This window comes from Diceros bicornis, chromosome 2 (assembly GCF_020826845.1).
Source record: "Diceros bicornis minor isolate mBicDic1 chromosome 2, mDicBic1.mat.cur, whole genome shotgun sequence".
Lineage (NCBI taxonomy): Eukaryota > Metazoa > Chordata > Mammalia > Perissodactyla > Rhinocerotidae > Diceros > Diceros bicornis.
This window is the reverse complement of record NC_080741.1, coordinates 233,369-505,711: the sequence shown is the minus strand read 5'-3', so window position 1 is coordinate 505,711 and position 272,343 is coordinate 233,369. Positions and strand designations below refer to the sequence as shown.

Here is a 272,343-nt window from a genome sequence, read left to right as displayed (position 1 = left end):
TGTTTCAAGTGTTTTGAGTGAGGACAACAGTGTAAAAATAGAACCAGAAAATTTAAGTGGAAAATTGCTAAATGATGTTGGAATTACTGGTAAGACAGCAATGGTTCCTGGTGCTGTATCTAACTGGAGCACGCCTCTGAGGAGCAATTTAAACTCTCAATGTTTAACTGAAAAGGTTAATGCTACGTGAGCTCCTCAATCTATAGTGTGGATGCAGATCAGCTTCTGAAATACACTGTGGGCACGATTTCAGGTGCTGTGGGCTGAATCATGACCTCGAAGCACGGTCCCTAACAAAGATCAGGTCTCGTGAATGCTGACTTTCTTGATTTAAAACTCCTGGAATAGCATATGTGCTTTTAGATCTAAGGATGGCTCAGGAGTAGAGCACATCTTTTCATGAGATTAATGTATGGATCAGAAGTTCTATGAGTAGTATTATTTGATTATCAAGTTCCAGTAGATAAAATTGTCCAGGCTTTAAGTCTGTTGTCGACATTATGTATGAATCAAAGTTAAGATTTTACAGTCTGTATATTCATAACTTCAACATCATTGATGTCCTACCATTTTTGTGGTTAAGAATAGATTATTAATTTTATCCATAAGTATAGAATTAAGCAAAGAATTCATAAAGATGAAAAAAAAGAAAATTAAAATAATGGCAGGTAACAACATTCCTGTTGTTTGTACTTCATGAGTGTCTACTGTACTTGTGTAAGACAATTTTGCACATAATGAAATGCAATTATAAGGGCAGTATCATGGAAATATGGAAAATAATAGAAGTCACACTTTGAAACTACAGTTGCAATGAGTACACCATTATGGTATAAGGAATTTTAACAAATAAATCACTTTGACAAATTTATATAATAATTTTTACTAATAATTTGTTAAATATAAGATTGAAACTAATTTTGAGGAATTTGCTTCTCAAGGGGCTGGATATTTTAGTATTTCAAGTGTTTTGAGTACTTAAGCTTTTATATAAGTTGGTTCTTCAAATTTTGATATGATGGAGGGTATACTTCTAGTTTTCAGGCAAATGCTTCTCCAATTATAAATATTGTTAGCATTCCCGTTTTTAGTGAAATAAATCACCCTATAGATGAGACCTGTGTTTCATGTTGTGTAAACACGTAGCATCTAGATACCCTGAGTATTGTCATAGCACGGGTACCAGAAAGACTGAAAATATGTTGGGGAGGGAGGGGTTAAATTAACACCTAGGAATACCATGTAAGGTGGGTTTTTGGCTGATGTAACATATGGTGTATATCCTGAAAATAATAGGAATCAGTCTACAAGGCCACCTCCACTAATAGACAGGACATAGTGGAAATAGAGAAAAACATAATGTATATTGTTGTGATGGTTAATTTTATGTGTCAACTTGGCTAGACAATAGTACCCAGATATTTGGTCAAACACAATTGGATGTTGCTGTGAAGGTATTTTTCAGATGAGATTAACATTTAAGTCAGTAGACTTTGAATAAAAGAGACTACCCTCCACAATGTGGGTAGGCCTCATCTAGTCAGTTGAAGGCCTTAAGAAAAAAGACTGACCTCCCTCAAGGAAGAGGGCATTCTGCCAGCTGACCACCCTTGGACTCAAGCTGCAACATCACCTCTTCCCTGCATCTCCAGCCTGTTGGTCTACCCTGCAGATTTTGGACTTGCCAGACTTCACAAGTGTGTAAGCCAATTCCTTAAAATAAACCCATTTCCCTCTCTGTCTCTCTCTCTCTCTCTCTCTCTCTCTCTATATATATATAGATATATATGATTGGATGGTTGGCTATACATATCTATCCAATCAGTTATACTCAGGGTTCTGGATCACCTGTTTGTGAGGACTGGTAGATCTGAAATGTGTAGGGCAGGCAGGCAGGCTGGAAACTCAGGCAGGACTTGATGCTGCAGTCTTGAGGGAAAATTTCTTCTTCTACAAGAAACTTCAGTTTTTGCTCTTACGGCCTTCCTGATTAGATGAGGCCCACCCATATTATCAAGGATAATCTCCTGTACTGAAAGTCAATTGATGGCAGATGTCAACCACAGCTACAAAATACCTTCACAGCAGCACATAGATTAGTGTTTGATTAAATAACTGGGTACTACAGCCTAACCACATTGACACAAAAACTAACCAAGGCACCCGCAACAGTACATGGGAAAACCAAGCCTAAGGCTTACAGCCTATCTGACCATCACTGAATATTTCCTCTGTGTAAAGCAGCTAGAGGAATTTCACCCTTCTTGGGCAAGCAATAATTATTGTAGTAGATGTGAAGGATGCTATTGTCTCTAAGACTATTTCTGTGGGAAATACATGATTTACTCACAATATATCCTAAAAACCCAACTGCTAGTATTGCTCATATTATTTCTATAGAACCAAAGGGTTAATTTTGCTCCTGAATAATATGTTATGATACGTGAAATTATTCTGAATCCAGATAAAATTAGAATAAATCCTTCAAGAAGGTCAAAGAATCAGAATAAATATTGATATGAAATTGGGTCTTCACCTCCCACTTGATCAAAGAAGGCCTTTTAATAGTACAATAGTTATGGCTTTAAGTACTGGAAGGAATAATAATAATACAACTGCAACAATTAATTCAGATAGAAGGGAAATTGGTGTCTTGTTTGGGATATACAAAGAAGTTCCAACTCTACTGATAGAGCAAGTTATCTTCATGGGTCTTGGGGAAGATGATAGACTGGGAACTCAAGATCATAGCTGGGACCCTGGGTCAATTAGTTGGTATATTAGCCAGAGACATAAGGCCCTCAGGATCTGGTATCATCTCTCTTCACTGTTCTCCACCCCCATCCCCACACTCCACTTATGCTCCAACAATCACATCGTGTGTATGCACCCCCTCCACACTTTTGAACATGCTGCTTCCTCCAACTAGAAAGCCTTTCCCCTCCCTATCATCTTGGAAAGTCCATACTGATTCTTTAAGACCCAGCTCTGTGAAGTCTTTCCTGACCCTGTCCTGGGCAGAACTCACCACCTGCTCGCCTGTGCCTCTACAGCATCACACCATTGCACCACTAGGCTTTTTCCATGTCTGTCTCTCCATCAGGTAAGCATCCTCATGGCAGGAACCGTATCTCAATCATGTTTGTATCTCCTAATTTTTTAATCTCCTAACATATGGCCTGGCACAGGGCAGGCACTCATTAAATGCTTGTCGAAAAAATAATGACAGACAGCAGATTACAATCCTCAACTGCATGTGTGGTGTTTGTCAACGTGACCGACTGTCTTCCCTCTGACCCCACCCCCAACCTCCCACGAGTCACTGGTGACACTGTAGCAGAGCTCAGGGACAGGGACACAGTCTTGTTCACTGGAAACCTCTACAGAGCTCAGAGGGCTCCTATGTTGGATGATTTCCAGAGCTTCCCCTGGAGTCTCCTCAAGGCAGGACCAAGATGCAATGCACCTTGTTGGGCTTTCCTCCCCCAGGGGTGTCCTCCCACAAGGTACACCTTGTGGTTCTACCACCTTCTGACACCACCATGGCACTGGCAATGGACCCGTGTCCTCTTCACGGCATCCCTCACGAGGATGAGGAGTGGTTCTATTGACTAAGTCTGCCACAGGCCACCTGTTACATTTGTGGAGTTCTCTGTACATTTTGAAGCAATTTCACACATAACGTTTTCATTTGACCACCACCATGGCTGCCTGTGCTAAATAGCAGAGTAGATCTAGTCTCCCGTTCTGCAGATTTGGAAGAACTCCAAGAGTCCTCAGCCACTAGGTGAGGACCCTAACCTAAACTTGACCTCGGATCTTAAGACACATCCCAGCACCCACACTCTGTGCACCAGACCATGTGTCACCTACATTCCAAGCTATCTCCAGGATCTGTTCATCTGGTACCAGCTAACTCAGTTAACCATCTCCTGAACTAGTTTAGGGAATGCCCAGCTTCTTCTCTGATTAAAAATTCCTTTCATTTCCCTCATGTCTGTCAAGTGGTATACTGTGCCTTTCAAGAGGTGGGGAGAGACTGTGTATCTCAGCTGCCAACAAAGGAGACTTTGAGTCTCCCGCTCACCCTTGTGTGAACTCACCCCAGTCCTTCCCAGAGACTTCTATCCTGAAATGTCAAAAGGTAGCTGAAGGGGAGAGAAGGTGAATTTTTTTCCAGAAAGCCATAGTAACGTGTTATTTTCCTACAATCTATTCTGTTTCTTATCTCTCTGTCCCCCCTCCACCCTTTCTCTCTCTCTTCCCATGCCTATTTCAGATTTAGTTCTTAGAGAAAATCATCTCATCCCGTTCAAAATAAAATTAAAGGACAATTTATTCAAAGAATACTAATAAATGACAGACATTGTCAGAGGAAAATTAAATAGTCTAATGATTTTTCTCCCCTTTTGGCAAGAATTCATCTTTAAAGAAAAAATAAAGTACGTGTTTTGCAACGTTGAAGTGATTCATCTTATTCCTTCAAGGTGAAGTGACCCACACCATTTCATCATTTCAGACTGGCAGTCATGTGAGATTTCAAAACGAAATGTGATTGCTCAAAGGAAAGAACCAAGCACACCACAGTGAAAAGTCACAATATTCGACCTTTCACCTCTCTAGTTTGCATTTTTCCATCTTTCCTCCTTACATCTCCTTCCTGCTTGCCAAAATGAGACTCTTATGAAACCAAGTGTTTAGATGTGGAACTGTCTGCCTCATTTTCACTGTATATGGAAGAGAAGGGTCAGAGGGAAAAATCCAATATTTTCTCTGATCTCCCTGTACATCCTAGGACCCTGACCCTGTTCTTTAGGAATGGCCAGAGCCTAAATCTTATTTTCTTAAGAACCATAATCCCGACATTTGGAATGAGAATGGTAAATTTGCCTACTTCAAAATGGCATGGATTTCCCCCTAATCATCCCCCCTAAACATTCCCCCTAATCTATCAGATTTTCTAGCTTTCTTGCCCAGACAATACAGAATTTTATGTATACTTTTCTGTTCCTCCCCCTCAGTTCCTGGGTAACTCCTCAGGATGTAGTCTGGATGTAATCTCTAAGTTTCCCTCCCTCCTCCTCGAAGGTGGGCGCTCCTCCCTCCTGCTCCCACAGAGAGCTGTGCACAGTGGCTGAAGTGTCTGAAGGCCGAGATTGGAACCCAGGTTTTACCATTCATTAACTTTTTCTCTACTTTATTATTTTGGTTTCAATGTTCTCTATGCTATTTAATCCCTTTGTGAGCTGCTTCAAGAACCAAGACTAGACATTTACCACCAGCATCAGCGTTTCTGCTACAACCAAGAGAGAGCCGAGATGGAGCTGGGCAGGGGGCTGAAAACGTCCCATTGCCCTCTGGAGCGACACAGGGACACCAGGACAAAGAAAATCACAGCTGTGTTTCTTTCCGGGAATGGTGAGGAAGATCTAACGTAACCTAAGGGAGAAAGAATGGAACATCGCACGAGAATTAACACATCTTCAGCTTGGAACACTCCTAAGTGCTTATTAGCAGAAACTAAAAACCAAGAATCATCTATGCTTTTAAAAATGTGACCCAAATATATTTAAACTATCTGGAAGAGGAGGCTTTACAACATATGAACATTCATAAACCTGAGACAGAGCGAGTACAAAGCCTGCGTCTTCCGGGTACGGGCATTCTGAACAGAACCAGGTTAATTCCAGGTGAATAAACATGTGGACGCAGCTATGAAGTGTGCACATTTATCCAAGTAATTGTTCTCCCCTAAGGAAAATATTTTACAGCCATAACAGGCAGTGAGGAGAAATCAAGCAAGTTAAAATGCCCTTCACCTGCTGCGCCCTTCCCTGCAGGGCCTCACCCAGAAAAATGCGCAGGTTCCGAGGAGAGACCCGACTGTACCCTCAAAACTAGAGGTGGGGTTGGGAAATGGGCAGAAACACCCAGAGAAAAACGTGAGTAAATGTAGTGCAGGTCTCTTGTCACTGGCTCACCAAGAACCAAAAATAATTTTCCTCCTAGTTTCTTGTTAGGGGCTGCAGAGCCCCTTGAATATTAATATCAGTCATCTCAGGTTATATATTAAAAAAAAATAACCGATTGGTTTCAGAATTCCTAGGAAAGTTTTCTGGGTCCCATATCTCTCAGATATCACCTACTGCATTCTGTGCTTTCTGCCACTGAATGGAGCACGTTACACAGGAACTGCGAAAGAACACTCTCTCATGCGTTCCCAACCCAGTATCACAACCACGGGCCAGATTCAGAGATCCTGACAAATCCAAAAGAATGTCAGCATCTCCGCCACATAAGAGGTCTTGTTTACATTAAGAAAGAAGATGGAATACTACTCAGCCATAAGAAACGATGAAATCCAGGCATTTGTGACAACATGGATGGACATTGAGGGTATAAAGCAAAGTGAAATAAGTCAGAGGGAGAAGGTCAAATACCGTATGATTTCCTTCATTAAGTAGTAGATAACAACAACAATAAACAAACACATAGGGACAGAGATTGGATTGGTGGTTACCAGAGGGGAAAGGGGGAGGGAGGAGGGTGAAAGGGATAATTCGGTACATGTGTGTGGTGACGGGTTGTAATTAGTATTTTGGTGGTGAACATGATGTAATCTATGCAGAAATAGAAGTATAATGATGTACACCTGAAATTTATACAATGGTATAAACCAATGTTACTGCAATAAACAAAAAATTTAAAAAATAAAAATAAAAAATAAAAAAAAGAAAGAAGAAAACTTACTGAGAACAACCTATTAAATATGTTCACAAGTACAGCCTAGTGCTCGCTTCGGCAGCACATATACTAAAATTGGAACGATACAGAGAAGATTAGCATGGCCCCTGCGCAAGGATGACACAAGTACAGCCTAAAATGGACAAGCAAATGAAACTCTGATCTCCTTGTCAAACACAGGCAAGAATGGCCAGGCCCAGATTTTCCTCCTCTGATGGTGAGACCTCCGAGAAGCAACATTTTCAAAGGTTTTGTTTATCACTGTTGACTACAGGAGAGTCTGAAATGTGCAGTCATTGAAACAAGCTAAATAGCAGCATATCACCGCCATCATCTGTAGCCATTTGGGTTTCAGTTTTCACCAAAGGTTATTTCATTCTTCCCACCACAATAGACCTGATACTGTCAACTCCATAGCTCTTCTTTGCTCTTTGATCCAATGAAATTAGTTGTTTCCAGAATATTTTGCATGACTAAGAAGAAAGGGATTGAATAAAATATTATAATTTACAAATCTCACTGAGCAAAATATGTGCATATAAATCAACATTTCTCGTGAAAGCCCCCAAATCCTTTTAGTCTCCCACTGAATTCACTGTGTTCCACATATGAATACACCCAGAGGAATAACGCATTTTGAAAGTGCCTCACTTGATAAAGATGGTTAAAAAAAGTAATTCAACAAGACAATCCCAGCGTTAAGCCTCACTCGAGCCTTGAAGATAGAAGTGGGATCAGTCACACTGTTTTGTCCTAAAGCTGCCAAGGTGATGGCATAAGGGAGAAAGGCCATATAAGTGATGCCATTCTACTCAAAATAGGACTCTACACACACACCCATGCACGTTCTGGGAGACGGTGTGGTAAGATGAACAGAATCTGCTCAGGGCTTTGGAGCAGGGCAGAACTAAATTTGAATCCAAGCTCTGCACCATGGTCAAACCACTCTTGACCTTGGACAAACCATTTCACCTTGCTGAGCTTCAAATCTTCCTTTGGAAAATGGAGGGCATAATAGCTACGGGAGGATTTTGTGAGGATTAATAAGGTATTATGTGCCCATGAACCTGGCACATAGTAGGCTCGCATTCAATGGCGGTCATCACACCTTTCATCCTCCCCATTCCCCAGATGAAAGTCAGGCAAAGAAAAATAAAAGAACCGTAAGTCAAGCAGTGATTCATAAATTATGTCAGTCTTTCTGGCTATACGTATGCCCTCTGCCTAGGAAAAAAAATCGCGTATGCTCCTGAAACGCTAGTAGCATTGGCTTTTTGTGGAGAGGATGGGGTAGTAAAGTCTAGATCTACACTGTCTTACTGTTAGCCCATCGGACACATGAGTCCAAAAGAATGTATACGACAGTGCATTTCCTTAGATTTGACTTCTCACTGGGGAGGGACCTTAGTTCTTAGCCCTTAACATACCACCACCTTGGACACAGCAGAGAAGCCTCCTCTTCCACTCCAGCTTTATCTTCCTCAAGTCTCCGTGGACACTAAAGAGGTTCCTCTTTAATTTTATGCCTTTGGAATATTCTGTTTCTCTGTGCAGGAAATCATCCTCACTCCACCAGTGCCATCTGGATGGCTCTTGGGCAGAGCATTCTGGGAGGCAGAGGAGAGGAGGGGCAGATGGAAAGAGGCATTCACAGATGTCTTCATTTAAGATGTGATGGCTTCCCGGTGAGGAGCACTTGCACACCACCCAGAAATCCTGTCGGCATCTCCAATGTGTTCTTATGTGTTTTTCCACCAACGAGAACAGGAGGAGAAAGCAGCCCCGTCCTGCTTTGCCCCCTCCATGGAAGCTTTTCAATCCTCACAAAGGCCAGTGCCTCTCCCCAACCCCACTTGAGGGTGAAAAGTTCCTGATGTTTCTCCATGTGTACTTTGCCTACACCATTCAGTCTCCAGACTCATTGTGGCTGGTCTCCCAGGACCAACAGCTTGTGCACAGCTGTCCACCACCAGCACCTCCTCTGTCACACTCACACACACCACAGGTCACTCTGCTCCCCGTATACCATGTGCAGTCCCATCTGGACACTGCTGGCTCCAGATCAAGCTCTTTACAGGTGTGCCCCTCCATCCTGTTTAGGAATGGTAGAACTCTCCCCCACACCTGAGGGGAGGAGTCACTGAGCCCTGAGACCTCACCTTCGACTGTCACCCTCCACTGTACATACCTCCTACCCCTAGATGGAGTAGAGGGAACTCTTGACTTTGGAATCAGGCCTATTAACCTCCTCATGGGAGATAAGGTGAGCCTCCTAAGAAACAGAAGGAGAGCATCCTGAGCCCCAGCTCGGTCCAGCCTTCAAACAGACTATAAACTCGAATGTATCCTAGCTGGCCTTTTGTTAGACTGACTGTTGGGTTTAAATTCTGTTTAGTAGAGATCTAGTAAGCATCCTGGATTGCTGATGCCTCTGCTGGTGATAATGGACTAGTCTTAGACTTTTTAATCCCAAACACTGAAACTTTTCAGGTGGTAAACAACTCACGATTTCTTCCTTGATCAAAACGGACCCAAGTGAGAAATCTTCACATTGTTAAGATTTTTTTCCTGAACCTGCATGTTGTGTGCCTGGGTGGGGAGGAGTGGATAAACAGTCCACTGCTACCAATATATCACCAAGGATTCAGATGTCTAGCCCTCAAACAAAAGAAGTCAATGTGGATTAATTCTCAGGTTTGCTGACTGAATGATTTCTAGATGTGCTGCCTTTGGGGTAATCCTCTCCCTGAATGCAGTGACCCGGTGGTCTCATTCTGCACCACCTTCTCCACCATCAGAGGCAGAAGGATGGCCCTAGTACCCCCAGTGCTTCTTTCCTTCCCAAGTGGCTCGAGTTTGCATGCATTGGCCAGGGTCCTAGAAGGCACTGTTTCCAAATGCTCCCATAGCCCATCTGCGGTGCACTTGACGACCATACAACACTCCATCTCTGGAGAGAGCCCTTGGTCCTGGAAAAGCCACATACCTTCCCGCTGCAGGGCTCGCTTCCCTTCCTCCACTGCCCACAGCTCTGAGGCTCTTCATTGAGGGTCTTGCCCACCCCAGTCCCACAGGGGCAGTGGTGAGGAGCCTTGCCAGACAAAAATTCTGTGCAGAATGTGGCCATCTCTCCGGGGCTAGGCTACACTGCCTGCCATGCTGTCTCCTTGATGGTTATCTGATCTTCCTCATCAGGAGTCCCCAGTAAGCCCCACATCTCCAACATGAAACTGAAAACAGTGACGCCCTTCCCGACAGTGTGAGGCATTCAGAGTCTGCAGCACAGCATGTGGGTCCATTCTTGCCCATTTGTCTAATATTATTATGCTTTCTTAAAGAATCCGTCTCCTTCCACTATCCTGGCATTTTGTATGTCCAGTGCTGGGAGGAGGAAGGGGAAGGAAGAAGAACATGTCCTTCCACTCACCCACACACAATTTCGTACACAATTTCAGGACACACACTAACTGCCTGCGTTAGTTGCTAGGGCTGCTGTAACAAAGTCCACACACTGAGTGGCTTCAGTAACAGCAATTTGTTGTCTCACAGTTCTGGAAGCTAGAAATCCAAAACCGAGGTGTCAGCAGGGTTCTGGGGGCTGTGAGGGAAGGATCTGCTCCAGGTCTCTCCTTGGCTGGCAGACAGCATCTTCTCCCTGTGTCTCCACATTGTTTCCCCTCTGCCTGTCTCTCTCTGGGTCCAAATTCTCCTTTTTGTAAGGACACCAGTCATGTTGGATTAGAGCCCACCCTAATGACCTCGCTTTAACTTGATCACCTCTGTAAAGACCCTGGGTATCTTTGGAGGAGGGAGGGGTCACACAATTCAACCCACGGCATTGCCCATTCACAGACTCTGTTCAAGAGGCCCCAGCCAAAGCGCCGTCCTGGTACAAGACCAAGATTCCAGTGGCCATTAGGAAGGAACTCTGCCTGGTTCCTGGGTTGATGCTCAGTCAACAAAACAACAGGCTGTACTCCCATCCAGTGATTCATCGATCCTTCCTCTACACAGAGTCCACAAACGTTTTTATTCCAAGTTTCTATAGTTAATGTCAATTCTCTCTGGCATCTTAGAGCTCGACTTTCAAATGGGTAATTTTAAAAATGCTCTTGCGGGGCCGGCCTTGTGGTGTAGTGGTTAAGTTTGCGCACTCCGCTTCAGCGGCCCAGAGTTCAAAGGTTCGGATCCCAGGCGCGCATATATGCACCACTTATCAAGCCATGCTGTGGTGGCGGCCCACATATAAAGTAGAGGAAGACGGGCACAGATGTTAGCCCAGGGCCAGTCTTCCTCAGCAAAAAGAGAGAGATTGGCAACAGATGTTAGCTCAGGGCTGAGCTTCCTCAAAAAAAAAAAAAACATGCTTTTGGTGTTTTTCAATTATTTTGTTCACAATATTATGCATAGTTATGGAAATATTTTTTGAAATTTATTGACTCTAATGAATTAACAATATATGCTGAACAAGTGGCCAGAGAGAATAAAGCTGCACAGGAAGAGTGTCCACTTGCCTGGCACTTACCCACCTGCTTTCATACTCCAGCAAGACCAAGAAATTATCATTGCTGTATTTACCTATTTTGGTTCAGGGCTGGCGGGGGTGAGGAACAAATTGGTAACGTTTAAAGAAATGTTTGGTGAAAGTTGAAAATTTTCACCTACTTTGGAAGTTTGTTCTTCAAAAAATAACCCTTCTTCCACTGTCCTTCAAACAAATGGCTCCGCAAGACGAATTAAGCCAGACAGGAAATAACGTTTTTAGGAGTATTGGTTTTACACAGATTTGAAATTTCAGAATCATACCTGCTCCTGAGGCCCAGAGTCTATTTCAGAAATGAAAATCAGTTTTTGCTTTCAGCTTTCAAAGCTTGACAAAACCTAAATCCTACATTTTTCACCAAAATTCCCTGTCTTAGAATGACACTATCTTTTAATAAAGATCAAATACTATTATATTTTTTTCTTTTATATAATTCTTTAAAAAAGAATTCTGGAGATTTCCCTCAAATAGAAACCCAATGAGAAGAATCAATGGTGGGACGAAATGTGAGCTCTATTCTTTCATCATTCCTTTAATATTTAGGTTCCTGAAGTGTTTAGTGACCCAAAGTTTTCAGGAAGGGCAAGGTCATCTCAGCCTTAGGCCTTGAATGAGGCCAATTCTAGATGGTGAAACTAGGGGGAAGGAGCGGGTAGCCGGGAGAACGTGTCATACTCAACCGCTGAGACAGCTGGTTGATGACCAACATCACTTTTGGGGTGCAGACAGTTGAGACACTTCTACACTAACTCTGTTGGACTTAGTTTTCAGAAACTAAGTTTCTGGGTGATCTCTCAGCCTATTCATCCACTCTCAGTACTTTCATCTGAACATTTGAGGGGGTTGGCCCTTTGAACTCACAGTAGCACAACTGTGCCTGCACGTCAGGTACAAGTCTGAGAAACCGACAGTCTAGCTCACCCGGTTCCTAAAGGGTAACCGCCATTTCTGTCCTTATGTTTCTACTTCTGGGTTCCCAACCCCAGCCAGCATCTCCGGTTTTGCTTGGGTTAACCCAATGGACACAATTATTAGCATCTCCATGGTTGGAATTTGTGAACTAATTTGCATCCCAGTTTCTTCTTCGGGAAAATTATGGATGATACATCAATACTTAGCCACCTAGATTTGTGGCTTGGTGGGTAGACCCAGTGTCATATGGAATGACTGGCAGTAAGAAGGTACCTTCTTTTCGATTGTGGCTCAGGGGGTTCTGGGCTCCCACTTCAGTTTCTGATTTAGTGGAAATTGGGAAGTGAAATCAGATCTCAGAGCATTTCCTAAATGCGCAGGTTACTTTGGGTCCTGTCTTCTTCTAGTGTTTTTTCTCAAGTTAATTATTGGAAATTGGGGATTGTTTCTCATTGGTCTATGTATTAGTCAGAGCTCTCCAGAGGAACAGAACCGATAGGAGATACATATAGAAAGAGATTTATTATAAGGTATTGACTCACACGACTGTGGGGGCTGAGAAGTCCCACCATCTGCTGTGTGCAAGCTGGAGATCCAGGAGAGTCAGTGGTGTCATTTGATGTCCTGAGAGCTGGAGGGCTGAAGGTGTAGATTCCAGTCCAAGTCTGCAGGCCTGGGAACCAGGAGTGCTGAGGGCAAGAGAAGATTGATGTCCCAGCTCAAGAAGCCGGGCAGAGAGCAGATTCAACTTTCTCCCGCCTTCTTGTTCTAGTCAAGCCCTCGACGGATTCGATGATTCCCACCCACACTGGGAGGGCCATCTGGTTTACCCAGTCCACCAACTCAAATGTGAATCTATTCCAGAAACACCCTCATAGACACATCCAGAAATAATGTTTAACCAGTTATCTGGCCATCCTGTGGCCTCGTCAAGTTGACATAGATTTAATTATCAAAGGCCCTGTCCCCTGGGATTGCCACATGAAAAACAGGAGCTTACTTCCCATTCACTCACTTCCTTCTAAGTCATGGAAATGGGGATTTATTTCTCTTTGACACACAGCTTATATTTTCCTTAGTAAACCATCATTAGCAACATTGGGGACCAGCACGTTTGCAGCCAGCAGTTACTGTTTCATGCAGATTCACTCGGCTACCTTTAAATGGTATGTGCTGCACATAAGCTAACTTAAGGCTTCTCTCACTCCCTTCTCTTGTAAGGCGACAGAACAGAACATTGAGAATCCTCAGTATATTCGGGGTAACTTGACCTAGAATTACATTCCTGATGAAGACATGAAGGGGACACCAACACAAGAGAAATGGACTGAACAAACAAAACGGGGAGTCAAATTCTTTCAAGCTGCAAAACAAGGAATAACCTCCCTCCACCACTGCGTAGATCTCACACCACACGAAAATGCCCATCGTGGTGGAGACACGTCCAGATTCGCTCACCAACCCTTCAATTATCCAGGCAACGTATTTTATAAAAACTCCACTATTTACAGTGTGGAATATGTCTTTTGTCTTCCCTTCCCCTTTTTTTTCTCTTGGTAAAGGCTTAGTGGTATGAGGATGGAGGGCATTCATAAGATTGCAGTAAATTGTTCTCCCCTATGTACCTTACGTGATGGTCTGCAAATAAAGGGAATTTAAATCAGTAACACTCTAAAATTTTAATGGGGAGAAGACAATGTTAAATACAGCAGTTTATAATTACTGAAGGAACTACTACCCATTAAATTGGTTTTTTCTCATTAAAGAGTAATTTGTATTAATTGTAAAATGCTTTATGTTCAATTATGTATAATTTTCATATAAAATTCATCTATAAAAATAGTCTTACGATGTAAATCATTTTGTAAATGACTTTTTCTTTACTTAGCTAAGTAATGTGAATTTTTTTGCCCTTGATAATTTTGGACAAATTTTTTAAATTGCTCTCCAGACAGGTTAATTTATATGTCTACTAGCAATAAACGAAAATCTTTTTCCCCTGTAATAGCAATGATCTTCAAATAAAGACTTAGTTTGTCAACGTATAATTGAAAAAAGTAGCTCACTGTTTTGTTTTGAATTTCTTCTATTATAAATAAAAAATCTGGGGGCCGGCCCTGCGGCTTAGCGGTTAAGTGCGTGCGTTCCGCTGCTGGCGGCCCGGGTTCGGATCCCGGGTGCCGCCGACGCACCGCTTCTCTGGCCATGCTGAGGCCGCATCCCACATACAGCAAGTAGAAGGATGAGCAGCTATGACATACAACTACCTACTGGGGCTTTGGGGGAAAAAATAAATAAATAAAATTAAAAAAATAAAAAATAAATAAATGAAAAATCTGTCTCCAGTTTAATGCCTGTTTCCTCTGCAGGTGTTCTCATTGGGGTCTTCACCTTGTTCTCTCCGGCACGTGAGAGCTCTTCATGGATCAAGGATATTAACTCTTCGTCTTCCACCAATGTTACTAAAGCTTTTTTCTTTTCTCTCACTTTATCACTTGTCTTTCTATTTTTTAAGTGTTTTTAATCTCATGAAGATTTGCATTTTCATGACATCAAATCTGTTTATTGCACCTGACTGTTCCTACCTCTGGTGACTGTTACCACCTTGGTTTGATACGCTCCTACTTGTAGCTGAAAGCATCCTAACTGATACGTACATAGCAATTTGACCTGCAAACAACTGTTTCTGTAAAAGGAGGGGGTTGCATTCATGGTGAAATGGATATCCACCATTCTCCCCTGCCAGCTCCCCGTCTCCTTCTTCTAGTAACAACACTCCAGTTTTGCTTCAGGAGACCACTGTCACAGACACGTCTGTGCCTTGACCATATCTTCTCAGCACCGACTTCTGCTCACAGAAGTCTGCTCACTACAAACTCCTATGAGTCTCTGAGAACTTCTGTCTAGTTATTACAGCATGCTCAACGCATACACAGGACAAGCCAGAAGTGTCCAAGAGTTCACGTCCCAGAACCCGCCACAGACCATGTAAAGGGATGTGGTTGGAAAATGTCTTAGCTTCCTCATCTCTTCTTGAGATAACTCTGGTGTGTGTTCTAAACTGTCTCCCTGTGGATTAAACTCCAGCTGCCCAGAGTGGGAACTGCTTTGATGACACATCTTTTATTGGCGTCTTTCCCTTCGCTGCCTCTCTTCCTTACTCACAAATAAACCTCCCTGGGATCAGCTCCCTACTGAACCACTTGCTCCTTGTTTCGGAGTCGGACTCTGGGGGAACCCAAACTGAAACACCATCCCTGCCAAGTGGACCCCATTTGCTGGGACTGTCAATCAAGGTACACAACTTTCTCTGTCTTTGATATTTGGACCTTGCGTGGAATCAACAAAGACTATCTTCAGGGAGGCAGAGGCTCTGACAGGGTCTACTCCTTAGTTCCTTCCTTGTGGACTCCTCAGCCTCCTGACAGATTCCCTAGTTGTTCCCCCACATCCTTTCAATAAATTCATTTTGGGATGAGATAGCTAGAATTGTTTTCTGTGACTTGCAGTCAAAGAGACCAATGAATATAGATGATATATTAGGCCTCTTTCAGCTATAAAGATTTTGTGATAAAAATGAATGAGTTATAAAAAGTATAAGAGCACTAAATGCTACATATTTATTATTCAGAAAATCAAAACCATAGAAGTCACTTTAAAATGTCAATGTTTTCATGTTTCTTCACATTTTACTTGAAATAGCATCTCTAGTTGGTGAGAATGTCTTTCTAACACTTCAACACAATTCCCATCAGCAGGGATTGATCTGGGAAAGTAAGATGACCTGGCTGTGGTGGGGGGTGGGGTCACGTGGCTGCTGCCGTTTTGTTTTGTTTTATCCGGGCTGGCTGTTAGGTTCCCACTATGTAGTGTAGTAACTTTAATTAAATGTTTTTAAGAACAAAAAGTTCTTAAGATATTTCTATGCAAAGAAATCTGTAACGCTATAATCATAGAGAAATCTTGTTTATTTCCAGTAATCTTATATACTGAACACGAGAATTCACAGAGCAAAGCTATTTAAATATGGTTTGAAGAGAGGCTCCTAACACCCAAATCTAGGACAAGTTGAGAAACAAAATAAACAATGAGAGGAATGGACTATAACCCAGAATATAAAATATGTACATTCATGAGTCCATACTAATATAAATAATTGAATAAATAAATAAATAGGAGAGAATTCCAACTGATAAATGTAGAAGGAATGATGGTGATATAAAATCATAATTTGGTAACATTACAGTAATGATTATCTCAGTCAAGAATCTAATAGATGCTAAAATTAGCGGTGAGTGTGATGAGAAACAGAATGTTTACATAGTCTCAAGTATCTCCCCACAAGACACTCACCAGATACAAAGAGGAAAACAGTCGTGTCACGGCAGAGAAACTAGCAAGACTCTGCCTCATGCAAGTGACTCAAGTCAATATCACAGGTCACGAGACAAAATGACATCGTGTGCCTCCTGACTTAAGTGCTGAGAAGGAGCGATGGTTAGTTTTACGTGTCAACTTGACTGGGCCATGTGGTGCTCAGATATTTGGTTAAACATTATTCCGGGTGTGTCTGTGAGGGTGTTTCTGGATGAATTAACATTTGAACTGGTGGACCTAGTAAAGCAGATGGCCCTCCCCTCTGTGGGTGGGCCCCATCCAATTGGCTGAAGGCCTGAGTAGAATAAACAGGTTGAACAAGGAAGAATTCTTTCTCCCCGCCTATTGTCTTTTAGCTGGGACATCAGCCCTCGCCTGCCTCTGGGCTCAGACTTGGAACTACAGGTTTCCCCTGCCATCTGAAAGCAGAGCGTTCCCATGAAAACTGTCATAAGCCAAAATGGCGTAAAGTGAGGAAGCAATTACCATTCATTTGTATGGGAAAAGTTTTCCAGCGTTCCCAGACTCCAAAAATAACCTACCAAATCATATCAAATAACACACAAAACCTGAGATGACACTAACATATAGTGAAAGCAGGAATGATCTGATAAATACACAGCCTGTATGGAATGGAAGTTATGTCTGTGCAGCGACGTTTCACTTACCAGAATCGGGTATACAGCAGCACACGGGAAGGCTGAGAGTTGGGGGTATTAGGTGAGTCGTCGGAGGTTGGGGTGGGGGGAGGCGCAGGAGACTAGGGTGTGGGAGAGAGAGGAGGAGGGTCATCTATCAACATCTCGTCAGTCTTCTGATCCACGAGGGCAGGCAGGTCACTGACATCTACACCTTCTGTGTCAGCGCCTCGATGTCCCAGGTGAAGGTTTGTTGACCACTGTGGCTGCTGTGAAGGTTTGAAAAACGACAGCATGCCTGACTGCTGAGCCTCTATCACGGCTTGCTGCAAAACAAACGCTGAACGCTAGTTTTGATTTTCGCCTTTTTTCGTCAAAGCAAAAATCCTCTTCAGATTTCCTTCCATTGGCAAAAACAGGTACTAACGTAGGTCTTGCGCAAAAGCAAAGCGGCGCAAAACAAAAGTTTGGATAGTGGGGGAAACCTGCATACCATTGTCTCTCCTGAGTCTGGATTTCTCAGTCTCCATAATCGCGAGAGACAATTCCTTTATATATAAAGTGTGTGTGTGTGTGTGTGTGTGTGTGTGTGTGTGTGTGTACTATTGGTTCTATTTCTCTGGAGAACCCTGACTCAGATATTCTGATACTGAGAGTGGTTCTAGAGGAACAGAATTTTAAGGATGAGTTTTCTGAATTAATTCTGGGGTTTCTGGAATTAGCTCTCTCATCCGATTAGGTCTAAAGAGGCTAATGACTCTGTTGCTAGTGGTCAAGACAGCACTGAGAGTCCATGGCAAGATCTGGCAATAGAGACATGCAAATATCCGCACTGGATACTCCTAATGAACCCTTATAAGAAGTAAGGAGCTGGGTGACTATGTATGTGATACTTGCAAACATTTTTGGAAATCTAACAAATATAATGAGGTTGGCTGGTTCCTCCTCAGGTTGCTGGACGAAGTGATGAGAAAAAGTGAGTTCATGGATTCAAGGCCCCAGCTCAGGCACCACATAAAGGACCGGAAAGCTTCTGTGCGTGACCTGAAGGGTGAGATGCTGACAATCAAAAGCAGAATCTCCTCCTGTGACAAACTAAATCACAACGTAAGCTGAACTCCCAGCCTCACAGAGCATCTACTCTTAACTTGAGGGCATTGACTGGGAAGGAGTGGGCTCCTGCCAGTGGGATGGCACATCCCTGATGAAGCTGGGGACATGGAGCCCTAAATTCTGATGAGTCTTCTTACCAGTGGAAGAGGCCTCCCCACCCCCATAGAAACGGCATCACATCATGTCTGTGGGATCTTTTCCAAAAATGCATAACCTGAATTTAATCATGGGAAAATATCAGACGGACCAAAACAAGTGACATTTTACAAAATAACTGGCCGGTACTCTTCAAAAGTGTCGAGGCTATGAAAAACAAAGGCTAAAGAACTTCCACAGATCAGGGAGACCAAGAAGATACATCAAATAAATGTGATGTGGGATCCTGCCTTGGAATCCGGTCCAGAAAAAGGTTGTTAGTGGGACAGGGGATAAAATTGGAATAAGGACCATGGATGAGTTAACAGTACTATGGTAATGGTACTGTGGTTAGCTAAGACGTTAACACTTGGGGAACCTGGCTGAATGGTATGCAGAAATTCTTTGTGCTATTTTTGCTGTTTTATAAGTCTTACATTATCTCAAAATGAAAACTTCAAAAATTAAAAAAACTTCAAAACATTGTTTAAAGTAAATTACACAAACATGCACTCAAATGCAACAGGAGGTGAAGGACACACCGAGGGAGTGATGTGCACAACGTTGGAGTGCTGCGCAGGCCCGGAACTGAACTGTGTCCCAGTGAGCTGCAGGTTCACCCTGGAACGCACAGTGGGGATGAGAAACTCACTGCAAAAAACTCACAAAGGAGCATGAAGAACAAGGCAAAACGACCGCTTATCCAGCCTTGAACGTAAAGGAATTCAGAGCAAAGACCCGAGTGAAGAAGGGGTTGGGAGCGTTAAGAAAAGTCTGACTGGAAACAAGTGAAGGATTTTTATGTATATGCGTGATTTCCTTCCTCTGCTAATTTCTGATAATAAATTATAAATATATATTTCTCTTTAGGTGAATATATATATTCTATTTCTTCTAATAAGTATGCACGTGTCTATAAATTATAAATAGAAATCTCTCTATCTCCATAAGAAGAAAAAGGAACGGTACATAAGTTGGAAAATTCTATGAAAAAATTGGAATTGTACTCCAGAGAGAAAGAAACTGATGGCCCCAGTGGTCACACGAGAACTAAATGGGAAGATGCTCAGTGTGACGCAGACAACGACAAAGACAATGACACGGTGTGGCAGCAAAGACTCGAGCCTTTCCTGTACGCCCAGCACTGCTAATGAAGGACTCTATGTGTTAACTCACACGATCCTCACAGCAGACGAGGTGGGTCTACTGCGATTCCCGTTTGCGGATGATGGTAAAACCTAAGTGGCATAAACAGGGTCTGACTGCGAGCAGCTCGACCCAGATGCGAAGCTTGTCATCATAAGGCTGTGCTGCTTTGAATTTGCAAGAAAAGACTTGACTAAACAGACCAGTCTCCCTTCTGCTGGAAGATGAGGCTTCCCATTTACACAACTCTTACGCCCTGCCATCAGGAGTACGCAGAAGCAGGACCTTCCCGCCACCTGAGGCGAAGGACGAGGGCCAAGCGGCAAGGTGAGGAGGAAGGCAGGAAGGGGTGAGGAGGAAGGAGGGAAGGGGTGAGGAGGAAGGCAGGAAGGGGTGAGGAGGAAGGAGGGAAGGGGTGAGGAGGACGGCGGGAAGGGGTGAGGAGGAAGGCGGGAAGGGGTGAGGAGGAAGGCGGGAAGGGGTGAGGAGGAGGAGCCCGTGGCTGTAGAGCCCCCACCCTCACTCCTCGCCCGCCGTGGCGCTGGGGAGGCCCTGAGGCCAGGGCTCTGACCGACCCGCGTGACCACTCCTGTCACACGCACACACCACGGCCTCGACCCAAGTCTCCTGCACGTGGCATGGGCAGAAAGTGGTCTTCTGGGCAGCATTCGATTTGAACTGGCAACGTCAGGCCTTGTCGCAGGAACCACTTGGCTGGGAGGAGAGTCAGCGGGAGACAGTAGAGAACGCCCCTGAGAGTGAGTTCAGGTTTGAGAAACGTCCTCAGAAAGTGTGGAACCAACGGTCGGGACTCGCACAGGTCAACCGAACAGGAAAGAAAACCCGACGAAAACATGAGACATGTTTGTTCTGGGAACCCAACTTGCAAATGGACTTAGAACAGGGTCAACTCAAAAGCCTATAGGAGGAGGAAATGGATCTTAATTGAGTAAAACAGGCAGCGTTCCCTTCAGAGAGGCTTGTTTCCTTACTAAACACATGGACTACTGTTTGCCTCCACAAAAAAACACGCCGTCTCCGATTTTGCTTTAGGACACACGGCTCTCTCGGGTTACCCTTGTTTTCCTGGCTTTGATGGAGAGACTTGCGCACAGAGAAATCGTTCCCGCCCGCAGGACCTTCAGGGCCGTGAGCCTGGCGATAAACGAGGATGACAGGCCCGGGTGGCAGCGAGAGGAGGGTTGGAGGATGGGAAGCCGGAGCGTCCACGCCACTGACCAGCCAGGCTCTGTGCCTGCAGCCAGCTTTCCCCGGAGAACACTGGGCAGGGTGAGGGCCCAGCGCTGTCAGAGCTGCCCACTGCTCCAGAAAGCTGAAAATCGACATCTTTATACGAAATGCCTTGACCTTCCAATATTTACTTTAAAAAGTATGCGCAGACCCCCTCCTTAAAACACTCTTGTTTTTTCTTCCTTGACACTCTGCTGAGCTTCCTCCTTCTTTACTGGACCCTCCTCTTCTGCTCAGCATCTGAAAGGACGGTGTCCCGGACCCCTTCTCTGCTCTACACCCGCTCCTGGGCAACCTCACCCGATCCCACGGCTTCAAGTCCCCTGTGCCCGACACTCCCACTGCGCAGCCCCGACCTCAGCCTGACGCTTAGACTGTCAACCCCACAGCTCCCACCGAGAGTTCTGACAGGAGTCTGATCACCACGGACAAGAGGGCACTGCCCTGACCACCCACGCCTTCTCCGCCCCATCTCAGGAAACGGAACTACCATCCACCAAGACGGTGAGACAGGGAAATACAGCACGGTCTGCGTGTAGGTGACACTCTGTGCCTCACGCGCTTGTTCCCGCTGCTCCCTCTTCTCAGGAGACACTTTCAGCCCCTCCCCCCCGTCTCCCGGAAAACCCCTATTTTTCCTTCAAGGATCAGCTCCGGCTTCCTCACCTCCAGGCAGGGCTGATTGCAGACCCTCCCGGCCCAGTGCAACGTGAACATGTGGGTTGGGAAGTCAGTCTGCCCGTCCCACGGACCAGTCACCCCAACTTGAGGGACGGCCTCTGCACAGGGACACACCGGGGACCCTCCCAGAGGGAGGGAGACAGGCCTCCACCCAGTTGCCTGTGGTGCTGCCAGCCCAGGGGGGACAGCTCGCCCACCCCGAGACACCATGGGCAGAAGCCTGACCTCGACACTCCTTGCTCCCCGCCCCGGTCCTTGCTTGGGATGGAGGTGAGGGCAGCATGGCGGCCTCCCCCGCCGGGTTCTCTGCCCCACGGCTCAACGGGCTGAGAATGGGCTGCTGAGAGGCCCTCCCCAGGAGACAGGTAAGCCGTGACAGTGGGATGGCACTGAGCTGAGGTCCAAGCCCCTGGCACACGCTCCACTGTCCCCCTGGACCTCGCTGTCACGCACAGATAAAACCATCCAGAACTTCAAAAGGGGGCGATGAAGCATTAACCCCTACGCATGGCACGTCTGAGCCTGCAGCCTACAAAGCAGGTCCTGCCTCCCACTTTCCCTGACCAGCCCCCACAGCCTGAGCCTGCCGCCCCTGTCTGTGCCCCTGCTGACCCCACGTTTGCATTTACCACTGCAGTTAGCACGTTATGTTAATACTATCTATTTACACGTATGTTTCACAGAATATGCTATAAACTTCATAAGGCAAGGAATTTGGCTAAATCTTTCTTTCTTTTTAATTTCTAGGTCTCAGCATTGCAACTGCTTCTCAACAGGCCTTCGATATGTGTTCAAATGACCTGACAGATACACTAACTGGCTGATCTGGACCGTCCTGCTTGGCCCTGCCCACACCACCACCACGGCCGGCCGCCTCCTTGCTCCCCAGCCAGAGCAGCCCCAGCGATGGATCACACCTGACCCACAGCACTGCATCCAGCTGCCTGGCCACCACCACTGACCGGGGCATTCCCACACCCAGCTCTGAGTGACAGGAGGGATCGCCACATCTGAACACTTGCCAGAGGGACCCACGGAGGCTCCGGCCTCCCCAGGGAGGCTAGGAAAGGCTGAGTGACAGTGGACAGCTGGCAAAGTTAACACCCCAAGGAGGCAGGTTTCACAAGAGGCAGGAAGGAGTCAGCAGATGCTGTCTGTCCTTCCTGCCCCTAATAGACAGCTCTGAAGTGCAGTCATTTTAGTTGGCCTCTCCGGAAATGTCCCACAAGACTGGCAACCTGCTGTTTTCTGAAGCCACGGCCAGCTTGGTAGCCCTCCTCCTCGTGGCTTCTCGCTCCTTCCTTGTCCCTCTCCTGTCCCCGACTCTTGCTTCCCTGGGTCTGAACCCCAGTAAAACATAAAAAGCTATCCCTTCAGATTCTTCTCTAAGAAACCCAGCCTGAGGCAGCTGGGACCAGAGTGGGGGAGTGGTAACAGCTGGCATGTGATGGCATCAGAACGACTCATGCTATCACTGTGGTTGACTGGGACAGGGAGCAGGCGTGGGGTAAACCTTGGGATGTCACGTTATCACTACAACTGATCAGTGTGGGGTAATGATCATTGTAGGGCTTTTGCAGTGGTTGGTTACTTATAATGGCATTGAAATCCTTGATGGTTCAGGGCAGCTACTGTAATTTTAAGGCATTCTGTGAAAGCCATGGTGGCTCTGAGGCAGGTGGTTAGACTAGATCATGAACACCAAGCAAGAACCAGAGAAACATCTGTGGGGGTAGATACTGAGGGCATTAGACCAGGGAAGTGCAACTCAAGACTGATCAGGAGGGAATTTGTTGAAATGGATAACTCATTCATGACTTGGAATTTAATGTCTAGCGAGTCTTAATAATGTCCTAATAACATCAAATGCCTAGCAGTCCAGTAGTTGTGGGGATGCTCCCTAAAGCCTGGATTCACGATGGCTAAGTAGGTTGAGGTGGCTTTGTTGAAACTCGGTTGGCAGAGTAAAGAGGGGTTCAGAGGCTCAGGTAAGAGAGTATTAGAGCGAAGACGTGCAAACCCACCACTGAGCATCTTCTCAGGAAGGCCCGGGACACTCCCTCACTGAGAAATGCACTGATGATGGAGGCACTGACATCACTGAGAAACCCTCTGTTGGCCATCCTCTTCAGGCCAGGGCTGACAGCGGGAGACCCTGGAATCGACGTGGGTTCTTAATATCAATGGGATGTTGGGATTCTGGCAAGGCAGAGGCCAGGTGGGTGTAATTACCATACTGAGCAGTACGGTGAGAATGCCAGTCAAGGCGCTAATTGATGATGGTTTCCCAAAGGTAGCACAGAGTGAGGTTGCCAAAGCGTGGTCCTCCGATCGTCACCCAGAACTTGTTTGAAATGAAAATCCTCAAGCCCATTTCGACCTACTGGGGCAGAAATTCTAGGGACGTGGCCCAACAATCTGTTTTAACCAGCCTTCTAGGTCATTTGGACGCACGTTGAACTTTGAGAGCTGCTGAACCAGGGTTTTGCTTGATTTGTATATAAGGCTGATGTTAGACACTATGACAGAAAACTGCAATTTCCAGTTACTAGATTAAGTCAGTTCACAGATCCAGAGTCTGCTGATGGAAGGGAAAGCTGGGCCACCACAATACCACCACAAGTATGGCAAATCTCTCTCTAACCCCTCCTCTGATTCGCACACATTGTGCAATGGAGGAAAGGAATACTCAGACTTCTAGAGGGTGGTCAGAATGAGGTCACAGCCGACACTGATATCAGGGAACCCAACCCTCCACCCTGGTCCTCCAGCTAACATGGAGCCCCATGGGCACCAGATTGTCAATGGTGTTTGTACTCCAGCCCATCTCACAATGGATCCCACAGATCCAAGGACGCACCCTGCTGCTATTTCTCTAGTCTCTGAATGCCTGATGGGATAGATATACTGACCTGGTTACAGACACAGATACCTGGTTCCCTGACCTCTGAATTAAGGGACAGTATGATAAAAAGGTACAATGCTTCTTCCCTCCAGGCTAAGACAGCAAATCAGAAGCAATGTTACCTCCCAGGAGGAACTGCAAAAATTAGCACCAACAAAGACTTAAAAGATTCAGGGATGGTGATTCCTATGATATACCTCTTCCTTGCACCTCTCTGGCCTCTGCAAAATCATGTGGGTTATCGTGGGTGCCAGTGGACTACTATAAACTTAACAAAGTGCTGCCCCAATCACAGTCTCTGTGCTAGACACAAACTGTATTGGAGCAAATCAGCTCGACCTCTGACGCTGCGCTTGCGGCTGTCTTGCTGAATTCTCATCAACAGAGAGGTGAAGGCAGCTCACTCTTACTTTGCAAGGACAGCAGCCTCGCTGTCTCGCCCGAGGTCTGCGTTGATTTTCCTGCCGTCTGTCATGGTCTGTTCTGTAGTGATCTCAATCATCCCGATATGCCACAGTACAGCGTGCTGGCCCTCTAGATTGACTGACATGTTACTAACTGGACTAATAGGGAGAACGGGTCAAGTAATCTGAATGCCCTAATAAAACACACACGTGTCAGAGGGCAGGCGGCAAGTCCTTGATGATCAAAGCCAACCTCAGCAAAACGTTTAGGGGTCCAGTGTTCTGGAACATGAAGGGACACACCCTCTGAAGTAGAGCCTGAAGGCCTGACTACGCCACACCAAGTAACCGTGCGACTGGAGTCATGAGCTCGGTGTCAATGGAAACTCCCAGAAAAAGCTTCAGGCATAGAGACGAACTATTGCACGAAGTAAATGGTATATTTAGGAAAAGACTCAAGTAGTCCAGAAGATGCAAAAATTATGAGCTGTTGGCCTGGACCTCCACGTCACCCACCTCTGCTGCACTGGTGCCACTCTCTCCGCTCACACCTATTGCCTCAGGGGAAATTCCCTATAACCAACTGATAGAGAAGGAAAGATCTGGAACCCAATTTAAAGACAGTTTAGTACATTATATTGGGGTTCTATTCTACAGAAATGGATCATCACCACAATACCATCCCTCCCAGCTGTGACCCTAAAAAAACTGGCAGAGCCACAAGCAGGCTCTCGACAACCAGGCAGCTGGGACGACCCATTTTCTGGGTGTCAGCCAGCTTCTCCCCTTGGTCAATCCACTGCTTGCACAATGACTAATGAAGCAAGTGGCCATGGTGGTAGGCTCAGATCCTACAGAAGGATCCCAAAGCAGGGGCTCCAGGAGCCACGGGTGGAATGAGGACCAGCCCCTCGCCATCTCTGTCAGTAACCCTTGTGCAGACTTTGCTGTCTGTCCCTACACCCTTGTATCTGCTGGTTTGAGACCCTAACTCCCAGGGGAGCACTGCTTCCTGGAAAACACAGTAAGCGCTTCACTGACCTGCAAGTTGAACTACTTTGAACTCCTCGTGCCAGTGGACAAGCAAGAAAAGGACTGTACCAACTGGTTTAACTGACCTGGACTGTCACGGGAAGCAGGTCTTGCTACACGTGGGGACAGATATGGGCACACCTGGACTACAGGAGGCGCTGAAGCACCTCTGGACGATTCTGTGCCCAGTGACAGTGGTAAGGGGCACTCACAGCAGCTTCGCCTGAGAAAGGAAAACAGCCGAGGGTCCCACCCACCGGGGATGAGGGACAGAGTCAACCTCCCAGGCAAACCTGGAGCAGCTGACATGCTGAGGCGAGGGAAACCAGAATGGGTGACAGACGAATATCAGCTGTGACCCTGGGACCAGCTGAGCAGCGAGGACTGTGGCTGGGTTTGCTGACCCTCTTGAAATCTTGTTTAGGGGACTGAAATTGACTGCTTCTTGGGAGAAGGGCCTTGCCCCTCCCTGCCTAAGTGGAGAAAGCATCTCGTCCTCATACAAGATCAAGGAGATGATAACAGGATGGAAGGCACAACTGGTGCAGGGCATGCTGTGCAAGAGACCTGGTGTATGGACCACCCTGGATCCACTCACCCCTGCCTCCCCCATCCCACCCAGGCATCAACCATCTGCACTGCTTCTAGCTATTCAAAATATTTGCACAGTGCTTAAGTCCCGGCCACCGCCACTGCCACCCTACACGGAGGGTCCCCACATGTAGCCCCAGTTGACATGGAGAGACTGCTGCCCTGCAGCCCAGAGGCTCGGCTGCCCCAGTGGCTGCCCCAATGGCTGCACAGCACAACTGGCAGCACAGGAAGTCAATGCCCTGTAGGGTGGACTTCACCACTGAAAGAGTAGATGGCAGGCTGCCAGGAAACACATTCCTCGCCCTTCCTTCTCTGCGATGGTCTGCTCTGAGATGCAGCCTTTCCAGACGGCATCTATGGAGACATCTTGCAAATCAAAGCATCTGGTGGGCTGTGCTGTGAAGCTGTGGCCATCCAGTAACGCATCCCCTTGAACTTTCTCTCCTTCCTTTTCTGCCTCAATTCCCTTTCACCTTCATTCTTACTTCCATGGAATTGTACCCACTCCCCCCCAATAAAACGTCAGGACATTAGATTTTGCTGTAGGTACTTTTCCTGTGATCCTGAGCTAAGACGACAGCTATTTTAGTCAAAAAAACTGGGTGATTCAGGACTCAATTTCCAGTTTAACATGTAAGGAGCTTAGAAGTCACCACTCCATCCCAACAAGTAAAATGCTGGACAAGTGAAAAACCAGCTCTTCTTAGATCCGCCAGAGAAGTGAGGTCACAGGGCAAACTCCTGCCCCCAAACTGGAGAGACACACAGGGGAATACAAAACATCACAGCCCCCCAGAGCAGAAGCCCACGAGCAAACACCCGCAGAGCTGACACCCGCAGGGCTGACACCGGTGAGCAGACACCTCCACGGGCACCAGCGCTGAGGCAGGAGAGCCCAAGCTCGGACGAACCGCTGGATGCTCCGTGTGGACAAGTCTCAGAGGTAAAACTCCAGCAGGACCAGTCATCGGGGACCCCCCACTCTTGAGAGTTTTACCTCCAGGAGCCCTAGCAGGTCCTCACAGTGAATACTGGAGAAAAATCCCCCCATCTTCCAGCAGGGGGAGGGGAAAAGAACCGTGTTGAAATACGCCAGAGGATTCTGTTCTTCTTCACAAGACCTGCCCTAGGAGAAGCTATGTTACCAGAACCTAACCTGCCGGGGTTTTGTCAGAGCCTAACCGACCTGGGGAAGGGAAACACCAACTCCAGCCCTATCTAGCCTGTCCCACCTGAGGGGTACACTGAGAGATACTCGTGAAGTCCACAGTCCAGGGGCACAGACTCACCAAGAGACTGAGACCTAATCCCAGGACCATAGAACGCACCCCCACACATGACCTTCAATCACTAGAGCCTTAATACTGCAGAGCCCTTCACCCAGACACCATGTCCACCTTCACACCCAAGAGCAAAGGGCACGATGACAGACGAAACACACAGCTTGAAGAGACGTGAACATCATCAGAACCAGAGTCAGATATGGCAGGGACGCGGGAATCATCAGAACAGGAATTTGAAGAAACTGATTAATATGCTACAAGCTTTAATGCAAAAAGTAGACAACATGCAAAAACAGAACATGTAAGGACATGTAAGCAGAGAGATGGAAACTCTATGAAAAAATCAAAAAGAAATACTAGAGATCAATAAATGCCTTTGATGGGCTCATTAGAAGACGGGACACAGCTGAAGAAATAATCTCTGAGCTTGAAGATGTGACAACAGAAACTTTCAAAACTGAAAAGCAAAGAGAACAAAGATTGGAAAAAACAGAATATCCAAGAACTGAAGGACAACTATAAACGGTGTAACATATACATAATGGAAAAACCAGAAAGAAAAGAAAGAGACAAAGGAACAGAAGAAATATTTGAAGCAATAATGACTGAGAATTGACCCAGATTAAATGTCAGACACCAAACCACAGATCCAGGAAGCTCAGAGCACACCAAGCAAGACAAATGCAAAACAACAACAACAAAAACAAAAAAAAACCCTATATCTTGGCATTCAAACTTTAGAAAATCAAAGATAAAGGAAAAATCTTGAAAGAAGCCAGAGGAAAAAACACTTATCTATAGAGAAGCAAAGATAAGAATTACATCCAACTTGTCCCCAGAAACCATGCAAGCAAGAACAGAGTGGAGTGAAATATTTAAAGTGTTGCGAGAAAAAGACCTACAAACCTAGAATTCTGTATCCTGTGAAATTATCCTTCAAAAGTCAATGAGAAATAAATGCTTTCTCAGACAAACAAAAACTGACAGAATTTCTTTCCAGTAGACCTGCCTTGCAAGAGATGTTAAGAGAAATTCTTCAGAGATAAGAAAAATGATAAAGGTCAGAAACTCAGATCTACAGAACGAAAAGAAGACCATCAGAGAGGGAATAAATGATGGTGAAATGACGACATTTATTTTTCTTGTTAATTGATCTAACAAACAGTTTGTTCAACATAGTAATACCTACAACATTTTTGATTATGTATGCTTGTGTGTGTGTGCATGTGTATACACACTTATGTACACTTACATATAAGTGAAATGAGCGACAGCAACGCCACAAGAGACCAGAGGGAGGAATCAGAATTATTCTGCTATTAGCAGATACACTACCCATGAAGTGGTATAATGTTATCTGAAAGTGGACTTGGATTAATTGTGAATGTAGATTGCAAACGCTATGGTAACCACTAAGAAAAGTAAAGGAGAGAAAATGGAATCATATAAAATGCTCAACTGAAACCACAGAAGGCAAAAAAAAGTGCGGAAGACAAAAACAGGAACAAAGAACGAGGGCAACAAATAGAAAACAGTAACAACTATGGCCAATACTAATCTAACGGTATCAATAATCACTTTAAACATCAATGATCTAAATAAACCAATTAAAAGACAGATTGTCGAGTGGATCAAAAAACAAGACCCAACTATGTATTGTCTACAAGAAACCCACTTTAAATGTAAAAACATATAGATCAAAAGTAAAGGGATGGACAAACATACACCATGCTGACACTAAGCAGAAGAAGGCAGGAGTAGCTATATTAATGTCATACAGAGCAGACTTCAAAGCAAGGAAAGTTATCAAGGATAAAGAGAGATTACATAATGATAAAGGAGTCAATTCTCCAAGAAGACATAACAGCCCGCAATATGTATGTGCCTAACAACAGAGCACCAACTTCGTGAGGTAAAAACTGATGGAATTATAGGGAGAAACACATGAATCCATTCTTACAGTTGGAAACTTCAACACTCTTCTATCAGAAATGGGCAGACCCAGCAGGCAGGAAACCAGGCGGTGGTGTTGAACTCAACACCACCATGAATCAACTGGATATAACTGACCTATGTTAATGACTTCATCCAACAACAGCAGATTACACATTCTGCTCAAGCTCACATGCAATATTCACCAAGGTAGACCATATTCTGGGCCATAAAACAAACCTTAATAAATGAAGCAGAACAGATATCATACAATGTCTGCTCTCGAACCTCAACTGAATTAAACTATAAATCAGTAATAGAAAGACAGCTGGAAAATCCCAAAATACTTGGAGACTGAACACCACATTTCTAAATAACCTATGGATCAAAGAAGAAATCTCAAGAGAAATTTAAAAATGTTTTGAACTAAATGAAAATGAAAATATAACTTATCAAAATTTGTGAGATGCAGCAAAACAGCACTTCCAGGGAACTTTATCGCATTGAATGTACATATTAGAAAAGAGGAAAGATCTAAGATTAATAACATAAGCTTTTACCTCTGTTATTAGAAACAGAAAAGAAGACCAAATTAAATCCAAGGTAAGCAGACAAAAAAATATAAAAATTGAAGCAGAAATCAATGAAACTGAAAACAGGAAATCAATAAGAGAAAATCAACAAAACCAAAAGTTGGTTCTTTGAAAAAATCAATAAAATCTGATAAGCCTCTAGCCAGGCTGAGAAAAAAAAGAGAAAAGACACAAATTACTAATATTAGAAACTAAAGAGGTGACATCACTGCAGATCCCATGGACATTAAAAATAATCAAGGAATATTATGAACTGTATGTTCACAAATTTGATAACCTAGATGAAATGGACCAATTCCTTAAAAGACACAATTTGCTAAAACTCACACAAAAAGACAATATGAATAGGCCTACATCTATTAAAGAAATTGAATAAATAATTAATAACCTTCCAAAACAGAGAACACCAGACCCAGATGGGTTCACTGGTGAATTCTACCAAAGACTTAAGGAAGAAATTATACCAATTCTCTACAAGCTCTTCTGGAAGGTAGAAGCAGAGGGAATGGTTCCTAACTCATTTTATGGGGCCAGCATTACCCTAATACCAAAACCAGACAAAGACATTATTAGAAAACTACAGACTAATATCTCTCATGAACATTGATGTAAAAATCCTCAACAAAACATTAGCAAATAGAATCCAACAATGTATGAGAAGAATTATATACCACGACCAAGTGGTATTTAGCCCAGGTATGCAAGGCTGGTTCAATATCAAAAATCAATTAATATAATCCATCACATCAACAGGCTAAAGAAGAAAAATCACATCATCATATCAATAGATGCAGAAAAAGCATCTGACAAAATCCAGCACGCATTCTTGATAAAAATTCTCAGTAAATTAGGAATAGGGGGGACTGAGGGCAGCCAGGGTCTGGTCGCTTCCCTCCCACCCTCCCCACACAAGGAAGCCTCAGGCAGGGCCACCTGACAAGCAGCACCTCCCTGCCTTCCCCACGGCGCCCCCTACCCAGGGCAGGATCTGGGGAGGATTATTACTTAAACTACTGTATCAACACCAAAGGCAAAGAAACTCACTACTTTTGATTCCTTTTCAAATCACCTTACAAATACAGCCTTTAATGCATAATGAAAACACTCAGAGACATAAATTAAAAAAAGGAAAATATTTCTGAGAGCTCCAGGTCTCTTACTCAACAGTCATCAGATGAGCTTCAACTGAAAAAAAAATTCACCAAGTGTTTAAAAATCTGCTTTAATTACATTTCCATAAATTCCAAGAACATCATTGCAGCTATTGTTACAAAAAAGCAAAGAGGAACATTTGAACATGCAATAAAAAATGGATTCACAGTGAAAATCACGTATGTTGATATAAAATACAGGTACTTGGCTCCCTGAAGGAAAAGGTTTCTTCTAGTTGTCTATTCACTTGGATTTTATTATGAGAAAATATTTTTTTTCTTGAAAGCTTTGGGAAAGTTTTCAATTTGTGCTACTATCATTGTTAGCTTGTGATGGAAGTCCCTCACTCTGAAAGCCATTGTTTGAAGTCTGTAATTTAATCAGGAAATTCAAAAGTACAACAAATAGCTTGGCAACTGTGTTCTTGTTACATACAAAGCCATTAGCAAAAATACGTAACAAATTTATGGAAAACAAACAATTTTACCCTTATATACAAAGTTTGCCTTCATCCTTAAACCCTCACAGCCTACTCTAAAATGAGGGAGTCTGGGGGGGCAGCTACCAATCTCTCATGGGAGGGGGCGTAGAGAAATCTTAAAAGGTAGGGTCACGCCTTCATTCTTTTAACTGAGTTATAAAACTGCATCTGGGCTTCTCAACAAAGGGAAAACTAGGAAAGATGACAATGGCTTTAAAATAAAGAATTCATCCCTTTGTCCTTTGCAGAGTCTCTTAACTCAGCAGAGAGTCGAAAGGACCACACTGTGACTGTGACCTGAGGGCACGGAGCAAAGGGCATCTTGGTGACACTGCATCACGATCTGCTGAGAAGAGTCAGTCTAGGCCTGCACACGTTGACACCAGGGGAGCGAGATCCTAGTACTCGGAAATGTCACTGGAAACTGCACAAACGCAGGAGCAGGAACAACAAAAGGAGTCAGAGGGAGACCAAAATCAAGCTTAAAATCATTTCAAGGCAAGGACCACAGTTACTGAAAACGCTGACAGTTCTACAGAATACCTTGTAAACAATGAAAATGCAGCTTTATATAATTCACAGTCTCAAAAGAAAATAAATTTCTGGTTTAGCATCACTGCTTGGCTCGGTCTGCACAACAGAATCATCAGAACCGAACTGGTGGGTCCAGCGGGAGCGCAAGGCTGTGCAGGCGCACGCGCCCTCGGGGGGTCCTCGGCCGTCCTCACGGCCCGGGGCGCCCGGCAGGTGGACGCCGCGCAGGTGCAGGTGGGCCAAGTAGGAGCCCGTGGAGTGCCGGTTCCCCGCGGGCGCAGGTCCCGAGCGCTTGCTGCGGAGAACCACGCCACCCGCGTCGCCGGGGGTCACCCCTCTTTGCTTGCTGGCCTCCTGCCTCTCCTTGGCCCGACTGGCAATGTTGCGCACTCTGCTCTGGCTTCTGGATGACAGCTTTCTGACCAGCGACCTGGGGAGAGGGCCGGCGTCCTGCTGCGAACACAGCCCCGGGCAGCCGTCGTCTTGGTCCAAGGACACGAGCTCTCGCAGCTGCTGGGTCAGGGCATCCACGGGCTCTAAAGACTCTGCCTGCACAGGCACGCCCTTCCCGTCTCTGACGCCAGTCGTAACAAAGCTCTTACTGATGCACTGATACGTGCTCTCAAAACTGCAAGCAATGTCCTCCGATGTTAGATCGCCCAGACTTTTGGATTTGCAAGGACTGGGCAGCTTCAGAGCTGGCAGAGGAGGCCGTCTGGACCACGTGGGTGCAGGCGCATGCACGTCCTGAGCACCAGACAGGGGCACACACGTCTGGTTCATTTTTGCTTCTGAATTTGAGAAATGGTTATGCACAAAACCGGCACCCTGATAGGCTAGACTAGAAATGCTTTGATTTTTGACATCTTGAATATTGTTGACTATTTCAGAGAGAGAACAGGGGAGAGTCCCTCTACAGTAGCCATTTCTCAAGCCTCTTTGAAAATGCCCCACCACATCCTGGCTGTACTTCAGTTTTAAAGGAGAAGCAAGGTGACTTGCGCCCTCTCTCCTGTACTCACAGGTTGTTACAGACAGATTTTCCGAGTCTCCATCCACTTCCACGAGGCTGCTCTCTCCAGAATTTAAACAGAGGGTGGGATCGGCTAGTAGAGCCTCCAGCGGCACATCCGTGGACGCGGCAGGACTGTGGTTCTGCGCCATTTCCCAGTCCTCTCCACTGGGGGGACTTGGTGCCCAGCAGTGAGAAGGGCCCGAGGACCAAGGCAGGGTGCCTTCCACGGCCCCCGTCTTGGCCTGACCAGGAAGAGGGTCCCCTGGCTTGGTTTTCGAGACGAGAGTGCAGGCAGCTTCACAAACAGCCTCATGCGCCAAGCGAGCAGAGGTCTCGGGGCTTGAGAACGCACTCAGCTCAGGAGACGAGCTCAGGAAGGGTGACGCGGGTTTTCCCTGGGAAAAGCCACACTCCAAGGGCATCTCTAGGTCCGCTGTGGGCAGGGGAGGACGGCCTGACCTCACCCTGGGGCCATGAAGATGAGCAACGACAGTGGGGCCGGCGTGGTCACTGGTCTCATCCAACTGGCCAATGAGCTCAGAGACGGCACCGCCCAGCTCGCTCCCGTTCGTCGAGGTGACATCGTCAATGAGGCAGGAAATGGCACTCTCCTGCAGAACTGCGGTGGACTGCGCGTCAGGTGCTGCGGAGCAGAGCGCAGACACGTCCGACAGAGACGAGGACGTGGCAGCTCTGCCCTGGCCCCAGTGGCCGTCCAGGGTCTTGATCTCCAGACTGCTTCGGGAAAGGATGCCTATCCCTCCCACAGGGACCCCCACACGCCAATTCTCCTTGGTTTTCACAGCACGCAGGTCTTGCGCCAGGTCACCTGCAGGGTCCAGAGCCCAGCGCTGCCTCGGGGAGAGGGACTCGCGGGGGCACTGGTGTTCCTGGCAGTCACCTGCCACCCGGGATCTGGTGCTCCCACCCGGGGGGCCCGGCACTGCCGGCTGCCCTGCTGTGATGGGCAGGCTGGCAGTGGAATCCCCTGGGCTGATGTCCCTGAGGAGAGCGCTGGAGGAGGAGAACTTTCTGCTGAAATGTGGAAGCTGTGGGTCCTTCATACCTGCCGCCCCGTTTCTTCTGCCGTCCTCACCTTCTGCTGGAGGAAACAAACAACAGGTTAGGGGACGTGCGTCCCTGTACGTAGGACCTGCACACACTCACGTTTGCCTTCAGACAGACAAATGAGAATGTAAATCTGCTACATCGTGACAGGATAGAATCATGGATTGTGTAGATTTGCAACAAAGTGTCTGTGTGATGAAAAAATGGTAAATATATTTATAGGAATTTCACTGAAGCTTCCCTTTGAATATCTATTACATCAGCTAAGGATGTAATAATTCTTGTCAAAAAAATGTCAATGAGTTACCATACTTTTACAGTGAGGATTACCTTCAGTTGTTTCCTATTCAGAATTGTACTACACAGAAGCATGGCAATAAAAACAGAACGAGACAGCTCTGTTAAACAAAGGACTGTGGTACCTGTAGGCAAGATACTGTAAACTTTCAAAGTTATACAAGTATTAGTAAAAACACCACCAATCATATCATTTTAAAAAACATTTTGGCAAAGGACCTAATTTAACCAACTAATTTCTAAAACAAATTGGAAGGTGTAATAAAAGCATTAAAATTTCAGTATCCGTTGACTTTAAAATGTAAAAGTAAAGGATTGGTCACCAATTCTATGCCACTGCTAATATCTAATTTTGTATTAACCATATTTTTATTTTTAATACACAAATTTCATATTGCATTCTCCCCTAAAAGAGGTGGTAAGATATCAGGCACAGTAAGGAAAACTATAAAAACACACAATTCACAGTAATCTGGGGTACCCATCATGCTTAGTTTAGTGTTAAGACAACGTTAGGTGTTCAATCAAGTGTTCGTGATCAGATTATTTTAATAGTTTTTTAATGCTTTCAGTCATGATATACAAGAAAGAAGAATGTTTAACTTATTAAATATTTTCTTAACTAAAAAAAATCATAAAAATTTGATACACCCCAAAATTACAAGGAAAAAAATTAAATATCCTATGATGTTACCACTCAGAGACAGCCACTGTAAGCTTTGTAGAGGGACAGAATTATGTATAGAATTTTGCATTCTGCATTTTCTCCACTTAATATCTTTTCTACATTATAACTTGAATCATTACACAGCTATGTAACGTTCCATAGGTATCACAAGTTTTATGAATATATATGAATGACTACATATAACTATTTTTTAATGGAAAGAAAGAAATATCACCTCCATATTACTAACTCACATCAATGATATTAACATCTTAACTGTGGCATTAACAGGATTAATTATTACCAATGTCTACTGAATATAGCTTTATCTTCCACCAAAATGGAGTTTTGAAATAAACTTTAAACACACATTTCATCTCTTCTCTGATACTGCTCTTAGCAAAATCTGAAACTTTTCAACTCCCTTTTTCTCCTTCAAATAAACTATTCAAAAATTGGTCTGTCTCCCTAGGATAACTTACAATAAAAATCAATACAAGCAAATGCTGTTTCTGAGAAAGCAGATCACTGAAATTAGGTCATACGATAAAAAGAGAATTTTGCTAAAAGAAACAAGCACAGTCACACATCACCTAACGATGGGCCACATTCTGAGAAGCACGTTGTTAGGTGATTTTGTCGCTACGCAAACATCACAGGGTGACTTACACCTAGACAGTGCAGCCGACTGCACAGCTGGGCCACACGGTGCTAATGTTACGGGAGCACCGTCGCACGTGTGGTCCGTCATCGACGGAAACGTCGTCATGTGGCGCATGACTATATCACATTCTACTTGTCTGAGACGATTCTGATCTAATTAAGACATGCTTGTTGGAGAGACATCAAATGGACACTTTTGGTGCTTAAATCACCTGAACAGGGTGGGGAGGAGCTACTGCACAAGTCAGGAGCTCTGCAGTGCATCTTGAGGCAGGCACAGCTCTCTATTGAGCTCAATGTGAGTGCAACCTTATGCTCAAATCAAGGGAGAAGAGGGGAAATGCCTGGCCCCTAAACTTGAGGAGCCCACATCTCGACAGGCGCACAGACCCGCTCCTTCCCTGCCGACATCCCAGAGACAGGGAAACGAGCCACAGGAAACATCGCCTGAGCTGCCTCTGGAGGAAGCAGAGACTTCTCAAGTGACAGCTGGCTTGCTCCTCACATCTGGATTTTCCTCCTTCTCCACAAACACTTCCAATCGTGGAAATGTGTCATATGGTGGGGAAAGAAATACAACCGTACTCAACCTCAGAAAGGTCAAGATAATCCTATTCAACCTCAGAACACTCAGCATGTACAGCACCCAGGTGCACAACCAAGACCTCTGTCCTACCCTACAGGTCACACCTCACAGACAACAGGTCCAGGCCGACACACTTGATGGCTCTCCTCATCCCTCTCTGTCAAGTTCAGATGCCAAGGTTATTTTATGGCTTTAGGTGACTATGAAATAGCTCTTCTACTACCCTCTCCCCAAAAAGCCTAAAATCTAGTCTAAAAGAAAACATTAAAAATTACTAACTTTCCATTATATTTTACTTTGACTACAAAATGTCAACCATGTCATAACAGTCATTAGGGACCAAAATGCGGCTTAGAAGGGTTCACTCTTAGAGAAACTGAAAGCATCTCACCCAGAGAGTTCTCTTTTCCTTCAGTGTCTTTCACTCTTTCAGGCAGAGGCAGCGACAGGGCCCCTAGCAGACTTCTGTCAACGGGCATGGAGACGGGGCGCGCTTGCAGACTCCGCGTGGTCCTCCTCAGGACACCATCTGAATCTCTGGCAGCCTCAGAGAGAGAATCCTTTATCTCTACCATTTCCTGGAAGCCCATTTTGCTCCTTTTTCTGCCTTTGGCTGGCGCACTGGCTGTGCGTCGCAGAATCCTGTCTCCCAGCGATCGCCTCCGAGTGTGATGGGAACTGTTCTCTGAAGAGCTGGGCCGGGGGTTCTTATGGAACAGTCCCTTCAGACCCTGGAGCTGTCTGCTCTGAAGACACAAAGGACCAACCACAAGTCAAGCAGCGCCATGGTGTTAACAACCCGCCTTCTACATGATGGCTCCATGAAAAATGGATACAGGACAGAACTTTCCAGCCACTGAGTCTATTCACACCAATAAAGCAGCAGCTCACAGCACATTCACACAACCTCATGCACACCTCGTCACCTCGCTCTGTGAGGAAGGCAGCCTTCCACCCTCACAACCAAGCTCTCCCCAAGTTTCCTGCCCAAGGGTGACAAGTGATAGGAACAGACTGTGATGAACCTCAGCCGCCTGAAAGCCACGGATGGTGTTTCTGAGAGGTGAGCAGGAAACGGATGAGCGAGAGCATGCTGCCACACGTTCAGAACGGAACACGCCGGCAAGACCCGAGCAGCATGCCGACACTACCTTGGTGGCTCCTAGAAAGTGCAATATCGTGTAACTGGGGTTGAGTATTAAAGGGCTCCACTGCAAGGAAAGACAAAGCACGGCTTGGGCTCCTTCCAGAAGGGGCGCGAGAAAAACAAAAGAAAAATGCATTTGCTCCCCTCAGCCCCTCGCTCCACTTGGGGGATTTTTAGTCACAGGTTCGCTCATTTCACACTGTGGTTCACACATCCTCGACCCAAACAGCCGTGAGAGAATAAACAACAGGACTCATACGTGGACATTTATGTAGGAGGGAGAACACGGGACACTTTCAAGTTCTAAACAAATCTGCATTTTACTGTTTCCCTCAAGCATGATAAATGCTGCAGAACCTCCTTCGTTAACCTGGGAACCCTAGAAATCCAGGAATCACTTTCGATCATTCACATTTGCATGTGTTTAGGCCAGAGGGAGACCCCAACAAGCAGCACAACGAAGGCAGCAGGCGTGGAGTTAAACCTCACGCTCGGGGAGATTCGGCCCCCGGTGCCACCCAGACTGATGGGAGGACAGACACGTCCCGGTCCAGGCTGGTGGACGCTCCCTAGCAGGTGACTGTGGTCACAGTGACAGCAGCCAGCACTTCTGAGCGCTCACTGTGCCTGTGCCAGGCAGCCATCTGAGGATGACCGGCACTACCCATGAGGGGCACTTCTACCCCGCATCCAGCTGAGGAAGCCGAGCCAGAGAGAGTGACTCCTCTGAAGGAGGAGTGCGGGCTCCACGCACTTCCTGAGAAAGAGGCCTGGACCTTCCGGGCCCTGGTCAACGCTCTCCGTCCCTCCACACCACATCTGGCCCTGCATACTCATCCTGGCAGCCTGATTACTTGGCACAACCAGGGGACAGCCTATCGATGTGCAAACTCAGCTGAGCTCTGCAGTGAAGGAGCCACAGCACGGGGAACTGAAGACACCTCTCTGGTGTCTGTTTTCAAGTCCTGTGTGCAGCTCTAAACTCATTCATGATTTCTAGGTTGTCAGTGAAACGCAACGGCACCAGATGAAAGACTGCTGCCTGCCACGGGCTGGGGTCACAGCTCGGTTAGTGCAAGACATCAGGGATGCTGCACGTCCACCGCAGCTAACTGGGTCTTTTTAAGGATTGAAATGAAATTCAAAGTTTAACTATAGCTTCACTGTTTTAGCCAAACAAATGATAGCCTGAGAGAATATTAGTTTTCTTGATTTCCCTTAGCCCAGAGCAGGCCCCAGGTGGCAGGAATGAGGACACACCTCCCAGACGGAGGGAGGAGCACAGGGCGGGGCCTGAGGGTGGGTTTTCTGATGGAGAACAGCTTGTCCAGATGCACATTCCTTTTAGGCAATTAGTCAAAAATAGCTTGGTTCAGGACCATACTGTTGCTGCACGTGCTTTAAGCCCTACCCTCTCTCACCTTTCCGTAGATGTCGTGGATTGTGATGTGGACAAATATGGACGCTTCTGTCAGCCCTTCCAGGTGGACGTGCCGGTAGCCTGAGAAAAGCAGAGAGCAGTTTCCTCTCAGCTGACCCTCCGTCTGGCTGTCCCTCGGGGGGCAGGACCAGGTACCCTCCTCCTGCCGTTCTCACATTTCACAGGGCCCATTAACACTCGCATGGCCAGACCCACGTCTCACATGCCAGACACGCCATGTACCAAGTGTAGCACGTCACACGTTAACCCTTCCAAGGGAAAAGGGATGGCCAGTCTGGAGAGAACTGTACCCACCAGGCACCAAGCTGCTGAAGGTCACCGTTCTTTGCCCAACAAAGTCTCGTCCGATAGGATCGTGATCCCACACGAGGAACCGAACCAAAGCTATTTCTGGCATGTGGACCGTAAACGTCAGGGTTTCTTCCCACATGGGGTTAAATCCTCAGAGAAATAGGAAAAGAAAAATCAGAAGAGCAAACAGCTCGGCTGAAAACAAACTGGCAGCAACACCAGCGGAGCGGACATGAGAACCTTCGCAGCAGTGATGGACATGTGACGACGACCGGCCACTCCAGGACTCGCTGCTGAAGCAAAGCCTCGGCCCACCCCACTGCTGGAAAATCACCGGTAAGAACACTGCCTGTCGATTATTACACCAATGTTGGTAACCTTTAGGGCCAAATTGCATTGTAGAGAAAGCTCCTTTAGACATTCAGATATCAGAACGCTTCAAGGAGATAAACAGTTATCTACAGTCATGACGTAAGAGTAATGTTTCAGCAGAAATAAGGAATGCTTCTCCTCACAGAACCATGCTCCTCACCCCCCGAGATCCCACCGCTGGAGGGGGCCCAGCCGAGCGTCATGGGGGCCACTGCACACAGCCTCCTGCTTCATTCTTACAGCGATCCCCGGGGGCAGTGCAGGGATTCTGGTTTTTCCAATTAATAAAAATATATATTACTGGCTTTCCAAAATATACAACTTTTTAAAATTACACAAGTTACACATGCTTTTTTTAAAGTAGGAAATTTAAGTATTTGTAACTCATTTTATAGTTGAGAAAACTGATGTTTAAAGAAAATAATGTGCCCGTGGTCACGCAGTTGGCGACAGACCTAATCAGACCGCGCACTGCTGATTTCCAGCGGCTACTCAGGAATCAAGACCTTAACACATGAAAGAGGATATATTTTCATAGCTACTGAAAATAAATAGAAAGGTATATAATTCAACTCAAATTCTAAAAGACAAAAATCTATTTCTTGGCAAAGTTCAGATAAAATAATTATATAAACTGATAAAAATTCAAGTACTCTATATAAGTTTGTTTCTCTTTTCTAAAATGAAAATAAGTTTTACTAACATATGCATTCAGGAGGCATCAGCCACACAACCCTATTGAACACCTCAGCTAATGAAATAATTACAGACTGAAATCACTGAGACGCCCTCCTGAACAAGAGACAGGATTATCTTGTATTGACTTAGTGATGACCTCTCAATTACTTCTGAGACTAAAAAATATAGATGTATTGAGCAGTGGTAGGAAAACGCAGTATAGGAAGTTTGCTTTCTTCAAGCGTGTTATTTCCTAAGTAATAGGTCTGCACTATAGTCACACGTCACTTAACGACGGATACATTCTGAGAAATGTGTCGTTAGGTGCTTTTGTCCTTGTGTGAACACCACAGAGAGTACTTACACAAACCTAGATGGCACAGCCTACTGCACACCTAGGCTACATGGTACTAACCTTAGGGGACCCCTGTTGTATATCTGGTCCGTCATTGACTGAAACGTTGTCATGCGGTGCAGGACTATACCCTTGCACCCCCAAATTTCTTTCCTTAAATAAGCACTTACAAAAACTCCTCTTAAGGTCTATGAACCTCTAACTTCTCAAACGTTTTGAGGATTGTGGTTTAGATTTATTGTAGAGTACTGATGACTAGAGATTGAGACAAACAGGTTTATCGAATGTATGAACAAACACAATTTTAGAAGACTACCAAGAAAAGACATGAGGCTTGGGTAAAAGCATTTTTCACACTGTGGCCAAAACACAATAAGAACGCTGCCTGTCTACCACACATACATATTCAAGAAGTCAACTTGCTAGAGCTGCACTTGCCTTTACAGTTTTATGTGCTCCAAAAAAAATGAGAAATCATCAAGACGTAGGCTCCACAAATGAGAACACGATATAAAAATACAAAGGAGGCATTTTCCTAAGGGAAGTTTTAACCCAGCACTTTAAAATATCATTCATTGTTTCCAATAGAAAAAAATTTTGCTTCAAAAGCAAGAGTCTTGAGAGCCTAGAAGACAACAGCCGTCAGAACGTGCCTCACCTCACCCACCTCACCCAGTCTCAGGTGGTGGGAAGACCCTGGCATCAACTCCGACAGCAGTGATGGGTTTTAGGGCTGTCTCTCTTCTGCATGACAATTTCTCTGTCAGTGCACACTCTGTGTCCAGACCATCCTGAGCACAAATCACACAGGTCACCGCCTTACCGTTGTCATCCACCACACGGGTTTGATCTTTACAACAATCCACTGGCAGTCCAATAATTTCAACTTCAACAAAAGGATCAATGATCTATGTAAATAAAGAAAGAGTATTGGTACAACAGATACATTTCTACACGTGTGTTAATTAATTTGAGAATATTGGCCAAAATGTCCTCATTTCAACAGCAACCCATTCTATTAGATGTTTACCAAGAAGGAGAAACTATACGAGGTGCAACAGGCTCAGATATACAGACGGGAATAAAAGAAAAGATTAAATTTTTGTTTGCCAATATTTACTAATACTACACACACTTTATCCAATGAGCCTACCATCCAGTTCAAGTGTATACTCAACAGAAATAAGAGCTTTTGTCCATGCTCAGAGCAGCTATATTCATAACTGCCACACTGGAACCACCCCACGTCTCCCACGAGCAGGATGGATGAACTGTGGGATATTCGTTTAATGAATACTATACAACAATGAAAAAGGACATAATGTCGAGGAATCCAGACATTAAAGAGTATATGCTGCAGGGTCCACTTACACAAAGCTTGAGCACAGACAAAACGACTCTGGTGTAGGCTGGTGTCTGACTTGGGGGGTTGGGAGTAGACATTTACTGGGAAGGTGGATGAAGTCTCCTGGGGGATCTGCATATGCTTTATCTTGATCTGGGTCACATAATAATTAATCAAGCAATCCACACTTGATTTGTGCACTTTAATGTATGAAATCAATCATTACTATAATGTAACTTTAAAAGTAGTAAAAAATGAAAAGATTAAAAAGGAACCAAAAGAAACAATATGAATGTTTATCCCCCCCCACCTCCCCCGTCTCCTCTGGGGGAGGGTCCTGCTTGTTGGTCATCCATAAACTCTTGTTTGTTGTGCAAGTTCTGGATAATAAGCAACTAGGACTAAAAACGTAAAGAATCCAGAAAGAGCTGATCTAAAATAAAAGTCTAAAGGAGAGAAAGTTACAAAGTCTGAGAACACACATTTTTAGGAGCGTGGAGAGTAAGGAGAATATAGAGTCTGGGGGCAGTTTCAGGGCATAAGAGCTGGAGGGACGATGGAAAACACGTTGAGACAATTAGGTGGACAGACATAACTAACCATGGTAAAGTTCACTTGTTCTCAATTAATTATTTTATGCTAGAAGTTTTTCCTTTGAATAGAATCCTGTGGTAAAACTGGACCATTGGGGATCTCAGAATTTTTTGGGCAGCTAATGAATATGATTTCTGTTCTGAAGGAATTCAAGATGACCACAGACTTGAAGAGCAACTTCCTGTTTCAAACGAGGCTCCTGAGCTGAGCTGCGGCGAGTCGTGCAGCCGTCTGTGCTTCAGTCCCCTCATAGATAAACCTGAGACAACAGTGTCTGCTCCATCACACTGTCGCCTGGGCGAGATGCTGGAGGGTGGGACTGGACAGTGCAGCAAGACCGGGGAGAGATTTGAAAGGAAGAATTCCCAGGAGAGCAAAGAAAAGGTGAAAATTAAAGATGACAATCAATTTTCTGATTGGGAGCAAGAAAAATTGTTACTTCATTCTCAGAGATATAAACAACACGAGAGATCATGGGCTGAGCACTCAGGGAGCCGGACGGGGGAAAGCTATACCCTTATTTCCATTAGCCTCTGACTAGAGCACAACATAGTAATTTCATCACGTATAAAAACGTCAGATCACCAGGTTGTACACCTGAAACTAATATAATATTGTATGCCAATTATACTTCAGTTAAAAAAGGATGGAAAGAAGAAGAAACGATTAAACTTCCTGATACTGCCAAGTCAATTGTTCTTGCTGCTGAGAGGAGAACGAATGGCCCAGGGGGACCAGGCAGCGGGGGGCCACTGCAGTGGAACTGGCAAGAGGTGACCGCGGCTTGATGAGGCTGGAGGCAACAGAGATGGAGAAATGGTCCATCTGAAGCTCCTGCTTTCTGAGGTGTAGGACATGGTGCCATCTGTTGAAAATGAGAAGAGCTGAGAACAAATGTCTGAGAGGGAAGACTGGACAGGGCCACCACAGAGAACACGACAGAGGGCTGAGAAGTGACTCTGGGATGCCAGCGCAGCACCACGGGCCAGCGGGGAGCCAAGACAGAGTTTATGGTGGTACCAAATGGCGGAGCCGTACGGTTTCCATCAACAGTCAAGATCCAGAAGTGATGGTTAACGGGTGGGAGTGGCAAAGAGCCTGAAGCAATGGACCACTCCTGAGAGGAGGGACATGAGCACGGGAGGGGCTGACAGGCAGGGAGAAAACACAGGCCAAGAAGGCCAAGGGGAGACGTAACGGGAATAACGGGATGAAAGCTCTGGAAAGAGAGGCGGCTGTGATTGCAGAGGGAGACATTCTAAAGTCACGCTGCAGAGCTGAGCAAGGATGTGGCCAGGAAGCAGGCAGCCCATGTGCAGCAGGGGCGAGGGCCACGGGGGGCGAGGCATGCAGACGGAGGTCAGGGCGTTCTCTCAGGCAGTGCTCCTGGTAATAACACCATTCTCTGCACCTCAGTTTTAGTACTGCCAGTGTCAGCCTTGAATTGTGACAGAACTGCCTGCACTCGTGCCTCCAAAATAGTCGACGCAATGCTCTCCAGGAGGAACCGTGCACGTCGCCAGTCAGTCAGGTCCTATCTGGTGAGCTGAGGTCAGTGCTCGTCTACACACACACACACGAAGAACCCTGAAGATATTTCGGATGAAATGTAAACCGTAAAATAATCACCTAAGGCACCACCTTACCTCGCCTCGGTCTCCAAACACGGAGTCCGGGGGTTTGGGGAGCTGCTGCCCGCTGATCACTTTCAGGACGAGCTGCTTCTTGGGGCTGGCAGGGAGCGGATCACCAGAGAAAGGGTTGAAGGTACCTGAGCCAAGTAAAGCAGAGGTTCAGAGGTCAGGTGGCAGCATGAGAAAATACACACACAACACACACCCTGAAAGCCTGCAGAACAAAGAAATAGCAAATGCTGAATTGCTAGTGTCTCTTGGAGCAAAGACACTGTCACCCCACCATCAGTGTGGCTTCTGCCTGGGGACAACGGCCGCTGGCATTTCCACACTGGTTTTTATTAGAATCCAAGCTCCCAGAGGCCGGAGGGACGGGCCCATTTAAAGCGAGTGTCTGTGACACAATTAACACCATGGCATGGGGGACAAGGACATGTCATGTGAATGCCAAGAGAATAGAGAAGCGGAGTTATTCAGATTCAAACAATTTTCCAACCTAAACCATCTGGGTAGAGAGTGGACACAGCAATCAGGAAGAAGACCTGAAGGTAAGCAACAGCAGAGCAAGGAAATGTGCAAAGCATGAAATCCTGAAGAACATATCTGTCAACACTTCTTCACCAGAATTGTTAAAATCTGATTAGGAAAATTTTAAATACTTGTAAAGAGAAACTGTTTTTGATTTGACACGACATTACCTTTTCTTTTTTGTCAGCTGTTTTGTAATTGGACTACACTAACTAAAACAGCTGATGAAACTGTTTCAGGTGGAATTTTAAGTCTGCCGGTTTCAGACTCAGACTCCCTAAGGGGGTTTCTGAAGACAGGGCTCAGGCCTTGGGAGGCCGTCCAGGTATGAGTAATGCCCAGTGAATATGGCGCTGGGCGCTGCAATTCAGATGAGTCTCCTGCTATCCATGCCTCTCTTTACAGGCACAACCTCAGAAGAGGACATTCCAAACATCCTGACACCCGGATGCTCAACAGTGTGACAAGAGTCCTAATTTACATTCCAACACATCAACCTCTGTCTTTTAAAAAAATCATGTTGCAAAACCCTGGGGTGCCACATTTTCCAGAGACCTCCTTCAATAGAGGTCACCTGCATTCAGAGACAGGACTATGAAATCAACACACACCTTTGCACATCTGCTGGGGTTTGAGGACGTAGCCACAATTGCCATTGGTCTTGAATTTGGCTCGATTTAACTGCATCATTCGCCCTTCAGACTGGTAGTTCAGTGCCACTGTGCAAGTTCAAAGTTGGAGAGAGTTAGGCAAGACAGCAGCACAGAGTCAAGACACGCAGAGAACACTCCTTTGCGAGGCATACGTACCTAGCTGGCAGCCCGCGTTCCAGTAGGGCAGAGGGTTGAAGTTACTAGAATCGATGCGGTAGGCAGAGGGGTAAATCCTCGTGAGCTGCTTTTGGTTATAAACCATGAACTGCTCTGCTTTCTGTTGGACCACCTGATGTGCTCTTGTTTCACTGAATGATAAAACATTTCCTGTGGTTCCTGGCAGTTTTTAATAAAGAAAAAAGAAACGTGAGAACTACAGCAAAGAAAACACACTCTCACAGACCTTATAACATATCGGATTATACGAAGTCAATCCAGGGCGGAAGGCAGAGCAGAGGAGGCACAGCTCCTGACCAAGAAAGACCCAGAAAATTCCATTCTTGGGACTCTCGTCACTTGGAGCCAAATCAGAGCTGTGCATCTTGCTAGGATAACCACCTATTTGTGGGTCCCACATTCTCCAAGAATTCAAGCATCTCAACTAATCCACATCCATCTTGCTAGCACCAAGAGGGCAGGCAGGAAAACGATTTTCTAGGTGTATGAGTCAGACAGAATATCTTTGACCAAAGATGTCCACAGTCACGGATAAACATAACAATCTGTGTAATGTAACTATGTAACCTATTCCTGCAACAGGGAGACAGGCGCTGAAGGCGTTCATCTCAAAAGTAACATGTGAAACACGTATTAACTGATAGCACTCAAGGTCCAAGAAAATAAAGGAAAAAGACCAGTTCCAAAAAAGAAAAATTGAGTTTTAAAGTTAGTTTGAAAAGAATTATGGAACCAGTTAAAAACTGTTGGAAGAAGAAAACAGCAAGGGAGAAAGAGTTTGAGAAGAGCGTTATAAAGAAACAAAGCTTCGGCACAATCATCCACCTCACCAGGTTTATAAACAATGGAAAAATAAAGGAGGTGAAAGACCAGGAAGCCTATATTAATGTGTCTGCTCGACCTCCATGGGGGTCAATCCAGGGCCACGCACGCTGCAAGTGTGGGGGTCACGATGGAGTCAACCTGCAAACAGCTGACCTCCCACCTTCTCCCAATCCCCCCATCTGCACCGTGTCTGCGACGCCCCCGCCCTCCCACCCCTTCACCAAACATCCACACCCCACCCCAAAACGACCACCCACACATCTTCTGGACCTGCTGCAAGAGGCCAGTCTGGAGGAGACCCCGACTTGCCCAGAGCCTTGGTCTCACTCCAGTGTGCACCCCGAGGAGCTGAGTGTGTCTGGCCCACACGAGGGACATGGCCCATGAAACTAACGGCTGAACTGTCCTCTTGCTGGGCCAAATGGGCCTGAACTGTATGCAGATGGTGCACGTCTAGTGCACACAGTCTCCCAGGGCCCCTGGTGTCCTTAGGTTGTGCACCCTGAGATTTTTAACGCCGGCCAGATGACTGACAGGTACACTCCAGAGCAGGAACTTGGAAGAGTCATGAACACAAGTGGAGGCAAGAGATCAGAAAATTCCAGTTTCTAATCCGATGAATTCCCCCGTGTAGACTCTCTCTTCATCATACGTATTTTATCGACATGACGTGGCGTGCACATCTGAAGCACGCTAAGAAGGATCTTTACAGATTTTGGTGAGGCATGCTTTGAGCGTGATAGGAGACAGTATCAATCTTTTGGACGAGCCACACCCAGATGGCAGAGCCCTGTGACCAGCACCACTGTTTTCTCTCTCTCCGCATAAATACACAGACTGCGTTATCATCAGGGTGACCTTGTAACCAGGCACATATCAATCAGTTATCAACAGAGTTGAGTGGCTTTGCACTGGAATAAGCCCTGCGTTCATTATCTACTGCTCACTTTGTGGCTAAAACACCCTCACCACAAAAGACAAAAACAGCTAAAGTTCAACAGCTAAGTAACACTAAATGTTATTTTAATTAAGCTAATAGGATTATGGTTTCCTAAGGCATTTATTAGAAACTATACTGCTCTAAACCAAATAACACCTTTTGCTCCATTAAACCACCATCTCGCCTCCTCGCTGTGGGCAGTTAGTACAAGACTTGCTGTCCACCCGCTGAGAGTCCCACAGTGTCTCACGTTCCCACACGAGCAATAACTTAAATTTTTATAACTGTCACCATTTGAAGAAGGAATCAACACCAAAGGTAAGAAAACCTGCAGATAGAAAAACACACACTTGTGGAATGGGGACAAGGGGCCCACGGGCAGGATCCTGGAGGCTGCTGAGGACATGAGACACACCGTTTCCCTCCACCAGGCTGAGAAGACGGGAGACCCGGACTCCACGCCTCCACCACTGGAGTTAACGTGGGCTGAGAAGACACACGACGTGGTTTATTCTGTAAGCGCTCATCAACTGAGCAGAACTGGGACGAGGAGGGAGGAGGATAGAGGGAAAGGACCAGGTAGCGGGAGTCCAGGGCGACAGCAGCCGTGAGCAGGATTCTCAAGATCCGGCGACGACGGGTAAAAACAGGGAGACAGGCCACGCCTCTGAAATTTCTGCTCTTTTTGTTAAAACTCTGACTTAAATCATTTTCATCAAAGTCAAAGTTTCCAATGAGAAAATATGGGGCTTTTTGAGGTGCTATTTTAGCCAACTAACTTCTACCCTCTCCCGGCCATTCACACTGGCACGGCCAACTGTGAGCTGTGGGGACCTCGCCTGCTGCACTAGTCTTTGTACAGTAACAAAGGCCTCCCCTGCCCTGGGCCAGTCAGGCGACCACAGTAACCAGTAATCAACAGGGCCCTCCTGTGCTAAGCACCACACCAGCCGTCAGTTTCCGGACACACAAGCTGGACTCCACGCGGTTCCAGAAATGGGTGCTGACCATCTGATGACAAAAGAAAGGTCAAGAATGTTCATCCAGAAGAAAAACACGACTCCTCACCATCGTCCACAATGTCCTGGGCTGCCACAGAGTTCGTATACACAACCAAATCAGAGAGCTCTCGGCACAGCTTCATGGTCTTCCTCCGGCGACCCAACCTGTGAAGACACACCCAGGACCCACGACGTTTAGAGCTGGAAGAGGTTCGGGCTGCCTTTCCTAATCCCTGGGTCCTGATGGAGCCAGGATCAGAACCTAGTGTGGTCTTAGCTCAGCACTCTTTCCACCACAGCACCCACCCACGTGGTTTTATTCACTGCTCAACCAGGAATCCCAGTTTCTTCTGTTTGTGGGCTGTGAGTTCCAACGTGAAGGGCTTGCCTCCCCCCACTACCTGCCCAGGTCCGCTCTGGCAGGTGGGGAACCTGGACTAAAGGAATCACGAGAGCTCTACACCTACAGGGAAATGCACCAACTTTCCATAGTGATCACCCTGATGACAATGACAAGTGATTTCTATTTTCTTCTTTATGCTCTTTCTATATTCTTCAACTTTCTTAAACATCCATTCCTTTGTTCTCTCTCCTAGGAACCACTCCTAGGATCCCCTCTACAACTTGACAGACGCTACCACAGACTCACCTCCTCCTCACAGATAGACTTCTCTCCTCTAGGGGACATCTAACTATCAAAAACTCTAGTCCTCACCAAAGGAGACACACAACTGGCCAATCAGCACATGAAAAGACGCTCAACATCATCAGTCGTCAGGGAAATGCAGATCAGTTCACAATGAGACACCACTTTATACCCACCAGAATGGCCGTAACCAAAAAGGCAGGCAATAACACGTCGGCAAGGATGAGGAGAAAGTGGGACCTCATGCACTGCTGGGGAATGTAAAACGGTACAACTGCTTTGCCAAAATAGTTTGGCAGTTCCTCAAAAAGTTAAACAGTTACCACATGACCCAGCAATTCCACTTCTAAGTATGAACCTGAGAAAAATAAAAACATATGTCCACATAAAAACTTATAAATGAATGTTCCATAGCAGCATTATTCATAATACGCAAAAAGTGAAAATAACTTAAATGTCCTTCAACAAATGAATGGATAAATAAAATGCAATATGCCACACAATGGAATATCATTCAACAATGAAAAGGAACGCAGCACTGACATAGGCCACAAGATGGATAAACCTTGAAAATATTACATTAAGTGAGAGAAGCCAGACACAAAAGGCCAAATATTGTATGATTCCATTTATATGTAATGTTCAGAAAAGGCAAATCTATAAAGACAGAAAGCAGATTAGTTGGTGCCAGAGACTGAGCTGGGAGAGGAGGGTGTGGCTGCTAATGGCAGAGTTTCTCTCTGGTGTGATGAAAATGTTCTGGAGTTAGATGGTGATGATATGGATTTATTAACTCAATGAATATCTTTTGAGCACCTATTGGAGATAAAATAGTGAACAAATCAGGCAAAACCCTTACCCCAATGGTACTTATATACATTCAATAAAAGTACTAAGGTCAAAATGCACCAACAATTCATTTTACCAAGAAAGGAGACGTGAACACATGCAGGTATAAAAATCAATGGAGGAAAGAGTGCGTGTTCCTCTTTACCACATAATCTGGAAACTCTGTAGCCATCGGTGAAAATCTGGTTTCATGAAGGCTAATGATTATAAATCAATGAGAGGTCATGCCTAGAAATTACAAGTGAAACTGCAAGACACTCCAGGAAACAGAGAAATTCTGCAGAACTCCTTATTCTGGGAGGAGAACAATTCACTCAAGTCCCAGAGGGGCAGCATAACAGACGCTCAGGCCTTGACAGCTGCAGGGACAAACCTCCGACTTGAGAGCAGTGTAAACGTGATTTCACTAGACACTGCACTGCTGCCTCCTCGGCACGGTGGAGACTGTCATGGTTCTCCTCAAACGCTGCCCCTCCCTGGCCACTCGACTCGGAGCTGGCCTTTCTCAAACTCACATCTGAGAGCATTCAGGGCGGAGTTCTCCTGGAAGGTGACCCTATTTCTCTTAAATCCTTTACTGCAACCACACTTGCATTTTCTCCAGGGGGGACCACACACATCCCCTCTGCGCTTACTCGTTTGTTACTGTTTTATGTACAGATGTTCTGTTGGGGCAAAGCTCACACATAAAACTCCACTGGACACTAAACGTCATCCATTCCTACAGGACCTCTGTGCTTCTAATTTCATTTAATTTCAGTCTTTCAATAAAGGTGCAGGGGTGTGTGTGTGGGTGTGTGCGCACGTGTCTGTGTTTGCATATTTCTCTATGATATAATTTACATCCCTCTGCGAGACTTAACGGATAACACAAACTGCCAGAAAATCCCACGTCAGATCATATTCACAGTTTGGGTTCTGAAAATATGGTAACTTTACTCATCCCAAATTCTACTGCCAATAATAAAGAAAACAGCGGCTAATACTTTTGAGTGCTTAGTTAATTGGGGCAGGGCTTATCAGGCTGAGCAGTTTAATTCCTTAAATCCTTCCCATGACTCTAAGAAACAGAAAGAAACGAGGAGCCTAGCTTGCCCGTGTCACACTGGGAGGAAGAAGATTCTGAATCTGGCTGATTTCAGACGCCTGGCCCCTAACCTGTGTTTACCCTCTCTCTTCTCCTTTAGCCCCAGTGAGAGCCCCGCTCTCGTCTCTGCAGACACAGTCAGCACAGCGAGTATTAAGAGCTCACGAGGCACCAGTCCCCTCAGGTATCCTCATCTCACATCCAGGCACTGAGCGCTTCACCTGTGATCCAATTCTCTGCACACGTATGACTCAGACAGCCAAGCTGACGGGAGAGGGGCCCCAACATGGAGGCACCTCCTTACCTGTACAGCTGGCCGGTCTCCTTGCCAGGATTCTGCTGCGCGTCTTCCCCGCCATCAGTACTGCAAGACTTAGACCGTGATTTTGTGGTTTTCTGCTGGAAAAATCACAGTAAACTTAACAACAAACTCACTGCATCTGGTACATCTACAACATACAGAGAATGGACTGGCTTTCAAACACACACAAAGACAATAACTTGGAGGAAAAAAAATTGACCAAGTATCGAAGCTTGCCTCACTATTAATAACAAGCATGTCGATGGCCATGATTATATTAAAATACGAATGCAAAACTGACGGTTTCATGCTCTAAAGCTGATTTCTAAACCACATAAAACGTAGTCTTAGAAAGACTTGATTAGTCATGCATCGAAGGCCTCATGAGGGATCAAAGTTGTAACATCTATTTAAATGATTATAAGGGATAAAAATCCACTTACATAGGAAGCTCCTATTCCTATTCACTTATAAAAGGCAGATTTGATAAAAAAGACAAATAGTATTTTTTTTAATGAATAACTATCATTCCTGCTTTTGACTAGAATGCACTCAAATAACCATCTACATCAAAATGCTCTTCTGAGATTCTGACCCATTTTAATTTCTAGCAGCAGAACAAAAAGCCGTTACCCACAGGATTCAGGCTCAAAGGCTGAGGATAACCTGGGGTCTTCTGGACAGACTGGCTATTAGATAGAAAACCTTTTTGGAAGGATACAGTTTCATCTCCACCACGTTGGAGACAACCTCAATATTTGTCAACATGTACCTCAACAATACCAATGATGGGGAGGGACCCCAGTAATCGCAGGAAACCTTGCCACCAAAAGTGCAGCTTCCCCAAACAAAGGGAAGCAAGAGCTCTGGACAGAGTCTTCCAGACAGGTGGGGAACAGGGCTCAGAGGGAAAGGGCTCCCTCCCCAATTACCACGGGGCCACACCACCCTCCAGAGTCCTCACTCTCAACAAACAAAAACAAGCTACACCATCGGCATAAACACACTCAACACTACTGCACTGACAGTGAGGCATCAATTTAGTCTGGAACCTTCCCAGGTGTCATCTGTGCGAGAACCTCGGTGCACACAGTGGGGACCCGAGCATCCAATGATCTGTCTCAGGTTCCAGCCTGGCCTCTCAACAAGCTGTAAGTCGGCCGACCTCTCCGGCTTCCCGTTGCATTTTTGTTACCAAATACTATTAAATAATCTATATGTAGTCTTGTGGACATTCATCCTATGAGTTGAGACATAATAAATTCTAATTCTCTAGTAGCTAAAGTACTCCTGAAAAGATTTACTTTGGAAAATAATTTTAATTTAAATGAGTAGTTTATAATCAAGAAATGAAACATTCTCTAATTCCACATATAGTTAGTAATTTGAAGTGTTACAATAATAAATCTCTTTTTAAAGTTCATTTTTAAATATAAAATGCAAAAAGTAGAAATAAGTAATGAACCACCAACGACAGATAGTATTTGGAGAAATGATGACTACTTTCTTTGCGTCCAATCTGGCACATCTTGTCATGGCTGAGACACCACACCGCCAATTTTCATCTTACTTGTACTCAGTGTTTGCACCTTGAGCTCCGCAGGGTGACCACGTTTTAATGCTGCATAACTGTGCGTCATGTGAAGGAACCCTGGTTCACCTGAGCACTCTTTGTGGGTGGACATTTTGGCTGTGTTCAGTTTTTCACTATAATGAGTATTTTGTCCAGCTTTTTAATAAATTATCCTATTGATGGGGCGGGAAATTCCAGATACAACATTCCTTAAAGTACAAGAAACGGTCTTGCAGAAACCTTCTGCAGAGCTCACCATCCATAACTGAGGTCTTACATTACATGTTTACTTTGCCAATGAAGTCTAGTGATACACATCTACAGAAGTGCACCCATCCCAAGTGCACCTGAAGGCCCTCCACAGACCGAACCGCCCAACTTTCCCCGGCAGTCATTACTTCTCCCCGAAGGTAACTCTTCCCTGACTTCTACCCCAGAGATTTTCTTTGCCTGTTTTCGAGCTTCCTATAAACGGAAGCAAACAGATGTATTCTCTTGGGTCTTGACTTCTTTTGCTTAATGTCATGTTTATAAAGATCATATTATTGCATATACTTGTAGTTTTGTCATTCTCATTGCTGATAAATATATTCCCTTATGTGAATACACCATGGACACTTGAACTGTTTCCTGTCTGTACTATGACACATGACGCCACCATAAATACTGTTGTCTCAGCCCCGTGACACACACTTAGCTGTGGAGCTGCTGAGGCAGACCCTGTGGAACAGGTGCCACAGCAGCTGCACATGTGTGTTCCCTCAGCCGTGCAGGGTGGCAGCTGCTTGGTGGCCTCGCTGCACCTGCTGTCAGTCTCCTCTCGGCTGCTGCTGTGGGGCCTCCAACCCCGTCGTCACGTCAACTGGCATTTCCCAGACGACAGATAAGGTGAGCACCTTTCTCACATTCGCCATCTGGGCATCTTCTTTTGTGAAGCGACGTTAAGTTGCCCACTTTTTAAAAATTAGGATGCTTGTGTTTTTTAGTGATTTGTAGGAATTCTTTATATATTCAGAATACAAGTCCTTTGTTGGATATGTGCTTTTTGATACTTCTGATGATCAGAAGTTCTTACATTTTAAAGTAGTTTAATTATCCTTTTCTAAAGAAAATTCTGAGAAATCTTCCGTTATCCCAAGGTCACAATGATATTCCCGTTAGCTCCCAGGTCTTTACATTAACTGATTACGCACATTCATCACACTAATTCTTACCTTATGTTTCCCGAAGTTGGTCATGAGGGATCGCCCATGTGATTTCTTCCCACTTTCCTTCATGTCTGGATTCTGAGTAAACAAAGCAAGTGTGAGTATTTTTCTTTCTGTTTTTGCGTTTTCCTTAGTTCTGGTGGAACTGCGGGGACCCTCTCTGTCTGCCTCTCAGTGGAAAGCAAACAGGCCCTGCTCACCTCGTCCTGCTCCTCCCACCCCCAAAGGGCGGCTGAGTCGGCTCGAGAGGGGACACTGGTGTGGAGGGGCCTGAGCACCTGCCAGGACACAGCACCCGCCACGGCTTCCCGGGGCCGAGTCTGGGCCTGGCACAGCACTCCTTCACAGCTGTCCCAGCACAGGCGAGTCCTCAGAGGGCCCCGAGTGCGCACAAACCGTCTTCAGTAAAAGGAGAGGTAAGTGTGGAAGACGGGAAAAGTCCTTTAGTGTCAACTCTGTTGAATTAAGTCAGTCATCACATTGACTGAATACTGCTATTTGGGATTTTAAAACATTAAAATTAAATAAAATCCAAGCATACTTATGAGGTAATAAGATAGTTTTGTTTGTCTGTTTAAGTGAACCACAGCAAAGCTCATCTGTTCACTGGAAGAATTCCCTCGTGGCAAGCACAGGAAAGAGGTATTACAACCTCTGAATTTCTCCTCATTAGGTTAATTTTCCAGGCTAGAGATCTCCTTGTTCGAGCCTGTCTCATGCGGACACAGAAAGGCCACCTAGCTAATGGGTTTAGATTCTCATTCAACTGTCACCCTAATGTGTGAGTTAGGCGGTCACTGTAATGACCTGTAAGGAGAGGACAGTGTGTTCCCACTAACAGAGATAACCACACAGATGGAATAAATGCAGCCGAGCAAAAACCACACAGAATCTAAAGGTCGGGAGGCCGTCTCCACGTATCCACAGAGACTCATCAAAGATGCAATTCGGGCAGGGAGGGGGACTGAGAAGCAGCTGGGAAAAAGGCAGCTCAGAGAATGCTGGCGGGGTGTGGGGGCGGGTCACAGGGTAACCTAGGTGACCGGTTTATGTATATCGATGGCCTTTGAAGATCTACTAAAGCCAATCATGAACTGTTCAAAAACCCTTGAATTAGAAAGTTAGCCAGAAGGGGTCACAGAAGCAGGACTGTTCTCCAGGTCGGGAGACCCAGTGCTGCCACCAAGGAGCTAACGTCCTTTGGAAGCCCCTTCTCTTGGCCTCAGTTTTCTTTTCTGTGAAATTGGGGAGAGATGGGCCAATTAACTTCTGAGTTTCTTTCTACTTCTAACAGCCCATCAATTGGTAAGGGAATCATGTCATTTACTTACTCCTTAAATGGGGTGCTTTTAGTAACTACGCTGGGACAATAAAGCAGGGCTGTCAGGGTATGTGGCCGTTAGGCACCCACTCTGCTCCAAGGACTAAGTGCGTTACCTATATTCTCACTTACCGTATACAACCACCCTGGATACAGGTAAGACAAAACCTCAGTTTGATAGATAAGAAAAGCTGAAGCAGAGCGAAGTTAGGCAGCATGCCAAGTTACAAAGCTGGCTGGTGACAACAGCTGTCTCCCCCTGGCTCACCCCCCTCCCCAACTTCTCCTGCTGCAGAGCCCTCTCTGTAGAAGGGTAATATACACAGATCTCTCCAATCTGGCCTCTCCTTGAGCACCATATCCATGTCTGTCAGTGAATTCACGGGTCAGACAGTGTGCTGGAACTCGGCACGTATACAAGAGAGCAGCCTCTCCTCACTGTGCTGCAATCTAATGGTGGAGACAAGAGATCAGACGACACCGAGAAAAGACTGTGATGGGAAAGTTCAGGGCCCTGCGGGACGGCACAGGAACGCCACCTACCCAGACCTGAGGATCAGGGAGGCCTTCCAAGGAGACGAGGTGCAAACGCTGGGGCTGGAAGACGGGGGACATTCTCTACCTGAGATGAGGAGGAGCTTCGGCCAAGGACAGAGCCAACTCGAGGCCAAGTGCTACAGACAAGGGACCTTGCAGGAACAGACAGCGGAGTGCGCGCATGCTGTGCACGTGGGTGTAGTGGACGCGTCGGAGCTGGGGCCGGAACATGGAGAAAGGATCTTTTGGGCTACATCCTGAAATCGGAACTTTACCCCCAAGCTGTGAGGTGCCTTTGAATGGTTTAGAACAGGAGAAGGACCTGGTCAGACGACAGGTCTGAAATACCACTACGGTCGTGGTGTAAACGGGGGACTAGAGGGGCAGGACGCGGGAGAGCTGGAACAGGCCAGTTAGGGAACAACCATGGCACCCAGACAGCCGCTGCTGGAATGAAAAGGAAGGAACAGATTCAAGACCCCTAAGAAGGCAGGCACCTTTCTTGTGTCTGCTATGTTGCTCTGGCCTGAGGGATGAGACCCTCACTCTCACGTCACTGCAGGCTCCCCCGGGAAAGGACAGCACAGCGGCACTGCACCAGGGGATGATGGCCCTGGACGGAGGAGGCAGAGCAACAAGCTGCCCGGAGCCACAGCACACACTCAGACCTGGATGTACATACACACGCGTCTGACACAGATGGACTGGCCTTCACTTGCCCACTGAACCAAAACCACATTTAAAGTCGAACACAGCAGCAGGGTGACACCCCTCAGCGCTTTACAGCCCAGTCTGTTAAAGTCACAGGCTCCATTTATTCTACACGAGTCGAATGCATTCTTGCAGTCGCCCAGACTTAAAGGAAAGGAAAAAATAAGAAAAAGGGGATGAGTTTGCTCCACCACATCTGAAATTTGAGGCCCTTGATCATCTCACCTGACGGAGAATTATCATTAGGATCTCTTCAATGAACAATGAAAGAAAGATGTGCCTACTTTGTTTCTTCCAAAATCTCCCAGACCTGCTGTTGCCTCTGCAACTGGAACAATCTGGGATGGAGCAAAGATGTCCCCAAAACACAAGGGGAGGTGATTGGTTCAGACTGGCCAATGAGAGCTCATCAACGACAAGAAGCAGAAATTAAGCTGGACTAACCACAGGTGACTTTACAGACATTTGTGTGGGTGAAACTAAGTGGCTGGGGGGGGAACGGGAAAGTGTATTGCTATTTCTAGAAATTTTTAAGACAATTCAGAATTGTAAGATAAACTGTGAGGGCAGACATTCTGGTTGCCCCCCAGTATTCCATTCTTCTCTAACGTGCAGTTTCAGAGGGGCCAACCTTGCCACAGGCTCCAGGGCTAAGCTCCCGTCGGCATTAGCAGCATTCCCCTATACCCTCACCCAATTACTGCTTCAAGAAGGACACAGTGACCAGCTCAGGGGTGGGCACAGGAGCTACGACTCTGACGGGAGCTCAGCACAAACTCTGCTTTGTTGGATGGCGCATACACTCTCACCCTCTCTGGACCTGGACAAGAAAGGGCAGCTCACGGGCCTACTGGCAGTCACCCTACAGCCACCGAGGGAAGAGCGACCAGACATAGATAGGACTAATCGTGTGGAGTCAGAGCAGGAGGACAGGTCTCTGATGACTGGATTAAGTCCACCTGAAGGGCACTCTGCAAACGAACTTGCCACTTACCCAACGCGACATCTTTCTTCATTTTTTAAGCCATTTGGAATTAGGTGTTCTACGTTTGGAAACTAAACAGACCTTGGAACAGCCTAGTGGCTGAATGGCTGGACTTCTGCAGGGTCCAGAAAGTAACCACCGTTGCTGGGTGGTCACCCACATGATCTTCCCTCTGCCTGGGGATCCCTGAGCCCTGGAGGACAGGTGACAGTAGCAGGAAAGGCTGCCATGAGCTGAGCCAGGGACGCATGGATCTCCTCTGGGCCAGAAAAAATGCCCCCATGGCCTCCAAGGATAACATCAGTAAACCCACTACCCCTCTTCCTCACCCATTTATGATATTTTCCTTAGAAAGCAGAGTAAAAACCTCAGCCAGAGCCCAAAGCATTCATTCATTCAACAATGATTTATGAAGGTCTCACTAAGTCCCAAGCACTGTACAAGCCAGAACAATAAGGGTTATCAAGAATGACATGGTTCCCATGTTTACAGAATCCATAGTCTAGTTAGGAAGACAGACACTGAACAAATAATTGCAAATGTGTTTTTAAAAAGCTCCAGAGAGCCGGCCCCACGGCTTAGCGGTTAAGTGTGTGCGCTCCGCTACTGGCGGCCCGGGTTCGGATCCCGGGCGTGCACCGACGCACCGCTTCTCCGGCCATGCTGAGACTGCGTGGCACGTACAGCAACTAGAAGGATGTGCAACTATGACATACAACTATCTACTGGGGCTTTGGGGGAAAAAAAAGGAGGAGGATTGGCAACAGATGTTAGCGCAGAGCCGGTCTTCCTCAGCAAAAAGAGGAGGATTAGCACGGATGTTAGCTCAGGGCTGATCTTCTTCACAAAAAAAATAAATAAATAAATAAATAAAAATTAAAAAAAAAAAAAAGCTCCAGAAAAGACAACACATAACAGGCGGCTGTGGACAACAGGACAACATAAAGAGGACAGCTAACCTAACCCAGGCGTCGAGGCAGGACTCATTTAGGACATCACATTGCAGCTGGAATTCAGGACAGGAGTGCTCCGTGCAGAGGAACGGAGCGCGAGGAAGACCAGGCACGTGGGCAGTTAGGGCTGGTGTGACAGTGGTGGGAGGCAGCGTGAGGGAAAACAGGGCATCTGAGACTGGAGGGGCAGGCGAGGATGTCATCATGCAGGTCCTCGAAAGCCTGGTTAAAGAGTTCGTAATTCACCCCAAGTGTAATGGGCAGCCACTGAAGAGTTCTGGACAATGGAGCGACACGATCAGAGCTGCATCTTAGAGACATTCTGCTGTCAGAGTGGAGACGAGACTGAGGAAGGGCAGGAGGAATCTAGGGGAGAGCTGACAGTGGCCTGGACCAGGACACAGCACGGAGACGAGACGTGGACAGATGGGAGATGCGCTCAGGACATGCGACTCCGGGGCGTAGAGGCCAATCATGGGGCGTGGAGGCCGACCATGGGGCGTGGAGACCGACCATGGGGCACGGAGGCCGACCATGGGGCACGGAGGCCGACCAAGAGGTGTGGAGGCCGACCATGGGGCGTGGAGGCTGACTGAACGTGGAGAGGGAGGAGGGCGACGTGCAGGTGGGCTCAAGCCACCCCTGCCCCCGCAACGCCTGGGGAGGGGTAGTCCAGGGCCCTGGGCTTTGTCCTGTCATTTTCACCCCACCCATCCAACTTTTAGCTCTTTCTCACATCATTTTGTAACAGGAGATTTTCACTTCTCAAGCAACTGGAGGATAGAAATGGAAGAACTGGAGGAGCACTTCACAAATGACAAACGATTGGAAAGTACCAGATGTTTCTCTTCCCTGTGGGGGGACGACACAGAGGGCTGGGTACCTGCTTCAGGTGTGCGTTCAAGCCTTCGTGCGTGGCCTTCAGCAGCGCCCGCACCGTGAAACCGTCAGGATCTTCTTTGTCTCGAATTTGAGATTCTTTTAACAGCGACTCCAGTTTTTTCCTGATGAAAGATTCCACCTGATGCTCGGTGGTTCCGTTATTCTGCAAAGAAATAAGCAACGGAAGTAATCTCCCTGAAGAAACACAGAATCAACCAGAACAATCCTTTACTCAGCCAACAGCACTTCCACGATGTGATTCTCTCCCAACTGCCTGCAAGAACATAAGCTCACCGTGCCACGTCGGTCCCTCCCGCACACACCAATTCCATAAAATAACGATTACTACGACTGCACTCAACTCACGAGAACCTTACAAAGTCGTACCACCATTTCCACGTCAGAGATGGAGAATCTGACGCTTAGAGAAGTTACGTTGCTCAAGGTTTCAAAGCTGGCAAGTGACTGCGGCAGGATTCAGGCTGACGGCCCCTTCCCACCGTGCTGCCTCACTCTTTCTGTAGAAGAGAGGCTGGCCAGAGTTTCTAGAGAGTAAGTTTTCTATATCCACATAGGTAAATCTGAGCAAAAATATGCTATTTAAAACAAATCACTGCCTTCACTGAGGGGGAAAGGATGCTATGGAAACCTCCAGAACTGAAGACTGTCCTGAGATAGAATCCACTTCCCGTCTCTGACCTCACTGTGTAAGGGGAGCCCTCCTCCGGCCCACGCTGACTTCATCACAGCCACATGAGATCACAAGCAACCGCAGACGTGCTGATGACAAAGCCGTGTCCGTGTCCAGGTGGCGACTTGCGCAGTTTAGGGGATGAAGGGACACAGGCTTCCTCACGTCTTGCTTAGCACAGCGTCTCGGCCACCGTGCTCTGCCTGAACCCAGGGGCCGCTCGGCGCACGGCTCTCTGTCCTTTCACCTCCACATCCCACACTGTCCTGCAAAGCCTGCAGCCACCTGCCAAGGCCACCCCCAGGCCAGAGGGGGGACCCCTCCACAAGAACAGTCCCATGTTCCTCCCCTAGAATCTCAGACCCGTTCCTCCACTAGCAGATTTGTTACTAAGAGGTCATTATATTAAACCCTTCAGAAGGGGCAGTTTTCCAGTAATACGATCTCTATACCGTGCTTCTAAGAGCACGGTAATATAAATGCCTGAAGAGAAATGCGGATAGGATGCTGAATTTCTGTGTTAATATCACACACATGAACATCTTTAATACACCCAGTGAGCGAGGTCCTTGGGTCCTGAAGGAGATGCAAAGATGGAAAAGAGCTGGCTCCTGACCTCAGGAGCAAACAGCCCCTTATGCTCACAAAGGCATGCCCTGGTCTGCACAGACGCCTACAAAAGCACACACGGCCAGCACAGCAGCGTTTCGGAGAAGGGACACGGCCTTCCTGCCCGACTGACGAGAAAGGCCTCAGAGAAGGGGGGAGGTGGCCGGGCTCCGCGGTAAGTAGGACCCCAGCAGTGATGAAGAGCAGGGCTCTCCCGTCATCCCCAGCCCAGCACAGCCTCCCTGTTAGTAAAGTGTGTCCTGTAGACACAGGAACAGACTGGTTTTCCAAGAGCAGAAGTTCACGGAGGAGGGTGGTGGCAGGTGAAGCTGGAAAAGGACTTTGGGGCCAGGCATGGAGCCGCTGAGCCTCTGGGCAGACAAGGGCCCGAGGAGCATCAGGAAGAATGTGAACCTGCAGCGTGTGTGGAAGGGGAAAGTGCCCCCAACGAGAGGATGGATACCCTGGCCCCATGAGCCCAGGCCAACGTGTGGTGGGGATTCAATGAAGATGAGAGCGAGTTCGAGAGCAAAGTTCATTTTGCATAAAACAAATGCATATTGAGCTGCTCTATGTCAGGTGAGAAACACTAATAAGGCACGACCCCACTGTTAGAACCCTCAGTGTCACAGAGCAGACAGTCACGTCCACGGATAGTCACACAGCAGGTGTGGTGGATGTCAGGGCAAGGAGGAGGTGGGGAAGCAGGCGAGACCTCCAGGAGCAGAGCACACCTGAGCCAAACCTTAAATGACGAGCGTATTCATTTTCTGTGGCTGCTGTAAGAAATTACCACGAACCTGGTTGCTTCAAACAGCAGAAATTTATCCTCTCGCAGTCCCAGAGGCCAGGAGTACAAAGTCCAGGTGTCGGCAGGGCTGCGCTCCCTCCGAAGCTCTGGTAGAGATCCTTCCTTGCTTCTTCCAGGTTCTGGTGGCTCCCACCATTCCTGGGTGTGGCAGAGCAACGCCAGGCCCCGCCTGTCTCCACATGTCCTTCCTCTGTGTCCCCCTTACTGTCCATCTGCCCCTCTTCTCATGACAACACTTGTCATCGGATTTTTAAGGCCCACCCGGCTAACCCAGGATGATCTCCTCTCGAGCTCCCTAACTTAATTACATCTGCAAAGACTCTTTTTCCCAATAAGCTCACATTCACAGACACCGGGGGAGGACTCAGCATATCTCTTGTGGCCACTGATGAACCCACTTCCGTGAACAAGAGCTGATCATCTGGTGAAGGGCAGAGTGACAGCAAGCCGAAGCATGGACAGCAGCAGCAGCACCAAGGAGAAGTGTCAACATGTGAACACGCAGAGAACAGAGCACACGTGTGTTCATGTGCGTGTGCCTTGTGCATGTGCGTGCATGTGCGCATGTGTGTGTGCACGTATGCAGGAGAAGCAGCTGAGCCTGCCCCGTGCTGAGCTCACAGAGCACCATCCTATAAGACTGCACCTGAACTGCCCAACGCCCTTCAAGGCAGCACCGCAACTCGCCAAATTTGACTCGTAACGACACCAAGGCAGCAAGGCCGTCCAGACACGCACATCTGTGAAGTGGCTGAACCGGGACTTGAACCCGAGACTGCCAGTCCAGAGTTCTGTGCCTGTGCACTACACGACATGGCACAATCCCTCTGTGGGGAACAGCAGGTTTCACGGGTCAGAAGAGACCCAAAGAAAGAACTCCAGGTCTCGAACTCCCAACGCATTTGATCAAGTGGCCCAGAGCCTGACAAGGGCAGAAGCATGTGCAAGTGCCTGGCGTGCCCAGGGAACACGGAACGCTCCACGTGGTCATCGGCTTCCTTCCCAGCTTAGGCTGCGAGACGAGTCGGAGACGGTGAGGAGACGAACTGGGGCCACCATGCCTGGACACCGTCCTGGTCAGCAAAGCCCAGCTGAAAGTACAGAGCTGGGCCAACGGAGGCCGGTGAAATAATGAATGCTTAACACAAAGCTACCGTCATTCACTTCACGTCTGCTAAACGCTGGAAGTTGCTGGAAGAACAGTATATCTGACCATGGATCCTTCCCTTCTCTGTGATTCATAGCACAAGAAAATCAGCCACTGTGGAGAACAAATAAATGTGTGGCTGAGGTTTCATTACTATGTTATCACTCGGTCCTGGAACCCAAGAGCAAAGAAAGAAGCTTAAGACAGACACTTGCCCTCCAGACCTGCCAGCCAGGGCCACAGCTGGAAGCCATGTGCATCATGCTGCTTTGTCCCGAGCCAGGGAGAGAGAGGATGCCGCAGAGAGGGTGGGAGTGGGGAGTAGCCCTTTCATGTGCTCAGGAGAATTTCCACCAGAGAAGTCCTCAGGGTGCCCAGTTCCCATTTCTGAGAGGTAAAGAGGATCTAGGAATATCCACCACAAATAAACAAACACAAATCACATTCTTGTTTTGTCTCCAGCTTGAAACAGAAGGATCCCTGGGAAGGCAGAGGGCTGCTCAGAACCACGGCCCCCACTCCAGGCCAGGAAGCAGCAGGAAAGGGCAGGGGCAGGGTGGAGGGCTGCCCTTGAAGAGCGGTCCTCTCAAATAGATGCTCCCCCTCTGCAAACACTGGAGTTCCCAGGGGAGAATTCTAACCCCTCCATGCCACACCCCAGGCCAGTAACGTGGGAATCTCTGGGCCGAGACCCAGGCACTAGGGTGTTTGAAAGCTCCCGTCATTCCAGTGTATGGCCAAAGTTGAGGATTTTGCTTTAAGAAAATGAACACAAAACAGTGGAACATCTCACCGTCCCCAATGTCCTTGTCCCCTCTGGGCTAGAGTCTGGAGGCAGGAGGGACAGTGACTCAGCTGCCCTTATGAGGGCCGAGAGTTCCCCAAGCCCTGACTGGAAGGTCTCGCACTGCAGAGCAGCTGCCCTCAGCCTTGGAGTCTGTGCTGCCACCCGTCCTCTCTGGCCCCTGCTCCATGGCTCCCTGGAAACACCTCTGCTCAGGACTTACGTTACAATGACCGCGTGCTACGGCTGCTCTGGTCACTGACGGTGTCTGACAATTACTGAGCACAAACCACATGCCAAGCACTGTTCTGAGTTCTTCACACAGTTTGAACTTACTGAGCCCTCATGATGATCTTTCTCCTTTTTTTTTAAGTTAAATAATGATTTCATCCTTCAGTACATAAAAAGTCAAATTTAGGCAACCACAGCAGAGAGGATGAGAGTGACTTAGGTTTCCAACTGGGAGAAATTGCTTATTCCTACAATACAGAGACTGTTGATTCAGCTGCTCTCAGTAAGAATCAGATAGAATTTAGATTCCTGATTCTTTCTGTTTGTCTCAGAGGTTTTCAAGTAGCAACAGCTCTTGCAATTAACTAGTAGAGATCCTCAGGAAGATCAGGAGAGAGATTTTTGGCCTTCAGGATTCTCAAGATTTTATGGCCTGTCACACAACGTACTTGTGCAAGGTCATGGGCGTCCCCAGGATTGTAGATCTGCCCCTTCTCAAGGTCAGGTGTGCATTTCAGCCAGGAGAGGACACTCCTCACACAGTTCAGAGCCAACAGGGACAGCTCCTTCCCAGCAGTGTGAATGCAACTTACAAAGGTGGAGTCAGGCAGAGAAGCCACAGCTGCATTCTGAGGCATCATTTTGATCTCCATTTAGAAGATGAGGATGAAGAAACTGAAGCACAGAACTGCAGACGAGGGATGTCAGCATCACGGTGGAGTGAGTTGTTCTTAGTCCCTCCTCTCTAAGTTACAACTAAACCGACATTCATCAACCAGCAGAGGATTCCCTGGACAGCACAACAGGAGGCCTAAGAGATCCATGCAGCTGTACGTCTGAAGATGGGTGGACTGGATCCCAGGAGGCAGCGGAACTAGATGAGTGGACCCTTCCCCCTCCCAGGTGGCAGCGAGCCAGGACACAGATCCTCACACAGCCGCCAGCACAACTGTGAGTGGAGGCGGGGACAGCCCAGCCCACACGCAAATGTTTTCAGGGTGGTAGCCCAGCCCACAGGAACACCCACTGACTGCAGCAGCCCTGCCCGAGTGCAGGTTCCCCTCCAAGTGGTGGTGGCTCAGCCCACATGAAGGCACCACACCTGCCAAGTTCAAGAGCCCAACCAGCCCCACCCATGAGCACAGTAGCCCCACCCACATGAAGGCACCCTGCCCACCACACAGAGGCCCTGCCTGCATGAGTGTGACCTGCAGAGTGGCTGCTGCCAGCTCATGCAAACACAGAGCACCCTGACCAGCACAACCACCAGGAGATGGGGCAGCATCAGAAAACACAGCTCCTGGTGCCTGCAGCAGTGGCAGGTGGGATCTGCAACCCGATACTACCAAAAATGCACCACAGAGGATCAATTCATCAAACACCATGAAGAACTACAGTAACACTTCAAAAGAGAAGAAAAATGACAAGTCTCCAGAAACCAATCCTGAAGTCACAGATTACAATCTAAATGACAGAGAATTCAAAATAGCTATCATAAAGAAACTCAGTGACTTACAAGAAAACACAGGAGAGTTCGATGAGCTCAGGAATAAAATTAGTGAACGCAAAGAATACTTCACCAAAGACTCTGAAGCCCTCAAAAAAAACTACACAGAAATTCTGTACAGGAAGAACACAATTAATGAGATAAAAATAATATAGAAACCATAAAAAGTAAAACAGACCTTACGCAGGACAGAATTAGTGACTTAGAAGACAGAAATATAGAAATGCTGCAGGTGGAAGAGGAGAGAGAACTAAGATATCTAAAAAATGAAGAAGTTCTCTGAGAAATATCCAATTCAATTAGGAAAAGTAAGATAAGGATTATAGGTATCCCAGAAAGAGAAGAGAGGGAGAAAGGAGCAAAGAGCCTCTTCAAAGAAATAATAGCTGAGAACTTCCCAAACCTGGGGAAGGAACTGGACTTACAAGTACTTGAAGCCAATAGAACTCCTAATTACATCAACGCAAAAAGACCTTCTCCAAGGCATATAACAGCAAAGCTGGCAAAAGTCAAAGACAAGAAAAAATATTAAGGGCAGCAAGGCAGAAGAAAATAATCTACAAAAGAAGCCCTATCAGGCTTTCAGTGGATATCTCAGCAGAAACCTTAAGGCTTAGAAGACAATGGAATGATATATTCAAAATATACTAAGAGACAAAAACTTTCAGCCAAGAATGCTCTCTCCAACAAAATTATCCCTTAGATGTGATGGAGAAACAAGAGCTTTCCAAGGGTGATGTCAACATCATGGCAGAGTGAGTGCTTCCCTTAGACTCTCCCCTCTAAGATACAACAAAAAGGACACTATAAACCAACCAAGAAGAGTCACACAACACAAAAGACGTCTGAGAGACCCACGCAGCCATATGTCTGAAGGTGGAGGTCCTGGACCATCCCCGGGAGGAAGTGGAAGGAGGTAAGGTGATCTCCTCTCCTTCCCCAACAGCAGCGACCCAGGATGCGGGACCACGCACAGCTCTGAGAGGAGAGGTGGGAGGGGCGGCCCTCTACAATAACACCTTCTCTCTCCAAGTTCCCTCACAGCCCACAGGAAAGCCCCACACACAGGTGACTAAACTATTGCGGGCTGTCTTCATCAAGTCGGCACCCCAGGAGAACAGAGAGTGAGGGCAGAGCAAAAACACCCCCGGGATCGTGCAGGCAAAAGAGAGTGCCCCTCCCCCCGCCCAGCACTCCAGCTCAGTGGGTCAGCCAGAGCACCCACACATATGATAGAAAAGCAGCAGCTGTGAGCAAGCGAGCCACAGATCACAGCAGACTCAGAATACACAGTTCTTGAGAACCGCCCAGTGGTGGCAGGTGGAATCTGCAACCAGATACTATCGCTATGCAGAAAGACAAATCCATGGCATCAAACAGTATGAAAAAATATATTAATATTCCAGACCAGAAGGAAAATGACAAGCACCCAGAAATCTATCCTGAAGGCACAGAAATTTATAATCTAAATGACAGATAATTAAAAACAGCTATCACAAAAAAACTCAACGAGTTACAAGAAAATACAGATAGACAGTTGAAAGTAATCAGGAACTTCTTCACAAAAAAGATTGAAACTATAAAAAAAAAATTAGAAGTGTTGGAGATGAAAAACACAATGGATGAAATAAAGAAAAATCTGGACTCCCTGAATATCAGAGCTGATATTATCAAGGATATTATCAGCAGTCTGGAAGACAGAAATACAGAAATGCTTCAGATGGAGGAGGAGAGAGAACTAAGACTAAAAAGAAAAGAAGAAATTATCAGAGAAATACCCGACTCAATTAGGAAATGCAACATGAGGATAATAGGTATTCCAGAGGGAGAAGAGAAGAAGAATGGAGCAGAGAGCTTGTTCAAAGAAATAATAGCTGAGAACTTCCAAAACCAGGGGAAGAAGCTAAAAATACAAGTTAAAGAAGCTATTAGAACTCCTAATCATATCAATGTAAAAAGACCTTCTCCAAAGCATATAGTAGTAAAGCTGGCAAAAGTCAATGACAAAGAAAAAATATTAAGGGCAGCAAGACAGAAGAAAATAACCTACAAGGGAATCCCAAACAGGCTTTCAGTGGATTTCTCAGCAGAAACATTACAGGCTAGGAAAGAGTGGAATGATATATTCAAAACTCTGAAAGACTAAAACTTTCAGCCAAGAATACTCTATCCAGCAAAAATATCCTTCAGATATGAGTGAGAAATAAAAACTTTCCCAGATAAACAAAAGCTAAGGGAGTTCATTGCCACAAGACTCCCCCCGCCCAAGAAATGCTCAAGAAGGCCCTCATACCTGACAAAAGAAAGAAAGCAGTTACAAAGCCTTGAACAAGGAGGTAAATACACAGACAAAATCGGAACATTGCAGCTCTCTATCAGAACTGGTTAGCAAACAATTATAACAATAAAGACAAAGGGAAGGAAAACATCAAAAATAAATATAATCTTGTCATTTTAACCAAAAACTCACAACACAAGATAGAATAAGTTGTGACAATAATAAATTAGAAGGGGAAGAGGAAAGAGATGGAATCAGCTTAGTCTAAGGAAATAAGAGGCTATCAGAAAATGGACTATCTCATCTTCAAGATTTTGTATACAAACCTCACGGTAACCACTAAACAAATAATCAGAACAGGGACACAAATGATAAATAAAGAGAAAACTATGAAAACCATCATAGAGAACTACCAAACTGAATCGGTAGGCCAAAACACACAGGACAAGAAACAAAGGAAATGCAGAAGAACAGGAAAATGAGCAATAAAATGGCAGCATTAAGCCCTCATATATCTATAATCACTTTAAATGTAAATGGATTGAATTCTCCAGTCAAAATACACAGGGATGGATTAAAAACAAGACCCAAAACAAAAAACACGATGGCAGGATGGATTAAAAAACAAGACCCAACAATATGCTGCCTCCAGGAAACTCACTCAGCTCAGAAATACTGGCTCAGAGTGAAAGGATGGAAGATGATACTCTAAGCTAGTGGCCAACAAAAGAAAGCAGGTGTTGCCATACTTCTATCAAACAAAGTAGACTTCACGACAAAACAGGCAGTGAGAGAAAAAGAGAGGCAATACATGATGACAAAAGGGACACTCCACCAAGAATACTTATAAATATATATGCACCCAACAGAGGAGCACCAAAGTATATAAAGCAACTATTAACAAACCTAAAAGGGGATATTAACAACAACACAATAATAGTAGAGTCCTTAACACCCCACTTACATCAATAGATAGATCATCCAGACAGAAAGTCAACAAGGAAACAGTGGACTTAAAAGAAAAACTTGATGAGATGGACTTAATAGATATATATAGAGCACTCTATCCAAAAACAGCAGAATACATATTCTTCTCAAGTGCACATGGAACATTCTCAAAGACAGACCATATGTTGGGAAACAAGGCAAGCCTCAATAAATTTAAGAAGATTGAAATCATATCAAGCACCTTTTCCAACTATAATGCTTTGAAACTAGAAATTAACTACAAGAAACAGATGGGAAAGTGACAAATATGTGGAGACTAAACAACATGCTACTGAACAACCAATGGATCACTGATGAAATTAAAGGAGAAATCAAAAAATATCTAGAGACAAATGAGAATGAAACTACAAACTCAAGTGGGATGCAGCAAAAGTGGTCGTAAGAGGGAAATTCATAGCAATACAGGCCCACCTTAACAAACAAGAAAAAACTCAAATAAGCAATCTTCAACTACACCTAATAGAACTAGAAAAAGAACAACAAACAAAGCCCAAAGTCAGCAGAAGCAGGGAAATAATAAAAATTAGAGCAGAAATAAAGGAAATTGAAACAAAAAAAAAAAAAAACAGTAGAAAGGATCAACGAAACAAAGAGCTGGTTCTTTGAGAAGATAAACAAAATTGACAAACCCTTAGCTAGACTCACTAAGAAAAAAAGAGAGATGGCTCAAATAAGTAAAATCAGAAATGAAAGAGGAGAATTACAACAGACACCTCAGAAATACAAAAGATTTTAAGAGAATACTATGAAAAGCTACATGCCAACAAATTTCACAATCTGAAAGAAATGGATAAATTCTTAGAATCATACAACCTTCCAAAGCTAGATCAAGAAGAAACAGAGAATGTGAATAGACCAATCACCAGTAAGGAGATTGAAACAGTAATCAAAAACCTCCCCAAAAATAAAAGTCCAGGACCAGACAGCTTCCCTGGTGAATTCTACCAAACATTCAAGAAGACTTAATACCTATCCTTCTCAAACTCTTCCAAAAAATTAAGGAGGAGGGGGGAAGCTCCCTGTCTTGACATGAGTACAGCCATGTTTGGCCGCTCCATTGACCTACAGCCACCACCACAAAAAAGAAATACAAAGCTGCTTTCTGTGTGGTGGGAACTGGCCTTTTCCCGAGAACTGGCCTTTCCCCCACGGAGAGAGTTGCAAGTTGTAACATTTCAAGGCTCTTGGAGCATCGTAGCACGGGATGGACTGGCCATCTGTGCCGGGCTAGGACGATAACCAAAGAGAACAATGCACGTACACAACTACTGGGCTGGGACGTTAGCCAGGGGGCTCAGTGCACGTATGCCACTGATAACCATTTATATGCATGGAAACACTAAATGCTTGCTCTGCAAACTCTGTAATTGCTTACTCTGAAAATTATTGATGGTATAAAAATTGCTGGAAACTGAGACCTGATGAGAGTTCCACCTGTGGAAGGGACACCTTGCCCAGGACGTGTGATCCTTGCCCAGCCGCGTCGATTGACAGGGCTCTCCCGGCAGTGGGGCGTGGATGTTGTGAGTAATTGATTTGATGTGAAGTAATTGATTTGATATGAAGTAATTGATTTGATGTGTTCTCTTTTCGGTCAACCTGGTGTTTCTCTTTCCGGTTGATTTGTGTCATTTCTCTTCAGCCGATATGGATGTTTTCCCTTTCCAGTCGGGCTGATGTTTTTTCCCTCTTAATATTTGACTATTCGGATCTGTTTGCAGACTATCGCCTTTACTATCCTCTATATAATAAAATATACCTTCGGTCCATTTGTTTGGAGTGGAAAGTGTCTTTTACGTCTCCGATCGAATCCCCGAACCTCTCATAACATAATTGGCGCTGTGAGCAGGATTCGATTAAGGAGATGCCTTTCCTATTCAAACGAAAGGTAACTGAAGCCAAGGTGGAAGAAATTCCAGGATGGGAGGACCCTCCCTTTTGCACTCTGGCTGGGGAGTGGGCTCATAGGTCAGGGTTATGTGAAGCTTGGGATGCTCATCTGCGACGATTTGAACCGTTGGATGTGACCAAAGCTTTGCAGACCGTGGAAAGGAAAGCGAAAGATGATGTTTCTTTTTTGGCACGGCGAGGTTGGTGTCTGTTGACTGCTTATCGCCGGGCTATAGAAGATAGGGATAAGATACAGACAGAGAAGGCACTCTTGGAAACGGAATATCGCCGGGCTATAGAAGATAGGGATAAGATACAGGTAGAGAAGGCACTCTTGGAAAAAGAAACTTCAGATTTACAGTTGCCTGAAGTCAAGGTGGAAGAAATTCCAGGACGGGAGGACCCTCCCTTTTGCACTCTGGCTGGGGAGTGGGCTCATAGGTCAGGGTTATGTGAAGCTTGGGATGCTCGTCTGCGACGATTTGAACCGTTGGATGTGACCAAAGCTTTGCAGATGGTGGAAAGGAAAGCGAAAGATGATGTTTCTTTTTTGGCACGGCGAGGTTGGTGTTTGTTGACTGCTTATCACCGGGCTATAGAAGATAGGGATAAGATACAGACAGAGAAGGCACTCTCGGAAAAAGAAAATTTAGATTTGCAGTCTCGTTTGGCTATGATTCAATGTCAATATCTTGCACTGGGAGATCAGGCTCGTAACTACCAAGCTATAGCAGAAAAGGCTGCTGTAAGAGTTGCCAAATATAAATATAGAAAGAGGAGAGGAAAGGTAAATGAACGAAAAGTTCACATGGCCATAGCATCGGCCGGTCCTAAGTGGGACCCGGACACATGGGATGATGATATCTGGGATGATGATTCTGAAACTGATTATGAGGAAGAGGAAAAACCGCCCAAACGCACAGAGGCACGTCCTCTTCGCCGTTGGCGGATGGAAATGGATGGTAATCATCCTGTAAGGAAAGATGTGATTGAGGATTTTAACCAACAAGAAATTTCTGATATTTTAGCCCGGGCTACACAAAAGCCTGGAGAAGCCATTATAACCTGGCTTGTTCGCCTATATGATATGGGCGCTACGGGAATTAATCTGGATGCAGGAGATGCTTTTAAATTTGTAATTTTGTCCAATGATCCAGTAATACGGGGAGCTTTCAGAGACTGGAGCATGAATGCTCACCCCCCAAATGATCGTGGACAAGACACTGATGGTACAACTTTATTGGCTCTTGCAGTAAAAGGAGCTCAAGATAAATACCCCACGGATGATATGTGGCCGACACTAACAGACCATGGTATACTTTAAAAGATTGTGTTCAAAAGATGAGAGAAGAAACCATGAAACGGGCTGTGTTTCTGGGGTGTGGTGAAGCTTTAAATGAAATGACTTTAAGTGTCCAGGTGCGAAACAAGTTGATAAAAACTGCACCTCTGGCATACAAACAAATAATTACAACCCTTCTCATGAATAAAACTGAAAACCCTATAGCAACACTTGCAGATAAGATTATGCAGCTAGCAGACTTGGGAGACTGGCAGACAACTGAAAACTCTCCAGGAAGGGAAAAAAGAAAAACATTCTTTAAAAAGGATAAAATGACTCGAGGTGATATGTTTTTGGCCCTACTCCGGGCAGGAGTACCCAAAGACCAGATTGATGGAGTTGCCACTAAAGAATTATGGAAACTATATAAAGAAAACGGGCTGAATGTAAAACAAGTGAATAGAAGGGACAATATAGAGAATGCTTCCAACCCAGTGCCTACTGCACCTAGTGCACCGCCTCCTCCCTCGGATCCTCTTCTTACTGACTTATGTGATTGAGGGGAAGGCCAAACCTCTCTATCGATTAGTGCCACTATAAGAAAAGATATTAGACCACATGTACCAATTAAAATATTTTGGAAGAATGGATCTACAACTAGTGTGCAGGCAATTGTAGATACAGGGGCAGAGGCCACCCTTATCTATGGGACTCCAACTAAGTTTCAAGGTACGTCAATTCCGATAACTGGATTGGGAGGAAAAGAAATCCAGGCAGTTACCACTAATCTTTCTATGCAAATTGGGCAACTACCCCGGCGCACATATCTAGTTATGATTGTGCCAATACCAGAATATATAATTGGGATTGACATTCTGAAAGGATTGACATTAAATTTGGCTGATGGACAATACCAATTTGCTATTAGAGCTTTGTCTTTTCATATTAATGCTGTAATTGTGGGATGTTTGCATCATGAAGTAGAAATTCCACCTGCCACGCAAGTGGTCAATCAAAGACAATATCGCATCCCTGGAGGACAAGAAGAAATATCTGAGACCATAGAAGATTATTTGGCTGTAAAAGTCCTTCGCAGAGTAACTACAGCCTGGAATAATCCTATCTGGCCTGTTAAAAAAGCTGATGGGACATGGAGAATGACTGTAGCTTACAGAGAGCTAAACAAAGTGACTCCGGCTATTCAAGCGGCCGTCCCTGATTTGATTACTGATATAACAGAATCTCCTGTTAAATGGGGTGTCTCATATGATCAATTGACTGAAGAACAACAAAAACATACCTGGTTTACGGATGGTTCTGCCAAAATGATATGGAGCTCACGGAAATGGAAAGCAGTTGCCTATAACCCATCCACCCAACAAACAATTGTCACCACTGGAGATAATATGAGTAGCCAATATGCTGAACTTTATGCAGTGTATCAGGCACTTCAACAAGAACAGGGGCAACAATGTCATATATATACTGATTCATGGGCAGTGGCACAAGGTTTGGCAACGTGGATGCCACAATGGAAAAAACATGATTGGAAAATTAATGATAAAGAAATGTGGGGAAAGAAATTATGGGAAGACATATGGTTATGGTGTCAAAACACGATTGTTACTGTATTTCATGTTGATGCTCACAGTTCTTTAATTTCTGCAGAATGAAAGCATAATTCTCATGCTAATCAGCTGGTGCAGATTCGTGCAACGCACAACCCAGGCTTAGCACAATGGGTCCATGAAAAGAGTGGACACTTGGGAGAACAAGCGTCATACAGGTGGGCACAACAAAGGGGAATCCTTGTCACCCATGATGATATTGCCACTGCAGTACAACAGTGTCAGTTATGCCAACAGTTAAATAAACGGGGAGTTCCACACCCCTACCAAGGTCATATCCAAAAGGGATTATTTCCCGCCCATACCTGGCAAATAGATTTTATTACACCATTGCCAAATTCTTGTGGATATACTTATGCCTGCACTGCTGTTGATACATACGCTGGTTATTTATTGGCTATGCCAGCTAAAGTGGCCACCCAACAGAGTGCCATAAAATTATTAGATACAATTAAGTTATATTATGAAACACCAAGACAAATTCAGAGTGACAACGGTTCCCACTTTACAGGTAAGTTGATTCAAACTTATACTAAAGAAAATTATATAAAATGGATTTATCATATAGCTTATTACCCCCAAGCTGCAGGCCTCATAGAACGAATGAATGGATTGCTTAAACAACAATTGAGGAAACTCGGTCATGGCTCATTAAAGGGGTGGCACAACCATCTAAGTACTGCTGTAAATGTGTTAAATAACAGGCCACTAGGCCCTAATGAGACTCCTCTGTCAAGGTTGTTACCAGCAAAGATTACAGAAGTGGCAGCCACCACCCATGAGCTTATGACCTTAACCTATTGGCCCCTGACTCAGTCTGCTAAACTGCCTTTCCGTGCCACGGCCGAAGCGGCTGGATTGGATTTATCTACTGTTCATTCTATTCAATTGCCCCCTAAGAAGCAGTCTATAGTCCCTACTGGGATAGGGGTACAATTTCCCAAAAATACCTTTGGTTTGTTAAAAGGACGCTCTGGACTGGCAGCAAAAGGTATTGATGTACTGGGAGGAGTCACTGATCCAGATTACCAAGGAGAAATAAAATTTATATTATATAATGGTAGTGACACAGTACTAACTGTAGAGTCTGGGGAACGAGTGGTACAATTATTGGTGCTTCCCCTCCTGACTCCAAATGTGTCACAAGGACAACCTCCAAGTGAATTAACTAAAAGAGGAATGCAAGGATTTGGGTCTACAGATGGATGGAAACCTGGAGCAAAGGTGTGGGTGACACATCCACCCAATGCGGCTCCCCGTGCCACAGAAGTAGTGGCCCAAGGGCCCACTGCAACACTCATAGTTATGTATCCAGGAAATAAACAGTTATATCATGTTCCTAAAAACTCTGTTTCTTTGCGTGAATAGATATTCCTGCTGTGTTCGCTAGGCTGTGCTGCACCTCCATGTCTGCTGCAGACCTCCACACCAACTAATGCCTCTGTAGGACAACCTTTGACCCTCTACAGTTAGACCAACTGCTCTACACCAGTGGGACCTATAACCTGGACTATGAATGGCCGAGAAATTTGGTCTCAGAAACAACAAGCAACTTCACAATCTAAGATAATTTCTCTATTACCCTGCCTTCTGCTACCCTGCGTGATGGGGGCTGGTCTAGACTTCTACAAGCTAATTTGTTAGGCCTAAGTGTTACCATATCTAATGTTATCTTTGATGCTGTACGTGATTTGCAAGATCAAGTTAATAATATTTCATATTCTAAGGGGTTATTTGATTGGTTACCTTGGGGTTTGGGTCCTTTATTGCGAGATAGTTTTATAATTATTGTAGTCATTGGATTTTGGATCCTTGGATGTGCCTTGTGTACTTGTGTACGAAGTTCATTGTCTGTGCATATGGTGTCTTATGGTTAATGGAGACGGCCATGGCCGAATATGTCTTGACATGAGTACAGCCATGTTTGGCCGCTCCATTGACCTACAGCCACCACCACAAAAAAGAAATACAAAGCTGCTTTCTGTGTGGTGGGAACTGGCCTTTTCCCGGGAACTGGCCTTTCCCCCACGGAGAGATTTGCAAGTTGTAACATTTCAAGGCTCTTGGAGCATCGTAGCACGGGATGGACTGGCCATCTGTGCCGGGCTAGGACGATAACCAAAGAGAACAATGCACGTACACAACTACTGGGCTGGGACGTTAGCCAGGGGGCTCAGTGCACATACGCCACTGATAACCATTTATATGCATGGAAACACTAAATGCTTGCTCTGCAAACTCTGTAATTGCTTACTCTGAAAATTACTGATGGTATAAAAACTGCTGGAAACTGAGACCTGATGCGAGTTCCACCTGTGGAAGGGACACCTTGCCCAGGACGTGTGATCCTTGCCCAGCCGCGTCGATTGACAGGGCTCTCCCGGCAGTGGGCCGTGGATGTTGTGAGTAATTGATTTGATGTGAAGTAATTGATTTGATATGAAGTAACTGATTTGATGTGTTCTCTTTTCGGTCAACCTGGTGTTTCTCTTTCCGGTTGATTTGTGTCATTTCTCTTCAGCCGATGTGGATGTTTTCCCTTTCCAGTCGGGCTGATTTTTTTCCCTCTTAATATTTGACCTACTCGGATCTGTTTGCAGACTATCGCCTTTACTATCCTCTATATAATAAAATATACCTTCGGTGCATTTGTTTGGAGTGGAAAGTGTCTTTTACGTCTCCGATCGAATCCCCGAACCTCTCATAACACTCCCTAACTCATTCTACAAAGCCGACATTACCCTGATACCAAAACCAGACAAGGACAACACACAAAAAAGAAAATTACAGGGCCGGCCCCGTGCCTTAGCGGTTAAGTGCATGCGCTCCACTACTGGCGGCCCGGGTTCGGATCCTGGGCGCGCACCGACGCACCGCTTCTCCGGCCATGCTGAGGCTGCGGCCCACATACAGCAAATAGAAGGATGTGCAACTATGACATACAACTATCTACTGGGGCTTTGGGGGGGAAAAAAAGGAGGAGGATTGGCAATAGATGTTAGCTCAGAGCCGGTCTTCCTCAGCAAAAAGAGGAGGATTAGCATGGATGTTAGCTCAGGGCTGATCTTCCTCAAAAAAATAAATAAATAAAAATAAAGAAAGAAAGAAAATTACAGGCCAATATCACTGATGAACATCAATGCAAAAATCCTCAACAAAATACTAGCAAATCGCATACAACAATACATTAAAAAGATTATACACCATGATCAAGTGGGATTTATTCCAGGTATGCAGGGATGGTTCAACATTTGCAAATCAACGTGATATACCACATTAATAAAATGAAGAATAAAAATCACATGATCATCTCAATAGATGCAGAGAAAGCATTTGACAAGATACAGCATCCATTTATGATAAAAACTCTGAATAAAATGGGTATAGAAGGAAAGTACCTCAACATAATAAAGACCATATATGAGAAACCCACAGCTAATATCATCCTCTATGGTGAAAAACTGAAAGCTATCCCTCTAAGAACAGGAACCAGACAAGGATATCCACTCTCACCACTCCTATTTAACATAGTACTGGAAGTCCTAGCCAGAGCAATCAGGCAAGAGAAAGAAATAAAAGGGATCCAAATTGGAAAGGAAGAAGTGAAACTGTCACTATTTGCAGATGACATGATTTTATATATAGAAAACTCTAAAGAATCCACCAAAAAACTTTTAGAAGTAATAAACAAATATGGTAAAGTTGCAGGATACAAAATCAACATACAAAAATCAGTTTCATTTCTATACACTAACAACGAAGTAGCAGAAAGAGAAATTAAGAATACAATGCCATTTACAATTGCAACAAAAAGAATAAAATACCTAGGAATAAACTTAACCAAAGAGGTGAAAGAGCTATACATGGAAAACTATAAAACATTGCTGAAATAAATTGAAGAAGACATAAAGAAATGGAAAGATATTCTGTGCTCTTGGATTAGAAGAATTAACATAGTTAAGATGTCCATACTTCCTAAAGCAATCTATAGATTCAATGCAATCCCTATCAAAGTACCAACAACATTTTTCACCGAAATAGAGCAAAGAATCCTAAAATTTATATGGAACAACAAAAGACCCCGAATAGGTAAGGGAATCCTGAGGAAAAAGAACAAAGCTGGAGGTATCACACTCCCTGATTTCAAAATATACTACAAAGCTACAGTAACCAAAACAGCATGGTACTGGCACAAAAACAGACACACGGATCAATGGAATAGAATCAAAAGCCCAGAAATAAACCCACACATCTATGGACAGCTAATCTTTGACAAAGGAGCCAAGAACATACAACGGAGAAAAGAAGGTCTCTTCAACAAATGGTGTTGGGAAAACTGGATAGCCACATGCAAAAAAATGAAAGTAGATCCTTACCTTACACCATACACAAAAATTAACTCCAAATGGATTAAAGACTTGAATGTAAGACCTGAAACTATGAAACTTCTAGAAGAAAACACAGGCAGTACGCTCTTCGACATCGGTCTTAGCAACATATTTTCAAGCACCATGTCTGACCAGGAAAGAGAAAGAATAGAAAAAATAAACAAATGGGACTACATCAAACTAAAAAGCTTCTGCACAGCAAAGGAAACCATCAACAAAACAAAAAAACAACCTAACAATTGGGAGAAGATATTTGCAAACCATACATCTGATAAGGGGTTAATCTCCAAAATATATAAAGAACTCACACATCTCAACAACAAAAAAACTAACAACCAAATTAAAAAATGGGGAAAAGACCTGAACAGACATTTCTCCAAAGAAGATATACAGAAGGCCAACAGGCACATGAAAAGATGTTCAACATCATTAACTATCAGGGAAATGCTAATCAAAACTACAATGAGATATCACCTCATGCCTGTCAGAATGGCCATAATTAACAAGACAGGAAACAAGTGTTGGAGAGGATGTGGAGAGAAGAGAACTCTCATACATTGCTGGTGGGAGTCCAAACTGGTGCAGCCACTATGGAAAACAGTATGGAGATTCCTCAAAAAATTAAGGATAGAATACCATACGATCCAGCTATTCCACTGCTGGGTATTTATCTAAAGAACCTGAAAGCACCAATGCTTTCAAAGATACACGCACCCCTGTGTTCCCTGCAGCGTTATTCACAATTGCCAAGACTTGGAAGCAACCTAAGTGCCCATCAAGGGACGAATGGATAAAGAAGATGTGGTACATATACACAATGGAATACGACTCAGCCATAACAAACGATGAAATCCAGCCATTTGTGACAACATGGATGGACATTGAGGGTATTATGCAAAGTGAAATAAGTCAGAGGGAGAAGGTCAAATACCGTATGATCTCACTCATTAGGTAGTAGATAATAACAACTCAAACAAACACATAGAGACAGAGATTGGATTGGTGGTTACCAGAGGGGAAGGGGGGAGGGAGAAGGGCAAAAGGGATAATTAGGCACATGTGTATGGTGATGGATTGTAACTAGTATTTGGTGGTGAACATGAGAACATCATGTAATCCATGTAGATATAGAAGTATAATGATGTACACCTGAAATTTATACAATGTTATAAACCAATGTTACTGCAATAAACAAAAAATTAAAAAAAAAAAAAGAAGTAAATGAGGGATGGGTAGATTAATACAGATATAATGTTAGAAAAATCGGCTAGTTTGGAGAAATGTTTAAAATTTAGATTCTCAGTTCACGTTATACACCAAATCATATTTTGGGTTAAATTAAAAAAAGAAGATAAGATATATATCAAAATGTTAACTTTAGCTATATTTATGTGATAAGATTTGACATAACTTCATTTTCTTTTTGCTTATCAATATTAAAACTATTATTGTACAAGTAGAACTTGTGGTCTAAAAAAAGAAAAAATTATACCTGTTGATCAAATTAATAATTCTATTGTATGAGTCTATCATAAAAAGATATGTAGGCAAGAATTCATCATAGCTTTGTTTATGATATCGAAAATTTAGGTTAAATTACGGTGTGTAAACATGATGGAATGGTATGCATTCATTTTTAAAAGATATTTAATGATGTGAGAAAATACTAACAATATAATATAATATACAACATAATATATAAAATATAAAATAAAATAATACAGTATTATATAATGTCAAAAAAGCAAAATACAAAATGCTGTAAGACCTCATTTTTATACAAATACACCAAAATACTAACACTGAAAAAAAAAAAGAAAGAGGAGAAATTACAATGGATACCACAGAAATACAAAGGATAAGAGAATACTATGAAAAACTACATGCCAACAAATTGGACAACCTAGAAGAAATGGCTAAATTCCTAGACTCATACAACCTCCTAAATCTGAACCAAGAAGAAATAGAGAATCTGAATAGACCAATCACAAGTAAAGAGATCAAAAAAGTAACCAAAAACCTCCCAAAAACAAAAGTCCAGGACCAATTGCTTCTCTGGAGAATTCTACCAAACATTCAAAGAGGATTTAATACCTATCCTCAAACTATTCCAAAAAATTGAGGAAGATGGAATGCTTCCTAACACATTTTACGAGGCCAACATCACCCTGATACCAAAACCAGACAAGGACAACACAAAGAAGGAAAATTATAAGCCAATATTGCTGATGAACACAGATGCAAAAATCCTCAACAAAATATCGGGAAACTGAATACAGCAATACATTGATAGGATCACACACCATGATCACGTGGGATTTATACCAGTGACACAGGGATGGTTCAACATCCGCAAATCAATCAATGTGATATACCACATTAACAAAACAAGGAATAAAAACCACATGGTCATCTCAATAGATGCAGAGAAGGCATTTGACAAGATACGGCATCCATTTATGATAAAAGCTCTCAACAAAATGGGTATAGAAGGAACGTACCTCAACATAATAAAGGCCACATATGACAAACCCACAGCCAGCATCATACTTAATAGGGAAAAACTGCAAGCCATCCCTCTGAAAGCAGGGACAAGACAAGGGTGTCCACTCTCACCACTCCTATTCAACATAGTACTGGAGGTCCTGGCCAGAGCAATTAGGCAAGAAAAAGAAATAAAAGGAGTCCAAATAGGCAATGAAGAAGTGAAACTCTCGCTGTTTGCAGATGACATGATTCTATATATAGAAAACCCTAAAGAATCCATCAGAAAACTATTAGAAATAATCAACAACTACAGCAAAGTTCAGGGTACAAGAATACTAAAGAACAATTAAGTGACAGAGAACAGACTAAGAGATTCCAACATACATCTCATGGCCTTTCCAGAAAAAGACGACTGAAGAAACGCCATAAAAACAATATTCAAGGAAAAAAAATGGCTGAGAATTTTCCAGAACAAAAGAAAACATGAGTTCTCTGATAGGAAGTGAATATTCCTAGTCATTTAATAGTGAAATTACAGAATGACTAGGATGGAAAGGAAAGACAGACGACCGACAAGGAAGAAAACTAGAAAGTGGTAGGCTTCTCAGCAACAGTAGCTCCCAGAAGACAATACCTTTGAAACGAAAGGGAAAATACGCACGTACACATGACACATACAGAACGTCAGATGTTAAATGTTCATTCCCTTAGCTCCTGGGCAGGGTGGGGGCGGAGGTCGTATCAGGTACTAGAAACAGCTGGACTCTTCCAGTCCCCTTCCATGCCTCAGCCCTGGCCACCAGCACACCCAGCACATGGGCGTTTAGTCTCTGAGCCACACTCTCAGTAGCAAGACCTCAACCTCGGGGGGCAGCCCATCCCTTCTAGGAACACAGACAGCCTTAAACCAACGAGATCCTTCTTAAAATGGCTCAAATCATAAAACAAATAACTTAGGAAAGAAGAAGAGCCTGTGGCTAAGGTGGAAGGAAGGGAAGGAACCTGCTACAATGTCTAGTGTGCGGTGCACACAGAGAGGATGGTGGTTCAGGGGTCAGGATGACACAGGAAGTCGCCACAAGCTTCTGTACCAGGCTCACTGGAACGCGGTGGAAGGCTTGGTGTTTACGGGATGAGCCTCTTGTAGGAGAGAGAGAACCAGCATTTGTGCCAAAGAGGCTGGCCAAACCCAGATTCAGAAAGTGCAAGAGCAGAGACTGAACGACTCAGCAGAAGAGGAGAATCACCATGAGGCTGAAACGCGGGTGGAAAGTCTGGAAGGCACACTGACATTAGCGGACCCCACAGAGGTGAACAACGGTGAGCGGCCTCCTGGATCGAATGTGTTAGATCGCTGTGTGGTGTGGCTGGAAGGAAACGGTCCCGAGCCTTTGAGCTGTATGATTCTCGGGTCACTGTACACACGGGCTTTACCTGTGGCTTACCCCTCATGAGCCAGATTTTCTCTACGGCTGAAGCCACAGAACAAGGAGGCAGAAGTTTAAAAGATTCAATTAATTCCACAACAGAAAGCATTTATTACAAGAGCAAAAAACCTTTGATGTCGTTTGAATCCCTTCATTAGCAGATGAGGAGGCGCCGTCAGACCTGGGGAGGGTCCTGCCTCCCACTCGCCAGGGGAGGCAGGCGAGCCGCCAATCCTGTTCTGACCTCTGCCTGGAATGTTCTCCCCAGATACAGCATGGCCAGCTCTTCACTTCCTCCAAGTCTTTGCTCACACATCACCTCCCTGTGGGACCTTCCTGGCCATCCCACCTAAAACTCCCAGAGACCCTCACACACTCACGGGCACAGAGTCTTCCCTCCCTTCTTTCCATTAGCACTCACCCCTGCCTCGGACACCACTCATGCTGCTGATTTGTTTGTTTCTTGTCTGCCTCCTCTTCTCCCATTAATGTATAAACTCAACGAAGGCAAAGACGTTTGTCTGTTTTGTTTACGGACATACACGCCAACACCTACACATCAGGGCCGTGTCTCCAACATGAGACGCTCAATAAGAACTTGCTGAACGTGCCATGAATCTTGTAAACCTCTTGAGAGGTAATGTTCATACAACATAAATCTAACTGCATTCTGTTAACTTAAAACACAGGTAAGAACTCCCTCTAAGGTAATTGTTGGTTTCCGTAAGCTACGCACAGTACGTCCTCTTTTACAGAAATATGATCAGCCATTCGGTTTAGGTCATGCAATTTACATCGACACTCGGATACGGCGTCTGAGCCGTCTGCTGACAAGAGGACTCGAAACCGACCGAGGACAAGGTGACACTTTGGCTTTCTAAATATAGCATTACCTTTTCTCAGAAGAGCTAAAAAACAGAGAAACAAGATTTGAAAAAGTGGAGTAAAAACTATACATTTCCACTAGAAGGTTGGTTTCTTTATTATTTTCTCTCCTAAAATCTAACAAAGACACCTGTAAAAATTTACAATTAAGGTGCTGTCTGCTCTCACTTGGGCCTGAATCAAAGAGCCCAGTGACAGGCTACATCCACCTCTATGGACCATGTTCTCAACTGTGTACCTGTGTGGACTCCTACACACCAACAAAGAGACTCTGGGGACAAGAGGAATCAGGTGCACATCTTTACAGGTGAAGTGACCAGTTTGTCTCCGTAAAACTACAGCTAACTCTCCATTATTATTAGATATTTAGCTTGGAAAGTTAGAAGGCTCACTGACATGAGAAGAAAAATGCCGTAAGTGGGTGGATTTAGAAATCATAACAACGTGGGTTTTACTCAGAGGAATAAAGGACTATATTGTGATAGAAGTTAGATTTCCACCACCCATTTTGACCAAAAACAGCCTTCCCTAATCATGTAACTTAGTCTGACCTCTCTGTTCCCTGCTCTCAAATGATAGACTCCTCTGAGGCTAGCAACCAGGAGATTTGGGAAACAAGATGCAAAGATAATGGAAATCAGAGACAAAAACCTGGTTTATAAAATAAAGCTAAAAAATTGAGCTAAATTACCCATAATCACAAGTAATTAATTACAAAAATAGCAAACATCTAGAAGAGAAAAAAGAAACTATTTAAATATTAACTGTATTTTTACTTATGTAAATCTACTTAGAGTAATTTCCTGTGACCAGAACCCTATTAGTGATATTTAATTGAATATAAACTATTAAAAGGCAAGAGACTGATGTAGACAGCAATGCTTCCTTTTCCCTTCAAGCTGAATCTTCCCCACTTCGTCCCTCTTAAGTGCATTAAAGTCGAGACAGGAGTGCCTACTGGGACCTCTGAAACGGCACCAGCTCCTCTTGGCACCTCCAGGAAGGCACCACAGTCACCATGATCCAGGAGACAGAGGACCCTTTTTAACAACGTAACAACTGAATTCAGGGCAATGACACAAACTAGAAGATTTTATACAAAATTTCTATGTTTTTCAGAGGGCAGGAAATAGTCCTGATATCTAGAGGAATACCACTTTTCTGTAGAAATGAAATTGTAAACCCTAGCACAAACCCAACGTGGGCGGGGGCTGCCCTCAAGTCGTCACGCAATCCCGGCATCACCTGAGTGTAGAAGGGGGTGGGTTCCAGAAATCCTGGCCCCCATGGTATGATGGGGGGTCTCTTCACACCTTCATTCCCTCCAGGTCTGCATCCCCTGGGATTACCTGGCTAAGTGGTGCTTTCTACAAGCGGTTCCTTGATCTAGGACAGGGGTCTGAAGCACCAAGCAGATAACAAACCATTCTACACCATTTTATTTAAGAGGTGGCAAATTAAAGATTTAGCCAAGAGTTCCATGTCTGGAACAGCTTGGAAATCCTCTGGCCGCAGGCACGTTTTCTTAGGGAGGGGATGGGCATCCTAGAGAAGCAGACCCAGGGCAGCTGGGTTCCACGAGCCCGCCCTGATAGGCCGCGTGGTGGGGGTGCTGCAGCAGACAGGAAGACAACTTGGACGCCAGTATGTGTCATCAAAGACAGTTACACTCCCAACCACAGTCTGAGTTTTGCCCAAGTTGTAACAGGAGGGGACCTGTCCCTGGAGAGAGGGTCAGGTGGGTTAATCATAACATTTCTTCCAACTCTAAGACACACGAGTCCTTGACTCATTCGCTCAATAAACATTTGTGTGTCTGCGCACCAGCACACAGAGTAATTTTCAATAACTATCCTTTTTACACAACAGCTACATTTGTTGGAGCCAACAGAGCAGCAATGTTTACTGCAGTACGTTGAGGGTGAAAGTCGCAGCCAAGCCCGTAACTCACACAGTGAACCTTGAACTTGCACGCATCTTCGATTTCATCTGCACTGTCTTCGTCGGAAACGTCTCCCTCCTCCGCATCATCTCCAAGGTGATAAGGCAACTTCTTGCCCTGAAATGGAACAAAACACTTGATTTAAAAGTGAAAATAAATTTAAGGGGCCGGCCCGGTGGCGCAAGCGGTTAAGTGCGCGCGCTCCGCTGCGGCGGCCCGGGGTTCGCTGGTTCGGATCCCGGGCGCGCACCGACGCACTGCTTGGTAAGCCATGCTGTGGCGGCGTCCCATATAAAGTGGAGGAAGATAGGCACCGATGTTAGCCCAGGGCCGTCTTCCTCAGCAAAAAAAAAAAAAAAAGGAGGAGGATTGGCGGATGTTAGCTCAGGGCTGATCTCCTCACAAAAAAAAAAAAAAAAAAAAAAAAAAAAAAAGTGAAAATAAATTTACAATAGCCAAAAGATGGAAGCAAGCCAAGTGTCCACCAACAGATGAATGGACAAACAAAATGTGGCACATTCCTACGATGGAATATTATTCAGCCACAAAAAGGAAGGAAATTATGACACACGCTACAACATGAATTGGGCTAAGTGAAGGTCATTGGGCTCGGTGAAATACCCAGTCACAAAAAGACAAGTATTGTGTGATTCCACTTATATGGGTCACCCAGAGTGTCAAATTCAGGGACAAAAAGTAGAATGGTGGTTACCGGCGGCTGTGTGGAGGGGACGTGGGGACGTGGGGAGTTGTTCAGTGAGCATGGAGTTTCAGTTTTATAAGATGAAAAGAGTTCTGGAGATTGGCTACATGGCAACGTGAATGTACTTAACACTGCTGAGCTGTACACTTGAAAATGGTTAAGATGGTAGGTCAATTTTAGGTTAGGTATATTTTACCACAGTTAAAATTAATTTTTAAAAAGTGAAAAAAATAAACGTGTTACCCCTTGGACAATCATTACTTTAGACTGACCAGAAGGTAGACAGTTGGAATTAGGGGCAAAACAAGAGGACAGACTTTCAAAACAGGCAATTTTATTACTTTCAATTAAATAGGGATACTACATTTACAAATAAAAGTCAGCCCAGGCTTCTTTCCGAGAGAACATACGACTCGTCACAAGCATCACCGACCGGGGCCCTGAAGAGCGTGTGTCCTCCTGAGCAGGGTGAACATGCCCTTTCCGTGGACTTGCCAGGTCTCTCTGCACCAACCGGCTCCTCTTTCACAGACACTGCACGGAGCCTCCTGCCAGTGGGAGCATGCTCCCCACAACCACTCACCAACCCACGTGAGGAACCAGGGGCTTTTTGACAAAAAAGGGGAATTCTTAAAATACAATGGTAAGAAACCCAAGTTACAGAGACATTATGATCTCAGTGACGTATGAAAACTCTGGCAAGAAATATGGTCAATTATCAATGGTAAGTATCTCTGGGTAACAGTGTGACAAGTGTTAGTATCTCCATGTACCAGTGAGACGGGTGTTAGTATCTCCGAGTAACAATGTGATGGGTGTTGGTATCTCTGGGTAACAGTGTGACGGGCGTTAGTATTTCTGGGTGACAGTGTGACGGGGGTTAGTATCTCTGGATAGCAATGTGATAGGTGTTAGCACCTTTAAGTGTCACCAGTGTTAGTATCTCTGGGTAACAATGTCACAGGGTTAGTATCTCTGGGTAACAGTGTGATGGGTGTTAGTATTTCTGGGTAGCAATGTGACGGGTATCGGTATCTCTGGGTAACAATATGACTGGTGTTAGAATCTCTAAGTAACAGTGTCATGAGTGTTAGTATCTCGGGGTAACAGTGTTATGGATGTTGGTATCTCTGGGTAGCAATGTGATGGGTGTTAGTATCTCTGGGTAATACTGTGATGGTTAGTATCTCTGGGTAATAGTGTCATGAGGTTAGTATCTCTGGGTAACAGCGTGACAGGGGTTAGTATCTCTGGGTAACAGTGTGATGGGTGTTGGTATCTCTGGGTAATACTGTGACACTTAGTATCTCTGGGTAGCAAGGTGATGGGAGTTAGTATCTCTGGTAACAATGTGACTGGTGTTAGTATCTCTAAGTAACAGTGTCACGGGTGTTAGTATCTCTAAGTAACAGTGCCATGGGTGCTAGCAGCTCTGGGTAACAGTGTGATGGGTGTTGGTATCTCTGGGTAATAGTGTCACAGGGTTAGTATCTCTGGGTAGCAGTGTGATGGGAGTTAGTATCTCTGGGTAACAATGTGACTGGTGTTAGGCTCTCTAAGTAACAGTGTCATGAGTGTTAGTATCTCTGAGTAAGTGTTATGGGTGTTGGTATCTCTGGTAGCAATGTGATGGGTGTTAGTACCTCTGGGTGACAGTGTGATGGGTGTTGGTATCTCTGGGTAATACTGTGAGGGCTAGTATCTCTGGGTAACAGTGCCACGGCATTAGTACCTCTGAGAAGGGCTCTAGGGCCGCTAACCGTCTGTATCATGAAGGTAGCTGACTTCAAGCAGAAAGGACTATTACCAGGAAGTTGAATGGCTCCCAGGATCTCCTCCAGAAGGGGCAGAACCAGGCTCTAGGCTAAGTGCCAAGGCCGCTGTGGTGGGCAGCCTCTAAAATACCCCCAGTGGTTCCCACCTCTTGATATTGATGCCCTTCTGAAATCTCTCCCCCTCTGTGTGCCTGCCCCACCACCCCTCCTCTCTCAGAGATCTCTCTCTCTCGTTCTCACTCACTCGCTCTGATGCTGTGAGCTGCACTGTGGAGAGGCCCACATGGCAAGGACCTGAGAGAGGTCTCTGGCCAGTAGCCTGTAAGGAGTGACCCCTAGAGTGGAGGCGGATCCTCTCCCAGGCGAGCGTGGAGATGACGGCAGCCCCGGCTGACACCTTGGTTGCAGGCTCATGAGAGACCTCAAGCAGAGGACCCAGCAAAGCCACACCAAGATTCCTGACCCCCAGGCACTGTGGATCAGAAACGCTTTTTGTCTTAAGATGCTAAGTTGTGGGGTAACGTGTTGTGCACCTATAGATAACTAATCCGATTGCCAACCAAAATCACAGGGCAGAACTAACACACTAGTTACCACTTGCAGTGCCACCAGCACAGACTCACGGCTTCACCTCCACCATCCACATGGCAGACACGAGAACTACTGCCAGAAACGTCACCCTCGGCCCCGAAGGCCGCTGCCACCGCTTCCAGCCCTCCCCAGCTTCTGCTTCCGTGTCTGACGTGGGGCGGGTCCACTTGACCGATGGCTCTAGACCACTGCCCAGACCAGCTCTAAGGGAGGCTGCAGAAGTGGATGTCCAGCATTTGAGCCCCTTGGACGGAGGGAATTCCTTAGACGTGGAGGGATGTTCATACGCATGGCAGCCAACAATAACGATAAATTCGTAAATATCACCCCAGACTGCTCTGCACTGATCTTCTCTCACCCCGAACTCCAGGGATTTCCAGGGCTTCTGCCCCCGCACCATTACGGCCCCAGCATTCCGGATCCTCCCCGCTCTCCTTACACAGGACCTCCGGCTCCATCAGGTCTTCAGAGAAACCTCCCTCCAGTCTTCCTGCACTGTTCTTGAGACCTTGAGCTTCGGAGCTCCCGGCCGTAGGTCCTCAGCAGTGACAGTTTCAAGGCTATTTATCATTTATGTAACGAACACAAAATCCATATTAAGAATCCAGACTCTTGGAGTTTGGAGACTTCAACATATCTTCAATTTACAGAGGGACATTTATAGGAGTAAAAAAGTGGGATTTAACTTGTCTTTGTACTGATAATGTATTTATTATAATCCTCATTTGTATGGGCTATCTACAAAGTGAAAACTACATTCTTTTCTTCCTTTTCCATAAGCATATATATAAATATAGATATATCAATTTCTACATATTATGATTCTAAGTAAATATGGCAAAACATTTTCTTTATTTTCTCTTGTGTATTATTAATAACAAGGTAGCTCAGAATTAAGGCATTTATGTCTATATACTACTTCAAGTCTTATTGATACAGAAGTCTCCTATAAAACGAATTTCGTTTTCTTTCTTTTTGGGGGCATTGGTAGAGTAGCCACAATAATACAGTGGCACCAGAAATAAGGCAGTCAGCTAAGTGGTGACCAGACAGACTCAGGAACACATGGACATCAAGACATCAACCTCCTTTTATTTATTCACCACCAACTCTTTACTTACAGTTGGAAGGCGCCAAGATGGACCTGTACACAATACATTTGAAATGTAGTGCTAGCAATTCCCTCTTTTGAAACAGCATCCAAGCCAATATATTTTTTAAATGTTCAGCAGAACAGAGCTGACAAATACGAGAAATCGGTAAGTAAGGAATAGCAACACTCGAGTGACACAGATGGTTCTGACACCACAGGATGGAAAGGGACAGGCAAGCTGATGAGCAGGTACGGGCAGGACACCAAGCTTTAATGGCCTTCACTGAAGGGTGGCTGTAGGGGAGGGAACAGAGGGAGAGCCACCTTCTCAGAGCGTCCACAAGGCGCCCTCCATTTCAGCCCTCTCCAAGTCTAACAACAGGCACACCTCAGAGACCACCGCAATAAGGCAAATATTGCAATAAAGTGAGTCACGTGAATATTTTGTTTTCCCGGTGCATATAACAGTTATGTTTACAGTATACTGCAGTCTATTCAATGTGCAACAGCATTACGTCTAAAAACCAATGTACATACCTTAATTTAAAAACACTTTATGCTAAACAACGCTAACCTTCATCTGAGCCCTCAGTGAGTCGGAATCTTTTTGCTGGTGGAGAGTCTTGCCTCGATGTTGATGGCTGCTGACTGACTGATCAGGATGTGGTTGCTGAAGGTTGGGGTGGCTGTAGCCATTTCTTAAAATAAGACAACAATGAAGTTCGCCGCATCAATTGACTCGGCCTTTCACAAATGATTTCTCCGTAGCGTGTGATGCCATTTGATAGCATTTTACTCACAGTAGAACGTCTTTCCAAATTGGAGTCAGTCCTCTTAAGCCCTGCTGCTGCTTTATCACCTAAGTTTATGTCATATTCTAAACCCTTTGTTGTCATTGCAACAGTCTTCACAGCATCTTCACCAGGAGTAGATTCCATCTCAAGAAACCACTTTCTTGGCTCATTCGTAAGAAGCAATTCCTCATCTGTTAGTTTTATCATGAGATTGCAGCAATTCAGTCACCTCTTCAGGCTCCACTTCTAATCCTAGTTCTCTTGCTGTTTCCACCACATCTGCAGTTACTTCCTCCACTGAAGTCTTGACCCCTCAAAAGTCATCCATGAGGACTGAAATCAGCTTCTTCCAAACTCCTGTCAATGTTGGTATTTTGATGCTTCCCATGAATCACGAATGTTCTTCATGGCATCTAGAATAGTGAATCCTTTCTAGAAGGTTTTCAATGGACTTTGCCCAGATCCACCAGAGGAAGCACTATGTATGGCAGCTACAGCATTATGAAATGTATTTCTTAAATAATAAAAGACTTGAAAGTAGAAATTACTTCTTGATTCATGGGCTGTAGAATGGATGTTGTGTTAGCAGGCATGAAAACAACATTAATCTCATTGTACATCTCCATCAGAGGTCGTGGTGACCAGGGGTGTGGCAATGAGCACTCATATTTTGAAAGGAATCTTTTTTTTCTGAGCAGTAGGTCTCAATAGTGGGCTTAAAATATTCAGTAAACCATGTTGTAAACAGATGTGCTGTCTTCCAGGCTTTGTTTTTCCATGTACAGAGCACAGGCAGAGTAGATTTAGTATAATTCTTAAGGGTCCTAGGATTTTTGGAATGGTAAGTGAGCACTGGCTTCAACTTCAAGTCACCAGCTGCATTTGCCTCTAACAAGAGAGTCAGCCTGTCCTTCAAAGCTTTGAAGTCAGGCATTGACTTCTCCTCTCTAGCTATGAAAGTCCTAGATGGCATCTCCTTCCAATGTAAGGCTGTTTTGTCTACACTGAAAATCTGTTGTTTACTGTGGCCACCTTCATTAACAATCTTAGCTAGATCTTCTGGATAACTTGCTGCAGCTTCTACATCAGCACTTGCTGCTTCACCTTGCACTTTCATGTTACGGAGACAGTTTCTTTCCTTAAACCTCATGAACCAACCTCTCCTAGCTTTCAACTTTTCTTCTGCAGCTTCCTCACCTCTCTCAGGCTTCACAGAAGAAGAGAGTTAGGATCTTGCTCTGAATTAGGCTTTGACTTAAGAGAATGTTGTGGCTGGTTTGATCTTCTATCCAGACCACTAAAACTTGCTCCATATCAGCAGTAAGGCTGCTTCACTTTCTTGTCATTCGTGTGCTCACTGGAGCAGCACTTTTAATTTCCTCCGGGAACTTTTCCTTTGCATTCACAACTTGGCAGTACTTTTAATTTCCTCCGGGAACTTTTCCTTTGCATTCACAACTTGGCTAACTGTTTGGCACAAGAGGCCTAGCTTTTCGCCTATCCCAGCTTTCGACATGCCTCCCTCACTAAGCTTAATCATTTCTAGCTTTTGATGTAAAATAAGAGACGTGTGGCTCTTCCTTCCACTTGAACACTTAGAGGCCACTGCAGGGTTACTAACTGGCCTAATTTCAATAGTGTTGTGTCTCAGAGAACAGGGAGGCCTGAGGAGAGGGAGAAAGAGACGAGGGAATAGACTGGTTGGAGGAGCAGTCAGAACACACACAACATTCATAGATGAAGTTCGCTGCCTTATATGGGCACGTTTTTTTGGCACCCCCAAAACAATGACAACAGTAACATCAGAGATCACTGATCACGGATCAGCCTCACAAACACAATAAAAATGAAAAAGTTTGAAATATTGCAAGAATTACCAAAATGTGACATAGACGCACAAAGTGAGCAAATGCTGTTGGAAAAATGGCACTGATAGACTTGCTCGAGGCAGGATTCCCACAAGCCTTCAATCTGTAAAGAATGCAGTGTCTGTGAGGCCAATGAAGCAGAGCACAATCAACACAGTACGCCTGTAAGAGACATCAGGGCCTCATTGTCTGCTGACTTTTTCCACATTCCTAGTTCTCAAAAGACACTTCATCTAGGCAGACAGAAAAAAAAAGCAACACAACAATATTTTTTTTTAATGCTTCTTTTTCCACAGTGTCACTCCTAAAGAAAATTACAGAATAAATCCAGGTACAGTCTTCTGTGACATGGTCCAGTGAAGAGGTAAACGAAGAATGACCAGTGTCTCCTAGCCGTCCCCTTCCGACCTGAGTACTATTTCACGCAGGGGTTTCACTCAAGAATTAGATTCATTCATCCATGGTACATAGAAACGTTGGTAAAACTGGAACCATAGCTATCCCTCCACTCTGAGCTGCATGGCCCCAGGAGCGTGGTGACCACTCCGGGACTCACAGCTGTAAAAGTGGGAACCTTGACCAGACAGTTAAAGTTTCTTTCAGCAATAAGAGTCTATGGAAAATTACTAAACTGGTTATTATTTTTGTTCAAAAGCACTTTTTTGTTTACTTTTCAGGAGATACGTGTGTGTGTATATAAATGTGTATGTATACATGGTTGAAAAGTGTGCATGTGTTACAGTTATAATAAACCACTTGCCAACCTCCAAAGTGGTAAGTAGCCATCCAAACGCTGCCTTTCGGATCAGAGATGGCTCTGATGCTAACAAAACACAGGGAAATCGGTTCCCTTGTTTCTACTTTAAATGCGAGTGTGCTGGTCCACAGACCTAGGAATCTTAGAGTCTGAAGAACGTCACTACATCGTCCCTCGGTGTCTGCGGGGGAATGGGTTCCAGGATCCCTTGCCGACAGCAACACCCGCGGATGCTTAAGCCCCTTAGCCGGCCCTCCATATCCGCGGGTTCCACAACCGCGGACTCGCCAACTGCGAGCCGTAAAGACAGTCCAAGATCCACGGTTGGTCGAATCCGTGGCATCGGAAGCAGATACGGAGGGCCGACCGTACCCGCCAGGGAATGGACCTCAGCGGCCATGAAACACTGCAGTCCACGTTGCTCCCCTCCGTCCAAGTGCCTCAGACGTTCTGGTTCCAACTCATCTTGGTGCCCGTCAGCCCTGGGGCATTCTGTGCCAAGGGACCCAGACTCCAGCTTCGCAGAAGGAACTCGATTAGCTCAGATCAAACAACTACCTTAAGTTCCCCGCCGAAAATGGAAGGATTTCAGTCAAATCGACTTTTACCTCTGTCTGCTGGTAAAGGAGATTCAGGAAACACGGAAATATCTGCAAGTCTGCAAAAGTGACATTTAACTTTCCAACCCAGCGATCAGTGTTCACCTCCTGAGTTTGCTTTAGAAAGACTTCAAGAGGATCGACCCTAATCTTCTCTCTCGCATTACTTGGAGCTTTCGTTCAAAATGCTTTCACACATACAAACGTCCACAATGCCTCTTCGATGGACTCAGTCTACAGTTCTCATTAACCGACAGGAGAACAGGTTTTGACCAATTCCAAGGATGCAGACTTAACCTCTTCCCCGTCTGCTGCCCCCCAAGGCTGGCTATGAGATCACACTGTTCCTCTGAGTTCTCTACACCTCCTACGTGACATTGGTGCTTTGGACACAGCCTTTCTAGGTTAAATATAACCCAGTTTGAATATTAATACCCTACTGCTCTTCCTTAGGTTTTTAGTCTCAAACAAAACAATATCAGAGCTGGCCTAGTGGCATATCAGTTAAGTTCACACGTTCGGCTTCAGGGGTCCAGGGTTCACAGGTTCAGATCCTGAGCACGGACCTACGCACAGCTCATCAAGCAATGCTGTGGCCATGTCCCATATAAAGTAGAGGAAGATGGGCACAGATGTCAGCCCAGGGCTGATCTTTCTCACCAAAAAAAAAAAAAGTCCAGGATGGTTTTAGTCCAAACATCCAAAATTAACTGGAATTAAGTAAAATCACAAAGTCAGCAATCTGAAATCTGAAGGAACTGTCTTCCTGGCATTAATACCGTTTGTCACAAGTAATGAGTTCCTCCCCCAGAAATTCTGTGAAATGCCGTCCTGTTCGCCAGGCTCCCTCGCATGCACACGAGTCCTGCAGGGCCTCACGTCTGGGCCTGGCCCCTCTTTGAGCCGAGCTCCCCCACTCACATAACCAAGGCTGATCAACCGTGAAGACTCTTTTTTGACAGACAGTTATTGGAGCTTGAAATGGGAGAAAAGGATCCGAAAGAAACGCTTTCAGATGTGGACACGAGGAGCCTCCTCCCCCGCCCCCTTGCTCCTGCACATGCTTCTCTGCAGTGTGGACTACACAGATGGAGACAGTAGGCATGCTCTCACTTCATAAAAACAAACCTGAATACAGGGTCAGCCAGTAACAAGCTTCTTCTGCAGGTGTGCCTGTAAATAAGTTGGAATGAGGGGCATACACAAATCTGGACAACCCTTCACGCACTGACTCCACTATTATTCTGATAAACAGTTTCCAGTCCCACAGGAAGGGCGGGCTTAGCTGGCCATCAATGCCTTTTATTACATTCCTCAGGGAATTACCTTCACTAGGATTTTTCCTTTCAGACTTTGAGGGCTCGGAAGCTGCTTGGTCTCCCCAACGTCTACAGATGACAGGTCCAGTTTGTCCCGGAATATTCCTTTCAGGTACTGGGCAATCTTCCTTTGCTGCTGGACACTGCAGTGATTCTCAATGGACAGGATGACCGGGAACCTGAGGGAAGAGCATCACAGCCACAGCATCGAGCACAGGCCACCCACAGGGTCAGGGAATTCTGCACGTGAGGCTCTGTACACCCCGCAACAGCGTCGGCGAGACGGGTCACAACTAACATGCCTCAAAGTGAGAAGATGAGAGAGGCACTGACAAGAAGGCCCCTCTGAGCAAATGCACTCTGCCAGGCACAACGTCTGAACAAAGTGCAGTCCACGTGGGGTGACTCAGTCAAGGATTCCGCATCACAAAAAAAATGGTACACACATTGTCTCTTTTAAAGGAAGAAAAGGAAGAGAAAATTTTAAGAGATAAAAAGCCTAAACAAATAAAACTCACATAATGTTATTTTGTCTTATTCATTCAAAAGTCTAGAAACATCTAAGAGACCACTGAATATCATTAAATGCAGATATTTTCTCTAAAAATACATAATCGGACCCAAGCTTGAAAATTACCATTGAGGAGAAAATAACACAATGGAACTTGTTTTTATGGTGTCCTGCGCCCAGCATTTCAAAATCTCTTGTGTAGAATTACACGCTGGTCTCTACTTTCAGAAATAAAAGAAGTCAAGCATTTGCTCCATGCCAGCACAGGCTTCTGCACAGAGAACACAAGGGTGGGGGAAGCAGTCACTGTGGACAGCCGAGGAGGTGGCGGCGGAGGCAGAGGGGAACCAGGATTGATTCTGACTTTGTTTTTTCCTCAGAATAAGAAATTATTTCAAATACAGGTTTATGTTTTTCCAGTTTTCCATCACAGGTCTTCCAAAGTAATACGAAATATATTTTTTCAGAGTTACAAACCAATGTTCAAGTTCTGTGTCTATCCACGTGGGGAGGGAACTTTATCTCTGGGGTCGTGTGACACGCGTGAGCTGCACACAGGCGCTGACCCCTGAAGCCATGCTCTGTCCTCAGCAGCACGACCTGACGCAGAGGTGACATAGGGATGCAGCTGGTCTGTGATCTGAACACACCTGTGTGCGCTCGTGTCTTCACGCGGTACCCCAAGAGTTAGAAAGACTGAAAACAACAAACCAGCCGTCCAGCTGTGCAGTCGCATCAGGGGAGGATAGACGTTTAAATGGCCGACCTGTTCAGGAAAGCTCATTAGCGTCTGAGGATGCTTCATGGGAAGCAGGGGGGGTGACTGTGCGGCACCCCCAAAGGGACACTGCCAGTGTCTGGGGACATTTCTGGTGGCCACAGTCTGGGAGGTGCTACTGGCATTTAGTGGGTAGAAGTCAAGGATGCTGCTCACCATCCTGCAATGCACGAAGATAGTTCGCAACAAAGAGTTGTCCAGCCCAAAATGTCAATAGTGCAATGTTGAGAAACCCAGGTGAAAAGATGCAACTAAAGTTTAAGAAAGAAAATAGAAGGACTGAACTTCTAAAATGTGCTAAACAAGCTTAGTAACTGTTTTAATTTGAAGTGCTTTTCTCCTAAGGATTCTCAAACTTGAAGCCAGCACTGTCAAGTCACCAGAGGATCCTCCAAGGGACACAGGTAGCAGGAATTCTCAAAACTCTACTTCACATATTGGGAAAAAATGGCAAAATCACTTCATCACCTTGGCTAAGACTAGTAGTCATCGGGGTGTAAAGAGCCATCGGAAACCACACTGGGATTCTTCCATGCAGCAGACACCACGAACTTGGCCTGCTACGCAGCAAGTGTCTCGTATTTGAACAGCATTTTAACCTCATGGTTAATTAACGAGAAGACCCAAGTTAAAAATTATAAAGGCTACTAAGTTCTATACAAGTAATTCTATGCAATTATAACTCAAGTTCAAAAATCATGCCTTGAATGTCTGGTGCATTGTAGGTACCTGCTAGGTCATAAAGAATGAGTAAGACATTGCCCCATACTTTCAATGAGTTCACGGTCTTAAAGACTGAAAAGAAGGCAAGTAACCAACAAGTGTAACCAACAAGGATGCTATATGATGTGACAGAAATATGCTCAGGATGCTAAGAACAGAAGAAAGGCGCTTTCAGATTGGCTGGTGTATCCATAAGTTTGCCCACAAGCACTCCTGTAGGATGGGCAAGAATTAGCAGATGGAATAATGGGGACAGGCCTTCCAGGCAGGGGGAACGGCGTACGCCAGGTAGGGAGCTGTGACAGAGCTGGGATCACTAGGGAATCCCAAGACGGTCGATGAAGATGGAAGCCTAAGTCTGCGGAGCAACGGTGGAAGACGATGCCGAAAAGGAGGAAGGGGCCGGGCTTTGAAGGGCACGGAAGACCTGACTGTACTACAGGGAGCTTGTGAAGGACCCTCAGACAAGAATTACAACATCATGCTTATATTTTCAGAAAGAAAACACTGGCACCAGCGTGGAGAACGACCCAGAGGGGAAGTGAAGATGGAAAGGCAACGGAGTCAAGAGATGATTTAGGAAGCAGAACTGGCTGAAGCCACTGGGGACAGTGCTGCCCCTGACCAAAGCCCTGGGGCCAGAGGAGGGCTGGCAGAATGCGACGGTGAGGCCAGGTCTGGAGGAGAGCCCTAGGGCAGCGTTGTGGCTCCCTGCCCCTGCTCCAGTACGCCTGGCTCAGAGTGGGCACCACTAAATATCAGAATAAATAATGGCATCTGTTGATCTCGCGGTACCTATGGAATACTCCAACGAATTTTTACTAGGAATTTTTCTATATAGCTCTGAAACTTAGGAAAAAACTTCTGGACATATAATTAGACAGATAACCAAAAAGTAGACCAAAGACAACTTAGGAAATAGTGACAATTGAAGGAGGGAGGAAAAAGAACAAGAGGCCACAGGCCAACAGAGAGTGAGAAGCAGTGACAGCAACGGAGGAGAGAACATCACAGTGAAAACCAAAAAAGGGAAAAATTGGGGGGAAGACAGTCAACATTATCAAATGCCAAGGAGAGTCAGGTAACAAGGACACTAGACACTTGAGTATCTACAGGACACCCAGCAAGTCTGGAAACCTAGATATTATCAGTTTACTCAGTTGTAATATAGTATCAATAAACTATTCATTATGTATAGTAACCTGTTTCCAGACTCTGGACACTCGTCACACCCTGGGTTTAGAAAGGCTCAGGTGGCTCTCTGTAAGACCATGCTCCGAGGAGGCAACGTCTTCGAGGGAATGGGGTGAGGAATAAAGGAGCACGAGAAAGTGTGCCCATGGAGCCCGTGTTACTGGTTCACAGTGTTGGCAGGAAGGAAGGAGAAAACGGGCAGAAAGGAAGGGGAGTGGTTCTGCAGCCACGCCACCTCGTGCAGCGCAGCACCTGGCGCAGCTCTACTCACTCGTTCTTCACGAAGGCATGCTTGTTGATGGTCTCTACCACGTCTCTGAAGAGGATTTTCGAGGTCAGAGTGTAACCGTGGTGCACCACCGGCTCTCCATCGGGGCCATCCCAACAGTCGACTGCCAAAAACAGAACTTCACGTCAACCACCAAGGTTTCTGGTGTTTACTAATATTTCTGGAAATATCAGACAAATATTAAGTTGATTATTTGAGATTATATGTATCATGACTATGACAAAGACGTCCAACAGGGAAATGGGTGTGTTGGCGCACTTATCGGAATAAGGAATTAAAGCTAATACATGCCTTTTTGAGCGCTTCTGTTAACACAGACGTTGTGTTCACCAGCAGCCTGGCACTTTCCAAGAGGTCCCATTAGAAACCGACCTAAGGCCAGTCAAGTGCACAAAGGACAGAGATACCTCCTCACAGGTGGTTTCCCTAATTTCACTTCCCCTTCTTCAATTCACTAAGGTCATTTAATAAGTTGCAGTGCCCCTCTCAATAATAATGAGTTTTTTCATTATCGTTCACTTAAAACTCATTATGTTTCCACTAGATTTATTTCTATTTTATTAATTCTACAGTAGTTATAAAATAACATGGACTTCCTAAGTTCAAATCCTTAGGCCCTGCCAAGATTTATGTGAATATGGGCAAATGATTTAATCATTTAAAGCCTTGCTTTCCCATCTATAAAAGGAAAATAATAACAGCACTCGCCTCATAGGTTTGAGTGATGATTAAATACATGTGAAGTTGCTTATAACACCACATGGCACATAGTAACTGTTACTGTTAATGATAATGTTGATATTGCTTGTGTGCAGACAACCTCATTGGGGCCAGCTTCCCCACCATCCTCCCTTAGTCTGTCCTCCCTTGTTTGGCCACCAGACTAATTGCTCAAAACGCTGCTTTCAACACGTTGCTCCTTTGCTCAAAAGCCTATGTGGTGCATGACGCAGTGTCCAACACACAGCCTGTCCTCAGTGATACATGCTGAATGTATTAATAAACATCCTACCGCAGCCTGCCTGCTGAACCCAAGGTCCCTAACTCTTGAGCTAGGGACTGGCTAGCCATCCACTCCTCCTGTTTTCTCTTTCCCCCTGGCACACACCGGACCACACTGCCCGCCTCCCCTCGCAGCAGGACAGCCACTGACTGGGCAGAAACGATGTGCACCACTTCCAGGCCTGGGCTATGAGGACCCACCCCACACAATGACCCACGCTCTCTGTGCTGCGACTCAGAAGTCACATGCGGAAGATGGCACGGCCACAGATGGAAGGAGCCTGCACTCCTAAGTCACTTCCTGAAAGATTCACCCTTAGGAACACCTGTTCTGACTTCACATAAGCAAGCAATACGCTTCAGTTGTTTTAAGGCATAGATTTTAGGTTTGACTGTTAAAGGAACTAGTATTGCCTTAATTAATATCTTAGCTCCTGGCTGACAAGTCAACCTTATTGCTCCTATACCCCAGCTCACAGGTTTGTTTCCAGTTACAAAGCTTCCTCACATACAATCCCACCTTTGCTTCTTCCTTTAAGGCCATTTGAAATGCCCCCTTTCACTTTCCCTATCTAAATCCCAATCCGGGCTAAACTAGGACCCCCACAGAATCTCTCAGGATGTTGCCCTTCCTCATGGAGGGGTCACAAATTCAAACACCAACAAGAGCCTAGCAGGCAACATAAGTGGGGCAGCATGCTAAGAGCAAATGTGTGTTGAGATGAGATAACCACCTCTCAGTGTCAACCAGTCATTGCTAAGAAGGAAAAAGGACTCAGTGCCAGATCTGAGAAAAGTCAGAAATCTAGACTTATTGCTGTGAATTTTCCCAATTTTTAATTGTTGGCAATTAATCCCTTTTTTAAATGACAATATGGGTCAAACATAAACAACTCTGCAGGCTGGATGTGGCTGATGGAATGCCACTTGGAACTCCGCCTTTGATTTGGGGCCACACAGTCCAGGACCACCCCCATTCTCTAGTTTAGTAGCACCTTCCCTGTATGTGTGTTGTGCAAATGAGACAATATCTCCATTTCCTTCTCAACCTTCAAACTGTCCACCATAACCGTGATGTGATTTGATGGTTAATTTTGTGTCAACTTGGCTAGGCTATGATGCCCAGCTGTTTGTTCAAATACCAGCCTAGACATTGCTGTAAAGATATTTTTTAGATGTGATTAACACTTAAATCAGTAAACTTTGGGTAGGGCAGATTATTCTCCATAATGTGAGTGGGCCTCACCCAATCAGCTGAAGGCCTTAAAAGCAAAGACTGATGTTTCCTGAAGAAAAAGGAATTCTCCTCAAGACTACATCAACTCCTACCTAAGTCTCCAGCTTGCTGGCCTGCTCTACAGATTACAGATTTCAGACTTGTCAGCCCCCACAATCAATCATGTGAGCCAATTCCTTAAAGATCAATCAATCTCTCTCTCCAGAGAGATCTATAGATAGATATAGACACATACCTATATCTGTATATATCTCCTACTGGTTCTGTTCTCTAATACAGTTACCTATACTAATCAATTAAACACGGCTATTAGAATATCCTTAGAGGGAAAAGCGGAAAAGGTAAAAAGAGAAAGAAATTTCAAGGTTAATACCATAGGAGTGCTGGAAACCAAGTTTAAGAATAAAGAAGCTGTGGAGAAGGCCGAAGATTTTGGGATAACATCATACAGTGTTATACTATATACTATACACTATACCATACAGTATTCATCACATCATACAGCCTTACACTGTATACTATATACTATACTGTATGCATACTATAACATCATACAGTGTTACACTATATACTATACTATACAGATACATACTATAGCATCATACAGTGTTACACTGTATACTACATAGTATACACACGATAACATCATACAGTGTTACATTATATACTATACTATAAAGATACATACCATAACACCATACAGTATTACACTATATACTATACTATACAGATACATACTATAACATCATCCAGTGTTACACTGTATACTACATAGCATACACACTATAACATCGTACAGTGTTATACTATATACTATACCATACAGTATACACACTATATCATCATATAGTGTTATACTATAAACTATACTATACTGTATACATACTATATCATCATACAGTGTTATACTATATACTATACTATACAGTGTACATAGTATCACATCATACAGTGTTACACTGTATACTACATACTATACTGTATACATACTATAACATCATACAGTTACAACGTATACTATATACTATACTATATACATACTACATCATACAGTGTTATACTATATACTATATGCTATACTATATAGTATACATACTATATCATCACACAGTGTTATACTACATACTATGTCATATGGTATACATACTGAAACATCATATGGTGTTATACTATATGCCATACTATATAGTATACATACCATATCATCCTACAGTGTTATGCTATATACTATATTATAGAGTGCACATCCTATACCATCATACAGCATTACACTGCTCCTTTGGGCCTACAAATGAGGTCAAATGTATTACAGATATCTTCTTAGAAGAGAAGTTCCATACGTCCTTTGACAGGTACTTAACATTCTTTAATTTGTCTTTGGATATTGGTGTGGAAAGAATGAACCAATGTTTCAAAAATACATAACTCCAACAATTTATACCCTGATGTACAGTCCCATCTTGGAGGAGAAAGGGCATAACAGGGTTCCTCATAAATGAACTAATATCTTTTCAAAAGAATGCAAACTAGACAAGCAATGCAATGCTGACTTGATTATCAGGGACATACAAAAATTGCTCTTGAAACTTCACGGGTTATGAAAGAAGTTGCTCTTTTGCTAATATTTATAACACAGGCAGAATATCCATAGTCGAGGATGGTTCTCTCAATGTCCGCTTTTTAGGTTTCATTGCACGCTTGAGTGTTAACGAGGATAAAAGCACTTCCAATGGTGTGGCATCCTAACCTGTGGTGTTCGTAGCCCAGTTCAAACGGCGCTGAAGTTTCCTGTAAGAGCCAGTGCTGTAATGGGATGTTGCCAAGGCAGAAATCCTCTAACCAATTCTCCTAGCCACAGGACAGCCAGGGCCCGTTTTTCCATCACACATTAGAGGCCCGAAAGCACTGTGACAAAGTGTTGTCAGTTCTGAAGGGTGGCGAGCAGCTAACATGACAGCTTTTCATCCTGGAATTTAGAAATGTTCCACCCTGATAGCACCCCCAGAGATAACAGGGAAGCTTGAAAACCGATTACAACAGCAACACGACATCAGTTCCATAATAAGTGGAAATCCCCTGGGCAGAACATCCATATTTTTTTTTTTTTAATAAATGCATCTTTTTTTTTCCCCCTTTTCTCCCCAAAGCCCCAGTAGATAGTTGTATGCCACAGTTGCACATCCTTCTAGTTGTTGTATGTGGGACGCCGCCTCAGCATGGGCGGACAAGTGGTACGTCGGTGCGTGCCCGGGATCTGAACCCGGACCGCCAGTAGTGCAGCGTGCGCACTTACCCACTAAGCCACGGGGCCGGCCCATGGAACATCCATATTTATTAAGCAACTTGGGCTGAAAATCAAGAGAAGGAAAGGCCATGTAAAACATTACCAATTCGATTTGCTGACAAGCCCACTTCACCAAAAAGACCTATTAGTCTTCCCTATGACATACAGTCGACCAACGACATTATGGCAGCTGAACTAATGGAGATGGAACAACAACCTTATCAAAACAGAAGGCCGAGAGTGGAGAGCTTCTTCAGGTCACGATGCCAGGAAGAAACGGTCCAGAATCGTGACTCTCCATCTCTAGGTGCCACACTCGGCAAAAGACGCTTCTGGAAAATATTTGCAGGACCTGAAATTTTCACTCTATGACCTGCTACATTCTATAAATCAGGCTCTTCAAATGCTAGCTGCAGCTGTTTAAAAATAAAAACAACTTCCTCTGGGCCCAAGGTAGCTAAAGGATCTCTGAGTGTATATACATCAGCGTCTCTAGGCCCAAGCTTCAAATGTGAACTAATATCTTCACATCACAGGCCAACAAACTGTTAGCAGTGCACAGAAGACCATGTCAACAAATTCTAAGTCTCAGGAACATCTAAATATTTAGATGCCAGGCCCTATCATGAGACAAGCAAATTCCTCCTTTCAAAGCCAACCTCCCCTCCGTGTGTGCACTCTGCTTTCTCCAGCCTTCCTTCCATGACCTGCTGGCCCTCACTGATCCCACTCAGGGCTGGTCCTGCCTTTCAATACTTGCTCCTCCAAAAAGAATGCAGGCTTCCTGGAGAAGAGTGGAGTACAGGGGTCAGACAAGCAGGGTTCAAATCCCATGAGCTGTGGGACCTTGAGCCACTTACCCCTCCGCAAGTTGGAGTATCTTCTCAACGAGGTTACTCCATCTCCCTCGGTGTTGTAAGAATTAAATGAGAATGCATGGAAGTGCATTAGTCAGAACCCAGCCCACAAAGTGGCTGCAGTCATGGTGGTTCCCTGTTCCTTCCCACAGGTCATTCAAAGCCAAGTGACATCCACAATTTCTAACAAGAAATAAATCAAGTACAAAGCTGACCAAGTCTCCCTGATGAATATAATTCTTCTCCTCAAGAAAAACCTTCCAGAAATAGTAGCCGGACTTTCACTGTCTCGTCATAGATTATTCCAATGGTAAGAACTTCAAGCCAAGGAAGAGAGGAGGAATTTGCTGATGAAGCGGTGAGGGAGATATTTGACAGACTGCACGTCCTGTAAAGTTACGCCGTGGCTATGCACATTCTCAGCTGGCGCAAATATGAGGAGCAGGCCACGTTTCCAACAAGGAGGGCAAAGGAGCTTCTTTCTCTTACTTTGGTGACTGGCAGACAGGAAGGAAGAAGGTCTGAGGGAAGGCTGGTGTCCAATATCACCTCCTGCACACAATTTCTAAAAGCTCTCATTTTAAAATTAAAAGATCCTTGAAAAAGCTAACTCTAAAAACCATTTGCGTCTTACTATAAATTGTCTTAATCAGATAACTCTCCTTCTTAATATCCCAAACAAGGCTGGAGCATTAGTACGAGCAGTTATCATGCGAACATGGTTAAGCTTGGGTGGGACACAGATCCTGGACAGAGACACCAAGAAAGCGAAGACCGGGCACCTGAAGGGCCTGAAAAGCAGGAGAAACAGAGCACAGGACACAGAGGTAAAGAAACCGCAAAACTGCGTGAGTCGACTCACTTCCCGGAGTCACTAAGTCAGGTCCACGTGGCCCCAGAAAACGTCATCACTTAAAAGCTGGGCGACTGTCCTATGGATCAGTGAGGGTGTGTGCCGGGGCCCCCAAGTGTCAGACACGGAAAACGTGGTGAGTGCTGAGGCAACAGAGGGCTGAATGGCACCTTTTGTTGCTGGGAAAGGTTTTCTTTGTGTTCACCTTTTCTCAGCATCCTCATTGCTCAGCTGCGTAAGCTGCTCCGCTGTCAGTCAGTACTGTCAGCAGGCGTGCTCTGCGTCTACTCTGCCTCGTCTCCAGCATAAGCTCCCAGAGCGCTGACTGCGCAGTGCTCCTAATGATCTGTGGGCAGACAGCTACCAATGCCCGACCATTTTCAAAATGTCGATTTACCTTTATAACACTACTACTAGTTTTACTCCTACTATTACTACAATGTTACATCTGCTCCCTAGGTGGCAGAAAATGCTTCAAACTGACAAAGAAAGGCCTACCCAGTCTCCAGTCGCATCCCACCGCGCACTGCTCTGTTCACCCCTACACCGTTCCACCAGCCCAAGAACAGCCCGCTGTCCACCGGGACCCTGGCACACTCCCACCAAAAAGCAACTCCCCTCTGCCCCACGGACCCTCCTTTCCATCATAAACAAACTCCCTTTCACCACCAGACTCCGGAATTCTCCCTCAACCTCCCTATCTAGGTTAACAACCAGCTTACCTTGGAGGACACGACTTCCTTTCTCCAGAGATGCTTATTACACAAATCACAGAACCAGGAGGCATCCTCCAGGCCTTTATTGCTACTTTTAAACAACTGTTGTTCTCCACTCGTAAAAACTCCCCCCACTTCTGAACCTCACTTTATCCAACTCCACCTTTCTAGCATCTTCCAATTGCCTTTCTATGGCTTTCTCTTAGCACTTAAGTACCTGGTTTATAGTTTTTAATCTCCAACGTTTGATCTCCCTGTCAGCACTCTTTGCCGGTGAAAAGCCCATGTGGGCAATCTGCTCACTCTCTTAGCCTCGACGTCCTCAACGCCAGCAGTCCTTGCTCCTCCCCACCTCAGTCACGCTCGCCCATGACATGCCCTGCAGACAGTCTTCACCTGCAGCCACCCCCACCCCCACCTGTGAGAATAACCCTCTGTTCTGTTTCTTGTGTGTGTGATGACAACTTTCTCCATATTTCTATTTCTTTGCGTCTTCTAGTCTCTCAACCTCATTTTGCGGCCCCTCGTTCACTCATTTCCTTTCCTAGATCCATCAAGCTACCCTCAGTTACTTCAAAGAGCTCTTGCAAACACCTTGAAGGTATTTTATACGACCTAGAAATCCAGAGGCCTGGATCAATTCTACCATCTGTCTTCGCTGCTCCTCTATAATCTGTTGAATGGGTGGCAGGGGTGTAAGAATGCAGATTTTGTGTAACAGAAAGATGATTTTTTTAAAGACTGTTTTTGAAATTAGCGAGGCCATCCCCAATTTATCTTGTCAATTCCTTTCCTACTGTTTGCTGGTCTTCTTAAGCCTCCAAGCCAACCCCCGTCCCCTCTGCACCTAGTGGACAATGGTCTCTCCTACTATGCTGAGGAAAGAGAGGCCATCAGGCAGGAAGCGTTTCAGAATCTCCTGTCCCTTTATCACATCTAACAACAAACCTGTATCCTCATTTCCCCTTCTGCCAACCCTCAGAACCTCCCCAACCTGAATCTTCAAGTCTTCTCCTAATGCAGAAAAGTGTCAAGTGACTGACTCACTGCAGATCAGCTTCCCACTAACGCCACCAAAACCGTATAGCAAAGGACACCACACCCGCTTCACCTCCCGCCTGCACCCCCCGTGCTGCCCAGGCATCTTTCTGAACGGCGAGTCCCATCATATCACTGTAGGCGTTAAAATGATTCACTGCACCCTTGTTACCAAAAGCTCGAGCTGAAATTCCTCACCCCAGCATGCAAAACCCTTCATGACCGACCCCAGTCAACCTCCCAACCGCCAGATTTCCCATCACATCTTGCCTCACGCCTCACCCTCCATACCAGCACTTCTCCACCCTGCATGGGATGCGATTGCTGGAATTCTCACCAAGCCACTGTTTCTAATGTCCACCCACTCCACCTGCAGACAGAAACCATGTCCTATTTCTGTGTTCTCACCCCCAGGAGCCCACCAGAAATTTAATAAATGTTGGCTGATTGATAGACCATGAAGCATGTTGAAAACAAATAGTTATCCTGAACTATTTTTGCCATTTGTTTCATCAAAAATATCTTGCTAGGAAAACATTCATGTTCATCACAATTTTTCAGCAACCAAAGGTGTGCTTGCCGAGTGCAGAACATCTCTCCCAGCCTCCTGACTGAGGGTGAGAGACCCAGGGAGGAGCAGGAGCTAAGAATGACTTGACAAGGGATTAGCGCGGGGGTGTCTTGGTCTCCACTACTCACACTGGACTCACCCGCCCGAGGACGTGCCCCCCAGCGGTGGGCTGGCCGAGCGCCTACCTTCCACGCAGCGACAGCCCTCCTGCAGCACGCGCGCATACATGTCTGCCCTGGACTGGGACAGCAGCTGGTCCCCCGTCAGGTAGGTGTTGTGGGAGGAGGCGATGTAGTAGTTGCACAGGGGCTGCTCCATGTCCTGGTAGACCTCGCCATGCAGCGGGTTGAACACGTCACAGGCCGGGCTGCGCATGAAGCTGGTGAAGCCTTTGCAGAGAGAGAGAGAAAGCGCTGTGGCTTTAAAGCACAGTTGCTCAGTCACCTCACCAGGGACACGAGGGGTCAGAGGGTACTCAGAGCCATCGTCTCAGTCACCCTCAGGACAGCCGCTGCAGGGAACACGGGCAACGAGAGGTTGGCTTCAGGTCACACAGACAGGGACAGGGTCAAAATTGAAATACGGCTTTGGGGAGTAGCAGCTTAAACACGACCCACAGAAAGACAGACTCTAAGAATTGTGACTGAGGAGGGGAGCGGCTTACTGCCCAGCTCCTCAGAACCAACGGATCAGGCTGGGACTCCGCAGTGTGACCTGAGGACACAGGGCTGTGCCATATTTAGTCCAAGTGGGATGCCCATCAGCCCAGAGTCTGACAGGTTATTATGCTGATCTGAGAAACAGCATCGCCAGTGCCACGTCGAGGCAGCAGGTCAAACAGCTGGACGGCCTAAATTCAGGGTGTGATTGTCTGACTACGAAATTGGTTTGGGAAGATGCTCTAACAGCTAGCACACTTGACAGCTGTGAAACAGTTCTTAAAGATTACAGAGAGAACCCTCTCCGTTTTTCCACAGTTTTTCAAAACATAATGCCTGGGCAGAAGAGGCATTCACTCATACATACACAAATACGTGAACGCCCCACAAGGACCTGAGTGGGTGATTACCAGGGTAAAGCATTTCAAGTCTTCAAGAATCGTGTGCTAAACTTTATCTGTAATACCCTATGAGATAGTCGAGAGTTTCTTCATGCCCACCTTTACGGCCCTAACTTAGAAATCATGTTTAATTCCATCTTTTAAGGCCCCACCAAGGAAAAGATTCATTTCTTAGTAAAGAAACGGTCCAAATTATTTTACCTTCTCTGGTTGTTTTTAAAATGGTTTTTAAGAACATAAATGTTAAAATTATTTCTCTTGATTTTAATTGCCCTCCACTCCCAGAAGTAAACAAGGTACCAAGGGGAACTGGAGGCAACAATCAAGTCGGGAAGATGAACCGAGGTCCTGGGTGCTCTCGAGGGTGGCAGGCCTGGCGGTGGTTCACCGAGACGATCTGCTCTGCCTGGGCCTGTTTATTTCCCAACATATTTTAAATGCATACGACTGATACATACATGCAGCTATATTCACACCATATTATTTATGTGTCAGATCCTAGCAGCTAGATTCTCAGTATATAAATTTGTGGGCAAATTACTTCATTTCTCCGAGCCTCGCTTTCCTAGACTATAAAATGAGATCGTTGTATTAATGAAACTTCTTCTTCCAACAGCATCCCCGCCACTACCCACAAGGTAAAACAAGTTTGTTGCCAACATTTTTAAAGAAACATTTTTACATTCCAGTCACTAGTTTCAGAGATTACTGATTTTAGAACCAAATTTCCCTTCATGAAACTATCAGGATGAGGCCATTTCCAAAAATTAGCCATTTGAGAAAAGTCCAAATATTTCTTGCCATCTATCACACATAATGGCATCAAGTTGACTTGCCTGGAGTGGAAGATGTGTATCATGCTTGCGAAAGTAGGAAAAATAGCAATATCGTGGCATCTATTCTGTAGGAAAATACACGCATGTTGTGGGTTTCATCGGAATCATCTGTAGTTCCATGGATATCTCCTGATTTCTTTTCCTGAAAATTTTGCTAGAATTTAACTTAGTGGACTTGAGAAATGAGAAATTAAGAATATTGGTTACTTTACCTTCTATGCCAAGAACATTTTTCGCTTTATTTTCTTCTGAAACTTCAAATTTCCTTATGATGTCAAGACAATAGTCTGTGGTCACATTATTCATCTAAACAAAGCAGAACATTAGTTGAGTACTCGCAATTTCACGAGCTATCTTTCTCTATCCTAAAAGGTATACCAACTTTTTAAGCATCCTCAATACAGGGCAATGTGGTTAAATGAGCAGTGTTTGGGGTCACAAGTGTCGTAGATACTTTATCTTTGGAAAATGGTCAAGATCTCAACCTTCCTACGCATAGTTCAGATTTAATCACTGAAAATGGCCCTTCAACCACTGGACAGACATTCTCCATGAAGCCATAAAACTAATAAAATCAAATAAATAATGAGTGCAAATCCACTGCCAAAAATCCACTCTCTATAAGCTAGTTGTTATCTGCAAAATTAATGTTTTCTACACAAATGCTGAAGTTTGCTAATCATAAATATATGTAGAAAGAAAACGATTCCCAACCAAAACCGAATGCTCTAGGTAAATTCACCTGTGCATCTCTGTAGGTCCCTCCCCGGAATCTCAAGAGCAGGGGTTCAAGGAGACGGGGGTCAGCACGAGACAGTGAAAACCAACAGCTGGGGGCAGAGGATGCAACAGAGAAACCAGCGAGCTCAACTACTCGCGGTGTGATGCTGAGCGAGCCTCTCACCCTCTCTGTAAGGCAGCCGGGAGGATCAAGTGAATTAACATTTCTAAGAACAAAAAAGCCGTGTACGCTGTTTTACTGAGCCCGTCACAAGGCTGCTGTGTGAACATTACAGACTTAGTGTCACTGGGAAAAGTAACTCCTCTGGAACAATTTCTTTAATTAAATACCAACATAAAGAATGCTATATTTTCATCAAAAATCCACTCAGCCCTACAACGTAACAGCGATATTTACATACATTAACGAATAATGATAGAAGCAGCAAACTTTTGAGCCAGTATTTCATATTTCAATGCTATTTCTCAAAGATTCCTTTATCTCTCAGGTTCAATACTTAAGTGTTAGTGAAATCTAACTTTTCTATTAAATTAAACAATTTAATAGCATTCAAATGTTTTGCAGAGGGAAAGCTCTCTTCATGGGTTTTTTTGGCCAGTTTGAAAGAGCACAGAATGCATTTCTCTTTTTCAGACTAGCAGTGTAACGGCTCACCTACCCTTCGAGTCAAGTTTATACCTCTTGCTTCACTTGGAGGCCTGCATTACCAGACACCACCCAGAAATATCCTAAGTCGTGGAACCACACTACCTGCGAGGGTCCACTACCCGCCAGGCTATGAGCAGCTCACCGATTTGTCCGCTACAAGCCAGAGAGACGCATCACACGCAGTCTGAAAGGTAAGTAATTTGTCACAAAATAAAAAGAACCAAACTGATAAAAACTGTATGTGCCGCAGGAAGACTGAGTTTACACTGCAATCACCTGTGTTTATGAGGCACCTGCTCAGAGATGGGGCCTTGAAGTGGACGCGGCTGGTTTACCAGGAGCCCCTGAGCTCTGAAAAAGGAAACAACAAACTGCCCTGCTGGGACTGAGCTAGTGGCAGACGAGCAGAGAACACGTTACTAGTTCAACATACAAAGCAGAACGTACGAGAAAAAGCATCATATTTGAAAAGTACTCATTAAATTGGTGAAAATATTAGTAGGCATTCTAAGAAGCTCACAATTTTCTGGGCACTGTTTTAAGAATTAATGGGAAATAATCCACTTTCTACCAAAATTCAAGTATTAAGGATTAATTTGGTGAAATACAGTAAAACCTCTTAATAATGAGACTTGAAATGTAAGAGTCAGTCAGCTCCCATCCTTCCCCAACCCTGGTCTCATTGCATTAACCTCCCAATCGCAAAATCCTGCACTTGACACAGCTGAATTCTTCAGACCTCACTTGGGTTCCACTGCAGGAACGAGGGTCCAGCACGGGTGAGTGCTCTGCACGTCCCTTCCTCCTCCCTCTGCCTCCCGTGTCACACAGCTGATGAGGGGGGACGCAAGCCGCTTCTCCCTGCTCCAGCCCCATTTCCCGCGTACTTCACCGGAAAGTTTTGTTTGCTGTCTGTGTCAGAGTCACCTGCTCCTCTAACACTGAGGACTGTTCTTTCTTTACCAGGCAACTGGTGCTCAAAGAAGAACTTATGGAAATGTGATTTATTTTAATAACGACTCTATACATTTACATAACATGGTCAATGCTGTTTATAAAGAGCCTTTACACACATACTCTTAAACGGTTCTCACAACAGGCTCGTAAACTCAGCACTTCTATCCCCATTAACAGACAGGAAAACTGACGCCAAGAAAGGCTGACCCTCTCAGCCAGAGTCAGAAAACCTGCAGGAGGCAGAACCAAGGCTCCTATCTGACCACCTAACTTCACGTCCAAAGCTTTTTCGTTTACGCTACACCAACCATCTGGCTGTTTTTCCTTATTTCTATTGAAAACTTGAAATGCTTACTTTCAAAACTATAATTTATAACTAAATTTCAGTATAGCTGAAATTCCTAAATCTTAACTTTCGAAATTTTTGCAACTTTCAAATCAGTTATTATAATTTGACTTCTTTGATTATTCCCAAGGGGACCCCATTCTCTTTTTCTTGTTTACTACAGTTCTTTAATCTCATCCCAAAGAGAAAAGACACTGGTCCTCAATGGTCAAGTTCCATCCACTTCAGACGGACTAGCTGTAGAAACCAAAGTCATGAATCTATAAAATACTTGTCTTCTGACACTAACTTTTTATCCCTAGACTTCTTATAAGTTTTCTAGCAAAGCTTTTTCAGGGAGTGCAAATTTCTAAACAAAGTCAAGAATAAATAATTGTATCTTATAGCTATGATTCCCAAAGCACGCCAAACACAAAATCGTAACATAAATTGCAGAGGATTTTAATATTGCTAAACTCTTTTCAATTTATTTTTATAAAAGTAATATATCCATAATTAAATAAGTCAAAACTAAGATGCTTATGACTAAAAGCAGAATTCCCCCTTCTATACACAGCACTACTCTCAAAAGGAAATAACACCAACATTTACAGATATGTATTTTTTTTGGAATGAGTCTTTATATTCCTAATTATTATTATGTTAATGATGCTATTTCTGTTTTATATACTTTAAACATGCTCTATTGGTCTTTTATTATGTTAAATAAAACTTTAGCTCTTTGGGGCAAGCAAAACTAACTTTCTCCCTCTACCCACCCTCCCAGTAGGGTTATATCTTAATTTTTATTAAATTACTATTCAATGTTTAAATTATTCTGACTAAGGAAATGTTGAACATTGAGTCTGTTGTACGCTATGATTATGCTTCTTTTCATAGAGAATATTTTCTCTAATCTGTTACTGCAATTCCTACACATTTGGTTAATTTTTACTGTTCCTATTACAAATTCTTCCCCATGACTCTAATGGTCTCTCAGCATTATTTCCCACAAAACCGAAGGCAACAGACAATCCATGAATTCCATTTCTTCTCTGTCAAAGTCCTTCTTTTTCCAGGCTGGCTGAGGTCTAGAACTTTATTCAGCTCTTGTCTGGACTTCATTGTGTCAGTCTCGTCAAAGAGCACTCAAGACGTAAATTATTTTAGTTCTTGCATGTGTTTGTGTGTTTGCCCTTGTGTGTTTTTTCACCCTGCATACACATTTGGTGACAGATCAGCCAGGTAGGAGATTCCAGGTCAGAAATCGTCGCCTCTTTGTTTCCCGGCTTCCAGAGTTGCTGTCGAGAAGTCTGATGCCATCCTGACTGCAGTCCTTTGCACAGGACCTGTTTCTGATCACTAATTGATGAGTCTTTTTCTCTCTCTCTTGCTGCCAGCTTTGAGGGCTTCACTCTGTCCTGGGCACGCGACCTTTCTCGATGCCTTGTCTCTGGGTGGACCTTCCTCATTCACGGTCCTTGGCACTCAGCAGGCCCTGCCAATCTACAGATCCCCATCTTTCAGTGCTAATCATTTTTTGCATTATTTATTTGGTAATTTCCTCCCTTCTATTGTCTTATCTTTTTCTGTAACTCCTATTATTCAGATAGTGGACCAATCTACTAATTTCCTTATCTTTTCTTTCTATTTTCCATCTTTTTGTTGTTTGTTCTACTTTCCGGGCAATTTTCTCAACTTTATTTTCTAAGCCATTTATTGAATTTAGTTCTCTGATCCTTTCTTCCTCTGCACCTTCCTTTCTCATAGCATACTGCTCTTGCTTCATGGTTGCAATTTTTTTTACCACTCTGATGATATTAATGTGAACTTTTAAAATTTCCTTCTCCCTATATTGCCTCTATTTCCTCCAAGTTTCTTTATTCTAATTTTTTGCCTTGGTTCCTGGTTTTTAAGGCAGAAGATCTCCTCAAACATGTAATAAGCCTGGCTATTTTTAAAATTGGCTATTTAAAAGCATATTTAAAACCAAGGCAATAAAAATTGGTTGGAAGCTCCATATTTCTGAGTAGAGCTTATTGACTGCTGGGCCTCACCGCAGAATTCTCTGGCTGGACCGTTTTATTAGTCTGACGACAGATGTAAATATTTTTAGAGTTCTTTTCCTTGGGTTGGTATATTAGTTTCCTGCAGCTGCTGTAAAACATTACCACAAACTTGGTGGCTTAAAACAACAGAAATTTATTCTCTCACAGTTCTGGAGGCCAGATGTCCAAAACCAAGGTGTCAGCGGGGCTGGCTCCCTCTGGAGACCCTGAAGGAGGATCCAGTCCGGGCCTCTCCCCCAGCTTCTGGGGGCTGCTGGACCCCTGGTGTCCTCAGCTCGGGGCTTCACAGGGACAGTCTCCACCTCCGTCTTCACCTGCCCTTCTCTCTCTGTAAGTCTGTGTCTTCTTTCTGTCTCTTATAAGAACACTCATCATTGGATTTAGGGCACACTCTGAATCCAGGATTATCTCATCTCAACATCCTTAATTACATCTGCAAAGACTATTTCCAAATAAGTTCACATTCACAGGTACTAGCAGTTGGGACCACTATTCAACCTGCTACAGCTTATCATTTTCCCCTAAGGAAATTTTCCCAATTTCCTACCTGGAGGGAGAAACCTGGGAGCTGAGTATTGGAAGAGGGCTCTTGCTCTCACTGGTCAACACACAGATGTTCACTCAATCCTTGTATTCATTAACTGTTTCTGTGACACAAACCACCGGAAACTTAGAGGTTTAGAACAACTGCTTCTTTGAACACAACTGTGTGGGATGGTAAGTGGGCCTGCGTGCAGCTGGACGCTTATTCTGCTGCCCTCACCTGTGGTTATTCCATTGACCACAGGCATTGAGTCACCTGACAACAGCCCTAAGGCCCCAGGTCTGCATTGGTGCTGGCCCCTGGCTGGGCCTCTTTCTCTATGTGGTCTCTCGTCCTCAAAGCAACCAGCCTGGCTTCCTCTCAACAGCCTCACAGTTTCAACAGAGCTAGAGTGGAATGGTCAAGGCTCCCTGAACATTGTTTCTGCCACCATCTATTAGTCAAACCAAGTCACAGAGCCAGCGTAGATCCAAGGGGCGGGAAAGCAGACCCCACTTCTTGATGGGAGGAAAGGCAAAGTCCCATTGGGAAGGGACACGTGTGTAGGAACATCTTTACAAACCATCTGCCAGACCGTTATCAGGACGGTACTCACACTCAGCTGTGTGGCTCTGCCTCAGCCCGGATCCTCAGTCTAGCCTCCTCCAATTCTCAGTTCCAGTTTTATGCCAGGGTGGATGAGGGACAGCCGCCCTGCCGCAAGGGGCAGGGTAGAGGACCTTAGACTTCCAGTCGATGCTCGTGTTTTCAACCCTCCGCCTCTCCTTTCGGGAGGATCCTCTGACTAATTCCTGAGCTTCGCTGGGTTTTCTCGGGCAGACGAAGCTGCCTTGTGCTTCCTGCTCCGTGGGCTCTGGTCTCAGCGCTCTCGTCTCCTTTAGATCAGACGAGTCTCAGGATTTTCTTGTTCCTGCCTCCTCTCCTCTTCTCTTTGTCCTTTTGGTTTTACACAGGGGAAGAAAGTCTTTTTACTGTATTTCTGGGTAATTTCAGGAGGGAGTGGAGAAACAGCTCTAGTGAATGGTCATTCTGTTTTCAGCTGACTAAGACAACCACAATAACTGTTCATCTCCCCAACACGGCCACCTCTAACTCATCCCAAAGCTCAACCACAAATTTCAAAGCATTTAAAGATATGATTACTTCACAGAAAACGTCATTTGGGAACTATAGTCAAAGGAGAAAAAATAGTATAAGATGAAATTACTCTGAACAATCTCTCAACTGCTTTAATTGTGACTAAGAAAAATGAAACAAATTCAGATAAGGCTCTTAAAGGAATGCTTTTATGATAAGGAAAATGCTAAACAAACAAAAAATGATTCAGGCACACTGGCACCAGAAAGGGTTTGCTAATTTGCTAGTTTTAAGCAAAGAAGAGTTGATGATTATTTCTCACAGGAGAGAGAAGATTAGAATGTGACTCTCACCAACCACTCTGGATTCAGTGAGGGGAAACTGAGGGACCAGCCCAAAGGCACCTGTCGTTGGATCAGAAGAACCAGGGGTATCTCAACAGAAAGAGCAAAGGGGCAAAGGGGCCCCTGAGGGAAGCACCCTGAGGGATGTGCAAGATCGACGCAGAGAAACAAGTCCAGTGAGGAGAGGGCCCTCCAGCCCGGGGTCAGAAAAGACGGAGCCCTCCCCTGGGTGAACATCCCAGGCATATTTCCAACTGAAGCGCCACATAAATAGAAATCTGCTTTTGACTCATCCACGGAGGAAGCCTCTGCTCTTAGCTAACGGCTCGGAGGTTTCTCAGACTATCAGGTGCTTCGCTATTCCTGCCTCCTCTTCCCCTCTCCTCAATCCATAAGAAACACAAGGATAAAAGGAGGGTGGAGACTCATCAGGAAAGTTGTCAAGGGGGCTGGGGAACCAGAGCTCTGAGAAGGACTGAGCACACAACACCTCGGCCCCGGGGCCAAGACACGGACGGGACTCTGGTGGAGACGGAGGCTGTGTCTGGGCAAACACAGGGAAACGACACAGAACACCGCAGCCAACCCTAGTGCTTTGCAAGCACAGACTAGTTAGTGGAAGTCAGTGATCTTTATCGGTGGACATGAGGAAGCGATGGAGGAGAAACCACAGCCAGCTGGTGTCTTCCTTAACTGGCACTTCTTCATGGATATAAAAGACAGCGGGAATTTCCCTTAGCACATCCACATTTCAGGGATGAAAGTCCTAATCAAACAGCAATTGGACCGGTCAAAGGCATAAATTCAATTTTCAGAGAGCTTCAGTAAAATAAAGATCTGACCTGTGGGCCAGCATCTGATTTCACGTGATCCGTGACAGCGTACATGGCCCCAGTGATACCTCATTTCACAACTGAGTAAATCTATAGAAGTTGAATACTCTCTACACCAATCTCATGCCATCAGAAACAATGAATTACTGCCATATGGCTCGTCAAACAGCCTCAGATTTGTTCCATTGTGAAAATCTCATTTCAAAACTCAAAACCTCATGAAACTCGACTAACGACTCTCTCGCTGCACGTTTAGATCACGTCCAACTTTTCTCTATTATAAAGAACGGTGAAACGCACAACTTTATAACTTATTTTTCTGTACATGCTTAATTATTTCCTTAGGATGAAGCACTAGAAGTAAAATGAATTGGTCAAAGTTTTATAAGTTACATAAAACTTGATAAATAATAAAATTGTCCTATAGAAAGATTGTACCATTCCACAGCTTCACTAGAAATATAAGAAATGGACACTACGTTTGGTAGTATCTCTTTTTTAACCTTTACTAATTTGATGGTTTAAAAATAGCCTCTTGGTTTTATTTCATATTTTTAATTTATTAATGAAGGGTGAACATTTTTAATAGATTTACTGACCTTTTATGAAATTTTTTATATGTTTCAAATGTTTTGCCCATTTTTCTATTGGGTACTCATTTTTTTCCTCCATAGTCTATGAGAGCATTTTCCATATTAGGAAATTAACTATTTCTTCTTTGTATGTTGCAAATATTTTCCTAGTTTGTACTTGATATTAATTTTATGGTGTTTGATAAGCTGGACCACATGTAAACAAAGTTTCAAGACATTAACATTTTCCTTCGTGGTTTATGCCTCTGGATATACGACAAATTTTTTTAAACTTCTTTCAGGTTATGCCCACATGTAGCTTCAAGCTAGTTTTGAAAATTAAACTGGATACAGGTGATCCTCCACCAGGGGCAGATACAGAACACTGGCTTCTGTTTCCCCAGCTAAAATTCACTGGGTGAATGCAGTATAACCAAAGGGAGGGACGAACATACACCCCTGAGCAAGTGACACCACTACTGCCATTCACACGGATGGTGCTCATTCCACTAGCTGAGGTGAACTTGAAGTCAGTAGCTTCAAATATTTTAATTTTAATTCCTCACATTGCTGTGCTTCTCACTATCTCTGTGAAAGTGTTTTCTCACCATTACACTCAATCTTCAATTTGACTTTGTGAGACAGGAAAGGTGGGCTCAGCTCCCTTCGTTCAGGTCAGGAAACCAAGGCTCAACCAAGATTCTCCACCCAGTGAAGCTTGCAGGGTGCAGAAGTAGGTCTTCTGGGCTCCCGGTCTAGTGTTCTTTCCACTAGACCATGAAGAGTTCTCCAGGGGGAACGGAGAAGCAGTTACAGCAGTGGGAAACAGAGGAGGAGCAGAGATGTAGAAAGGATATATTCTCTGGGCAAAGTTTCTTCAACCACCCCATTCCCATTCTCTACCTGTCGAACAGCTGACTGTACAGCTCATGGAGAATCTCCGCCTTTGCCAAATTTTCAAACTACTTAAAATAACTGATTTTGATAGAACATTTTACTAACACTATCTAGCTTAACCCTCAAGAAAGCAACTACAAAATTCATAAAATCTGAATCTGTTATTCCTAGAATGTATGTGACTGCGATGATGAGGTAAAGAAAATATTACCAGGTCTAGTGTCTTTTTTCTGACACCAACCAGATCTCAAGTTCTCCGACACTAACTGGGAGTCCAACAGTTCAACTCAGTTCTGACACTAACCACCCAGGGTTAGCTCAGACCACACAGATGGAAGGCTCAGTCCCACAGACTGCCCCGCTTCAGACGCCAGCCACAAAGGGGGTGTCCAGCCTACCCCCGTTTCTGCCTGGTCTACCACACATGTGGGGGATTCTGCTAACGAAAAAACAACTGGACAGTGGTTAAAGCAGTAAAAGCAGATTTTAATTAGTAACCATTGCAACAGGGCAAAAGAGAACTCAGCGTAGAACCGTTCCAATTCTGAACACAGGATGGACAAAAGGAATTACAGCAGGGTGCAGGGTGGGGTTGGTGGAGGAAACATCAGGGGAGGGAGGTTCTGGCTAAACTGACCTCACAGGATCCTTGCTGAAGGCAGGCCAGTGATGGGACCACCTGCCGATAGATGGCGGAGGGTGAGAAATTTTATCAGATATCGAGGAAGGGGGTTCTGGTGAAACAGACATCGAAGGATTCCTGCTACAACTGGACCCTTGAGGACGAGGCCCAAGGACCGGGCCCAGTCAAAACAGGGCTTAGAAGAGCCGGCCTGGAGGTCAGTCAAGGAGAAAGTCTCTATGAGTTCCCACAATTCACCAGAGTGACCCACCAAGCTCAGAAAAGGGCTTTACTTAAGCTACGGGTTTATTATTCAGTAGCCAACTCAGGAACAGCACATGGAAGACGCGCCGAGGGAGAGGTTGGAAGCCCCCATGACCCCCAGGGCACAGCCCCGTCCCAGCACCTCCGTGTGTTCACCAACCTGAAAGCTCTCCAAACCCCACAGTTTAGGGGTTTTTATGGAGGTTCCATTACAGAGGCATAACTGATTAAATCATTCCTGCAATTTGCAACAAGGATGAGCCTAGAGGAAATCTTACAAGTGAAGTCAGTCAGACACAGAAAGACAAAAACCACCTGATCTCACTTATACGTGGAACCTAAAAAGTCAAAATCATAAAAGCCGAGAGCAGAAGGTGGGTTGCAGGGACTGGGGGAGGGGAGAGCATGGGTCAGGAGCACAAAGGTTCAGTTACTCGGGAGGAGTAAGTTCTGGGATCTAACGCACAGCGTGGTGACTACAGTTAACACTGGATTATACACCGAAATCCGCTAAGAGAGTCCATCTTAAGAGTTCTCACCACAGAAAGAAATCGCAACTACATGAGGTGAGAGATGTGTTAACTAGCTTGACTGTGGTCATCATTTCACAATGTGTACATATATCACACCTCACGCTGTACACCTCAAATACATATAATTTTTATTTGTCAAGTATACCTCAATAAAGCTAGAAAACAAACCAAAATATTCATTTATGCTTCTACTTTAGTGAGAAACGAACAGAGTTTAAGGCAATACTAAGAAAGAAGCAGGACAAGACCAGGCTGGGTGACCATAATTCAGCCTACATTACAACTAAAACTAAAAAGTCTTATTTTAAATATATTTAAGAACTCCCTTTGCTAATCAGGACTTAATTTACTTATCCTTCTCACATGATAAAATGCCAATTTCCTATCAGAATTATCAATGAATTATTACATTGCTAGTTAAACATTATGTGATAGTTAAAAAATACCTAGCTATACTATTAGTCTAAAGAAAACATTGCCATTACATCTAAAATGAAACACGTGAGTTCACATTCATTTCTTTGTGGAAAAATATGCACATCCATACTCAACATATTTAAAGTAAAAAAAAAAGTATGTGTTCAATTCATCACTCCATCTTAAAAGCTGCTGGAAACAGGTTTTAAATAACTCATAAACAGGTTTCTGTGGAATTGTGATGTTCACCCCTCCACCCCCAGTTTAAGGCATAGGCACACCCAACCCCAAGAGAAACTTGTGTACCTCTCACGCCTACGTTTAATAAATGCCCCACAGTCGGACGGTACCTTCTGCTCCACCTTCAGAAACTGAGCCAGTTCCTCCACGGTCAGGTGATCCTTCTTGTCACTGTAGCTCAAGAGCAGCAAGTAAAGGTCCCGTCTCAATGACATCATTTTGTAAAAAACACAGAACTCTTCAAATGTCAAAGTTCCCTGATTCTCATCGGTATCAGCTTCCTGCAAGAGGGGAGAGGAAGCGAGGCGGTGTGCGAGCCTGCGGTGGGAAGCTCAGCACTGGGAATCACACGCACCATCAAAAGGCTGGTACACATCTCACAGTGAGCGACCCTTCTTCCCAAGCACACAGGGATCACCCTAAAAACGGACTACATATTAGTCCACAAAGAGCTTCAACAAATTATAAAGAATCAACCTTATAAAAATCAATTTCTCTGATCACAGTAAATTTATAAATTAACAAAGCAAGCTTTAAGAAAAACGGAAACGGGCCAGCCCGGTGGTGTAGCGGTTAAGTTCGCGTGCTCTGCTTTGGCAGCCAGGGGTTCACAGGTTCGGATCCCAGGCCCACACCAACGCACGGCTTGTCAGGCCATGCTGTGGCAGCGTCTCATGTAAAGTAGAGGAAGATGGGCACGGATGCTAGCCCAGGGCCAATCTTTCTCCACAAAAAGAAGAGGATTGGCGACGGAAGTTAGCTCAGGGCTGATCTTCCTCTCACACACACAAAAAGAGAAACAGCATGATGCATTTCTAAATAGGAAATACACAGACGTGAACACGCACGCTCCATATTAAAACGTGTGTGATGAACTGAAAGCAGTCATTAGAAGGAAACCTGAAGTTTTAAATTTATTAGAAAGCAAGGTAGATTAAAAACAAATAAGCTAATAGTTGAATTCAAAAAGCTAGGAAAAAACCAAGATAAAGAAAACAGAAGGAAATGAATTACAAACAAACGCAGAAAGCAAGGAAATAGAAAATAAACAGATATAACATCAGAGGTGAGCAATGAAAACAAAAGCTCATCTTTTGAAAAAATTAATGAAAACGAGAAATCTTGGACAAGACTATCCAAGAAAAAAAGAGAGAAGCTACATTTAACGCACGACGCAGATACCAGTCTCGCACCAGCTTCTGCACTGTAACTCCATCCACGTAACCTCCAAATGTAACAGCATCTCTCTTCGCCTGTTGGCAGCTTCCCGCTCTCACAGTCATCAACATCGTGGCTCCTCCCCGCTCTCCCTCCACAGAAGTCTGAAATCCATCTGGACCCATCTCTAGTGGAAATTATTTGTTTCTAGGAATTACTGACTGCGGCTTTCACCCTGTTTCTCACTTCTGATTGGCTGCATGTGTCATAAAACCACAAAACTGTGGGGGACACATAATGAGCAACCAATCCATTTACACCATCTTCTTCATTCCACATGAACATAGTTGTCACCGAACAAAAACTGATGGAATGAATGGCACTTTGAAATGCGTGGATTTTGTGAGTATACTCAGCTGTTATGTGGTTTTAAACATAGTTTTGAAAGTCAAAGTGCTCAGAAAAAGATATATTTTTAAAAACTTTGCTAACCTTGGGCCAATTATGAGCAAATACTTTGACCACATTTAAACAACACACAGTGTCTCTGTGAGGCCAACAGCTGTCACCGTCTGTCATTTTAAAGGTGGAGACAGACGGGTCCACAGAATATCAGCATTTTTATCAGTGTGTGAGGCTCTTGGCCGTCAGGTATTTGCATCCTAAGAAACAGGGTCTAATGCTCATATTTCTACCACAGCTTTGTTTCAAAACATCTAACCCTGGATACAGAGCTGAAACACTTTTCAAGACTTCCTTGTAAATACCTGACAGTCAAGAAAAGTACAACTCTGAGGTTTAAACAATGGCATCTAAAGAAGCTATCCACACCTTGAAAGATTCCTTTAAAATAAAAATCAGTTGAATCTTGCACTGCAGCAAAAAGGCAAAGAGAATTCTAGGAAGTCTTGGACATCATCACCAGCAGTTCAGTCAAAAGAAAGAGAAAGCTCCTGAAATAACAGCAAGACCCCTGGTCCTGTTGCTCCCCCCATGAGCATAAAGGACCCTGCGAGATGGGAAGGCTGCGGTGGAAATGTCCTGCATGTGCAGGCACAGCTGCCATCCAGCCAGTCCTGGCTCTAACAGTCTTTAAATCTAAGGTCATAAAAAGAGACCCTTAATGTGTTCTTAAAACCTGTCTAAAAGATTTACTTCCCTCTCATAAGACATTTGACATAAACACTGCCTGGTTTACCCTCTAAAGTACTTCGTGCGCTAGAGATAAAAGGTATCTGAAGGAAAAAAATACAGAAGAGGTAAAAGTAGTTCAATATCTATGTTACCTCCTTATCTTACTTCGAGAAAGCACCCCAAAATAGATTCTTTCTGTAGATAGGGACTTTCCCCTCCTCTGTAAGCCTGGCATCTCTGCTTCATGAGCAGCCACCTCTCCAGTGCGAGGAACACCTCCTATGGAGAGGAAGAGACGGGGCCCTGGAGCTCACACAGGGCAAAAGGGAGCTGTCACGGGAGTGCCAGGTCACGCAGACCTCCTGCAGTGTAAAGACAGCTCACTCTGTCTGCGACAGCCCATGGCCCCCCACAGTCCCACTCCCTCTCTGGGAGCGTCTACAGTGTATCTCCTTCCTTCCCCCTCTGTCCTCGCTCTCCAGCGCAATGGGACCAGTCCCACAATGCAAACCACTCCAGCCAAGAGCTTCAAGGACAGGACCACCAAGAGGCCCCAGAACCGGGCCGGCCTCTGCCTTCCATCATGGCTTCATCTCAGCTCTCATGTTCTTCCTGCCCTTAGAACCTCTAACAACAAGCGGTTAGAAAACAAAGGAAGCACAAAACATTAAACGTCACAAAATATCACCCCTCCATCCTTATTTTTACATGTACAGAACACTACCTACCTAGTCACCAAGAACAGAAAATCATTGCAAAACACAGATTATGCCTATGACTTATCTCCAGGTAAAAGCCGTTCCCAAATTAATATTCTAGGAAGTACTAAAACTCTGACACTGCTTTTGCACCAACTTAAACTCAACAGAACTCACTTCTGCCCCATAGACTGAGGACTAAGCACAATCCCAGCCGGAGGCCACGCAGTAAGTCTGGGCCCAAGGATGCTCCTTGAGGACTTCCCACAGGGGAGCAGCATCTCCTCTCACACCAACGGGAGGCCGAGCACACTCCTGCAGAGCTGCCTACACGGCAGGAGCCACAGGCACTCCCAGGCCTCACAGATCCTAAATCTTAAATTCGTCTGAAACAAAGCAGAGGGCTCTCGAGGACTTCGACAGTGGGGTTTTTTCATGTTACTTAGTCTTGGTTCTGATCCTCATGACAGTCTGCGAGGAGGCAGATGAGACAGCATGATCCCCTCTAAAGGACTCGATGGCACTGACTCCACTGTGTAATGTCAGGTCAGGTGCTTATAATCACTATGAAAGCAGCAGCAACAACAAAAAAGCCTTTTAGGAAGTGAAATTGTGGGTGCATGTTCAGCTTAGGAAGTACTTTTTCCTTGATGAAGTAAAATGTCTCTTCTATCAAAGAGAAATAAAACAGCACAGAGCAGGTAGCATTGGCTTCCAACAGAACACACAGCCCCGAAACGTCTAAGTGCGCCAACAACCTGTGTCGCGTGTTTTATGGGAGGCCAACGCCATGGAGGAACGTACCTGGAACATCTGTCTGACTTTTCTCCGGGGCAGGTTGACGTTGAGTTTATGCATCAGCTGGTGTATCTCCTCAATGTTCAACAAGCCGTCGCCATTCTTATCCGCCTCCTCAAAGGTCTGTTTCACCCATGTGCACAAAGGTCAAGGGAAACGTGTGTTTTCACCACAAGAACAGCTGCTCTCTCCCAGGATGGTCACGGACATTTAACACTGAACTGGGGGAGAAAGTCTTCTGAGGAGCCTGCAACGCCCAGGCTCCGGGAGCCACTGACAGTGACACAGGAAGGAAGGGAGGGAGGAGGGCCCAGAGGGTGACTCCCTTCACTGGGACGTGAGACGGAACTAGTGTTCTGAGAGCCTCTTTACCTCCAGCCTTCTCCTGCGACCTGCTAAAGAACTTCTAAGATGTACTGAGGCCTCAAAGAACCAAAGTCAGGCCTCATCGCCTCCCTCTATGACTTCTCCTCTAGCATCTTCTTTCATCACACCCCACACTACACGATCTTCTCAATTCCCTTTTCTCAGTCCCACTCCCGCATTTAGGAATTTAGATCTTCCAGTTCATCAGCCTTCCAGAGCATCTCCTCATTGTTCAGACGAGGATATGACTGGAGGAGAGGAAGAAATGTGCTAAGGACAGTAAGAGAACCAGGTCTCCACCCCAGGCCTCCTGCCACCAGTGCCGCTCTCCTCGCCCCACAGACGGCCGTCTCCAGACTGTCCCTCTTCCTGTTACCAACTTGGACTGTTCCAACCTGAGAGCCCCAAACCCCGAGTCAAGGCAGGAAGATGAAGCACGAGCCTGACAGCAAAGCTCAGGTCTGACACGGGTGACTGAGGACGTGACACTGAGTTAGATACAGAGGATTTACACCACATGAGCCGAGATTGTAAAAGACACTCCACTGCATGAGTCTTGGGTTGTTTTACATAGTGAGCAAGCAGAATAAATCGTGACAAATGGATGAGTTAAAAATTCCCAGTTAAGTTTTAGCAGAGGAATTTTTATGATTCATAGTTGTTGGGGACGAATTACAGAAGGCAGGAATCGGATGTATACTCAGAAAACCAGACTGAGCTTCAGAACGCGAAGGGTAACAAAGAGGAAAAGAAGAAAGGAGACGGAAGGAAACCAGGGAATCCAAGTTGCGGAAAAGCACAGGTTTAAAACCAACAAGTGGGAAAACGGTGCGGTCAGAGGACAGGGTGGATGGATAATACCTGCTTACCAAGCAGGGGACATCAAACAGAGATTTTCATTTTAAGTCAAACTATTAACGTAACAGAGCACATTTACATTTCTTAGGTGATTCAAATTACGACTGCGGGAGACTGCACCTTAGAAAGTAAAAATACCAGAAAGTGAGTCTTATTTCTTCTCAAGTTAAATAGAGGTGATTTTCAGGTTGTAAACACCTTCTTCACATTCTGTTCCCTTTATAACATGTGAAAATAGCCAGCCTGGTTCTTTTAAGTTCAATCTTTCCTCCTAGAGATCAGGCAGGACCTCAGTACCCCTGACACCCAGGAGCTAAGGGTGGCCAAGACTAGGGAGAATGACTGAAGCATCGAGAGTGAACCTTGGCCATTCCCAGTAGGAACCTGATCTCACTTCTCTGTTTTCTGGGCCCACAGCCCCATCCATGAGCTCCACTTCTTTTTACTGTGGACACTGCTCTGGGCCCCACAAACCGTGTTCCCAGAGTCCAAAGAAGTGATGACGTGAGTCCAGTGGTGGCCGTATTTCCACCCTTTCATTCTACACTTCTTCACCAAGGCCTCTCAGAGGCTTCTCCAGAGAAGAGCACAGACAAGCAAACCCTAAGTGTGAGTGTTCTGCAGGGATATACATACCCTTGAGGGTGGGTCTGTGTCTGCAAGGCCCTCAGTGGCAACACACAAGCTGGCCTCGTGATTGGGTCTGGTGGAGACAGAAGCATAGCTAGGATCAGGCCACGAAACAGACACCAGTTCTGATTCTACACTGGCCTGGCCCTGGGATAGTGGGTCACTTATGTCACTTCTAATGTCAGTGAGCACAACCAGATGACCTCAAAGTCTCTTCCACCTCTAAGATTCAATGAAAGGAAAACCATTCTCTCCAGTAACAGCACACATGGTATAAGATACAGTCGCAGGTGAATGTATACTGATATCCTGAAGTTGTTCTTCGTAATTAAAACACGAGTGCCCAAGAAAGCCCTGAATTAATGATTCATAGCCATATACATGATAAATTTAAGGACAGAAACAGTCACCCTGCAAAGAAAAATTGAGAGTAAAAACTGAATGAAAAGTTACAGCCCAGTATTTTTTACCAAGAAATTATAGGAAAATGGAAAGCAGTGAATGGTATTTTTTGTACAGGGATGGGCAAACTTTTTCTGAAAAGGGCCTGACAGTAAATATTTTAGGTTTTGCCGGCCACTGGGTCTTGACTGCAACTACTCGACTCCGCTGCTGTTACACAAAAGTAGCCGTAAACGATACATAAATGAACTGGCAGGGCTATGTTCCAATAAAACTTTATTTATGGACACTAAAATTTGAATTTTATATCATTTTCACATGTCACAAAATGTTCCTCTTCTTTTGACTTTTTCAACCACTGAAAAACCATTCTTAGCTCAGGAGCCCATAGAAAAACACATTGTGGACCAGATGCATCCTGCAGGTTGCAGACTTCAGGGCCCCTGACTCAGGGAGAAGGTGTACAGGTTTACAACATCCATAAGGGACTGCTAAAGTCTTCTAGAAGCGATAATTTCCCTCATGGGGCAAAGAGACAACGTGGGGGAATCACGGAGGAGAATGGTCAGAGGGAGAACAAGGCTGAAGCTACGTGCCAACACCACCATCTCTGCAGGCAGGGCCCACTGAGATTTCAGACTGTAATCTACCTGCATAGGAAAGCAAAACATTCGCCAGTTCTTACCTCTCTTCAGCAATAACAATAGCAGTTGTTATTTACAGCATCCAATATGTGCCGGACAGTGTTCTAAGCACTTTGTGTACATCAGCTCAATTGAGGGTAGGGAGGCAGTGTGATTAACATCATCACTATGTTACAGATAAAGACGCTGAGGCAAGAGTGTAAGGGACTCACCCAAAGGTGCACAGAACACGCAGAACAAGAGCTGGACCCCAGGCAGAGCAGCACCAGCCTGAGGCCTTAGACACGATGCCATGTTGCTTCTCACACACAAGTACCGCGTCCACCTCCATTCACCACGGCCATGCTGCCAAGATAACTTGAAATACGCTGGACACCAGACAGATTTCTTCATACAGCCACTCAAGATGCAGTATTCTCATCATTCATTCACAGCTGAAATTTTCAGGAAATAATTGAAATGTAATAATAATGAACATCCCAAAGACGTTCTCCACAATTAATGTAATGACAGGTGTGTCCAATCGAGGATGTCATTCTGTTATTAAGATATTATCTAAAACCCTATCAAATTCTGACAAATCTGCATGAGAATGGTCCCCTGACTCAGCACAACTTTCCCTATTTTTGACATCAGCCTCGGCTTCATTATTTGTTAATTTCCTCCTTCCTCTTTTCTCCTCACTGACACAAATATCAACGGCTTCTATATTTCTTGTGAAATTGTTTCTCGTGCAGTTTGGAGGTACGCTTGCTTTCCAGAGAGCATATTTTCAGAATATGAAATCCCTCAGCTGTCAACCTTGTTAGTTCAAATATAAAAACTTTCTACTGCCAGTAAACATGGACAAATCAGGTTCAAAAAACTATTGAGGTAGGCTGGTATAAATTCAAAGTAGAGTACTATAACTTCAGATGTTAAATGCAACCCCCATGGTAATCACAAAGAAAACAGCCACAGACAAAAGGAAAAGGGAAAGGAATTTAAACGTTTCACTGCAAGAACTCAACTAAACACAAAAAAGACAGTAACGCACGAAATGAAGGACAAAAAAGCTATAAGACATACAGAAAATGAATTGCACAACAACAGAAGTAAGTCCCTATTTATCAGGAATTACTTTAAATGTAAATGGAGTAAACTCTCCAATAGAAAGACAGAGATTGGCAGAATGGATTTAAAAAATGATCCAACTATATGCTGTCTCCAAGAGACTCGCTTGAGATCCAAAAACACAAACAAGTTGAAAGGGAAAAGATGGAAAAAGATATTCCAAGCAAATACTAACCCAAAGAGAGCAAGATGGCTATACTAATATCAAACAAAACAGACTTCAAATCAAAAAGGGTTATAAGAGACAAAGAAGGACATTATATACTAATAAAAGAGTCAATACAAGAAGATATAACAATTATAAACATTTACACATCTACTGGCAGATCATCAAAACATATGAAACAAAACCTGACAGAATTGAAGGGAGAAACACACAGTTTCACAATAACAGTTGGAGACTTCAATACCCCACTCACAGTAATGGATAGAACAACCAGACAGCAGATAAAAAAACAGAGGACTTAACACAATAAACCAATTAGATCTAACAGACAGATACAGAACTCTCCACCCAACAACAGCAGCACATACATTCTTCTAAAGTGCATATGGGACATTTTTCAGGATAGATCATATTTTAGGCCATAAATTAAGTCTCAATAGATTTTTAAAGATAGATACCATACCAAGTATCTTCTTTGACCACAATGGGATGAAGTTAGAAATAAATAACAAAAGGAAAACTGAAAAATTCACAAAATTGTGGAAATTAAACAACACACCTTTAAACAATCAATGGATCAAAGATTAAACCACAAGGGAAATTAGAAAATACTTTACAGACAAATGAAATGAAAACATAACACACCAAAACTTGTGGGATGCAGCAAAAGCAGTGCTAAGAGGGAGATCTACAGCAATAAATGCTTACATTAAAAAATAAGAAAGATCTCAAATCAACAACCTAACTTTACAACTTAAGGAACTAGAAAAAGAAGAACAAACTAACCCAAAGCTGGCAGAAGGAAGGAAATAATAAAGATTAGAGCAGAGAGAAACGAAATAGAGAATAGAAAAATAATAGAGAAAATGAATGAAATCAAAAGTAGGTTCTTCAAAAAGATCAATAACATTGACAAGCTTTTAGCCAGATGGACTAAGAAAAAAAGAGGAAGGACTCAAATTACTAAAATCAGAAATGAAAGTGGGGACATTACTACTGACTCTACAGAAATAAAAAGGATGATAAAAGAGTGCTCTGAACAATTGCATGCCAACAAATTGGGTAAACTGGATGAAATGGACAAATTCCTAGAAACACAAAACCTACCAAGACTAAATCATGAAGAAATAGACAATCTGAATAGACCTATAACTAGGAAGGAGATTGAATCAGTAATCAAAACTCTCTCAACAAAGAAAAGCCCTGGACCTGATGGCCTTCACTAGTGACTTCTACCAAACATTTTAACAAGAACTAATACCAATCCTTCTCAAACTTTCCCAAAAATTGAAGACGAGGGAACACTTCTTAACTCATTCTATGAGACCAGCATTACCCTGATACCAAAGCCAGACAAAGACATAATATGAAAAAAAAACTATAAACCAATATCTCTTATGAACATTAATGCAAAAATCCTCAACAAGGTACTAGCAAATACAATTCAGCAGCATATTAAAAGGATTATGCACCATGACCAAGTGAGATTTATTCCTGGAATACAAGGATGGTTCAACATACGAGAATCAATTACTGTAATATGCTGTAAATACATAATGAAGAAAAAAAATACATGATTACCTCAATTGATGCAGAAAAAGCATTTGACAAAATTCAACACCCTTTCATGATAAAAACACTCAACAAAATAGGAACAGAAGGAAACTACCCCAACATAATAAAAGCCACATATGAAAAAACCACAGCAAACATCATATTCAATAATAAAAGACTGAAAGCTTTTCCTCTAAGATCAGGAACAAGATAAGGATGCCCACTTTCACCATATCTATTCAACACGGTACTGAAAGTTCCAGCCAGAGCAATCAGGCAAGAAAAAGAAATAAAAGGCATCCAAATGAAAGAAAGAAGTAAAATGGTCTCTGTTTGCAGATGATATGATCTCATGTGTAGAAAACCCTCAAGACTCCACAAAAAAGCTGTTAGATCTAACAAATGAATTCAGCAAAATAACAGGATACAAAGTCAACACACAAAAGTCAGGTGCATTTCTATACACGAACAATGAACAATCTGAGAAGGAAACACAAAAACAATTCCATTTACAATTGCATCAAAAAGAATAAAGACGGAATTTTTATAGTCAAGGGACTCTGACTAGCCGAACAATCTTGAAAAAGAACAAAATTGGAAGACTCACACTTCCTGATTTCAAAACTTACTACCAAGCTAGAGTAATCAAAAGAGTGTTGTATTAGCATAAAGACAAACATATAGACCAATGGAATAGAAGAGAGTCCAGAAACAAATCCTCATATATATGGTCAAATGATTTTTGACAAGGGGGCCAAGACCATTCAACGGGGAAAGGACAGTCTTTTCAACAAATGGTGCTGGGAAAACTGGATCTCCACATGTAAAAGAGTGAAGTTGGACCCTTACCTAACCGTACATACAAAAATTAACTCAAAATGGATCAAGGACCTAAATATAAGACCTAAAATAATAACACTGAGATGAAAACATAGAACAAAAATTTCATGACATTGGATTTGACAATGATTTCTTGGATATGACACCAAAGGCACAGGCAACAAAAGAAAAAACAGACAACTTGAACTTTATGAAAATAAAAATTTGTGCATCAAAGAACACTATCAACAGAGTAAAAAGACCCACAGAATAAAAAAAAATATTTGCAAATCATGTATCTGATAAGGGATTCATATCCAGAATATACAGAACTCCTAAAATAACCACCAAAAACCAAAAAAACGATTCAAAAATGGGCTGGGAGAAAAGTGTGGGAGGGTGTGCCTCAAGCTGTTACCATCAGAACGGGGGGAGAAGGTGCAAAACTGCTGACGACCACTTTCCTGTGTGCAGCTCTGTACTCTGGCTTACTGCAACAAGCGTGTATCTCTCATCTAACCAGTAAAATCTAATCAAGGGGAAAAGAGTCTTCACAACATACGCCCATTTCTCACTGTCTACTACTACATGGATTATGAGAGACATTCGTGTCAATGGCTAAAGGCCTTGAAATATTGTGAATTTGCTCCAGTTAGCTGAGTGAGGATAGCAGCTTCTAGAACTGATGTCTCCCACAGCTGCTGCCTTCCTCGACTTTGCTCAGGAACCCAAGAACCCTGTGCTGTCCTGGAGCCGGGGAACTGGAGGCAAGAGGAGAGTCTCGATTAGCCTTTACAGCCATCCTCAAAGTACAGTCCAAGGGCCTCGTAACCACAAGGTCCCCCTCCTCCAGCTATTTACCTGTGTGAGGCTAGATTTTCTTCATGCATTTCAACCAAAACAACACATCATGACAGACTAAGCATATTTGCAGAGGCAAATATGAGAATCCATGTTTTCCGAAGCAAAAGAGAAAAGCAATACTACTCTGCTCACTGATTTGTTTTGCTTTGAAAAATAAAGTGTTTTTCATAAAAATGTTAACATGTAATAGAGTTCATTACAATTTTAAATGAATTAACAAACATTTTTTAAATTCTCAGATTTAATTTCTAATATGACAAGTATCAACAGATGAAACCCACATGAACAGAAACTCTTTGGAGCCTCCAGTTTTTCAGTGTGCAGAAGGGCCCTGAGACCCAAGCCCGGTGACATTCACTGGTCTGTCCTGTCAGAGCTGGTGTAGGAAGGGCCTGCAACAGCACTCTGGCCAATGACGAGAGCTGGCCTTTCGGGAGGCTCCCGGGAAGTTTTTCTTTGCTCTTAAATAAAGATTTGTGAGCAGCACTCTGCTCCCTCTGGGCAGGGCTGTGTTCAGAGCTGCAGCAGCTCCGTGACCAAACAGCAGCCAGCTGAGGACCGAGCCAGCACGCTGAGACGGCAGCACCGGGGCTCAGCCGACACCACTGCACCACAGACTGACCGACATCTCAGGTCTCTTGTTCATGAGAAGTGAATACTCCTTATTGTTTCAGGCACTGTGGGCATGGTTCTCTGGCTTGTACCAGAAAGCATTCTTACTGATTCAGTATTTTTGTTTGTTTTTTACAAAATGTAAAGGAGTTAAGAACCAAACTACCAGCACAAAGCACAGAAAATTAGCTCCTGTGTTAGTGTTTTGTTCATTTAGGAATCCTAGTCGCATTTATCTGCACGCTGCGAATCCTGATGAAAACATCACGGCTCATCAGCTCAGACCTTCACACTGTCAAAACTCCTTTCAGGGGCTGAGCGTTTCCACTCGGCCCCAACAATGCCCTGGGTGAGGGATTATAGCTAGAGCAGCACACATCTGTCACCACTCTGCGGAAAACCAACAGGGCGCACATCCCAATGACAGCAGGAAGTGGTCCACTCCCTGCGTGGATGGGGCGCGTGTATTTTAGGGCCACTCAAAACTCAAAGGAGGGAACCAAAGCAGCCGCCCACTCTGACACCCTCACTTTACAGATAAGGAAACTGAGGCCAGAGAGGCCAGGCCACATGCCAGCTGGATCCGGAGAAGAGTGGCCTCCAGACCAAGCACAGTGTCAGCACGGCAGGACCACAGCAATGGTTTAATCAAGGATGAAACCCAGACTGCAGTTTCTCAAGCAATTTACAGAGGGTAAATGTTATTAAGTGAAAAATAACTTCCCCTCGAGTCTCAGTCACTCCAGTTTCCAAACTGTAGGTTACAGACAGCGAGAGCAGGGAGGGGCTTAGTGCTCGGACATGACTGTAACTCAAAACGTACCTGTTAAACCAAACTGACTTTGTAACACAGCAGTATTTTCTCTAACCTAAACAAAGGCTGTCCGGTCCCTCGCCTCTCCTAGGACACCTCAGGCTGCATCTGGAGGCTCGACTGAGGAGCTCATTCAGGCTCTGAAGGAGTCTGCTCCACACGAGCTTGTTTCTACATCGTTCGTGCATCATTCACTCGGGTGAAAGTGAGGAGGGGACAGAGGGGCAAAGGGAGACAGATAGGAAAGTGGCTTCAAGCCTCAAAATTATGGGAAGAAATAAAGCAGGGTCCTATGCTCACTTCCCATACACGTGCACACATACACACACACACCTGAACATGCACACAGCTCAAGAATAACGTTCTGGAGGATATTGGTCATGGGTCCTCTGCCTTTTGGCAAGGGAGTCTTCATCGCTGATGCCGGCCATCAGGTACTTGAGGCCTGTGATCCAGGTGCGGGCCTCCTCAGGGTTGGAGGTGATGAGGTCCAGGGCCTCCATGTGGCTGCCATGGTAGATGGTGAAGCAGCAGCTGGGGTCAAAGTCCCCTTCCGCTTGCCTGTGGAACACGTCCGACTGCCGGCCCTCGGTGACTTTGTAAATGGAGTCAATAAGAACTGTGAGGAGAGAGACACATCACACGGCAGGTGAAGATATGTGTACGGATTAAGAAAAAGGAAAAGCAAAGTCGTTTTACATTAAAAAAATAAGCATGAACAAATTCAGTCTGTGAGTTGCGGTTTTCAGTCCAAACGTGAAATACAAGCCCCACCATTTCCTGCTGGGGACATTCTCCACGCCGGGCCGTCCGGACATGCCCTCCCAGGCCCCGAGTCAAGATGCGCGGGAATTTATGACGGGAAGGGAGATGAAGACTGGTGGGAAACGGGGTCATGAATATGTCAAATTTACAGTTTACTTTCATGCAGAGAAGACACACAAAGACCTAGAGCCGACTGTGGTGTCTTACAATATGCATAAAATGACAGTTAAAAGTTGAAAAGAAGAAGAAACATCTGGTGATAACCGAACAGCACAGCAAAGCGTGACTGATGTTTACAGAGAGAGCGTTGACGGTGAAGGTGCAGCAGCCTTAGAGAGGCAGCGCCAGGGGAGACGTGAAGACATGGGGACGGAGGCCCACTGCAGGGGCGCCGACTCCGGGGGCCCCGACTGGGAGACTCAAGAGGGAGATGCCAGAGATGAGGCTGGACAGGCAGGCAGAGGCTGGCCGGTGCAGCGCCTGCAGTGACGCCCAGCCACCAGCCCCATCCACGAAGTGGAGCGACACTCAGGCCGGATCAGAGAAGCACTGGCAGGACGACCCCTTTAGATAAACCGCGTCTTTCGTTTGCTTGCTTGCTTGCTTTTCAGTAGGAATCACAAGTGCTGCCTTCTTCCCAACTGCCCACATGCACCGTCCGCTCATCGGCTCTGCCTTCACGGCCGTCTCCTGATTCTCTCCCGGCATCAACTCACTCCCCACACGACCCACCGGGAAACCAGCCTGTGTCCAGGCCCAGGGCAAGTTCTGGGGGGTCTAAGCCACGGGGGTGGCCTCATTCCAGTTTCTTCCGATTGATTCAGGAGTGGGAATGTGACCCGGTTCTAACAGAGGAGACACAGGCCATCTGCTTCGAGGGAGGGTTCTTCTCTCCTCAAGAGGAAGCACCAGAAGAAAAGGTGCACCTTCTCCGTCGGCATCTTCTCTGTCACGTCAGTTCTGAGGCCCAGAGTAGCTGAAGCCACGCCGCTGCCGCCCTGGTCACCTCAACACAAGAGACAGGGCCACGAGCGCTCAGAACACAATGGAGACTCCACGTCACCCACCTGTGGCCGCCCAGCTCTGACTTCTCCTCAGGTGAGACAATAAATCTATCGTGTGAGCCTAATTCAGTCGAGGTCTCCTGTTACTTGAAGAGAGAAGCATCTTAACCGATAAAAGCAGGAGAAACTAGCAAAATGGAGACTGGTTAGGAAACTTGGCAGTAGGCCACCAGAAAGGTGAAGAGACCCTGGACCAAGGAGGTTCCTGCGAGCACAGGAAGGAAGGGGCAGACGCGAGAGACGTGAGGGGACTCAGTGCGGACTGGTGCCGAGTCAGAAGGTGTGGGACAGAGAAGGAGTCAGAACAAAGCCATTTTGCTTGATACTAAAACAATTTTGTTGACTCATTAATCAGTTAACTATGCTGAGAATATCGTGATACACTTTAAAGTCCACTGGGTTTATGATATCCTTCACCTTTTATAGGAAAACCAAAGGCCTCAGACTACAAAAGCTCACATCCCAACTAAAAAACTATATATCACATCTCCAACACGGGACATATTAGCATTTATAGCATTCATGGATAAGAAAACTTTTATGGATTTAAATTCCCCAAAGAATTAAAAAAGCAAAAAATGGTCATCACTTATTCAGTCTCTCCACATCCTTTAACAATTGACCCAAAAACTTGCAAAAATATGCAAGTTCCACAGATGTGAAGCTCCCACAGGGCCCACCCAACATAACCCATGTGTCAGTGCATGGAGCCAAGCAAAGAACTCAGTTGTCTTACTTTTTGCTTTCTCGTTCTTCCTGGAGGGTCTCCATCGGAGGCGGGTCCGGTGCTCATCCAGGTAGAAGAGCCGGACCAGCCCCTTGGCCCCACGCTTCAGTTTGATCATCTGCGTCCCGGACTGCATTACACTCATGCATCTCTCAACTGCAAAAGAGGTTCAGGCACACTCAGCTCTTAGACACACATGCAGACTGGTGTTCAGAAACCCTGCCAAATGAAACCTCTGACTCACTCCTAAAGACTCCGAGACCAGAGACAAATTTGGTAAAGGTAATCTGGAAGAGAGTTGTTAAGGAAGGATGCACCAGGCTTCAGCCAGTAGAAAGCTTTACTGATTGAAATAAAATTCTACTTCCAGGTTAACAACGCATTACTGCTGCACACAGCCATCTTTGGTTCTAAGTGGCAACATATTTTTTGGTATGAAACTCATGATCATTTGATACTTGGATTTATGGTCATAAAGCAAGTTCTCAGACTTCATGTTAATCTTGTGAGTTTTTATATAGCCAGTTGTAAAAAATATCTTCTGATAATGCTTTAAAAAAGCAATCAACAGAAACAAGATTGCCAAAATGTTGACAACTGTTGAAGCTGGATGATGGCTACCTAGGGTTCATATTATTATATTTTTGTGTATATTCGAAAATAGCTAAATAAATATCATTTTTTTAATGCGATCAGCAAAAGACCAACTTTTCACAATTGAAGACAAAACATATGTTGATGAATTAAACGGCTGGGATCTTCCACCTAGAGGAATACCTCGGTGCCTGAATTCAGGCGATGTCCACACCACTTACAGCCTGAGTCTTACAGCCTGAGTCTAAGCCATCCCTGACGTTCTCTGCTCTGAGACGGGCCTTGGTGAAGTGGGCATCTGTGGTGGTGCCCATCTCCCCTCCTTTCCCACTTCACGTGCCTTTGGTGGCCTGTCAATCAACCCAGTTAAGAACTGGGCTCCTGACTTAAGTTAGAGGAAATCCGATTCCCTTCCAAGGAACACGCGTCCTGGGCACTGAGTGTAAACAGAACCGAGCCGTTTCCACGGCCCGGACTTCAGAGATGCTCCTGGGCAGCCACCCCACGATGCCACTCTTGTCACTCTTGCCACAGTTACTCCTCCTGAGGCTGACGGATCACTCCATGTTCCCCTTGATCCTGTAGTTACGCACTTCTCTTCCAAATACCCTCTTATTTTGTCAGCCAGAGACAGCTCTTACCTCACCAGCTAACACACAGGCACACACCTGACCCCCACAGCACCCCGAGGACCCCCCTGATCAGGCAGTGTGACGAAAGAGGCCCAGTAAATAAATGTCAACAATGTAGACTCTTGCTGTTCTGGCTAAGTATCTTGTCTTTACTAGGAAAGATAATTTGATCCCGAAACTTAACACTGTATGTGCAGGGTACTTGTTAAAGGTAACTTCAACAGAACCAACTTCACTATTTCCTCCATGAAGAGTGTCTTCTCCCCTAGAGAATTCAAGGAGGATCTGCATAAAATTAAGGTTTTAGGATTTGAAGTTGCACAGAAGGCGAAGTACAGGTTGCCCTTACTCATTGTATCTGACATATCAAATACCCTAGTAATAAAAATACTGCTTAAGAAAACAAACACAAATTTAAAATGTTTACTTTGAAGCACAAAACAAACTTAGAGACACGGTTTCACACACGTTAGTGAATTCACTCCCCACCAAGCACCATTCATTTAGGTAACAGAAGCCGCAGATCTGAATTCTCGACAGCCACGCTGACCACCTCATACAGCAATTAGGGGGAGAACAGACAGAGCGTCAGGGCATCAAGATAAAACCATCAGGTCAAACCAGCCAAGCCAAAACTCCCAGAACACCTATCAGAACTTCACTGCCCACTGACAAGAAGTCACATCAATAAACAGATGTTCACAGAGGAACTCCTTACTCCAGGTGCAGGGCCACATGACAAGGAAAAGCAGAGAAAAAGGAGGCTTTGCCCTTGACTTAAAGGGGTTAAACTTTAAGAGAATGAAACATCTAGAACCATAACTTATCCCTGGTAGTTGAGAGCTGTGGTCACGAGCACAGGACCCAGAGTCTGGGGTGGAATTCCAGGTCTGCCTCTTCCTGGCTGCGTGACTCGGGGCACCTGACTTAACCCCTCTGTGCCTCTGTTTCCTGTGTAGAAGACGGGGATAATGTTGTTTACCTCTTGAGTTATTGTTGAGCACTGAATGAGCAATTCACATAAAGGACTGAAAACATGCCCGGCACACTATAAACATTATAAACGGAAGCTATGATTACAGTTTTATTATTGAAATATTTAAAAATAAGTAAAGGCAGAAATACTATGGGGGTCCACAGAAAAAGGAAAATGGAGTGGGCTGAGTGGGGAGAAGCACGGTAATAAAACGGGATGAAATGAAGACGTGGGTACAGGAGGGAGCAGGGAAGTGACAGAGGACAGGGAAGAGACCAACTCAGCAGGTGTGTGACTCCACGGCCCACATGCCCAGGCCGCAGGGCTGGGGACACTGAGGCAAGATTTTAACCCACTGGCTTTGATAGGTTCCTTAGATGTTTGTGAGCAAAGGAGTGGTGGGATAAAAGACATAATTCAGGAAGATGTCTCTTTGGGAAGAGAGAACAAAATACGTTGTTTAAACCTGAGTAGAAAACTGAATTAACTGTGCCATCCAAGATCTACAGCAGGACCGTCTACACACCTGACACGTGTCCTCCGCTCTGTTCACTCAGCTCCTTCTTTCCCTTTGCCTCAGTTCCACTTCTTTTCCCTGAAATGGAATTGCTACAGCATCTCCGCATTTTAACAAGAGAAGCAAGTGATATAAAAGTGCAGTTACCTGAGCAAATAAATACCACCTGCCACTCTGCAGGCATCGTCCAGAGAAACCCAAACCCTTTAGAAAGCGGGATCCAATCCCTTAGAGCAGGATTCACTAGCTTCACATTTATCCCACCGACTCTGCCATGGGCTGAGACCCCAGCATCCTCCACTGCAGTGCACAAGCACACAGGATCAAAAAGGGCTTGGCAGAGGTAGGCCTGAAACAGTGTGCTGCTTCGCTGTTCGTGCAGCTGCTTTCCGCTTTCTCCAGGACGTGCCCACCACCTAGAAGGCCACTTGGTTAGAGTCAAATTGAAAAGTCAAGTCCCATGGAATCTGGAGAGTTGTCTGACCCTCCTCTCCCTTCCTCGAAGCTGACAGCAGACAGTCCACTGGAGTGTGAGGCTAACCAGAGGAGGAGGAGCCTCGACCACTCTCTAACGCATTCCAGTGCGTAAGAATCACCATCGGAGACAAAATACTCTTCCCGTGTCATCTAAGTCACTAAAGTATCAGCATGAGCCAATTTCTTCATGTTCTGCTGTCAGCAAAGACAGGTAACAGCAGTTACTACCCCTATAAGAGGCATTCTCCAGCCATGCCAATCGGCAGATTCCATAAACAGGCTGAGAATGGAGGGAACAAGGGAATAGTCCCAGTGGCCTAGGGTGATACAGCCTGTCACACACACTGCCAGTGCTGGAGGGCCTCTGGGGAGAGGCTGCAGGTGCAGGCATCTCCCAACACAAGCACACTCCCTCAGATCCTGCATCCTCCTTGTAGTAGTCTTCATATTTTCAGAAAAGAAGTTTATCTGGATACAGTGCAGCAACATTCAAGAGTCAGGGAGAGATGGCCATCAGCCCATCACATCACACGTCCTGTTCTTGTCTGTCATGCTCCAAGCCTCAATACGCACACAAATTTGACAAACTGGTTGCAATCATGATATTCAAGTCACTTGGCACTCTGCTTTTTTTCATTTGTATTATAAACAGCTTTCCATGTTTCTACACAGTCTTAATAATTATCATTTTAATAACCGCCTAACAAAACAACATAAATATTTAAAGAGGAGAACATGAGTAGAGGACTGTATTTCTAACTTTATTATATAATTAGAGCTTTAAAACTCTTAGAGTCTCATCTGTGAAATGAAAGGCATAACAAAGTGGTCTACAAGGTCCTTTAGAATTCAACTCTTTAAAAGGATTAAATCAATCATTTTCAGTCAGTTTAAAATAAGTCAATTTCCTTAGGGGTTATCAGTTGACTAAATCCTTCAAGGATAAAATGCTGTAAAAAAATACACTTCTCATTTGAAGTATCATAATAGAAAGTGTATATAATTTGTGGGAGATTCCCAACATTTCCACTAAGTATGCATGACTTCTAACAGGTTTTAATTCTTTAAGCCACGTTTGAATCAAAGATAATCACGTTTGGTTAGGAACATCATATATGCCATCTGATGCTGATTTTTTAACAGCTTTATTGAAGTATAATTCATAGACAATAAAGTTCACCTGTTTTAAATGTACAATTAATGACTTTGTATATTACCGAGTGTGTGATGAACTAATTTTAGAATATTTGCACCCCAAGAGGAAACCTCATGCCCATTTGCAGCCACTCCCCATCCTCACCCACAGTCCTGGACAACCACAAACCTGCTTCCTGTCTACAGATGGGCCTTTTGGATATTTCATGTAATATCCAGACATACGCGTATGGATTATATGCGAAAACCATACGATATGTGTCTTGTGTCTGGCTTCTTTCACTCAGCATCACGTTTCTGAGGTTCCTATGGGATTGTGTTCCTTTGTTTTTTGTCTCCTCGTCCCCCCTCCCTCACGTCGCACTAAAGCCTCCACTGCCACTTCAAGTAAAAATGATCCTGAATAGGAGACTGGGTGAATACAATAATACACACACACTGGACTATGAAATCAGTGCACGAGATAATAAAGAGGATCTCTATGAACTAATTTCCAGGAGATATTAGTAAGCGAAAAAGGCCAAGTGTGAGTAAGCTCCTTTTTGTGCAAGAAAAGGATGAGAACTTTTTTTTTTTTTTTTTGGTGAGGAAGATCAGCCCTGAGCTAACATCCATGCCAATCCTCCTCTTTTTGCTGAGAAAGACGGGCCCTGGGCTAACATCTGTGCCTATCTTCCTCCACTTTATATGGGACACCACCACAGCACGGCCTGACAAGCGATGCCTCAGTGCGAGCCCGGGATCCAAACCTGCAAAGCCCGGGCCGCCAGCAGGAGCACGCACACTTAACTGCCACGCCACGGGACTGGCCCAGGATGAGAACTTTTTTAAACATACAAATATCTGTTTATCAGTTAAAAAAACACAGGAAGGATGACCCAGAAGAGAGTGAAGCTGGTTCCTACGAGGGTAGGTGAGAACAGGGCGGTGAGGACAAGAAGGAGTGACTCTCTCAGCGTCCTACACAAAACCACAGCTAAATCAGTGCGAACAAGAGGACAGGAGCAAACCCAGAAGGTGAACAGACACGGACTCACACGCCTGTGAGTGTGTGTGTACACACCTGCATGTCTGCATGCACGTGTGCATACCTGCATGATTGCGTGCACGTGTGCCCACTTGCATGTCTGCGTGTGTGCGCACACCTGCATGTCTGTGTGTGTGAACACCTGCACATCTCTGTGCACACCTGCACGTGTCTGTGTGTGCACACCTGCGTGTCTGTGTGTGCACAACTGCGTGTCTGTGTGCACACCTGCGTGTCTGTGTGTACACCTGCATGTCTGTGTGCACACCTGAGTGTGCACGCCTGCATGTCTGTGTGTACACCTGCATATCTGTGTGTGCACGCATCTGCACATCTGTGTGCACACCTGCACATCTCTGCACACCTGTACGTCTGTGTGTGCACATCTGCACGTCTGTGTGTGTACACACCTGCACGTCTGTGTGCACACCTGAATGCGTGCACACCTGCATGTCTGTGTGTGTGCACACCTGCATGTCTGTGTGTGTGTGTGCACCTGCATGTCTGTGTGTATGTGTACACACCTGCACATGTTTCCAAGCTCTGCTCTTTGCAGAAGCAACGTCCCCTGTGCAGTAAGAGCACAGCTGGTGCTGCTCGTCCTGTGCTGTAACGTCACCCCACGCAGGGTCTCATGTCACACGTCACATGACTGAGCCCATGACAGTGCCATACAAGAACAGCACCTGTGCTCTTCTGTAAACACATCTATTCTGGGGCAGTGACCACCAGACCATGCATTAACAGGCAAACAAGTCCAGATCCTCCACTAGAGAACCTCTCCAGCAACAAGGTTCACGACAATGTGAACTAACTTCTTGCCAGCTTCCACAGATCAGAGTAAATCCGAGTGACCAAAAGGGATTAGCTTCTGAAAACAATTTCATTTCCATGTCGAAAAAGTGCCCAACAATGCAGGTAATGTCTCTCTCAAGGGAAGGAAAGAGAGATGCCCTAAAATCATAGAGCAGAGGTGAGGGGCATGTTTAATTCTCAGCACAGACCGAAACCCGCTGGGGGCCGGGTGCCCAGGAGTCCTGAGACCTGGCTGATGGGCAGTGCAGCTGATGGCCATCTGTCCACAGACTCGCAGGCAGAAGGACAGGGAGCAACGAGTTCTGGTTCGGGCTCTGTCACCTCTTCGCTGTGTGGACTTCAGAAGGTCCCTGAGTATCTCTGAATATCCCACTTCCCTCAACCTACAAGTGCATTTTCCTCTAAGTTCTGTGAGTCTACATAAAACAGCTGATCTAGCTTTCATAAATATTATCTTTCAAAAAGACAAAATTCCAGTTCATCCACAGGCCTTTTAGAATTACTTTGAAGAGAAAAAACTGAATAACATCTGGATATCTTGCTACAGACATGAATTTTGAAAATCATATTTATATAAAATAAAGCTGCTCTTCATGGGGAATGGCTCCACATGAGAAGCTTGTCCTCGCCAGTCGTCAGGCCTTCGAGTCAACCCACATCAGCTTATAAATAAACGTGCTTACAAACACCATGGAGAGCTCCACTCACATTAAGTCATGATTCTTCCCAGTGCAGAATTCATTGATTTATTTTTTCAACGCCTAAATCACTCCTGTGGAGAACATAAGATTATTTGAAAGGTTTTTAGAAACTAATTGGTTAGCAGTAACACTTCGGAACTTGTTTGCAAACCTTATATGCACATAGTCAGTATGTCTGCAAAGTTGATAAATACGTATGGGAGGGTTTAAGCCAAAGAAAGGGTGAAAAGAATTAGTCAGTAATATTTTAAATGTCAGAATCTTTTTTCTGTTTTATTAAAGCCTTCCACATAACACTTTCTTTTTTAATGAGGCGTATTTTATATTCAACAATTGTTTCTGTTCCATAGCTGTTAGCCCTGGGAAACGAATGAAATACAAACGAGAATTCAGGACAATATAGTTCTGTTGGTTTTATTTAGTGTTATCCCATGGAGGAGGGACATGAATTAAAAATCCTACACTTGGTTCCATCTAATATGTAAAGAGTTTTCTGCTTCAACATAGCATCAGACATGACAGTGTCATCACCACTCCACTGTACAGTTTGTTATAAAGATATATTTGAAAAGACCACAGATGCTGTTCCTTATTTATTCAGGAATACGACCTTGTACTGGACATTTCGGAGCAAAATTCCCAAGCCACAGTAAATACTGGCCATTACGACATGGCTCATGGTTCTCCACCCTGGCAGGACATTAAAATCACTTGGGGACCTTCTTAAAAGTGTTGACCACAAAGCCCCACCATGTACCAAGGAAATCAGCCTCCTCGGGGTGGCACCGGGTGTCTGTTGTGTCTGTCAGTTTGCTGTCGGGTCTTCCTGGGGGCTCTACTGTGCACCCAGAGTTAAGACTACTGACATACATGATCTCGCTGCTCCTCCTAATGTCTCTGCGAAGTGAGGAGAGATAATTGCCCCTCACTGGAGAGTGGAAGAAACAGACTCTGAGAAGCTGGAAAACGGCAGAGCCATGGCTTGACACCAGGGGCCCCGAACCCCAAAGTGGCCCTCTCTCCATTTCACCACGTGCAGCGTCTGCCTTCAAGTCCCCCCTAGGCCAGTAACTGGCAGATCGCTGGCAAGTCTTCTAAACAAGCTTGACTCTAATTTTCTGATCTATAAAAATAAAGAAATCAGGGCCGGCACGGTGGCACAAGTGGTTAAGCACGTGCGCTCCGCTGCGGCGGCCCGGGGTTCGCCGGTTTGGATCCCAGGCGCACACCGACGCACTGCTTGGCAAACCATGCTGTGGCGGCGTCCCATATAAAGTGGAGGAAGATGGGCACGGATGTTAGCCCAGGGCCAGTCTTCCTCAGCAGAAAAAGAGGAGGATTGGCAGATGTTAGCACAGGGCTGACCTCCTCACAAAAAATAAAAATAAAACAATAAAAAATAAAAAAAATAAAGAATCAGGGGCCGGCCCGGTGGTGAGGTGATTAAGTTCATGTGTTCTACTTTGGCGGCCCGGAGTTCATCTGGTTCGTACCCTGGGCACAGACCTACTCCCCGCTCATCAAGCCATGCTGAGGCGGCGTCCCGCATAGAAGAGCTACAACTCTACAACTATGATACACGACTATGTACTGGGGCTTTGGGGAGAAAAAAGAAAAAGAGGAAGATTGACAACAGATGTTAGTGCAGGGTCAATCTTCCTCAAAAAAATAAATAAATAAAAATAAAGAATCAGGTTTGCTGGTTCCTAAGACCCTATCTACCAAATACTAGACATCTATAATACACTAGGTCCAGCTTTTGCAAATTTGACGTACCATGGTGATACCACTCATAGGAATGGCGAGACTAGCAAACAGTGTGTAAAAATTAACAGTAAAGTAGAGGCTGGATGCAAAAACTGGCTACAACAAGGAATGGAGGGCACAGATGGAGGTGAACTCCAGAGGAGACAGAATTCGACCTGACCCCTGAAGGCCATGATAAGAACACTTGGTGCATTTTCTTTAACGCTTCTTGTTCTGGGTCTGTGTACATTTTCTCTCCCCATTTAGCGTGTGTAAATGGTAGCTGTGATTATTTTAAACGAATTATAAATACTCTGGTTCACCACATTAAGAAAATTACATCTTAATCCTTGTTCTTAGTAACTGGAAAGCCAATGTCACTACCGCTTACTCCTCGTCTCCTTGGCCATTTCTTGAGCAACACCGAGCAAGGGGCGACTTATTCAGCTGTATCAGGGAGGCTTAACACTCCCTAAAGCAGGCATAGTACTCTCCCTTGGTTCCACAAGAACGTCACAGCAGGGCAGACACGCGTCCACCGGGCACGTTACCATCCACACGGTGACCTCGGAGCACAGGCTCCCTGTCTGCTAACGGCTGGGTCAGGATGGAACGCTACTGAGTGGAAGCGCATGGGCTGCTGGACACAGAGGCTGACTGTGGTCCACAGACGAACCCACCTTCTCCCAAGGCAGCAACTGGGTCCAATCCTGGCTTTGCTTTAGAATACAGACACCTTGACCACATCTCCAGATACACCCGCTGCTTGAGAACCTGCATCTTAAAATCTCTCCCAGGCAACTCTGAGGCCTGTTTCAGGGTGGAAGCCACAGCCCAGCACCATTACTGCTCAGCTCACTGCTCACCTGTGCTCAGTGAGAGCCAAGCAGCGTCCTGGGCACGACGCAGAACCTGAGTTCAGAGTCACTCAGAGAAAAGAAGCAAAGGCTTTCTGCCCAGGTGCATATCTGGACGTTAGCTCAAGGTCTTGCCTCCACTGATAAAATATGAAATATCCCCATTAGAGCAAGCGTTAAAAGATATGAAATTCTGGGGCCAGCCCAGTGGCATAGTGGTTAAGTTTGCATGCTCCGCTTCGGCAGCTGGGGTTCACGGGTTTGGATCCCAGGCATGGACCTACACATCACTCATCAAGCCATGCTGTGGCGGTGTCCCACATACAAAATAGAGGAAGATGGGCATGGATGTTATCGCAGGGCCAATCTTCCTCAGCAGAAAAAAAAAAAAAGATATGAAATTCCAACTTCCAAATAACCATTATAGATTGTTTCTCCCTAAACCTCTTGTCCCCCAGGGGCTGCTCAGTACCTCTCAATTTCAGACCTGTTCTAACTTACTAAGTAGGGTAGAGGTGCTGTCTTAGTTTTGAGCCAACTGACCAATCAGCACATCACTGACCATGCCCACACCCCAAAGTCATCCCGTTGAAAACCACTGACCTCAACAGGATTCTCACACCTTGCATTACACTCACTGAACACAGAGTGAGTATCGGTCAAGGTTGTTACCGTTTAATCCATTTCTTTTTTTTTTTTTTTGTGAGGAAGATTCGCCCTGAGCTAACATCTGTGCCCATCTGCCTCTATTTTGTATGTGGGACGCCGCCACAGCATGGCCTGATGAGCAGTGTGTAGGTCCGTGCCCAGGATCTGAACCCACGAACCCTGGGCAGAAGCGGGGCACACAAATTTAACCACTATGCCACCGGGCCAGCCCCTGTTTAATCCCTTTCCTAAGTCACTGTGCACACTTTCCATCTATCTCCTGCGTTTCTTTAACTGCATTTTAAAAGAGAATGTCCATTCTGTGCTCCAACAAACTAAACACCCCAGCAGTTCCTGACTCTCACACCAGAGCCCCCGTGTCTTTCACCAGCTACTCGTTGATGGAGTTGATCCTCTTTTGTCAAAAACAGCAAAAAAAACGTCAAGGAAGCTTAACTGATTTCATGCAAACTGTCCTAATTTTGCTCACGGAGGTCCCACCTCTGCTTGCAAGACTCTCATCCAAGAGTCGAGTGACAGGAAGTGGAGGAAGAGATGGCATTTTCTCTAGAGATCAGAGCACCCCTCCCGCCCCTCAGGGCGTTTGTCGTTCTCAGGTCAGTGGTCTCGGGGCTGAAGGTTGCAGAGGCGGCCCCTGCACCTTCCCGCCCGGCCAGCTAGAAATCGAGTCACACGGCATTTGATCAGCTCCTTAGTTCTGTGGCAGATGTTTGTGGGGGAAAAAAATGTTAAAAAGCAAAACTACATCTCCGTGTGGAACGGAAAATGCCTGGGAGAATCCCCTCCAGTTCACTTTTCAAAAATCGTTTGTCCTCATCAAACCCTTGTCCTGAGATCACAAGCTTCCCTTTCTTTTTAATTGAATACCACATAAGCATCACTGAGTAACTGAGCATTCATACAGCTATTTGGGGGATTATGATTCGAGTCACTCTGCCAAATCCCTGTACTACAGATCACAGAATCATTTTTTAAGAAAAGTAGAAACAATCTAAAAATAGAAAATGAGAAAAACTGAAAACTTCTTTTGAGCAACGTTCACATATAGAATCAGAGCAGACGTGCTATAAAGTTTTCTAAATAGTCAATCCCAGAAAACTGCCAGCATTAGAACCATAACTATCTGGACACAAGGTTCCTTGAGTCTCTCTGCATTCAGTAATAATTACACACAGTAACACATGCACACAAGCACAGACATTCACACACTTCTTGTGCGGTACGAGGCTGGCCACCAAGCAAGAATAAACAGGGCTGAGAAGTGTCCAGAATTACCCTAAGAATGGTGGGAATTTCAAGTAGACCAACCATGGGACAAGGTGATGGAGGCAGGGGGCCCACCAAGGGCAGACCAAGAAAGCAGGAATGTTAGATACAGCGGTGGCAGGGACAGGAGGGAGCAACTGGAAGTAAAACTTTGGATGGTGAAAAAGAGAGCCAGCAAGAAAGAACCAAAAGAAGAGGAAGAGCTGTGGTCCAGGAAAAATGCAGGAGGTGAGCAGGAAAGATGAAGAGCGTCCGACGGCCCCTCAGGAGCTCATCACATCAGAAACAGAGGACACCAGGAGTCAGACCAGATGCTGGAAAATTTCCTCCAGGAAAATGCAGGATGTTTATTTCAGCTGTTACTGTCTACACGATTCTAAACAAAAAAGCAATGCCACATAAGTAAGACTGTCCTTCTAGAAGTGTTTCCAGAGTAAGGATGCTACACTTCCTATAATGTAGGCAAAGGACACAAGTTCTAATGGAAAAGGATGATAAATTTAACTACATGTAAAAATATCTATATAAACCATAAACAAAATTCAAAATAAGCAATAGACTAGGAGAAAATATTTGCAAAGATACATAACAGATAAAGGATTAATATCAATGATATAAAAGATCCTACAAGTCAGTAAGAAAAGGAAGACAAACAACCCAATTAAAAGTAGGCAAAAGGATAGGTAGAGACAATGCGCAGAAGTAGAGACCAAAAAAATATATAAGAAATGTTTAACTTTACTTATAGTGAAAAGCTTAAAGTCAGAGGGAAATAACATTTCACCTGATAAGCAAAAATTTTAATGTTTAAAAAAAGCCATTGTGGATGAAGTTGGGGGACTGATAAGAAGATTATAAATCAGGTGACATTATTTGAATCAATTTGGCAATATTCACCTAAATTTAAAATAAACATGCATTTTAACTTTGCAATCATAGTACCAAGGGTTTATCCTGTACAGATACTGACATCATGAAGCATAGAAATAGATACAGATCTAGATAGAGACAGGGATACGAATACAGATAGAGATATAGACACAGATACAGATCTAGATCTAGATACAGATATGAGACAGGGATATAGATACAGATAGAGACAGGGATACAGATACAAATACAGACACAGATACAGAGAGAGACAGGGATATGGATACAGACATAGATATAGATACAGATAAAGACATAGATCTAGATACAGATACAGACAGAGATGGATATGGATACGGATACAGATATAGACACAGATACAGACATAGCTATCTGGCTGTTCACTGTCACTTTGTTTGTAATTGTTTAAAAACAAACTTGAAATAATCTAAATGTCCATGAGGCCTGATTAAATAAATGACAAGTTAACCATAAAATGAAATATTATGATGCCATTAAAAAGAATATCTTAGATCTAAATTTGCTAAAACGGAAAGCCATCCAAGAGATATTATTAAGTGAATAAAAAAGTTACAGAACAATATTTACAATGTGATTATTCTATTTGAGTTTTATAATGAATAGACATAAATATATGCTAATTGGTCTTCGAAAATTCCTGGAATTTGCGGAAAGGTAATGCTCCTTAAAGAGGAAGAGACAAGGGTACTTTTTCTTTTTTTTTTTTTTTTTTTTTGAGACAAGGGTACTTTAATTCCCACCTTAAAGCCTTCTGATTGTTGAGAAATTTTCTTGTCTTTGCCGTAAGCAAGTATGGCTTTGATAAATTTTTAAAAAATATATATGAGAAATGTTATATTTACTTTAAAATTGCACATAATTTGCAAGAGCAAGCAAAAGAACATATGGCCACTCCTTCACAGCTCTGCCACCTGCACACACGCTGAAGCCAAAAGGAGGTGGAAAGCCCTGCATTCGAACCCTGGACTCTCCGCTCCGCCACACGGCCGCCTGGCAGCTGAGCTGACTGCGCAGCCTCCTCACACGTTAAAGGCAAGAATCATGGTGAAGTTTCAATGAGACAAAGTATAAAAAGTGTCTTGCTCAATTCTCAGCACACATTAGACCTTCAACAAATACTAGCTTCTTTTCTTCTTCCTGAAGGCATCAGCGCTCAGAAAAAGCAGCAGCTAAAGGTACTGTCAGCAGATTCTGAATCATGGGAAATTCTGGGCAGGACAATAAAACTGCTTCCAAACGTTGAAGGAACTTGAACCCTACACCACCCTAAGCAATGTGGCCTCATCCTGGGGCAGTGATTCCAGTCCACACACTGACGAATCCAGATGTAAACCTCCAGCGCATCCTCTGCCCTCAGTTTCAGGCTTGTGTGCACAACTGCCGGATGGCAGCAGTGGGCTGTATAACAAGATCTCAAACATCACGTCAGTCCTAACCCGCTCCCCACCAACCTCTCCATTGCAGTAAACGGCTCTACCACCCCTAAATGTTCAAGCCCCGAACCAAGAAGTCGTTGTTGTTTCCCTCTCCAGCCTTCACAGCCTGGACTCTTCACCTAAAGCACACCCAAATCGTTCGGCATGGCGACCCCTTGATCCAAACCCCACCATCATCTCTTTCCTGGACACCTGGGCATTCCCGCTGGACCCCTGCTTCCTTCCCCCGTAAAAGGTTCTCTGTGTCATAGCTAACGTGGTACTTTTTAAAGGTCAATGACACTTTTCAAAACCATCCAACGGCCTCCCAGAGGAAGTATAAGTAACCCGACCATGCACTGCAGGCCCCCAGGTCCTGCTCCTCTTCCCGTTGACCCCTGGGCCCCACGTGGGTCCACACCACACTCTGCACTCACTGCTCCTTCTCCCCGGAATGCTTCCCCCCTAGATTTTTACATGGCTGATTCCTTCTTGAAATTCAGGCTTAAGACTAAGTAACCAGAGGGGTGGGTCCTGATCACCCACTGAAGGGGCCTCCCGGTTACCTGCTATTAACAGCGTTTACTTCTTGTCTATTTTCTGCCATTGCCCACTAAAATGTAAGCTCCCTGAGGACAGAAACGCTTTATTCACCATGATTTCTGGAGCCCAGAGCAGCACCAGGCACACAGAAGTGACAGCACACGTTCTTGTTCTTTGGGTTAATGAATTTGTGGTTCCTGATGAACAGAGCTAAGAGATCCCCAACTCTTGTCTGTTGCCATGAAAAAAATTAAAGAGTATTTGACGAATAAAAGCTGGGGAATAACTTGTGTTTATCTCAGGAACAGAGACTCTTAGCATTTAAACCTAAGACTTGACTAAGAGTCAATACAAACAGTGAAAAATGATAACTATTAGCTTAAACGGTAATCAACGTGTTGTCACTTCTGCAAATAATGAAGAGCACGATTTGAAAGTGTCTTATCAGACCTTTCAGAGTATAGTGGAGTCACCCAGCCGGCTGGAGAACTTCTCCAGTCGGAATATTTTATTCTCCCAGAACTCTAAGCTCAACAGAGGGACACTTCCTACGGCAGGCCTCTGGGCGGCCCCGAGACTTCACATCAAGACAAGCACCATCACTACGGGCCCTCCAGTTTTCCCAGTGACTCACCCTCATTTGCTTTCTTCTGACTCTGCGCTGTGGGGGACCACACAGGTGAGGTGCCAACACATCACCTGTATGCTGCATATCACGGGAAAAGGAGAACAGACTGGAAGGCTTTATACCAAAATGCCAGCTACAGCTGTTCCCGGATTACAGGTCTGCAGATGACTCATATTATTCTTTATTCTCTTCCATGTTTTTCATTTGTTTCCAGTTAACAAGTAATATTTTTAAAATAAAAAATAACATTTTGTTTTTTTTAACTATCTAATATGCTATTTGCCCATATGGAATAAGAACTGAAAAAGAGATCTGAAAATTAAAAGATAAATATTAAAATGCTTTAATATGATGGAGGAAAATTTTAGAATTTAAAATATTCCTTATCACCCACCACAGAAACTAATTCCAATTTTTAATTTTTAAGGGAAAAATATCTGTCTTATTCCTAAAAGTTATTTATCTAACTCTAAAATTCTGACCCAAATTTATTATTAAAAATTATACCGGTCCACATTTGAGTCACATTTGCCTGATTTGGAGCCAGAGCAAACGATAATATAGAAACAATTCTGGTAATTTGGGTAAATTCACAGGAGCACAGTAGTGGACCCAGAGCAGATGCCCAACAAACAATAAATTACAAGCCTTAAAAGCAGGATGGTGCTCTGCATAAAGGTGGGTGTATCAGCCCCCATATGATGCCAGGATCATTGCCAAGTTCAGGGTATGCTGTGTTTAAACATGATGCATGCACTTGAAGCAACAGGGCTTCAGTTCAAAAAAAAAGCAGTGAGGGGTGACATAAGCATCATGGTGGTGTGAGACGTTCCCTTTGTCTCTCCCCTTCAATCAACAACTAGCAAAACATCCATAACTCGGCACAAGTTCCTCTGCTCAGCACCCCAGGACGCTGGAGAGACCCACACACCTGTACATCTGAAGGGAGGTGGACTGGAGCACACAGAAGAGGTGACCCAGGGAACAGCGGAGGTGGAGCCCACAGCCCCAGTGGAGGTGGCACACACAACTCCAGCCGCTTGGTTGCAGCGGCACCTGTGGCCACGGGGAACCAGGCAGCAGCAGCAGCAGGGCCCATGACCCTGGTCCCTCTACCCACAGTGGTGGCACGCATGAACCTGGTTCCATCAAAACTGCCCTCTCCCCCAACTGCAGTAGTGGTGCCTGTGACCCAGGAGACCCCAGACGTGGCAGAGGCATCGCCATCCCAGTGCCCCCAGCAACTGTAGCCACATGGGCAGCAGCAAGGCACCAGTGTCTTTTCCAACCACAATGGTGTGAAACTAAAAATCAATGACAAGAAGAACGCTGGAAAAGTCAGAAATATGTAAAGACTAAACAACATGCTACTGAACAACTACTGGATCAATGAAGAAATCAAAGAATACCTAAAGATATAGGAAAATGAAAACACAACATACCAAAATTTATGGGATGCAGCAAAAGCGGCACTAAGCGGAAGTTTATAGCAATACAGGCCTACCTCAAGAAACAAGAGAAATCCCAAATAAACAATCTAACAGTGCACCTAAAGGAACTAGAAAAAGAAGAGCAAACAAAGCCCAAAGTCAGTAGAAGGAGGGAAATAATAAAAATCAGAGTGGAAATCAATGAAATAGAGACTAAAAGGACAATAGATCAATGGAACTAAGAGCTGGTTCTTTGAAAAGATAAATAAAATTGACAAACCTTTAGCCAGACTCACTAAGAAAAAAAGAGAAGGTTCAAATAAAATCAGAAATGAAAGAGAAGTTACAATGGATACCACAGAAATATAAAGATTATATTTATAAATAAATACAAAGGAAATATAAAGGATTATAAGAGAGTACTATGAACAGCTACATGCCAATAAATTGGACAACCTAAAAGAAATGGATAAATCCTTAAAATCACAGAACCTTCTAAGACTGAATCATGAAGAAAGAGAAAATCTGAATAGACTGATCACTAGTAAGAAGAATGAAACAGCAATCAAAAACTTCCCAAAAAACAAAAATCCAGGACCAGACAGCTTCTCTGGTGAATTCCACCAAACATTCAAAGAAGATTTAATACCTATCTTTCTCAAACTCTTCCAAAAAAGTTGAAGAGGAGGGAATGCTTCACAACTCACTCTACAAGGCCAACCACAATACAAGGCCAACCACAATCCCAAAACCAGACAAGAACAACACAAAAAAAAGGAAAATTACAGGCCAATATCACTGATGAACACAGATGCAAAAATCCTCCAAAAAATATTAGCAAGTTGAATACAACAATACATTAAAAGGATCATACACCACAATTAAGTGGGATTTATTCCAGGGATGCAGGGATGTGTCAACATCTGCAAATCAATCGACGTGATACACCACATTAACAAATTAAAGGATAAAAATCACATGATCATCTCTGCAGAAAAAGCATTTGACAAGATTCAACGTCCATTTATGATAAAAACTCTCAATAAAATGAGGATAGGAGGAAAGTACCTCAACATAGTAAAGGCCATATATAACAAACCCACAGCTAACATCACATTCAATGCTGAAAAAGTGAAAGCTATCCCTCTAAGAGCAGGAACAAGACAAGGATGCCCACTCTCACCACTCCTGTTTAACATAGTACTGGAAGTCCTAGCCAGAGCAATCAGGCAAGAGAAAGAAATAAAAGGGATCTAAATTGTAAAGGAAGAAGTAAAACTGTCACTATTTGCAGACAACATGATTCTATATATAGAAAATCCTAAAGAATTCACCAAAAAAAATTAGAAATAATAAACAGATACAGTAAAGTTGCAGGATACAAAATCAACATATAAAAATCAGTTGAGTTTCTATACACTAATAACAAACTAGCAGAAAGAGAAATTAAGAAAATAATCCCATTTACAATAGCAACACAAAGAATAAAATATCTAGGAATAAACTTAACCAAGGAGGTGAAAGACCTATACACTGAAAACTGAAAGACATGTTGAAAGAAATCAAAGATGACACAAAGAAATGGAAAGATATTCTCTGCTCATGGATTGAAATACTTAATATTGTTAAAATATCCATACTTCCTAAAGCAATCTACAGATTCAATGCAATCCCTATCAAAATTCCAACATTTTTCACAGAAATAGAAAAAAATTTTTTTTATTTGTATCAAACCACAAAAGACCTCAAATAGCCAAAGCAATCCTGAGAAAAAAGAACAAAGCTGAAGGAACCCCACTTCCTGATTTCAAATTATACCACAAAGCTATAGTAATTAAAACAGCATGGTATTGGCAGGAAAACAGATGCACAGATCAATGGAACAGAATTGAGAGCCCAGAAATAAACCCACACATATATGGACAGCTAATTTATAACAAAAGAGCCAAGAGCATATAGTGGAGAATGTCTCTTCAATAAATGGTGTTGGGGAAACTGGACAACCACATGCAAAAGAATAAAAGTAGACCATTATCTTGCACCATACACACAAATTAACTCAAAATGGATTAAAGACTTGAATGTAAGAAGTGAAACCATAAAACTCCTAGAAAAAAACATAGGCAGTACACTCTTTGACATCAGTCTTAAGAATATTTTTATGGATCTGCCTCCTCAGGCAAAGACAACAAAAGCAAAAATAAACAAATGGGACTATATCAAACTAAAAAGCTTCTGCACAGTGGAAGAAACCATCAACAAAATGAAAAGACAACCTACCAACTAGGAGAAGATATTTGCAAATAATATATCCGATAAGCAGTTAATATCCAAAATATATAAAGAACTCATACACCTCAACAACAACAAAAAAAACAACCCGATCAAAAAGCGTGCAGAGGACACAAACAGACATTTTTCCAAAGAAGATATACAGATGGCCAACAAGCACATAGAAGGATGTTCAACATCACTAATTATTAGAGAAATGCAAATCAAAACCACAATGAGATATCACCTCACACCCATCAGAATGGCTATAATCACCAAGACAGGAAACAACAAGTGTTGAAGAGGATGTGGAGAAAAGGGAACCCGCATACACCACTGGTGGGAATGCAAACTGGTGCAGCCACTATGGAAAACAGCATGGAGATTTCTCAAAATATTAAAAATAGAAATACCATATGATCCAGCTATCTCATTTCTGGGTATTTATCCAAAGAACAGGAAAACGCAAATTTGAAAAGATTATGTACCTCTATGTTCACTGCAGCATTACTCACAACAGTTAACACATAGAAGCAACCTAAGTGTCCACTGACGGATTAACAGATAAAGAAGATGGTGTGTGTGTGCGTGTATATATATATATATATATATATATATATATATATATATATATATAAAACGGAATACTACTCAGCCATAAAAAGAATTTAAAAAATCTTGCCATTTGAGACACCATGGATGGACCTTGAGGGTATTATGCTAAGAGAAATAAGTCAGACAGAGAAAGACAATTACTGTATGATTTCACTTGTATGTGGAATATAAAAAAAATAAAAATAAATGAACAAACAAAACAAAAACAAACACATAGATACAGAGAACAGATTGGTGGTTACCAGAGGGGAAGCGGGTGGGGGTAAGATGAAAGGGGTGAAGGGGGTCAACTGTATGGTGATGGATAGAAACCAGATTTTGGTGGTGAGCACACTGTAGCGTATACAGATGCCCAATTATAACATTGTACACATGAAACTTTTCAATAAAAAAAAAGCTCCAAGGCAGTAGTGCAGGTCAATCCCCAGGAGGCTGCTCGCCTACCCTGGGTCACAACACTCAGCTGGGGAGTGAACAACACATAGACCCCCATCCCACAGGCTGCTTCTCTAAAGATCTATTCACAGGACAATTATGTTCCCATTGGCCTGCTATTTTGAATTTCTGCAACTGATTCAGCACTCCAATTGCTGATAAGTACTGTAATCAGAAAGTCTTTTCCTCCAGCAGAACAAGGCAATTCAAACATCTGAGTTTATACCCACAATCAAGATCTGAAAGATAGAAAAGCACCAACAAGGCTTACATCTTAATTTAAATCTCAGAAACCATTTTTGTAGCACTGTGAACACAGTGTGATTCTAACAGTGGAAGAAACTTTGATGAATAATGCAAAAGCATCTGTCAGCATTTTGGGCCACCACTGGCCATTTAAATGAGTCCATCCGGGTGAACAACTGACCAGAAGGACTCTTGTTGTTAAGTACTCAACTCAGGGACATACAAACAATCAACAAGGTTCATTTAACTGAAATCACATTTTGACCAGTGGACCCTTCCTTCTGTTCCTGAGACGTGGGGTCCAAGGCTCAGCCACTGGCCAGCTCGCCTCTCTCCAGCCGCTCTCAGCAGTTCCACAGTAACCGCAGCCATCAGGCGGTGATGTGGCTTGAGAGGGCCCCATCAGCAAACCTTCATCACCGTGTTGGAAAAGAACTGCTCTCGGAAACAGTCCAGCTACCGAAAAGCTACCAGTGGAAACCCCACAGAACCAGCGGATGTGTAGTCACAACGTGCCCTAGTCCCACCCACGTTGGCACACACCACACCCTGTCTCTCTGCCGCAACAGAAGTCACATCTTTAAGCCAATTACTATGCTTTAATCCAGACCTCGGAATTATTCAGGGCAACCGAACCAAGTGTCTACTACCTCCTACAGCCATCACCATATCCGTGAGCAAATCAGCTGTAATGCCATTTACCCCTGGGGAACAAATACTTCTCAGGCCAAAGTGCAGTTTTTACAATACGATTTTCTGCCTCTCTCTTCTGTGGTCTGAGATGACCAGGCCTAAATCAACTGAACTGTGTCCCCATAAAGCCACATCACGAAGGCACTTGAAAATGCTGGGCCACAGAAGATTTTTAAGAGCTCTGCTCAAAGGAAGATCTTACAAAAGAAAAAAAAAGTCCTGGTGCAGTTTATTTAAAATGAAAAAAGAAGAAAAGAGAGAGAGAGAAAGAGAGAAGGAAGAAAGGAAAACAGGCAGGCTTTCTTAAGGTTTTGTCTGATTTATGGGAATCTTTTATTAGTAAACTACAGATCTGCACATGATCTATAACGTTAACATTATGAAAGCTCACGGCACTCACTCTAGGGAAGTAATCCCCATTTGGATTTTTGATATTAATAAAAAGCTCATTCCAAACTTGCCCGATTCCTAGGCTGACCTCCTGGCCCCATCCCACTTAGACACACACATCAAAGCTCTTTCCTGGAAAAGAAAAATCACTTTCACTTCTACTTCTACTGCTAACAATGCCAATGATGGCAACAGGCTACACAAAATATTTCAGGCCCGGCGCTGCCCGCTCCTGGGGTGTGAAGAACTCTTGGGCATCTGCCTTTTTGCAGCGGTCAGTTCTACTGACAGGGTGAGGGGGAGAAGGGCAGGAGAAGTGGAGGAACATGCAGAGGTCACCCGGAAAGGTGGAGAGCGGTCTGCAGCTCCGCCTGGTGAAGGGACCAAGAGTTCCTACTGTTCAGATGCCCACCTTCTCAAACACATCACAGTCCAAAACAGAAATGCTGTAAGAGGCCATGTATTTTAAATGCCATGACCTCACTTGTTTTATTGACTGTGTGTCCCTCCCACCAGAATGTAAGTTTCATGAATTTCCGTCTGTTTTATGACTGCTGCATCCCCACCTGCCAGTGGACACTCAGCGAATCGGTGATGCACAAATCAGAGGACAGGTTACAACAGAGGCTCCAGGCAGACGCGTTCCCGACTCCACCACTCTTTTCTACTTAAGGTAAACGTACCTTTAGGGGATTATGGGCTGAAATCTGTGTCTTCCCCAAATTCCTCTGAGCTGTTCTAACAGTATCAATAAGTAACCCTAGAGCAGACCTATAACTCTCTACTGTTCATCACCCTAGGGTCGCAGGGAAATGTGCGGGAGGGACAAATTAACTGTTTAAGTAATTTCATGTATCCTTCCAAAATGATCAGTCTAATTTCTTGAAATCAAAACAGCTCAGAGAAAATAGTATGTTCATGACCAAAAGAAGGATGTATGGTAAATCAAAGAGGCTGGCCACTGTCCCTCCAGCCAATGGTCAGGCAGTAAGCGGTGCTAGGAGGGCGCACCTGTGCTGCAGGCAGAGGGAAAGCACAGCGCTCGACTGCCCTCCGCCTCATGACCGCAGGTGAGGAGTGAGCACTGTCCAGGGTGGCCTCATCCCCCAAATCACAAGGCTGATAGTGGCATCGCCCTTCTCGTCTCGCCGAACGGCTCACAGTGGTGAGAGGGACTGCGCCTGTGGGGGAGCCGTCATGACCACCAACACGGGCCTCGGGGGTTGCTGAGCTCTTGTCGGGAAATGAGGACCAAATGAAGGCTGAAGGGGCTACCCCATAATGGGCCCGGGGTGGGATCGCTGCCCAGGAGCAGACGGAGGGTGTTCTGGGCTCCGGAGAGGAGCAGGAGGAAAACTCCTTCCAGCGGCTTCCAGACGTGCAGCTCCAGTAAGCAGGACCTAGGAGGCCTGAGAAAGCAGACGGGCTCCTCCACCAGAAACCCAACCAAACCCCACGCCAGAGAAAGAAAGATCACAGAAAGGAGAGGGAGCAGGGCCGAGTGCGTCTGCAAAGTGGTGTCTCCTCAAATGGCAGAGCAGGGCGCTGGTCCTGGGTCATCCCCACACCACTCTCTGAGCAGCTAACTAGTCCATGTGGGGAGAGTACTGCCCAGTGGGAAGAGCACAGATGGTGGAGGATGGCACCTCGGGCCACTTAGTAACTGCCCTGGACCCATTTCCTCTAACTGTAACAGGGTTCGATAATGGTATCTGCTTCGTTCAGGATTAAATGAATTAAAATAAGAAAAGTGCTTAGAACAATGCCTCATATAATAACGTCTGACTCTTAAAGCACCATTTATTCCATAATTTAGGAAATTAAGATCTCCCAGCTCTAGTGCCAGCTTACAGGGCAATTCTTGTAATACAAGCTTCATACAGCTACCCTTACGTGGCCTCACTTGGTCTCTGTCTCCTTTTTCCTTTTCATCCACTTCTCAAACACTCCAACTTCCAAAAGGCCTGCTAATAGTTCTTTTCACACCACTGGGTATTTCTCAAGTCCTGCAGCCTCCATCTTCCTCCATCTGGGCATTTCAGAAAACTTTACAGGCTGGGAGCAGAGTGCCCAGGAGAAAAAAAAAGAATGTGCAGCCCTTCAGCGAGAGCTCCCCGCAGCTATGGACCATCTAAATCGACAGCGTGCTCTGAGAGTATCACGCACACAGGGCCCTTTCCTTCAACTCAGACAAAGGACTCAGACTTGATTGTAACCTGTCCCATCCCAAAGGTCAGATACGCCCAGATCTCAAACAAGAGCGGTCTTCACGGCCGCAGGACACCTTGTTTTTTGACACGTGCTCCTCCTTAAACGCTTGGCTGGGGAAGCAAACCCTGCAGAGATCCGCTGCCTCCTGGCAGGCTTTCGCCTGCAAGTCAAGAGCTGCCACCTGACGGAAAGCCATGTCCTGGAGGGGCCACTGCATGGAAGACTGACTTCCAAGCGTCTAATCAATTATTGCTTTTCCTTAAAAATTGAACTCATGATGAAAATACATGCATGGAACCACTCCTCAGTCACTAACTGTTCAGACGCTGTGGGGCTGCAAGTAAGACAAAGACCAACTACAAATTGCTTAAAAAATAAAGACTTTTTTTATCCCACATAAAAAGAAGTCTGAAAGGTAGTAACATGGTTATTAGTTTATTTATCGGTTCAAGAATTCATTAAAAATCCAGCTTTCTTCCTGAACAGGCAGGTTGCCAGACGGCTGCTGCAGCCCCAGGCATCCTGTCCCCACCGTTTCATCGTGTCTTTTTTAAGAGGAAACGAAAACTTTCTCAGAAGTGCCCTGATTTCCCTCACATCTCATTGGGGAGACTGTGTCACATGTCTCCACCTACACCAATCACTCCGAGGACACTGGAATGACCAATCTGATGGAGATTCGCCCACGGGGCAGATGCTGAGACTGCCCTTGAACAGAATTAACCTGACTGAGACTCTGTGAAAAAAAGTGAGCAGTTGTTCGGCAGCAATATCAATATAACAGATTTAAATCAACACACAATTCTGGAAATTTCTTAAATGGGAGCTTCTAGGTATGATTTGACTTTTTCTATTTCAACTAAATAATTAGATTTGGTGTCTCAAAGTATAATCCCAGGACCCACACGAGTCTGCAAACTGGCTGTGACAGGCCCAAAATGAGATAAGTATAAAGAAAATTCTCAAAAAAAAAAAAAAAGTAATAAAATCACTGCTAAAGGCAAATATACAGTAAAGATAGCAGATCAACCACAAAACAAGTCTCCATAAATTTAAGAAGATTGAAATAATACCAAGCATCTTTTCTGACCACAACGGTATGAAACTAGAAATCAACTATAGGAAGAAAATCAGAAAAGCCACAAATACGTGGAGATTAAACAAAATGCTACTGAACAACGACTGGGTCAACGAAGAAATCAAAGAAGAAATCAAAAAATACCTGGAGACAAATGAAAATGAAAATACGACATGCCAGAATTTATGGGGTACAGCAAAAGCGGTTCTAAGAGGGAAGTTTATAGCAATACAGGCCTATCTCAACAAACAAGAAAAATCTCAAATAAACAATCTAACAATGCACCTAAAGGAACTGGAAAAGGAAGAACAAACAAAGCCCAAAATCAGTAGAAGAAGGGAAATAATAAAAATCAGAGCAGAAATAAATAAAATAGAGACCAAAAAAACAATAGAAAAAATTAATAAAACCAAGAACTGGTTCTTTGAAAAGATAAATAAAATTGACAAACCTTTAGCTAGACTCACCAAGAAAAAAAGAGAGAAGGCACAAATAAGTAAAATCAGAAATGAAAGAGGAGAAATTACAACAGACACCTCAGAAATACAAAAGATTATAAGAGACTACTATGAAAAGCTATATGCCAACCAATTCGACAATCTGGAAGAAATGGATAAATTCTTAGAATCATGCAACCTTCCAAAACTGGATCAAGAAGAAGTAGAGAATTTGAATAGACCAGTCACCAGTAAGGAGATCGAAACAGGAATAAAAAACCTCCCCAAAAATAAAAGTCCAGGACCAGACAGCTTCCCTGGTGAATTCTACCAAACATTCAAAGAAGACTTAATACCTGTCCTTCTCAAACTCTTCCAAAAAATTGAGGAGGGGGGGAAGCTCCCTAAACTCATTCTACGAAGCCAACATTACCCTGATACCAAAAACAGACAAGGACAACACAAAAAAAAAGAAAATTACAGGCCAATATCACTGATGAACATCGATGCAAACATCCTCAACAAAATACTAGCAAATCGCATACAACAATACATTAAAAAGATTATACACCATGATCAAGTGGGATTTATTCCAGGTATGCAGGGATGGTTAAACATTCGCAAATCAATCAACATGATACACCACATTAATAAAATCAAGAATAAAAATCACATGATCATCTCAATAGATGCAGAGAAAGCATTTGACAAGATACAGCATCCATTTACGATAAAAACTCTGAATAAAATGGGTATAGAAGGAAAGTACCTCAACATAATAAAGACCATATATGAGAAACCCACAGCTAACATCGTCCTCAATGGTGAAAAACTGAAAGCTAGCCCTCTAAGAACAGGAACCAGATAAGGATGCCCACTGTCACCACTCCTATTTAACATAGTACTGGAAGTCCTAGCCAGAGCAATCAGGCAAGAGAAAGAAATAAAAGGGATCCAAATTGGAAAGGAAGAAGTGAAACTGTCACTATTTGCAGATGACATGATTTTATATGTAGAAAACCCTAAAGAATCCACCAGCAAACTTTTAGAAGTAATAAATGAATATGGAAAAGTTGCAGGATACAAAATCAACATACAAAAATCAGTTTCATTTCTATACACTAACAATGAAGTAGCAAAAAGAGAAATTAAGAATACCATCCCATTTACAATTGCAACAAAAAGAATAAAATACCTAGGAATAAACTTAACCAAAGAGGTGAAAGAGCTATACATGGAAAACTATAAAACATTGCTGAAATAAATTGAAGAAGACATAAAGAAATGGAAAGATATTCTGTGCTCTTGGATTAGAAGAATTAACATAGTTAAGATGTCCATACTTCCTAAAGCAATCTATAGATTCAATGCAATCCCTACCAAAGTTTCAACAACATTTTTCACAGAAATAGAGCAAAGAATCCTAAAATTTATATGGAACAACAAAAGACCCCGAATAGGTAAGGGAATCCTGAGGAAAAAGAACAAAGCTGGAGGTATCACACTCCCTGATTTCAAAATATACTACAAAGCTACAGTAACCAAAACAGCATGGTACTGGCACAAAAACAGACACACGGATCAATGGAATAGAATCAAAAGCCCAGAAATAAACCCACACATCTATGGACAGCTAATCTTTGACAAAGGAGCCAAGAACATACAATGGAGAAAAGAAAGTCTCTTCAACAAATGGTGTTGGGAAAACTGGATAGCTACATGCAAAAAAATGAAAGTAGACCCTTACCTTACACCATACACAAAAATTAACTCCAAATGGATTAAAGACTTGAATGTAAGACCTGAAACTATGAAACTTCTAGAAGAAAACATAGGCAGTACGCTCTTCGACATCGGTCTTAGCAACATATTTTCAAGCACCATGTCTGACCGGGCAAGAGAAGCAATAGAAAAAATAAACAAATGGGACTACATCAAACTAAAAAGCTTCTGCACAACAAAGGAAACCATCAACAAAACGAAAAGACAACCTAACAATTGGGAGAAGATATTTGCAAACCATACTTCTGATAAGGGCTTAATCTCCAAAATATATAAAGAACTCATGCATCTCACCAACAAAAAAACTACCAACCCAATTAAAAAATGGGCAAAAGACCTGAACAGACATTTCTCCAATGAAGATCTACAGATGGCCAACAGACACATGAAAAGATGTTCAAAATCATTAACTATCAGGGAAATGCAAATCAAAACTGCAATGAGATATCACCTCACGCCCGTCAGAATGGCTATAATTAACAAGACAGGAAACAACTTGTGTTGGAGAGGATGTGGAGAGAAGGAAACTCTCATACATTGCTGGTGGGAGTGCAAACTGGTGCAGCCACTATGGAAAACAGTATGGAGATTCCTCAAAAAATCAAGGATAGAACTACCATATGATCCAGCTATTCCACTGCTGGGTATTTATCCAAAGAACTTGAAAACACCAATGCATAAAGATACATGCACCCCTGTGTTCAATGCAGCGTTATTCACAATAGCCAAGACTTGGAAGCAACCTAAGTGCCCATCAAGGGACGAATAGATAAAGAAGATGTGGTATATATACACAATGGAATACTACTCAGCCATAAGAAACGATGAAATCCAGCCATTTGTGACAACATGGATGGACATTGAGGGCATTATGCAAAGTGAAATAAGTCAGAGGAAGAAGGTCAAATACTGTATGATTTCCTTCATTAAGTAGTAGATAACAACAACAATAAACAAACACATAGAGACAGAGATTGGATTGGTGGTTACCAGAGGGGAAGGGGGGAGGGAGGAGGGTGAAAGGGATAATTCGGCACATGTGTGTGGTGACGGGTTGTAATTAGTATTTGGGTGGTGAACATGATGTAATCTATGCAGAAATAGAAGTATAATGATGTACACCTGAAATTTATACAATATTATAAACCAATGTTACTGCAATAAACAAAATATTTTAAAAAAAAAGAAATATAATGATATACACTTGAAATTTATATAATGTTATAAACCAATGTTAACGCAATAAAAAAATTAATTAAAAGAAAAAGAAAATTCTCAAAAAAAAAAAAGTAATAAAATCACTGGTAAAGGCAAATATACAGTAAAGGTAGCAGATCAACCACCTATGAAGATAATATGAAGGTCAAAAGACAAAAGTACTCAAATTATCTATTTCCATGATAAGAGGGTAACAGATACACATGCACAAAAAAAGAGGTTAGATACAATATCAAAAACATAAAATGTGGGTGAAGGGGAGTAAAAGAGTAGAGCTTTTAGCAAGAGGTCAAACTAAAGAGACCATCAACTTAATACAGATTGCTATATACATAGGTTATTATATATGAACCTCATGGTAATCACAAACCAGAAACCTATAATAAATAGACAAAAGATTAAGAGAAAGGAACCCAAACATAATACTAAAGAAAGCCATCAAACCACAAGCGAAGAGAGCAAGAGAAGAAGAAAGGAACAGAGAAGAACTACTAAAACACCCAGAAAAAAAAATAACAAAATGGCAGTAAGTACATACTTATCAATAGCTACTAAAAACGTCAATGGAATAATGCTCCAATCAAAAGACATAGGGTGGCTGATTGAATAAAAAAACAAGACCCGGGGCCGGCCCGGTGGCGCAAGCGGTTAAGTGCGCGCGCTCCGCTGCGGCGGCCCGGGGTTCGCTGGTTCGGATCCCGGGCGCGCACCGACGCACTGCTTGGTAAGCCATGCTGTGGCGGCGTCCCATGTAAAGTGGAGGAAGATGGGCACCGATGTTGGCCCAGGGCCGTCTTCCTCAGCAAAAAAAGAGGAGGATTGGCGGATGTTAGCTCAGGGCTGATCTCCTCACAAAAAAAAAAAAAAAAAAAAAAAAAAAACAAGACCCATATATACGTGGCATACAAGAGACACACTTCAGACCTAAAGACACTCACAGACTGAAAGTGAAGGGATGGAAAAAGATACTCCATGCAAATGGCAATGAAAAGAAAGCTGGGGTAGCAATACTTATGTCAGAGGAAACAGACTTTAAAACAAAAACTGTAACAAGAGACAAAGAAGGGCACTACATAATGATCAAGGGAACAATCCAACAAGAGGATATAACACTCGTAAATATTTATGCACCCAACATAGCAGCACTTACCTATATAAAGCAATTATTAATAGACATAAAAGGAGAAATAGACAGTAACACAGTAACAGCAGGGGACTTTAACACCCCACTTATACCAATAGATAGATCATCCAAACAGAAGATCAATAAGGAAGTGTTGGCCTTAAACAAGATAAGTATAGAAACTGAAAGAATTTAGATACTTTTATAACATCTGACAAATTAATGTTATATCTGTTAAATTTAATAAAAATTTGGAGCTTGTCTTTTTAGTATCTTGGTTTTTATTTTTTATTGATTTTTATTGTATTCTACAAAATTATCAGTCCATGATGGCCTGAAAATTGGAAAAAAAAAAATAGTCCTTCACCAGATAGATTGACCTATGTGATCTACCTTTAGTTTAAACGTTACACATAGAACAACTTAAATTTTACCTTTAACTGTCATGATAAATCTCAGCAGCTTCTTCCTCCAAAACTAACCACGGTCTAGGACTTTTAAATGTGGCGCCTGAACATTGTAAAACATACTGGAACGTAAAAACGGTGTTGGAAAATAAAACTGGCTAGGACAAATGGACCTGGGTCAGAAGTCCATTCCCTGTGGGCTGCCAGCTCCAGAAGAGGCTGGCCCGTTAACCTCGGCCAGTCCCTGGACACAGGAGGAGGAGAAAGCACATATGAATGTGACCAGGCCAGCGTCACTGGAGAGACGGGAGTCCCTCTCCCAACACAACATGATGCAAGTCCTCAGGATGAGCCAATACCAGAGTCCACAGGACTGTTCCGAGTTCATACCACTTTCCTTTCAAACAGGGAAAACACCCACATTCAACCAGCACTCTCTCTCTTCTGCTATGGAAACTGTGTTTGTAAACAGTCCCACATCTTATTCTATTTATCATCTCAGACGGAAATCATACTAGTTCTGGCACGTCTCCACAAAGGAGGACAGGACAGACATGCAGTTAACACCACAACGAGGAGGTGATCTTTGCCATAATCAGCATCCATCAAGAGCACATCTCATAACCAAACACAGAACCTCTCACCTACTCCACCGCGTTTATTCAGTGGATTTAAAGTGAGCTTTCAGATCACCAGCTGCAGAGACAACATTCCATCTCAAAACATACTCAAACTGGGCTCCTGGATGGGGCCATTATGAAATTATTAACATGTCATCTTCCTATGAGAAGCTCACTGACACAGAGCGCTGACCAGGACACAACGAAACAAGAGGCTCAACAGTCAGAAGTCCAAGCGGACTCAAACTAGAACTCGAGCGTGAAGTCTGCTGAGCTCCAGCACATCTCTGGTGGCACGTGTGGTGGATTACACTTCCATCTCCTTATTTACTTCCCATTGGGTATCACGCACAGCTCTCCAAATGACTTTTTTTAGGTACCCAATTTTAAGACCACAAGTTCAAGTCTGCTCCCTCCCTCACCACAGGAGGCCCTGTATTTAACCCAGAGTTCACCTACAGGTCTCTTCGTAGGGGCTTCCTACTCATCATCCACTATCATCCTAAGAAACGCTCCCGTGACACAACCCCTTCCACAGGTCCCATTACCGCACGTTAAAAACACAAGGCCGCATCTTCCAACACGCCCAAGTCCTCCAGGCAGGACGAGTCCCACCAAGAGCTGAACTGCAGCCTGACACACGAGGGAGGCACAATCCAGTCCTCCTGGACTCTCCTGCCTCGACTCTGGGCCTGCAGAACAGCTGACTTCACCAACAAAGCTCATGCTCCTTTTCCCAAAGCAGCCAGCTGTGACTTAATTTTGGACTTAGGCTATGATTTTTCTAATTTTTCTCACTGCACGTGAATGTTCATTTGTGAAGTCCTGAACTTTGCACTTCCTCCAAGGCTAGAAATGATCTGGGCACATCGCCATGTTCCTAATCTTAAAGCCCCAGCTTCCCAGATTATACAAAATCCATCTCTTGTTATTTAATTAATGTCAAACCCACAACGTTGCGCAACATTGCTGTTGGAAAATTTCTATTTTTTAAACATGTCTATTCTCCTACACATAATAAGAATGAATAAGTGAGAGGCATCTATACAGGCAAATGATTAAAGGGTTTGGCCATAATATTGGAACAAGATCTGGGGGAAAATATTAATGAATAAAGGATTATAACCCTGGACAAGCAAGTATATGCAGCTAAATATATAACATCAGCCTCCTCAAAAAATAAGCTAGACTTTAAACTACATATGATTAGATTCCGTGTTTCTCCATATTATAGTACCTTAAATAATCTAGATAACTAATAAATATTTGTTAAACAAATGAATAAATAAATGAAAAAATCCACAAGATATACAAGCTGAGTGGAAAGGTAAATCCTTAGCTGCATTAAGCTTCTCCTAAATAAGCAGTGTAGACGGCAATCATGGTCCTTGGCACCAAAGACAAAAGCCCAGGTCTGTCTGCAGGCATCTGAGAGTAATGGGGGCGGGGGAACAAAAGTTGAGTATCCACAAGAGTTCCCTGTGTTTCTATCTGGGAGCACTCTGAACCCTCCCACCCTGAAAAATGGCAACCTGCTCTCACAGCCAATACCCATGTGACAACCCCAGGCTCAGGGGAGCACAGGGAGCCCATCAGACTCATGTTCCCAGGAACTTGCAATGGGGCCCAAGAAACGAGTCTCCAGTCTGCTGATCACTTGCAGGAAAGAGATCTAAACAGGGAGTTGTGGGGTGGCCATTTCCAAACGTGCCAAAGCAGAGAAAGGCAGTCTGCAGAAAAAGAACGAGATGGACGGCGGGAAGAGCACGGAGATCAGAGCTGGGCATCAAGGCTGCCCGTGCTCCCTGCTCCAGTCTCTTGTGAAGCCTAGCCATCCTCAAGCTCCTTGGGATGACTCGATAACTCGATATCCAAGATGTCTGGATAATAAAATGGTGGGTGGAATAAAAATAAGAATTGGAGAGAAAGGATGCGATATCAGCCCGGACTTCCTCTGAGGGCTCTGGAAGCCAGTGAGGGCTCCGTTGAGTCTTAAGCAGAGAGTCACCCACGATTGGGAACAGTCCTTACAAACACCACCCTGGCTGAGGGCAGAGAACGGGGTGGAACGGAGCACAACCGCACCAAGGGGGCTTTTGTGGTCCCAGGGAGGTTGCTAATGTGCAACGCTGCCTGCTGGTATAATTCAAACAGATGGCTATTTCTCTTCAAAAGGGCATGTTTTATGTAAGATCTCTAAATATTACAGGAAAACTCATTGTTCGTCCCCCAGCACAATGAATTATTAGACTCTTAGTTCAAAATCTCCATGATTATGTAACTAAGTCATTAGGACCAGAGATTAAGTCACTGGGGAGTCTCCATCATTTCCAGTGCTGTGTTGCAGAATCCCCAGGGAGAACGCCCCCACCACTCTTTCAGCACGGTCTCCAACGCTTCCTCCCGAACGGCACCATCCTTTCCTGAGCTTCTCAAGGCAAACTGCCACAAGTGAATTCACAAGGTAACACTTGGTAGCAGATACTTTTGCTAATTTCACAAAATCTTTCTCAATCCCTTAAGATTTGGGGCTCTCTACACTACTTCTAAATGTAACTGCATATTAAGCTGCTAAAGAGAGGCAGAGCAAGTCAGGTACGGAAAGGTGGGCCACCAGGGCTCTGCAGAAGGAACGACTTCCCCTTCTGCAACTACTCAGGCCTTGACTTTCAATCTAAAAAATAAACCACAAAACAAACAAATACCTTTTAGGATTAGTTCACTGGCCCTGACATTTATCATTTATTTCTTTTAATTAAAAATCTTGAGGGGCCGGCCCGGTGGCATAATGGTTAAGTTTGTGCCCCACTTCGGTGGCCCAGGGTTCGCAGGTTCGGATCCCGGGCACAGACCTACACACAGCTCATCAAGCCACGCTGTGGCAGTGTCCCATATACAAAATAGAGGAAGACTGGCACAGATGTTAGCTCAGGGACAATCTTCCTCACCAAAAAAAAAAAAATAACCTTGAGAACTTAAGTCAGTGTTTCCTACACCCTGTCTTTACAGATCTTTTCTTAGACTTAAATGCCATAAACATCACTGTCTTGTATTTCTATCTATGTAACAAAACCAAATAGCCTCTAACTATGCTTGATCTACTTTGTGGTCAAAATTGGGGAGGGGGAAATCCTCATCAAAACTCAAGTTTAGGGGCCGGCCCGGTGGCGCAAGCGGTTGGGTGCGCGCGCTCCGCTGCGGCGGCCCGGGGTTCGCTGGTTCGGATCCCGGGCGCGCACCGAAGTACTGCTTGGTAAGCCATGCTGTGGCGGCGTCCCATATAAAGTGGAGGAAGATAGGCACCGATGTTAGCCCAGGGCCGTCTTCCTCAGCAAAAAAAGAGGAGGATTGGCGGATGTTAGCTCAGGGCTGATCTCCTCACAAAAAAAAAAAAAAAACAAAAAAAAAAACTCAAGTTTAGGGACCTGAACACTGCCAACTGAAAATTCAACTAAACCCTCAAAAAAAAAACCTAAGTGCTTTTCTGGCAGAGAAGTCATTAACCACTAGGTGAGAATTTAATCCTGTTTAGATCAGCCAAAAGTCTTAATAAAAACACTAATTCAAAGACTCACCAGCTGCTGAAGGTTGGCATACTAAAAAATGGGTTAAGTGTAATTTTTTCTAGCTACAAGAATAGTGAAAATATTAATACAACAATAAAAAAGAGGAGCTAAAATTTACCAAGCACTCAATATGTACTCACAAGGCACTATTCACAGCGCTTGGGGTCATTTACTAATCAAAGCCACCTGTGAGCAAGTACTATTTTTGTCCCTATATTACAGCAAAGGACACCGGGGCATAAATAAGCTAAGCGACTTCCCCAAGGTCACACAACCAAGAAGTGAAGCAGGAGTCCAGCCTCCACACGGAACCACCCTCCACAGCCCAGATGCTACTCTGATTAAACATCACTGCATTCTTTGGTACAGCGAAAGCAGAACTCAGGGTAAATCGCAGACTCGTCCACGCTGCCTCCACCACCACCTTCACAGAAAGCAGCCTAAAGGACTCCACTCTAAGTTTCTCATCCCTCTACAAAGAGCCAGCTTTAGAAAGACTAATGTATAAATAAATGGCATCCTCAAGACCTCCTGCATTAAAATGACACAACAGAACAGTCCTGTGGCACCCAGAGGTAAGGTGCGTTTCCCAGGTGAGACCACAGGAACCGGAAGCCAGAAGAGGCATCAGCCTCAGGGGCAGAGCAAGAGCAGGTGGCAGAGTTCCCTGAGGGACACAACGCAGGCTCTTTGAGGAGGACCCACACTGAACTCCACCCTCCACACAGCGACAAGGACAGAGCCGACCCCCAGCCAGATGTCCACAAAGAAACCAACCAGGTGTGATCCGCTACTTGCATTCTCCCCATTAATACTATTGATCCTTTTAGAACAACAACAAGAGTTCCTTCATCAACGGTCTGTATTCAAGTGGAAACAGATACCAAAAAAATTCGTTTAATGCATGAGAATATCCTTCTTCTAACTCAGATTTTCCTACAGTTTCTGTAGTGGGGGTTGGGAAACCTCCATTAACCAAATTTTAACTAACTAACCTTAGCTTAGCTAACCAAATTTTGTTTTATGGGAATATGATTTAAGAATCACTGATCTAAAGCCCTCTTATCCCTTGTGATTAATCTAACAATTTATCCTAAATAACTGTCTTCCATGCTAACGAGGAGAGATCTTTGCCTTTCCCCTCACGCTTCTAACTATTAAATCTATGTTTGGTCTTTCTAAATAAGCAGGGCAATAGAACTAAATATAGAACTAAGACCAAGCATTCCTATTTTCTGGTTCAAGGAGATAAGGCTTCAGGCAAAAGAGCAAAGCAAGCCATGATAATTCGCTAACCCAGTCACAAATGGAGACCAGAATGCACACATGCTCTCTGTCCACGGTGAGGATGTCGGGCGCTCGACTGGACAACAGCAGGAAGTTCACGTGGAGAGCTGCTCAAACACAGGAACTTTGTCACAGCACTGGAATTTCTATGGGCATATAAGGAAAACAAATTCCCCTAGTCAGATGGTTCTCAAACATTGGGACCCTAGAACTCATCTCATCCAGGGAAATGTACATCTTGACTTTATTTTGTTATATCTTTTGCTAAACATAATGGCCCATGTGATCAGAAACACACATTAGCAGTTTCTATTTGCTATTGAACACAAAGGTGGGTTTAGTAGCCCACAGTCAATCTACACGGGAGCAGAGAGCGTGAGATCTGTTCAACCTCTGGCAGACATTGCTCATTGCTCATACAAGCACCAAAGCCATGTGCCTTGTTTAGCATACTCCCAGCCTCCTTTGCACATATGGGTGGTCACGTGACCAAATTCTTGCCAATGTGAGGTAAGTGCAAGTTCATGAATGAGTTTTTATGAAAGGAGGTGGTGTTTTTTTTTTTTTTTTGAGGAAGATTAGCCCTGAGCTAACATCTGTTGCTAATCCTCCTCTTTTTGCTAAGGAAGATTGGTCCTGGGCTGACATCCATGCCCGTCTTCCTCTACTTCATACGGGATGCCGCCATAGCATGGCTTGACAAGCGGCACCTCGGTCGGCACCCAGGATCCGAACCTGCAAACCCCGGGTGGTCAAAGTGGAGCATATGCACTTAAGCGCTGCGCCACGGGGCCAGCCCCTATGAAAGGTATTTTAAAACGGGACTGATTCAGTTAACAGGTGCCCTTTGTTCTTGGTCCCTCCTGCTATCTGAATGTAGATTTGATGGCTAGAACTGCAGCAGCCATCTTAAAATCATACAGCTTCCTTAAACAAGGGACGTAGCTCTTTCCCTAATACCCGCATCCTTCTCCCTTATCACACAGCTTAATAATTACAAAAGTCCTAACAATGGTAGAGTAGAAAGACAGAAGAAATCCAAGACCTGGATGGGTACAGATTTGCCAAACTGGACTGCCTACCCTCAGGGTTTTTACATGCAGGAAAATGAATTCTTATCTCGTTTAAAAGGTGCTGCGGGCCAGCCAGGTGGCATAGCAGTTAAGCAAGCGCGCTCCACTACTGGCGGCCCGGGTTCGGATCCCGGGCGTGCACCAACGCACCGCTTCTCCGGCCATGCTGAGGCCGCGTCCCACATATAGCAACTAGAAGGATGTGCAACTATGACATACAACTATCTACTGGGACTTTGGGGAAGAAAAAAAGGAGGAGGACTGGCAACAGATGTTAGCTCAGAGCCGGCCTTCCTCAGCAAAAAGAGGAGGATTAGCACGCATGTTAGCTCAGGGCTGATATCCCTCACACACACACAAAAAAAAGGCGCTGCTGTTTAGATTTCATGTTATATATACCTGAACTTAATCCTCAAAGACCACCTGTGGGGCCAGCCTCCAAGAGAGTCCACCCTGCCAGACAGGCAAGACAGCCTTGACCCCTGGTGCTTATGTCTTTACACAGTCTCCTCCACACCGAATCAGGCGGTCACCGAGCATGGGGAAAGTGACCAAGTGATTTCCAAAGCCGGGTCAGAAATGGCCTTGCAGCTTCCAGGTTGGTGTCTTGGATCGTTCTGCTCTGGGGCTAGTTACCAAGCAGCCCGGTGGAGACGTCACATGAAGAGGAACTCAGCAACAACCTGAGAACCACGTGAGTAAGCCACCTTGAAAGTGGACCCTCCCACCCCAGGCAAACCTTCAGACGACTGTGCTCAGCTGATATGTATATGACTACATGCTCACGAGACGCCCAAGCCAGAACCACTCAGCCAAGGCGCCCCCAACTCCTGAGTCTGAGAAACTGTGAAAGTTTATTCATTTTTGGGTAATTTGTTATCAGCAATAAATGAGAAAATGCCTGTGTGTCGGTTGGCATTAATCCTCCAGAATGCCCTACACTGTAATATGGCTTCCGGGAAATTAATCTTGAACTCTCAAAATTATCCCCCTAGTTGTGTCCTGCATTACCATTTCCTCAGACCTGCCAGCAAGCTGCCTGCAGCATAGAAGCTCAGAGAGAGCAGGGACACATCTGTGTCTGCTCATCCTGCATTTCCCTGACACATACTGGCACAGAGGCCACGCTCAGCAAGTCTGGTGATAAGCCGACCTGAGGCTGAAGAACGAACAAGTCAGCGCCAGTCCGTACTCAGGTCTATTTCGTGGAGGGATTTTTCCTTTCTTCTCTCTCTGTGGCCGGTCTGCCTGACCAAGAGCATGTTGTACATCAAAGAGCCTGCCCAGTCCCTTGACTGTATCAGACCCAAAAAGAAATTAACCTGACGCCACATCCTGAACTGGTTTCCAGTGCTGGATCATAAGGTTTTCACTTTGAATTCCAAAGGAATACCGTCCCAGCAAAGAAGAGTCGATGACGTTAACAATCACAGAGGAAGGACCTTGTATCACAGAAAAACACAAGCCCTGGGGGATGAGGCACATGGGGGATCACACACCTAACTCTCCAGGTCACAGCCCCCATCACCCTCCACCCCGAGCCCCCCGGGTCACGGCCCCCGTCACCCTCTACCCCGACCCCCCGGGTCATGGCCCTCACAGTCCTTGTCAAGCTCTCTCCATGGTCAAAGGACCCAGAGCTACATAACCCCCACTTTGACAAAAACTTGAGGTGAATTTAACAAGTCTAAAAATACTAATTTCAACAGATATACAATAAAAGAAACAATTTTTTGAAGAAGAAAAAGGATTTCTAGGAAAGGAAATTCAAATCTGATTTTATGCTAAATCATGTTTAGTTTATCCTTATTTTCACCTCCAACCACTCTCTCTGGATTGAAACAAAGGAAAAGATTCACTTCCTAACAGTCCCTTCTTCTCTTCCCAGGACAGGCTGCCCTTCGTGAATCAAACCCCAGCCAGTATGGCCCCAATGTTCAGCCGGGGGCTCTCCTGTAAAGCTTCTGTCTAAAGGGAGAATGGCCAACGAGGGGCCGGGAAATTCTCCTTCCCGCCCCTCAGGAGCTGCGGTGAACCCCACGGCAGACTGCCTGGGCTCTGAAGGGAGGAACGAGACAAGAATACGTGATCTCACTACTTCCCACAGAGACCCTCTGAGACAGAGCGGGGGACACTGAGACCTCTCCCCAAAGTCCTTACGTCCACCCAGATATTCCAGGACTTCAGATCCTTCAAATTCAACAAGCGTAAAACCAAACTGTCCATCAGCACCACTGTTTTAAGAGTACCGGGATTTGTTAAATCCCGGTACGTGTGGTATGACAGACAGACGCAGAAACGGCTGTCACAAAGGAAGAAGTTCTGCGTGCTCTCGTTTCCGAGAGGAGGCGGCAGGGGAGCCCGCAGTGAAGCCCTGGTCTCAGGAGGCAGAGGGATGGGCCGAGGTGAACTGTGGTTCCGCAGGAAGGATCAGGCGGGCAGGCGAGCAGGCTCAGGACTGGCCGGCCTGGAATCACTTTAGCCGGCTGGGAGGCTCAGGACCCTGGCCTTGGGGGGATAAGGGAGGTGCAGTGACCTGTGCCGAGAGACAAAGGAGGCGGGGGCCTCTCTGAACGGGTTGGTTTGCACATGACAAGTGCTCTCACAGGTGAGTTGTCAACCATCCCCAGGAATTAGCGACCCTGGGAGGGCAGCCCCCCAGGGTTACCCACACACCCTCCCTCTCCCCCCGGGATGTTCCCCCCTCCCCTCACTGCTCCTCCCTGTCTCTAACCCTGGCGATCACCACAACCTTTTAAGTGACATCCTGGAGGCGGGTTGGTGTCATGTCCTCCCTCCCCTCCCTCCCCCCCTCCCTTCCCCAGCACTGATAACAGCGACCTCAGTGTGCAACTCAAACCTCTTAACTCCATCCTCAAGTCTTTCGAAAACTTTTGTTTATCTTACAAAGTAGGAGAAATTACATCCATAAGAAGAGTCCCCAAATATCCGTGAGTATCACTGCTCTTCTAGAAATAGCCCCCTTTTTATCCTGACCCTCTTCCCAATGACCTAGAGGGTAAGGCCACCAAAGTTCGGGAAACACAGGCCTAAGTAGAGAACCCAGTCCTTCCTGGAGCGGCCTTGTGTCCCACTCGGCCTGCCTCCCACCCCAAGCTCACGCCCTTGACACCCCACCAACTCTGAAAACACAAATCCGTGAGCACATCCTGCCTCTCACCATCTCTGACTCCGTCTTGCTGGGCTGGCTTTTGAGAAGACAGCTCAAGGAAGCAGTGAAGTACAGGGGACATTACGACACACGCCTGCGGAGGTCTTAAAATAGATGCACAAATCTCCACACTCCTATCACAGAGTCATCAAGTCCAACCCCCACCCCTAGGAGAAGGCCAGGCTTAGTGACGCGTATCCAACAGACAGAACACATCACGGGGCAAACACTGAGGGAGAGCCACGATCCGCTGCAGCTGTACAAAACTAACCATCACCTTCATTCTCGATTTCCAGCTCTCTTCCCAGAGCATGAAACAATTCTGTGTACATGCAGTATCACGCAGGGCCAACCCCATTTGCTTTACCTATTCAGCAGGCTTAGAATGTAAAAGCTTAGCTAATACAAAATGCATGTATTCTTAACCTGACGGTCAATAAGGAAAATGAATATGCTCTCTCACCCAGCACAGAAATAAGGATTTGTGCTGCTAACAATCTAAGTAACTCCCTACATACACATTATCAGTCCCAGGATGAGGGGCGTCTGGCTGCCTCATTGAACAGCACTTTAAGGAGAATGTCCCTGAGGACAGCACCATCAAGCCAAGGCACATTTCCTGAACCTCTTTCTCACAAACTTGCAGAATCTTTGAGATAGAGGACACAATTAACAGGAAATTGCATTTTGTTTGCAGATCAACAAAGCAGCCAATGTAGGAGATCAGAGAGAAAAAAGATGTACAGAGAGCTTTAGGAAAAATGCAGAGTCCAAAGGCTCCTGGTAAAGCAGTCGCCCACGGTCTTCGTCCTGGAAAAGGCTTTAATCCGTGACTAGCAAACACTTAAATCTATCCCGCGCTCACTCTAAAACTTCACCAGAACTTCAAGTCTTCTAAAAAATAAACAAAAATTTTACAAAATTTAAAAGTCCTATGATAAGAGAAAAAGAAGTAATTACAGAGAAGACAGAGTCAACCTTAATTCTTCTATTTACTCAACAAGTAGTTTTAAACATCTAGGGAGTGTCTAGTCCTGCACCATCTGAGAATTTCTGGGCCTATGGCAAGCTGGAGTCTTCAGTCCTGTCCTCTCCCTTCCTTAGCACTGACTGTCCCCACTCGACACAGGAGAGGAATTTTGGCAGGGTTCTAGGAAGGAGCAATTGTGTCTTCAACGTGCCGAGTCTACCTGAAGGCAGTGAAACAGGAATTGGTACACGTGCTCAGACTGAAACCTCAGAAGACTTGAAATCTAACTCTTGGGTCAAATGAGAGAAAAGGCATAACTTAATGAGTGATGCAGACATCCTAAAATCCCCCAGCCCAAGGAGCAGCAAGACCTTGTCCTACCAGCGAGATAGGGTCCTGGGTGAGGAACTTAAATTCTTCCCCAACCCCAGGGGCAAGGGTGGTGCTGGGAGGTGTCCTGACGCCCAGCCTCAACCCTCTGACATTCCTCCAGTCAGATTAAAAACAAAGAAACAAACAAGAAGGGGCAGAAGAACCAGCGCCTTGAACATGAAAAGAAATCATAAGAAGGCAGCTTTATGGTGGGGAGACCACCTATAGCCCAGGCATGTCTCCAGGCCTCTGTCTGGTGTCCTCCCAGCAAAGGGAGGCCCCTCCTTTGCAAAGGCCCCGCTTCCCTGTTGAGTGTCCCACTGCCCGCAGGGAGAAAGGCCTGGTCACATTTAGATTTCTCAAAGTGCCACATCATTTATACGTCGTCCTTCTATCCTCCAGCAAATAAACAGTGTCCACTGCGTACAAGGGGCATTTCTAGGTGTTAAGGATACAACAACAAATGTGACAGACAGAACGCCCAACCGCGGGAGGCAAGAGTGATCGACAACACACAGCAAACTGACAACATTTGTCATAAGTGCCACAAAGAGAGCAGGATACAAAGAGAGAGCAAGTGACAGAGGGCCTGACGCAGCCTGGGCCGTCAGGGAAGGCTCCTCTGTGGAGGTGGCCTTTCATCTGAGTTCTAGGCTGAGCAGCAATCAGTCCATTATGAGGGACGGCCACACGTCGGAGCATGGTGACAACACAGCACCAGGGATGACCACACGCCAGAGCACAGTGACAACGCGGCACCAGGACGACCACGCACCAGAGCACGGTGACAACACAGCACCAGGGACAACCATACGCCAGAGCACGGTGACAACAAGGCACCAGGGACAACCATACGCCAGAGCACGGTGACAACACGGCACCAGGGACGACCATACGCCAGAGCATGGTGACAACACGGCACCAGGGACGACCACGCACCAGAGCACGGTGACAACACAGCACCAGGGACGACCACGCACCAGAACACGGTGACAGTACGGCACCAGGGACGACCACGCGCCAGAGCACGGTGACAACACAGCACCAGGGACGACCATACGCCAGAGCACAGTGACAACGCGGCACCAGGGACGAGCATGTGCCAGAGCATGGTGACAACACGGCACCAGGGACGACCACGCACCAGAGCACGGTGACAGCACAGCACCAGGGACGACCACGCACCAGAGCACAGTGACAGCGCGGCACCAGGGATGAGCACGCGCCAGAGCACGGTGACACCAAAGTACCAGGGATGACCAAGCGCCAGAGCACGGTGACAAGGCGGCACCAGGGACGACCACGCGCCAGAGCACGGTGACAACGCGGCACCAGGGACGACCACGCGCCAGAGCACGGTGACAACGTGGCACCAGGGACGACCACGCGCCAGAGCATGGTGACAACGCGGCACCAGGGACGACCACGCGCCAGAGCACGGTGACAGCACAGCACCAGGGACGACCACGCGCCAGAGCACGGTGACAACGCGGCACCAGGGAGGACCACGCGCCAGAGCACAGTGACAACGTGGCACCAGGGACGACCATGAACCAGAGCACGGTGACAGCACGGCACCAGGGATGACCACACGCCGGAGCATGGTGACAACAAAGTACCAGGGACGACCACACACCAGAGCACAGTGACAACAAATTACCAGGGACGACCAAGCGCCAGAGCCCCCTGACAAGGCGGCACCAGGGACGACCACATGCCAGAGCACAGTGACAACATGGCACCAGGGACAACCACGCACCAGAGCATGGTGACACCAGAGTACCAGGGATGACCAAGCACCAGAGCACGGTGACAACAAAGTACCAGAGACGACCACGTGCCGGAGCACAGTGACCACAAATTACCAGGGACGACCACGTGCCAGTGCACGGTGACGACAATGTACCAAGGATGACCATGCACCGGAGCACGGTGACAACACGGCACCAGGGACGGCCACGCGCCGGAGCATGGTGACAACAAAGTATCAGGGACGACCACACACCAGAGCACGGTGACAACAAATTACCAGAGACGACCATGCACCAGAGCACAGTGACAACACGGCACCAGGGACAGCCACACGCCGGAGCACAGTGACAACAAAGTACCAGGGACGACCACACACCAGAGCACAGTGACAAGGCGGCACCAGGGACAACCATATGCTGGAGCACGGTGACAACACAGCACCGTGAACGACCACGCTGCCGAGCACGGTGACAATGTGGCAGCAGGGGAGTAGGGCGGACCCCCAAGGGCCTCTTAGGCCACACTAAGGATCCTGGTTTTCGTATGACGGGCACTAGGAATCCACCGAAGGCTTGTGAGCAGGAGGGTGGACGAGGCTGGCCTTTCGAAGATCAGCCTGGCTGTGGCGTGGAGGATAGTTTGGGAGGACGAGAGTGGGGCTGAGGGGACAGCTGGAGAAACCCAGGCACACAGGGCAGAGCTGAGATACGTGGGCTCATAACCAGGGGTCGTCTTCGCATATTATTTCAACACTGATTTCGAGACACGTCTGAAACTGCTTGAGGAACGTGAGGCAAAGCAGGCTCTCCTCCACTGCCCCACAGAATTCTGTTTGGCCCCCAAATAACACCCTGATCCCCAGAACCAACCATGCCACTCAGCAGACCTCATCCTCCTTGCGAGGAGGCCAGGGACCGTCCACCGAGCCCATGCCCTCAGGAGGGCCACCCACACGGCGTGCATGGTGCGCACCCATGCTGCAGCTCAGAGCCGCTCTGCGGGTGCAGGGGTCTCACGTCTCTGCCCCCAGTGACCGACTCCCAGCCAGTTTCCTCCACCTCATGTTTGTAGTCATTTAGCACTCAGCACCGACCACCCTGGTCAGCCACCCCACGGACACACCTTTAACTCGGCTCTGACTTGGACTAGGGTGACTGTAGTGGGAATGGAGGGAAGGAGAACAACTCCAAAGCCTGTTAAGAAGTAGAATTAATGAGACCCAGAGGGCGCGTGATGCAGGGCACGGGAGGAGCAGGTGAGGACACTGACGCTTCTGCAGCTTCCTGTGGTCTTCCTCCAACAGCTCCTGACCAGCCAGAAAACCTGCCACACGACCAAGAAAATGTGCGCAGAGCCCTTCGTACGTACAGCACATTACTTCCATTCTGTCACAACAGTCCTGTGAGACACGAGTAGAACCCTTGTATCAAGTGAGACTCACCAAAGATCACACAATTAGTAGAGCAGGAAAAAACCCAAATCAAGAACGTCAGCCTAAATCCCTACTCGAGCTACTAGAACACAGACCAAGTGCAGAAGTGACGCAACACCCTGACAGCCAAAAGCCAGTGCTCGGGGGCTGCTGACCTCCGGGGAGCACAGGGCAGACCCCGGCAGCCCCACAGGGGAGGCTACAGCAGGGGCTGGGGCCTCTCACATCCAGTGCTACCTGGGAGCCTGGGATTCGCCTCGAGTCCCCAGACGGGATATTTCGTTTAAACTGCAGGAGAAAGGGCAAAACACACTATGAACAAAACCAGAACTAAGAGAAAGTGGGTGCACAGGTTTGCAACATACGTAACAGGCATGGCATCGTTCTCACGTTCAATGCACTATCACAAAACAACAAGATAAACCGACATAAAAACGGTCATAGAACAGACAGCGTCTAGAAGAAGAAACTACCAACACACATGAAAAGACGCTCAACAATGCTAACGATTCAAGAAACGCAGATTAAAACAATGATATTCCATTGTTGGCTGTGTTTGAAAGGCTGAATCTTGGCTAGAATGTGGGTAAACAGGCATTCTTATAGACTGGGGAAATTTAGCCACATTTATCAAAATTTTCCTATTCTTCAAGGCTGCAACTTCAATTCTTGGAGTTCACATGCTACGCAAGGGCACAAAGCATATGTAAACGAATGTCTGTTATAGCATTATTTGGGTTCTTTTGGTTTTTTTGCTGAGGAAAACTGGCCCTGAGCTAACATCCATGCCCATCTTCCTCTACTTACACGAGACACCGCCACAGCATGGCTTGATGAGTGGAGTGTAGGTCTGCACCAGAGATTTGAACCTGTGAACTGTGGGCTGAAACAGAGCATGCAAACTTAACCACTACGCCACTGGGCCAGCCCCTGTTATAGCATTACCTGTAAGAGCAAAAAATTTAAGCATCCATCAGTAGAGAACTAGTTTCTTAAAATATGGTACATATAGCCATGATATAGAAAACAATACAGCTGTTAAGCATGAGGCAGACATGTACGTAACAATATGAACACATACATACACATGTGTGTTGTGCATATATAGAGGGACAGAGCAAGACAAGAAAATGAAGTACAACCAGAGAATCACACAGAAGGTGTACTTGTTAGGATGACGTTGGCATGCACACAGGGTAAAGCTGGGAGGCACTCGCCACCTGCCACGGTGCCCCTGCACAGGGCGGAGCAGCTCCAGCCGGACTTTCACAGCTCATTTCACACACTTCTGTGCTAGCAACACTTCCAATGATAAGCATAGACCAATATTATAATTTCTAAAACTAATAAGAATATTTTAATACCAGAAAACCTCTGGAGCTTAGTGTCCTTCAGCAAGTAAACTGAAATGTTGAGTGAACACATCATTCTTAGTCACTCAACTTCTGGACCGCCGTCTGTTTCAATGAGATGACTCACCAGCGGATCTCACACAAAACACCACCGTAAGAAGCCCCTATGTTCTCCGTCCACTTCTACTGATAGGCAGATTAGATGTTCCAATTATCTTCTCTGAAGTGCTACTTCTAAATCAGTCCTCGGAGATGATCAATTCTTACCTAGAATAAACTAAAAGAAAACCTGAATATCCATTGGCCACCATTTTTCAAGTCCTAACTTCCTAAGCTTTCCTCCCTCCAGGAATCTCTAAAAATATGCAAGTTATGCCTCAGAGCCTTTGGACCCACGCAGTTAGCCACACAGATCAAGCTTATTAATTTGACTTTCTCAGCAAACACAATGATCAAATCATTCCGAATGAGCAGGAGGACAGAGCGAAGCCCAGGTTGAGGTCAGCGTGTATCTGACTGCATCTGATCCTACTTCTCATTTTCCATGCATTCCAGGAGAGCCTTGCCCGTGGACGCCCGTTAACTTGAATCATTCTTGCTGCCTGATCTCTCAAACAGCTGTAACGTTTAAACTAAGAAGCACCACGATAAACTTCTCAGATCTGATCACTTTATAGCTTGCTAATCTTCTACATTTGCGCTGCATCATTGATCTAATGCACACAAAGAAGCTGGCAGGGCACAGATGGCTAGACTAAGATTATTACCCGCCAGAGTTCTCTTGAGTCAGGCACTGGAGGCCAGAACTCCCCTTCAGGTGAGTGAGGGATCCTGTTGACCACAGGCACAGGTTCTGAGCCCACTCTGAACAAAGCACTGCCTCTTCAAGACCATTTACTCACCAAACCCTTAGGACCAGAGAGGGCCCACCACTTAGAGTGCAGATCACATGCAGGAAGATCTTCAGGGCTTTATCTCATTTACTTGCCTCACTGCTGCTTTCAGACCACTGCTCCCCCTCACACCTAAAGACAAAGCACATGCCCCTGCTTTCACACCTGCGACCTTCCACACCTGCGACCTTTCACACCTGTGACCTTTCATACCAACGACCTTACACACCTGTGACCTCGCACACCTGCAACCTCACCTGGCTGCAGTGGTGCACTGCCCTCTCCAGCACGCTCCTCTTCGTTGATGATTTCTGCACCAAGCTCCACTGCTACTCCTAACATCATTCCTGGTGACAGTGACTTAAAAGTGGACAATACACCCAACACTCGGGCATGTTTGTTCCTGGGCCTCCTCACTTCACATAATCTGGTCCTCCACCCACCTCAGCTCCCCACTTCAATAGTCCCACCCCAGACCTCTCATTATACAATGACCTCTCACTGCAAAATTCCTAAAACCTCCACTTTAAGCTTTCCACTAGACTACCACCCTGGTTTTGTTCCATTTTTTTTCTCTTCCTCCGGAATCCCAATTATTTGACCCCATCAAGAATTCCAAATCATTGGCCTTTTTTTTTTTTTACTGTCCATATGCCTTCCTCATATGGCCTCTCCACCCAGCGCTGGTCCCACAGCCCGGCACACACACTCAGGCCTTTCACCTGGCTCTCCTTCACTCGGCTAGTTCCTGTCCTCCACTTCCTCTGTGCTGCACTCGTTAGACTAACAAACACAGGAACAAGGCTCATTAAATGCATGTCCCCGGCTTTCAAATGGGCCCTCAACTCCCTTGTCTGTGCACTCTGTCACACATTCGTAGAAACGACTTCCACAGAACTTCTCTCTTGAAATCTCCGACACCCTTCCCATTCTCAGCTTATAACTTTGCTTCTACTTTCACCAGCAGGAGAAATAGGTAGGGAAATCCTCATTCCACTACCATCTTGATCTTTCTCCATGTGCACCTCCTCTCCCTCCCACTTCTCCTGCATCGTCAATTTGTTCTCTCTCCTACATCATTCCTAATAGTCTTCAACTCTGCCAGCAAATGTCCCTTAAAAAACCCCATCCCTTGACCCCACGTCCTTCTCTAGTAACCACCCCATGTCTCTACATATCTTTAGGGAAAAACTCCTCAAAAACAGTTCTCTCTCTCCACTTCTTTCCCTCCCGCTTTCTCTTCAATCCACTCCAACCAGGATTTTGTCACCACCTCTCCAGTGAAATCATGCTGACCAGTCTCCATGCTGCCACAGCCAGTGGGCGCCTGTGTCTTCAATGTACGCAGCTCTGCAGTGGCGTCTGACCCAGCTTCACACGCTCCTCCTTGAGACCCGTTCCTCCACGGCTCCTGGGACATCGTCTCCCTGGTGTTTCCCAGCGTACTGGCCAGTCCTCCCAGGATTCCTCTGCTGGGGGATCCTCCCCTCCCTGAGCTCCACATCTTGAGAACCCCAGGACTCAGTCTGTGACCTTCTTCTTTCACTCACTCCTTAGGGATCTGAGCAAATATCATGACTTCAAATATGCTGATGGCTCCAAAGTGTATATGTTCAACCTACCACATCTCCCCTGAGGTCCAGAATCGAGTACTCAAGCTGCCCATCAACATCTCCACCCAGATGTCTAACGGACATCTCCATCTTAACACACCCAAAGAAGAATTCCTGACACACACATACTCCACCACAACCTCCGCCTCAGTCAAGCCACTCCATCTCAGAAAATGGCATCACCATCATCTCATTTATCCTGGATGGTCCTCTGGCACATTCCCCACCAGGAAGTCTCATCAAGTCAACCCTTAAAACATGTTCTAAATCTGATCACTTCTCACAGCCTCCCCAGTTACCACTCCAGTCCAGGATGCCATTATCTCCTGCAATAACATTGTAACAAGTCTCCCTGTTTCTCTCAGCTCATAGGAAGTCCATCTTCTGTGCTGTAGCCCAAGAAGTCTCTCTAAAGAGGACTCTGTCACTTCCCCGTTAAAACTCTCCAATGACTTCCAATTATCCATAGAAAAAAATCTAAATCCTGTGGTCTGACCCCTGGCTACTTCTCTGACTCCATGTGCTACTATTCTTCCCATCATTGACTTTGCTTCCACTGCCCTGGCCTCCTTGCTACTCCTTAAATGCACCTTGTTGGCCCTGCCACAGGGCCTTTGCACCGCTGTTTCCTCTTCATGAAACACTCTTCCTTTAGCTGTTATAGGGCTCCTCCCTCACTTTATTCAGGCTTCTACTCAAATGTCAGCTCTTATAAAGGTCTTCTTAGATCCTTCTATCTAAAATATGACCCTCTGGGGGACCAGCTCAGTGGCATAGCAGTTAAGTGCGCGCTCTCCGCTGCAGCGGCCTGGGGTTTGGATCTCTGGCACGCACTGATGCACCGCTTGTCAAGCCATGCTGTGGCGGCATCCCATATAAAGTGGAGGAAGATGGGCACGGATGTTAGCCCAGGGCCAGTCTTCCTCAGCAAAAAGAGGAGGATTGGCGACAGATGTTAGCTCAGAGCTGGTCTTCCTCACAAAAATAAATAAATAATTAAAATAAAATAAAATATGCCCCTTTGGTTGCTATTTCTCTTTTGCACCTCTTACTTTATTGGACCAACCTTGCACTTTCAGAATCCTCACAGACAACAGAAACTGCCTGAATCCAGATCTGCCCACACATCCACCAATGGACAGCAAGTAAAACCCTCCACAACCCAGACTAAGAGCACAACCAGGAGTCAGAGGATACCGCAGATTCCAGTTCACATCTAAGGGATAAATTAAATGGCACAACCCACACTCATACATCAACTGGGTGGAAAAGAGAAACAGATGGAAACAGAGGAAACCTCCCCAAAGGGAAGGCGCCCCCTAAAAGGCTAGTAAACCAGAGAATGCAGGAAGGAAACAAAGATTTAAAAAAGAGTAAGATTACCAAATAAATTTTAACATGCAAATTCCTTGGTGGAGGGAATCAAAATAGACAAAAAAAACTAGTGAACCTACTTGAGAAAGTATAAATAAACAAAACAAGAAACTACAAAGGGGAAAGGATACTAACACAGAGGCTGTGTTTAAAACACCAAGAAGATCTGTCACTAATCTAAGCAAACAAATTTGAAAACCTAGATAAAAGGGATAATTTCCTGAAAAAAAAAATTTCTCCAATTTTACCCCAATACTCATAGTAAACTTAAACATCAATTTTCATAAAAGAAATAGAGAAAATTATTCCCCCTGATAAAAACTATACCCCATAAGGAAGCACCCGACTCATGTGGTTTTATAGGGGAAATTCTACCAAACCTTCAAAGAACTGACAATCTCTATGCTCCTTAAATTGTTCCAGAGTGGAGAAAAGGAAGCAGAAACTGCCAGATTTGTTTTATGAAGCAGATATAACACTAAGACCTAAACTTGACACCATAAAAGATTGCACACAAATAAAACTACAGACAAACCTCACTTATTGATGTAAAAATCATATATAAAGAATGAATAACACATAAAAAATATAATGCTGCATTAACAAGTGGGATTTTTCCAGGAATGCGAGGATATTTCACTTTCAGGCAATCCATTAATATAATTCACCAATTTAACAGACAGAAGGAGAAAAATCGTATGATTATCTCCAGAGATACCTTTAGTATCTCCAACAGAATTCAATACCATCCCTGATTTTCAAAAAAAACAGCACTCAGTAAAGTAGAAACTAATGAATATTTCTGCAGGTGAGTGTGTGTCTTTCAGTCACAAAGCCAGCATCCTATTGAATGGGGAAACGCGAGAATCCTTTGATTAAGGTCTGCAATGAGGCAAGGGTGCCCACTACCTCTATGTAACATTGTATTAGAGAAGACATTAGCAATGCAATCCAAAAAAACAACCAGGGGCTGGCCCGGTGGAGCAGCAGTTGGATTTAGTACACTCCGCTTCGGCGGCCCGGGGTTCACAGGTTCAGATCCCGGGCACGGACCTACACCACTCGTCAGCCATGCTATGGCAGCAACCCCCACACAAAATAGAGGAAGACTGGCACAGATGTTAGCTCAGAACTAATCTTCCTCAAGCGAAAAAAAAGAGGAAGATTGGCAACAGATGTTAGCACAGGGTGAATCTTCCTCAGCGAAAAAAAACAAAAAACAAAAAAACAATCAAAGACCTGAAAATTAGAAAGGAAATAAAATTATATCCTTTTGTAGATTATGCAAGAGCATACCTGCAAAATCCAAGATAATCAAAGATAAAAATTAAAATAATTTAGTAAGGCAGAAAGTTATAAAATTAACATACAAAATAAAATGGCCTTCATATAATCATATGGTAACCAGTTAGAAGATAAATTGAAAAGAACACTCCATAAACAAAAACAAAAAAAGAATGTTTTTTAATTTTTCTGCAGCTAGACAAGTTGATCCTTAAGTATAAAGAAAAATAAACATGTGAGAATAGTTCAGAAAAGGGACTTCTACTTCTGACCAAGATGGAGTAACCCACCTAAAAAAAGAAAAAAACTGAACAAAATATATGAAACAATAGTTTTCAAGACTTTGGTTAACAGGTAAAGGGGAAGAAAAATATCTATTTCCCCTACCCTTCTAAGTTCTGAACTGGGACCTCAGTAACAAAAGGCAGATTAACAAGAGAAAAACATACAAATTTATTTAATATAAGTTTTACTAACACAAGAGCCTTCATAAGGAAATGAAGACCTGAAAAGATGGAGTGTTTTTGTGCTAGGTTTGATGAAGGGTGGAAAGTCGTGGTGGGCAGACTATGAGGTGAGAGAGATAAACTGCAGGAAAGTGAGCAAGTGTGTTTATCCAGATTCCTCCCTGTCCCTCCACCTTCAAAGATAAAGAGGCTCCTTTCCTCCAGTTATACGGGCACTGGAGGGTTCTATGACCAACTTCAGGGAAAGGTCAGAAAGTCCTTCTTAGAGGAAATTCCAATTCACTTTACAAGACCAGCATTACTCTGATACCAAAGCTAAATAAGGACAATATAAAAAAAGACAACTAACGAATATAGATACAAAACTCTCAACAAAATATTGGTAAACCAAATTCAGCAAATTAAAAGGATCATACACCACAATCAAGTGGTATTTATCGCTGGGATGGTTCAACATATGCAAATCAATAAATGTGATACAATACATTAATAGAATGAAAGATAAAAATCATATGATCATCTCAACAGATGCAGAAAAAGCATCTGACAACATACAACATCCATTCATGATAAAAACTCTCAATAAGTTGGGTACACAGGGAACATACTTCAGCAACACAATAAAGGCCACATATGACATCATACTCAACAACGAAAAGCTGAAAGCTTTTCCTCTAAGATTAGGAACAAGACAAGGATGTCCACTCTTACCACTCTTACTCACCATAGACTAGTGGTACGAAACAGCCTAGCCAGAGCAATCAGGCAAGAAAAAGAAATAAAAGGCATCCAAATCAGAAAGAAAGAAGTAAAATTGTCTTGTTTGCAAATGATATGATCTTAGAGATAAATAATCCTAAAAATTCCATAAAAAAACTGTTCAAACTAATTAACAACTTCAATAAAGTTGCAGGATACAAAATCAACGTACAGGAATCAGTTGTATTTCTATACACCAACAATAAAACATCTGAAAAGGAAATTTTAAAAAATCAATCGCATTTACAATAGCACCAAAAACAATAAAATACTTAGGAATAAATTTAACCGAGGAGGTGAAAGACTTGTACACTGAAAACAAGAAGACTTTGACGAAAGAAATTGAAGAAGACAAACAAACAAGAAGATAATCTCATGTTCATGGATTGGAAGAATTAACACTGTTAAAATGTCCATTATACTGAAAGCCATCTATAAATTCACTGCAATCTCTATAAAAATTCCAATGACATTTTTTCCAGAAATAGAAAAAACAATCCTAAAATTCATGTGAAACCACAACAGATGAGGAATAGCCAAAGTAATCCTGAGACAAAAGAACAAAGTTGGAGGCATCACACTTCTGATTTTAAATTATATTACAAAGCTACAGTAATCAAAATAGTGTGATGTCGGCATAAAAACAGAAACAAAGACCAATGGAACAGACTCAAGAGCCCAGAAATAGGGCTGGCCCCGTGGCTTAGCGGTTAAGTGCGCGCGCTCCACTGCTGGCGGCCCGGGGTTCGGATCCCGGGCACGCACCGATGCACTGCTTCTCCGGCCATGCTGAGGTTGCATCCCACATACAGCAACTAGAAGGATGTGCAGCTATGACATACAACTATCTACTGGGGCTTTGGGGGGAAAAAAATAAATAAATAAAATCTTTAAAAAAAGAGCCCAGAAATAAACCCTCATATACATGGTCAACTAATACTGGACAACGGAGCCAAGAGTACTCAATGGAGAAAGTATATGCTTCAATAAATGGTGCTGGGAAAACTGCACAACCACATGAAGAATGAAATTAGACCCCTATCTTACACCACTCAGAAAAACTAGCTCGAAGTTAATTAAAGACTTAGACATAAGACCTGCAACTATAAAACTCCTATAAGAAAACATGGCGAAAAAGCTCCTTAACTTGGGTCTTGGCAATGATTTCTTGAATATGACACCTAAGTACCAGGAACAAAAGCAAAAATAAACAAAGGGGACCACATCAAACTAAAAAGCTTCTGCACAACAAAGGAAACAATCAACAATATGAAAAGGTAACCTACAGAATGGAAGAAAATATTTGCAAATCATCTATCTGATAAGGGATTAATATCTAAAATATATAAAGAACTCATACAACTCAGTAGCAAAAAAAAAAAAAATCTGATTAAAAATGGGCAGAGGATCCGAATAGACATTTTTCCAAAGAAGACACACAGATGGCCAACAGGTACGTGAAAAGATGTATTAATCATCAGGGAAATGCAAATCAAAACCACAATGAGATATCACCTTATACCTGTTAGAATGGCTATCATCAAAAAGTCAAGAAATAAGTGTTGGAGAGGTTGTGGAGAATGTCTGAATGTCACTGAATGTCAATTGGTGCAGCCACTATGGAAAACAGTATGGAAAGTCTTTAAAAAATTAAAAATAGAATTACCACATAATCCAGCAATTCTACTTCTGGATATTTATCCAGAGGAAATGAAAACAGGATCTCGAAGAGATATCTACATTCTCATGTTCACTGCAGCATTATTCACAATAGCCAACATATAGAAACAACCTAAGTGTCCATCAATGGATGAATGGATAAAGAAGATGTAGTGTGTGTATGAGATACACACACACACACACACACACACACAGGGATATTATTCAGACGTGAGAAAGAAGGAAATCCTGCCATTTGTGACAACATGGATGAAACCTGAGGGCATTATGCAAAGTGAAATAAATCAGACAGAGAAAGACAAACACTGCAAAATATCTCTTAACGTGTGGAATCTAAAAAAGCCAAACTCACAGAAACAGAGAGTGGAGTCGTGGTTGCCAGGGGCTGGGGGTAGGGAAAATGAGGAGATTTTCATGGAAGGGTATACCGTCCAGTTACAAGATGAGTAAGTTCTGAGGATCTAATGTTCAGCATGGTGACTACAGTTAACAATACTGTATCATATACTTGAAAATTGCAAAGACAGTAAATCTTAAATGCTCTCACCACAAAAAAGAAATGCTAAAAACGCGATGTGATGAAAGTGTGACCTAACACTATGGTGGCAATCGTTGTGCAGTGCATATGCGTATCAACATGTCGTACACTTTAAACTTATACAGTGTTATATGTCGATTATATCTCAATAAAGCTGGGGGAAAAGTCCTTCTTAGGTTTTATGACCCACTTCAGGGGAAGGTCAGAAAGTCCTTCCTGCACATGCCATTTCCCAAATTCCTTCAGCTTAAAATCTTCAATACGCCAAGGAGCCACATTTTAGGGTAGCATGTCTTGAACCCCATAACAGGCAATGAAGAACAGCGATCCCTGAGAGATGAGAATCAAATGAAGTGGGCCCTATGCTTGTCCTGGCTTACTGCCTGGAGAGATTTTCCAGACGCTAGTGTGGAAAGGAGGAAACTGAACAGCCCAGTGGTCTCTCTGAGTTGAGAAGAGCTGGAGCCCAGGGAGACCGAGGCAGCTGGAGTTCCCAGGACAGGGTACAGGAGAGGAGAGAACTGCACAGAGAGGGCCCTGGAGATCCACAGAGGAGTCCCTGCAGTCTTCAGCTTAGGACTGACTAGCACACATATGTGAGAAAACCACCCACAGTCAGCAAGGGGCCACTCTAAAGGACGAGAGGAAACAAGAGCTGAAGCTCACAGTGTAATGTCTGGTGACATTGACGGGGTTCAGAACACACTACCCCAAAATAGGACACCTTCGCGTACTGAAGATATTAAGCTGAAGGAATGTGAGAAACAGTAAGTGCAGGAAGAACTCTCTGACCCCCTCCTCTGAAGCCAGTCATAACACCATCTTTTGAGAGGTGCCCTCCCTCAACCTCCCTGTAAGGAACATCCTTCTCTCTGAAGATGGAGCCACCCTTAGCTCAAACCCTCTTGTCCTGACACGTCCTTCTGCTCTTCATCAAACCTGGCATAAAAACCCTCAGGCTTAACTGCTTCTTGAGGTCTTCACTTCCTTATGAGGGCTCCTGTGCCATGTAAGACTTACATAAAACAAATTCATATGCTTTTTTCTTGTTATCCTGTCTTTTTCAGTCCAATTTACAGGGCTCCCGCAAGAGAACGTAGGAGGGTAGTAGGAAGTAGAATTTTTCCTCCCCTACAATATACTATTTCAAAAATATTCATTGCAGTGTAAAATCTAAACTATACTTTTGAGAAAAAGCTAAGATATTCCCAATCATTTCCCATTACTTACTCCTTAAGCTTTTATCAGTAAAATACAAAATAATTCATTTAGTAAAGAATATTCCTTAAAAATAAAATCTGTTTTTAAGGATTTGTTTCTATAGCTAATCTCTATTCATCTTGGATGCAACTCCCTCAGTCTGTCTTGATTCAACAGTTAAATGCTCCCACCTACAAGTATGCCTTTCATATTTGGAAGGAAGCAGACACACAGGTAATTGTACTCCTTCGCCTGCCTGCCTGCCAAAAACAATCATAGTTCAATATTACAGCTTCTCCTTCAGAAGTAATTAAAAAGTTAATCTTACTTAGAAATCTTACTTAGAAAACAATTACCCAGCAGACCACAGAACCAACTTCTCTACTTGTCATTAGTTAAAGCTCCAAGTCAAGAGTCGCAGCACCACATTCACAAAGAAAAACCCAGACAGTCCTCCTAGCTACCCTTCACCACTGTTTGGGGATGTGGAGCCCATCACAACCCTCAGTCACCAGGAACCAAGCCTTCCCAGCTTCTCGGAAGCATCAAGAAGCATGGAGCTGAATACCCGGAAGGACACCGGGGTGAGTTTAGTTCCCAGTCCGTCAGGATAAGGGATGATGCCTCAACAACTAAGAAGCCGTCCTGAGCTCAAAATTGCAGTGTTCCTTCACCATCCCTGACCACCCGCCAGGGGCGAGATACTCATCCACTCCCAATCTTCCAACCTCAGTCCATCACTGGAGAAAAGGACCTTCTGCTTCATTTGACACTGGGGTATCAGGTGCCTACTGTGTGACTTCTCTTACTCAACATGGACAGCATTTCCATTTTCATCTCGTTACCGACATCCACGCACGGGGGAGCCGGATGTCTTCTAGAATGGACGGATCTTTCCAGAAGGCATCCACACCTGTATTACAAAGGCACTGCCCCCGCTCTGTGTAGTGGCCCTCACAACTGAAAATCAAGCTTCTCCCAAAACCACAGACCTGTGGTTATCTAAACACACCAGCTCTGGGGGGACTGTATTCTTCTCAGAAGTCAACAGCCACTTGATCAACCTATTCTCTCTCCAAGCTGGCTCTCAAAGCAAATTCTGAAATTCTTAAGAACGCTGCAGGAACTGAAGGCATGTGAAATTGAAATTGCAACAGGAGACCCACTCCGAGGCTATGTCCCGTCAGCTACCGTGGGTCTCATACCATAAGGACTGTTCAATAGCTAACGGGCCTGTGTGCACGTCACTAGTCTGAAGACTGCAGGGTTACAGAGGAGCCAGCACCCATCCTCCACCCTAACATCCTGGTATTGGAGGCATCTAACTCAAGCTGCTCCTGAACTTTGCTGAATTACGTACTTCGACTACTGCAGGAGCGGAGGGGGAGCTCTGAAATAATTCTTCTACCCATTTACCCACATCAGTCTCAGTTTTGCCTCATCTTTCGTGCATTTGGATTTTACATTATTAAAAGAAAATCAACATGCCCCTTTTGTAAAAAAAATCCCTTCTTGGAAAGTAAATTGACAGTTTTCCTTTTCCTATGTACCTGAAGATGAGTGGCTCCCCCAGGTGACTTCTTAGGTAATTTAATTTCATATGCAATTTACCAAATAACAAAGGTCTGACGAGCGCTGCAGAACATTCCATGAAGCCCGAACCCTCACCTGCCTGCGTGCGGCTTTCAAACATAATGCCACACGGAGAAGCGGGACATTGAAGAACAGTGAGGACTGCCCCTTGGTGGGTCTGCAGAACCTATGGGGAAGCCCAGCAACTGACCCGAATCTGTCGGGATTCAGAGGGAACTTTCACCCCCACATCCCAGCTGGGGGCCCCTCACCTGCAGAGTTCAGTGAACGGTCTCAAATGCTGCTTTGTACAAGCTTATGATGGGGACGTTCACGAGAATTAGAGGAACTACTGCCACGATCTAAAAACAGTATTTTCTTTACCATAAGCCTGAGACTGGTAAGGTAAGAAGCCAGGGACAGAGAATGCATCGCAGCCAAACATGCCCCCAGCAAGAACTCTGGACTGCTCACTGAGCGTTGCTTCTGTCTCTAGGTAGCTCTTTCTCTTTTTTTGCAATTAAAGGGGTATTAAATTGTTGGTTCCAATTGCAAAATTCCCAATATTTTATCAATAAACAATTCCTGAGCACCAACTTCACGCAGGACACTTGTTGTGGATCCACTCTCCGTTCTGCAGATTTCTTAAGAGTTACAGACCCTGGTATTTTCAACGGCTAGATTCTACAAAGGTTTTCTGAGTAAGTATATACCTTGTATGTTTGAATCCTTTTAAAATCTGCTCAGAACAAAAAACAAAAGAGAAAACTACAAAATTATATGTACTAAACATAGCTGCAAAAACAAGTCTGTTGTAACACGTAATTTAATCAATTTAGACAAGTGCCTTAGGTTAGACTTGGGTAAGCAAGAATACACACAGAGAAGCTAGTCCTGACCCGGTTCTCGCACTAACTAACTGCTGAAACATTTTACTCTTGTTCTCTTTCCTCTTCTGCCCCTCTCCCTCACGTTCCACAAGCCAGCCAAAGTATTCAACCACTTGATTACTCCCGTTGAAGAGACTGCTGCTCCAGACATTAATGTCTATAAAAGTATTATCTCCCAGCAAAATTCTCCCCATCTCTCAAAGGTAAGGAGGGATCTGTCCATTCCCTTTGTATTTGCTCCCATGAAGCTGCACGCACCTCGAGCAGGGACCTCGGCTTATTCCTCCTGCTATCCGTGGCCCCTAGTACAATGCATGATGCAGGACAGCTCCGAGGCAGACAAAACTGTCAGCTCCATGAACTCCCCCTCCATCATCTAGCCTAATATCTCTACATGGTAAATACTGCATTTGTACTGACTGGCTGATACACACTCCGAATTTGCCAATTATTAGAGGAAAAGAGTTACTATCAAGTTTGCACCACTATCGTTCCGGCTGTTATGTCTTCAAACCCGCAGAAGTTAGGCTACACATCAGGCAGAAACAAACGCTAGCCAGACGGGGCACTTGTAACCGAGCATCCCTCCTCAGTCCCGTCTTTCGCGCTGCCTCCGCACCCTGCAGTGGTCATTCGCTCGACGTCTGCCCACCACAATGGGCTGAGCAGTGATGCCCCACAAACAGTCTGATGACTGTACAGTTATCACGACGAGAAGGGGCACTTGCTTATGTTCAGAAAAAGCCTGGCAACAGCAGCGCACAGGGGGGATCCAGCTGGGACTGGACTCGGGTGCCTGGCTATTTGGCTCCTCAAAGGGTGCTCGTCCCTCTAGTGCAGAGGCATCTTCCTACTGAAAGTGCCTTCCAGCTGCATAATTTCTGAAATACACGGCTCTGAAAAGAGATTTCAGCTCCTCGGTAGAGATTTTCTGGGCATCTGTATATCTCAGACACCACGCTGAATGTCACAGGAATAAGACCTCGGACACTCACAATCTCGTCCAAAGGTCGGCAAGCTCTTTCCGTGAAGAGCCAGATAACGGATGTTTTAGGCTTTGCAGGCCATACAGTCTCTGTGACAATCACTCAGCTTTGCGTGGAGTGTAAAGCAGCCTTAGAAAATGTATCAATTATTGAACATGGCTATATTCCAATAAAGCTTTATTTATAAAAACTGGCAGCTCGCCACGTTTGGCCCACAGGATGTAGTTGGCCAATTCCTGTCTAACCCATGAGTCAAGCACGTTTTTTTTTAAATGCAAAACAGCGAGATCTGTGTTAATGAAACCTTTCCCCTTGTATTTGGATAACATTTCAGAAATAATGAAACTATTTCATGTAGGACGATTTCAAATTTAATCTCATACCAACGCTTTGCAGTAGGTAGGTCTTATTATTTTTATTTTATAAGTGAGAAAACTGAGGCTCAAATAAATTAAAGAACTTTCTTTAAGTCACTGCACAGCGAGGGGCAGAGCTGGGATTTGAGTTTCTGCCCAGCAGGCAGAGATCACTGGGTGTCCACCAAGCCACTTCTTCTTCCTTCGGGGCAAACACCAGACTATATTTCTCAAGCTCCTCTGCAGTTGGGTACTGCCATGTGCCTGGGTCTGGTCAGTGGAATTTAGGCCTCGGCCATTAAAAGTTCCTGGACATGATTCTCTATTTTCTTTGCCCCTTTCAGCTGGCTAGAATGGAGACAGCCCTGCGGTAACCTTGTGAATCACATGTTGACAACGGCAGAACTGCAAATGGAAGGAGCCTGAGCCCCTGAATCACCACCTGGAAGAGCCACCTACCCAGGAACACCTGCATTAGACTGTGAAAGCAGCAAGAAACTTGTATTAACCCCCGAGATACAGAGCTTTACCTGTTAAGGTAACTAGCATTACCTTATCTAACACAGCCTGTGCCCAGGTCCAGAGTCACTAGCATTCAACTATAGCAGAGACGCAAAGGATGAGTCACACGCTAAGCAGGCAGAAGAGGTCATGTCTCAGACAGGAGACGTATTAGCAAGACCCAAGGGGGCCTTCCAGAAAAAAACACATTGTTCTAGATGCTAGGACAATAACCAGCCAAGTAGCGAAAGAGAGGCAGCTGAGACCCGTGTGGCAAAGGACTTGTGCACCCACCACTGGGGAGAAAGGACGGCAGGCAGACCTGCCCTCAGCACTCCCACCAGAGGCCGAGGGGCGGTGGCAGCAAGACCACCTTGAGGGTCTAGGACGGTACCGGCCTGAGCAGAGCTGTGAGCCAGCCAAAGACTGTTCTTTACACAGTCTGATTTTTAAACAGACTTGATTTGTTTCCTGATTATAAATGTAGTACATGCTAATTACAAACGTATAAAGAAAAATGAAAAAAATAAATCACACATAATCCCACAGTCAAGGATAAAGCAGTATTACTACTTCGAGGCATAAAATTCCAAGCTTCTTTTACTTTTTTTTTAAGCACATAACGTTTAGACATTAAGAAAAATGAGAATATAGTATTTTCCATTGACTATAACCGTGTGCACCTTCTCGTGTCAGTCAACATGGATCTTCACATCACTGCGAGCAGCTGCACTGTCCCCGTGGCACAGCTATGCTGTGGTTTTTAAAAAGTCAATTTTCTACTGGAGTACATTAGGTCGCTCCCCTGTTACAAAAACAAATCACTGCAGTAAACATGCCCCTTGATACGCCTTTGTGCAAATGTGCGAGTATTTTTATGGGACTAATTTCCGGAAGCAGAGATGCCGAGCAGAAGGGGTTGTCTGCTGTCAACCTGCCCTCCGGGACACTAACCAGGCTCCCACCAGCCGCACACGAAGTGGCTGTCCCCGCCTTCGCTGACGCGGGGGATCATCATTTTTGCAATCCTTTGCCGTGGTAGTAGGCGAAAAAATAACTCCCTCCTTCTTTTAATTTTTGAAAACACAATTTTTTAGTCCTCCTCGTATTTTTTAAAAACATTGCGTCTGCTTGGTCTGGAACACATCTGACCTCTAAACACGTCGTATTCAGACGTCACCTTCAGGAGAGCGAAAGCACGAGCACCTCATACGACTGGTCCAAGCGACCAGAGGCAAAGAGACTTTGGAGTCTGAGAGACGTCGCGTGAAAGGCCCAGAATTAACTCTCCTCAGGGGACGCGGAGCACTCAGGGTGACCTGTGACCTCACAACCGAGCAGGTGGGAGGTCCGTCTCTGCACTAGTCAACGCACGAACTCTAACTACAAACTGATTTCCTCCTAAAACCAGCTCCGGATCTGTTCAAACTCCGCTTCCGTACGCGCCTTCCGGCTCCATCACTTGCTCGCCTCACTTCCAGCTCGGCTGTGGCAACGCGGAGAGCGGTCAGCGCACGAGGAGGAGGGGAGGGCCACGCACGGGCGTCGACGGGGGGAGGGCCATGCACGAGGAGGAGGGGAGGGCCACGCACGGGCGTCGACGACGGGGGGAGGGCCACGCACGGGCGTCGATGGGGGGAGGGCCACACACGAGGAGGAGGGGAGGGCCACGCACGGGCGTCGACGGGGGGAGGGCCATGCACGAGGAGGAGGGGAGGGCCACGCACGGGCGTCGACAGGGGGAGGGCCATGCACGAGGAGGAGGGGAGGGCCACGCACGGGCGTCGATGGGGGGAGAGCCATGCACGAGGAGGAGGGGAGGGCCACGCACGGGCGTCGACGACGGGGGGAGGGCCACGCACGGGCGTCGACCGGAGGGAGGGCCACGCACGAGGAGGAGAGGAGGGCCACACTGAGGAGGAAGGGAGGGCCACGCACGGGCATTGACGGGGGGAGGGCCACGCACGAGGAGGAGGGGAGGGCCACGCAGGGGCATCCACCGGAGGGAGGGCCACGCACGAGGAGGAGGGGAGGGCCACGCACGGGCGTCGACCGGAGGGAGGGCCACGCACGAGGAGGAGGGGAGGGCCACGCACGGGCGTCGACCGGAGGAAGGGCCACGCACGAGGAGGAAGGGAGGGCCACGCACGAGGAGGAGGGGAGGGCCACGCACGGGCGTCGACCGGAGGGAGGGCCACGCACGAGGAGGAGGGCAGGGCCACGCACGAGGAGGAGGGCAGGGCCACGCACGAGGAGGAGGGCAGGGCCACGCACGAGGAGGAGGGGAGGGCCACGCACGGGCGTCGACCGGAGGGAGGGCCACGCACGAGGAGGAGGGGAGGGCCACGCACGAGGAGGAGGGGAGGGCCACGCACGAGGAGGAGGGCAGGGCCACGCACGAGGAGGAGGGCAGGGCCACGCACGAGGAGGAGGGCAGGGCCACGCGCGGGCGCCGCCCCGGGGCGGGGGAACGGGCTGAGCGAGGCGGGAAGGACGCGACGCTGACGAGGCACACGTGCGTGCCAGGTTGGGTGAGACTTGTCACACACGCCTCACTGGGTCCTCCCAACTCTTCGAGATGCGCAGAACCCATATTTTGTAAATGATTAGCTGACCCCGGTGATTACCTGAAAAGCTGCCGTTAGGCCTTGTGTGCGCCTCCTGCTCCGACTTCACTCCAAAGCCTGTTCTCCCCACTGTAGCAAAGCCCTGGCTAGACTCCCTGTGCTCTCGCTGACACCTGCGTCCCTGCTCTCCCACGGGACAAAGAAGAGCATGGGAAAGCGGCACGTGAGAATGGGGGAGCCTCCCGGCAAGATGAATAAAAGAACAAGAAAAGAAACTGTACTGAGTAATGAGAAATCGAAGACAGTCCTGTAAACTCCGGTGTGTCCAGAAGACAAGGGTAAATCAGCACAGGATAAAGAAGGAGCACAATAAAACAATGGCATGAAAAAACCATACGTATTAGTCAAACAAAGAAATTTAAAAATAAAAAACCAGGGCCAGCCCCGTGGCTTGGCGGTTAAGTGCGCGGGTTCCGCTACTGGTGGCCCGGGTTCGGATCCCCGGCGTGCACCTACACACCGCTTCTCCGGCCATGCTGAGGCCGCGTCCCACATACAGCAACTAGAAGGCTGTGCAGCTATGACATACAACTATCTACTGGGGCTTTGGGGCAGAAAAAAAAGGAGGAGGATTGGCAATAGATGTTAGCTCAGAGCCGGTCTTTCTCAGCAAAAAGAGGAGGATTAGCACGGATGTTAGCTCAGGGCTGATCTCCCTCACAAAAAAAATAAATAAAAAACCAGGGGCTGGCCCAGCAGTGTAGTGGTTAAGTTCATGTGCTCCGCTTTTGTACCCCAGGGGGTTCGCAGGTTCGGATCCCAGGCACACACCGAGACACCGCTTGTTGAGCCATGCTGTGGCAGTGTCCCATATAAAGTACACGAAGATGGGCACGGATGTTAGCCCAGGGCCAATCTTCCTCAGCAAAAAAAAAAAAAAAAAAAAAAAGAGGAGGATTGGCATCAGATGTTAGCTCAGGGCTGATCTTCCTCACAAAAAAAGTTAAAAAAAAAAAAAGAAAAAGGCAAATAATAGCTAGAAACCACAGAATTATAAAAACTGATGGCTCAACCAAGAAACAACCCTTCCAGCCCCTTAATCCTGACCTATTCCTAAAGGAACCCATTTTCCATTCTGTTCATTGTCATTTGCCAATTTCCCCACCCCCTTTTTATTTATTTATTTATTTATTTATTTATTTTTTTTGCTGAGGGTGGACAGTGACCCTCAGTGACAAGAGTTCATGGCCATGATATGCCTGAACCAATTTCCCAAGTAGATTACACTTTATCTTTTGCCTGTTGAATCTATCCTTCACAGCACTTCTTTTTTCCTAAAATACTCCTTTTTCCTAAAATACCAATTTTATATCACTCATCCACTGCAAAGCTTACCATTTTCTCCCTTCTTCACTAGATCCAGCCCAAACTGCTCAGGAGGTGTTAGACACCTTCGTAATCTGGCCCACCTCCCCATTCCCACCCCTGCTTCCCCACACCAGCCCTTGGGGGATCTGCTCCATACTCGCTGTCTGTCTCACTGGGGAAGGACTCACACAGGTCCACTTAAGCGAGGGAACACAGGCCACCCTGGCAGCGGGGGAAAGCATGTGCAGACAGCGGGAAGGTCACACTGAGGGTCTCTGCAGGGCTGGGGGACAGCCTTTTACAGAGAAGCAGTTGACTGCTTCTGGCCTGTGAATCTTACCACCTCCAGAAAACCAACCAGCATCCAGGCTCCCATGTTGGCCAACAGGACTCAGATGTCAGCTCTACCAACGACAGTACAGCCAAGGGGAAGTTATGTTTCTCTCTGCACCTCAGGTTCCTTGTCCCCAACAGGAAGATAACTACAACACCTCATTGAGTTATGATGAACACTGCTAGTTGTCAAAATTATTATTAGGCACTCAACTTTTTCTAATGAATTTGATGCCATCATCTGGTACAGCAAGGTCCAGAGTCTGTTGTTCTCTTCAGATACCATCTTTGGAAGTAGTACCCTTAACTAAAATCAACTTAGGTAATTACTCTGCTCTAGTGAACATTTATACAGTCAAAATAATGTGAATTTATGTAGTCATATTATATAAACTTGCCTTACTGATATTAAACTTTTAAAATCAATCTATGATTGAAACATGGAAGGAGTAATTATGAGTACAGAACAAGAATGCAGAAATTCCTATATATGAGAGAAGTTAGGGGGATAAGTGAGAGGAAGCATCGGTAAGGGGCACAATGGCCACTTGACAGAGTATTTCTATTCGGCAGAGCAGGAAACAAAAGTGTAAGTGAATTGTTAGTCACAAAGGCAGCCAACCAACAGAGCACCGGAAAGGGTGGAGGTGAGTTCAATCCTCACCTGCCATAGAGGAAAATCAACAGATACTACCAAAAATCAAGAAAACAATAAATAGTAGTATAAGTACATAACTTAGAGGATAGTAAAAGAGTTAGAAGTGGTCTGTTTAGGAAGGAAGTGAAGAGAGAACCACACATCTTGCACCAGTTCTTCTAGACCACTGTGTTTAAAAGTTAACTGTCTTTAAAAATAAGAAAATGCAACTGAAAAAAATCTATTTACAATACCAACTAAAACCACAAGAATAAACCCAACAAGAAATGTGGAAAACCCACATGAAGAAAACTCTAATCTACTGACAAAACACCTACAAGACAGTGACTCCCGCTATGTTCCCAAGAGGGAGGGTCATCTCAGGTTGGCCGTTCTCCTCCATTAACCTATGAATGCAGTGCAATTCCAACCAAAAATCCCAACAGGACTACTTCTGGGACTAGAGAGGCTACTTCTAAAATTCGTCTGGAATATAAAGTTCATGAAAAGAGCCAAAAATTTCTGAATAAGAACAATGATGGAGAACGTGCCCTAACTTCAAATAAGAAAATAGACTAACAGATCTGTGGAATAGAATAAAGCACCATGAGTATCACCCTCTTCATCAAATAAGGAAAGAGCCATCTTCAACAAAATCAAAGTTAAATACGAAGAAACGGCTCCTGACTTCCCTACTGTAACGTGACAACATTCAAACCAATGTCCTGCAACCTAAAAAAGGTTGAGTTGGGGTTTTCTGAGCTTCTTGGGGATGTAATTTTTTTGTTCTCTGTAAAAGAAGAACAGAGATACTCGTAATTAGGCACAATTCTGTCTAATGGACAAGAGGTCGCAAACTTAGCAAGAGGAGAAACGTTAAATATCCTATCAGGCAATTACCGACTTGTAAGTGACTAGCCCAACTACGTGACTCGATAAAAAGCACAGGCACAGGAAGCAACAGCGTGAACTCTAGGGCAGCCACGATCAGGGGCCAAGGAAACCCATGTGGACTTGCGAGTCCAGTGTTTTCTCACGAAAGAACATCCAAGCTAAGAGACTTGAGTTGAGACCACTGTGTTCTCACCTATTTACTGCAATAGCCTCCTGGTCTCCCGTGCTCCCTCCCCTCCCTCTACACTGCTGTCAGAGATCCTTCTGAAATTCAAATCAGATTAACCACTCCCCAGCCTAAAACCTCCCCAGCCTAAAACCGTTTGCTTTTTTTTTTCTTGGATAATGTCCAGATTTCTTAACTTGGATTATGAGGTCTTCATGAGCCCTTGCCTACTTCTTCATCTTCAATTCTTGCTTATCCACCTCATATAATCCTTATCCTTCAAGGCTCAGTTCAAATGTCACCCCTAGAAATCTTTGCTGACTCCCCCATGCTCGAGGCACCACTGGAATGCTCCTCAATCACAGTGCTAGCGTGATTACAGTGATATGTTTTTGCAATATACCATGAGTTACTGGAAAAGAGGTTAATACTTTTACTCATCTTCATATCCTCAATCAGCACCTTGGATATAAAGCATTCAATACATCTTTGATATCTGACATATTTGATTATTATTAGAGTTAAGGATTCCATCAGAAACTCGCATCTCCCCCCTAAAAATGGCCTTGTACAAAGAACTCAAATGACATGACATGAGAGATGTCACAAGTCTCTAAATGTCTAGCATCTCGTAGAAGCAGAAGTCTGTTGATTGAAAAGAGTGGATCCAGCCATCACGATCTGGGAGTCAGAGGACTCGATTCCAGCCACAGATCTGCTCCATGTCTTGGAGAAAACTGTGCAGCCTATGTTTTTTTCCTAAAAAAGAGTGAGATTGCTATGGTTTCTTCCTGGTCTAGAAATCTAGACTCGCTCCTACACTGACATCAGCCCTCCCTGCCCACTCAGACACAGCACACACTGCCAGCATGGAGGCTATGCTAAGCCAAGGGGAAAATCAGTAGCAGACAGTACCCAGGTTCTAGGTCAAAGTGCTTTTTATTTGTACTCCAGAACAAACACGAATTCTTCTCAACTAAAGTAGACAAAATGTGCATTATCCTTATTTCCATGGCTATATCATCTTACATTTCTGTGGTCCTTTTCCATCTTCCAAATGCTTTCAGAGACATTATACCAGTAATTCTCATAACAACCTTGTGAAATGAGCAAGAAAGCAGTATTCTCTCTTGTTACTAAAAAGGAAGTTGGGGTTCACTGACATAACAAGATTATAAAAACACTTGCCTTACATGCCTGAAGCTTGGTCTGACTTCTGTTTTCATATTGCAACTCAAGTCCCTTACGTATTCAGTGTTGTTCTAAGAATCACTAAGATGCCTTCTCACTCAGTGGTTTAATACATTAGATTAAATTATGAGGCAAATAATAACAATAATAATTTCCTAAGTATATACATAAATATGAAATGTAGGAACAAACATGAGTTTTACACTTAATAGAGAATTTTAAGACTAAGAACATACCATCAAAACTCAGGTTTCTTCTCTTTGGTCTTCCTGGCTCTGAAGGAAGATTTTTCAACTTTGTATTCCCATCAACTAAAACCAGTTCCACTACCATTTCTATTTAATAATGCCACTCAGATTTCATGAGAATTCAGAATCCATTAATTTTACAGACCCAGAAATGCAGTTGATCTATATAATTTAAGATGTTTCACTTAAAACTGATTTGGAATTCAGAAGAAAGGTTTCTTAAAAAATACTCTTGCTACCCACCAAGACGATTTTAATATCAAGATGGTCAGGAAAGGAAATTTTTCAGTCAGCAAAATAAATCATTAAAATAAATAACTGACAATCCATTACGTAAATATGAAGTGCACTCATTAAAAAAATCTCTAGAGGGGCCGGCCCGGTGGCACAGCAGTTAAGTGCGCGAGCTCTGCTTTGGCAGCCCGGGGTTCACAGGTTCGGATCCGGGCACGCACCGACGTACTGCTTGTTAAGCCATGCTGTGGCGGCGCCCCGTATAAAGTAGAGGAGGATGGGCACGGATGTTAGCCCAGGGCAAATCTTCCTCAGCAAAAAGAGAATTGGCATCAGATGTTAGCTCAGGGCTAATCTTCCTCACCAAAAAAAAAAGAAAAAAGAAATAAATATATGAAAAATCTCTAGAAAGACCATCTGTATGTGAACACGTCAACTTTCAAACAACACTCCTTATGTTTGTCAACTTTAAAAGCTTATATGACTAGAAAAATTCATTCAAATCTCCATAATGTTTAAGAATTAAAGCTGAATTTTAACTTTAATCTGAAAGATTACTTTATGTGGTGAAAGTAACAGAAGTCATTTTCATCCCTACTTCCATGACGTGTAAGCGAGGCAGCCCCGAGAGCAGGCATGCAACTCAGCTGACCCCAGAGTCAGCACAAGTGTTTCCAGACACAGGGAAAGACAACTCCAACTGGAAAATCCTTACGACAAAGTGCATATCAAGGAAACCAAATCCCACCCTATTTCTGAATAAATGCTCCTTCTAAGGATTAGAAAACTCAGCTATACTCAGAAAATCTCAACCATGGTCTAATTTATATTTTGAATAAAAAGCAAGCACATGCCGGCTCTGTGAACACGGCACACACAACACCATACAGTCTCGAGACACTCTCAGACGGAGCCCCGACACGATAAAGCTACAGCTGAGCAGACGCACAGGAATAACCTGAAGTGACAGGTGAATTCCAGCTTGAAGGTAAGTTTAGAAGACATTTCTTGACATGTCATTTATCCTCTCTGACCATGCAGGAACACTGCTCATAATTCAAGAAAAATCTCTCTATACTTTAAATTTCTGATCTCCTAACTCATACTTGGAAATGTTTCTCTCATGCTGCTGAGATGACAGATAGGTTCTAAGAACCTGATACACGGATTCTGCCTCCATTTTATCTATGCTGCATACTTAGGCTATTTCATTTTATAAAGCTAATGATTTTCACTATTCATGACTATCTTTAATTGATACAAATTGGGAGTCTTCTGTCCAGATTACTGTAGAAAGTTAAAATATAGCTTTATCCATCATTATTCAAACTGAATAAGACTTGACAATGTTTAAATTAAAACCCACTGTTTATAAGTGTCAGACAAATGAAATTTTTAAGCATGTCTGAATCCTCGATTTGTAACCTAAGAAGACAAATGGTTTTGACCACTTTATTATAATGATGCACTTCCAATTTGTTAGCATGCAAATTCTACCTTTAAAAAAGTACACATTTAAACACTTTTGTCTCATCACAAATACTTTGTTACCTTTTCATCTCATACTGAAATATAATAAATCTGCTGTCAAGAGTTCAAATAAATCTCTAACTTAAGGAAACATGAAATAAAATAAGAAATGCATATCGTGTGTTGCTAGGGCTATTACACTTACCTCAAAATTACTAGTATGACTCTTACCTTTTTCTGGACTTAAGTTTTTATACACTTCAAGGTCTGCCATTAAATTTAATATTGCTACACATTACTGGCAAGAGCAGCAAGATTCCTCTCTAAAGGCAAAGCCTTTTCCTGACAAACGTCTCCAACAAGGAAAAGAAAAAAGGCAAAGAAATCCTTGGCAGCCCCAAGAACTTGGCTCAGGCAGCCCTTTACAGCATAACAGGATCTTCACAGCTCAGGCTCTACGCTGAACACAAATCCACAAGATACCCTCATGGGACTTTGTCCCAAAGGGGAAAGCACAGCCAGATGCGGACGCGGGCAGCCTCTGCCCGGCTGCCGCTACACGGGCACGCAGGCGCTGCTCTGCTCTGCTCTGAGAGCCGCAGGCTCGCAGCGGTGCTCACAGCCCTCCAGGCATTATGCTCCCCCAGCGTCGGGGAAGGGCAGGTCTTTAACCATCAAAGAGCCTCCGCACCTACAGAGGCCACTGAGACACACTGACTACCAGGCAGTGACGCAGGCTGAATGCAGAAAATGAACACGCACACACACAGACGCACAGACACACACACAGAAACAAACATCCCTCCATCTGAGGCAGAAACAATCCCTCAGAAAACAAGCTACACGGGGTCCTCTCCACACACTCTTCGTGCAGCTCAGGCTCAGCACAACGCACTGACAGTGTTGCAGCTTTTCCTGGATTTTTGTCCTTATTCCACACACAAACATAGCAATGGTCACGGAGAAGACTGGAATGTTTCCAACTTAGAATGAATGAGGTTACAGTTTCAAAACACGTATGCAGGGAGGGCTGCTTCTCCGGTAAAAATCACATTCCTGTGTGCAAGTCGCATGAATGGGTCTGAAAAAGCCCGTTTTTAGTAAATGGACCAACATGTTATAGGAGTACAATTTCCCTTGAAGTACATATAAGCATTATTTGCATATTTTAATCAACTTCTTCACAGAGACAGGCAGACAGACAGGCAGGTGGATACTTCACAAGCCATTTAATACAGTTTCGCGTTTAAAAGCTGTAGGTCTCTCCATCCTAAGCATTAACACCCTTTCTCCCAGAATTCTCTTTCTAAAATCAGCCCCTCCTACCACTTTCTTCTCCCCACTCCCTCAGTGGCCAGCACCTCCCATTCTGTACGTGCCAGTGCAGACCCCTTTACTTCATCCCTGCAGATGCTAACCCACGCTCCTCGAAGGTGCCGAGCTCCACCGCAATCTCATTCACCTGTTTCCCAATTTGCAAACCCCACGATTTACCCTAAAATACTCCTGAGAAATATGAACTTCAAAGGTGTGTGTGTGGGTACACATAATTAGAATATCCCTCTTGCAAGACTGCATCCAAAATACATATTATACAACTACACAAAATAGCGGGCAAGAGTTTAGGAGCCCATCTGCCTGTTCAAATCCTGACTCCACCACCAACCAGCTATGTGACCTCGGGCAGATCACTTAAGTTCTCTGCTTCTCGGTTTCCCTATTTGTACAACAGGCATAATAGCAGTTCCCACTTCCGAGTGTTACTGCAAGAAATAATTTAATATACATAAAATGCTTAGAATCACAATTATTTTATCTTATTATTATTATACTCTTGTTTTTAGTCATGAAATCCTTACATAAACCCAAAAAAGCAGTGGCTTCATTGTTTAATCTGAACTAACCCATACTTTGAACACAGAGTGGCACCCTAAGATTTGAGTCACCTCACAAATACCCACTCCTGGTAAATAATTCAAATGTTTAATACCCAGGTACTCTTACACAAAAAGACAATGATGTTTCCATCACACGCAATGGGGGCCAAGCGATGGGTTTCTACCTCATTGGCTTCCCACTCAACCCAGAGAAGAGATGGAGACCAAAGTGCTCCACGGAAGGCTTAGGAAACCTCCCTTCCTTTCTCCTTCCAAAGATCCCTCACCACAGTCTTGTGATGTCAACACAAGGGAGGGTCAGGAGAGGGGAAGGAGGCAAACTGCTCCTCATCCTCCTCATCCCCAGGGATTCTTCTCCTCCCAACAAGTTCTTTATCCTCCTTTGTCTCAAATCTCCCCAGGCTCCTTCCTGGAAAGGCTGGTGTGCGTGTCAGATGTGGAGCCCAACACAACAATGGGCAGTGCCTCGGGCTGATCCTGAATGGCGAGGGAGCACCTTGGAGGGCCAAGCCACACACCCGGGGTGAGCACTCAGTGGCTCCACGGGGCAGCGGGGCGAGCTTTTAAAGAGCAGGCATGGCCCGTGAGTATGCATCTGACCACCCAGGAGTACTCAGGGATTTCTGAGAGCCTGAAGATATCTACGCCTTACAACTATCCAATCCTGCAGCAGCAGCAAACACCCTTCTAGCAGCCCACTGGAAAGAAGCCTGAAACAGACAGCTATCCTCAGGTGGGCGGGGCACTGGATGAATGACCGATGGTGCCCAACCACCTCCAGTATCCTCCCCGGCCAGCAGGGAGGCCAACAGGCTTGGGGGGCAGTGGTGCTTCCTCTGACGGTCACCTCAACAACTAGAACCTTTACCTTCTTGCCTGAAACCCGGGCCACCTAGTTCTAGCCCAGTACTTGGCACACAGTAGGTATCTTATAAACCCTCATTAGCTTTCTCCCCTTTCCATCATTAGACCTAACATGGAGTTATCTTCCACCAATCAGACGAAAGAGATCAGTGTCACTGAGTTCAGCTTCTGATTTACAAGGAGTGAAGGATTTCAAACCCAACTCACGGCATTTCCTCATCTTTCACACCTGAGTTCTACTTCCGAGTTCTTAAAGAAACTTCTCAGAGTGACTTCAGCGTCGGGTGGAACAAAGTCTGCGTCCCAGCTTTCCCCTTCCTCACTGCGTGATCTTGGGTAAGTTACAGGCAGGCGGCCACATTAAACAGGACGCCTGGTTAAATGTGAATTTCAGGTAGACAACAAATAATTTTCTAGTGTAAGTATGTCCCATGCAATATTCCCTGTATTTTCATTTGTTAAATTGGACAATCCAATTGAGGGGTCTCTCTAAGCCTCAATATCCTCGTCTGGGGATTGCAGCACCCACCTCACAGGGCTCTTCTGAAGAGGAAATGAGCTGGCACGGGCCAAGCCCCGAGCCTGAACAAGCAGGTGTCAGCAGCTGCAAGCCCTGTGAGTGGCCCCTCCAATCACTGGTCTGATGCAACTTCACTTCATCGAGTCTCGTGCTGAAGAGGTGAACCACACTCTCCACACCTCAGCCTCAGCAGCTGGGTAGCTCTGAACTGAGGTCGCCAAACTACGTGCGAAAGTGGCACGTCTGCCCCCGAGACTGCCCACCAGACAGAAGGCGGGAGCCACGTCACTTCACGAGACGACCAAGCGTGAAAGCTGCCGTTCACCAAACATCAGGACACAGGCACCACCTTCTCTAGTCTTCACAGAAGCTCTGCAAGGGCATGTCCTGGACCCTATGGTAACGGTCAGGAAACAGATTCAAACTGGACAAGATGTCCAAGACCGCATGGCTGCACTAGAGCCGGGGTCAAACCCAAGCCGACTCCAGGTCCAGGCCCTTCCAGGCTTCGGGCCCTGGGAACCATCTGCAAGACTTCAGGCCTAACTTCAGAATCCCTCCTTCTTCCAGGCAGAAAATATTCCCACACGATGTCAGAAGCTGTCTGTGCCTCTGGCACAGGAACACAGAGACGCGCAAAGAGAAACACCGTCTATAGAGCCACAGTCCTAAATTACCCCTTCCATTTTTAAAGCATATTCAGTTTTCCTCACAAGATGCAAAGTGGTACCAGAGCAAGCGTGGGCGGCAGCCTCACAGTGGGGCCTCCAGCGGGGCCCAGCCACACCCTCCGGGACTAGACCTCCGGCCTCTGCTCACAGCACCTGGCAGCTCGGGGAAGGCTGATTTCCCAGGAACCCTCACACACTGCTGGTAACTAACAGACTCATGAAAAGTCACCAGGCAAGATACAGCAGGATTCGTAAAAACGTTTGTACTTTTTTTAGTCAATAATCATTACTGCTAGAAAGTATCATAAAGAAATCATCAGAAATATAAAAATCTGTATACAAGGACGTTTCCCTAGTATCAGTCATAACAATGAATCAGGCCACCAACCTAAATGTCTGTCAACAAGACGACGATGAAACGAAACACATACTTGTACTTTTTTTTTTTGCTGAGGAAGATTTGCCCTGAGCTAACATCTGTGCCAGTCTTCCTCTATCCTGTATGTGGAAGGCCACCACAGCATGGCTGCCCACAAGTGGTGCAGGTCTGCGCCCAGGCAATGAACCCGGGCTGCTGAAGCAGAGCATGCCGAACTTAACCACGAGGCCACGGGGCCGGCCCCACACTCATACTTTGGAGTACTATCTATCTGTTAACAATGTTTTTAAGACGTTGCAATTATCTGGGGAATGTTTGACGTACTAAGTGGAAAAAGGGGGACATCAACCAAATGCACAATGTGATTCTAACGATGTAAGACAGACGCACACAGAAACACAGAATAAAGGCCTAGAGAAATATACGAAAAGATTAACAATGGGTATCTCCAGCTGCTTTTATTTTCTTCTTAAACTTAACCACATCATTGCACATGCCTTATTTAACCCTTACATTGCCCTATGAGTGAATCAGGTGTCAACCTTTTTCTAATCTCAGATGTGGAAACTGAGGCAGACAGAAGTTGAGGAACGTCCCCGAGCTGGCACAGCATGTATGTGAGACCTGGGCTCTGGATCTCCAGGGCAGGGCTCCTCACCAGATAAGGCCGTGCAGAGGTCTGGAGTAATCACTTATATCCTGCAATCTGTTTTTTCATCTGAAAGCGTCGTAGAACATGGAGCTACCAGAGCTTTATTCCTTTCAGGAAACCTCACTGTGCACTCAACTACACAGGAAGCCCCAAATCCTCCATATGTGTCCTTCAGCCAGATCCCCAGTGTAACACACAACACACGAGACCCCGACAGGAATCCCACACGCACAAACACACAGAGCTGGGTGCAGGGACACTTCCAAGTGGATGCTCCACAGAGATGTTCCCGGGATGAGCAGGACGTGTGCTTCCGTAAAACAAGAGAACCGACCACTGAGGCACTGTCCCATCTAAGCACCCCTGCGGAGGCCCGAGCCTTTCTGGTCATTCTGGGGACACTGGGCACCAGGTCTTCATGAAAATCCTCTGACCACTCAGGCCACCTGGACTCACCTGGCTGTCCTGAGAGCGGCAGGGAGAGGCAGGGACAGCACCACCCTGTTACCTGGCCGGTACCAATCAAAGGCACGGGAACCCCCGAGGGCAGAGACGGTCCCTGAGTGTCTGCTAACAATCCGCGGGACAGCACGGGAAACCTGCTCTCTGTGCACACTAACCACCCATTGACCTGCTCCCCTCACTGCAGGCTTGAAGTGAATGGATTAACAAAAGGAGGGATCGTACACCAGTTCAAACAAACCAGCACGGTACACGCCTGTGGCCTCTTCCTCACAGCGCATTCTAGGAAATCGCTATCGTGTGAAGTGCAGAAACCCCCAGGACCACCCCAGAAAACTGCTGGAACTTCTGTGTCAACAAAAGTTCCATGGAACAAAACGGAGCACGAGCAGGGGTTCGTCGTCAAAGGGGAAGTCAGGGCGCCCCAGGGACAAAGGTGCACACAGCATAGCCACACGCTCAACAGCGGAGGCGATGATAAAGCTCAATGCTTTAGTCCCCTCATGAAGCCCTCTCCAGAGAAGGGGGCCCGGCGCACCTGCCTCAGCCACAGGGCGCAGGCCAGGCTCCTCCAGCATCCTGCTCCCACAGGCAAGGAAGCTGACCCTCCGCGACGCTCCATGATCACAAACCTCACAAGTGGGGGAACTACCGGAAATGGGGCTTTCTAATCCAAACACAGCGGTCCTTCCCCTTCCACGCATACACGCTTTAACATATTATTGCCAGCAAGAACTGACCACCAGACGACAGAGTATAACCAAAAATTTAAACTGCAAACCCAGTGTACTACAAAACTCTGGGAGCCAGAGGAAGAGCTAGAGGTGGAGGCCGTCCAAGGCCTGCAAAGCTAACGCCGAGAACGACAGGAACAAGGGCTTTATTAGACAGCAGACTTGCATGGCTAGTCACTCATCACTGGCGAGATAACTCTACATTGTAGCAACACAGGACACGTCCCACAGCCACACAGCCACACACGCTTGTCCAGCCAGTTTGGACGCCCCCACACTAAAAACCTGACACACAGCAGCAGGCAGAGATTGCTACACGTCTTGAGCATCTGAAGCCCAAACAGTATTCCCCTACTTAATTCTGCTACATCCACAGGACAGAGAAGAGCCACCCTTTGGCCCGACTGCCTCTTTGAAATGATGGCTCCTCGATGATTTATTGATCTCCCTTCAAGACTCTTGGCTTTAAAATAAAAATTTCACATTATTTTTTTGAAAGACTTTACTATTTATCAGTCACATCACTTTAAATTTTATAGGTTAGCATAAAAATTTATTAAAAATAGGCACATCACTGTCAGTTTGATGAAAATGTCAATATAATCCAAAATAAAATCCTTGGCAGGCTCAGAGCTTGATTTCAGCTCGAGCTATCCACAAAAACAATCGAGACCTCATGGGCAAGGTTTTATTCACAGGCCTGCAAGAAACGGGAGCTTGCAGCCCATGAACACATACGGGAGAGACTGGGGAAATGTGCAAGTTTAACCGACATCTGGGTTCACGAACTCACGTCCAGACAAAGGTACCCAGACTTTACAGGTCAGCTTCAGCTGCTTGGGCATCTACTGCCAGTTCCGATCAGTGCCAACTGTAATGTTAACAAGGGGAATTAACCAGAGATGGGCGGGCACGTGGGAACCTCTGATGACTGCTGCCAGTGACACACATTAAAATGAATATCCACTCTGGGGGCTGGATCTTCAATTAAATTCTCAAAACCTCAGTAGTAACATACTCAAACCCCCCATCGCACCCAGGAGGCACTGGTCCCCTTGGACAGAGAAGCCCCTTTACCTCTTCCTTGGGGAGAGGAGCCGGGCAGCTGGAGTATGCGAGTCCAAAAGAAACCCCAAAGGCTGTACTGGCCAGCCTGCCAGCTCAGGGAGGACCTGGGCTTATGCAACCACCACTTCTGCACAAACAACATGCTTGTGCATGTCTGATATTTAAGCAGAGGACATTTGACCATGCCCGAATCTGACGTCTCTGGGTCCGACAGGAGGTAAACCACACTGTCTGCCCAGGTGTGGCGTGGCTCGTGGTCGTCCAACAGAGGTCACAGTACGTGCCTTCAGATGGAAGCAACGCTGTCATCAGAATGCACACCCCCTGTCTGGTGACACTGAACCCTGAACACCACAGATACAGATGGGTCCCCAAGGAACGCAGCACAAAGACAGCCATAGGAGAGAGGAAAGAGGAGGAGATTCTGGATTACAGACACCCTCCCCTCCAGACAAAGCGCTTCTGAGAACAAAGGGAGTTGAGAGCCCCTCAGACCCCTGAACAGAGTCAGCAGACACACCAGCTCAGGCCAAGAGACAGCCACGTCTCTGGGAGGTCTCTCACAGGCAACCAGGGCTGAGGCCGGGCCCAGGAGGCCACCAGCCGACCCCAGGGCTGCCTGCTTCGTGGCTGACCCGACACTCTCCTGAGAGCAGGTGGGCACAACCCCCTGAAGGACAAAAAGGAGGTGCACTCCTCTGAAAATCTCCTCCTGCAATGTCTGGGAAGGACATTTTAAAACAAAACGTGACCTTCAGAGAAATGATGACCTTAAATGATCTAGGCAGAGACGTCACCCCCCTTTCTGGAAGAAAACCAAGGAAAGAGACTATGCTGACTCCTCTGGCAACAGTTTCAGTAGTCACAGCACATAGCACTGTCACAACAGTCTAAATTCTTCACCTGAATTACTCCACAGAAATGAGAAATCGACTCCTTCGTCTCTTTCTTGATGAAACCAAGTGGCTGCTCTGTATAACTTCAGCATTCACACCATCGATACTTTCACCAGTCTCTTCTTCATGTCTTCAGCCTTTCTCCTTATATTATTTTCCCAGCAGCAGTCCTGACGTATGAAGTTTTGGTTCTGCCTGAAGACGCCACAGCAGGCAGATGGCACAGAGCAACAGGGGGACTTAATGTGAGCTACCTGCAAGCAGGTCATGAGCATCTCCAGGGACATGTCAGGTCAGCAGTGAGCAGGTGTGAGAGCAGAGACCCACCCGACAAGGCCACTCAGATTCCAGATAGCCCTCCAATCCCAAGAATAAAGCAAGACCCAGACCCTAAAGGATGACAGGCAGGGAGACTATAAGAGCTGGGGCATAGAGGAATGGAGCCACTGGAACTGTGACATATGGTACATCAAGGCAAGGATTAAGATGGAAACTACTCAGGGGCAGTTCCCTTGAAATAAAAATCATCAACTTATTAAGTTTTCCAAATGGCCTTCTAGTTAGGATGAGAGAGAGAAAGCCTCTGGTACCAAAAGAAGGCAGAGTTCCTCAACAGAAAAAGAGAAAGGACAGGAAATTCCAAATCCAGAGGTAATTAAACACAGTGGGGGAGCTGAGGACACGGAGTGGCTGGAAGAACATGACGACAGCCAGCAGATACGCATCAGGAAGACCTGAGCTCAAGTCCTGGTCCCACCAGGCTCAGCAGCCTGACCACGTTGTTTTAAGTCCCTCCAGGCCTTGGTTTCCTCATCTACAGCAGGACCTGCAATCACAGATTCAAAAGTTCCCAGCCCAGACGTGGATACTCCAAGCAGGGCCAGCGACACAATCTACGGGTCCAGTGCAAAATGAAAACACGGGGCGTTTTTTTTTTTCAACAACTAAACAATTCCATGATCGCAACAGCAGAGCATTAAACCAAGCACAGGGCCCTCCTCAGCCGCACATGCAGCTGGCCCTGACCCCAAGAACATGATGGGTTTTATGAATCCTTAACATCTTCTCCATGCTTGTTCCTCTCCTCCCAGGTCTGCTCTGCAGAGATCAGTTGGAAAAAAAGACAAAAAAACTTTCAAAAATAAAGGACCTTAAAAAAAAAAATTAAATGGTCTTAATGTTAAATTGACTTAAGTTGATGACTGAACTGCGATTATATAAGGATACCCCCCTATTCTTAGGAAGTGCACACTGAGGTATTTAGGGGCAAAAGGCCACAAGGTGTGCAACTGATTCTCAAGTTGTTCAGAAAACATAACGTGTGTGCGCATGTGTGCGTGCATATGCATGCAGAAAGAGAAGGGGCAGGCACGTGAGTAGAAGGCAGATGGGGTCAAGGCTGGCCCTACGCGGGACTGGGCGCAAGATGCATGCAGGTTCTTGTACTCTCGTTCTTGCAACTCTTCTGTGAGGATAAAATCATTTCCAAAGGAGAAGCTAACATCACCCAGAGGTCCTGTTGAGCGTGGGGGAGAAGGGAGGGAGGAACGGGAGAGAGACAAGATATGACTCCACACAGAGAGCGGCCGTTCTCCTGTTAACTGCTGAGTCCCCAGTACAGACCCAGGTCAACAAATGTTTAAGGCAGGAAGGAGAAAGGGAGCAACACCTTGTGTTCAAACTACCCCGGGGAATAAGGACCCGGAGCACGGACACGTGACTGACGGTTCTGGCAATGCCTGGGAACCAGGGAGCTGCCCCGTGGAGCATAAAACCCCGGGATCCAGTGAACACCGCACATGGTGTGGCACAGCAGGTACCACGCACTGCACCGTGCACCTGGAGCCTCCTTTCTCTCCACTACTAATAGGTCCATAGGCCCCTAGGGCCCCCACTCAACATTCCCAGGCTCAGGGTCCCAAATGATCACGTGGGGTTACTGACTCCTTCACCCATGCACCGGGCATCTCCCACATGCCAGTCCTAACGCCACGCTCCCTGTCCTCAGAGCCTTCATTCCAGAAGGATCTCACAAGCTGACGGCATTAACTAATCTCTCGAGGGCTTTTCTAGCCCTGAAAATTCTATACAAAAACTCTGGCGCTTTTTACTTCAAAAACAAGCATGAGTATCATGGCGTGACCACTCTCCAAAGTACTGGTACAAATGCACACTCTCGTAAAGGTGAAAATACACTCAAGACGCCCCCCGTTTCTCAACTTAAAAAAAATCTCCACCTTACACCTATTAGAATGGCTATAATCACCAGGACAAAAAACAACAAATGTTGGAGAGGATGTGGAGAAAAGGCAACCCTCATACATTGTTAGTGGGAATGCAAACCACTTCAGCCACTATGGAAAACAGTATGGAGATTTCTCAAAAAATTAAAAATAGAAATACCATATGACCCAGCTATTCCACTACTATTTATCCAAAGAACTTGAAATCAACAATTCAAAGAGACTTACGCACCCCAATGTTCATTGCAGCATTATTCAACAATAGCCCAGATGTGGAAGCAACCCTACTGCCCTTCAACTGATGAATGGATAAAGAAGATGTGGTATATAAATATAATAGAATACTACTCAGTCATAAAAAAAGACAACATCGTCCCATTTGCAACAACATGGATGGACCTTGAGGGTATTATGTTAAGTGAGATAAGCCAGACAGACAAAGACAAACACCATATGATTTCACTCACACGTGGAAGATAAACAAACCCATGGACAAAGAGAACAGATGAGTGGTCACCAGAGGGGAGGGGGTGGGGGGCGGGCATAAGGGGTAAAGGGGCACATATGCATGGTGACTGACAAATAATAATGTACATGTGAAATTTCACAATGTTATACACTATTATGACACCAATTAAAAAAAAACTCCACACATAGTGAAATGCTTGAGAGCGTATATAATTAAGCCTTCTGCCAATGATCAAGTTGATTTTAGCTGTCAAAATTCTTATTCCTTAACAACTTAGACAAATAGCAAGAATTTCAAAAATCTAACAAAGCTCTGTAGCTAGCAGAACATTATAAAAGATAGAAATACTTACTGAAGCAATAAACTTATCAATGAGGGAAACAACTTTGAAGTGCAGATTAATGATCAATATTAAAATTAAAATATCAAAAGTATTTTAATTTTCTGCTTCATTAGTCCTCCTCATTCACAGTCAACTAGCACAAAAACAGTTATGAAGACTAATTTTGTTAAAGACCTTGGAGAAAAGAGAAAAGAACTGCTCCTTCATGAATACTAAAGATGATAAAATAGGAAACCAATAACATTTTATCACTTTATATAAATTAATCTAATTTAGAAATAATTTAGTACTATAATTTATGCAGAACTTATAATCTCGCCAAGAAAAATTGTTGTATTACTAGTATCAGAAACATGGTACCTACAGTTGCCAGATATTAAACATCTGCAGTGATTTATATAATTTGAGAGAAATGGTAAGGGATAGAGGATCAAAAAATATAATTAGAGATCAAAATAGGAGGCATCTGAGAATACTATTTGCCAGATGGGTTCTCAGGAGCTAAAATAAATCAGAGCACACACCTACAAAAGATGGTCTCGATCACAGGCTGCTAGTTGAGATATCGAGACCAAGTATTTGTTCTTGAAAAACCACCATTCCTCCTCACGCCGACACAATTCACAAGGATCTGGACATAGTTACTTTCTGGTAGATGCAGAGGGACCACTTTAAAGACTCAGCTTCCAAAACGAAAGGCTGTTCATCTGTGGTTTCACAGAGCGGCAGCTTAAAAGCTTCCGCTCTAGGAATGGAAAGTGTTCTGAACGTCTTTTGGCTTCATGGAGTCAACACGTCACCAGACAGTGAAAGCTTGACTCGATCTAAATGCTACATGGATTCTAGCACTCTGTTTGTAAAGTTCAGCACCTGGCTCCCCACAGAGAGTTAATAATCATTTATTAGGTATGAAGACACAAAAAAAGTCAGTTGGATGCCACCAGGTGGGGAGAGCCCTGTCCCACGGAGCCTGGCCGTCCTCGGTGATGGGAAGCCAGGGCAGAGACAAGGAGTACCCTCATGCTCACCCGGCCAATACGCAGAGGCTGTGAAGCGCTTTCACATAAAATTCCTAATATATTTTGTCACAACATTCCAATGCTATAAAGATCTAACCATTTCCAATAATCAGAAAATGCACAGATTTGCAAGATTTATCCCACAGAAAATCCACTTAGCATTTCATAATACTTAGCTCAGATCATAAAGGCCAGCTGAGTTGGAAGGGCAGAATGCTGGCTTTGAGAATTAAGCCAGCCACTAGCTGGCTGGTATGAATGTGCACTACTTTCTCATCTAGAAAAGGAGTGGTTTTAGTCAGAGGTTGATGACAGATTACTCTGAAATATGATGAGAGCTAAGGACTTTGTTTATGGGAGGGGATGCACAGGTGTATATGCGTGGACACGTAAAGCGCTTTGAATGTTTTCAGAGATCTCACAAATTTCCTGAAGCCCAGCTACGGGTTCTGTTCAGAATCCTCAGTCAGACGGCTTCTCAAGTCCTTGCTAGCTCTGATATGCCACACCACTGCAGACCAGGGCACTGCTTACCTCCTTGACTATATCTTCCTGTGTCTTAGACACAGGAGGTTCACATTTTAAGCCCATTCTACAAAGAAAATCACCTGGGCATTTGTAGCCCTCACGTCTCCTCCTTGGAAATCTGAGCCTTGGGATACCATGTGGGGTCTTTGTCACCATCTGTCCCCTCACACACAAGTTTCTGCCCTCTAAATCTGTTGCTTGGTGGGAAACAGTTCTTCTCTTCCCCCTACCTCCCTCCCTCTCCACCTGTTCTTTAGAGAGTGGGGACTAAGCCCTCACTTACGAGGACTCACACCCAAGCCAGGGCCTCTCAGAGCAATGCTGCTCACACTCCACCGTGTATACAAACCACCTGGGAATCTCGTTAAGCTGCAGATTCTGATTCATAAGTCCCAGCTGGGGCTCTGTCTGCATTCCTAACAAGCTCCCGGGGGACCACTCCAGTGACCGCCACTCTCAGCCCTGTCTTGACATGAGTACAGCCATGTTTGGCCGCTCCATTGACCTACAGCCACCAGCACAAAAAAGAAATACAAAGCTGCCTTCTGTGTGGTGGGAACTGGCCTTTCTCCCATGGAGAGAGCTGCAAGTTGTAACATTTCAAGGCTCTTGGAGCGCTGTAGCCCGGAATGGACTGGCCATCTGTGCCCGGCTGAGACGATAACCAAAGAGAACAATGCACGTACACAACTACTGGGCTGGGACGTTAGCCAGGGGGCTCAGTGCACATACGCCACTGATAACCATTTGTACATGGAAACACTAAATGCTTGCTCTGCAAACTCCGTAATTGCTTACTCCGAAAATTACTGATGGTATAAAAACTGCTGGAAACTGAGCCCTAGTGAGAGTTCCACCTGTGGAAGGGACACCTTGCCCAGGATGTGTGATCCTTGCCCAGCCGCGTCGATTGACAGGGCTCTCCCGGCAGTGGGGCGTGGATGTTGTGAGTAACTGATTTGATGTGAAATAATTGATTTGATATGAAGTAATTGATTTGATGTGTTCTCTTTTCGGTCAACCTGGTGTTTCTCTTTCCGGTTGATTTGTGTCATTTCTCTTCAGCCGATGTGGGTGTTTTCCCTTTCCAGTCAGGCTGATGTTTTTTCCCTCTTAATATTTGACCTATTTGGATCTGTTTGTAGACTGTCGCCTTTACTATCCTCTATATAATAAAATATACCTTCGGTCCATTTGTTTGGAGTGGAAAGTGTCTTTTACGTCTCCGATCGAATCCCCGAACCTCTCATAACAAGCCCCCAGCCCCGTTCCCTAAGCCCCCTTCTCAGCCTGAGGTCAACTCGCCATGTGTCTCTGTGGAGTCTTCTAGTGGCCTCTAAAGGGTCTCAAATCTCTTTAAAACACCCAAACCCACCCCCTCAGTTGCTTCAAAGAAACAAGTTTGCGTAACACATCACCTTATCACAAAAGTGGAAGAACCTCGGATTTTAGAGTCTGACAAACCTGGATTTGAACACCATAATCTAACAACGCGAGTTGTGGCAAACCATTCACCTCTCTGAGTTTTATCTGTAAAACTGCTTTGTAGAAAGACCTAAAAGAGACAACACTGGTAAAGCAACAGCATTGCCAGTTCTAACGACAACCCTGATTCAGCACCAGCCCTAAACTGCCCTGATGGTGCCCCAAGAACATGGGCGTACAGGACCACTGGTTCCTCCTGACAAGGTCTAAACTTGGTTATCTTCACGTCGGCCCCAAATTCCTGTGTGTCCCTCATACAACCCCATGTGCAAAGAAGGAGGCATCTGAGGAGACAAGATTTCTCCTTCACAACTCTGAAACTTGTGGACCAGCATGGGACCCTGAGCATGAGCTTCCTCGATGTAGAGCAATGGAGGTCAACGAAGCCTGCCTTCCACAGCAGCAGGTGTGCTTGTCCAAGTCTACAGGCACCCCTTAGTTCTCCAGCATGGACAAACGCAGTTCCGATAGGACTCAAGATTACACACAATGTTTCCCAGTGACGGTACTCTCCTCCCAGTTCCTGCGTTTCATGTTTAGGTCTGTATCCATTCTTGAATTATCCTGCTGTGAACTGCATAGTCCTCATTATGGACTAATCAAAACAAAACACTATTCATCCATTCTCTGCTGCCATGGTTAAGAACCTTCCTAAAGTATTTCTGTTCACCATCAGGAGGCCACAGACAACACTGTGAGGTCAGCTGCTGCTCAAGGTATATCTTTGTATCATGTAACAGACATACCAGCTGTAAAGTTAAGACAGATCACACTTCAAGGGCACTAAGACAGCATGATATTGAAAGGAGTATGAAGTAATTTTGCTGGGAAAGAAAAAACAACCATATGAAGGTGAGCTATCACTTGCCCCCACTCCTCTGCATAAAATCAAGATTTTCATGTTTCACTTTTGCCCAAACTAGAGAATAATTACATACTGTATTAAATCAGTAAACTAATCAGGTTAGTTTACTGATCAGACCAATATTGTAGTCAATCAACAACTTCAGTCCAGTGATGCTCACCCGCCAGGGCATCAAAATCACCTGAAGATGAATACACCTGGATATGGACACATGGGTAAATACACAGAGAAGAAGGGAGGGAGGAAGGAAGACATCCGGATCCCACCTTAACTGGGCGTGGGTGGGTGGAGCCCAGCCACCAGCATTTCTTAAGCACCACAGTAGATTCTAATTTATAACCGGAGTTGAGAATCATGACTTAGTCTTTGGTTTTAAAATCCTTTTAAGAAAGTTCAGACTTAAGACACACACTAAGATTAGAGATTATTCTCCTTGCTTCTTTAGTTGTTTCTGTACTCTACAACTTTTCTACAGTGAGCATGTATTGCTATCATCAGAAAAAATAAAGTGAAAAAAAAATTTTAAAGAAAAGCCACATCCACAAAATCGCAAACATATGACTCTTCTGCATTCTCCTGCTTCTTCTGTGTTCAAACACACTACTGTGTCCAAATCTTATTAGATGTGCCCCCTTCCTGAGCCTTCAAGACTCTATAATATAGGCCGTCATCACAAGAAACAGCCATTATCAAACTCACGAATTCTGTAGTTCTGTTGAGACAATGTGTATTTATCACCTTAAGTCTGGGGTTTTCAACCCACTGGAATCTAACTGGCTGCCCCCAGGAACCACCTGGGGAGTTGTAAACCACCCCCCGAGGCCTGGCCACACCAAGACCAATTAAATTAGAACCTCTGGGCTGAGACCCACCCAATGTTTTACATCCGCGGTGATCCCAGTGTGCAGCCATGGCTGGGACCACTGGCTTAAAGAGTTGGTTAACACACGTCTCCACATCTGGAGGTGAGAAGCTTCCAGCTTAAAAGCCCAATACCTTGAAATTCTGACACTGGTGTAATTTCAGAGAACAGTCATTTGTGGATACGCACTGATGTTCAATTTCAAGTTGGCAAGAAATAAAAATAGGACGCTACCCCTATTCTCTCTATAACAGAGAACGTGTTCACTGTTCTCCCTTCTAACTGGACATAAGTTACCATCTTCCACATTTAAATACGAGAAATGCTGAGAACACTGTTATCTGTCAGTCACATATTCCGACCCAACAAAATTGGACAGAAAGTGCTTCCACAGGATCTCTGTAGCTCCTGTGGGTCGGTGCCACTCCTCAGAGGGACTCTGCCGCCCAGGGTCAGGCCTGTCCTCTCACCGGGCCTGCGATTCTCAGATGAAAGGCGGGATGCTGACATTTTCCTTATTTGTAAATCTGAAATAAAAGTGCGTCTTCGTAACTCTTAAAGAAGCCCTGTGCTGTCTGATTATTCTCCTCCCATGCCCCCAGCCCCCTCCCCTCTTCTCTCCCAGAAAACAGGGGCTGCTGTTTGTGCGGGTCTGTTCTCTGCTCTCTGTCTCGGAGAATCACCCCAGAGACAACATTTGCTCTGTGATGGGAGATGTTCAGACACAAGCGGCAGAGAATTTTAATAGCAAGCAAAACACTGCAACTAAAGAGCTTTTACTAATAGTGTAATTTTAATGAGTGAAACCTCCATTTTCAGAGTTGAATAAAATAAACATATATATAACCAACATGGAAATTCTGCAAAGTATTATTAAATGAATTCAAAAAGTCTAAGAAATTCTTTCAAAGAAATGGGTTTGTCCTTCTCCATTTCAACGCATTATACATTTGTAGAAATCTTTTCTAAAGCACCCCAGGATGCTCAGGCTCAGGAAGGAAGGCGCTGTGGTATGCTCAGGCTCGGGAAGGAAGGCGCTGTGGGATGCTCAGGCTCGGGAAGGAAGGCGCTGTGGTATGCTCAGGCTCGGGAAGGAAGGCGCTGTGGGATGCTCAGGCTCGGGAAGGAAGGTCCTGTGGGATGCTCAGGCTCGGGAAGGAAGGCGCTGTGGGATGCTCAGGCTCGGGAAGGAAGGCCCTGTGGGATGCTCAGGCTCGGGAAGGAAGGCACTGTGGGATGCTAAGGCTCGGGAAGGAAGGCGCTGTGGGATGCTCAGGCTCGGGAAGGAAGGCCCTGTGGGATGCTCAGGCTCGGGAAGGAAGGCGCTGTGGGATGCTCAGGCTCGGGAAGGAGGGCGCTGTGGGATGCTCAGGCTCGGGAATGCAGGCCCTGTGGGATGCTCAGGCTCGGGAAGGAAGGCGCTGTGGGATGCTCAGGCTCGGGAAGGAAGGCGCTGTGGGATGCTCAGGCTCGGGAAGGAAGCCCCTGTGGGATGCTCAGGCTCGGGAAGGAAGGCCCTGTGGGATGCTCAGGCTCGGGAAGGAAGGCCCTGTGGGATGCTCAGGCTCGGGAAGGAAGGCGCTGTGGGATGCTCAGGCTCGGGAAGGAAGCCCCTGTGGGATGCTCAGGCTCGGGAAGGAAGGCCCTGTGGGATGCTCAGGCTCGGGAAGGAAGGCCCTGTGGTATGCTGAGGCTCGGGAAGGCAGGCGCTGTGGGATGCTCAGGCTCGGGAAGGAAGGCGCTGTGGGATGCTCAGGCTCGGGAAGGAAGCCCCTGTGGGATGCTCAGGCTCGGGAAGGAAGGTGCTGTGGCATGCCTTCGTTCTCCAAGGCAAAAGCACGCATGAAGGAAAGCAGAGGGTGTGCAGGCAGAGAACCAGGACACAACACAGCACAGTGACTCAGGCCCACCTCACAGAGAGCACGAAACAGCCACATGGTAGGGGTTCTTGTCTCCCCTATGAAAAGAAATGAGTAATTCATTCAGCAATGTTTTATGGAGCACCTGCTGACGGAATGCACTCTCTCAGGTCCTGGAGACACAAGTCAGAACAGGCCCTGCTCTCCTGGAACTTGGAAGGAAGGGGACAGAAACTAAACTGGCTATCATGAAACTGACTGTGTCCTTACAACAGTGACAGTGCAACGAGGCAGCAACACAGGGTGACGGGAGCATGCAGGGGCCTGACCCGGTCTCGGCAGTCAGGAAAGGGTTCTCCGCAGACGGGACCTTCACTGGGACCTGAAGGATGAGCTGAAAGCTGGCTAAGTGAAGGGGCAGGTTTTGCGGGCAAGGAACACAACGGCCAGCGTGGCTGGGGTGCAGAGAGGGAGGGGAAGGCCGGAGAAGGCTGCAAGGCGGACGGCACCACGGGACCAAGGGGAAGGGGGGGACCTGCCTAGACATGTGAGTCTGAGGACGTCGGGAAGGAGGACGGACACGTGGGTATGGAGCAGAGGGGCAGCCTGAGCCAGGGAGGCCCGATGGGAGTTGTCAGCAGAGATGGAGCGGAAGCTGTAGGCGGGGGTGAACCACCTCACAGTCCGCTGTGGGCTTTAAATAACAAACCTGAATACCCCTTTGAGCCATAGTTGGCACCTGTAATAACCTCAAGCACACTTGCTGGAAGGAATGAGTCCTAAGAAAACATGGTCAACCCAACGACTCTTCATTTCACAGTCTGAAGGGACCAACTGCGATGTTTAGTCTTTGCTTTGATAGATGGGAGAAGGAGGTTCTGTGACTACAGATGCGACCACTAATAGTTATTCCCAGGGTCCAAGAAAAAAATCTGGATCTTTTATATAGCTGATTAAATAATAATGCTGCCCTCAAAGAACCCTGAATCGACTCGTGGAAAGACACCTCATTCTCCTGTCAGCCTCTGTGCATACGTTAGGTGCCGAGAGGAAAACACAACTGGGAAAATGAGACAGCAAAGAAAATTAATTATAATTATGGAAATGCAGCTTAAAGAACAAAGGCTTAAATCTGTAACAGTTCTAAGGGGAAATAATTCTCATAAGTAACCATTTAAAATGTGACAAGTCTGCAAATCTGAAGGAAATGCTGACTTTTTTTTAGATATTTCTTCTTCTTTCTAATTTAGTAATTAGAATTGGTATTCCCAAGCATAAAGGAATTAAACAATCAAGGGCCTATCTGCTTGGGGACTCCCAACGGCCACAGTTGAAGAGAAAGAACTTGAGAGTCTAATGGGAAAGGCCGGGCACAGACCTCACCTAACAACATAGGCTTGTTTCCGACAAGAACCAAGGCTCAAGCGTCAAAGACCAAACACGGCTACTTGTCACCCACCCGGGCGTCCCAGGCACCAGGTCTTCAAGTGGCCATTTTGCTGTGGCTTCACCCGATCTTTTCATCCGTTGGTTATTCCAGAACGTGAAGGACCTCAACACGAAAGCATGACAAGAGATCACAGTGGGTTCAGTCATCCAGCAAGATCTTCTCATCAAATTAGATTCCTGACAGGGAAAGGAGGGTGAGATGTCTCCACAGGGATTTTTATAAATCTAGACTTGCCTGGTTCTCATCAATCTGGCTACACAATCTTGCAAGAAGCAAGCACAATAAAGAACACCAGCACCTTTGGGGAAATAAAGTCGCCCTATCCCAAAATGTAAGTGGACAAGGACCAGCCTGGGGTGGCTCTAGAGGGATCCAAGGGAACTGTCAGGGGTGCGGGGGTGGGATTCCATCCATTCACGGGCACCTCACCTGAGCCCTCCTGACGTGCACAGCCCACAGCCTGGAGCAGGAGATACACGCTGAGGACCGAGGTGGGAGGAAGCTCCCCGCACCCAGAGACACGAAGAGCCACGAAACGAACGATGCAGAGACTTCCCATGGCTGTGGGAGCAACTCCCACAGCAGTGTGAGACGGGACAAAAGGAGACTGCTCAGCAGGTCTGGGAAGAGGAAGGAGCAACCTCACACCCCATCCCACCCCCAGAGCCCGCAGCAGCCTGCACAACTCCACGTGAGGAAACATGAGAGAAGAGACAGGGCCGGGCCTGACCTTTGCCCAAGTGTCCTCAGGCAGGGAAGCTGTGCCTCCGACGGAGAGAGTTAGGTGCGGACAACGGGTGGGCTCGAGGGAGACTCAGGTCCTCTCTGAAGGGCCCTTGGTGACAGGCGCCAGGGTGGAACTGACATCCACAGGAGTCCCGACCACCTCACACCATCAGGTACAACAGAGGCCCATGCGGGGGTGGGAGACCTCTGCATCCCCCACCTGTCCTCCCTGTGCCAAAGCCTAAGGAGCTGGGCCTTGAATTCCTCATCAGGGGCAGAAGCTGGCAGACCCAGGGAGCCTCCACCCTCAGCCCCTGGCAGCCAGGCCAGGCCTGTGCTGGAGGGAAGGGAGGACACGGGAGTTCAGTGAGGTTGAGATTAACATTTTAAACTAGATTAGACCCTCGATAACCAAACGCAGCCAGAAAGTAACAGAATCTGCCCAAGATGTTGCAAAGAGGACTTTTAAAAAGCATTAATTGAAGAAAAATAGAACAATTTCACGTATATGCTACACTAAGTTGAGATGCTCCATAAACCAGTCACAAACAGAAGGCCCATCATGGAGAAAGACAGAAAAGAAAAGAACTTTAAATTTTAAAAAATAAATAAATAGCATTTCACGGAGGCTTTGACTGAGAATTTTCTGTATCTCCAAAATGAAGGAGCAGCACATGCTCCCAGAAGGTGATGGACGCGTCTGTTTCACACCAGCTCACATGAAGGTGACAACTGAACCTAAGTATCCACTCCTGGCTCTGATTGTCTCAGATGAGGGAAGAAGGGCATAAATCAATTTGGTCACTCAATTCACAGCAAATTCTCTAATTAGCTTCTAGGGTGAGGAGAGGAAGTCAAAAAACATAAGCCTTTCTTGAAATGTTAGCACTCAGAAAGGAGTGTAGAGGTCACTTGTCCTGAACTGCAGCATTAGGCTGACCTGGAAACTCGGCCCCACAGGGAACAACTCACCCAAAGCAGCCTGCTGGCGGGTGGCCCGGAGGAGCCTCGTGGTCGGGCCTGCCTGTGCCCTCAGTGCCTCTGGCTTCTCTGCAGGACACACCTGAGCATCACAGACCTGCGGACGTGCCCCACCCTTCCTGCCTTGGTGGCCATGGTGGGGGCGGGGGGTGGCTAAGTAGGAATCTAGTTCCATTATCATCTATAAAATGTAAATGACTCAATTCACTTTCTCCTTAAAACACAGCTTCTTTTTTTAACTCGTTCTCTCAACTTGTCTTTGAAATTTTTTCCACGCAGTATCCCTCTCCAAGAGATAATACTTTTGATCTTAGTGACGCTCACTGTCACTGCGTTAACAGGAGTTCTGTGTGCACTAGAGTCTTCTGGACCTAGAAGTGGATGTTGTACAGTCGTTCCCTGGAAAAGCCAGGCTTCATCCCAGGAAGAAACGACACTCTAACACCATCTGGCAGTGCCCACACTCCCTACAGCAGGCCGGCTGCCCAAGTCGCAACTTGCTAATAAACTGGCCTAAATTAATGAGAACATAACTCACTTCTGCATAATTTCATAAATTCACTTCACATTTACCAGGCAGGATCTGGCATTCTTCTTTCTTTTTCCAATAAAGATGGAATTTCAGCGAGGGGGAACTTCTCCACTCTTCTTTTCAAATATAATGACATTTGTCCTGAAAGCTTGCTTGTCAGTCCTAGCTGCTGGTCTCTCCATGGTCACCAGGCACTCGTGAGCAACCCTACACACACACACACAGACAGACACACACACACACACACACACACACCTCTCTCCCTACAGGGAAATGGAGCTTTTTGCCAGTGCAAAGCTAAGTGCAAAGTTTACAGTCAAAAGGAAGTCCTTCCCCCTCTCCCTCCTCATCCTGCCAGCCTTTCCTTTCCACGTCCTGGCCTGGAGGACACTTCCCTTCACCACACACCCATCCTGATGTTGACACACAGGGGCCTCAGACACTGCTGCTACAGGGAGCTGTGGAATCTGGCAAAACCTTCACTTTAGAGACAGGGAAACTGAGAATCCCCCAGGTGACAAAGGCGACACAGTCAGCAGGGAACTAGAACTCGTCTTGGTCCCTGTCCAGCCTCCTTTCCTCACAGACTGGCAGTCAAGTCTCTATCCTCACATCGCAGACCAGGCCTGTCCAGAAAGAGGAGGCTGGATAGAAACTAATTCATTTAATTAATTAACTAAAGTAATTAAGTTTCATTAGAAGGTTGTTGTGAGGCAGTAAAAGTACATAAAAGGTACTTTTTTAAGAGACATTAATAAGAGAACTATCCTTAATCTTATCCTTTGACAGTAAGAGACACTCATAATTCAATTCAGAACCTTTCTAGTCTAGATTTGTGATGGTCATTCACAAACATTCATATAACAACATGATAGCAACAGAAATAAATTTCAATGTAACAAGCTGGGATGATACCAAAATAACTTAAAGGAAAGCAATTAATAATTTTTTCCAACATCACAATTATAACCAGCAGTGCATGAAAACAAAATTTAAATCACTTCCAAGTATATTCTATTAAGGAACTCAAATATTTGGAAAAACTTATGTGCATAAGAAATTGTGTATATTAATTGCAAATATACTGATTATTGGCTTAAGAATCTGTGTCCTAGGTCAAAGAAAAATGTTGCAATTCGCTGCAACCAAGAAAAACAGCTGAGGGTATAGGTAATTTTCAAATAAGAATAATTTATAAAAGTAGAAGCCAGTGGGCCGGCCCCGTGGCTTGGCGGCTGGGTGTGTGCGCTCTGCTGCTGGCGACCCGGGTTCGGATCCCGGGCGTGCACCGACGCACTGCTTGTCCGGCCATGCTGAGGCCGCGTCCCACATGCAGCAACTAGAGGGATGTGCTGCCGTGACATACGACTATCTACTGGGGCTTTGGTGGAAAAATAAATAAATAAATAAAATTAAAAAAAAAAAAAAGTAGAAGCCAGTGAAGCAAAGTCCACACTCCACAAATCACTCTTGGCCCAAGTGTGTTCTCTATTTCACACATTTCAGGAGAATAAACACCAAGTGGAGAAAACCTCAGTGACTGGCTGCTTTGACAGGTGCACAATCCCTCTGGATTCGAAAGAGTCCCTAAAAATCTGGGCACAGGAGAGACAAGGGGGAAATAAACAACAGCTTCGCATGATTCCTAACAGGCTCCTCTCATCACGGACACAGAAGTCGGTCGGCTCAGCCAGCTCACCACTGTCAGCCAGCACACACCACTTCCCGACTTTCCCAGAGCTTCCATCCCTACGTCAGGACTGCTAGAAGATGAAATAGTAGATAAAAGACCGACAGACGATGAACAGTGTTTTCTCTGGGTGGTGGGATTGTGGGCAATTTTCACAATTGTTTCAAGGAGGACATACCACCTCTACACTCAGAAAATGAGGCTACGAATACGTCTTATGAACTATGAAACAGTATACAGTCGTGCATTTTTATTTTAAGTTTTACTGACCATTTTAGCCTGCAGAGTCTTCATTTTAATGTAGCTCTTTTCTCCTGGGAATACTGCTTAAATCTGTGTATATAAAGAGTCTGGCTCACACGATCTGTACAGCTGAGTCTGCATGTCCTAAAAGTCTCTTATCTTGCAGAGGAAATGGTTCTTTTCTGTTTATCATGAAGAGATTCTGTTTCTTTCTGTCTGGACTGATTTGGTTATGTAGAAGAGTCATCAACATGGACAAGGAGAAGCCAAGCTGGCAAGCAAGAAGCACCCCACTGCTCACTCCAAGTGCCCGACTCACAGCGTCCTGTCCCCCTTCTCAGAACGTTCTGAACCCTCCACAAAGACAGCATCACTAGGGCTCCCTCGGCTTAAAATACACCAGGACTTCTCACGATCGTCCAGTGAGGTCAGTAAGTTCCTGTCTCAACAGGCAATAACTTTCTGCACAGGTGAATACAGAGGAAGAGCAGGTGTATTCTTTCCCAAATTACATACCCTTAGGCAAAGACATCCAAAGTGATATTTTACAGTATTGGAAATACTTAAAGCCATCGCTTTATTATAAACGAACAGATCATAATTCTACTTGGCTTGAATCCTTTTAATGTCGGGAAGATTTACTTTCTCTAAATCCTCGCAAAGGAGTAATTCTCAGAGGCGACAAGTAACTATGCATGTTTTCTGTACTCTGCTGCCCTCCTGCGTACCTGCTGCTTAGTGACGAGGGAGCTCACAAAAGAACAGCCACTAATTCTCAGAAGCATGACAGTGGAATCTCAGAGAGAACCAGAAAGAACCTCAGAACCGCAGGGACCAGCACGCTCATTTCAGAGGAGAGACTGAGAACCTGAAGGATCATATGACTTGCTCAAGATCATACACTGAGCGTTAACAGCAGAGCAAATACTACCAAATAGAACTTAAACCTCTCAGAGTGTTAATTTCTCCCTCAAATTATGAAATGGAAACGGCAGCCTGGAAGAAAAGAAATCGTGAGGTTTTGGGGGTAAGCAGATCAGGGTCTGAATTTTAGATTACCACTTCACAACCTCAGTTTCCCCATCCACAAAATGGATGAATGATGACTGCTGCAAAGGTGTTGAAAGGATTCGATATGACAGTGTTCGTTGAGCCCTCAGCACAAGCATCTGCAATAGAGTGATACACTAAGTGTGGTACAATGGCTAAATACGCACGAAATCGTTTTCAAATCGTTACAGCCTTTGAGATCTCTGGACAGAGACATTCTAAAAAACTGAACGAAAGCTTTAAATCTGAACTTTTTCAAAACTGGCACAAAATAAAATGAAAAATAAAGCTAGTTTTTCTAACTCTTATGTTTCTTTGACTATCAAATCTATTGTTTTTTTGTCTTTTGTTTTTTTGTGTGTGTGTGTGAGGGAGATTAGCCCTGAGCTAACATCTGTTGTCAATTCTCCTCTTTTTGCTGAGAAGATTGGCCCTGGGCTGACATCCATGCCCATCTTCCTCTATTTTGTATATGGGACACCTGCCACAGCATGGCTTGACAAGTGGTGCGTCCGTCCATGCCCAAGATCCAAACCTGTGAACCCCCAGGCCGCCAAGCGGAGCGCGCGCACTTAACTGCTATGCACCGGGCCAGCCCAAATCTATTCTTTTTTCATACAACTAAAGTTGTAACAGAAAGTACCACACAGCAAACACTGTATGAGATGAAGCAGTGAACAGGACCCTTAGATCAGGTTTACAAGAACACGAGGCAGAACTCGGGGCCACGGTGTAAGGTCACGATTCCCATCTCCCTCGTAAGGGCCCTTCCCCACTGCAAGGCCCAGAGAGCCGGCCTGCAGACATGAGGCCGGAGCTTTAGTCCTGGCCTTGCTAGAAATCACGTCCACCTGGGCAGTCCCACAGCGAGGGGGAGGATGAATGTGAAAAGACACAGGAAAGTCTAAAGCACTTTAGTGAAGTAAGCTTAAGTTTACCTTAAACTTAATTAAAGCAATAATAAACATTAAGGCTGTCACCAAATTGAGGAAGAAAAGCCAAACTTAGAAAGGTGAAGACAGCTTAGACCACAGAATTGTTAAATACACTCCACTCCCCACAAAACTCTTCTCTGTAATCTCACCAGTTCTTGACGGAGATTACTCCAAAAATTCTGGCAACACATAAATCTCTGGCTCCTACATAAATTTCACTCAAGGGCATCCTGACAGCAGGGTAGACACAGCTTTTCCTCGACTGTATACCACAAAACAAACACACCAGCAGGGCAAAGGCAATTCATCTTGTTTGCCATGAAAATGACTAATATTGATTACTCTCTGATTCACGACTGCTGTGACCCACCCTGATAGTGATGGTTGGGTGCTGCGAACAGTCTGCTTGTGGACGTGGCCTGATGAGCCAGACCCAAGCTGGGGATAAGCACACCAGTACCTGCAAGGCCACAGTGGGCCCAGACCTCCACCATTCAAACTTCAGGAGGGATGCCACTGGAGTGGACACGTAGCACAAGAGGAAAGGCCCTGACGCGGACCAACCTGTGAGGAGAGAGCGTAACACCACCACAGCTGTCGGGGTGGGCACACTGCTCACCCCAGTAGGGGGCGTGCCCAAGGGGGCTTCTCGGGTGACTGTCCATCAACAGGTTCACTCGGGCTCTCGGATCAACCCCACAGTTATACCCTATCTGCATCCAGAGTGCTGGAATCAAGCAGTGTCAGAACCAACATAGAAGATCCAGCTCCCTAAATACAGAAGGCAGCTCACCGTGAAACACACTGTTGTCCACCAGAAAATGCCTGCGGTACTGCGCTCGGCTCCTCCGCTCCACGTTCCAGTAGCTCATCATCAGACTTCTGACACAGCATCAAACCAAAGTGCCCTGTCGAGGAAATGGAGAGACAACAATGAAGAAAACGGCAGCCACACACTCATTCTGGCCGTGTAATGCCATCAGTTACTGGCACAGCTTCTCCACGGGGAGCCAGAATCCCCGCGCTCCCAGAAACTGCCCACAAATCTCCCCAGGGGTAGGGTGCCACTTAACACACAATACAGTAGCTTTTTCAAATAGCCCCTTTCAGGGCTCAAAGTTACTGCCGTCCCCAGGGAAAATAAATCCACCTTCAGGAACAAGTTCAGGACTGGTTTACATGCCCCAGGCCTTACCCATGTTCATATTCAGCCAGGACCCAACCCAGTCGGCGCTGGTAACTTCTTGGGAAATTTCAGTGGCAGGAAGGGAGTACCATTCCCAGCTCCTGAATTCTGGGTCAATACCACTCTGGTGGACTACGCGATCAGTCCATGGAAATCCTGGAACTCACAACAGCGTCCACGCAGCCACGGGCAAACCAAACACAGTGACAAAGGCTGCCTCCCTCTGTTGGGTTCATTACAGTGTCCAGTCAGGGCCACTGTGGCCTGCACCTGCCCGGGCGGAACTTACTGGTGTGACCAGAGCCGGCACAGGCCTCGAGCCGGTGACCTGCCTCTCCACAGCGCTCACTCGAGCAAGGACTTGAAAAGCAGAGATCCGAGCTGATGAATTAAACTCCTCCAAAAGCTGACATGTATACCCCTGAACAAGGCCCTCTTTGTTCTCAAGAGTTGGCTAAGCAACTTTTCAGAATTCCAGCTTCTTTCCTAGTCAAAGAATAAAGCCAGGAAAGATCAAGCAAGGCTGGGGCAAAAGAAAACCCGCAGGTGGGAACAACCTGTCATCTGTCCTGTTGAATCAATCGAGAGCTCTGTAAAGTTCTCCGGGAGGAAGCTGGCCGCACTCTGGAAACAATCAATCCGCAGAGCCATGTGTCCACTCGAGGAACCGCACGGCGAGGGCTCCGAGGCTTCTGTCAAGCTCCTTGCTCCCTGGGCTCCTTCTGACCGTCCCCAACAGTGGGCTTTCAAACTCTACCCCATCCTGCCTCTTCTCTGGCTCCACGCTGACTCCCCCTTCTTCCTGCCCCATCCCCACCTGCTGGATCTGGCTGTTTTTCCTCCTCCCTCAGCCCGAGGGCGAGGCCCATCACGCTCAGATAACAGCTCCTATGGGACCAATCATAAAATATGACAGAAAACAGACGTTTACGGAGCCAGCCTCTGTCCTCTCCCCACCCAATACTGCACAAGCATCTCTTAAAAACAATAGTTATATATGCTCATTAATTTAAAAAAAAAAACAATACTGAAATTCATCAAATTTTTTTTTTAATTGAAAAATTCCCTCTTCCCTCATTTCATGTTCCTCTCCTGGAATGACCACTTGGTTTGGTGTGTATCATTCCAGTTCTCTTTCTATGCGTTCACTTATCTATTTGTACATACATTCATGTATGTAATTTGGAAGACTTTTATATTTTTAATAAAAATATCGTTTTTCAAGAATTGGAAATAATTTTCAGTAATATCTGCAGTAACCATTTCCTACCAAAAGCATATTTATGATTGACAATAGAACCATTTTAAGTTATATGGAAGTAAAGAGAACCCTGTCTGTATTCATGCTCATCTCTCCTTGCTACTTGATCTTACGGTTTCACATGTCATTCTTCATGAAACTACTGCCCTCTCTGTTCATCCTCAATTCAAGGGAGAAGGGGTGAGAAGAGGACGAAAGAATAATGTGCATGGTATAGAGAGAGGAAAACACTTGCACACACCTGACTCTCGTGTGGCCCTTCCTGTAACCGCACGAAAGAAGAGAAGGTGTCGGACTCACCTGCTGCTGGAAAAGGTAGCAATGGACTTGAAATCCTGTCATCAGGTCCCAAACCCAAGGCTCTAGCCCTGCCAGGCCAGAGGAGCTAGACTGTCACGTAATGTGGAGGTTTTTTAACAAATCCTACGAATTATTTTCATTCCTCCCTTCAAACGGAGGAATCTAATTCACCTTCCTTTGAATACGGGCTGGACTCAGTGACTCATTTCTAACAAAATCAGTTGGAATTGATGCTATGAGTCTTCCAAGACTAGGTCATAAAAAACATACAGTTTCTGCCTGGCTCCCTGTCTCTCTGAATGCTTCCCCTGGGAACCCAGCCACGAGTCATAGGAAACGTGCACGTTCCAGCTGATAGCCCCAGCGAGGCCAACAGCCAACATCAACCCAGACATGTGAGTGAATGGAACCCAGCCTTCAAGTCTTCCAGACGAGGCCCCAAATGCAGAGGAGGACACGCCATCCCTCTGTACCCCATCTGTATTTCTGACCCAGAGAGATAGCAAAAGATAGTAACTATTGTTTTAAGACACTGAGATTTGGAGTAATTTGTTACATAGCAATAGAAAATGAATATAAGCACCACCCTCAGATCCATCCAATAAGGGTATGGACCTGCAACAACGTGAGGACAGAAACACAAACCACAGAGATGTATTAATACTGAGATATCTGAGCACTGGTTCACATCAGTGGACCAGGCTTTCCAACATCCGGATCTTTCTGCTCACACTGTAATCACCGCTCTTTTCTTCGAGGGCTGGGTAAAATGCCACTGCCTCCCTGAAAGGCCCCCCGGAGTCTCTCCCTCCAATTTACCTAAAACACTCTCCCGCACTGAACTATCATAATCCCATCTGCCAACTACAGAGCACCTACTCTCCACCAAGAACTGGGTCAGCTTTACACCTGTGGGCCTCAGCCGCGAGTGCACATCAGAACCAATCACTGGGAAGCCTGGGAACCCCGACCCCCAGTCCCCCAGACCAATTACATCAAATCTCTTGGGGTGGACTCAGGCCTCCTGGGTCTCACGGCCCCACAGGTGACTCCCACACGAGACAAAGCTGGTAGCCACTCTTTGTACACTTTCTCTCTGCTCCTTGAAGACCCCTGCAGGCAGTGCTCTCAGGACGAGGGGACTCAGAGTGTAAACGGCTGAGCACAGGGAGAAGCAGCTGACCCTGCGGCCCCCCGGGCCGTGTGCCCCCTACTCTGGCTGACTCTTATCTGGCTGGTCTTATCTCTGTGGGCATCTGCTTGCCGAAGGGCAGGCTGGAGGCTGCCACAGGCCCTCAGGGAAGGTCAGCATCACCTTCATTGTGTGCCCCATTTCCTGGGTTCCACCAGTGAGAGACTGAAGGAAGTAAGTGCCCACTCTGGCCTCCAGAATCAGAGCAAATGATTTTAAAATTTAGAGAGAGTGGAGGAGGAGACAACGAATGAGGTAGTAGGTCTGGGGCAGGGAAGAGAGAGCTGAGCAATCGACCCAGTCTCAGCTTCAACTGGATTAGGATGACGAGCCAGGAACAGTGCTCATTAAGGGGAGGTAACCGAAGGGACCTTAGAAACCAGCGAAGCCCCATGGCCGGTGGGGCGGCCAGGAGGGAAGTGGGGCCCAGAGGGGACGTATGACGAGCACTGCCGGCCTTGGTCAAGCCAGCAGCAAACCAGCCTTGCAGTCCCAAGAGGGAGCCTTCACGGTCCCTCTGTGTGAACACAATGGGCAAAAACATCTACGAAAATAGACTTTCAGGGACTTGTCAAACAATTACAATTTAAATTACATCAGAGATGTATTTCCATTGCACTCTGTACTCAATTTGAAGTTGTTCGGTCAATATTCAGGCAAAAGCAAAGATGTTTAAAAACTGATTTTTTTAACTTTCTTTTGGGGCTTACAAAATGCTACTCCTCCTCCTAAGAAGTCTACGTAATACACATGTTACATTTAGAACTCTCTAGAACATGCAGATCCCAATCCTTGACTGTCACAAAAATAACTCACAGTGACTAAGGAACATTCCGTAGAGAAATGACTGACCGTTATTAAAACGAGTTTCACATTCCGCCTCCAGAATAAGGTTAATGTAGATTTTTTTTGTTTTTTAGTGGATGGTTAAGTTATAGGAAATACCATACATATATGTATATAAAAACCATGTATTTATTTATTATATATGTATTTTATTTACCATTAACAACTTATTTTTATCCATTTTTAGAGTTTGAAACACACAGAAAAGCTCAAAAAACTTAAATAGTGATACCACCCACCACCCAAAAACGACTACCGGGGACACTGCAGTCTATTTTTTTTTTAAACACAAACGAAAGCCAATTATTTTGTAGTCTACTTTTTTGCACTTAATAACTTACTAATATATTATGACATTCTAGCCATATCAATAAACATTCTTCTACAGAACATATATGTGATTTGAAAAAGAAACTGTAACCAACTCTACTCAGAGACTCCGAACCCCAATAAGAACTAAAAGGAGCCACGTAAGCTTGCAGAGCGGATTCCTCAGATGGACTAAATTTATCTAAAAAGTTTACATGCTCCAAAGCTCACTTTATAATCATTCTACATTTCTTTATTTTTATCCGTGGGTACATGACCAAAGTTGCCGGCATCACACGGCAGGCCAGTCATAGACCAGCAGGAAGTTAAATCCTAATTTAACTAAAGCCCCCATGAAAAAGCTCACAGCGGCTGTGCCTCCCTCTGGCTTTCCTCTAGGAAACTCCTTCTCCACTTTCTGTCCATGAGATTTAGCTGGTGTCAGCTCCATCCCGATTCAGGTGGGCTCGTGGCTCAGGCCTGCCAATCAGAGAAGTGCATCTTCCAGGCCATAGCAGAGGAGGCCCACATGGCCCGTTTCAGATCACTGAGAGGCAGGCACAGATTTCTATTCAAACTGTTGGAGAAAAGAAACTTCTTTTTCTGTTGGACTTGAAGTTGTGAGACTGTGAAGTTGTGAAGCCTCAAAACCTAGTCCTCCTGGCAGCCATCCTGTCACTACAAGGGGAAAATCCGTGTGAGACTGGATCCAACCCAGAGGAATGAAGAGAAACTAAGTCCTGTTGACATCATTTCAGTCATACGTGAAGCTAGAGCTATCCCTGCACTTTTTAGTTAAATGAGGCAGTACATTCTCTTTTCTGCTTTGTTTAGTTGTGTTTAAGCCACACTGAGTGGGTTTTCTGTCACTTGCAACCAAAGAGTCCTGACTGATTAAAACTATAGAGAACCCACCTAGCGCTCACGAGCTCTCCATTCTGATGAGAAGTGTCAGCAGAGCCAAATGTATAGACAACCCACCTAGTGGTCATGAGCTCTCCATTCTGATGAGAAGTGTCAGCAGAGCCAAATGTATAGAGAATCCACCTAGTGGTCATGAACTGTCCATTCTGGTTTCAACTATAAAAACTGACTCACTGGGGGATCTTGGGCAAGTTTTGAAGTGGTCTTCTCTGAGTTTCAAAATATGAATCTGTATTTACTTGGGCTTTCCCTAGGGATATTTTCCATTCAGGTCCTTTGTTCTGGTAGTAAAGGACGCCCTCACACCCTCTGAAGCCGTATTTAAGCAGAGCAAAACCTGTAACCTTATCTTCATCTTTAGATTCCCTTAGCTGTTTCTTACTGTGAGGCAAATCTATGTCAACTGCTTTAACATGAGTTTTATGAAACACCACAAATGTGTTCAAGTCACTTGAATGGCTTAATAAAGACAAGCTATTCAAGCTCATACATGGAACTCAGAGTTCTAACAACCTGCTAAAGGGAAAAAAGAAATAGGAAAATCTAAAAGAAAACTATGTAGAGGGATAGACATTCTGTGTGTGTATATATCTACAGATAGTAGAGGGGTTTGTCGAGGTCATGCCGACTGCCATCTCCACTCTCTATCTACTGCGACTCCTATCACCACAGCCCACTCAGAAACCCACACCCTCAGTCTCATTCTTTTACAATCTTTCTTAATAATAATATATTATCTGTAAATCTCTTTTTGGCTATACAATATTTCCATCTTATCTTTTTAAAAAATGACCCTTACGATAGCCCTATGAGTCACAAACTCATGTCTTCAGACTCCAAATCCACTGTCCCCACCCAGGGCTACACCCTGTCCAGCAGTGTGTCCTCCTCAACACGCTGCTTCCCGCTGGAAAGCACCCAGAGCTGTAATACGACAGACAAGACTAATTCTTCCCACCTCCACTATTCAGTCCAGCTCCACTATGGGCCAGTGAAGAAGAAGAGACAGAGATGACTAAATGAATCGTTACTTATTCAAGAAATGCGTACCTTGTTCCTCCAGCCAGGAGCCTCTGGGGTGCACAGACTGGAGAGGATCAAAGCGTCGGCCCTTTGAGTATAAAATGGTGGGAGGTTTTCTGCAATGAAATTTGAGTGAGCTACTTGGACCAAGTTCAGAAACACCAAGGCCAGACACCACGGGAAAACTGAGGGGTGCATGTGTCCCCCAAATCCTAACAACAAGGAAGGAGGCTACAGCCAGAAATAAAACATAAACTCACCCTGTTGTCGGAAAATGCAACTAGTTCATGGGAGGCGGTAAGGCATCAAGGGGCAATGCAAGCAAGCGTGAGGGATGTCCAGAGGCCAGAGCTGCAGTCCTCCCTCGCTTCGGCTGCCTCGTCTATGCGACAGAAGAGGGGTGCTGGTGAATGAGGCGCTCTCTCAGAGCTTCCAACCTGAATATGCCACATTCTATCAATAAGGATTACGGGCAACCCCTCCCTAATACCCCAACCCACTCATCTTTAATTATAAATTAAAACAGCCCTGAGACACCACAGAATTAATTCCCATTAACAGGACAGCACTTCACTGATGTGGAGAATGCTGATTCCCTCCTCTTCAAGCCTTGCTGAGAGACAAAAGACATAATTAATAGGCTCTGAAGTCATATTCGTAGAACAGTAAGTGCTTATAAACAGGAAGGCAAGGGGAAAAGTCCCAAACTGTGTCCTGCACCTCACAGCCTCTGACACAACACGTTTGGGAATTTTTGCACCATGGTATCCCGAAAGGTTGAGAATTCAAACTAAATCCACTTAAAAGCTAAGATTTCAAAGACAGCTGCTCTTCTCATTTCTCCACTACTTTTAAGACAAACAACATAGAGAATGACACAGTGCAGGGATGGGTGGGAGGGGCAGCCCTCCTCCTGTGGCCCAGTCCCCTGCGGACAGCTTCCCCAGCAGCTCAGAAGCCCGGGTCAGGCCCAAGGCCTGTCAGAGGGGCCCACCCCACTCTGCAGATGCAGGTCACTGTCCTCCCCTCCCCCTCCATCACAAACTCCCTCGCCCACTTCCCACAGGTCCAAGCACTGCCACACTGGTTGTTACAGGGCTCTGCAAACAGCCTAATTCCACAGCTAGCCCCTCCAGCCATGTACACAAAGGGAAAGAAATAAAAGGTACTTCGTTCATTTTTTTAAGGCTCACAGGAGACACCACTAAACCCCAAGTTCCAGGTGTGTTTTCTTTTCTATAAAGCAGCTGAAAACGCTCTTGTTGAGCAATGAGATACACTGTCCACCCTCCAAAGACCCTGGATGCTTCATTTGAAAGGGGTGGTTTCAAGTATATCATATGTATCCAGTGCTTGGAAGAGTTCATACCTTTTGGTTCAGTAATTCACCTTCTGGAAATACATCAAAAAGAAATAAAGATACAAAATGTACACAAAAATTTTCACTGTATCATTTTTTATGACAAAAATTAAAACACTAAATACCAACCATTGGGTAGCATTGACTGTAGTGTAGGTTATTAACAACTGTGCTTGCAAAGACTTTGTAACAAGGATGGAAAAATGCTCTGATATAATGCTATGGGAAAAAGTAGGAATAGTATGATAGCAACCATGAAAAACAATGTTGCATAGAATAATGGATCCTGATTTTAATAAGAAACAAAATGCTTTTAATTTTATTGTTTCACCATTAAGTGTAATGCTTGCTGTAGGTTATTTGTAAATATTCTTTATCAGGTTAAGAAAGTTCCCTTCTATGCCAATTTTCTGAACAGTTTTTTGCATAATTTGATATTAAACATTATAAGACACTTTCTCTGCATCTTTTGATACAATCATAACATATATCTCCATTAATCTGTTAATGTGCTGAATTTTCTAATGTTAAATCAACCCTGCAATTCCAAGATAAATCCAATTTGTTCACAACGTGGTGTCTTTTTTATACACCACTGGATTTGGCTTGCTTGTGTTTCATGATTTTGACGTGTATGTTCCTAAGTAAGGTCGGCCTATAATTTCCATTTCTCATATTGTGCTCAACAGGTTTTTGTATCGAGGTTATCAGAGCTTCATAAAATGCATTTCTCTATTCCCTGGAAGGATTTATGCAAGTATGAAATTATCTTTTCCTTGAATATTTGGTAGAACTTGCTCATAAACCCACCGAAGCCTAGACCTTCCTTTATGGAGAAATATTTGACTGCTAGTGTATTTTATTTAAGAATTATAGAATTATTCAGCCTATTTTTTCTAATGTAGTTTTGGTAAGTTGTATTTGTCTAGAAATTATTCATTTCCTCTAAGCCTTCAAATGTTTTAGCATAATGCAGTTCATCATATGATCTTCTTAATATCTACAAAATCTGCTTTACCATTCCTAATGTGGTTTATCTGTGCCTCTCTCTTCTTTTTACATTAGTCTTGCCAGGTGTTCATCAACATTACTAGTTTTTACAAAGAGCCAAATTTTGTCGTTATTGATCCTATCCATTGAATAACATGGAATTATTACTATTATTTCCTTCCATCTATTTTCTTTGGGTCTATTTTGCATCTTTCCTGACTTTCTAACTTCGACATTTGGCTAATTTTCAGGCTTTCTTCTTTTCTTACACAAGCATTTACACATGCTTTCACTGCCCACCCCACCCAAAGTTTTGACCCACAGGATTTTTGTTATTCAGTTAAGAATATTTTCTTATTTCCATTACAATTTCTTCTTTGACCCAAGGGTCATTTTGAAACATACTTCTGTAATTATTCATGGCTCTCCTTCTGTTATGTTTCTAGCTTCGCTGCACTGTGGTCACAGCTCTGGCCTGCGTGCTCTCCATCAATGACCCCTGTAAAGACTTGCCTGATGCCAGCATTGAGGTCACTTTTCATAAATGTTCTATGTGTGTTTGAAAATAAGGTGTACACCGCAGTTTTGAGATACAGTGACCTTCACATGTCCATCAGCTCAAACTTGTTAACCACACTGTTCAAACCTGTAACTGACCTTGTTTCCACTTTATCAAGTACTGAGGAAGTGCCCTAAAATCTCACTGGGAATGTATGTGTTTCTCATGGTTGTTCTCTTAATTTTTTCTTAATATATATTGAGACCACGTTACTAGATGCATACAAGTTTTTTTCTGATGAGTTGAAACTTTTGAACCAATACGACCCTCTTTATCTCTAAAAATGCTTTTTTGGCATTTAAAGTCTATTTTGTCTGGTGTCAATATTGCCAGCCTTCTTTTAGTTTTTAATGATCCACTTATCTTTTTCTGTTATTTTACTTTTAACCTTTCTGTATCCTTTTGTCTTAGACATGTCTTTTAGAAGCAGCAAATAGCTGAATTTTTACTTTTCATCCAGTCTAACAATCTTTGGTTCCTTTAGCTTTATTGTAACTACTGACACATTTGGATTTATTTCTTCATCTCATTTGTGCTACTTGTCTTGCCTATTCTATATTTCTTTTCTCAGCTTTCGTGACTTCAAGACAATATTATTATTTTTCTCATTTCAATTTTCCCTGTTAGCTAGTAAGTTATTCATTCTTTAACTAAATTTTAGTGGTTGCCTTAGAAATTTTAACACACACACTTACTAAAGTCTAAATGTAATCAATATCTTTAACTTCCTCCCAAACCATACAAGAACTCTACAAGATATTAACTCCTTTTCTTCTCCAGCTTATGTCACTTATTTTACCAAGTTCCCACTGAAGTCGTCATTGTTACTATTTTATACAGTCAATATGTGCTTCAACTTACAAACTCCCATTCTCCACGCTTCATTCAAACCTTCATGGAAGGTTTCTGAGACCTTCCATCTGGGAATAATTTTCTTCTGCCTAAAGTATATCCTTCTAAGTGAGGACCCGCTAGAACTCTCTAGGTTTTTCTAAGTGTAAAAGTCTTTATTTTGCCCTTGTTTTTTGAAGATATTTTTAATGGAAATTGATCCTAAGCTGACAGTTAATTTCTGCCAGTGCATGAGCTGGAACACTCTCCTGGCTTCTCCTGCTGCAGTCAGCATCACCTATCACGTCTCTGAAGATAAGTTGCCTCTTCTCTCTGATCTTGCTTAAGATCTTCTCTTTATCTTTTGTGTTCTGCAATTTAATCATATTTTGTCATGTATGGATTTCTTTTTACTTATCCTGAATGGGATTCATATGACTTCACGAATATGTGAAGTGGTGCTTTTCACTGGTCCTTGAAAATTCTCAGTGATTATGTCTTTAAATGTTACCTCTTCCTATCCTCTCTCTTCTTTTCTGAAACTGCAATTAAACTTATGTTGAATCTGAATTCCCTGTCTCCCACACTGATTAGCCTTTCTGTTGGGTTTTTCACTGCTTTGCCTGTGTTACCATCTGAAAATCTTCTTCAGATCTATCATTCACTTGATTATTTCCTTGTTCGGGTTGGATTAATTTGTTGTTAAATCCATTCACTGAGTTATTTTCAATTATTATATATTTTTTCAAGTTCTATTTGGTTCTTTTTCCAATCAGCTTCTTTAGTTTCTTGTTCTCAGTTCATATCTTGTGTTCAGTGATTTTTTTTTTTCTTTTTTTTTACTATGAGATGCTCATTTTCCTTCTGATTTTATTGGTGGGGATTCTCTGCAGTCTGGGATAAAAATAGACTTCTCCAAAACCAGGGGAAATTGGCTTCTGTTCAGTACCAGGGACACTCCCAGTGTGGGAATCTTGAAGTCAAACTTCATCTGAGGCTTTTCTGACCCCTACTGACTGGGATTCCAGCACATCTGTACGGGAGCTGGCTCAGGGTCACAAACCCTCAGGCCCAAACCATCAGGCATCTGCTCAGAACCAAGGTTTTGATACATGATTTTCCTTACAGCCTTATAGGGCTGGAATGGGAGTCGATGATTGTTTCATTTTCTCTAATTCACCCTTCCACTGGGGGAGAAACCTCTGGAATCCCAGTTTTATGACCAGAGGGTCCTTCTCCGATGTCTTTCTTATCTCAGGCCACAAAAACAAAAGTTCCAGTTAACCTGGTTTGGCAAATGTCCTCAAGGCAAAAGCCAGCTTCCTGGCTCAGCAGACACCTCTTCACTTACCTTTGGCCTGAATATTCATTACTTTCTTACTGCTTCACTGTATTTAAGAAAATAATCTTTCTATTGTATCCAGCATTTTTAAATTGTTTCAGTGGAAGTGTTGGTAACCTACATTCCTAGAAACAGAATTGCACCCTGGGAATTCACATGCAAAGCCAGAGCCAAATCTGGACCTGATGGAGCCCCAGAACATGTCAGCTCAGCACCTGCCACTCTGTACTAACTGCTGGTATTTTAGCGCTTCCTATGGGCCAGGTATTGTGGTAAATATTTCACAAGTATATTTTATTTAATCCTCACAATGATCCTAAGGGGTAGGTGTAATTATCTCCATCTTACAGATAGAGAAAACTGAAGCACAGAGAGGTTAAGCATTACCTAAGATCCACAGCCATCAAGTGACAGCACCGGTATTTGAACTACTGCACTCTTAAGATCTAAGCAATTTTGCTTCCTAATAAAAAATGACCATAAGAGAGAGAAAGAGAGAAAAACAATCAGAGAGAGACAGAAAGATGGAGAGAGAATAAGACCACACTGCCAGGTACGGCAGAGTCTGCCACGGGATCCAGACTTCCCAAGTTAGTGTCATTCCCACTTCCTTATGCTCATGTCAGGGTTGGCATATTTCCATCATTTTTTATATTTTCTTTCCTTTTAAAAGTGTGCACAATGGGGCCAGTCCCGCAGCATAGCAGTTGAGTGCATGTGCTCTGCTGCTGGCGGCCCGGGTTCAGATCCCAGGCACGCACTGATGCACCGCTTGTCGGGCCATGCTGTGGCGGCGTCCCATATAAGATGGAGGAAGGTGGGCACAGATGTTAGCCCAGGGCCAGTCTTCCTCAGCAAAAAGAGGAAGATTGGCATGGATGTTAGCTCAGGGCTGATCTTCCTCACACAAAAAAATAAATAAATAAAATAAAAGTGTACACTAAGTGCAGATTGAAAATTAACCCTACTTGAAAAAACAACACCCAGAGGATGGCTGTTGGTAATTAGATTTCAACTCTCAGTGGCTGTCAATCTTGAAATCTAGCCCAATAGTGACACCTTAGATCACAGCTGAAGATTCTTTTTCCTGATGACACACTAACAGATTTTTTTACAATTCTAATTTCATCTATTTATGTGTAGATCTAACATCCAAAAAATCCTTGATTCATACTAATTGTCTCTAAAACCAGTGATTTACAAAATTTTAAATATTAGAAATGGACTTCAGAATAGTTCTGCCCCTAATTCCTTCACATATAAGGATGCCCCAAATTCAGTCTCAGGAGGGGCTCCCCCAGGAAGGGCCGAGCTCCCAGCTCTCCTGAGTTCATCTCCCCTCTTCTGCCCACGGCCCCACCCACCGTGAAAGAAGGGAGGTCATCACAGCACCAACAAGACACCTGTCTTGAACTGGGCAATTAAACCTCCAGTCAACTCCATCCCTCCTTCCCGACCACAGAGCAGGATCAGAAGGGGGAGGGCCTCCCCTTTTTGTGCCCAAACATAGGAGTTCAGGAGCCCTTGAGGTGCAAAAGGCTATACCGGCCGCCAATCAATTTATGAATCAAACAACCCACAAGTATGCTCTGTGCCGTGCTGTAGGCGCCATCAATACGGAGGGGATGGAGAGGGCCTAAACACAGTCCCAGTCACCAAGGAGCTAACGACCCAGATGGGAGAGGGCACACGTAGAAGAGAAAAGGTTTATATAAAACCTGCACAGAAAAGGGCAGAACATATGAGAGATGGCAAACGAAGCATGCTGTGTGAGTCCACAAGAGCTCCTGGAGGGTGGGGTCAGAGCCAGACCCCAAAGACCAGTAGGTTTACAAGAGGGGTCGGGCATCCAGTAGGAAGGAGCTGCAGACGCCCAAAATACCGCGCTCAGTTATCAAGGTAAAACTCACTAACGTGTGCTGTTAATGTGCTATTTAAACACAAATGATAAAACAAAGAACATACACAGAAATTGGCAAAAATAACATTTCACCAAGAATGCTTAAACATAAATTATTCAGAATATAAATCCTGAGATAGACTTCTCTTTAGAAAGATAATAGTGATCATAAAAACAGTAATTTTATAAAGATTTTAGCCTAAGATAATGGTGGTAAAGATAAGAATTAAAGTTTAGTTTTGGGCCAGCCCCGGTGGCCTACTGGTTAAGTTCGGCACACTCTGCTTCGGCAGCCAGGGTTCGGTTCCCGGGCACGGACCTACACCACTTGGCTGTCAGTGGCCATGCTGTGGTGGCGGCTCACATACAAAAGGAGGAAGACTGGCAACAGATGTTAGCTCAGGGAATCTTCCTCAGCAAAAAATAAAAATAAAAAAGAAAGTTTAGTTTAGCCAGGAGAGATGTTAACCTTATAGAGTTGGTCAATAGAGAGCTTATTATCAATGCAATTCTGATATTCTTATATCAGAAATTATAAAAAAAGAAACGTACAAGGTCCTCAAAGCAACAGAGAAGCAGATGAGACAGTAAACCTAATTTGGTCATAAGAATTCTCAATTTAAAAAAGCGTCAAGGGCCAGTCCCGTGGCTTAGCGGTTAAGTGCTCACGCTCCGCTGCTGGCGGCCAGGGTTCGGATCCCAGGCGCGCACCAACGCACTGCTTCTCCGGCCATGCTGAGGCTGCGTCCCACGTACAGCAACTGGAGGGATGTGCAGCTATGACATACAGCTATCTACTGGGGCTTTGGGGGGAAAAAATAAATAAATAAAAATCTTTAAAAAAGCGTCAAAAAAAATCTAGTCAAATATTTTAAATTGTGGAAACTCAGCTTTGTTTTTCACATGCTGAATCCTTAATTCTTATGAAGCTCTGTGAAAACATCAGAGGCTGGTGGTGGTAGATAAATGCACCCAGCATACTTCACATGAACAGTTCTCTTCAAGCTTGTAAGTTCTTGATCCTTTAAGTCTAACTAACTGCCCATCTGAAGTTGCTGAAGAAACAATCTGAAGAAAAGTGTCTAGAAAGCATTAACGAGAAAAAATAGGCAAATAAAACCAAACAGTATTACCAATTCCTCAAATGAAATTTATAGTGTGGATTTTGGTGGTTTTTTCTTAAACGAGTACAAAAAAAAGATTAAATTAAAGACACTGAAACCAATCCCTGGTTATTTGTCCCTGGTCTATATGTCTTCACATATTATATTCTCCGGCACGGTTTTCTCCCCTTGATTACCTAGTACGTTCACTCTAAAATTGTGGGAACCGGAGTGAGACACAATATTCTGGCGGCCAAAACCCAGAATATTGTCACTGCCACCCTCAGAATACTCCATTATCCCATGAGAATCTCATCCCCACCAAGGAAGAGCAGAGATCTCCTGAGTGTCCGGGCGAACAGCAGCAGAGCCAACAGGAGGCTGAAGGACGACACTTCTTTCCCCCAGCCATGCGAGGAGATGAGAACCCATGCAGCCCCAGGCACAACAGGAACTGAAGCAAGCTTCAACTCTCGGACCGGAACCAAGCGGTGCTACAGCGAAGCCCCACGCGGACACCATCGCGCCAGGACTGGGGGTGGTTTTGGGAACCAAAGATATCAGCTCCCTAGACCTGAGGAGATTCATGAAACGTTGCGATTTGGAAGGAAGTTTGAAAGGCAACTAAACATATTATTTAAGAAAAGTAAATGTGCCGACTCTGTTCCTCTACCGAGCAGCGGTCAGACGCCTATTCATTTGCTTCTTCTTAAAAGTTGCTCTTTTAATCTACAATGGAAAGAATCAAGTGACACCCTCTGCTCTGAGGCTATGCTCAAAATGGAAATTTGTAAAGTCACCCAAAAGTGAAAAAGAGAAAGGCAAGTTTCGTCTATGCCAAGAAGCTAATTTTTTACCTCTCAGATTAGCAAAAATCAAAAAGTTTGATGAGGAACTGTTGGTGAGGGTGTGGAGAAATCGTCACTGTAATACATTTCTGATAGGAGTAAAAATTGTACAAGTTCTATGAAGGCCAATTTGGCAATATTTATCAAAATTACAAGCATACATACCTTTGACTTAGGAAGCCCACTTCCAAAAATATATCCTATAACTATATTTGAACATGTGCAAAATGGTGTATATATAGGGTTATTCATTGCACTATTGTTTTCAAAAGATCAGAAGCAACTTAATTGTCCATTAATCTGGTTAAATTTTAGCATATCCATACAGTGGAAAATATGTAGCCATTAAAAAAATAAAGAAACACAAAAGAGCCAACACAACATTGAAAGAGAAGAACAAAGCTGGAGACTGACACTATCCAACTTCAAGACTTACTCTAAAGCTACAGTGATCAAGACATTGTGGTACTGGACACAGAACAGACAAATAGAGCAATGGGACAGAATAAAGGGCCCCGAAATACACCCACATAAATGGAACCAACTGAGCAAAGGCAATACAACGGAGCAAAGACAGTCTCTTCAACAAATGTTGCTGGAACAACTGGACATCCACATGTAAAAAAATGAATCTAGACACAAACCATACACTTCACAAAAATTAACTCAAAATGGATCAGAGACCTAAATGTAAAATGCAAAAGTATAAAACTCCTAGAAGATAACATAGGAGAAAACCCAGGTGACCTTGGGTTTGGCAATAACTTTTCAGATACAACACCAAAGGCACAATCCATGAGAGAAAGAATTGATCAGCTGGACTTCATAAAAATTTAAAACTTCTGCTCTTTGAAAGATACTGTCAAAAGAATGAGAAGACAAGCCACAGACTGGGAGAAAATATTTGCAAAAGACACATCTGATGAGGGACTGATATCCAAAATATACAAAAAACTCTTAAAACTCAACAATAAGAAAACAAACAACTGGATTAAAAAATGGGCCAAAGACCTTAACAGACAGCTCCTCAAAGAAGATATACAGATGGCATATAAACATATGAAAACATACATCATCAGGGAAATGCACATTAAAACGAGATACCACTTAACTACCTATCAGAATGGCCAAAATCCAGAACACTGACAACACCAGATGCTGGGAGAATGTGGAGCAACAGGAACCCTCATTCACTGCTGGTGGGAAAGCAGAATGGCACAGCCAGTGTGGAAGACAGTTAGGCAATTTCTTACAAAACTAAACATACTCTTACCATACAATCCAGCGATCACACTCCTTGGTATTTACCAAGGGAGCATCCTTGGTGTTTACCTTGGGAGCATCCAAGATGTCCTTCAGTAGGTGGATGGATAAACAAACTGTGGTGCATCCAGACAATGGAATATTATTCAGTGCTAAAAACAAATGAGCTATCGACCCATAAAGACATGGAGGAAACTTAAATGCACGTTACTAAGTGAAAGAAGCCAATGTGAAAAGGCTGCATACTGTGTGATTTCAACTATGGATGTTCTAGAAAAGGCAAAACTATGGAGACGCTGAAAAGACCAGCAGTTACCAGGGGTCGAAGGGTGGGGGAGAGATGAAAATACTTTGTATGATACTATAATGATGGATATCTGTCATTACATACCTGTCCAAACCCACAGAAGGTACAACACAAGAGTGGACCTAATGTAAACCATGAACTCTGGGTGACGACGACGTGTCAATGTAGGTTCATCGATTATAACAAATGTACCCCTCTGGTCAGGGATATTGATAATTGAGGAGGCTATGCATGTCTGGGGGTAATTTGCTGTGAACCTAAAAATGCTTTAAAAAAATAAAGTAAAAACATAAAAAAAAGAATTAAGAAGCTCTATATGCTGATATGGAATGATATACAAAATATTTTATTACAAGAAAAAACGCAGAGTCATGTGGATAGTGCAACACCATTTGATCTTTAAAAGAAGGAAAAAAGCATCCATATGTATTTGCTTATATATATAAAATATCTTTTTGAAAAAATACATAAGAAACGAATAACAAGGTTGGTCTATTAGAGAAAGAACTGGATGGCTGAGGGACAGAGCTGTGAGAGAGAATTTTCATGAAATGCCCTTTTAAGCTTTAGAAATCTCTAAGCTTGAGAATGTATAATCTCTTCAGTTATTGTTTTCCAACAAATAAAAAGTAACACAGCAATAAGAATTTTGTGAGTAAAATATACGCTTTTTTATTGACTTCACCAAATTTGAGAGGGGAAATTTTTAAGAATATGCTGAGAACTGGTCCTGACTTGAGTTTCTGCTTTTGACTGAAACTGGGACACTAAATAACAGATTTCACATTTCTCTCTTCTGAGGAGTGAAAAAGAAGTTGGTACACAGTTTGTGTTCACTTTTTCCCCAAGACGGTATTTTAACGATTCACCCAGTAAATACAAAAATGCTTCCAATTCACAACCTATTTAAAACAAGAAAAGCTGTGGTTCAGAATAAAACATTTGTATTCAAGCCTTTTTTTTCCTTTTGCAATTTGAAAAGAAAAGATTCCTCTGACATTCACATTTAGACACTGCTCAAGAAAATAAGACAATAATCACATTACAGGGATTTCCTCATGGGAAAAAAAAGACGTGGGGGCGGGTGGTACTTTCTAGCCTTCACTCCACAAACTCTGCGACAGGACAGGTCTAGCTCAGGAGGGACGACCTCCTTCCCATCAGCCACCGAGTCTGGCTGCAGCCAGTAGCTGATGCTTCAGGGGACGGAAGAAAACTACGAAAACTCTAAAAACCTCCCCAGACCTGTTATCGAAATCCAGAAGAACTTAAAGAACACTGCTTTTAAAAGTTACTAAATGTGAAAAAAAAATTACTAAATGTAAACTTCAGTGAGACTTGAAAAGATAGTAAGAAATAAAATTGCTTTTCTTTTCTTTAAAATTGCTTCCCAGCCTCCTATTCCTACCAGTTAGGAGCCAGGAGGTGGTTACTTATTTATTATTAAACATATTCTCTTTTTTACTTTAATTTTGTGTATTATGTTGAAGTTTCAAAATTCAAAAGGCACAAGTCTACAGTGACTAGTTCCCTCTGGTGTCCGTCTCCCAGCAACAACATTGTTAGTTCCTGGGTAGAAATAGTCTATATGCAGACAACAAACCTTCCCTTTTTTCTCTTTTACACAGACGATTATATGGGACCAAGAGTCCTTAAATTGAAATAAAAATCAAAGGATCTTTACATAATCCTAACTCCTTATATGAACATACTACTCTTTTCTATAAAGAAATCTCTTTTTAAAAAATAAATTTCTAGGGGGCCAGCCCAGTGGCACGGTGGTTAAGTTCGCATGCTCTACTTCGGCGGCCCAGGGTTGGTAGGTTCACATCCCGGGTGCAGACCTACATACCACTCATCAGCCATGCTGTGGCAGCGTCCCACATACACAGCAGAGGAAGACTGGCACCGATATTAGCTCAGGACCAATCTTCCTCACCAAAAAAAAAAAAAAGAAAAAAAATTCTTTTCAACATCTCCCTTATCACTCAAAGTTAGAAAGTTGTTCAGCTAAAAGAAATAAGAGGTCCAGAGAACCAAATTGCATACGATTACACAGCAAATCAACTCACCTAACTTCCGGTCCAAGATTCAGACCCCCGAAAAAAACGCAAAGATCTTCAACTTTCCCAGCAGGGGCAGTGTTGTGAGGCTCCACCTGCAGTCCACGGAGACCCGCTCCAAGGTCCAGGGGCCCCTTCAATTAAACTGAAGAGGGAGGAGAGAGGGAAGCCGAATTCAGATGTTTGGTTCTTGTGGACTAGCAACAAGGAAGTGACGGCAGGTGCAAGAGAAACCGTGATTGCCGTAGATGAGTTAATCAGTAACTCACATTCGCCAGCACTCACCGAGATCCTTCTGCCTTCCAGTGGCAATTTAACAGGGAACGCATGGGCACCAGAATGGTGGGACAGGCTTGCAGGTCCCTTGCTATATTCAGAAGAACCAGCCACCAAGAAAAGAGGCTGCTTGTAGGATAAGCCACAGAAAACAAACTCATGAAGAGGGAAACCCAGACAGCCCTCCAGACCCTGTGCGGTACCCGAGTCGAGGCTGAATCCCACAGTGAAGGCCAGCATTCCATTTTCCGAAACCCTCAGCCATTTCCTCTCCCCTGGAGTCAGGAACACAGGGAGGAAAGAAGCCCAGGAGAGAGGTGTGGCGTGCTGCTGAGAACACTAGACCAGGCGTCTGCCAGCAACGTCAACGTTCAAGTCCCAGCTCGGCTGTGAGTGGGGACATCCTGAGCCTCGGTTTCCTTGTGGGTAAACCAGATCAGAAACACCGCAAATCTGAAACTAGCTCACTACAGTCCAATTTCAATCTCTCAACACCACAACAGAGCAGTTTCAGGAGCACCAAAACTCCAGCTTCTGGCGTAAGTTTAGACATTTTCAGCAACTGTCCAAGATGATTCTGGTCTTCAATTTGAAAAATGTTACAAGACACCATCTGGTTCTATCCAGCAGTAAGTCTCTCAACACTATTGCAAGTATTGAGTGAGCAAAGTTTTTCTAAGATAAAAGCAATATCGAAGTCTTGGGATGCCAGAAAATACACATCAAAATCATGAGGGGTCCTCCTAGACCCACCACCATGTGACGACAGCCCGGAAGTGATAAGTGGGCCCCTCTGATGTGGAGAGCATTTGAAGAAGGGAACCTAAACAACTTTCGCTTCTAAACAAATAGCCAACACAGTTTACACAAAGTCTTCAATGTTTTTCTGGAACCAGGCCTGAATTTACAACCTCCTGGACTCCATATGGGGCATACAGCTTCTCCACTCACCAAAAAGCTGATGAGAAACACTTCCACCTTTCTATACTTTGGATGGAATGGTGAATTTGAAAAGAAAACCAAGTCAGTATTTTTCATAAATTTAATGTTGCTTTTCTGAGTGGCAACATGATGTAACAGAGCACAGAGGCAGACAGACCTGGGTTCAAATTTGAAATCTGTTCCATACTCACTTAGATCTTGGGCAAGAAACTAACCTCTCTGAGCCTCATCAGTAACATGGGATAATAATTCCTGCATCTCGATTATTATGAGTTTTAAAGCAACATAAAGTAAAAGCTCAGGCACATGGTTGGAATACATTAATGTCAATTTCCTCCTTCTCTTCCGGAACCCCTTGTTTAACTGGACACTAAGTAATCAGAAAAACTGTCCCCCCTTGTATTAAATCCTAATCTTGTCAGAATTCCTCAGGCCAAAACAGATACTGAACAAGATTTCTCTTGCATTTACGCACGTGCACCATAGAGGTGCTCGTAATACACACATGCTTATAACCAAATATCAGAAGGTGCCCGCTGTCGATTCCATTCAATGAAATTACATTAAATCATATAACACTGCTGATGTTTCACCATCTTATATCCACAACTACAGCAATTTCATATAGCTGCAAACACCAAGTCTAGAGCAAGGATTTCATATCTGCTCGCCCTAGATTTCCTGGACACAAGAGGATCATTAGAAATCAGAACTTCGGCACTTTCATCCCAGTTCTGCAATTTATTAGCTGCGTGACTTTAAGAAAATCATTTAGCAACCTTGGGCCCTGGTTTCCCAATTATGTAACAAACATGGCAGATGTCTTTCTGCTCTGTAATTTTATGATGACAATGAAGCACAGGCACTCAGTCTAGTGCATCCAAAACACAGAGTCGGTGACGACGTTTTTAACTTTGCTATAAAAGTTTTCTTACTTGTCTCTTCTGCATCCACTCTGCCCTTTTATTCTGAAGCACAGAAGACAGAGACCTTGATGATAATAACACAAAGCTGTGTAAACTTCTTCATGGGCTTCTTAAAATGCACTTCTAATCGGCACACCCTCCTACAGAAGTACTGGATTTCTCCTTAAACAAAAACGGTCACAGCTGTCAAAGAGATGTGAGTGAGTGTCCACTGAACTGTGTCTAAATGATTTTCCTTGTGAGCAGAGCCAGCCTGGAATAAGCTCCTACCAGAGAGGAGAGAACATGCTTCCTAGGCCGAGGAAGCACTGTTCAAAGTGATGAGTTCTGCACCACTTGGGCCACATTCACAGCTAAGTCTGAGCCTCCCAGACAAAGAGCAATAACCCAATGGGGATGCTCTTCAGCAAGCTCTCTGAGCCGATAACTGTTATTAGACTCACGAGGTGGTGAAGGAGAGGAGACGACACTCTCCCTAACCGTCCATGTCCTGGAATGACAAGAGGGAATGTTTGTCACCCTTGGCCAATATCTTAACACCAGAGGTCTGTCACGGCTGTAATGGGTTTCAATAGAGTCCAGACTCACTAAAAACGCCTAGAAATTATTCCAGCTCAAAAGTTAAAATGTTTAAATGCCCAATTGTATTCCTTTTATCCTTCTATCATAATTTTATATCCCTCTTTTTTCCTCAGAGAAATAATAGTCATGATCCTTCAAGTGTGCAGACCCACTCTTCTGAGAAGGGAGCTGCGGGAGGTTTATTATGTCACGAAACACGGAGCCAGAACAAAGGACCGCAGAATCACTCACCTTATCTCCATCTGAGAAACCTGAGAATCACAGGGTTTCTCTGTTCCTCCCAAACTCAAAGCTGCACTCGCCAAGACTGCAAGTTTTAGGGCAAAGTCTGTACTACAAAAATGTAAGGAGACAGGTGCGCACAATGCTTCTTACCATGTATATACACTCTTATCTAAAATGTTCACAAACAATGTCCAGGGTTTTTTTAATCTAAGTGTAAGCATTTGTTTCTGAGTCTAGATGTCTGACTGCACAGCACTAAATCACCTCTTCTCCTGAATTGCTCCACACAGATAGGGTTTTACCCTGACACCGGAAACAGCATTAGAATTATTCCAGAACTCACCACTCTTTTTTGTGTGTGTGTGAGGAAGACTGGCCTTGAGCTAACATCCGTTGCCAATCATCCTATTTTTTTTTTTTTTTGCTGACGAAGATTGGCCCTGGGCTAACATCCGTGCCCATCTTCCTCCACTTTATATGGGACACTGCCACAGCATGACTTGACCAGCGGTGTGTCGGTGCGCGCCGGGGATCCGAACCTGCGAACCCCAGGCCACCCCAGCGGAGCACACGTACTTAACTGCTGTGCCACCGGGCTGGCCCCTAGAACTCACCACGTAATTCATTGGGGCAGGAATCTGGATTTATTTAACCTGCCTTATATATAATTTTCAATAAATATTTGTTGACTAAATGAATAAATTAAGTAGAAAACATTTAATTAGTAGTTTCCCCAGTATTATGGCACCCTAACATAAAGCACCTTTATCATATTCTATTTTTATAATTCTATCTTTATAATTATTGAGAAGACTAATTCTAAATATAAGTTTAATTGATGTTGATGATGTGGGAAAACGTATCAAACAGAAGCAACGACTTGAGCAGCTTTTATGAAGAATATAAATCCTGGCTCCGCCCACCAGCCTCCTCCCAACCTTCCCCAAGCACTCCCAACCCCATTATCCCATCATCTGCTAAACTGCAGTTTACCTCCTGGAACCAGCAGAAACACATGTCACTGAGAATTAGGGAAGTGGAGCCAGTTACAAGCCATCAAATAGGGTCACAAAGTATCTGAACCTGAAAATGACAAGTTTTTCTTTTTTTTTAGTTATGAGAAAAGGGAAAAAACTTAATTGGATATTTTTTAACATCTGAGCTAGATAGATTGCATAATGTCTAGGCATTTATGACCAATGGGATGGGAGAGGTAACTTTAACAGCATGTTATTTGCTAATCATCTGAAGAGTAATATTATGCGGACTCCATTTGCTGATGGTGGAAGGATATTGTCTGAAAGCTTCTAGCACTAACGAACATTTGGTATTCTGGAAAGCAAATTATTTAAAAATAGGATACAGCAAGACAGTACTCATACATTACTTCAGGTAAGGTATTTTTACGTCACACTTTATCCCAGGAAGAGTAACTCCACTTTGAAACTTTTATTAGCAGTTACGTTAATTCTAACCAACGTCTACCTAACAGCAACTAGTTTTATCAATCATGCTGCCCAATATTGACCTAAGAAAAATGAGCAACAAGAAGCTACAGCTCCATCTGCACACCCCTTATGATGTCGGCCCTTGCCAAACGCTAATCTGCGTAGACAAACGGGATTTTTAAAAGAATATGGAGCTGTCAAGACTCACAATTTTAAGAAATGACTCTCTTAACAGAAGGCTTGAGAAATCTGACTGGTCCGCGTCAAGGTTTCTTGAAACGTTCCTGCAGAAAATTAACCCAGAAGAGACCAAAACGCGGGGCAACTGGAAAACCAGCACCTCTGCTGGGAAAGCCCTGGTATCTGCTCCTCGACCTCGGTGCCCCGGGAGCGCAGCTCGTCTCCACCTCCCCCAGGACGCAGGTCCCACCCAGAGCATCGCCCGACGGACGTCTACCTGCCTCCCGGGAAGCAAACGCACTTTATCAGTCTGCACGTTCGTGGGCCAGAAGAGGGGACACTCCATTACCGCCCCGATAAGCACTTTCTCACCATTTTGGTAATGCGGGGGGCCGGGTAGGGGCGTCTTCTTTTTCAGCTCAGTTAGCCATTGTTCTAATGCCGAACTCCTAACCTCAAAGTGAGATCACAAAGTGACGCCGAGCCACGAACAACAAAGAGAAGGTCCGGGGACGAGGCCGCTGCGCCGGGACCCGCGCCCGGCCGACCGCGCGGCGCCGTCGCCATGGGAACGCGCGGGCGCAGAGCGCGCAGGCGCAGACACCCCCCCACCCCCGCCGCCCGGCGCCCCGAAGCTCCCGGGAACCTGCGGAGGAGACGGAGCCCCCCGCGCGGAGCGCACCCGCTCCTCCGAGGGGCCCCGGGGTGCGGACACCGCAGTCCCCTGGCGGGGGAGAGACGCGGTCCGGGAGGGGTCGGGACCCTGCGGGTGCAGCCCCCCGGGCGCCGCCTGACCCTCCGCAGGCGCACCCTCCGCCGCGAGGCCCAGCGCTCAACTCCGGCGCGGGCTCGCACCCCGCGTCCTCGTGAATGAGGGGACCCCAGTTCTCCGCACGAGGTTTTGGGGGACCCCACGCATAACAGCGCTCACGAGCGTGTCTCGGCTGGGCTCGGGGAGCGGAACTCGGCACCTGCGCTCCTGCGCCCCCTGGCTCCTGCGCCCCTGGACGGCGCACGGTCCCCGCTCTCGGCCCCTGCTCCCCGAAACGCACCGACCTGCTCCACTTGGAGTGTCCGGCAGATGAAGAGTCCTCGAGACCTGGGCACGGGGGCGCCCGCCAAGGTGTGGGGGTGACGACTTGTTGGCCCTGTGACTCCAGCTCCAAACCCTGTCGAGGTGGACAAGACCTCCCCCAGAAGGGCACTTCTCCCCTCGGCCAGCAGAGCCCCCGAGGCGGGCCAGGAAGAGCGAGGGCCGCCGCCGCAACCGGTTCTCATTCAAGTCCTCACGCGCGGCCCGACCCTCCCCCTCCTCGCAGCCCCTCCCCCTCCTCGCAGCCCCTCCCCCTCCTCGCAGCCCCTCCCCTCTCCCCACCCCTCCGGCCCGGCACGCCCCCTTCGCCCTGTCTCCCTTCTTCCCTCTCCCTCCTTCCCCTTCCCCCAGCCCCTCCACACCGCGGACACCAGGACAGGGGCTGGGAGACTGACCCGAGCTCCCGCCGCCTCCCGCCCCGCCGGCTGGAGGGGCCGGACGCCGGACCTGGACCCCGGGCCCGGCAGGCCAGGGCAGAAGCACCGGCGTGAAGTCTTGTCTTTTTCCCCTCGAGTTTCAAAGGTTCCCAAACCCATGGACCCCCGATCCTCAGCCTCCGGCGGGGGGTTGAGAGGGATCAGGGAGACGGGCGAGGCTGGAATGGAGGTGCGGGGAAGCGTCAGAGCACGTCCGCAGGGACGCCGGACCCCAGCTCGTCTGCCTCGTGTTCTCCGTCCAGGAAAAGTGCACCTGTCGCGCGGTCACGACCCACAGAGAAGCCCTGGCCGGGGAGGGGCGCCGAGGCGGGGCCAGTGGTGGTCGCTCCCGCCGCCGCCCCGGCAGACCCTCCGCCCGGGATCGGAGCCAGGCGCCCGCCCGGGGGAAGCCTGCGCGCGGCCGGCGCCCGAGCGCGTGCGCCCGGCCTCGGGCACCTGCCCGGCGGCTGTACGAAGCCTAACGGGGCGGGACTGCGCGACCCTCAGTCGCCTTCGGTTCAAAGTTCCCCACCAGGACGGAGCTCCTGGGAGCGCGGACAGCAGGGGTTGGCGGGGATTTCGGGGCGCCGCGACAGCGTAAACTAAAGTCATCTTCTTTCTCCTGCGTGGACTCGCCCGGGCGGTTACAGACGAGCGGGCTCGGCCGCCCGGGCGCTCGGACCGTGGTGGGGGCGGGAGCACCGTGATCCCGCGGCGCAAGATCTAGGGTTTCACCTTTTCATCCCGCTTAGCCGATACCATAGAAACAACCCATTTGTATTATTCGGTTGAGCAGAGGCGATTACAATGTCACAGCAAAGCACCATGGGCAAGAAGAAACGTTATCCTGAAAGCAATCCTGGACTCTCCGAAAAAAGGGAAAGCCACCAGAAGAGTCACTCGATTTCTTCCTGCCAAGGAGCCAAGAAGAAATTCGTTTGGAAGAAGATGTATAAAGTCCTTTGGCTGCATAGAAAGAAACATCTCCAAATTTCCCGGTTTCTTTTTTTTACATGCCCACACACAAATCCCCAATTTATAAGAAAATGAAGGTAACCCTTCTACCTCCAGATTGCTTTTTGCTTTCTAGACGTGCGCGTTTTGGAGATAAGTTTTGCTGGTAATCTCCACGGTGAATAGGAAGGCCAAAAAAAAGAGAAAAAGATAGCAAGACGACTCCTCACACAACCAACCGCCTGTGTTTGTCTTTCTCAAATCTGAGAAACCGCAGAGGCGCATGTTGAAGCAAGCTCGAAGTTCCTAGCAAGAGCGCTTGTTTGCTATGCATTCTTTGATAGTTTTAATCAGTTTCTTTAACTTGGCGAAGTTTAAAGTTTTTTAATTGTGCAGTATTTCTGAGCTACCCAAAACAAGGCGAACACCCATATAACGCTCTCGCTCCGCCGCCTCTTTTCAAGCAAGCATTACAGACGCAGCTAAAACCCCCTCTCCTGGCCCTGCTCCCTCCCGCACTCCCCAAAGATAACCATTCTGAAGTTGGTGTGAATCATACTCAATCATGGTCTTAAGTGTTTAGGGCATATGTATATATCCATAAATCTTTTAATGTAGCTTTTCCCTCTGAGTCTTTTTTTATACCATTAATCAGAGAAAAATCACTAACTAAAACCAAGAAAATATTGTTGTTACATTTCTAAGTATTTAGAAGCCGGTCAGAAGGATTTCAACCTGCTGGTGGCACTCGGAGGGAATAATAACAAAGGGATTAGACAGTGGGTAGTAAACAGCCTCTAGGTTACAAACCCTTCCATGGTTACCAAACAGTCAATAGGAAAACAATACAAATAATACCCTCTTCCTTCACTGGGTACAAGGGAACTGGAGGAAGCGGGATCTAGGTTAACACCTCTTTGGGCAGATAAAACAAAAGTCCTATCTGGTACCAAATACCTTTTTTGAATGGTCTCTTGGTCACGTAAGCTGTAATCTTTTAGTAAGGATTTACCATTTTCCAAGTGTAAGGGGCTTCTGCAATTCAAGGGTGAAATCAGCCCGGCTGAAAAGTCTGGGGTTGAATCCTCCCTGCTTCTCTATCCAGGGGACCTCCCTCCCTCTGGTGCAGTGAGTTACAGAAAGCCCCTTACAGAAGCCCTTTGACTTAACCTCCTCCCAGCAGTAAAAGGGCTAAGAAAGCATCGATTTTTCTTAAATGCCATTGACTGGTGAAAGACGTCCTTCCCAACCCCCACCCCCCTGTCGCTTGCAGAGTAAGGACTCTCATTAATTATACTGGCACAGGACTGCCTGGCCTCCCTTCTAAATGGCTGCCAGATTTCTACGTATCACCTCTGCCTTGATACAGAATGTGCACTGACACCAGGATCACAGAAAATCCTGTAAAGGGAGGCCGATACACGTAAGATGATTGATGGGCCTTATGGTGGGCCCGCTGTGCTGCATATCATAAGGGGTTTCTTAGAAAACTGCACTAGGAATCTGTGTGTTGGAAGCAGATTTTTCTAGCTGTACAAAAATGGTGCTTTCAGTTGCAAAAATAACCATATATAAGATACCCAAATTTAACCAGCAATAATCTTTAAGTTATATCCATGAAGCAAAAGAGTGAAGGAGATGAATATTATTCCTATTTAATCAATGCGCCAGGAAGTCAAGAGAATGACCAAAGAGCTTAACGATTATCAAGGAGTTATCTCTCTTTTTACCCATTTTTTTTTTTTTTTTTTGCTGAGGACCATTTGCCCTGAGCTAACATCTGTGCCAATCCGCCTCTATTTTGTATGTGGGTTGCTGCCACAGCATGGCTGACAAGTGGTGTAGGTCCACGCCCAGAATCCGAACCACAAACCCGGGCCACCAAAGCGGAGCCTGCAAACTTAGCCACTATGCCACAGAGCAGCCCCTCACCGCATATTTCCTGAGTACTTGCCATGTACTAGACGCTGCTCCAGATGGGATGTCTCCACTGGAGTATAGATAATGCTCCTGGAGTGCAGAGCAGTCACTGTCCTACAGCCCTACTCCCTGTATTGGTCAACACGTTTAGATAAAAATAACAAGACCCCAAATCAAACTAGCTTGAGGAAAAAAACCCATGTACTGACTCCCACCTGAAGATAGGGCAAGGATAGGGCTTCAGGAATGACTGGACCCAGGAATTCAGAACCATCATTTCTCTCTCACACTCATTCTCACTTTGCTCCTACTCCTCTCCCTGATTTCTCCACGTTTTCATCCTAGTCTCTCCTATTACATATGAGCTCCCTCCAGAGGCTGGTGGGGGTGGGGAAAGTATTCCAAGGGACAGCTCCAGGCTTCAATCATCTCAGCTAGTGATCCCAGGGGAAGAGAGGCCTTCTTGCTTTTACCATCTGTAAATAAGATTGTAGGAAAGGATTCTAACTGACCTGGTTCAAGTCATGTGTCCATCCATAGGTCACTTAACGTGGTCAGCAGCAAGTAGAGAACATGTGTGGCCAGTCCCTGATTATATACCCACTCCTTAGCCCGGGACATGGGGTGCAATGAGTGGCAGCCCCCCAGAACTCCATGGAGTCAGGGAGGACTTGTTCCCAAGAGGAAGGGGACTGCTCTCCCCAAATGAGGGTAGAACGGGATTCTGGCAGATAAACAGAGCAGGTGTCCCCTACTGTGCCCCCTCCTGAATCCGCCACCAAAGAAAGACATGAACACCTTTGTACGGATTCATATGTGTATGAGAGAGAGAAAAAATAGTAAGAGAAACTTACTGAGTCCGTCAGGAGGGACTAGGGGGTGGACTAGTGTGTCACCACTCTTTCCTCCCCAGCTGGAGGCATGTGTCCCCATATGTGGCCAGCTGTCATGCTGAGCTGGAGATGAGAGAAAGGAACCTAAGCAGGATGGCTGATCTTGGAAGAGTTGTTTTGTTTTGTGTTTTTTTATCACAAAAATTTTCATACGCACACAAAAGTAGAATAGTATAATGAAATCCTATGTATTGGTCACCCAGTTTCAACAATTATTAATATTTTGGCAATCTTTTATCTATCCAGGAATGTAGGGAATTCACTGAAATACTTAAATTCATATATTAACACATTTTTGTAGTGCTATGATCTTGTTAATGGAAGAAATGCAAAGTAACTGAATTAAATAAGACCAATACATGTGAAGCTCTTAGCAAACTGCCTGGTACAAAGTTAAGCTCAAAATGTCAATTATTTTTACTGTTGTTATTGGCAACCTATTTAAAGCTTTTAAATGCTAACAAAGTCTACACATTAAAATATATTTGGCCTATGGAGGGAAAAAAATTTTAAGCCTAAACTCCTTACCAATAGACAATAACATTTTCAAATCATCCCTTTTTAATGGACTATTCATATTTTTTCTATAACAAGCCTATGTAATTGTTTCCCCTTTTATATGGAAATGTCAAAAATATTACAAGCAAATGCACTTTTCACCTTACAATTCAGGAGAAAACATAGGTTAAATTGTTTGTCAAGCTCAAGAATGAGTTTGGCCTAGAAATCAGAATCCCAAGCTCCAGGCTCTGTATTTCAATACCCTGAAGAATAATTCATCCTGTGATGCTGGATGAAGATAAAACAGTAGAGCTGTGCTGCCCACGTTAAGTTCTTCAATTCAACTAAGACTGTCTTATACCCCAAGTAGACTTCTCAGGAGATTTTTAGTTCCCAGCATAGAATGAATACTTGTTAAAAGGCAGAGAGTATGCTAATTAAAGTGAACTTTTCCTATTTTCCATTTTTTTCCAATTTGTTTCATTGTTTTTTCTCCTGGGGCAGGTGGAATGAGAGGGCGGAGAATGAAGTATTTTAGAGGAAACAATAGTGTCAGAGGACAGGGCCCCTTCTCCCTCTTCCTAAGAGCTTCACAACTCATTGTGTGTGTGCTCTTTCCAGAAAGACCTCCCACAGAGCCAGTATTTGTGACTTGCAAGAGGCCAGAGCCTCTGGGCGGGACAGAACTGTAACTGAAGGACTCTCTTCCACCTAGGAAATATTGAAACTTTGAGATTACATGTTTCCAAATATTTCATATTCCCATTATGAAATATACGGGGTTCCGCCTCCCACACCACCATTAAAAATTCCTGTTGACTCTCATAATATAATTAAAAGAAGAACATATCCTCATAATTTATCCAATTGCAGAGCAGTCACCTAATACAGGTATCATTTTTATAAACATTGAACAGAAGTTTAGGCAAATGAGTGAACTGTATTGGGGAGAGAAAATGAAGAAAGAAACTGGTAATACAGAATGCAAATTCTAATGCTCTGAAAGCTGCAGGGGGAGGGAGGGAGAGGCAATTTACACCACAAAGAAAATTCTTCTATTTCCTTACTATTGGGAATCCTAATGGGGATGAACTCTCTATTACAACAGCTGTTTCTCTTTTTCTGGTGTGGAAGAGTGGCCCTGAGCTAACACCTATGCCAATCTTCTATTTCGCATGTGGGATGCCACCACAGCATGGCTTGATGAGCAGTGTGTAGGTCCGTACCCAAGATCCAAACTCGAAAACCCTGGGCCACCAAAGCAGAGCTGGGGAGCTTAACCACTACACAACTGGCCCCAACATCTGTTTTTTTTAAGCAGAAAACAAATGGTTAGGTTTTTCCACACAAACATGGTAAAAGGAAAAAATGCATTTTAAAAACCGTGTTAGTTTTTGTTTCATTTATTTGCTTACTTAAATTAAATATATATTGAGGGGGCTTGATTTGTCCAAAATAAATATTTTCAAATTTGACAAGTTTACAAAATGTTCAGACCATTTAAGGCAAATTAATCTTCATGGTGTAGGATCATGAGATTTTTTAGGGGAAAATTAGACTGAAAAAATAGGTTCTGGACAAAATGAGAAGGCAGTACTGTGACGTCCACTTTGTTCTTCATTTCATTCCTTTATTAACAAATATTTATAGAGTTCCCAATGAGCAAGAAACTGTGGAGGGAGCAGAAATAATACCAAATTTAATAAGGTATGGTTTGAGGACCCACAATACCTCGGAGGGGAGAAGCGAGAGAGAGATAAGTAACTAGAATGAGACAAGTGCTAAAACAGATATGTGAAGGTGTTGTGGAAGAATAGAAGAGGGCACTAATTACTCCATTCCATTGCTAGTTAAAGTATCTACCAGCTGTGTTTTGATAACCAAAACAGAAAACAGTCCCATTAACAGTAATTTTTTTTTTTTTTAATTGAACCACATCAACAGAAAGGGGCTTCTAGAGCCAGCCCTGATGGCCTAGTGGTTAAAATTTGGCGCTCTCACTGCTCGGTGGCCCGAGTTTGCTTCCTGCTCATGTAACCACACTGCCTGTCTGTCAGTAGCCATGCTGTGGTGGTGGCTCACACAGAAGAACTAGAAGGGCTTACAACTAGGATATACAAACATGCACTGGGGCTTTGGGGAGAAAAAAAAAAGGAAGATTGGCAACAGATGTTAGCTCAGGGCAAATCCTTCCCTGCCAAAAAAAAAGAAGCTCTAAAGCTGTCCAGCCCTCAGAGGGCAGATCCTCCCCAATGCCTACTTTTTTTTGTGTGTGTATGTGTGAGGACGATCAGCCCTGAGCTAACATCCATGCCAATCCTCCTCTTTTTGCTGAGGAAGACCAGCCCCGAGCTAACATCTATTGCCAATCCTCCTCCTTTTTTTTTTCCCCCCCACAAAGCCCCAGTAGATAGTAGTATGCCATAGTTGCACATCTTTCTAGTTGCTGTATGTGGGATGCGGTCTCAGCATGGCTGGACAAGCGGTACGTCGGTGCGCGCCCGGGATCCAAACCCAGGCGGCCAGTAGCGGAGCACGCGCACTTAACCGCTAAGCCATGGGGCTGGCCCCTCCAATGCCTGCTTTTGAAGAGACCATGGAGGATAAGGGCAATCTTCCAGAGAGCAGAACTGGGGCCCCCAGGTTGACTGAAAAGAAATTCACCCACTGCCAGGACTAGGAGTCATCACCATCCCTGTCCAGCAGGATGAGACATATGCTATGAAGCATCAACATCCTGTTTTCCCTCCCTGTTATATGTTAGGTGCATTGACACTTGGTCTTAGGCGTCCAGATTGTGAGGAACTACCTCTGGACCTGACCAAAAGGAATTCTTATCACTCAGAGACCCCAGACTAGGGCATGGACCCCACCTTCTTTCCTGAAGAATCCCGAATCCTAGAACTGTCAGTATCTCAATCCACTTCCACTTCATCACCGTTCGCAAAACTTCAAAATACTGGCTAATCAATGGCATCTTCTCCTGCTTTCCATCATTGATACAATTTTCTTCTATTTTAATATTTGTTTGATATTTTGAGGTAATTTGAATGAAAGTTGAATGAGTTCAATAACCATCTCGAAATAGAAGTATAGTTGGTTCATTTTTAAGCATTTTTACTATTTTACTTTTAAATTTCTATTCTTAACATTTTAATTTTTAATCTTGGGTTTTTTATTTTCTTCAGTCTTTGCATAAATTTGCATTACTTTCTCCCTGTCATTTGCCTTCATTGAAATAGCTGCCTTGGTAATGGCATTAGAGAAGCTCCAAACCACTGATGGGGTTCAGGACATCCTACCCCAAAATATGGCACACGAGCATATTGAGTATTTTAAGCTGAAGGAGTTTGAGGAAATGGCAGAAGCACAAAGGTCTCTCTGACCTCCTTCTTCCTTGGCCCCTCTCTCCTGAAACAGGTCATAAAATCCTCACATGTAGCCCTCCCTACAGTTGGAGGAAAGGAGCATCCTTATCTGCAAAGACAAAGGGACGCCAAGAATAATCCAGACAAACAGGACTTGCTCACTTTACCCCAGTTGACTACAATTGACACACACTCCTTAACCCATCATATTCCTCCACGACTGCACTCACTCTTCCTCAAACCTGGCGTAAAATGCTCAGGTCTGTTTCTTTGCGTTTTTGTTTCTTTTGGAATGCTCTTGGGTTCACATAAAACTTATATTAAATAAACTTGTATGCTTTCCTCCTGTTAATCTGTCTCTGTCAGTTTAATTTTCAGAACCAACCAGGGATCCCAAGAGGGTCAAGGAAAACTTTTCCTCCCCTTCAGCACAAAGAAGAGCTGGGAAAACATCTCCACCCTAGCTAACCTGCAGCAGCTGCTGCCCCATAGTATATCTGCCATCCCTTTTAACGGTGGCTTAAGTAAGGATTCTGTCGGTGCCTTGAAATTCTGAAATGCTGCTGTTACTTGGCTTCTCGAACCATGTCGCCTCTTTATAAAAAGCCACTTTTTTTCTATTTGCATAGGATTTTTTTTATTGAGGTAATACTGGTTTATAGCAGTATATAAATTCCACGTGCACATCATTATATTTCAGTTTCGGTGTAGACTACATCATGTTCACCTGTCTATGGGGCAGCAACCACCCCTTCCCTCTCCTGTTCACATGGGGAGGAGAAGGTTTGACATTAGCACTTCATTCCCCTTTCTGCAAACTGTGGGTGCCATGTCCTGTTTCCGCTAAGTTGGGAAATAGTGATTATCTCTTTTCTGACATTTGCTAAGCTACTGGACCTGCCAGCACCTTGTTTTCCTGAGACAAGGAGAAAGAAGCACGATAAAAAGAGGGAAGCAAGAGAGAGGAAGTGCCTGGTGGATACCAATCATATACCCATCGCTTAGTTTAAGAACACGTGAGTTTCCTGTAAATTGAACTGACACCATGAAAAGTGGCAGGACTGAGCAGAGTTGCTAATACATCCCCCCCCCCACAACCATGAGTGGAGTGGTGAAGCGAGTCACCTTCCACAAGCAAACTCATGTGTCCCTGCCATCCCCGACAGTGGGGACCCAGCAGTAAAAGGCTGTGGACTAGACTGCCTTGGCAGTTAAGCAGGTGGGGAGAGAAAGAGGTAAGACTGTCAAGCAAGAAGACTATGATAGGGACCCCCTAGAGAGCCCTCATGGAACAATAACCCTGACCAAATTGTTGGAGAACAGCCGGTATTTGGACACCTGCTTCATGGGTGGAACCAACACAAACATCAACACAACAGAAAGCAAAATGTGAGGAGATCTTGCTTGTCTGTTTTCCCTCTCTGGGTGTTGCTGGAATACGCTTTTAGCTGCCAAATAATGACAGTGCTGGATCATATGTATAGCATAGTTTTTCACTCTTCTCCCACGTTTTATTCACCATTAATTATGATAAAGCTGGTGTTGCTGCCAACATTTCAGACATAAGTATGATTGGAAAATGAAAAATAAATAAAACCCAAAAAAGGAAATGTGGATCTAAGACAAAGTAGACTGAAAAGGGCCATAAAAATCTAATCCTTTAGAAATACAGTAAGAATTAAATTCCTTTGATAGAAATACATTTAAAAAGTAAACAGGCTTAGGGAGCCTGCCTGGTGGTGTAGTGGTTAAGTCCGTGTGCTCTGCTTCGGCGGCCCGGGGTTCGCAGGTTCAGATCCCCGGCATAGACCTATGCACCGCTCATCAAGCCATGCTGTGGCAGGCATCCCACATAGAAAATAGGCAAAGATTGGCACAGATGTTAGCTCAGGGCTAATCTTCCTCACCAAAAAAAAAAAAAAAAGTCAACAGGTTTGATACCCAAGATACTGCAAGGCAAGAAGACCAGGGGAAAAGGTGGTCATGGACCCTGTTGAAGACAAGAGACCAAGAAGTAGTAAATCCTCTATTTGAGAAAGGCAAATAACCTGGGCTTTGGTCAAAAATTCAGCCCAAAAGGAGATTTTCCACTTTTTCAGATGGCCCCATTATGACCATCTCCAGTGACAAAGATCTAGCCTCTCCAATGATCTACTTCACCTTGCCCTTAGAACATCAAACAAGCTGGTCTGCAATAGAGACCAGAGATAAAAGCCAGGAAAGCAGATGTTGTTGGCCCAGAAGAAAGCTGCTGGCCAATGGGATTTCTCCTAACCTTCAAGTGGGTGTTACACACTGCCACTACCTAAGTGGAGAACAGAATACTCAGCGTGAGGACTGCACATGACAGGAGTCCCATTGATCTATTTTTCTTCTTGCCCACCTTGTCCATAAAATCAGGGTTCCTTACTTCATCACGAAGGGAAAGGTTAGACTGGGCCATCTAGTCCACAGAAAGACGTGTACCAGCCTCACCTTCACACAGCTTAACTGGAAAGACAACAGCGCACTAGCTGAGCTGGTAGAGGTCATCAGAACTAATGACAATGATAGCTACAATGAGATCTGACATCACTGGGAGGCAAACTGGAAAAGAAAATGGCTCAAGAGCTTGCCACAAAACCAGTTTAAATGAACTGTTAACTTCTCTGTAAATAAAAATAAAACATCCCCTCAAAATAAAACATTGAGGCATTAGACCCAGGGAATAAAAATTAGAATGTAACTTCCTATCCTACCCCAAAGGAGATGAAATAAAATCACACAAAAAAAGAATCTTTGGAAGATTCTGGACCTCATTAAAAATTAATGTTGTTTAATTAGAAAATGTTGGGAAATCCACTGTTATGTTTTAACCAGGAGTCAGGCAGCAGCAGTAAACTTCTCATTCTGCATTATTGATTGTAACAGGAGTCAACTATTTGGACCAGATGACACGTCTGACTTTTGTCAGTATCACAAATCATTAAGAAAAACTTCTGTAGACACTATGGATGTTAGTGGATTATTGCTGGAGTTGTAAAAGAAACTTGTACTATCAGGATGATTTTAGCAGCAAGTACATATATGTGTATGTCAAATCCGTACTATCAGGATGATTTTAGCAGCAAGTACATATATGTGTATGTCAAATCCTCAAACCAACTCAAACTGGCTTTAAAAATAAAGAAATTTAGGGGCTGGCCCAGTGGCATAGTGGTTAAGTTCACACGCTCTGCTTTGGCTGCCTGGGGTTTGTGAGTTCAAATCCCTGGTGTGAACATATGCACTGCTCATCAAGCCATGCTGTGGCAGCATCCCATATACAAAATGGAGGAAGATGGGCACAGATGTTAGCTAATCTTCCTCAGCAAAAAAAAAAAAAAAGAAAAAAGAAAAAAGAAATTTACTATCTCACAAAGAGAAATTGGGAGGCAAGACAGTTCAAGGATTGGCTACTTTAGGGGCTCAACAATGTCATAAGGCACCCTATTCTTTCTATCCTCTGTGCTGCCAACCTCGGTACACTGCTTCTTGTCCTCATAATCATCCTCATGATCTTGTCCTCAAGGCTATGTCCCTCATCCATCTAACAACAGGTAGAAATTACCATTATTTATTACTAGGAATGGTCTAAGTGAGCCTCTCCTGCAGCACTGCCCCAAATGCACAAGCAGTCAGAAAGCAGTTGGAGAAAAGAGGAGCCTTAGACATGAGGTATAAGCAGTTCCTTTATTATAAATCATCAAAGTTGATAAAACTGGAAAAATAAACAAATACTCTCTTTAAACAAAAATTAAATACGGCTGCCCAAAATAACTATAACACAATGGCCAATAGTTAAGCTCTCTCTTCAAATATTAGCACTGTGTGTATACATCCTTCAACCTGGTAACTTTTTATAGAGTGTTTCATTTTTCCTAAAAGTATATTACATTAATCACAATTTGTTTAAATTATTCTGATATTACATCCATAACAATCATCTCCTAAATATTTAAATACCATTAGCAGATAACTTTGATCATTTGGGAAAATTTCCATTTCAACTCAATGAAAAATATCCATATATTTACATATTTCACTCCTCAGAGTGTGTCACCTCCAGATCTCTTGGAATGTTTTACTCTTTTCTACGAAAGTGTATGCGACTCATAAGTTCTCTGAACTTCAGTATTAAGGAGTAGTTTTTCATGTTGTCTTTCCATGCTTCATAAGTCCTTCTAAATTTGTCATAATAACTCTCTTTTTTCAAGTTGAAATCTGATCCAATTTTTTTTAAATTACTGTCTTTTTTCCATATTTCTCTCCAGGAGCCTTTGAATTTTTCCAAATAACTTTCTTTTTCAGATTCTTCCTTCCATATTCCTTCTCCTTTTTTTAAGGCTGTTAATTCAGCTTTAAGTAAGTTTCTGTGAATTGTCCAATAGATTTTAGAATCATAATTTAGCCCTTGAACAAGAACAGTTTTGCCAAGGCCTCTTCTCAAAATTTCTTCATTCAGACTCACAGTAAGATATCTACCCTTGAATAAAAAATAACACAAACCAATTATTTAAGAAAATTGCTAGTATATCCATGACATCTATTCACTTTAAAATCAATCATTCAGCAGCTTTAGTCCTCCAGAGAAAAGCCAAAAATATAAAGCAAAAGGGTCCCCAAGAGCTTAAAACAGCTAATGCTAAATCCAAGAATTTCATTACTGGAAGAGATCCTTGCTCAAAGTCAATTGTCTCTTTTATAACATATAGTTCTCCACAGGCTCATTGGTCTCCTAACCCAAAGAGGCATAGAAGCATAAAGTACAAAAAGTGTTTTTTGGTTTGCTATTGTTTGGAGGGGGAACGGAGCACACAAAACAGGCAAAATGACAGGAGGCCACAGCAAAAGCAACTAAAAAAACTAAAAAGTAGACAAATGCAAAATGAACTGAATCATCACTGAACTGTTAAATTAGGTTGAGAATTCCAATGTTTAGGAAGACACTGGCATGTAAATAATGTAAATACATTTTTAAAAGATTTCCCACAAAATAATTAACATAAAAGTACTTCTGGCCCTTGAATCTTCATCCTTCAGGAAATTTCATTCATGGAATATCTCACTCCCTAATGAAACGGATAAATGGGATTTTTTTCCCATTAATTTACAGCATAAAGGGGATCCTGCTTAGCTATTTCTATAGTCCTTGTGATATTTTAACCTAATAAGATTAACTTTAACAGGGCCGGCTCCGTGGCTTAGCGGTTAAGTGCTCACGCTCTGCTGCTGGCGGCCTGGGTCTGGATCCCGGGCACGCACCGATGCACCGCTTCTCCGGCCATGCTGGGGCCGCGTCCCACATGCAGCAACTAGAAGGATGTGCAACTATGACATACAACTATCTACTGGGGCTTTGGGGGGAAATAATAAATAAATAAAAATCTTTAAAAAAAAAGATTAACAAAGTTTTAATAATTTAATAGCTTCATTAGACAAGTAATTTACAGTTCAGTTCTAAAAATGCAAAAACTTTAGGTTTAAAGTAGGAGACATTTTCTAGCACTATTGAAAGGAACAAAGTAACCTTCGGTGCCTTTAACTGCAGTAACTTTTGGTACATGATGATAAGAGGTAAAGAAATATAGTTTTCAAAGGTTTATCATATTTTTCTCAATCTTAAATTTTAGGAGCTCATTCCCTTAAACCAAACTCAGGGGCCGGCCCCATGGCTTAGCGGTTAAGTGAGGGCGCTCCGCTACTGGCGGCCCGGGTTCGGATCCCAGGCGTGCACCAACGCACCACTTCTCCGGCCATGCTGAGGCCGCGTCCCACGTACAGCAACTAGAAGGATGTGCAACTATGACATACAACTATCTACTGGGGCTTTGGGGAAAAAAAGGAGGGGGATTGGCAATAGATGTTAGCTCAGAGCCAGTCTTCCTCAGCAAAAAGAGGAGGATTAGGATGGATGTTAGCTCAGGGCTGATCTTCCTCACAAAAAAAATAAATAAATAAAATAAATTTAAAAAAACTGTTTCAAAATCAGAATAATTAAAATTCAACCTCACATATTGGTAAAATTTAACAGATGTAAATTACCACAATATGCATATAGTATAGTTTGGTCACCTTCTAGAAAACAATATGAGGTAAAGTATTTCAAGTGAAGTGTGGGCTCAGGAGCCAGGAGGAGCTGGGCATGAATACAGGCTCTTCTACTGTGTTACCCTGAGTCCCGCCTGGAAACAGGAATAAAAACAATGACTCCATAGGGTGGTTTTGAGGATAAATAAAACATGCTTCGCAACTTAAAAGAGAAGATAATATTTTTGTAAGGCCTTTGGTATCTTTTATATAATTCTGTACCATCAATTTACTTTTTAACGTAAGACGTTTCAACCAATCAGTGTTGGATAATTCTTATGTTGAAAGAACTGACTATGATCTGGACATGCAAAAATTAATGGATTTCATTAGGCTATTAATAATTCAAAAAGCTTTTTTTTTTTTTGTGAGAAAGATCAGCCCTGAGCTAACATCCATGCCAATCCTCCTCTTTTTGCTGAGGAAGACCAGCTCTGCGCTAACATCTATTGCCAATCCTCCTCCTTTTTTCCTCTAAAGCCCCAGTAGATAGTTGTATGTCATAGTTGCGCATCCTTCTAGTTGCTGTATGTGGGATGCCACCCCAGCATGGCTGGAGAAGCGGTGTGTTGGTGCGTGCCCGGGATCCGAACCCTGGCCACCAGTAGCAGAGCGCGTGCACTTAATCACTAAGCCACGGGGCTGGCCCCCTCAAAAAGCTTTTAAGAATTAAAATGGTTACAATTCTAACCACTTTAATGTGAAGTTATTTTTTTCTTCAGATTATTCTTGTTTGTTATTTAATAAGGAACTTTAAGAAAAACTACTCTTAATCCTGTCATAATATTTCAACTATTTCATTTTTCCGTATTTTTTTTCAGTAATTGCCCACCAAAACAAATTTGGAATAAAGCATATCCAACGACTCAGGACAGTGACACGGCAACACTGCTGAAGCTCTGCGCGTTCCCAGGTACACAAAGGCTATGTAAAGGTAAGAAAACTCTGAGACAACGTCTTCAGATGACCCACTACTGATCATAAATAGTATTTAAACATGCTCAACTTAAATATGCCCAATAGTACCAAATATGCTCAATGCTTGTAGAGTTCAAAGACTTACACGTTAAGACATACCTATCTATGAGGTATTAGACCAGATTGAGCAATATTTACCTTCAGAAAATACCCTTACTCTTTGCAGTTTCCACTTGACAAGCTTCACTCAACAATTGGTTTCTCATAACAAGTGTGGTATAATATACTTATGCATAAATAAATGTATAAAGATACTCCTTAAATTAGCAATCTCCAGTCACTGATAATTTGAAGTTTTTTTCATTTTTCATTTTCTACTTTTTCTATAATAAACACATATAACTAAAATTTTATAACAAAATTTATATGTGGAACACCTACTCTCTCTACATAATATCACTGAGTAGCAGTTTAAAAAGACAAAAAAAAATTCAGTCTCATTATATATTCAAGGTTCTAATTAATGACATGTTTATGTATAAATAACAAGAATAAAATATTGCTCATTCTTTCTTCACATTACTTACCTTATTCACCAAAAGGTAGCAAAAGAGTGCTGAATTCTCCTTTCCAAGAAGTTGGAACCATAGAAGTTGGGAAGGTTTTAGCTCTTTCTGTAACCACACCTTCCCAGTTTCAGTGAGTTCTACTCCGGCCAGCTTAACCAGCAAAACACCACACGGCTCTTCTACAAAGGTCATGTAGGAAAGAGTTTAGCTTTAACATCATGCTGCAAAAGCAAATCCAAAATTAGCCCCCAAAAAACAACCGAATATATTTATAAACACCCAGACTCTCTAGATGTAGGTCCATTTATTTCTAGATTTAAGTTTTCTTTTAAAACAAGTATACACATGGAATAATTTCAAAAACTCATTTCAATAAGCTCCAGAATAAGATGTAGAGTTTAACCAATTTACCTTTTTTTTTAAACCTTCCAGATTTATTTCTGTGTATATATACACATAAAGCTATAGATATGTTACCGCACAAAGGGCAAAATCTGCCCGCAGCGAGACAAAAGCCAATCGTCAAGATGGTGGAAAAGAAAGGGCAGTTTATTACAGCTTACTAACAAGGGGGAAGATGGCCAACTAATGTCAGAAAGAACCATCTTAAGGGGGCACAGGGCCAGCCCCGTGGCTTAGCGGTTAAGTGCGCACGCTCCGCTGCTGACAGCCCGGGTTCGGATCCCGGGCGCGGACCGACGCACTGCTTCTCCAGCCATGCTGAGGCCGCATTCCACATACAGCAACTAGAAGGATGTGCAGCTATGACATACAACTATCTACTGGGGCTTTGGTGGGAAAATAAATAAATAAATAAAATCTTAAAAAAGGGGGGGGCACAAAATCTTACAGCAGTTATATACGCCACTGAGTTATAGGAGAGGGGGTTAGGAATGTTGACCCTTGGGTGTTACAGACTGGTGTTACAGCCACACCAGATCTTTCAGTTTTCACTGATGATGGCTATCAGCATACACTCTCTGTTCAGGGGTCATCACATTCCTAAGGAACTCAAAAGAACAAAGGTATCATCTTATCGAGGCTGGAAGGTACATGCACAGCAGGGGTTGTAAAACCTACAGAGCAGTCAGATCTCCTGAAGGGTGCATATGCAGCTGGGTTAGTTTGTCAGAGGTCATTCAAAGCTACAAGAGGGTTTTTCTTTTCTACAGTATGTCTTCCCTTATGTCAACCTTGTCTTGAGTTGGTATCAGATATGTAGTTCAATAATATGGGCTTTTATTACCAACAGTAGTGTATAAACTGCTCTTTCACTTAACTTATTGAGGCTTTCTTCCCATCTCAATGAATCTTGATTTACATCAACATTATTTTTTTATACGTTTTGTGAAACACTTCCAGACAGAATTTTATCAATTTATATTTAAAGTAACATAGTATTAAGAAGGTTTGTTTACCCAAACTCCTGATAAAATATTAACCAATTTAACTTTAATAACAGGATTTTATTTCAGAATAAGTTTATAACTTTCCAAAAGGGATAATGGCTGACAAAAAAATATTAATGTCTCTTTTTAAAAAGGAATTATACATTTAACATACACTGAACTCTTATATAAGTAGTTGAAAGTATGTAGTTAACTTCATCTAGCTGCTAGGAAAAAAATAATACTTGATTTCAAGAAGATATCCTAGGCCCCTGATACAATATTATTTGATAACAGAAAAACAACTTCTTTAGGACATGGGTTTCTCGAAACCTGTCCTAGAATTTCAGTTAGAGAAGTATCTAAAGATGTAAGTAGGAAGATTACACCCTTAGCAAAAACCTGTGATACAGTAAATACACAAATTAGATCAGGGAAAAACATATAATAAAGATCAAATGAATTCAAATTGTTGGTACATAATGAGCTAAGGGAAACCTGAAGATTCTGAGGGTTCTCTTCAATCCTTTAACCTTGCCATCAACACCAACTGTTTTCCAATAAAAGCTTTGAGACCAAGGCTTTGGAGACCAAAAACACGAATCTAATTCAACACTATAAACCTTAAGTATTAATGTCTTAATTCTTCACTCTATAAAAGGTCACCAGATTCCTTTAAAATTAGCATTCCCCATTGAGTATTTAAAGTATGAAGTGGTCAATAAAAATATAAAAACAAATCTTCCGGAACAAATCTAAATAAGCTTAAATTATACATAAAATATTTTCACCTAAGCAGTAGACCTTGTTTCTGTGATATGAATCCCTCCATCTTCCCAGCCCTTCAACAAATCTTTTATGCACACACACACAAAAAAAAGCCCAGTTCATACTGGATGGGATAACACAGACACAGATCCCCTCATAACCTGTTGGCATGAGGTTGAGGTTATGAGGGGATAGCAACATGGGTTCCAGAGGAGTCGCCCAAAAGCATTCTGCGAAAAGGGTAGGACTTGAGTTTTGCAGAACAAACAGAGATGCATCGGAGGAGCTGGGAGTGAGCACGTCAAGTTAGAGGAAGACCATGCAGACCTGAGAGGAATTCTGAAGTAAACCACCTCTAAGGAGGTTGTTATATTTCTGCTCCATCAGATGGGTAGGCAACTTCATGACTAAATATTGTTAAGGTTTTTAGAAAAATAGTACATGAGACAAGACAACTGATGTGTACCCTAGATTTACATAATATTCTAAGTGGATTCATGACAAGTGACGACTTCATAAGACAGGGGCATCACATATGTCAAAAACATTATTTTTTACCATCAGGGATAGAAGAAGCTTTGAATAATTTCCTCACTACACTGCAGGTTTTGTGACTTCCATAGGCTCATATCCATTTTGTTTGCCGCTATATACTGAGACTGTAAGAAGAGCAGACATTCAGTAAACATCTATTGAAGAAATGAAGTGTTCTAAAAGTTTCACTTCATCAAATTTTTAAGCTGTGTGTGTGTGTGCGCCTCCTCATCATACACACCTCTGATAAGATCATGGAAGGGACGTATGTCACACAGGTCATAAGGAAGGAGGCTTGTTTGACAGTAGTGGAAACCATAGAACAGAACTGGAAACAGAACACAGGTCCCCACAGCAACACATGTTCTAATAGGCCACGCAGCCTCTACTCTGATGTAGAGTTATCCAAACCAAACCTTTTTGGTTACAATGGCCTCAATTTCGGGGGCCTGGATCTTAGCCCTCCTAAGAACAAAATCAAAGTCCATTTCTATCCTATAAGCCAGGTAGTAAAAACAGTGAAAGGAACGAAAGGAGCTTTCAATTAATAGCTATTTTTAAATGAACAAGATTATGCTCTAGTATCTTATTATATCACTCAAAATGGTGCTGGATTTTAAATGAACAAGATTATGCTCTAGTATCTTATTATATCACTCAAAATGGTGCTGGATAGCAACTTTCTAGTTCTACAACCATTTTACAGGCAAACAGGTTTAACTAATG

At 44.7% G+C, this 272,343-nt stretch overlaps 2 protein-coding genes and 1 non-coding gene across 12 annotated transcripts in view; 1 reads left to right on the top strand and 2 right to left on the bottom strand.

Moving 5' to 3' along the window:
- The first annotated feature begins 6,789 nt into the window (after positions 1 to 6,789).
- LOC131421555 (U6 spliceosomal RNA) lies at positions 6,790 to 6,896 on the top strand. Its single transcript, XR_009223900.1, has one exon. It is a non-coding gene; the product is annotated as a U6 spliceosomal RNA (small nuclear RNA).
- Positions 6,897 to 31,675: 24,779 nt separating this feature from the next.
- Positions 31,676 to 253,308, bottom strand: PLCH1 (phospholipase C eta 1). 8 transcript variants are annotated; one of them, XM_058550512.1, is made up of 24 exons: positions 253,244 to 253,308; positions 228,795 to 228,909; positions 134,503 to 134,649; positions 132,313 to 132,556; positions 123,102 to 123,231; positions 119,418 to 119,588; positions 108,436 to 108,529; positions 106,513 to 106,716; positions 97,752 to 97,872; positions 94,282 to 94,453; positions 84,785 to 84,892; positions 59,782 to 59,943; positions 54,398 to 54,469; positions 51,614 to 51,708; positions 48,795 to 48,892; positions 45,941 to 46,120; positions 45,743 to 45,850; positions 44,616 to 44,740; positions 41,854 to 41,938; positions 39,629 to 39,775; positions 39,315 to 39,394; positions 37,898 to 37,957; positions 37,138 to 37,492; positions 31,676 to 34,567 (listed from the first exon to the last, which is right to left on the bottom strand). In XM_058550512.1, exons 2-24 carry the CDS (start codon positions 228,874 to 228,876, stop codon positions 32,493 to 32,495), a joined length of 5,115 nt encoding a protein of 1,704 aa, XP_058406495.1. In that variant the 5' UTR covers positions 228,877 to 228,909; positions 253,244 to 253,308; the 3' UTR covers positions 31,676 to 32,492. The 8 variants fall into 8 exon arrangements, with proteins under 8 accessions (XP_058406495.1, XP_058406523.1, XP_058406514.1 ...); XM_058550540.1 differs by having other exon boundaries at positions 31,676 to 34,564; XM_058550531.1 differs by having other exon boundaries at positions 51,614 to 51,705.
- An 11,721-nt stretch (positions 253,309 to 265,029) lies between these two features.
- C2H3orf33 (chromosome 2 C3orf33 homolog) overlaps positions 265,030 to 272,343 on the bottom strand; it is a 17,116-nt gene continuing 9,802 nt past the window's right edge. For 2 of the 3 annotated variants that reach the window (XM_058550480.1, XM_058550490.1), the window contains exons 4-5: positions 268,946 to 269,106; positions 265,030 to 265,836 (exon numbers count right to left, since the gene is read on the bottom strand). In XM_058550480.1, coding sequence (XP_058406463.1) covers positions 265,435 to 265,836; positions 268,946 to 269,106 — 563 coding nt within the window. In that variant the 3' untranslated portion in view covers positions 265,030 to 265,434. The remainder of the gene's footprint in view (positions 265,837 to 268,945; positions 269,107 to 272,343) is intronic. The other variant, XM_058550500.1, reaches the window with a different exon arrangement.

What these genes read in the sequence shown, in the direction of transcription:
- PLCH1 (XM_058550512.1), bottom strand. Translation starts at nt 228,876, where the DNA reads ATGATGAGCTACTGGAACGTGGAGCGGAGGAGCCGAGCGCAGTACCGC. An exon ending in GAACGCGGGCTGCCAGCTAG is followed by an intron (nt 45,851 to 45,940) that starts GTACGTATGCCT and finishes GAACTTGCACAG; the next exon opens with TGGCACTGAACTACCAGTCT. An exon ending in ACTTTCTAGGAGCCACCAAG is followed by an intron (nt 37,493 to 37,897) that starts GTAGTGTCGGCA and finishes TTGTGTCTTCAG; the next exon opens with AGCAGACAGCTCCAGGGTCT.